The sequence below is a fragment of the Onychostruthus taczanowskii genome, unplaced genomic scaffold (genome assembly GCF_017590055.1).
Source record: "Onychostruthus taczanowskii isolate IOZ18803 unplaced genomic scaffold, ASM1759005v1 scaffold32, whole genome shotgun sequence".
NCBI lineage: Eukaryota > Metazoa > Chordata > Aves > Passeriformes > Passeridae > Onychostruthus > Onychostruthus taczanowskii.
The window spans coordinates 181,784-447,061 of record NW_024500572.1 but is presented as its reverse complement, the minus strand read 5'-3'; the positions used below and the strand labels follow the sequence as shown (position 1 = coordinate 447,061).

Genomic DNA, 265,278 nt, shown 5'->3' with positions numbered 1-265,278 from the left:
CAGCAGGAACAGCCGTTCGGTGGGAAAAGGATGAGGTATTTACTTGCAGTCGGTCTGGCTTAGCTTTAGACGCCAGACAAATCGCACGTATTCGCACGGCAGCGCTGTGTGCAGGAGCAGCCGGCGATGACTTTGCCATGACACCACAATCCACATTCGCAAAGCAAACACATCCTGAGGAGCGGCACCTGCCCGGGGCTGGGGCAGCCACCGACCCCGGCTCGGAACAGAAACACGGCCACCAAACCTGCCGAAACGGCTTCTGTTCCACTGGAAACCCTAACAGCGACTGGGAAATGACATCAGATTAAACATCAGTCGGAGGGAGGATGGAATAATCTAGCAAGAGTTTAATCCCTTTACCTAGCGCTCGTGCACGATGCACATTTTATTATTCACAGCAGCACCTAGGAGGGAAGATGCACTGAAGGGCATCGCCAGATCGCTGCAGAATAATAAAGTTTGCCTGCCTGCGATAAGAGTTACCGATGCCGGAAGGGGACTGTCCCCCCGCACACGCATCCGCATCCCCATCCCATCCCCATCCCATCCCCATCCCATCCCCATCCCGTCCCCATCCCGTCCCCATCCCGTCCCCGCGGGCCCCAGAGCGGCCCCGGCTGTTTCCCGGAGCGATCCCCGCGTACCTGCGCTCAGGCGGGGCCGAGGGCGAGCGGCTCCTGCGGGAGCGGAGCGGGGCCGGCGGCAGCAGCAGCTCCGGGGCCGGCAGCCGCTCCCGGTGTCAGCAGCCGCAGCTCCGGTGTCGGCAGCAGCCGCTCCCGGTGTCAGCAGCCGCTCCGGGTGTCGGATCGCTCGAGGCCGGCGGCAGCCGCAGCTCCGGTCTCAGCAGCAGCTCCCGGTGTCGGAGCGGGGCCGGCAGCAGCAGCAGTTCCCGGTGTCAGCAGCAGCTCCGGTCTCAGCAGCCGCTCCCGGTGTCAGAGCAGCCGCTCCCGGTGCCCGCAGCCGCTCCCGGTGCTGGCAGCCGCTCCCGATGCCCGCAGCCGCTCCCGGTGTCAGCAGCAGCTCCCGGTCTCGGCAGCCGCTCCCGGTGTCAGCAGCCGCTCCCGGTGTCAGCAGCAGCTCCCGGTGTCGGCAGCCGCTCCCGGTGCCCGCAGCCGCTCCCGGTGCTGCCGCCGCAGCTCCGGTCTCGGCAGCAGCTCCCGGTGCCCGCAGCAGTTCCCGGTGCCCGCAGCAGCTCCCGGTCTCAGCAGCAGCCGCGCCGTGCCCGCCGCACGGGACATGCCAGCAGCACGGGACGTGCCCGCCGCACGGGCCCGGCCCGCCCTGCCAAGGCGCAGCGGCGCCGGTGCCGACGGGAATGGAGGCGGATTACCCGGAGCATCCCCGCGCCCCGCCGCTCCGCATTCCCGCAGGGCTGCTGAGGTGCGGCGGCATCTCCCCGGCAGGCAGAGGGACACGCTCCAGGGGGATACAGGGACGGGTTTGCAATAAATCAAATTTTAGAAACCCAGCTTCAGCCGCTTTCTCGTTGTTTTTTTGCTCCTGGTTTCTCCCGAGCAGAGGTGATCCGAGTGACACAATGTGATCGCTTTGGGAGTGCATTCACTGCAACACAACTGGATTCCCCGGGTTGACGAAGGTTAAATCATCAAGAAAACATCTGAATTATACTGAATGGTATTTCTGTGTTTTCCTTTTAGTATTTTACAGAGGAAGGAAATGTTGCACTCTCAAGGCACTATTTTATTGAATTCTGCTAAAGTATCTAGAGAAATACACCCCTCAATTCAATGCTGTCTTTCCTACCGTTCCTTTTCAGATACCAGCCTTCCTGCCCTGGTTTTACCCACAGACATAATGAGGAAGAGCAGGAGAATTTTGGAAAAGTTTGGCATTAACAAAAGCGGGCAGATTGCCCCTCAAGGCTGGTGGTTCTCTCTGGAGCCAGAGTGCAGGGGGAGTACCCTGCTCTCCAGGAACTGCACACCTGATGCTCCTCTGGAAGGAGCCATGGAGGAGGGAATTCTCAGATGATCTCTCTCGCAGGTTTTGTGCCATCTGGATTTCCAGCTGCAGTGTGAGCCCCTGACCCCCGATGGTCCCTGACCAGCTGAGCAGTCTCTCCCAGCTGGCCTGCTCTGGATTCCTGCAGCAGCAGCGCCCAGCCGCTGTCTGTCTGAGCCCCCAGAGCCCCCAGAGCCCCCAGAGCCCCCAGAGCCCCAGTCCCACTTGCACGTTTCTCCTCAGAGCTTTGGGGTGCCTCGTGGCCGCAGTGTGAGCTGCAGGCAGGGCTGCTGCTGCTGCTGCTGCTGCTGCTGCTGCTGCTGGCAATCCTGGCCCTGCCTGAGCCTGAGCTGAGCCTGGCAGGGCTGCTGCAGGAGGAGCAGATGAGGAGAGGGTTGCACACAATCTGTGCTTTCTGCCCTGGGCATCTGCACTGGCACCATGCACAAACACTAGAGTTTTCTCACTGAGAAGTCCAAAATCTAGAAATAAAGTCCCCAAGACCCCTCTGTTACAAATCTCAGCCCCAAATGATTCCCTGTGATCACTCATGGCTGCAGCAGGAACAGCAAAACTGGCATTTTCTGGGGGAAAAGCTGCTCCTAGCCAGGTTCCTGTGCTCATTCCCAGATTAGATTATGGCTCTGATCTTCAGGCAAGGCTCTCTTACTTTTATTACCACTTTGTGCCATAAATGGCTTTTCTTTTTCTTTCTTTTTTTTTTTTTTTTGAGTCTAATTTTGGCTAGTCAGATTTTTCCCCTCAGTTGAGCTACATGGGAGCTTCAAACTGAAATGTTCCTCTGTAGATATCAGCACTGAGCACAGTGTGCTCAGCCCAGCTCAGCCCTGCAGCTCGGGACGTCAGCTGTGCCAGAATATTCCAGCACATTCTGGAGATCTGCCTTGCCCCGGCTGGGGGCTGGAGGAACGTGGCTGTTCCTCTGTGTGCATTTGTGCAAACAAAACAAAACCTTACCGGGCCACCTGATCCTTGAAATTCTGTCAGATCACTTAAATTGTGCTACTGACGTGGCACAAAGTCTGTCAGATCACTTTAATTGTGTTACTGATATGCTGCAATAAATTGTGTTACTGACCTGTTCCACTGAGCCAAACCAGCTCTGCTCCTTCCTTCTCATGGGGGGTTTCAAACATGAATACCTGTGCAGGGGGTGTGGGTACACAAAGGGATAAAATATCTAAATTATCATAAACTTTCTGAAAGCCTTCTTTTAAAAATATGCAAAATTATAAGAGTGAATTTGATTAAGTCACTCTGAAAGTAAAATAGCAAGTAGTTTTTTAAACTACCAGTACAGACTCACTGCTAGGGGGGTTTAAAACATATTCTTCATCTCAAGAACATGTTTAGCAATTTGAGTCATAAAAATTTGACATATGCAACTTGTTATGCCACAGCAGACGAGAACTGACATTTTACTGGAACTGTAAGATGTTAGGATTTATTATCATAAACATTTTATTATTATTTTGGTAGTTTGTGTGGCCAAATACCAGCATTAACTGTATAGCTTGATAATAATTTTTCCTGGCTGCAGTTGTGCTGTTGATGGGCTGCTGGCATGTCAGAATATACATAAATATATCAGAGTTCTGCTGAGGGAACAAAGGGAGTTAGAGCTCTGTGTGCCATGGAATCCCCCAGGATAACAACCCCCAGAAATGACCCTCCCTTCTGAGAGGCACTGCTTGGAGAAGGAGGGAGAACAAAACACATCTCTGTAGGTGATAAGGGCTCTGTGAAATACCACTGCAACTATGACACTTTTCACAGGCTATGATGAATTTCATGTGCTTTCCAGTCCTCCTGAATTACATGAAACAATTATTTAAAATCTGTCCTAAGAGCTGGTCAGCCAATGTAGGAGCAGCCAGCCCTGCAGGGTGTTGTTTCAGCAAACCAAAGGTGATGAGCCCTCCCCAGCTCCATTTGGGACTGAAAAGCCACCGAAGGGGCCAGACCGAGCCGGGTCGGGCCGGGCCGAGCCGGGCCAGACCGATCCGGGCCAGACTGAGCCGTGCCAGACCAATCCGGGCCAGACTGAGCCGTGCCAGACCGAGCCGAACCAGACTGAGCCGGGCCAGACCGAGCCGAGCCGAGCCGTACCAAGCTCACAGCCCGTTCGGGACCAATCCGTGCCGGACCGAACCAATCCATGCCGAGCCCGCAGCCCGTTGGGAACCGATCCGTGCCGAGCCGATCCGTGCCTGCGCTGGGCCACCGGGCCCATCCGGGCCACCTGTGCTGGGATGTTCTGTGTGCCCCAGCCCGGCCCGGCCCGGCCCAGCCCAGCCCAGCCCGGCCTGGCTGGTGGCCCTGTGCTGCTGGGGATGCTCAGCAGGGCTGGTCCCTCTCCTGGGTTCAGGGACACTCTGAGCAGGGCTGTCCCTCCCCTGGGTTCAGGGACACTCTGAGCAGGGCTGGTCCCTCTCTGCTGGGTTCAGGGACACTGAGCAGGGCTGGTCCCTCTCCTGGATCCAGGGACACTGAGCAGGGCTGGTCCCTCTCTGCTGCCCGGGGATGCTCAGCAGGGCTGGTCCCTCTCTCCTGGGTTCAGGGACACTCTGAGCAGGGCTGGTCCCTCTCTGCTGGGTTCAGGGACACTGAGCAGGGCTGGTCCCTCTCCTGGATCCAGGGACACTGAGCAGGGCTGGTCCCTCTCCTGGGTTTAGGGACACTCTGAGCAGGGCTGTCCCTCTCTCCTGCCCCGGGACACTGAGCAGGGCTGGTCCCTCTCTGCTGCCTGGGGACACTGAGCAGGGCTGTCCCTCTCCTGGGTTTAGGGACACTCTGAGCAGGGCTGATCCCTCTCTCCTGCCCCGGGACACTGAGCAGGGCTGGTCCCTCTCCTGGGTTTAGGGACACTGAGCAGGGCTGTCCCTCTCTCCTGGGTTCAGGGACACTCTGAGCAGGGCTGTCCCTCTCTCCTGGGTTCAGGGACACTCTGAGCAGGGCTGTCCCTCTCTCCTGGGTTCAGGGACACTGAGCAGGGCTGTCCCTCTCCTGGGTTTAGGGACACTCTGAGCAGGGCTGATCCCTCTCTCCTGCCCCGGGACACTGAGCAGGGCTGGTCCCTCTCCTGGGTTCAGGGACACTCTGAGCAGGGCTGGTCCCTCTCTGCTGGGTTCAGGGACACTGAGCAGGGCTGGTCCCTCTCCTGGGTTCAGGGACACTCTGAGCAGGGCTGTCCCTCTCCTGGGGCCAGACCGAGCCGGGCCAGACCGAGCCGGGCCAGACCGCTCCGGGCCAGACCGATCCGGGCCGGGCCGAGCTGGGCCAGACCGAGCCGGGACAGACCGAGCCGTGCCAGACCGAGCCGGGCCAGACTGAGCCGGGCCAGACCGAGCCGAGCCGAGCCGTGCCGAGCCGAGCCGTACCAAGCTCACAGACCGTTCGGGACCAATCCGTGCCGGACCGAACCAATCCATGCCGAGCCCGCAGCCCGTTGGGAACCGTTCCGTGCCGAGCCGATCCGTGCCTGCGCTGGGCCACCGGGCCCATCTGGGCCACCTGTGCTGGGATGTTCTGTGTGCCCCAGCCCGGCCCGGCCCGGCCCGGCCCAGCCCAGCCCAGCCCGGCCTGGCTGGTGGCCCTGTGCTGCTGGGGATGCTCAGCAGGGCTGTCCCTCTCCTGGCTTCAGGGACACTGAGCAGGGCTGTCCCTCTCTCCTGCCCTGGGGATGCTCAGCCGGGCTGGTCCCTCTCTCCTGCCCTGGGGATGCTCAGCCGGGCTGGTCCCTCTCTCCTGCCCTGGGGATGCTCAGCCGGGCTGGTCCCTCTCTCCTGCCCTGGGGATGCTCAGCCGGGCTGGTCCCTCTCTCCTGCCCTGGGGATGCTCAGCCGGGCTGGTCCCTCTCTCCTGCCCTGGGGATGCTCAGCCGGGCTGGTCCCTCTCTCCTGCCCTGGGGATGCTCAGCCGGGCTGGTCCCTCTCTCCTGCCCTGGGGATGCTCAGCCGGGCTGGTCCCTCTCTCCTGCCCTGGGGATGCTCAGCCGGGCTGGTCCCTCTCTCCTGCCCTGGGGATGCTCAGCCGGGCTGGTCCCTCTCTCCTGGGTTCAGGGACCCTCTGAGCAGGGCTGTCCCTCTCTCCTGCCCTGGGGATGCCCCTGCCCCTCACTCTGTGCTGGCTGCAGGCACTGGCAGAGCAGCTGCTCTTTCACTTTACATAACATTTAATCTTGTGTAACCAGGACCGCTCCCACAGGGCAAACAGAGAGTGAGATCTCTTTTTCCAAGCACCACCACCCTTATTTTCATTTCTCTCTCTCTGGTGAGTCAGGCTGGCTCTGTTTGGCCAGCAGGATGGGTTCAGTCCCATCTGAGTGTGGATCTCACATCTGAGGGAAGGTGATCCTTGCAGTGCCAAGCAAGAAGGTCTCTTGGAAAAGGAGTTTGGAGTTTGTTCTTCTCTCTAGTCAGATCTCAGAATTAGCCAATTACTGATCATTTACAGCAGTTCAGTTCAGCTTTTCTTTTTCTCCTGTGCATTGCTGCCCTGTGCTGTGGCACTGTGGGTGCCAGGGTGTGAAGCAGAACTTCTCAGGTTACAGCAGATGTTTATGAAACAGCTCCTCTTTAAGCACAGAAAATATTTTTAATGCAATTAAAATAATGCCACATTCACTTTTCCAGTATAAATGGTAGGGAAGTCATCAAGGGCACTTATTTATATCTGTGTAGGATGAAAAGAATGCTCAGTGGAAACCCAAGAAAAGCATCCTGGCCCACAGGTCTGAGTCACTCTGCTCAGCACGTGCTTGCCTTAGCAATGAACCAGCCTTGAGGAGGCAAAACACAGAAAGCAGATATGGAATCTAAACCCAGCTCTCGTGTGGGTTTGTGAGCCCAGCTGGATTGCAGGGCAATAGAAATTTTGCCTTTATTTTCTTCAATCTCACCTGAAGTTTATAGCAATTTCTGTTATTTTAGGGATTAAAAACGTAAATATATTGGCTGTATTAAAAACACATGTCAACACTTGCTGCATTTTATTGTCTTGTGAGTTCATGTTTTATTTTTAAGACTGCTTTGTTCCATGGTTTTATTTGCCTCATATTGGAAGGAAAACCGTGCCCAAAAACCCATTAGGGAGAACTGCACCAGCGGGAACTCTGACAAAACCTATCTGCAAACAGTTTCTCACTCAAGGAGCCCCAGCTCAGCTGCCAGCCCTGGGCAGAGCTGTCCTGCAGACAGGGCTGGCTGGAGCAGGGCAGGATTGCTGACCCCCAGAATCCCCCCAGCTCTCCATGGCACACTGCAGTGCCCTTCTCTCCACCTTCTGCTGGGCACTCTGAGAGCCCTGGGCAAACTTGCTGTTTGCCAGGTTCCTGGTCCTGAACCTGATTTTAGGTGAACTTTTTTTAAATCCTGCCACCAGTGGCTATTGAGGAACTGCATGAATAGGTGGTGAGAAATAGCTCTGCGTTGTAGGAGTAGTCCAAATGCACCTTCCACACATGCAAATGAATTTATTTAAAGGCAGTGCAGCACTTGGTGGGCAGCTCAGCAGGCAGGGACTGGTGTTTTGTGTGGGGACAGGGAAGGAGCTGTAATCATTTGTAGCAATGGAGGTTCAGAATGCTTGCACTGGGACAGTAACATCAGTTCCCCACAAATGGTGATGCCAGATGTGGGAAATATAAAAACAGGCCAGGCAAGCCCCATGGGAAAGCCAGGGGAGAGAGACAGACACTGAACTAAATCCTTACTGTGGAGTGTTTGTTGTGGGGATAAACATCTTCCTGCTCTCCAAAGGCTGCAGCTGCAGCCCAGCCAGACCCCCAGAGTGACTCCAGAAGGGCGCTGGTTGCACATTTTAGATGTTCTCCAGTCAAACACAGATGTTCTCTCCCTGTGCTGCGTGCCTCAGAGGAGCAGGGGTGGGCAGGGGTGGGCAGGGGTGGGCAGGGGGCAGCCGCCCCTGCAGCATCTCCTGGAGCCAGTGGAGATCCCTGGGGAGCTGCCTTGGCCGTAAATCAACAGCACAAGCTGGCACCCTCTGAGGTGTCCCTCGCTGCTTTCTGGCCATCCTCAGTCCCTGCCCTGCTGCAGGAAGGAGCTCACACTGATTTCTGACCATCCTCAGTCCCTGCCCTGCTGCAGGAAGGAGCTCACACTGATTTCTGACCATCCTCATGGAAGGAGCTCACACTGATTTGTGCCCTGCTGCAGGGAGGAGCTCACACTGATTTCTGACCATCCTCATTCCCTTCTGACCATCCTCAGTCCCTTCCCTACTGCAGGAAGGAGCTCACACTGATTTCTGACCATCCTCACTCCCAGCTGCAGCAGTCCTCATGGAAGGAGCTCACACTGATTTCTGATCATCCTCAGTCCCTGCCCTGCTGCAGGGAGGAGCTCACACTGATTTCTGATCATCCTCATGGAAGGAGCTCACACTGATTTCTGACCATCCTCAGTCCCTGCCCTGCTGCAGGGAGTAGCTCACACTGATTTATGACCATCCTCAGTCCCAGCTGCAGGAAGGAGCTCACACTGATTTCTGACCATCCTCACAAAAGGAGCTCACACTGATTTCTGACCATCCTCATGAAAGGAGCTCACACCGATTTCTGACCATCCTCACTCCTAGCTGCAGGAAGGAGCTCACAGAAGCCTCTCCCCTGGGAGCCTCCACTCCTTGGGCACTGCTCACCGTGTGCTTAAGGAGAATTGTTTATTTCAGCAGCCCCTTCACAGCTGCAGTGGAATTTTTATTAGCTCCCGAAATGTTAATGATGCTCTGAATTCCCCCTGCACGAATGAGCTCTTTTTAAAAACCTCACATTTGAAACATCCCCATCGTGGCTCCCAAAATGAAAGCAAACTGCAAGTCAAGCTTCAGCTGCAGTGAGAGGAATGCTGACAGGGACATCAGTAATGAATGTATGGAAAGATTCCAGGGGTGCCTTTACAGGAATAAAGCCAGAGCAGCCTTTAACAGGTGCAGCTGCATCTCACCCTCCATTTCTCCTGTCCCCATCACACTGCAGAACCCGGAGCCCAAAAGGCCCTGCTCCAGCCCAGGGGATCTTCATGTGACAAACAATGCCCAGAGGAGGGCCCAGATCTGAGCTTGACACACAGCACAAAAATGTGACGTTTTCCTAAACAAAAAATGGGCAAAGTAAACGTGGAGAAAATTGTATGGCAACACCCTGAATTATTGAACGGCCAGCTATGCAGAACAAACATAATTAAAGGGTCTCATTATCTTCTAAATAATCATTGTAAATAATGCTTTAGATAATTACTTCATTATTTCTCAAAACACTGGCTTTTATTCTCCTCTGAGAGTCCACCCACCAACTCTACTCTGAATAAATTGCCAAAAGGGAAAATCAAAAGCAGAGCAAGCATGTGAGCTGGAAATGCAATGTGTGCTTCTGTGAACTGATTCAATCCCAGGATGTTTTGAAATGGGTTTTTTGCAGCTTTTCAGACGGTTAAAAGCAGTTTGTTGGGATTTTTTAACGTGTATTTCTCCCTTCAGCCTGCTGGGCCAGGCTCTCCTGCTTGCAGCTCTCAGGTGATGCTGCAGAGGGGCCTGCAGCTCAATTGCTCTCACTGAATACACTTCAGGTCTGAGCTTTTCCCTGGACTCAGGTCCAGACTGGCAGCTGTGCTTAACTCAGGAATCCCAGGGAAGGCCTGGAAGAACACAATTAGAATTAATTGTGTTTTCTGAGAGCCTCCCAGCCCACTGAAGAAGCATGAAGTGCACACACTGAGAGGGAGCTCTGGCTCACAGGGCTTTGTCTGCCCCACTGCCAGCACTCAAAGGCTTGGCTTTCCACTTTCTCAATATAAAACCCCAAAATAAAACCCCAAAATAAATTAAAAGCAGAGTCCAGCCATGCTTTTAAGGGCCAGCAGCCTGGTTTGGACCAGGGACTGAGAGTCAGCCTGGCAAGTCAGGGTCTGGCCACTGCTCATCAGCTGCACGGTGGCCAAACTGCTGGAGGGTGGGAAAAGCTGCTGGAAAACCTCTGCAGGGGAAATGCTGACTGAGATCATGAAAACACTTGCACAAAGCTTCAGCAGACTCCCCTGGTGGCAGAAACGCTGCTGAGGGCGATGCAAGAGTCAAAAACCCAAACCCCCTCGAGCACAGCAGCAGGACAGCTTTGTGCACTACTGACCAAAGAAAAGGTGCCACCTTACCCTGAGTTTGAGGCAAGCCAGTGCAAAAACCTCGTTGAAACACTTCTGGAACATTCTGGGGCCGCAGGAACAGCAGGGACACAAAGCAGACACAGCAGACTCGCTGGATGAGTTTATTAGTGCATAGGTTAGAGACTGACTCCCCTCCGACCTCCACACAAAGAGGTTCATCTGAAAAGTCTGGTTTGCTGTAAAACAAACTCACTGAGGCAGCTGTTCAACAAGAAGTAAAAACTGTGCAGCAGCCTATTCAAATTTCTGGTCTTGATGGGCAGATTACTGCATGACAGAGCAAAAAACTCAACAGGACAGGATTTTGAGGGTCAGTTTACATAACCAGCTGGAAAACAGCAGGAGTGATTTTCCCCCCATCTAATCTGCATATCTGTATAAATAATACTTGCTGATAAAAATCTAGAAAACTACAGAATAAAATATATTTACCTAGGATGAGCATTAAGGCAACCAATCCTTCCTGACTTTGCATGTAAACTTCCTCACAAACATCAGTGAGCATTCTGGACTCGGAGGTAAAAGGAATTTGTTCATTGTTGAAGCCGAATTTTTCAAGCGACTTCTTTATGGCTGACTTGTAGAGACCAATAATAATAATGATAATAATAATAATAATAACAACAGTATTTGCTTTTTTCTTCAAACAAGTTTGACATCTGAATAGCTCCAGCATATTCACAGTATACCTGGGCAGCAAAGCAGGAATATTCATAGATACAAGAGAAACTGTAAACTTTGCTGAATTTTATGAAGTCTGAATTCTTGCTTTCTGAGTAACTTTGATCTCAGACACTTCCAACAAAACAAAAGTTTGAGGATTCTAAACTTGTAGGACTGAGTTACTGCAGTCAACATGAGAGCTGAATATCTGAAAACATTGATGAGCACAGTTTTAGACTAAGTTTTAAAAGGCACAAATTATCCTCTCCTCTACTTCTCTTAGAGTGTAAATGTATCTACATATCTACATGGATATGCTTGAACAACGAGGAGTCACAAACCCAAGTTACAAATATTTTACACACAAAAATACAAAAATAACCTGTAACACTAAATGCAGTTATTTGGGTACATTTGAGTTCTCTGAAGCTTTCGAGTGGTGCAAGCTGGCATTACAACAGGCATTGTACACCAAAACACTTCATCCATGTTATAGCCACAAGATTTCATAACAAATCAGTGTCTTAGTTTGTATTAAGCTCAGACTCTTCTGGGGGAGTTCATCCCCCTGTGCTATATTCATACATCAACATTAGCAAACTCCAGAACAAAAAAACGTGATTTGGCTTTATAAAGTCATTTTTGTCATATTCATGTGAGCAATAAGGCTAAACTGATCCACCAGTTTCCTCTGCACAAGAACTACCTGTAAAATTACCTGCCCAAGTGCAAATTCAGCATTTCAGAGCTGTGTGCTTTTACCAGAAATGTTGCAACTAACTTTTTATTAACCATGAAGGAAGTATTTAAAGCAGTTAACCTCAACAGAAAAAATAAAAAAACCTGGCAAGTGTAAAAAAGCTTTTTTCTGTTTTTCTTCTCAAGTAATGCACTAGGCAGTTAAAGGAGTAGTCTTTTCAGGATAAGATATTTTAGCACTTGTTGGAGAAAAAGCATAAGGTTTAAATAGGTTAAGGTGACTAAATAATTAATACACTTAAACACGAGGCTACATCTCATAAAAATATTCACAAGACTGCTAACAAAGGCAGCACTGGCAAGGTACTTAAGTCATGATTAGAGTTAGGTTAGCAATAGGAAAAAAAAAAAGCCAAACACTCAAAACTCAATAGTCTCTCCCTCCCTACTTCAACTGTAACACTGAGATGTGAACAAACCCGCAGTTACTTTAGCTCAAAACCAAGTTTCAGTCTTACAGGTGTCTAGTTTGTGCTGTAAAATCCACACACCCCCAATACATCCTGATCTTCATTCACGAGTAAACATTAAGAGTGATTTTGCTTTCATTTTTAGCCATTAGTGACAGGTCATGGTGCTGGGACAGCGTAAGGCATCATCTGTGGAAAAGGTTTGGTTTCACTGAAGATGTTTTGGAGTTCCTGAAGGTTGGTAACTCTTGGAATGTGCTTGCTAGGACAGAGTTGTTGCTAGGATAATTCCAAGTATCAGAAGCAATACAGTTACACATATTATTATGAACATCAATTTCTGCAGGGAAAAGAGAGAAAAGTTAAGTTGTCAGAGACAGAATTAAACATATTCAGAGCCACACTAAGACTGACACCCGGGCTGAGTGCTGGGATTTTCTTTCTAAGGAGTAACCACTGCCATGATTTCCTGTTTCTAACACACGTGTAACCATAGTCACAAGACAGAGCCATCTGTGCAACATTTCTCTATTTTCCTTTACAGAGTATTGGTTATTACTCATGCCCAACTTCTGTAAACATCATTACAAACAGATGTAGGTCAACTCCAAGTGGCTGCTCACTGCCACCCTCCTTGGATAAATATTTGCAGCCTGCTCAAACCCTTACAGCTGCACCCTGAGGGGAATTCACCAGAAGGCCAGTAAAAACACTCTGCAGGCAATAGCTCAGAGGAGCTGCAAGGGTTAAAAAAGGAGAGATGCTTCTGTGCAGATGCATCAGGGTGTGACTCCGGGCCAGGTGTCTGACTGCAGGTGATGGCACAGTGAATTCTGCCCCCTGCCCACAAACCAGAGGTGAGAAGAATCTCCAACCCCAAACCACACCTGGATGTTAAAGGGTGTTAGTACAGAAATGGGAATGTCTGATGAGCTCCTGGGGCTCTGTGTGCAGCCTGCAGTCTGTGCATGCTGGAAGCTGCACTGCTGCTGCCCCAGAGCAGGGAGCTGCTGCTGCCTGCTCAGCCTGGCTAAGCACTGTCTGCACCAGAAATGGTTCTTTACTACAGCAAAAACATGAACACTGAGAGAAATCCCAGGTCCTGAACACATTGCTGTCTCCCACTGTTTCATTTAGGCTAGCATTAATAAACAGTTTCACAGTAAGAAGTTTGAAGATGTTCTCCAAGCCACAATAGCCAATTTCATGGCTGCAGACATCTCCTTTTCAAAAACTCTATTTAAAACACAGAACCCCCACTGGATAAAGTCCCAAGGGTACTGAGCATTCCAGATTGTTTGCTGGTGTGAACTTCAGCACAAAGCCAGTCACTGCAAGAGCTGGGAGCCAGCCTGGGCTGCTGGCTGCCACCTCCTGCCCCAGGCAGGTCCTGGCAGGTCACTGTGCTCACCATCACACACAGGCAAGGTGACAGCAGGGCCACCAGGGCACTGGGCAAACACGAAGGGTGAGCAGAACAGGACAGGGAGAACAAGAGCCAAATTAGTTGATTAGTTACTTACTGCCACAGTGGCAGGAAGCCATGCATGCTGAGGTTATCCAAGCATCACCGAATACCCACAGACAAACCAATTATTAGAGCTACTATGGCAATCAACACCACTGACACAATGACAATTATCACCACTTTCTGTCAAAAAAACAAGGGATTGTAAATATTAAGCACATTAACACTCGCATTTATGTTCAATTTTTCAAGTAGTTTTTAGATCCACAAGCACTTTTATTAAAGCCCCCCCCCGTGTTCTTAAATTGAGATAAATTTATCTGCATAATCTTGCAAATGTAAGAATTAACGTTTTTAAACAGGTAAACTCGTGTGATTATTGCCTGTAGTTATCAGAGATGACACCAGCCCCATTTACATGCACATTAAGTGGGCTCTTTCAACACTTCTGAAAAGATCTTTTGTGAAGGATCAGGCGTGGTATCTCGGTGTAGATCTCCATCTAGAGAAAATTAATTATTCCCTCAAATTCAGCTCACCAGAACGAGCCTCACCCAATTGCACAGCACATCAAAAGGGGAAATTGGAATGCAAAAATAAACTACTTAGTAGTCTGATATCAGAATATATTATCTGGTGTCTGATGGGAAGAAAGATACCAAAACAAAGCAAGTGCCCTGGAAAGTGCCAGAACCTTCCTTTGAGCTCAAGTCCTCCACAAATTCAGTGTCATGGCACAATGCCACACCCTTTCCAGAGGGAAGATCCCCCTAATTTATCTGTAAAATTAAAAATAAAACCAGAATTTAAAAAAAATAAGCCTATTCAGCAAAAGCACTTTTATTTTTTCTGCTAGCAAATAGATTTTATAGTTTTAAATCAGGAAAGTTCACTTGTGATAAGCAACCAGAAACTTTTAAGGTTATTTGGAATCTGAATAACTTAAGGTATTGTGAAAGCTGGTAAGAAAAAGATGGGAATTTATCCACTGGAATAACACATTAATTCTTCTTTTGGGGTTTTTACACTCTGTAATGGCAGCTCTGAGTGGAAAACCGTGAGCACACCCTCAGCTGTGCAGGAACTGCTGATCTGCTCTCACAGTCCGAGAAGTCTCCATTGGTATCATGAATTTTCAGTATTAACTACAGCAAAGTAATTCACACTGGAAATGGTGCTGTGCTAAATTAAAATACTGCCTAGCACAATTACAGAAAGACAACATACCCTGCGTGCTTTGCTTTGATATTTAACTGCCTTTTTTGTCTCTTCCTTTGCATGTTCCACGTAATCTGTCGCATTCATCACGTTCTTTTCTATGTTGTTGATCATTTCTCCCTGCAAACGAGATTTTGAAGGAAAACCACGTTACTGGAATGCACAGATCAATGAATCTAAAGGAAAGGCTCTAGAACATTGGGAAGTACTTTCACGAGTCAATGGTGCACATGGTGGGGATGACATTTTTTCTGCTTTGGCACGTGAAGGAAAAAGGGAATGGGAAGCAAGGGTTCAGATCTGGCTGAACAAGGGATGCTCACGAGCAGGGCAGGCCAGTTTCTCCCTGAGCAGGAGCACCAAGGGAGCACCTCACACATGCCTTGTGTGGAGGGAGGTTTGAGCAGCCACGCTGGTGACACACTGAGCTCAGAAACCCCCGGAGAGGCTGAGGGGACAGGATGCTCCCTGCCTCCTCCAGGTGCTGCAGCTCCAGGGAGGGCACACAGCTGAGCCCCTCAGAGCTCAGGCTGCCCGTGCATGACAAATTCAAGTTAAGGATGAGGAATGGTGTTTGGCAATGAAATGGAGGACTGGTGGAAGATGACAGTCAGTCTGTTACCTGTGTCTCTGTCCATCAGGAGAAAGAATCAGCAGCAGTAAACAGCAAAGCATTACAGAATGATGCACAAGTAACTTCTGTTCGTGTGTAATTCAAAAGAAACCTGCTACCCGTTTCTCTTGGCTGAATATTTAACATAAAAGCAACAAAGGACTTCTAGAACAAAACCCAATTACAAAAAACAGGCAAGTTCCTCTAACTTGCTTTTCAGGCAAGTTTCTCTTCTAACACTATTCTTTTCCCTTTCCTGCAGAAGTCAAACCATTTTAAGATCATGGTTAAGAATACTTTTGCTGGATAACTGGAATTTAAAGACTAAAAATAGAAGAGATTTATGTACATGTCAAGACAAAGCTTGTGAATACAAGAGAAGACTTGAAGGACTTGTCAAGGCCTTTACATTCGTGTTGGTGAACACAGAATTGCACTTCTGCATGAAGTGCAAGGTGCACACAGCCTTGCTGCACACCTGTACTGCACTGTGCCTGAGAATCCAAAATCCACAAGGAATTAACAACCCGACACGAGATAGTTTTTCCTACTTAAACATGCCCAAAGATGTTCCAGCATATTGCAATTAATCATACTGAAGAACATATTAAATATACTGACCTGAAGGCAAGACTGTGGTCAGTTATTGAAAGCAGGAGGACACTGACACGGTCAATTTGTCCACAACAAAACAAACCCCAGTGATTAATTTCCATTTATTCTAACCACAGGCAGAATCACTCTAAACCTGCACTACCTGAACATAATCAGCTGCTTCTGCCCATGGCAAAGGGGAGGAGTGGGCAAAGGCCAGCCCTGGGTGTGCTGAGCAGGCCCAGGTACCTGAGTCTCCACAAACATGGCCATGTCCATGAACATCTCGTGCAGCTCCCGGATGCTGGACTCCAGCTTCATGATGTCCTTGTGCCGGGACTCGATCTCGTTCAGGGCCTGCCTGGTGATCTGGGAGTCTGAGATGATCTGGGGACATGGATGGGACAGGGACACGTCAGTGCCAGCTCCCTCGGAGAGCAGGGCAGCAGAGCAGAGCAGAGGTAACTGGCCCAGAAATACATACATCAGAAGTGAAAATGGAAGGATTACCACTCTCTAACATCTCCTCCAGCTCCTCATCAGTGGTGGTCTTTCCAGCTAGGACAAAAACAACAATTAGCATGATGACAAATTTCAAAAGCACATGAAAAGCAAAATTTTCTTTTAATTTGCCAGTTCTCCTGTTTGCATTCCCTGTTTCAGCAATGTATATATTCTATACAGCACATTAAAAAAAAAAAAAAAGACTATTTTTAAGCCCATTTAAGACACCTTCCAAGGTAGATACTGTACTTCAAAGTAAAGCCAGGAACCTTTCTAAACACTCCTAATAATGAAGTAGAAGTAAGTCATATGTGAGTCAGTCAACAAATGATTAAAGCACATTTAACAGCAGCACTGATTTTATGCCAGATGAAGTGTCCTTGTAGACAAAAATGGGACCACATGAAAAGAGCTGTTATCCTGTTAGGCATGTTAATTTTGGAATGGCTTTTAATAACACTTGCTGTTTCAGAATGCAGCTTTTCTTGACACTTCATTTAAAGATGCACCATTGGAAGTAGATGAAGCGAAGGAAAAATACAATGTCATTAATAATTTTCAGTCTAAAGAAATTATTGTGTTTTCTCTCTTTTCTTTACAGCTGTTCTCAAAAGAGTAATATCAAGGAGTTTGTGCCATGCAGTAAAATTGTTCCTTTTCTCTCAGGCCCTGTGAGATGCTGTCCGAGATCTCTGATGCTTTGTACCCTAAGGATAAGGAACGAGGGGGCACTGAGGAGTAAGTGGTTTGTGCCAGGAGCACAGGGGTCACTCACTGATCTCCAGCTGCCTCTGGATGCGGCCCTTGCTGCGCTCCCGGAACAGCGTCTGCGTCTCGTTGTACTCCGTCATCACCTCCACAAACTTGTGTGCCAGCACCGAGTGCTGCAGGGGACAGCGGGGACAGCAGGGAGACAGCACGGGGACAGCCACGGGGAGAGACATGGGGACAGCAGGGACAGCATGGAGACAGCCATGGGGACAGACACGGGGACAGACACGGGGACAGACACGGGGACAGACACGGGGACAGACACGGGGACAGACACGGGGACAGACACGGGGACAGACACGGGGACAGACACGGGGACAGACACGGGGACAGACACGGGGACAGACACGGGGACAGACACGGGGACAGAGGCATCAGGGAGGGGCAGCAGGGACAGACAGAGGCACAGACACAGGGACAGAGAGGGACATCAGAAAGGGACAGAGAGCGACAGAGAAAGGTGTCAGAAAGAGCCATTTCTGTCACACAGCAACAGCTCAGCACAACTCACAGTGGCACTCACAGCCCAACAAAGCACCACAGGAGCTCTGAAAGGAGCTCAGACAGCTCTCCCCAGAACCCCCTGATTTTCTTGAAGCTGAAGGGAGCCTACCTGTGTTTTCCTGAGGAGCCTACCTGTGTTTTCCCGAGGAGCCTACCTGTGTTTTCCTGGGTGAACCTACCTGTGTTTTCCTGATCCTGAGGTCCACTGATGTCCGATTGGCATTTTCACCCTGATCAAAGCTCTGCTCAATAGCTGAGAACAACACAAGAGCACAGAGTCAGTGTCAGTTATTCAACAGCTCAATTACTTTGTAAATATTATTATTACTCTTTAAAGGTACAGAGAAATGTGTAATGTTTCAGGGGAGAGGGGTGGCATATATAAGTAAATTTTAAAATAATTTTGATAATTGCTAAAGATCTTTTAACACAGTAACTGCTTCAATCATACCCTTAACAGAGACACACTACTGCCTATTACACTGGAAAAATTTTAAAAGGTGTCATTTTGCAGTTAAAGTTAATCTTCTTCCAAAAATATATATCATCCCCCCAAAAAGCACTTTAGTTGCAGAAGACATTTCTATATGGAGGAATTATTTTGCATTGTCATGTCATTTTGCAGTTAAAGTTAATCTTCTTCCAAAATATCATCCCCCCAAAAAGCACTTCAGTTGCAGAAGACATTTCTATATAGAGGAGGAATTATTTTGCATTGTCGTTTTCTTGGTTATTTCTGAAAGCAAGGAGTTTCACTTGTCCTCACAACTTACCCTTTAACCTGGCCCGGATTTTATTGGCAATCTTCTTGATTTCCTCATTTAGTTCTTCAAGTTCTTCCTTTGTTCCTTTAAAAAATATTTTTTTTTGAACAGTTAATGATTGATTATAGTAAGTCAGCAAAAGTCTACGAATCTACCTTGTAATCTCAGAATTTCATTCAGTACAACCATGCAGAGTTGAAGTTTATTATGCTCCTAAGTACTTTAAATACTGTTTTTGTAACAGCAACCATCAGGTGCTTGCTTCTCATGACAGGCTTACACCTGGGAAACGTTATTATTACCAGATCTTCAACTAAACCAGGTGACAAACAGTTCTGTGAACACTTTCAGGGCAATGTTAATTTGCTAGTCCGAAGTTAAATGCTCCTGATTTGTAAGTGCAGGTGAAACCACAGATCTCTCTCCTTTTCTGTGAGTGCTTTAGCACTCAGTGACACGTCTGTGCCATTCTGAGGGCTCCAGCAGAGCATCACAGAGCTGTGCACATCCCCAGGAACACACACTGCTCACAGGTGCTGCCAGGGAACAGCCAGGTGAGTCCTGGCTAAAGCTGAGACCCTGAAAAAGCAGCCTGCAAAACCAGCTGTGGGAATACAAAAATACAAACACACCCCAAGGAAAACGGGGGACAGGATAAAACAACACCCCAAGCTCACTTTCCACCACCCAGATGGAGTCACAAGATAAATGGTGAGCCAGCATTGCAACATTCAAACAAAAATACCTCAGCATCTTCTGTTCCCCTTTCTCTGAGCCCTGCCCAGGAGCACAGGCAGGGCTGGGGACAGGGACAGGGACGGGCCCTGAACTTCCCAGTGCAGTGCTGGGAAAGCAGAGCTGCACTTGAGCTTTGGGCAAAGCCTCTGAAAACAGGAGGCTCTGAGCTGAGCACTGCAGCAGCAGCAGCAGCCCTGGGGCACACGCAGCAATAAGGAGCAGACCCCACAGCTTCAGCATTTCCACACGCTAGAACAAACTAAGTCACCTCAGCTTCTGAAGGAAAACACCCATATTAAACTGAGGTTTGGTCTAGGGAAGGTTTGGATGACGCAAGAAATATTCTGAACACACACTGTTTTCAAATGAGACTTTAAAAAGGTCAAAACAACCCCAAATGAAAGTATTAATTCAGTATTAAAAATGACAATGCTTACGTAGTGCTACATTCTGCATTCTGTACAGCTGAAGTTCTACTCCTATGGATAGCTAAAATAAACAATATTTCAGAATATCTAGCCACACTTATGTGACATTGTAGAAATTATTACTCACTTCCTTCAGGATTTGGTGCTGACAGGATAATGCTGTGCTGCTTCTTCACTTCTTCCACATTTTGTGCTATTTTTGCTATGTTATTTCTGATTTCCTCAACCTAGAGGAAGAGAAATACGGCAAAGAAGACATTAGAATAATTTAGGGCAAATATTTTTCAAAAAACAAAAAACCCCCCTGCTAACAAAACCCAAACTATTTAATCTGTAGGTTGCACAGAAAGAAATCCCAGCAGACATGTCAACGTTTAAACAGTCTGTAATTGTTTTTTTAAACTAAAACCCAGTATTGGTAACTAAAACCCAGTATTTTTTAAACTAAAACCCAATAGCAAATATATTCTGAATGGCCAAAAACTTAAGTGCTAATATTCCTAATAAACAACTATTTTAAAATTTCATTAGCAAGTTTCTTGTTGACATGGAATTAAAAACATTTCTTTGCAACAAACACAGAAAATACCATGAAATAAACTAACAAAGCATTACCAACATTTGTTTTGGCATACAATTTCTGACCATACTGTAGATGAATTGTTAAACCTCATTACTGAAATTAAAACACAGAGAGGGAACAGTCAGTCTTCAGTGCATGGTGAAAACTGTAACTTTACCTGCTGGAAGAAGTCATCCATAAAATGGTCTTTTTCGATGATAACTGTCTCCCCATCTTCATTTCCTTTGTACTGTAAAAGACAACAAACACAGATCTGTGCCACGGACCCAGCACAGTGCTCTGAGGATGCACGAGTGCTGCAGCACTGCATTTCGCCTTGGCTGAGGGCTGTCACCTGGGAGCAAAGGAGCAGAGAGGCCCCAGTGACTCCTGGGGAGCAGAGAGAAACCCCCAGGGCTGGGCTGGGCCAAGGCCAGCCCACCTGGGGACAGCCAGCACCGAACCCGTGCCCAGCTGCTGCTCCTGCCCGGCGCTGCCAGCCTGCACCGGGGTGGCACTGGCCCGAGAGGGTCTGCACTACACAGAAATGCATCCTTACATGCACTAAAGCAGAAATGCATCCTTACAGGGTGACAAACCCACAGTGCTGCCAGCCTGCACCTGGGGTGGCACTCGCCCGAGAGGGTCTGCACTGAACAGAAATGCATCCTTACATGCACTAAAGCAGAAATGCATCCTTACATGCACTACAGAGAAATGCATCCTTACACAAACCAAAGCAGAAATGCATCCTTACAGGGTGACAAACCCACAGCGCTACCCCCTGCACCTGGGGTGGCACTCGCCCGAGAGGGTCTGCACTGAACAGAAATGCATCCTTACATTCACTAAAGCAGAAATGCATCCTTACACAAACTAAAGCAGAAATGCATCCTTACATGCACTAAAGCAGAAATGCATCCTTACATGCACTACACAGAAATGCATCCTTACACAAACTAAAGCAGAAATGCATCCTTACATGCACTAAAGCAGAAATGCATCCTTACATGCACTACACAGAAATGCATCCTTACACACACTAAACAGAAATGCATCCTTACACACACTACACAGAAATGCATCCTTACACACACTAAACAGAAATGCATCCCTACAGGGTGATAAACCCACGGCTCTGCCACACACACACCTCCCCAGCCCAACCCACCGATCTCAGCTTTTATCAGGGAAAAGACAATTCACGTGCATCATGGAAGGGAAAGAGTTCAACCTTCTCTTCTCTCATTCCCTCCATGGAGCACAGACTGTTTGAAGTGCAGTGGATCAAAATTACAACAAAATATTACCCTTAACATACAGTCAACAGGTTATCTGTTAGAAAAAAGCAAACTACAAGATAATTGTCATTAAGGGACTGTCATTACAAGACACCTTTCTTTTCTTACAAGGCCATCTGATCTTCTAACACCCACTTTCTGCTCCTAACCTCTGATCCTATTACCGAAGAAATTTAGTTCTGGTTTTCTTAAATTACTGGAGATACGCATTGTTTGCATGACAATTCTGCAATTTAATCCAGTGTCAAACACTGCTATCATCTTATAAAGAAGCTACTGTCAATTAAGAAAATCTAGGAGTGCCCTAAACCCTCAGGGAGAAGTTACAGACTTGGTGCCAGTTCCTCTCCTGCAAACTCGGGAAATGCACAAAGCCCTGGGGCAGAACCCATCTGGGTTTGTGCTCAGGGGAAACAAAGATGCCCCAGGAGAAATACAGGAATGTCACTGCCCTCCTGGACCAACTGAGGACTCGATAAATTACTCATTTTGGGGAGATAATGCTGGAACTCAAATTATCTGTCCTTACAGATTGCCATCAATTAACAGCCTTGCTTAACACAAATAAGGGAGGAAGTCTGTGCCCCAAGGAAGTCACCCACAACTTCACCATTCCCAAGACTGCACTGCTACTAAGCCACAAGCTCTAAGTTAATGTTTAACAAGAAGCTACATTTTAAAGACATTTAATTTCATTATCTATGCAAAAGAACACTTTCTGTTTGTATTTACTGAGTAAAGAATAATTTTTCTGCTTGTCCATAACTGCATCCTATATTTAGCTATTTGAACAAAAACTAATGAAAATACCATCTACTAAGGGATTCAGGATGGCAGCTTTTAGTTTGATCAGATCTTAGCAAACCATGTAACACCTGAGTGAATCCTAAAGGGACGAAAGGCAGCAGTGTGACTCAGAAATGTGTCTGGAGATGCTCAGCTGGGAGGCAGCTGACCATGACTCCCCAGCCCACAGCCTGTGCCGTGTGTATGTCACTGTCCTACTTGGTTCCACTGAAACCACTGACAGATCAATTTGCTCAGGGATTTATGGACAGCCTACCTCAGTCATCAGCACTCGAGACACCTGAGAAGTTTGTCAACCTCTGTTCTCTGTAGTCTTAAATCATCTCTTAGCTAAAATACCACTCATTTGCTGACTCTCTTCAACTGATGTGCTTCTGTGCCACTTTTGACAAGCATACCACTGACCAAGAATTCACTTTTATCAGAGTTTAGCAGAAACACACTGCTCTCCATGGACTTCACCTCCCCAGTACAAGCAGTATCACAAAAAGCTGATAAAAAGTTTCACGTCAATGCCAAGAGCAATCTAATAAAGTCTGTTTGCAGCTCATACCTTGACCTTGGGACTCCAAGTCTGGGACACAGCTCCATAAACATTCAGAGACTATAAAATACCTCCAGCCCTGTTGGGGGTTGTGCTGCTTGGCTGGGACAGGGTTAACTCTCTCCCAGCAGCTGGCACGGGCCGTGTTTGGGATTTGAGCAGGGCTGGTGACACAGGGACCGGTCAGGTACAGACCTACAGAGGCAGGGCCTGTTCTGCTCCCCTCCAGGGGGCTGGGGGCACAGCTGGGAGCAGCTGTCCCAGGTGACCCAGGGGACATGCAGAGCACATGGCATTACGCTCAGTGCATGGAGCTGAATCAGGAGGGAAGGGACACCTTTAGTGTTTCGTGTCCTCCCAGCCACTGCTCTGTGTGACAGCTCTGCTTTTCTGCAGACACCTGCCTGCCCATTGGAAGTAGGAAGGAGTTCCTTTTCCTGCTTTGCTTGCGTGCAGCTTTTACTTTACCAGTTGAACTGCCTTTACTGTCAGTCCTTGAGTTCTCTCACTTCTGGAATTCTGCCCCATCCCACCGGGGTGAGTGAGGGAGCAGCCGTGTGCTGCTCTCGCTGCCAGCAGGGTTGAACTACAGAAATTCTCACCGTGTCATTTCTCAGCTCCAAGCAGAAGCTATCCTGACAGTTTATGAAGCTTCTGTCACTTCCACTACCTTACAGAATTACAGAAATAACTCAGGCTGGAGATCCTTCATAATTACTGACCTTTGGAGCTGGAAACAGCTTTTGACTGAAAAACGTGACTATTGCTTGCCCTTGAAATTCTGTTCAAGGTTAGCTGTTTCCCAGAGCAGATCACGTGCATTCCTGCGGCAGCTCCAAGGATCACAACCGACCATTCTCCCGGGGGATCGGCCCCCAGGAGCACCTCACACAGAGTTACAGCCTTTCCCCGGGTGTCCAGAATCCCTCCTGCATGCAGCAGCCAGGAGGGCTTGCAGAGGGCAGCAGGGCTGAGGCAGCTGGGGCAGGTCAATCATTAACACACGCCGAGCAGCAGCGCTGCACCAGCCCGCGCTGCCAGGGCACGGAGGGCACGGGGCTCATCCTCAGCCGTGCCCCGCTCACAGCCTGACTCGGGCAAAAACAACAGCGTGCTCTCCTCCTGCTGCAAAGCCTGCTCCGTGCTTGTTCCCACACCACCCACCTGGGACAATCCTGACCCTGGGACTGCGGCGTCCACCTGCTCCTGAACAGCTCTGCGGCCACGGAGTGCCTGGCCAAGGAAGTGTGCGGGAAAAAATCAATGCACTGCTGTTCCAGCCACAGGTCCTTAGCAGTCAAATGTGAACTTGTAGAACTCACTGTGTTCATTTTTCAAATATGAACTTGCTATGTACCACTCATTTTTCAAATATGAACTTGCTATGTACCACTCATTTTTCAAATATGAACTTGCTATTTACCACTCATTTTTCAGACATTACGTGTAACAGATCTCGTTAAAGATCAAATAAAGAAATATAAAAATCAAGTATTTTAAATGATTCATCTATCAAGCATGAAAAATGGATTCCAGCAGGCAGGTCTGCATCCACTTCAGCATGTCACAAGGGGGAAATTCTGGATCCATGTGGACAATGCAGCCCAAGCCTGAGATCTAAACCAGCATCTGCTTGAGCAGAGGTTTATGACAAAGGACAGAAAAACAAAAAGAAAGCATGAATAAGTCTTATTACCAGACTTTAAAAGGCCGTCAGTTTGCAATACCTGAAGTTAGCTACACGTGCTCAGCTGAAGGTCTGAGCATGCATTGCACAGCTCTGTCAGAGCCCTGCCAGATGCACCTGTACCTGAGAACAGCAAACCACTGAAGCCTGGGAGCACACCTTGCAGTCACAGCTATGTACTACTCACCTTCTTCTTCCCTAACACCTGCCATAAACCACTGCTGAAAGCGGTGTATTGGATCAGAGAACCTTTTTATCTTACATTTACTTGGGCTCAAAATAATAAAACCAGTCTGGGATTTGCTCAATCGTCCCATTAATTGTATTAAAAGACAATTCAAACAGCTTAAAGAAGTTCATTTGGGCCTGCTTAAAGTAATTTAGAAATGACATTAAAATAATCCCCTAAAGTTGAAACAAATACAATTATGGTTGCTGTCTTCTGAAAAAGCACATACTATACAAAACCTCTCTGACCCAGGAAAACAAGAGGAAGCAGCATTATCTGAAGGCTACATAATCTGCATGTCATCAACCACTTCTTTCTCCAGCAACTGTTTAACAGCCTAAACACAGCGCATTAACAAAAATATCTGGCAGTTATGTTGATGTTGTGTCAATGAACCACAAACATCGATAGGCAGCACTTCTCCCTCCTCCTTATAATGATCTAGGACAAACCAACGACAAAATGTTTTTCTTGCTGCCCAGTCAAAGGCAGGAACTCATAAATGAGGAGATGGGAAATGAGCATTGCTGCTGGAGGCTCAGTTAAAGCGGGCAGAGCAGGCTGGGACCCCCTGGACCCTGTGCCACCGAGGTTCTGCGGGGCTGCAGGGAGCTGACCCACCTCACACAGTGAGCTGTGACCAAAGAAACACTGAAACCCCCATGCAGGGAGAGAGGCAAGGTGCAGCTACTCCCGAGGGCTCTGCAGGCCTAGGCCTGCTGGAAACCACAACGCCTGTGTCCCACTCTTAATGATTTAGCCAAATGCAACGCAATGAAACTACATTAACACGCCTAAACACTGGAAACCAGGCAAGAGTTAACTCCACTTCTTCAGCTTGGCTATCCCTTTTCAGAGCATCTCATCCACGTGTCAAGCACCTCTGTTCAAAGGTTCATCCTATGAAAGGAAAACCACTTCACAAAATCATTATGTTTTTGGTATTTCAGATAAAGATGTAAGATGGAAGCTGCTACTTCACTGAGCTGCCTGTGGAAACGGGAATATCCATCTCCTTGGACATGCAACTTTACAAAACTGCAGGTCACTTACACACTTCTGATTGTGATGAAACATACCCTAGATCTTCAGTAACTTCTACCTTCATTTCATGTTTAATTATCTTCTTCATTAGAAGAAAATATTTAAGTCTCTAAGCTATTTATTAATTCTACAGGCAGTGAAAATGACATTGATGAACACATGAAGCACTTCAGCAATACTGGCTGATACATATTTCAAAAGCAGCCCACTGCAGCAATGTTTTCAGATTCAAATACTAAAGCTGGCTTAAAAATTCCTCTGTTCAGCTGCATTAAACACTTTTAACCCTGTCAATGGGGGGTGTGGCAGGGTGTGGAACTGGTTTCTTCCATTTACAGAAACACAGAACGGGATTAAGTCTGCGGGTATAGAATTATAAATATAAAGCAAATTTGGATCACTACTGGTTGCTTCCTCTATCTGGCACCAGCAGTGAAACCTGGCACATGTTCCCACAACCTGGAGAGGAAATAACTATACCTGAAAGAAGTGACACTGCTTTTTTGGCACGACTCCAAAACATCATTCCTGGTAGAGAAGCTGTAATTTAATAATCCTAAAACTTTTCCAATGCCTATTCACCCTTTCAGAGAGAAAGACGAAGGGACTGGCAATTCCATCACTAGAGATGGAGCTTTCAAAATGTACTTTATGATCCAGAGATGAAAGAGCCCCAGACCCGAATGCAGCTCAACAGAGCCCAACTTCCACACATCCGCGGAGTACTGGAACTATCACAGGAACTCCTGTCTGCTCTCCATTTCCATTCCTTTTCAGGAAAAAAACAAAACAAGCCCAAAACAAAAACCCTCAAATATCCTTTTCTTTTACCCAAGCCATATCCTGTTGCAGACAGACGGATGGTGCCTGTCCCCACTCTCCCTTCTTTTTTAGGACACAGTTTCCAAAACACGAGCAAGGGAAAGGAAAAGAGCGTATAAACAGAGGCAGCTACCATTTTGTAAACACGCGGAAAGTACGGCTGGCAGAGCGCTTTCCTGCCGCATCACGGCCCGAGAGCTCCCGGGAGGACAAACGCAGCCCGCTACAGCCCGGGCGGCTCCGGCGCGGGATCACCGGGGAATTCAATGGAATCCGGTGGAATTCAGCGGAGCTCAGCGCCGCCCAAGGCGCTCCGCAGCGGCCGGGGGGAAGCGGAGCCCGGCACTGCGCTGCCGAGCCCCGGGGGATCCCGGCGGCAGCGCGGCCCTCCCGGCCCCCGGCGGGCCGCGATCCCGCCCGCCCGCTCCCGGCGCCCCGCACCTGTGAGGGGAGCGGCGGGCGGGGAGCGGGCACGGAGAGCGGGCACGGCGGAACGGGCACGGCGGGCAGTCCGGCCCCGCGGAACGGGCACGGCCGGCGTGGCACGGTTCTGGAACGGGCCCGGCACATGCACACCCGGCTGGAGCTGGCCCTGCCGGGGCCGGGCGCCTGCGGCGGACGGGCTCCTTCCTTCTCCAGCTGTTCCGTACGAGGGGCGCTCACGGAGAAACCCTCGGTGCGGGAGAGCTCCGGGCGCACCGGGAACTCCCGTCCCACCAGGGATCATAGCTCGGCTGTGGGACATTGTCATGAGAGAAGGAGCACCGGGAACTCCCGTCCCACCAGGGATCATAGCTCGGCTGTGGGACATTGTCATGAGAGAAGGAGCACCGGGAACTCCCGTCCCACCAGGGATCATAGCTCGGCTGTGGGACATTGTCATGAGAGAAGGAGCACCGGGAACTCCCGTCCCACCAGGGATCATAGCTCGGCTGTGGGACATTGTCATGAGAGAAGGAGTTGTAGAAAGCGTGGGCTGGCTGTTGTTTAGTGGTACAGGCTTGTGTGAAAGGCCTGAGGGTCTGTAGGGCAGAGCATGCACGGGCCCTGGGGGCAGTGCTCCTTCACAGCGCTCCTCTCCAAACGCTTTGTGTGTTTGCCTCTGTCAGACTCGCTGAGTTTGCTCACAGTCGACCTGAGTTAAGATACAGAAACGTAAAGGCCTTTTAAAAGTAATTATTCCGCTGATTACCTACGGATCTCACCGACTCTAATCTTTCAGGCAGTGATCTAACGCCGCTGAAGTGTTTTGCTGCCTTTGCTGAATGGGGTTATCTGGAGCAGATGCGTGCATCCTCTGAACTGAACACTTAATTACACATGCTGATGAAACAGATGCTAAAAACTAGATTCCACATGGTAATTTATCTTTTTAACAATGAAATAAGTGTTTGCCAGGAGCTCAAATGCTATGATAATGGAATTTTTAATTATTCTAAATTAAAGTGCTAGATAGCTTACAGGAGAAAAGTAGTTAACTAATAAATTTGTTACAATATTAAGAAATAACTAAAGCACAGTGAATGTTATATACACAGTTACAGACTGCTTTTCCCCCTGTGTTTATATTCCTTAAAACTGCCAAACTCCACTCATGTGGCTTTATGGCCTCCTATTTATAAACACATTCCTGTTTGTCAAAAGGAGAGGTGGAATTCACAAGGGTTTTACCAGGATAGCATTCTGCTGAGAAAAATAAAAGATGAGTTGCATATTCCGAAAAAATAATCCTGACACCTAGAGGCGCTCAGCAAAAGTGCTAAAAGCCACACAAACCCAACGCATCTCAAAAAGGGAAGGCCAATTCAACGTGCCAGTGATTTTTTCCAAGGAAATCTCACACAACATTTGGATTGGCATTATACTGCCAAATAAGCAAAAATTACAGCACACGCCAGCCACTCTTGTAAAGCTTTGTGTGTATTTTATGTCTATGTCAGAGGAAATTAACAAGAAATAAACTGCATTTGTATATATCAGCTGCCATGAAATACTTTCCTTGTCAATTCCATTCATTCACATATATGTAAAAACATGTATTTATTCTAGATTATGGGAACGGCAACAAAGATAATAAAAGGAATTTTGAGGATACTGGATTAAAAAAAAAATACTAGAGGCCGTAAAAATCAGAGTGAACCCATTTATCGACACATGCAAAACTCATACATTCTTTGAAAGTCAGTTTTCAAGAGTTTTTTTATGTTTGGACAGAGTTTTGAGATCTTAGAGAACCATTCTAAACGCAAGGCTTACAAAGCAACTTTTGCTTTCATTACTGCATTGTAGTGAATGCAGGTCAGCTGGGATGAAGGATGGAAAATCAGGGTCTTTGAAGGCAAGCCCCTTTGACCACAGCCCGTCGTACCTGAGAGCTTCTCACTTTAAACCCTCCTGCTGTAAAAGCCTCTTTATTGAACCACACTGGAGGCAGCTGAACGGTTTATCTAAGTAACTACGTGTCTTTTTTCACTTTGTCTCTCTGCAGAGAGAGCATCACCGGCTGACAGCGTCTCGGGGGGTTTTATCGCGGCAGTGTCTCAGGGGGTTTTATCACTGCAGCGTCTCAGGGGGTTTTATCGCTGCAGTGTCTCAGGGGGTTTTATCGCTGCAGCATCTCAGGGGGTTCTATCGCTGCAGTGTCTCGGGGGGTTTTATCGCTGCAGCATCTCAGGGGGTTTTATCGCTGCAGTGTCTCAGGGGGTTTTATCGCTGCAGTGTCTCAGGGGGTTCTATCGCTGCAGCAGGGTCCCTGAGCCGGGCACCGCGGCTGTGCCACCCACAGCAGCACAGCTCAGCGGTGCCCACAGATCCCAGGAGCTGCTCCTGCCGCCAGGGCCGTGCCAGGGCCGGCTGCCCGGCCTGCCCATGACCCCTGGCCAGCCGGGAGAGGTGCCCCGAGCTGCGGGCAGAGCTGGCCCCTCGCTCTGCAAGGGCTGTGGGTGCTGGATGTGCCCAGCAAACAAGGCCGTGAGAGGTGTGGAAGCGCGTCCTTGGAGGAGCGTGAGGGAGCTCAGGGCTTGGAGGAGCATGAGGGCCTGGAGGAGCGCTGAGGGAGCTGAGGGCTTGCAGGAGCACTGAGGGAGCTGAGGGCCTGGAGGAGCGTGAGGGCCTCGAGGAACGGTGAGGGAGCTGAGGGCCTGGAGGAACGGTGAGGGAGCTGAGGGCTTGCAGGAGCGCTGAGGGAGCTGAGGGCCTGGAGGAGCGTGAGGGAGCTAATGGCTTGCAGGAGCGCTGAGGGAGCTGAGGGCCTGGAGGAGCGTGAGGGAGCTGAGGGCCTGGAGGAGCGCTGAGGGCCTGGAGGAATGGTGAGGGAGCTGAGGGCGGCTCAGGGGGCACCTCCTGCTCCCCTCAGCTCCCTGACACAGGCCACCATGTGCTGCGGCCAGTGCCTCCTGCCGAGCCTGCAGCGAGGCCACCAGAGGGGAAGGCCTCAAGGCCACATGCAGTTGGGCTATTTGGGAACGCTGTTTTGCTGTTCGGGTGGTCAGGCGTTGGAAGAGGATGCCCAGCAGGGCGATGGAGTCACCATCCCTAAGGTGCCCACGAGGATATAGGGCTGCCATGCGGTTTGGGAAGCCGGGAGGCCGTGCTGGGCGGACGTTCTGGCCGGCTGGCCTCACAGGGTCCTGCTCTGTGCCCAGTGCCTAGCCCGCCGCCATGCCCACCGCTCGCCCCTCATGGCCGCGACCCTGCCCCGCCTCCCGCCGCCTCCCGCGCGCCGCGCACCACGTGACGCGCGGCCCCGCCCCCGCCCGCGGCCGCGCGGCGTCGCCGTCCGGGTATTTGAACGGCGCTTCCGCCATTTTCCCTGCGCCCGGCACGGAGCGAGGAGCGGGAGAGGCTCGGCAGAGGTACGGGCCCGGTACCGGCCCGGGCTCGGCTCCCCGCGCCCCGCCGCCATCGGGGCACGCGTGGCCGCTCTGGAAGGCGCCACGGGCGGCGGCGGCGGTCACCGTTAGCTCGCGGCTGGGATGGGCTGGGCTGGGTGGCGGGAGCCTGCGCCTGAGGGAGCGTTGCGGCTGCGGGAGCCCGGGCGCGTGGCGGTTTTTCGGCCCCGGGAGCGGCGCGCTGGAAGGGCCGGGGCCTGCGCGGCTCCGTCCGCGATGCAAGGGCGGGCGCGGTGTGAGGGGCGGCGAGCGGGGCTGGCGCGGGCCGGGCCGGGCCGGGGGAGGCGGCGCTGCTCAGTCATGGTGGCTCATGGCGGGGAGCGCGCCCGGCCCGCCGCGCGGGGAGGCCCGGCGGCTCCGCAGGACGGGCCGCGGCCTCTCCCGAGCGGGCGGCAGCTCCCGTGGAGCGGCTGATGCTGGTTCTGGGCGGGCCGGGAGGACTCCCCGCGGGTCCGCAGGGGAGCCGGGGCCGGCCTGGCTCAGCCGCGCTGCGGGGGCCGGGGCGGGCGGGCGGCGCCGCCATTGCCGCGCGCGGTGCCGCCACACGCGGGCGGGAGGCGCCGCCCGCCCCGGCCGGGCCCGAGCGCGCCCGGAGCTGGAAGCGGCCCCTTCCGGCGGGGCCGCTCCCCGCGCTCGCTCACACGCTGCCATTTCCCCGCAGACGCAGCATGGCCGCCCAAGGAGAGCCCCAAGTGCAGTTTAAGGTAAGGCACTGGCTCGCAGGCTGCGTTCCGGGCTTTTGTCCCTTTTCACTGGAAAAGTAGCGCAAGGGACTCTCGAGTGTCGACGTGGATGGTGGGTTTGGATTCGAAGTGCTGATCTTTCCTTAATGAGGCGATTTATTGTAGTGTTGGATACAACACGCACAAAGACTCTGTTAACTGTGTCAATATATTCTGTTTGTAGTTTAGTCTAATACATTTTAGTAAATCTTTTTCTACAGAATGAGTTTTCAATTTAAGAATTGAAGTGCACTGTAAAAAGAATGAATTAGAATTAGACTTGCTCGGAATGAATTAGGATATCATTCGTTCTGTTATGTGCTAATTATTCAAGTGTTAGAGAAGAGACTTTTCTGCTGTTTTGAGTGGCTGGTGGGTTGGTGGTGTTTTTTGTTATCTTAACAGCCAGAAGTCCTGAAGACTGCTTCTTGGAGGTTGTTACTTGTGTTTCCTGCAATTCTTGGCTGGTGTATTCCAGTTCATGGTGCAAATGTTGGTGGGTTCTTGGTTTTGTTGGGTTTTTTAATTGTAACATGACAATGGGTTTCTTCAGTGGATATTTGGATAATTTCCTCTCCCAGTCTGGTCACATTCAGGTTAAGGCCCTAAACATTCTTCATTCAGTCTGTTGTAGTTTAGTAGAACCATATTCACAGTGCAGTTCTTACCCACAAGGACTGGACAAGACTGACCAGAGTTAAGGCATGATGGATGGGCTTAACAAATTGGTTCCCAGCACAGGGAGCTGCTTCATGGGCAGTTGTGTCTTTTGTTTACAGCACCTCGTAGGAACTAAGCTCTTTGTAGTAGTGACAGTGTCTGTGCTAGAATGACTGATAAACGTCTCAAAACGCCTTGCTCTGACTCTTTCTTTATCTATCCACAGCTTGTTCTGGTTGGAGATGGTGGCACTGGGAAAACAACATTTGTAAAGCGTCACTTGACTGGGGAATTTGAAAAGAAGTATGTAGGTATGTGTGAAGAAACATTTGAGCTCCAGTATCCCACAAATGAAAGTACAATCCATGACTTGCTAATTGCCCTGCTTTTTGTTACTTCCCTAGCAACGCTGGGTGTCGAAGTTCATCCTCTGGTGTTCCATACTAACAGAGGCCCTATTAAATTTAATGTATGGGACACAGCTGGCCAGGAGAAGTTTGGTGGCCTGCGTGATGGCTACTATATCCAAGGTAAGAGCTGTGGGGGACAGCTGTGTGCCTCTCAGGGCTCAGTGCTCCTGCTGGCCACGCTGGGAGCTCTCGGTGTGGCTGCAGTGCTGAGCTGGCACGGCAGACTCTGAGTAGAGAGGATAACATCCCTGGCCACAGCGTGTGCCACTGGGGAACGTGGTGTGGTTGTGTTTCAGGGTGTCACTGTGGGCTTTGGGATTGGGAATGAGCAGAGAGCACTGGCAGCATTTGGTGGTTAAGGGTGAAGCGTGTGCTTCACTGAGTGCAGGGTTCTGTGTGCACTGCTGTGCTCAGGCAAGGCCTTGGAACACAAACTCAACATTTTCAGTACCGTGAGGAAGCTGGACACCTTCGTGCCAGAGTCTGTGTTTCTGAAAAAGTGCAGTCTTCCTTACTTCTGCTTGGCAAAGATCTGTCCTGTGCTACTTCGCTCACCTGCATATCTTTACAAAAATAAGATCCAATATTCTTGAGTTCCTTGAGAAACTGCTCTGGACAAGGACCACTGAGACATGGAGCACTGGCTCTCTCAGCCTGCCTTTAAGCCTTACTAGCTTGTCAGAGATGAGTTCAGTGGGGGTTAAGAGATTGTGCCAGGTATTTGGGTAGATCAGGTTGGCTTCCATAGTCTTGCATATTCCCATGTGGTGCAGTGCTGAGCTGCTGAAGGCAGCAGCTGAGCTGGTGAAGCCTTGCACAGCTGAGAGGTGACACAGGGCCAGGTTCTGTGTGCCTCTGCACTGCCCTTGTTAACAGGACAGGAGCTGTCACAACTGTGACGCTGAGAGGGAGAAGGTAATGCAGTGCTTAACCCTGATGTGGGAACACTTTGGTTTCCTCTTCTCCATCCTGTGTTGAGAGCAAGTGATTACACCTGGTGTAACTCGACTTTCCTTCTCTTGCAGCTCAGTGTGCCATCATCATGTTTGATGTAACATCAAGAGTTACTTACAAGAATGTACCTAATTGGCATAGAGATCTGGTACGAGTATGTGAAAATATCCCTATAGTGTTGTGTGGCAACAAAGTGGATATTAAGGACAGAAAAGTCAAGGCAAAATCCATTGTGTTTCATAGGAAGAAGAATCTCCAGGTAAGTCAGGAGCGATCCAGTTGGTTTTGTCTTCGGAGTGCAGCTGGGCTGTGGCTGGTGAATGGGTGCTCTGCCATTATAGGCAGCCTCACCTGTGCTGGCTCTTCAAACCCCAGTTCAGGGCACAGGGGGTGGTGCTGTTGAGGGTCATCACTGGCCTGGAGAGAGCTTGTGTGCATGTGGCTGTGGCTGCTCAGCCTCATCCCGTGACAGGATTGAGACTACACGAGGTCATGTCACAGGAGAAACATTTGTGCACTGTTGCCTCCTGAAAGTTTTGTCCTTGGTGAGATTTGATAACCTTTCCGTTCATAGTTTCTGCCTGAAACTGTTTCCAGATACTTAAATCGTAACAGCTTATGAATATGGAAACAAAAGCCAAGCAGTCAAAAAAAAAGGAAGGTAAAAGAGTTGATTGTGTTAATCCTGATACACTCTAAATATTACAGGGTTTTTAAAATAACATCTAATGTGTGCTTTTTTCAGTATTATGACATTTCAGCTAAGAGTAACTACAACTTTGAGAAGCCTTTCCTGTGGCTTGCTAGGAAGCTAATTGGAGATCCCAACCTGGAGTTTGTTGCCATGCCTGCGCTCGCGCCTCCTGAAGTGGTTATGGACCCAGCCCTGGCAGCACAGTATGAGCAAGACTTACAGGTCAGGGGGGGCACGGGGGGAGCAGCTGCCTGGCAGCTGGTGCCACACTGGGGGCACAGACCGCTGAGGAGCAGTTCTGAGGGGCCCTTGCTTTGTTGCAGATCGCTCAGACCACTGCACTGCCAGATGAGGATGATGACCTGTGAGGATGAAGCTGGAGCCCAGCGTCAGAAGTCTAGTTTTATAGGCAACTGTCCTGTGATGTTGGTGATGCAGCGTGTTTGCCACTTTATTATCTAGCTGAACAGAACATGTGCTTAATCTTTGGGATGCTGAAAGAGATGAATGGGCTTCGGAGAGTGAATGTGGCAGTTTAAAAAAAACAAAACAAAATGAAAAAAAAAAAACCAAAACAAAAAACCTTCATATTTTGGACCTGCATATTTAGCTGTTTTTTGGACTGCAATTACTTCCCCTTTTGAGTTTCAAATATAAGGCTGCTGCAGTCACATCAGAGTGTTAAGTGGAAAATCCTGTTTCTGTCATTCCCATTCTTTTGTTTAGGTAATAAAGTTGTATTTCAAGTATCTCCAAGCAAGTGAACTTTGATGCATTGTTAGGAAAACCGTTCCAAGTGTCTTCTGTTCTTCATTTGAGGGTAACACTTGTTTGCCTACTACTGCATTTCTCATTCTGTTTTCCTTCCTGCTTCTCCTATTAAGCTCCTCTTGCTAATTGCGAGCTAACAGTTTCCCTGTCCTTTTTGTTGGCTGCCAGAGCTGCGGCACGTGAGGCAGGCTGGGCTGGCAGGCAGAGCAGCGCTGGTGCTGCAGGGGTGCAGAGCACAGCCTGCAGCTCTGCTGGCACGAGCTGCAGCTAGGTGCAGTCAGCTCCTCACTGCTACCCAGGTACCTTCAGCTCTGTTTTCAGCAGCCAGAGGCATCCAGGCCTGTGAACTGACGTGAGCTGTGTCTTTGCATGGAACAGCAGCAGAGCTGCAGCTGGTTAAGCCAATTCTAAGCATCTTCAGAGTCACTAGCCAGAGAACAGCCGTGGTTTGAGCCAAGATGCTCTTGCCTACCCAGTGCTATGTTAGCTGGAGCCACAGTGATTTAAACATCTAGACTTTACTGTAACTGCACCAAGTTCTTAATTTGAAACTGGCTTCTTACAGCACAAATGGTGGAAAATGTCAACTTTTAACACTACCTTGTAGAGATGAATCTTGGTCAATATTAGTACTGCTAGTAAGCAAAACTTAAGTTTAGGAATTTTTTTTTTCAGTAGTGTTTGAGTACATGAAGTCTTGAACTCTTCAGTTTTGTATTTTTGGTTTCTTAATAAAGTGGAGCATTTCATTTATTCCTTTTAACTTGCATGTTTGTGTACATGAATTAATTCAATATTCAACTTTTGCTGCCTGGTGGCAGAAATTGGACTATGGTTGTTGTGCAATATTGCTCTAAAGGAGTCCTTTTTTAGTTCATTTTGGGAATTCTTGGGGGTTGGTGTTATTGGTTTGCTTTTTTGGCTACTGAGAAGCCTTTAAGTGCTTAAGGCTTGAAGCTCGTGGATGGAAATGAGGGGTGTTGTACACTGGGTGTTTGTGAAGGGACACACTCCCACCTTGGCTGCATAACCCTGCTCTAACGTCTGTCGTGGGCTTTTGCCTGTCGTGTTGCTAATTCCTGTGCAGTCCTGGCTGCTCCTGCTGGCTTGGCTGCTGCTGCTTTGCTCGGTGTGGTGTGGGAGCTTTTGTGCCTCCAGGCTTCACTTCTGGGAGCAGCTGCTCAAAACCAGCCTGGAGCACTTCTGCAGTGCTGGCACGCTCGGAGAACAGGCAGCAGTGTTTGGGTTTGTGTGGTTTGTGTGGTTTCACTGTGCCAGTGTCATCTTCACAGCTCTCCTGCCCCTGCTACGGTCCCTGCCAGCAGAGAGTGCCGGGAGCTTTGCTCTGACCTTCAGTGCATCTCCCAGGCTCTGAAAGAGACTGGAACGCTCATCCTGCTCTAAAGGAATCTTCAGTTTGCAATGTTTTGGGAGTGGAGGAAAGCCCACTTGCAGCATTTGTTTAGTCCTTGTTAATGTTTGATTTTAAATAATGCAGGTACCCTTAAATGCACGGGCAGAGTGCTCGGTTCAAGCTCCTTATCTGTAACCATTCTAAGGAGGTTTTCACAAGTTGGGTTTAGAGAAAACAGAGCCTTGTGCTGCTCTTACTGAGACTGCTGGGATAAACACCTGCCCTCACCTTCCTGAAACATCTTGGACTGAAGCCAGTTCTTTGCCTGCACTGGTCCTGCTGGGCCCTTCCTCACCTGGGCCGGGAGGCAGCAGTGTCTCACAGGTGCCTGAGGTGCTTTGGTCCCTCTTTTCCCCTGGAGCTGATTTACAGCCTGGCTCTGTGTGTGTGCCGGGGTTCTGCTCTGAGCTGAGCCCTCGGGCTGCTCCTGGCCCGTGTGAGTGCTGAGCCTGGCTCTGCTGGGCCGGGCTGGGCACGGCTGGGCTTTGCTGCTGCTGCTGAGCCTGGCTCTGCAGGGCCGGGCTGGGCACGGCTGGGCTTTGCTGCTGCTGCTGAGCCCGGCCACAGCATCCTTGTTTGCCCCTTGCTGACACAGGGCTCGGCGTTTGTACCAGCACAGCCTGAACTTCCCCTCCTTGGGCTACAGATCCGAGAGTGCAGGGCAAGCACTTCTCAGGGGCTTACAGGGCTCGGCGTTTGTACCAGCACAGCCTGAACTTCCCCTCCTTGGGCTACAGATCCGAGAGTGCAGGGGCTGATTACCCAGCACTTCTCAGGGGCTCGTGTGGGTAATCAGCTCCTAGTTCACCAAGGTGGAGTGCAGAGAGGGAATGACATTTCCCCCAAACTGCGGTGCCTGAAATGGGATGGTGTTTATAGGTTGCTTGATTTTTATTTGGTTTTGGAGAGTTATAGTTGATGTCTGTCTTGCTGTGATCCTGGAATTCTGTCATGAAAAGTGTCAGGTTCCCATATTTGTTCTACTTAAAATGGGATGGTGTTTATAGGTTGCTTGATTTTTATTTGGTTTTGGAGAGTTATAGTTGATGTCTGTCTTGCTGTGATCCTGGAATCCATGAAAAGTGTCACGTTCCCATATTTGTTCTACTTGCATGAGAGGAAAAAAGTTGAGACTATGATGGCAAATTTCCCCAAAGAAATCTATAAACAAAAACTCCTATTTATATTAACAATACCAGAATTTTTAGTGGATCAAAATTTTCTCTAAACTCATGGTTTTAATATATTTAATACAAACATTCAAAATGGAATGCTGTTAATACAGTTCAGGTTTCTAGGAGGCACCTATGGCTTGCTCAGAGTTGCCTGTTTCTGTGTTGGCACTTCATTAGCAAGGACTGAAAACCACCTGTACAACAGTCATCAGCAGAAGCTCTTCGAGGCCGGGGTGATCTCTAACAGCCAAGAACAAAACTTTGCCCAGTGTCCCTCCTGTGAGTGCTGAAAAGTCACTTCAGGGTCTAGGGCTGGATTCTCTGGGAAGGAGCTCAAGGCACAGAGCTCTGTTGCATTTATAAATTAAAGGTGGGTCATCATTAACAAGGAATCTGCGAATTTTGGCATTACTATCTTTTGATTCTGGATCTGGTATTTTTATTTCTTACTTGTACTGCATGTTTTGTTTTATTCAAATACCTAAGTTAAGGTCTAGGTATAAAACTTATTTCGGACTACAGCAAATGAGAATTCTGCCAAGTCTGTGTGTGGAAGAGCTGTGAGGGACAGGTCACTGTGGGTTCTGCCGGGCTCAAGCCAGCTGTGAGCAGTTCCACTGAGCAGCTCCGGCGGAGCTTTGGCACAGCTTGTCCTGGAGGCCCGCTGGGTGCCGCACAATTAATGTTGGATTAATTAATTAATTCCCTTTGCCCGCTACAGCCGGCGGGCTGCGCTGAGCAGCGGGGCCGCTCCGGGCGGGGTCCGGGCCGGAACGGGCTCCCGCTGCAGCACAGGGCATGGTCTCAGCGGATGGGACGGATCCGGGCTGATTTCGGGCCGTTCCGGGCTGATTTCGGGCCGTTCCGGGTTGATTTCGGGCCGTTCCGGGCCTTTCCGAGCTGATTTCGGGCCGTCCTGGGCTGATTTTGGGCTGATTTCGGGCTGTTCCGAGCCGTTCCGGGCCGTTCCGAGCCGCTGCCCCGGGGCCCGCTGCAGTTCCTATTTCGGCCACGCGGTGGCGGCCGCCGCCCGCCCAGCGGCTCTCGGTCCCTTTGGAAACGCATTTCTACCTTGATTTTTACATTTCTGCCTTGATTTTTACATTGCTACCTTGATTTTTACATTTCTGCCTTGATTTTTACATTGCTGCCTTGATTTTTACATTGCTGCCTTGATTTTTACATTTCTACCTTGATTTTTACATTGCTGCCTTGATTTTTACATTGCTGCCTTGATTTTTACATTTCTACCTTGATTTTTACATTTCTACCTTGATTTTTGCATTGCTACCTTGATTTTTACATTGCTACCTTGATTTTTACATTTCTGCCTTGATTTTTACATTTCTGCCTTGATTTTTACATTTCTGCCTTGATTTTTACATTTCTACCTTGATTGTTACATTGCTGCCTTGATCTTTTTCATTTCTACCTTGATTTTTTTCATTTCTACCTTGATTTTTTCATTTCTACCTTGATTTTTGCATTTTTACAGGTGAAATCCGCCAGACCGAGCACTGCAGGTGGATCCTTCGTCCTGATGCTGATAGCACAGCAAAGCCCAGGCACCACCGTCCTCTTTCCCACAATTCCTCACATTTGTGTTGGAGAACTGTTAAAATTACAGCTCCTTACAGGAAGACAGCCAACACATTGATAGCTGACATTGAACTAAAGTATAGCTTCTCGTGGGGAAAAAGTCATCAGTTAAGTGCTGACCAGCTAATGTCACCAAAAAAAAATAAAGTGTTGAGGAAGGAGCAATAGCCAAACCTGGCACAGCTCTGTCATGGCATTCCTGGGTTTAGTCAAGTCTGCTGTGAGGAGGAAAATGAACAGAGAGCTTGGAGGGTTGGTGTCCTGAGGTGCTCTGGAGCTGGGCTGCCCGGAGGAGCAGCTCTCTGATGGTTTTCTCTGCCAGCCCTAAAAGCAGCGGGGACCTGAGTAAAGGTGAGGGATCAATGGCATTAGGCTCGGAGGATGTTCTGTGTTGCACTTTGAAAGGCTCTCAGCCCGGGGCTCGTTTGTGGCCAGGCTGGGGATTCTTTCAGCTGAGCTGAGTTTGGCCAGTGCCCTCTGAGGCTCTGAGAGCTGCACTGGCCTGGCAGCCTCAGCAGGCACAGCAGGTGGAGAAAACACTGGAGGAGAAAACAACGCTCTCTGCTTTGGCTCATCACCCTCCCCAGCCTTATTCCTATTTTAATTGCCATCTGTGGAGTGGATGGGGGCTCCTAGTGGTTCACTACCAGCAGAGGATTAATGGTTTTATTCTCTCTGAGAAAAAAAATCCTGCTCCTAAATACGTGGCATGTGTCCCTGGCTGTTGCAAATCTGACATGCTGAGCCTTGTAATGCCATTTCCACAGGAGCTGGCCTGGCTGCAGAACTGTTTCATATTTAACTCTACAGATTGATGTGCTGGGTATTCCTGGGTGTTTCCATCTCCTGCTCTTCATCCCAGCTGACTTTGCACATGCTAAAAAGTCTTAGAGCCCAGAAGGGAAACACGTATCTCTTGAAAAATCAGAATTTCTAACTAAGTAAAAGGGATATGAATCAGCTTGCACCAATCATCTCTAGCTGCAATGACATCTGAAAATGACATTTCTCTAAGGAGCCTATGAAAATCACTGGGAGATTGACAAATCCTCCAGAAAAAGAAAGGGGGATTTCTTTGATCTCCATATCATATCCATTTCCATAGTCAAAAGCACGTTTTGAATGGTTGATTTTATTCCAGTTTACTTTCCTGCAGTGTGCATGAAGAACGATGGCAGATACAAATGGGATTTTTTTTTTTCCCTTTAATGTTTTGTTTTGAAAACATGTTTTTAGGCAGTTCCCTGATTCCAGGGTGTGTCTTGTGACTTCAGGATCTTCGGGATGCCTGCTCCAGCCGACAGATGTGGGTGATTATTGGGATTACGGAGCACTGCAGCAGAGTGAGGATCAGCCCAGGGGAGATCTGTGCTGCCCCGGAGCCAGGACTCAGCACCTGAAACCGTGGGATTTGTTCTGCAGTTCACTTCCCTGCCTTTCAATTAGCTAAGGAGCTGCATTTCAGACCCGGGCACTGCCCAGCTCGCAGCAGCCTCCAGGTTTGGGCAGCCTGGCTCCTGTCCCCTCCCTGCAGGAGGAGGCAGAGCTGCAGGTGTCCCTGGGCAGTCGCTCCTTCTCCTGCTGAGCCCTGCAGCACCCAGGGAGCTGCTCTGCCCCAGAGCAAGAGGCAGAGCTGGAAAAGTGCAGGGGAAAAGCTGGCACGAATCCCAGAGGCAGCGTTTATCATGGTTTGGGGATTATTCATCATTATCACATAATGTTGTAACTATTATTTTAGTGTTTGTGTAATTGAGATCTGACTACCTGAATGATCCCAGAACGTTCCCAGGCAGAGGCTTCTGGCAAAAGGATTTGGCTTAATCACATAAAAAAGGATTTGTAAAACATTTTATTTGTGCAATTATCCAATTTTACATAAGCTTGACATTAAGGCTCAGATAATCAAAGATATGATTAAATTAAATCTTTGAGATTGGCACAAAATCCTAAACCACTTAGCAAAAACCTGATGTTTCCTTCAGTACATGGAGTCAGATATTGCAGGCACCATCAGGATGCAAAACCAGTCCAATGAACAGAAAATAGACAATAAAAGGGCTAATCCAATAACTCTGTTAGGAACTGGGACCTCATTTAGGGAAACTTCCAATGTATAATTTAGTGTATGGTTTTATCTACCTGCCTAATTGCTCTTTGAATCATCAGTGTCTTCATGTTTTCACAAAGAATATCTATATCCATGCAAAATCAGCTCCACATTACATGTGCTGCACAATGAAAGTATTTTCATTTGATTAGGCCTCAATTTCATTGCCAAAACGCTGTATTTTGTTCTCTGGCATCAACCAGCAACTTCTCATATTCTTAATTAGAAAAATATTTTTCCGTGACAGCGTTGGCCCTGTTGAGTTAACTGCAGGGTTTGTGTTTGTTTTCCTTTTCTCCATCTGAGCTGCTCCGTTTGTCCTTCCCACAAAGGGTATTTAGGGTGTTCAGGAGGGTGTTTTGGGTGTTCAGAGGGTATTTAGGGTGTTCAGGAGGGTGTTTTGGGTGTTCAGAGGGTATTTAGGGTGTTTAGGAGGGTGTTTTGGGCATTCAGAGGGTATTTAGGGTGGTCAGGAGGGTGTTTTGGGCATTCAGAGGGTATTTAGGGTGTTCAGGAGGGTGCTTTGGGTATTTAGGGTGTTCAGGAGGGTGCTGTGGATGTTCAGAGGGTATTTAGGGTGTTCAGGAGGGTGTTTTGGGTATTAAAAGGTTTTTAGCTGCTGTTTCAGAGCGTGTTGTGCAGGTGAGAACCATAAAGCCTCAACTCCTGCTGTCTCTGAGGGTTTTTGCAGGTTTGGAAGCACTTCCCACAGGAAAACAGAAGCTGCGTGCTGGAAGCCTTAAGGAAAAGCACAACTCAGCCTTTTGTGACTCATCCCCTTCCCCTCCATCAATGCTGATTGGTATGGTGATAATTTTGAGCTGTTTTTTAAAGCAGAAATCTTCTGGCTTTAGCGAGGTTTGTGTTTTCCTGCTCTCCGGAGCCAGGGGGCTCCAGTTGTTATCCCAAGGGAATCTCCCGTGGCTGGCCAATTAGTATCGCCCATTACCAGGGATTGATTGCAGTGCAGCAAGGAAAAGGAGAAAGAAACATTCTTCAGTCTCTGGGAAGGTGGTGCAGCTGGCAAATGATTTTTTAAAGTGCAAATCTAACCAAATTGCACCTGTGCACATCTGAGCAGCTCCCTGGAGCAAAGGACAGATGAATGAGTTTACACAGCTGCGGGGTGATTTGTGTAAGTGAATTAAATAAATCCCTTCTACAAGTGCTTAGCTGGGATGTCCATTACCAGAGAAGTTTGCAGTAAAATGCGAGTGGCTGTGTGCTGATAAATCAGCTGTAATCACTGCCTACCAGTGCCTGTTCCTGGCAGAGGCACGGCCTGACCAGAGTCACTGTAATGCACAATATTTATCGATCTGTTAGTGGAGGCTGTGAAACTTTTACAAAGTCTATTGATTCTTAAAACGCTCCTTTCTGAGGTGCCTGCTGAAACATTTCAGTCCCGGTTGGGCACCAGCTCTGCCGTGGTGAATCGGTGACTCCAGAGCCAACAGGGGAAGGAAAGAAAGGTGTTACAGGTGTTTGTCTTGTGCAGGGTCACTCACCCTCAGTGGTGCTTCCTCTGCTTCTCTCAGGGAGCTGGCTGCAGAGGCTGCTCACCCGGGCTCTTTGTCCTTCCCTGCTGAACGTTTGTCCTTCCCTGCTGAATGCCAGTGAAAGGTTTGCTGGTGTCTGTCCCAGGCTGTTTCCAGCCTGACTGAGCTGGGGATGCTGCACTCACTGTCACCTGGTGGCTCACACTCACTGTCACCTCCTGGGTCACACCCACACTCACCTGCTGGCTCCTCTGTCACCTCCTGGCTCACACTCACTGTCACCTCCTGGGTCACACTCGCACTCACCTGCTGGCTCAGTGTCACCTCCTGGCTCACACTCACTGTCACCTCCTGCTCACACCCACACTCACCTGCTGGCTCAGTGTCACCTCCTGGCTCACACTGTCACCTGCTGGCTCACACTCACCTGCTGGCTCACTGCCCTGCTCCCTGCCCTGCTCCTGCCCAGGTGGACACAAACTCTCCTGGCTCACACTCACTGTCACCTCCTGCTCACACCCACACTCACCTGCTGGCTCAGTGTCACCTCCTGGCTCACACTGTCACCTGCTGGCTCACACTCACCTGCTGGCTCCCTGTCCTGCTCCTGCCCAGCTGGACACAAACTGTGGGGCTGTTCCAGGGCCCCCAGGGCTGTGCCCAGCCCTGCACCCCTCACAGGGTGGGCACGGACAGAGGGAGGGGGTGGACAGATGGACAGGGTTGAGGATGGACAGATGGACAGAAGTGAGGATGGACATAGGGTGAGGATGGACAGAGGTGAGCATGGACAGATGGACAGGGGTGGGGATGGACAGGGGTGGGGATGGACATAGGGGGAGGATGGACAGAGGTTAGCATGGACAGATGGACAGGGGTGGAGATGGACAGATGGACAGGAGTGAGGATGGACAGATGGACAGAAGTGAGGATGGACATAGGGGTGAGCATGGACAGATGGACGGGGTGGGGATGGACAGATGGACAGGGGTGGGGATGGACAGATGGACAGGAGTGAGGATGGACAGAGGTTAGCATGGACAGATGGACGGGGTGGTGATGGACAAGGCTGAGGATGGGCAGGGGTGCTGGGGCTGAGCTCCTGCAGGCTCAGCTCGGGCTGCAGCACCCAGCACTGCCCTGGGTGCCTCCAGGAACCCACAAGAACTTTAAATGATCTCTGCTCCCTGCTGGGGCTCCCCAGGAGCCTCCCTGGCTGCCCAGTGCTGCCCAGTGCTCCCCAGTTTGCCCTCACGGGGCTGCCCCAGATCCTTCAGATCGTGTTCAGAGCATCACAGGAATAAATTCACATTTGTTTCTGTGGATGGTCTCCAAAGTCTGCTTGCAGTTTGCTGTTTCCGCAGAAATTTCTGGCAGGGAATTTGTTTGCTTGGATTCTCACTGTTGTTTTGGTAAGCATATTCCTTCCCTTGACAGGCCCCTCTTGGCAAATATTTCAAATTCCTGTCTTCCTCTTTTTACGTTTTAGTTTCTTTCTCAGGATTTTTAGCTGCAGCTCTGTGTTGTTTCTAAGAATGGCTCTCCTTGTCACTATACGATGCAGAACTTGTAGGGTTTACACAGAATTCCTGCTCTTCCTGCAGGATATCGAGGAGATTGTGGCCCACACTAATGACGGAGGAAGTCTCAAAAAAGCTGGAGGGAAATAGGCAAAAGCCAGGCTGGTTACCACTACACTTTTGTAGGAACTGAAATTCAAAACTTCGAAATTTTCAAAATTCTTCTTTTGTGGGCCCTAAATCAGGATTGCAAACAAAACTCACATTTTATTTCAATACTGAAATTCTGTAACACTGAACCTGGGTGACCTTGGAGCGTTCATGCAGCGTGAGGGGCTTAGGGCTGTGGAATGTCCCAGAAAGGGGAACAGAACAGGTACAGAGCATCTCCATACAGAGAACAGAACAGGTACAGGTACAGAACAGGTACTGGTACACAGTGGTGATAGGGAAACGCAGGGAAGAAGTTAATAGGAATGGAAAGCTTATCAAATTTTGTTTAAAATTTTAGTCTTTCAGTTTATTTGGATGAAAATAAAGAACTTTGAGAGAACTGAAAACAAGACTTCATCAAGAAGAGCAGATAAAATAAAGAATATCAGCTAGTTCTAGCTGTTATTTTTCCTTTTCATGTAAAATGCTGGTTAATATTTGTGACGTAGAGTGTAATTGGGAGACTCTTATAAAATACTTACAAGTAATTAGTTTTATTAAAATAAGAAGCAAAGTAGCAACTGCAGAGGATTTTTCCTAGCTTTGTGCAGCTCTGAGGAATGCCTCAGTTTCCCCTGCTTGGTACAGACCCCAGTCCCTGGGAGTGCCATGTGATTGCAGCCAGTGCTTTTAGAGCTTTCTTTGGGCAGAAATACAACCTGAACTTTTTAAATAAACAGGTGCCAGCTTTTCCTGGGGATGTCCCGTGTTCCTCCCAGTGTCTGAATGCGGGTGCTGGCTGTGGCCGTGATCCCCCCAGGTGAGGGTTTGGGGAGCTCCCCTCCCTGCCGGAGCTGGGGCTGGGACAGGGCAGAAACGAGGGGTGGGAATGGGGAGGAATGGGTAAAAATGGATAAAAATGGGGAGGAATGGGGAGGAATGGGTAAAAATGGATAGGAATGGGGAGGAATGGGTAAAAATGGATAGGAATGGACAGAAATTGATAGAAATAATTAGGAATGGGGGAGGAGTGGGTAAAAATGGATAGGAATGGGGAGGAATGGGGAGGAATGGATAAAAATGGATAGGAATGGACAGAAATTGATAGGAATAATTAGGAATGGATAAAAATGGATAGGAATGGGGAGGAATGGATAAAAATGGGTAGGAATGGACAGAAATTGATAGAAATAATTAGGAATTGATAAAATTTGATAGGAATGGGTAGGAATGGATAAAAATAGGTAGGAATGGATAGGAATGGGAAGAAATTGATAGAAATAATTAGGAATGGGTAAAAATGGATAGGAATGGGCAGAAATGGATAGAAATAATTAGAAATGGACAGGAATAAAGGGGTAGAAATGGGTAGGAATGGACAGGAATTGACAGAAATGGATAGAAAGAATTAGAAACGGAGAGGAATGGAGAGGAATGAAGAGGTAGGAATGCAGAGGAGCGATCAGGAATGGGCAGGAACAGAAGGAGCAGAGCGGGACAGGGCTGGGGAGCGCTGACATCACCCGCAGGCTGCGGGCTGGAGGTGCGGCTCAGCGGGACGGGCGGGACTCCGCCGCTCCTTTCGGCCCCTTTCGGCCCCTTTCGGCCCGTTTCAGCCCGCTTGGGCCCGCCTGAGCCCCCCGGGAGCCAGCAGGGGTCCCGCCCGGCCAGAGGCAGCGCCTCCCCGGGCGCTGCGGGGAGCGCACCGCGGCCGCAAAGTCCCGAACTGGAGATTTTCCTCTTGGAGCACACTGGGGGAGAAGGGCTGGACTCCTCTCGGGACAGCACAGCTCCGGGGCTTGGGGCACGTTTCCGTGAGCCTTCCTCCGGTCACGGGAATTTATTCGGGGTTCAATGAAGATACCGAAGGGTGAAGCAAGGAAACAGCACCTGGAGGGTCTGGAAGGATATTCTGCCATCGCTGAAGGAATGGACCTTTTGAACCTGCGTGGGAAATGTCCTTTTTGATACCAAAAGTCGCCAAGGAAAACTTATGATTGGAATCTTACAGGAGTTTGATCTCAGCTGTACTTTTTAACCTTAAATAGACCATGGAGAGTTTGTTATCGCTGCTCTGTTGCCATTATTCTTTGCTGATTTTATTTCAGCACAAATACCAGGTAATGCTCTGAATCGGGTCAGTGTTGAGAGGTGCTTGGATTCCTCGTAGCAAGTTTTGCCTCTCCGTGTCTCATTGTGTGATGTTTTATGTGCAGGTGTACGGAAACCACTCCCAGCTCCCCAGGCACCCAGGTAAGGAATGCTCTGCTTCCATTTGGTGACAATGTGCCTGAGTATTTACTTGCTTTTTCTGCAGTTTGCGGGTTGTTTATTTCCTTAGTAGCCCCAGAGAGGCTGAGCCCGTGTTTGAGTGCCAGCCTGCATTAAAGATGTAACAGCCCAAAGTATCAGACTGTCCCAGTCATTGTGAATTCAGTACCCAAACACCGAATATTCTGGAGAGAAACACATTTGGGGAAAAATGCCTTGTATTTGATGTGTGGGAAGGTCCTATTGTTTATCCTCACTTTCCTGGAGTGTAAGTTTGAGAATCAAATCTCTACGCAGACTGTTTTCCCTTTCCCCTCGACGTTCAGCAGTTTTTGTTCAATGATGAGCAGTTGGATGTGCCAGTTTGTGCACTTCACAGTTCTCTCGTGGCATCAAGTCTCTCCCCTCCTCCCAGCCTTCACACTTGGGTTTAAATCACTTACAGAGCACATTAAGGATTTCTCATCTGTTTCCAATGTAAAAAAATCTCACCCAGAGCTCAGAAGGGTTTGTGTGTGTAACTGCAGAATTCTTCTGTTTATATAAATAGTTTAACCTCAAGCCTCATGGTGGTGTACAAGTACAGTTTTACTGCTTTGCCAGCCCCTGGATTGCTTTTTTCAGTTTTAACCACATATAATTATTCTCAAGTAAAAGGCAGAGCAGTGGGGAAAGGCCACGTCTGTTGAGGGAGCAGCTTCAGCCTGATTAATGGCTTCTGTCCCACCTTTGCTCAAAACCAAAAAAAGAGGGAATTTTTATTTCCTAAAAACGAGGGTCTGAGGCTTCTGGCTGGTGGCACAAGAGGGGAAAGCCTCCTGGCCCAGGTGGGGAGTCCAGGGGCTGCTTTGGGGTGCAGGGTGTGTGGAGGCTGTGCTGCAGGGATGCTGCTGGTTTGGAGCGAGCCCTGGGCTCTCTCCTGAGCGATTTTGGAAAGGATTTTGCGTTCAGGGCAGCAGCTCCTTGATGCAGAGGTCTCAGCTGGGTTGGAACTTTCGGATTATGTGGTGTGTGCTTGCTGTGGGTCCCTGTCCTCGAGGCTGGCAGTGCCCTTGTCCCCTCAGTGCCAGCTGTGCCTTTCTCTGCCTCCCGGGCAGCCAGAGGAGATGGAGAACCCCAGGACCCCATTTCCTTCCCATTTCCATCCCGTGAGACACCCCCATCTCCTCTGTTTGTGCTGTCCCCTCCTGGAGGGAAAGCCTCTATGACAACGGCAAACATTTAGTTAGGTGGGCTAAGAATAGATCCTGAATTAATGGATTCAATCGTGAATCATTTGTTAGATATCTCTGCTGTAGTTGACTTTGGAAGCAAGTCTGAGTAGCTCTTGTACCCTCACAAGATGCAGAACTTGGAGTTCTGTTTCCTCAGATCTGCAATTGCTTCTTGTGAGGTTCAGCCATTTTATCAACTTTGCACTCAAAAAAATAAATCTTAGGATTTGTCACACCTCAGAAACGGCACCATGAGGATGGAGGCCATCAAAGTGCTCTCCAGGGGGGCATTAGGCACTTTCAATAAAGTCTTTGCACCTTTGTATCCATGATACAAAACTCGGGTGTGTATCCAGGACAGGAAAATGACAAAGCAAGCATCAGACAGCCAAAAGGGTTGATCTCAAAGAATCAAGCAAAGGTGTGGGATGAGCCACAGAGGCCGAAGGACACAGCTCCTGCCTCGGGTTAATGAGTTTGCACTTTGGGTGTGGGGGTTCTGCAGTGTTTGACAGCTGAAGTGGGGTTTGACAAACTTTCCTGTCAGCTTCACACCTCAGTCTCCTGAAAGATTGCTTGGGATGGAAAATGACTGCCGGGCAGAGAACAAGAAATGTAGAAATGTGGTGTGACAGAAACCCAGCTCCCCTTGTCCCTGCTCCTCTTTGTGTTGTCCCAGTGGCCCAGGCCAGTGGGATGATATGCCATGATGGTGCATCCATGGAGAAACTTCTGTGTCTCTGTATCAACTTCCCCAAACTTTCTCAGCTGTAGGACGTGCTAAATTTATTTAATCACATCTGATTAAATGGGTTGTTTTGAAAATAAAGGGTTTCTTGCAGCAAGCAAGACAGTAAGAAATTACAAGTCATGTTTTTCTACACTAGTAATGCTCCACCCTTAAAATAGAATTGTTACCTTAAGAGAAAATGTGGTTGTTTTGGGCAGCCTGCTCCTGATTAAGTTCAAGTGACTCCACATCCCAAAATTTCTTCAAACTCTGTTTAGCCAGACTGCACAGACAGAAATGCCAGTGGAAACCTGCAGGTGTTGGCTTCTGTCAGCTTGTCCACCTGCTGGAAAGGAGAACTTGCAGGAGAACGAGATGTTCCCCCAAGCCCCAGTCGGTCCCAGTCTGTCCCACCAGCCCCAAGGGCTCTTCTGGTTTTGGGGAGCTGGGGGGCTCTGCAGGAAGGGCTGGTGCTGGGGGAGCTGTTCCGTGGCTGCTCTGGAAGCCCCTCTCAGGAGAGTCCCCCTCCTCTGGTGCCCCCAGGGGTAGGGGTGTTTGCTCTGGAGGCTGAACCTCCCCTGTGTGCTCCCCCCCAGGGCTCTGGGCTGTCCCCACCTGCTAAAACCTGAGTAAAATCCAGAAAAAAACACTCTGCAGTGACTCCTCAGCTGGGACTTCAGTGGGTGCTGCCAGATGCACCAGCAGGGATTCAGTCAGAGGCTGGGACACGTTTTAGGTGAATTAGAAGGAAAATCAGCTGGGATTTGGAAGCAGGTTTTCTGCAGTGGTTAATCAGTGATACAGCTTTAATCTACTCTGCTGCTTTGATTTATGACCTCGCTTGTGTGCCACACTTGATTTACATTAAATATTTTGGTTTACTTAACCTTTTGACATCCTTTATGGTTATTTTCTGTGGAGACTTGTTACACACCTGGTTGGTCTTTTATTTAATAATCTTTTAACCTGTGTTCCTTGAAAGGGTTCAAAGTCCTGGCGTCAGCTTCCCATTACTGGCCACTGGAAGATGTGGATGGAATTCACGAGTTCCGGGATACGAACGGAGGTGGGCAAAGCCTTCCCTGGCCATAGCAGGAGCACAGCCCTGGGCCTGGCTGCCAGCACGAGGGCCAGCAGGAGATGAGGAAGGGCTTGACTTCTGTAGCCCAGGGGCTGAGGTTTTTCCCAGTTGATGGTTTTGCAGGGTTCCGATGCCCAAATGGCGTTGTATTTGTCAGCTGATTTTTATGGAGTGTGCTCCGAGGTTTTATGGGCTGTGTGTGCATTGCTGAGGTTATAAAGAGAAAAGGTTTATGATGCGAGCAGTCATTGAAATCACATTGTTATTAGTTGCTTTGGTGCATGCACAGCATGCTCCAGGTGCTCAGGGTCTGGGATCTCTGCTCTGCCAGCAGGGAATGTCTTTCCTTTGATTTTGGGAGCAGCTAAATGCCCAGGCTGCTCAGGCACCTCTGAATGTTCATGTAGTGTCTACAGAAAGACAAGTGTAAGCTCTCATCTGGACACCTCACTCATTTTCATCTGCCTTTGGGAGTTTCCTTCAGAGCAGAATCACAGCATGAGTCGATATCAAAGTTAAATTCCTTTTCCAGCTGGGTGAAATCAGGAGAGATTTGAGGCCAAGCTGTCCCTGGTTATCCAGGGTGAGCTGTGAGGAGTGTGGGACCCACGTTTGACATTCCTGACGGCATTTGTGCTGCGGGGCTGGGTGGGGAGCCCCTGGTGACCCCAGCTCTGCCCTGCAGGTGTTCCTCCTCAGGAAGGGCTCCCCAGGAGCTGGCTCTGCCCTGCTGACACCCTGGCAGCTCCAGGCTGTCCTGATGTGCATTCCCAGAGCTCCCCAGCGCTCCCAAACCAGCGCCAGAATGGCAATATCAGCCTCTGACCCGCGAATGTCTAAATCCCTTTATTGTAGAGGTGTTCAAGTATTTTCAGCCTAAACTTCGACCTCTTTCCACAAAATTTGTGGAAGGAATGGAATTGCCTGAGCAGCAATCTATCTGGGCAATATTCTGCTTCCATTAGGAGCTGATGGCAGCATTCCTACTGACTGAACAGAAGAATAATTTGGCTTACAAAAGTTGCCACATAAGTTCTCTAGAAGTGTGTTAAAGTCATTTTCTGATCCTGGACTCCATGTGGTTTCAAAAAGAGTGAAGTGCTCCCTATCTAGTATAGTTTTGGCAAGCATGTTACAATCAAGCTGTTTGGAAAGTGCTTGAAAATTTGATATATATATTTATATATATAATACAGCTCTTGGAAAAAGGCAATTGATGTTAGATTGTTTTACAAATTTTGTTTAATTTCACTTCAGCAAAATTCAGAAATATTTTCAGTGCCTTAGAAGAGAGAAAGCAGAGCAGATGAAGTTCTGATCCTCCCAACCTTCACTTGCAGGAAAGGGGCTGGCTCACAGGAGCAATCTCTCTTGATTCCTATGATGACATGGTGATAAAGAAATTTATCAATGAGCCAGCTGCAGCACTTTGCTGAAAAATTTGGTGGATTTTGTCTTACAATTACCTGCAGGGGACATCAGCAGAGGTCTTTGTCCCTGCAGTGCTGAATTCTCTGCAGTGCTGCACTGGATGGCTCAGATTCCTCCCAGTTGTTGATATTGTGCCTTATCAGACACAGATATCATTTCAGCTGCCTCCAGCAGAGCTTTTATCTGCCTGATATTTCACTTTGATATACAAGAAAAGTGTTCTTTATTGTTGTAATCTACTCCAGGTGACAATTTGCTTGGTTTTGGCTCCATTCTGATTACACAACTCTTCTGTTTATTGCAGAGTCTCTCTTGTTTTTCCACTCATCATATCATGCAATTATTTTCATTCCATGTTTCTCCTCTCAAACCTTTGAAGCACCATAATCTGTCCGTCACGTTAATCCATTTTATTTGTTGAAGTCATTGTGTGTGAGGCCAGATTTGTATCTCTCAGAGCATTCGTGTGCTCAGAGTGTGTCAGCAAATTAATGCTTTGGAAATCTCAGCACTAGAAGCAATTGAAAGGAAACAATCAGCTAAAAATATAGCAAATAAAAAGAAAGTGGCCATGCTCAGGTTTTTCATCTGGCCCCTTGATTTCCATGCATTTTTATCTGCAGGTTTTTGTGTGTGTTTTTCTTTTCCTAAGAGCATTTGTCTTTTTGCTCTGTGAGCTCAGTTGGTCTAAATGCCAAATCAATGCCTCTCCATCTACTTTCATGGGCTTTTCATCAGGCTTTATTTGCCTGCCCAGGGTAAACAATTACAGTGTGCAAGACACTGTTACATTTTCAAAATCAGAGAAAAAAATTAGAGAATAAAACCTTATGGTCAGACATAAAAAAGTTGGAGGTTTTCTTATATTTGGATGGAGTTTCTTGCACTTTGATTTGTGCCCTGCTCTGTGGGCACAGACAGGAGAGCCTGGCCCATCTCCCCATCATCCCTGCAGGCTGAGCAGCCCCAGCTCCCTCAGCCTCTCCTGCCCTGCCCCAGCTGTGCAGGTCCCTCCCTGGGCAGCCAGCTGCTGAGCCCTGCAGTGACTTTTGTTGTGTCATTATTATTTTATGTATTGTATTTCATTTATTCCTTGCCAGCAGGAGGGAGCTCACAGCCCTCCACCTGCAGCTGGGTTTGTACAGATTTTTCTGCTCAGTGGCTGAGGGGAACCTGCCTTTAGAGGCTCTGCCTTTCCCTGAGCAGGTGGAGCCCGGGGAGAAGTGTGCTGAATTTCAATGGACAAACCTGTGACCTGTGCTGAGAGATAGGAACTGGCCACTTCATTACTGATGGTGTTTATTCATTGTTTTGCTTATTTGCTTGTTTTCTTTTGTTGTTCCACCCAGCTCTAAGAATCCACAACTTCACTGTGCTTCCTTCCCATAACTCTACCTTTGTAAATACCAATGACTCTGCCTACTCTAACTTCTCTGCAACTGTAGGTGAGATTTTCTCGTTTTTTTGTTCTGCATTTGTCAGGCGTGGATGGTTCTTGTAACCTTGGATTCAGAGTGAACTCTGGGTTTGGGTTCAAGTGCTCCTGTGGTAAAAGTGATTATTATTATTATTATTATTGTTATTATTATTATTGCTACACTGTCACACATTGCTGGAAAAGCAGCCTGCAGGGTTACCTGGCCTGCTGGAGTTCTGGGAGAGGCATCCCCATGTGAATCCCACGGCAGGATGGGCCCCAGGGATCCTCCAAAACCTAAAAAAATTCTATTATGCTTAAAAGAAACAGAGATGACATTTCAGAGGAACATGTGAGAATAAACAGGTTATTTTTTTCCTTGTATTTCAAGGCTAAAATGGAGAAGAAGCCCTCTGTTTTTCACTGGTTTATATTAGTTTTTCAGGACATGTTAAGAAAGACAAATGCAAATGGATTTGCAAAGCCTGGAAGTGAGATGTTGTCAGTCATGACAGCTTTGGTTAACAAGATGAGTTATTTTGGTTTTTTGTTTGGTATTTTTTTTTTTAATGAGAAGCAAATCTTTCTATATCTGTCCTTACATTATTTTTTTAACATCCACATGCTAGGAGATCAAAGGAAGAACAGAAAATGGCAACTCCCAGGCAGAAACCTGGCAGACTGGAAACCAGCTACAGCAGCTTAAAGTCTCGTAATTTCAGTAATTGCATTTGTGCTGTGTGGCTGCAATTGAAATGGGACCTCGTGCCCACTCTGCCTGAGGTGTTAACTCACATCAAACTGTCAGGAAAGCCGACCTAGGAGAAGGATGGAAATGGCAAAACTGTCACTTGGGCTGCTCAGATAGCAGGAGTTTCGTATTGGAATACTAAACCCGCTATTTTTTTTACTCTCTAACAGTAAAAGTGTGCTGCCAAATGGGAACTCTATTAATGATGAACTTCAAATGACCCTAATTCCTTTCAGTCCTCTCTTATCTGCTTTATAGACCATTTGCACAGTTCTCACATAATAAAGTATGTTCAGCATGAGCATTACAGAGAGTGACACCTGTGGCCAAGGAAGTGCTGTGGGAACAGAAATGTGTTACCTTGTGGGAACAGGAATGTGTTACCTTGTGGGAGCTTCCCTGCAGAGGGGAATTTATCATTCAGGTGCCTTGAGAAGAACTTGGAAATGCTGGATTTTCTCCATAGTACACACTCACGTTTTTAAAATTTTAAAATTAGTCATTATTCATGCTGGATAAAGCAATTGCCTTGCCAAGGACACCCCAGCAAGGGATGTCTGAAAGGAGATCTGTTTCTGTCTGTGAGTGGACCTTCTCAAGGATCTCTCACTGAGTAATTTTTCAGTGAAAACTGGCACTGGATCACCAGCTCGCCCTTTCAAAGAATGAAAAAAAGAAACACTATTTTTTTACACTTTAATTAGTTAAAGAATTTCTTTACTAGCTCACCTAACAGTCAGACACTCTAGGAAGTGTTTGGCATTCCAAACTCTGCAAAGCATAAAGTTTATTCAGATTACTTTAAAATAATCATTTTTGGGTGTGTGGGTTCTCTCAGTCTCAGTTAACCACAGAGCTGAGTGGACATGAGTGTAATATTTACAAACTTGAAATAAAGGTGGTGTCTGTGTGGTCTTTAAAAATGGAACAAACCACTGGCAAATGGAAACAAACAAAGAAACTGAACGCACCGAAACTGGCAAACTGGAACAAAAACACCAAAAAGAAAAACAAACACAGAAAGTGACAAAGCCATTTAGTTGGACCAAGATAAACATCTGAGCTATAGGAGTCTGGTAAAAACATGTTTCCAGGAAGTTTTCCTTTATGTGAATGTTAAATTGGATTTTGCTTTTGCTTTAGATATTGTAGAAGGGATGGTGAACAAAGGAATTTACGTCACTGAAAAGAAAGGAGTCACCTTTCTCTTCTTTGGAAGCTATAGAAATTCTTGCATCAGTAATCCAGAAGCTTGTGGGCCTGAAGGTGAGAAATTCATTCATTGTGTTATTCAGTAATCATTGTTTCTTTCCTCCTTGGAAGGAAATCTAAAAATGAGGCTGGACACTTTATTGACTTCTTATTCAATTGAGTGTTGATTGCTGAAGATTTAGTCTTTTCTAACTGCAAGTGAAATTAGAACTGATCACCAGCTGCTCAGATTCAGTGTGGCCTCTTTGCAAGAGTGGGCTTGGGCTTCTTAGATTTCTCTCTAGAGATAAGAACATTTGTAAGTCTCTGGGGTTATGGAATCCATTTGTCCAATTCATAGGTGCTGAAATCCCTTCATTCTGTTTTTCATTCATGTGGAATTCATGTCATATTCTTTCAACACCTGTAGTGTAACATAACAATCAGAATAAATTGTTTTGTAGTACCAGAGCACTCCCAGTATCTCACAAACAAGAACGTTAAAGGCATAAAACACTGAAATGTTCAGCAGGTAAAATGTGAGGAGAAGAAATCATATAAATAATAAACACTAAGTCACTAACAGGCATATTAATAGAAGGAAAAAAAGGAAAAAAGGCAACACCCTTTTGTCTAAAGATAGTGTCTGTGGTTTTTCAAATCAAATGTGCCTGTGGTGAGGGCAAGGTGGGATTTTATTCCAGCTGCTGCTGCTAAACCACCCCTTGATGTGTTTGTGTGAAAGTGGAGTCAAGCACCCTCAGCCAGGGAATGCCTTTGGGGCAGTGTTGGGATCTTCCCAGGTGAAATACTATACCCCATGGAACAAAAACCCCAGTGTTTCTTCTAAGGCTGAGTTTCACAACATTTCAGGACTATTATTTTTACTCGAGAAAACAAATTCTCCTTTTGGTGTGTTGGAACATTCTTAAGCATCTTTAAACAGGTTTTCTGTGAGCAGCTTTGGGCTCATTGCAGCGGCCTGTTCAGTCAAAAGGAACATTTGTGGCAGATGCAAGAGGCTGTTCTCTTATTCCTTGGCTTGAGCTGGTTTGGAGAAGCTGCCTGTGGCCAGCAAATGTCAAGTGGGAGTGAGGTTTGATTTGCCCCTTGTGTGTCAGTGGAGCCTTCTGGGGTAGCCTTTACCAAAGAAAGCCACATTATGGAAATTGCATTTATTCACCAATGTGTGACCTGGAGAGCTGCTCCATTCCACAGGGTAACAGTGAAATCTGCTGTGAACAGGATTATTGTGGGTGAAGTCAATCACACGTGCACTTGCAGGACTGTGTTGTATTTCTGGGACAGTTCTTTTCTTTTTGTCTAGGTGGGGGACCTCAGAGTCTTTCCTGTGGCTCTGCATGTACAGTTACCCCTTTATGTGGCACCTGGCTTGTAGGAGCTGTTGGTGGATGAAGGGTGAAAATACACACAACAGCTTAGGAAATCCAGCAGTTAGCAGGGTGGGCTGGAGGCAGGCAGTGCTGAGGAGCTCGGGAGAGGGCACTGGGTTAAATCTGCCTGTGATGGGGCCTGGGGAGCACCAAAACACCTGTAGGTGCCCTTTGGAGACCAGAGAACTTTGGTTTTCACGGAGAGAAGCTGCTCAGGACACTGCTGCGTCCTGGGTGTGCTCACGGGGTGCAAAGCTGAGGGAGGGATTGTTTATCTGGTTTAAACTGTTGGAGCATTGTTGATTTTAGAAATGCTGTCCTGGTCTATGCCAGCAGATGATCTGTCCTCAAAAGCATTCCCACTGCCTGTATCCTACCCTCTGGAAATTTTCAGTTGCACTCGGTTTTTTCATTCAAGTCTCCTCTCCCTTGCTTTCCTCAGGAGTAACATTTTCCTTCTTCTGGAAGACTCAAGACCAACAGGCCAAGCTTCTCCCTGCCTCTGGTGGACGAGTAATTTCCAGTGGTTTCAAAATCTGCTCCAACGAGGGTGAAGGCTCTGTGGAGTTTTACACCCGTGGGAATGCAATGATGAAGTGGAAAGCAAGCTTTAGTCCACCAGGTAAAGTTTCTGTATTTTAAAAAAACCTGATTTCTTTGTTGCATTTTGCTTTATTGCTGCAGACAGAGGTAGTGAGAAGAGCACAGCTTCAGGAAAGAGAAGGGGGTATATAAAAATAGCTGCAGACCTCTGTGCTTGAGAATCCTCTTGGTGTGGGGAGGAGGGATGAAATAAAAAGGAAAGCAGTGATGTATTGCAGAGCACTTGCCATTGGCTCCAGCTTGCAGAGGTGTCTGAGTGCAGTCCTTACTGACTCCCGTGGTTCATGCATGTCTGGGTGGGAGCATGAGCAAAGAATGCACAGTAATCCCTGACAGCTCCCAGGGCATCCCAGCGTGGTGGGCTGCTCCCTGCTGGACTCAGGCTTTATTTGGTAACTCTCTCACTGCTCTTTGGTGCTTTCGTGGTTCTGTTTCTGTTGAGTGTCAGGTTTCCTATGCCAAGCCATAGCATTAATGAACATTTTGGTATATCACATGTCTCACTGCTTCTGTCTAAACTGGGGAGCACTAATATCTACTGACTGGAACAAATTCTGGTCTTCCAGTAATGCTAATGGCATTCAATAAATATTTTCTTGCCCTAATTTGGCTGCCTGTATGCTGTTAAAATAGGACTCACGGTAGCAGTTTCATAAACCTTAATGAATCAGTTTGAAAATTTTATTTTAAGAGAAAAGATGCAAATGGCAAGAATAATTCACACATTGTAGATTATCCAATCCAAGTGAAAATTAATATTGCGTTCTCTGCCTCTCAAGCATAAGAAGGAAAGGGTGAGAACTCGTGAGTGGTTCATGTGCTTGTTCTCCAGCTCTTGCAGTCTTTGTGCCGCTCGCGCTGGGCTGAGTTTGAGGCAGGAGTGAGGAGACCTCAGATCTCGGCCGGCAGCGCTCAGCAGGGGGAATTTATGGAGCTGCGGTGAGCCCAGGTTCAGACAAAGCTGAGGGCATGCTGCCAGGCGTGGGCTTCCCCAGGGGTGGAGAGTAACGGGGGGCATCAGCGGTCCGCGGTTCCCGAGGGGCTCCCGGGCAGCGAGAAGGAAAAAGGAGCTCTGCGCGGAGCTCTGCGCGGAGCCCCCCAGCGCTGCCTCTGTGCCTCGCAGGCCCCTTCTGGACCCACGTGCTGTTCACCTGGCGGCCCCGCGAAGGCCTCAAGGTGTACGTGAACGGCACCCTGCGCACCACGGACCCCCAGGGCAAGGTGTTCTACGACTACGGGGACGCTGGGGCCGAGCTGCTGGCGGGCAGCGAGGGCACGGCCCGGCGCTCCGTCAGCGGCGCCTTCGACGAGTTCGTCATCTGGGAGCGGGCCCTGAGCCCCCGTGAGGTGCAGCAGTACTTCACGGCCGCCGTGGGTGAGTGGGGGCTGGCACGGGGGGCTGCTGGCAGGGCTGGGTGCCCCGACACCCTCTGCTGCTGAGCACAGCTCTGGAGGCACCCAGCGTGAGGGGCACTGGCACGGCCTCAGGGTGAGGGGCAGTGGAACAGCCTCAGGGTGACGGGCAGTGGTACAGCCTCAGGGTGAGGGGCACTGTGGTGCTTTCTGGGGTCCCCAGGACAGAGGAGGAACTGATGAATCTGACTCCATGTTCTTAGAAGGCCATTCCATTCCATTCCATTCCATATTCTATTCCATATACTATATTATACTATATTATACCATATTTTACTATATCATACAATACTACCAATATGTGTACCCTGTTCCACTGCCAGGGAAGAATGGCTTAAATAAAACCAGGGAGAGCTCTTTTTAACCCCCTGTTCCCCGGGGGGCCCCCAGCATTGCCCCACGTCCCCTGCACCTCCCACGTCCCCTGTGACAGGCCAGGCAAATCAAATCCTGTAATCCCGTTTTTCCAGGGAATCCAATCCTGTGCAGGACTCCCTTCCCTCTCCTTCCCTCTGGCCCTGGGGGTCTCTGGGCCCCAAATCTGAGTGCTGGGCATCACTGTTGGGAGCTCTCTTCTGAAACCCTGCTCAGGGTGCTGGGCCCTCCAGTTCTGCTAAGTCCAGATGTTTCCAGAGCTGTGCAGAATTTTGCCTGCATCCTACCTTTAATCCCTGCTGGTTTTCAGGAGGCTGCACAGCAAACTCCTTGATTTGTACCTTGAGATGTTCCTGCACCTGTGCCTTTACTGCGATTTCCATGGCATTAATTGCTCTGTTGATGGGTTTTTCTCCTAAACTCCTAGTTCACAGGTTTTTCAGTGTCATGTGGAACTATCAGAATGCTGTGGAAAATCAATGTACAGCCTCTTAATTGAAAGTGAAGCTGAATGTGTATTTTCCAGGGGCTTAGGAATTCAAATGTAAAGGGATGCCAGGTATATACTTTTTTTTTAATTAGACAGAAGGATTTCAAGCCAACATTGTTTTAATGTGATCAGGTGTTTTGGAGCACTTCGGAAATGTGGCAATTTAATTTTTGGCTTTTCTCTTTAAAATAATAGACTGATTGGGTTTTGTAAAATTTCCCACTTAATGTATGAAATTAGAATATTCTCAGAGGAAGCAATGGGTATTACAATAGTAATCACCACAGGTAGAAAGGTTATGTTATCTATTTATTGATTTTGGGGGATTTCTAGCGGGGTTGAAGCAGGGTAGTGTGCTTTGACATAAGGAAACAGGACAGCCTGGTTTTTAATGGAATGAATGCTCATGTTCCTTTTGGGTCTGTGAGAGGAATGGGTCCTGTGTATGCAGCTAAGTTCCACACCCCTGGCAAATAATAACTCTTGGTCAGATGTAGATTAGAAGAAAATTTTATTTCTCTATCACAAATGACCAATAAATCTCTTTGCACAGAAAGGAATCAATACTTTTTAAATGGAGCAGCTGAAAGCCATCCAGAATGAAGTTTATTCTCTCTGCCTTGACAGATCATTTCTGACATGCTCACATGGTCATGTTCAGTGCACCATTTCTACCCCTGCTTTCATTTGAGGGCTCCTCAGTTTGGCTGCAAGCACTGGGAGAATTTCCACTGGCTTTCAATGTTTTTCAGATATTCAGATAGCACAGAATTTCTGATGGGGAAAAGCCTTTCTGGGCTTGCCTCTGTGGGTGTGATTTTATTTGGCACTGGGACAATTCAGACTCCAGATCTGAGTCAGCAGCTGGAGATGGGAGCTGAGACCTGGCCCTCGTCTCTCCAGGGTCCCAACAGTCCCAGTCCAGTTGGTCTCACACACAGAAATAAAACAAGATCTTCCATGAAATTGTCAGAACTGTCCACAGATCATTATTTATTTTTGAAAAGACAGAGGATGAAAAAACCCTTAAACCCTAAAGAATTTCTGTAAATGCTGGGGGAAGAGCTGGAGGAGAAAGATGGATGTCAGTGTTGTAACTGTACCATTGACCTTTTTAAACTGAGATAAAACACTTGAAATTTCCTGTTTGCAAACCAAAATTTAAGTATGTAAGACTAAAACTACTGCAGTGCTCATCTGTAATAAGATGATGGAAAAAAACTGATGAGAGAATCAGAAAATTAATTTTTTTAAACAAGGCTGTGTGGTTACAGTACTGGAAATAAATAAAATCCACAGACCAGCAAATCCGTTGTTTCAGTTGGAACTGATTCAGCCTGAGGTGGGAATATGTATATAAAACTATGTATCCGATATAAAAGTGCAGATTTGTTAACACCCTCATTTGTGTTTGTGTTTCCCCAGGTGTGCAAGTTCTGCTCTCTTCAACACTTCCCTGGTCTCTGATGACAACCACGACAAGCCCCGTGGTAGGACAGTGCTCAGGACTCCTTTCCACAATGGCACAATGTGCCTAAATCCCAGTTACAGCCCCTCCTCCCTGCCTGATTCTCATAATGGCACTTACCTTCATGCCTCCATTATAAGTGCCTTTGGACATGCATAGGCAGACGTTTTAGCCACTGTGGGAAGATGGGAACACAAAGGAAATTCCCTGTTAAATAAAATACTTACTACATTAAAAAATGAAAGAAAGTAGCAACTTCTGAAGTATTACTATTAACTTTGAAAATATAGGAGACTAAAAACCATTTTGATAATGTTCCTTTTCCTTTGGCCCATATGGATAATTTGGGATATTCTGTGCTGAGTTACGTCTCTGCTGAGGGCCATACAGATAATTTGGGATATTCTGTGCTGGGTTATGTCCCTGCTGAGGGCAGTATGGATAATCTGGGATATTCTGTGCTGGGTTGTGTTTCTGTTGAGGGCCATACATATAATCTGGGATAGTCTGTGCTGGGTTGTGTCCCTGCTGAGGGCAGTATGGATAATTTGGGATATTCTGTGCTGGGTTGTGTCCCTGCTGGGGGCAGTATGGATAATTTGGGATATTCTGTCCTGGGTTGTGTCCCTGCTAAGGGCAGTATGGATAATCTAGGATATTCTGTGCTGGGTTGTGTTTCTGCTGAGGGCCATACAGATAATCTGGGATATTCTGTGCTGGGTTGTGTCACTGCTATGGACAGTATGGATAATCTGGGATACCCTGTGCTGAATCCTGTCCCTGCTAAGGGCAGCATGGATAATTTGGGATATTCTCTGCTGAGTTATGTCTCTGCTAAAGGCAGTATGGATAATCTGGGATACCCTGTGCTGAATCCTGTCCCTGCTAAGGGCAGCATGGATAATGTGGGATACCCTGTGCTGAATTCTGTCCCTGCAAAGGGCAGCATGGGTAATCTGGGATTCCCTGTGCTGAATCCTGTCCCTTTGCAGCTCCCCACGGACGCCTACCAGCCCGTCCTCGCGGCGCTGAGCCGGGACAGAGGCAGCTCCCCCTCGCCCAGCTCGCTGCTGGGGCACCTGCAGAACGTGTCCTCCAGCCTGCCCCACAAAGCCCTGCCCGAGCACTCTGCCCTCAGCCTGGCCCAGGTGAGTGGGGCTCCCCGGTGACCCTGGTGCTTCTGCAGAGCCTGGGGTGCCCGGTGCAGCTGGGAAGCCTTTGCTCACCGCAGACACCCCTGTGAATAAAGCAGTGGCGCTTTAGGGAGCAGCAGAAGCTGAGCAGAGCAGAGCTGAAATGTCTCACCAGTCCCCGGAGATATTACCTTGTGCCTTTGGACCCATTCTGAGCAAGGAAGGCACTGAGGGGCTGGGTCCCTTCTCCCAAACAAGGACAAGAAGAAATAGCCTCAGGTGGTGCCAGGGTAGGCTTCAGTTGGATCTCAGGGAAAAATCCTTCCCTGAAAGGGCTGTCAGGCACTTGGACAGCCTGCCCACGGAAATGGTGGAGTCACTGTCTCCTCTGAAATGGGTTCAAGGAATTTGTTTTATTCAAGCCAATCCACAGAGGGGGAAAGGCAAGCAGATGTTTCTGCAGTCTGAGCTGAGAACAAGGGGCCGTGTCCCACTAACATAAAGTTATAACATGGAGTGCTGGGAAGTGATGGCCGTCTAATTCCCTGATTTCAGCAGGCTGAAGCCATTATTGCAGTAATCAGCTCTGGCCTCGCTGCTGATTGTTCCCCTAAGCCTGAGGGTAATTCCAGAGTGACAAGAGCGCTTTACTCGGACAAAAAAATACAAATAAACCTTCTGAAAACCACAGGGACAGCAACTGAGAGACTGTGTTAAAAGCTTAGCATTTGCAAACTCTAAAGCTTGGATTTCACGGATCACAGTTTAATATGTAGCAAAAGCTCTTCTAAAAAGCTTTAATACGTTCTTTCCTTTGTTTTCCTGAAATATTTCTATGGGCTCTGCGTGTCAGATGGAGCAGCCTCCTGCCAGACCCCATACCTGTTTCCCACATCATGCAGTTGCTGTCTGGGTGCTCATTCCTGCCGTCTGACGCTGCTTTGTGTGCCGTGACAGCGATTTGCAGACAGAAATGTGGGACATGATTATCTTTAGCAGAGCTATTTTGGGACGTAAATACAAGAGAGTCCCGATCATACACACCGACCCTGTCATTTGCCTGATTGATGGGGAGGCTTTGTATTGTCTGCAGCTAATTCTCTGAGAGACAGGCACTGAGCAGCCATGTGATTTTCTGCGGAGTTATCTCTGCCTGATTGTCCTACGCCTCACAGCACCAGGAAATTTGATTTAAGTGATGTGCAATAAACTTTCTGATTACTGACACACGTTATAATGAATCGCTTCTGACAAATCTGACTTGGGTTTGTTATGTGGTGTCTCCCACGTTTCACTGTGGAACTGCACTGTATTCATTCTCTGAAGGCTTTTTAATGGATAAGTTTAAGCTGGAAACTTGGGGTTTTTCTTTTGATTTTCAGTGCAGTTTTCTGTGCTCCCTTTTCCCTTCCATGCCAGCAGGACTGCCCAGCCCTGGCTGTGTTTGGGCAGAGCCTGCAGTGCCCAGCCAGGCTGGACAGGGCGTGGGGCAGCCTGGGGCTCTGGCAGTGTCCCTGCCACGGACTAGGGCTGGATTGAGATGGTTTCTAAGGTCCCTTCCAAGCCTCTATGGTTCTACAGATGTCATATGGGTTTAGGTGAAACAGGAGAATGAGTTCATTCAGCCTCAGCCCCGGCGTTAGCTCAGCTGTGGTGACTGCACCTGGACTGCCAATACAATAATTGTCACTTTGGGAAGTCACCACACTGAGCGTGCTGAGTGTGCTGGCAGGTACAGATGGATCTGTGACTGCAGTGGAAGTGGGCTTGTCATCTTAACGTGAACCTGAGAAAACTCCTGGCAGAGGTCTGCCCTAGGTCCTTGCCAGGAGATGTAGCTGATTAATAAATAATTGAGTTTTATTTGTCTTTCAGGCATTTTTAAAAGCTATTGAAGACTTCCTGTTACTGTCTGACTGGATTGATGGACCAGAGGTAAGACAATGGGCTTAGGTTTGTGCTTTCCTCCAGTTGCACAAATTCACATGATAATGACAGAACTGGTTGTCGCTGTAACTTGACTTGCTGGGACTTTTTGGCACTGTGACTTATTTTATCATCTGGCACTGATGAAATACCTGCCGGGTGAATCCAGAAGTTTCCTGAGTTTTTTGCTTAAATCTTAAGAAAACACAGATTTCAGAAGAAAGAGCTTTTATACTGAGAGAAGGAGAACCTAAAGCACAGGGAGGTCTCATTGAAGCCTAAAATGCTTTTGAGACAAAAAGATGTCTAATTGATTTAAGTTCTTAGTGTGAAATCCTTGATCATCTCTGGTGTAAATGGATTTCAGATAAAATAGGTTTCCTTTTCACTGAAACATGCATTAACTCTGACATTTCATGAATCAAGTTTCAACCTGGAGGGTTAAAGTTGCTTTATACCAAGGAGCATTTGAATAAAGATGAAAGAAAGGCCAAACTGTCTCAGCTGGTGTTCCAACAAAGACCTGATACCAGTCTTTAGATATTGTCAAAGACATTCTGCCCAGTTCCTGGCCTCATTCTCTGAACTCTGAGTGCAGCTGGCTGTGGGGCTGTGGGGCAGCACTCCCTTGGCTGTTCTAAAGTGGCACTTGGGGAATTGGCCCTGGTGGCCTCGGTCTGTGGGACACCTTCTCCAGGGAGGCTAGGGAGGGAGGCTGGGGCCCCCTGGGCTGTGCTCAGTCCCTGCTCAGCCCTGTGTGTGTCTGTCCCTCCACAGTCCCCGCTCACCTCATGTCTGTCTGTCCCTGGGCTGTGGTCAGTCCCTGTGTCTGTCTGTCCCCATTCACCCCGTGTCTGTATGACCCTCCGCAGTCCCTGCTCACCCCGTGTCTGTCTGTCCCTGCTCACCCCGTGTCTGTCTGTCCCTGGGCTGTGGTCAGTCCCTGTGTCTCTCTGTCCCACTCACCCCGTGTCTGTCTGTCCCTGCTCACCCCGTGTCTGTCTGTCCCTGCTCACCCTGTGTCTGTCTGTCCCCGCTCACCCCGTGTCTGTCTGTCCCTGGGCTGTGGTCAGTCCCTGTGTCTCTCTGTCCCGCTCACCCCGTGTCTGTGTGTCCGTCCGCAGGGCCTGGCCGTGCTCAGCAGCCTGATCCACACCATCGACACGGTGCTGTCTCACCTGTCCCTCCACCTGGAGGGGAGCTCGCTGCCGCTGACCCTCGAGGGCTCCTCGGCCGTGGCAGGTGGGGCCGGGCACAGCTGCTCCCCTTTCCCACCCTCCTGAGCTTCCCAGAGTTCCTCAGCCCCCTCTGCCAGTGCCAAACGGAGTTTTATTGGTGCAGGCTGCAGGTGATGGCTCTGGCTGTGCTTGGGCTTCCCTGGGGTTGTCTGGGAGGAATTCAGAATTAGTGTTGTGTGTCAGGAGCTCAGTAATGCCAGGCTAATTGAGTTAAAGGGCCTAGAGCTCATATGCAGCCCCTGAGGTTTGGGTGCTACAAAACTTCAATCTTTGCAAGGGTTTGGCAAGAGACTGAAAATGATGGGAATAGTTTTGACCTTTTTGGAGAATTTTATTTTACTGCAGGTGAGCATCTTAGCACCTTAATTTCATCTGCATCTGTGGGTGCTGCAGGCATCAGAGGTGTTTCATCTGTCCTGGCTGCCTGCTTTGCCTTGCTGAGACCCCTCTGAGGGGTAATAACCTGAGCAGTCAAAGTGCACAAACCTGCTGTGCCATAGAGCAGAGCAACAAGCAGTCTGGGGCTGGGGATTCACACATTGCCTGCAAACGTCAGGGTTCAAACACAGGAGTTTCAGTAGCTGCAGTAGCTCTCAGGGCAGGCTGGCTAGGCAGTCAGCTGTTGACTTGCTGATGTTCTTGTCTGGGTTATCACACAGATTACGCTGTGGTCAAAATGCATCCTCAGAGCCTCAATGTGTCCCACTACCGATTCCCATCCCGAGGGCAGAGCTATATTTCCATCCCCAGTGAAGCTTTCCATGGAAGAGGTAAGGAAGGCATTAAAGAGAGAACTCGTGTGCACAGGGTATCTGAAAATTCCCCAGTGAAGCTTTCCATGGAAGAGGTAAGGAAGGCATTAAAGAGAGAAGTGGACTCGTGTGCACAGGGTATTTGAAAACGATTTTGCTTTAGAGCAGGTTTTGGTTCACTTTATTTTTCCAGGTAACTGATTTGATCCCTGTGGATTGCACTGAGTCTGAGGAAGCAGCAGTGATCCTGTCAGGCTAACGAGCAATTAATGTGGTGGAGTTTTCATACTAATTGGATTAATATTGAATAATGGGGCTGAGCAACAGAGACTGAAGCCATTAAATTCTGACACATTTTTACATCAGAGAAGCCATAATTCCATAATTATTCTTTTTAATTATCTGAACTGGTTATTTTAAAGAAATTCTAGGATGTCAGGTCAGGTATTACCTATCCCTTCATGCAAAACTGGTCTTTTGTCTAAAATTAAACTATAAAATGACAGGTTTAAGCAATAGCAGCTACAGGAACTGAATGAAGATATGGACTACACTCATGGCAAAAAGGCAGACTCAGAAATCCATACCTGTGCAAAAATTTAAAAAACCCCCCAAAAAAGCATGGCTAAAATCTGTACTCTTTAGTCAAGTCTCTAAAATAGCAATGTTAAGTTAATTATCTCTGCTTTACTCAGGGGTTGAAGGAACCCATTTACAAAAGCACCTGCTTCCATTCTGAAACCTTTGAAAATCTGACTTAGGTGCCCTAAATTCCAACCCACAGAATTGACTCACCCAGAGGCTTTTCTGCAGTCACCTCTGGAGAGGGATTGTCAATCCCTCTTTCATAAAGTGCAAAGTTAGCTGAAAATAACCTGCAGTGAGAAATTCTCTGATAATTACTGAACTGTCTGCCTGATTTGTGGTGACAGCTTTGTTTCTCTGCACTGGCAGGGGCTCTGGCTGGAGACTACAAGTCCTCCCAGGTTTGAATAACTATAATTGCAAACCAACTTGTAATGCCAAAAATAGCATATGAGAGGAGTTTTTTCCTTTCCCACTTCTACAGTTCCTCACCATACAGATTCTCTTTGATTTTCCAGAACATTGTCGTGCTTTGTATCCTGAAATGATCCAGGGCATTAAATGTTTTACTCTTTTCCAGCTGAAGCTCACTTCTGAGCAATTTCATCCTTCAGGCCACACTTCTACACTGTCCAGATGAGCTAACCTAAAAAATCTGTTATTTCACCTTAAGCAGCTGACTCTGTAAATACTTGGAACCTGACAAAAGGGATAGTAAAAGCCATCTGTGTGGCTCACTCTGAGGAAACACACGTCTGCCTCTGCACTCAGATGCTGGGGAAGCCACCTGCAGTGTGGGCAGCACACAGCACTGCTGGCCAGGCTGGAGTTTCCCCAGCTGGCAGCCAGTGCTGGGGGTGCCCTGAGACCCTGGTGGCTCCCAGGGAGGCACTGCTGTGTCCTGCCCCCTCCTGCTGCTGGGGGTGTTGTCACTGACCGTGGGTGAATTAGCAGCTGGTTTTGGAGTGCAGCTGTGCAGCACAGGCATCTCTGTTCCAGCTGTGGTGCCTGTGCTGTGCAGTGTTCACACCTTTTCACTGGGCAGAGCAGTCAGAGCCCTGCCAAAGCCAAGGTGTGCAGGGCTGTGCAAGCCAGGGCTGCCAGTGACCAAGAGCTGCAGCCCTGGGAGGGTTCTGTGCTTGGCACTGCTGCCCTGAGCAATGCCCCTGTTCCTCTCCACAGCCTGCATCACCATCGTGGGCCTGCTTTACCACAGCATGCATCGCTTCTTCAGCAACATCAACCCCCTGCACACCAGGTGAGTGCCTGGGCCTGCAGCAGGTAACAGCCTGTTTATTCTGTGTGCTACACCTGGGCACGGGTGTATCCTTCCTTATCAGCTTATCAGACAAATGACAAGCCATAACCCTGCAGTGCTGAGGGCGTGTGGTCATTAACCAGGCAGGGATTAAAGTTTACACTGCATGTTTTATTTTAGGTGGCAGTAAAATAGATTCCATAGCGACATGTTTGTCTTTTTTTCTTCTTCTTCCACTCATCAGATCTGGTACCAGAATTTCATAATTTAATCTGTCTCATAAAAGGAAATTGCATTTTTTTCTCCTAGCACATATGAAGATAAAGCTTGCACTTAAATGAAACAAGTAAGGAAACATAACATCCCTCTTTAGACAAAATCTGAATCCTAATCCTAGAAAGCCATAAGGTAATTTTATAACAGGAGACCAGGCAATTGTTCAAAGACCTTCTGCTTTATGTACCACACCAGTAAAACCATTAGCAGATAAGAAACAGTAAATGCAGAGCTGTAGAACCCTCTGCAGTGCAGGTCCCAGGGGGTTTGCAAGGCCACTCATGCAAACCATTACCTGGTCCTCTGAGCAAGTGCAGGACAGCTTTCATTTGACTTTGGGCTGTGTGGATCAGCTCCCACTGTCTGTCTGTCCTACTGGACTTGTTGCTGCTAGCAGGAAAGGAGCAGCATCCCGGCCCCAGGAAGTGCCAGGGGCTGCCAGGGAGTGCCAGGGATTACCAGGGGCTGCCAGGCATTGCCAGGGATCCCCTCCCTCCCTGGTGCCCCTCGGGGTGCAGAGCCCTGCCTGCCCCAGGTCACAGTGCAGGCTGGTCACAGCCAGTGATCCCTCAGCCACTGCTCAGTGGCACTGCCCAGCCAGTTCAGGCTGTGCTGCCCTGCCCTGCCCTTCTCTGCTCTCTCAGGAGGACACTCAGCTCACACAGGTGGCTCCAAGGCAGCTCTGCCTCCACTCTGCAATATTTTGTACTCACATGAAGAAATTGAGGCAATAACTTACGAGAGCCTATGTTTTCCAAAGAGGAGGATCAATGCAATTTATTAAGGTAATAAGATGTAATCTCAATTTTTCAAAGGGAGAAAGAGAATTAAAATGATCTTGACTCAGGTAAAAGTTTATTGAATGTGCTGCATATCAAAGCTCTGTATGCTAAAGCACTGTCCCAGGTCCTGGGGCTCTGGCATAGCAAACGGAACAGATCTGTAATCTTTGAGTGCATTCCCTGAAATCTGTGGCACAGGACAACCTGGGGATCCATTCCTGTTCCCCTGAGCTGGCTTTGATTTCAGCACTCATCTGGAGAATGAAGGGTCTGCCCTGTCACAATGTTAAAAAAACCACAAAGTCATGGGAGAAGAAATGTTTCCTAGATTTCTACAATTAATTCAAACTGCTTGAAATGTTTACAGTATGTAATGCACTACAAGATCATGTCCTTGAAACTGTGGATGCAGGTCTGCCCAAACCAGCATCCAGAAAGGTAATAATTCAGGGAATGCTGCCTTAGCAATTCTTCCTCTGGAGCCAAACCCCAGGTACTCAAGGATCTTTTAAAAATAAGTATGCACTTCTCTTCTGCTTGCTTTTTCTTTTCTGTGCTCTACTATTATAACTTTTTTGCTTACTTTTCAGTAGAATAATTTTTTTTCTCAGAGTAGTTTGTTTTAGAGAGTTTCTTTTGTGTTCCTTCTACCACTGGGCTACTTAAACACCTGTAATTTGAAACCCGACCTTCTTCTTTTTTTGTGGTGCAAAACCAAAACCAAACCTCTTGGAGCTTTGTGCTGTACAGACACAGAGCTATTTTCAGACCCCACAAATACCAGCTTCTAAGGGGAGCAGCTTTTGATGCCTTCCCCACAGAAGATGAAGCACAGCAATGCCCCGAGCCCATTCTGCTGCTGCTCACAGGCAGTTTGTGTAAACGTGGACCTGACACCCAGGGCCAAGGTGAGGAGAGGCTGTGCAGGCACAGAAGCACCATGCCCTGCTTCTGGTGAAGATTGTCACTCCAAAACTCACCAAGGTCTCTAAAGGTAAAACAAGCAGGTGTGGAAAAAGCATCCACACTCTTAATCTGTGTAGGGGAAACCTCAAAGTGTTGGATAATGAGTTTAACTTGACAAGTCCTTATCCAAACTTAAATTTGTTGAATCAGAGTAGCAAATTCTGCCTTTGGATGAACAAGCTCCGTTCCCATGCTGATTTCTGGGAGCAGAAGTAATCTCTGATCCTGATGGGTTTTTAAGGTCAGAGCTGAGGGGTTGTGCTAAATGAGTTCTGTTCTGTGGCCCTGCCAAGGAGCTGAGAGCAGTTATTTCAACGTCCCACATGAGGTTTTTGGGTTTTTTTTCTGAAATAAAAATAAGAAACCACTGCAGACAGGTGGTGGGTGTAAACAAGGTGGTTTTTCATTTGTTTCAAACTGGCCCTTTCCAGGTGGGCTATATTTGGAGCCCAGGCTGGTGGTTAATTCACCCAGGCTCAAATCTCTCATGGTAAAACCCATTCATCCACCTGCTGAAGGCATTTAATCCTGCAGTTTGTTACTCAGAGTGTAGAAAATTCTACCCTGAAACCAAATGGATCTCAGTTACTGCTAAATGTGTGAAAATGCCAAACTCATAAGCTTTACCTTAAAATAAGGGTTCTTATGTACTGCAAAATAGCTTCCCACTGGAATAAATTAATTTCCAGGACTAATCAGCTATTTAGTCCAGTTCAGCTGTGTGTATTGTGACCTGTCTTTCCCTCTAACAAATCTAACTGGACATCATCTATTTGTCAGGGTACAGCTATAAATCACTTCTAAATACATTCCTGTGTTTATTTTGTGCATTTTGTCTGTGTGTCCCACACACTGATTTATCTGTCAGCCAGCCTGAAAGCCCCTGCAAGTTTCCTCCTCTCTTTGCTCAGGGAATTGTTTAGATCCCTCCATAGGATTCTCCCCAGTTCCCTCAAACATTTTCAGCAAGGCTTGTAAACCTTTGCAAGGAGGAGCAGAGTGAAAGAGGAGCTTTGATGTCAGGGCTTTCCCTGTCCTTTACAGGTACGTGGCCTCTAGTCCTGGAGGAGCCTTTGGGGCCAGGCCTGGCTGCCCTAGAGGAGCTCCTTGGCTTGAAGGGAACAAGGAGGTCCTGTATTCCTTTGCTGCTATGTATGAACCAAAAACCAGTTGTTATTCTCTTCCTTAACATATTTACTTCTTTCCAAGGATTGCTGAAGCTGCTGCCTACAAAGGCTCCATGATCTCAGCCAGCAGTTATCTCATCTCCATCAAGGTGGAGCCTCTGCCCCAGCTGTCCCCCAACCTGTCGGGCTCTCCCCTCATCACCATCCAGCTCACCCACACCCTGGTAAGTGAACGGGAGCTGCTGCTCTGGGCTGGGCAGAGCTTCCCTCCTGGGACCCTTTCTTTGTACTTCTCCCATGATTTTTGTGGGCATTTTTAGTAGCAATCCAGTTGCCATTTGTGGCTACAGCGTTCTGTTTTCCCCACCATTATGGCTTCTTTTTCCATCCCTGCAAAAGGCTGATGAGTGCTGTGCCCTCGTGTGTGTGCTCTGGGGTGAAGTGCTGCTTTCCCACTGCAGTGCTCAATAACAAGGATTCCCTTGTGGTTTTTGCTTTTTGATCTTGGTCTGTGCTGAGATAACGGAGGGGCTTTGATGGTTTGATGTCAGTGGAATGGAGAGGAGGCAATGCAGCATCTCTGCCCCACTTACAGCTGTGAATAGGAGCGGCAAGGCAAGATTTAAATTCTTAAACAGTTCCTAGAATACATCTCTTAGATGTTCTTCTGAATATTTTATCATATTTTTCTTTCAAAGCTATTTTCAAGTCGGTTTATCCTCTTTCTGTTGGGCTCTTGGTAAAGCTGGCGTGAGCTGCAGCAGCAGGGAGGATCCCCGAGGCCCAGGAGTGAAGTGTGCTGTTCTGCTGACAGTTTTCCAAACTGAGAACTCCCAAATGTCCCCAGAGGCCTCTTAGAGGTGGGCACTTGTGAAGATCTGCACGGATCATTTCCAAAAAGCACTTTGCTGTATTTACCCAGGTTCCTCCCCGAGCTGCAGTGGTGATGATTTACTGGCAGGCTCTCAGACAAACCGGTGGGTTTTCCTTTGCTGGGACGCAGACAGGAGTGCTGCATTTGTCAGGCACCCTTCTTTGCTTAGGCAGCAGAGCCCCAGAAGGGGGATGGCCATGGCTGGTTTCCCTGTGGCAGAGAAGGGGGGCTGGCTCTCAGGCTCCTCCTGGACCCCTCTGTGCTTTAATTCTGTCAGCAGAGCTGGGTCCCTCACACAGCTCTTCTGCCTGATGGGCAATGCAATCACAGAATTTGCCAGGAGGACTGCTTGCCACCTCTGGCTTTCGCACTGTAATTGCTCATGTGGCTGTTAATTGATGGTCGAGTTTAACATCCAGGAATGGGTGAACAGATGATTCCTGGTGGGGCTGCACTGGGCCAGGCCAGCTCTCCTGTACACTGCTGTGAATCCCATGGAACCATTTTGGACAATATAAATTTAGACAACTGTAAATTTACTTAGGGAAATGACTTCAGCAAGTTTACAGAAGTAAATTCAAGTGAATTTACTTCAGCAGGCTGGGAGGTGGCTCTGTGTCCCTGGAAGCTTTCAGCTGCCAGCAGCACAGATCCCTCCTGATGTCACTTCACTCTGGAGGGTTTCCTTTGGCTGAGTAGGGCTCCTCGTGGAATAAAGGTAGAATTTAAAATGTAAAAGAAATTCTGGCTGCAAGATCATTGCGTTAAAGTAGGTGCTTTAAAGAGTAACAGTCAAGTTATGTATATAAGGTTGTGATTGAATGATATGTTTAAACTGAGAGCATAAAAACTGGCTTGGAAACCTGTTTTATCCATTAAAATACTGCAGTAATGGGAGAAACATTTGAAGTGGATACCATTTCATTCTTATAGCTGTTTGTTTGTTCCACATAATGTTCTCAGTTTAGCAGAGGAAAGTGTAATAAGAAAAAGTAAAAAATACCAAGTCCAAGCAAATAGTTTTTTTTTATTAAAAGTTTCAGTCTGACTTCTTAATTCCTCTTCTTCTAATGTGTGTAGGAAAAATGCCAATCACTGAGCAACAGAAAACAAAAGGAAGTTGGAATAAACCAAGTCTATTTTAGGAAATAGTTACAAAGAAAATGCCTGTGAACTGAATATCACCTCGTGAAACAAAACTCCACAGAGCATTTACCATCCCACAGTTTAACTCCCGGTGAGTTAAATCCCCCTCAGGCAGGGCTTTCCCTGAAATGTCTGCAGTGCTCACATAGCTCTGAGGAGCTGATGAGGTCAGGAAATTTCCCTCTCATTTTAAAACACGAGGTGTTCCAAACTGGGACTAATGTCTGATTGATTAGGGAAGGATACAGGGAATATCTGTCAGTGATGTGTCAGTGCTTCCCTTGGCAGAGAGCAGCGTGGGGCAGAGCTGGGGCTGTGGGGCTGAGAAGGCACCTCAGAGCTGATAACAAACCTGTTAATTCAGGTTAATTTAGGTAATTCAGGTTCATTCATGGACCAGGGAGAGCAGGCAGGGCTCTGCCAGGGTATTGGCTGTAATTGCAGCACAGTCTCTGTGAACACTGAATATATTTAATTTCTCTTTCTCATCAGCAAAATTTTGCCTGAATTAAGTCCTCTAAGAGACAATTTAATACGATATTAATTCTTGATTAATTAATTATCTGTTAATTAATTATTAGTGCAATTTAATACAGTACATTGCAATGGTCAGTTGGTATTCAGGAACACTTCAGGGACAGACAGACCTTTTGTGACAGATTTAAAAAGTGGAGCTGCTCTGCTCTTCACCAGCTCGGATGAACTGCTGTGTCCAGCAGAGCAGAGCGCAGAAATTCAGAAATTCACAGAAATCCCCAACACCTCCAGGGCCTGGGGGAGGATGTGGAGACTGAGGGTGGTTGGAGGCTGGAGACAGCTTAGTCTTGACCTGTCCAGATGTTTTGTAGTGAGGCAACAGTACATTTTGTAAAATGATTGTCTGAAAAAAATTCTGTTTCCAGCAAGATGTTTTTCATAGCAGGAACAACTAGAGAAGAACTAACATTTCACTTCTGTGATCCAAGAAATTACAGCACAGGGTAGAAATTTAGAAGAGATGAATGTCAGGGCTGAAATGCAGCACAATGTGCTCTGGAAAAACTCAGAAGAGGCAGCAGAGGAGGAAATTGTGTCAAGCAGCACCAGGATTTTGTAAAACCCATATGGCTGCACAGCACAGGCTACACAGCATCTACCTTGACTTGTGCCCATGCTGAAGTTGCAGTTTGACACTCATGGGGACAAAGCTAGCTGTAAATTCTCGTGTTTCAGGCACCTTTCAGCTGGTAGGAGCAGCAGCAGGGGGGAAATCCAGGCACATTTGGTACAAAGAGGGCACAGAACCGCCAGGGACAGTCAGCTGGTGGGACAGGAGGGCAGCAGTCACAGCCTGGGGGCTGCTCAGAGCTCTGTGGATCCTCACTCCTGACTGGCACTCCAGAGAAAATTGCCTCACACCTGGAAGAAAACTCCTTGTGCACTCATTTTAACCACTTTGAGTTTTCTCCAGGGCTTTATTTTCTCGTTGCTCTTTGCAGAAGAGGAATATGTGCAGCTGCATTTTTGGAGAGCTGTGAGCTCCTGGCTGCTGCACCCTCTGTGAGAATCCTCTCATGAAGATTAGATGCAAATTGGGAATTCTTAATGCAGCTGTTTTCCCTCAAATATAGTTTGGGGCAGTGCCACTTTAAAGAACTGTTTGGTTCTGGAAAAAAGGCATGCTTTACTAAGATACTGCAAGTCAGGACTAATTTAGCATTGTTCCACTCAGTCCTTTGCTCAGCATGGTCCATTTTAACAAACACAGTGCTTGGGGAACTGAGAGGTGCTCATCCTTCCTGCCATGGTCCTGCACTGAATCATTAAACAGCTGCTCCTCTCCTGGTTTGTGAGGAGCTGCCTCTGCTCTCCCTCTTTGTGCAGTGAGTGCTTCCCATCAGGACCCTGCTGTGACCCTGCCCTCACTGAGGCTTCAACATCTCCTTTTGATTATCAGCTCCTTCCTTCAGCATCTTCTCCTCTCCGTGATCATCAGCTCCTTCCTCTGTGCTTCTCCTCTCCATTATCATCAGCCTCTTCCTCTGTCAGCCTCTCCTCTCCATTATCATCAGCCCTTTCCTTCAGCATCTTCTCTCCATTACCATCAGCTCCTTCCTTCAGCAGCTTCTCTCCATTATCATCAGCCCCTTCCTTCAGCATCTTCTCCTCCCCATTACCATCAGCCCTTTCCTTTAGCATCTTCTCCTCTCCATGATCACCAGCTCCTTCCTTCCTTCAGCAGCTGCTGTTCCCAGTCCCTCTCCTGTTCCCAGCCCCTCTCCTGCTCTGTTCCTGGCTGTCCCAGTCCCTCTCCTGTTCCCAGCCCCTCTCCTGCTCTGTTCCTGGCTGTCCCAGTCCCTCTCCTGCTCCCAGTCCCTCTTCTGCTCTGTTCCTGGCTCTCCCAGTCCCTCTCCTGCTCCCAGTCCCTCTTCTGCTCTGTTCCTGGCTCTCCCAGTCCCTCTCCTGCTCCCAGTCCCTCTTCTGCTCTGTTCCTGGCTCTCCCAGTCCCTCTCCTGTTCCTGGCTGTCTTGCAGGAGCTGCAGGAGCACCTCAGCATTCCGGGGTCTGCCGTGCAGGCACCACAGACCTTCTGCACAAACTCAGCCTGGTTCACAAAACTGCTTCTCACTTGTCCCTTCTCACTGAGCTTTAAATGAGGCAATGGGAGTTTTGCCTGAAAACTCACCCAAAGCTCATCCTTTCCTCTCTCTTTTTCCTGGCCAGGCCACACCCCGAGGTTTGTTTAACATCATTACTGATAAGAAAATAAAATAAGGGAAGAAGCAATTCCCGTTCGTACACAAATATTAGTGCTGCCCTGAGAGAGGCAAATCAATGTGGAGCCAATTAATTTTTATGGCCAGTTAAGTGTTGGCTAATTTATATATTGATTGATGAAAAACAATGAATCTTGCCCACATCTGCAGAACAAAGGTATAATTTTTCAGTGGATGGACTTTGACAGAGAAAACATGACTAAAATACAATTGAAACTGTGACTCTTGCAGAATGTACCACAATTAAGCAAAGAGAAAAAACACTAATCAAGCTCATGATTTTTAGGCACTTTGTTAGACAAGTGAAATCCTTGCTATGAGGAATAGAGGAGCTGCACTGGCTCAGAGAGGGCAGAGCACTCGCAGTTCAGAGAGGCAGCAGAGGAGGAGAGGCTCCTCTGGGGTTTGTTCCCTCAGCACTGCCCGTCCCAGGAGCTGGGACTGCACTCCTGCTGCTGGGTATGACAGTGGCAGCCAGCAAGGCCTTGGGCTCTTGTTCCAGCAGATGTGCAGCTGCTGAGGAGGGGTGTTCCCTTTCTGAAAGAAAAACGGGAATGCAGTCCTTCCCAGCTGCAGAGGCAGCACGGGCTGGCTCAGAGCACCTTCCTGCAGGACAGGGAGGAGCTGCCTGCAGAGCCAGCTCTGCACTGCTGCCAGCTCTGCACTGCTGCCAGCTCTGCACTGCTGCTTCCTCTGCACTGCTGCCAGCTCTGCATTGCTGCCAGTGCTGCACTGCTGCTTCCTCTGCACTGCTGCTTCCTCTGCACTGCTGCTTCCTCTGCATTGCTGCCAGCTCTGCACTGCTGCCAGTGCTGCACTGCTGCTTCCTCTGCATTGCTGCCAGCTCTGCACTGCTGCCAGTGCTGCACTGCTGCTTCCTCTGCACTGCTGCCAGCCGAGGTTTGGAGTTTTGCTGGGGCTGCTCAGGACCCTCACTGTGGCAGGAGGGAGGCAGAGGCTGCACAGAGCAGCAGAGCTGTCCCTGGGTGGGTGCCATGGGGGGAGTCAGGGGCTGCACACACAGCCCAGAGCTGAGCTCTGCCATGCCCACGGGGCTGGCACACACAGCCCAGAGCTGCCCCATGCCCACAGGGCTGGCACACACAGCCCCAGCTCTGCCATGCCCACAGGGCTGGCACACACAGCCCCAGCTCTGCCATGCCCACAGGGCTGGCACACACAGCCCCAGCTCTGCCATGCCCATGGGGCTGGCACACACAGCCCAGAGCTGCCCCATGCCCACAGGGCTGGCACACACAGCCCCAGCTCTGCCATGCCCACAGGGCTGGCACACACAGCCCCAGCTCTGCCATGCCCACAGGGCTGGCACACACAGCCCAGAGCTGAGCTCTGCCATGCCCACGGGGCTGGCACACACAGCCCCAGCTCTCCCATGCCCACAGGGCACTGCAGCCACCTCTCCCTTGCCCAGCTGGCTCTCAGGTAAGGAATGCATGAATGGATTGCTCAAGGAGATAGCTAATTAATAAACCTGCAAGGAAAAAAATATCCTGTGGCACTTCAGATGGGTTCACAGCAAGCTGTGGGTGAGTTATGCTGCTCCTTGTCAGCATTTTCTACAGTAGAGTTGTTATTTGCCTGAGGATGTTTTAAATAATTTCAATAGCAAGAACTCCAGGAGCCAGTGCTGTCTGTATTCCTCATTGCTTGTTTCTGTCTGCTATGAAAATTGACATCAAATACAGCTTGAATACAGCAAAAGAAAAAGTTTGGAGAAAGCACCAGACACACCAGGGAATTCAGTTTTCCTGAGTGATTTTGTAATTATTCAGCTACACTGGTGAAATCTCACTGATTCCCATTTGTCATTAGGGGTGCCAATTCTACCCTCAAAAAGCTTCGGAATTTCAGATTTGGGAGAAAGCTTTTTTGTTTGTTTCTTTGTGGTTTTTTTCCACCTTGACCTAAAAATAAGTTTTCTTGATTTTTGCATATGGCAGACATATGGTAATTTTTAGGAGTATTACTTCAAGGCCCTCAGAACTGGATTGATTTTTCTTTATCAAGAAATTCAGCTTTGCAATGTAATGCTATTAATTTGCACTCCAAGTAATTAAAAAGCTAGAACAGTATTGAATTTTTCTTGTAACCTCTGATTTCTCAGTTTCACCTTCTATGTAAAGGCTGTTTCGTGAGTCATACAAAACTTTTCCCCTAGGTTTATTCAATGTTGAAGTCCTGATTTCCATTGATTTTGATACGTGAAACCCTTTGTATTGACATGATCTATTTTCCAGTCAAAAGCTTTTGTTTGCTCTTGCTCAGACTGAAAGCATCATTATAGAACTGGGCTCAAGCTTTATGGGCCAGGTTCTCGTGTGCAGTCAGCCAGCAGAGCTCACAGGGGTGAATGAAATGGTGCCACGTTGGACTAACAGCACCTTCCCAGGTTATTGCACAGCCACTGCACTTCCAAAATGCCCAAAACTCCCCAAAATGTGACTGCTGCACGCCTGGAGAGCAGGGCAGGGAACGTGCACCGTGGTGAGGGCATTATTGCAGAGAGGCACACCAAAGCTTTGGAGCTTTAACTGTGGGGGTGAAGCTGTTGGATGAGTGGTAGAGCACAGGGAGGAGGTTGAAATGTTCCCTTTCTTGGTCCTGCTGCAGTGCTGAGTCCTCCTGAGCTGTCACCAAGGAGCTGTGACAGCTCCACGTGTTTCTCCTTGGCAGGGCGCTGGGCTCCATGTAAATTCCTCTGAGGAGCAGGAATGTTTACCTTGAAAATCCGCCAGCAGTTAGACAAAGCGTTACTGGGGCAGAGGAGGCGTGGGAGGAGGAGGAAACCATCCAGGGAATAATCCAGTGTAGCTCCAGAAAACCCAGCACCAACCCTGCCTCTGCTTCAGCCTGGCAGGGCTTTGCTCTGGGAGCAGCTGCCAGGCTGACAAAAAAATCAGAGTTCAGATCCTCTGGGGACTGAGCCCCTGCAAAGTGACCAGGTGCTGGCAGCTTGTCCTCCCAGAGCCTGGCTTGGTAAGGCTGGGCTCACTCTGCACCCTGGGCAGGTTTTGCTGAGTGTCCTCCCAGAGCCTGGCTTGGTCAGGCTGGGCTCACTCTGCACCCTGGGCAGGCTTTGCTAAATATCCACCCAGAGCCTGGTTTAGGTAAGGCTGGGCTCACTCTGCACCCTGGGCAGGCTTTGCTGAGTGTCCTCCCAGAGCCTGGCTTGGTAAGGCTGGGCTCACTCTGCACCCTGGGCAGGCTTTGCTGAGTGTCCTCCCAGAGCCTGGCTTCGTAAGGCTGGGCTCACTCTGCACCCTGGGCAGGCTTTGCTGAGTGTCCTCCCAGAGCCTGGCTTGGTCAGGCTGGGCTCACTCTGCACCCTGGGCAGGCTTTGCTGAGCCAGGCTCAGGGATGTGCCCCTGGGCAGGAGCCAGCACAGCCCCAGGGCTCTGTGTGACAGGGACAGTCCTGCCCTTCACCAGCTGGCATTTCCCAGCAGCAAACAGGGGATCCCTGCCTTAGTTCCTGTTGTGGTTCCTCTTTAGGGCTGAGATGCACAGGATGCTAAAGCAACCTGGGAGTCTCCTGCCTTATTTCCTTTTGTAATTCCTCTTTAGGGCTGAAATGCACAGGATGCTAAAGCAGCCTGGGAGAGGCAGCTGGGGATGGAATGGGATGTTGTGTGCAAATAGTTCAGGATCAAATCCCACAAAATCCTCTGAAGGCAGCGTGGAGGGAACAAGCTCCTCCAAACTGCTATTAAAACTGATCACTTGTTTTAGGGAACGAGTAACCTTACACTTACCTAACCACCTTGAAGTGCGTGATGCCACTTTAAATCATGTATTTCACAGTGAAACACACAAACATCAGACCCAAATATGTCCTGTGAGCATAAAACCTGAGGAATGATAGAAGAATTTCCCATAAAAAATTTATACAGAATTTGCAGAGACTTAGTGCTTTATTCTGGTAAATTCTGTACCCAAGGGAACAAAAGCATAACTTCAGTATGTAGTATATTTCTATATTTTGATTCTTCATAGTCTGCAGGCTGTTGATTAGCTTCTTACTTCTCTGTATTTGAGTATTTTGTATATCCCAGAAGTAGATTTACATATTTGAGCTCGTTCTCTGGCTTTCTCTTGAGGAAAGTTAGAACTCACTATATATTGTCTAAAAAAAACCCAAACGAAGCCCATAAATATTCTTCCACTTCAGAAAAAAAAAAAAAAAATATAAAAAGATTTTGAGTTTGCTTCCTGCACCTATCAACTAGCCAGCAGAAAACAAATGTACTGGTGTACTGGCAAGAATATTTAGCAGAGCAGCAAATTTTAAGTGGTTACAGAAGACTGTTCCTGGAAGGCACACTCCAAAAAGGAAGCTGTGACCTTTTTTCCTAGGTATCTACTATTTTTTGGATGTTTTATACATAATTCCCTGACTCTGTCTTCACTAAAGATATGTTGAAACACTTGGAGATTTACTGGATCACAAACAGTGATCAAATGTTTAAAGGCAATTAATCAACACAAGGACTCTGTTCCAGCACTTCTCAAAGAGATGCTTTTCACTTTCCCTTTCCTGCTGCACACATTTCATCCTGATATTTGCTGGGCTGCAAGTCTTGTAGAACATAATCTTATTACTGGATATCTGAGCTTCTGTGTCCTCTTGTACTTTCTTCTGCTTCATTGAGGAATTTCACTTTCAGGCCACAGCTTTTCGCTCTAGCTCTGCATCAGTGCTGGCCAGGAGCTGGCTGGCTTCTGACCTGAGGAATATTGACCATTATTAACCATATATTGATATATTTATATTGTGACCTGGAGAATATGAACCATTATTAACCATATATTGATATATTTATATTGTGACCTGGAGAATATGAACCATTATTAACCATATATTTGTATATTTATATTGTGACCTGGAGAATATGAACCATTATTAACCATATATTGATACATTTATATTCTGACCTGGAGAATATGAACCATTATTAACCATATATTTGTATATTTATATTCTGACCTGGAGAATATGAACCATTATTAACCATATATTTATATTCTGACCTGGAGAATATGAACCATTAATAACCATATATTTAGCATTAAAAGGCTGGAGGTGGATTTGCTGCCCCTTGCTCTCGGTGAGGAGCAGGCAGAATTCTTCCTGGGCCCTGGGAGGCTCTGGGCAGAGGAGGAGCAGCCCAGTGAGAGGGACCTGGGGATTCACTCACTGCAGCTCCTGGGGCAGCTCAGGAGCTGTGCAGGGCCAGCTCAGGGTGTTCAGGTAGCCAGCTGCCCCTTTGGCTAGCCAGTTACCCTCTGTGTAGCCAGTGTGAACCATTATTAACCATATATTTATATACTGACCTGTAGAATATTAACCATTAATAACCATATATTTAGCATTAAAAGGCTGGAGGTGGATTTGCTGCCCCTTGCTCTCGGTGAGGAGCAGGCAGAATTCTTCCTGGGCCCTGGGAGGCTCCGGGCAGAGGAGGAGCAGCAGCCCAGTGAGAGGGACCTGGGGCTTCACTCACTGCAGCTCCTGGGGCAGCTCAGGAGCTGTGCAGGGCCAGCTCAGGGTGTTCAGGTAGCCAGCTGCCCCTCTGGCTAGCCAGTTACCCTCTGGGTAGCCAGTGACCCCCTGGGGTAGCCAGTTGCCCCTCTGGGTAGCCAGTTGCCCCTTTGGGGTAGCCAGTTACCCCTCTGGCTAGCCAGCTGCCCCTCTGGGTAGCCAGTTACCCCTCTGGGTAGCCAGCTGCCCCTCTGGGTAGCCATTTACCCCTCTGGGTAGCCAGCTGCCCCTCTGGCTAGCCAGTTGCCCCTCTGGGTAGCCAGCTGCCCCTCTGGCTAGCCAGCCACCCCTGTCTGATGAGCTGCACTGGCTGCAGCTGAAGCCCTGGCTGTGTCTGGGTGCAGTTTCACATTGGAGCTCCCCTGAGCAGCCATGGGGGGACAGCAGCTCCTCCAGGAGCACCTCGCACGCCCAGGCATTTGTTAAAAGGCTTTGGCTGAATGTTTCCTGTTTGTCGTGGTTGATAAGGGAACCTGGAGCGAGGCAGCTCTGGGTTTGCCCAGCTGAGCCCCTCCGTGCGTGCCCTGCTGGGCTCAGACCCGCTCTGCCACGGAGCTCCCTGCTGGGAACATGGCTGGGGAGCACTTGGGGTGCACTGGGGAACCAGAGGCTATTCGTGCCTGCTGGAAAGACTGCACAGATGAGATATGGAGATTTATATTTGTAATGACAGAAGCTTGGATTAGTTGCTGAGGAAAACTTGCCCCATTTTGGATTTTCTATAGTGTGCAGTTTTCTAAGCCTGAGGAATGCATTTAGAAAGATAGAGAAAATGTTAAAAGGGAATGATACTATAAAAGTCCTTTATTTTCCCCATATTCCTTCTTGCATGACTGAACTAGGTTTTATATGTTTTGATGATACCACAAATGTGACATTTCAGCCGAGAGCTATAGAGCCCTGAAAATAAAAATGTGTCCTGGAAGCACTGATGGATCTCTGACAAGGCTGGAGCTTCCAAACTAATGGGAAATGATGACAAGCCCTGCACATAAAATGAATGGGCTTAGCCTCAGCTGCAGCCTCTCTCATTTGCCTGGCACTGCTCTGTGCAGGACAGAGTCCCAGAGCCCTGGGATGGTGAATGTCAGAGCAGGACTCAGAGCCCTGGGATGGTGAATGTCAGAGCAGGACTCAGAGCCCTGGGATGGTGAATGTCAGAGCAGGACTCAGAGCCCTGGGATGGTGAATGTCAGAGCAGGACTCAGAGCCCTGGGATGGTGAATGTCAGAGCAGGACTCAGAGCCCTGGGATGGTGAATGTCAGAGCAGGACTCAGAGCCCTGGGATGGTGAATGTCAGAGCAGGACTCAGAGCCCTGGGATGGTGAATGTCAGAGCAGGACTCAGAGCCCTGGGATGGTGACTTACTGGGCAGGACAGAGTCCCAGAGCCCTGGGATGGTGATTGCCAATGCAGGACAGAGTCCCAGAGCCCTGGGTGGGGCAGGGAAGGATCATCTCTGTGCCCCCTCTCTATGTCAGTGCCCCTCCCCGTGCCAGTGTCCCCTCCCTGTGCCAGTGTCCCCTCTCTCTGTCAGTGCCACCCCTGTAGAGCCCTGGGATGGTGATTGTCAGTGCAGGACAGAGTCCCACAGCCCTGGGATGGTGATTGTCAGTGCAGGACAGAGTCCCAGAGCCCTGGGATGGTGATTGTCAGTGCAGGACAGAGTCCCACAGCCCTGGGATGGTGATTGTCAGTGCAGGACAGAGTCCCACAGCCCTGGGATGGTGATTGTCAGTGCAGGACTCAGAGCCCTGGGATGGTGACTGACTGTGCAGGACAGAGTCCCAGAGCCCTGGGTGGGGCAGGGAAGGATCATCTCTGTGCCCCCTCTCTATGTCAGTGCCCCTCCCCGTGCCAGTGTCCCCTCCCTGTGCCAGTGTCCCCTCTCTGTGTCAGTGCCACTTCTCTGTGCCAGTGCCAGTGTCCCCACTCTGTGCCGGTGTCCCCTCTCTGTGCCAGTGTCCCCTCTCTCTGTCAGTGTCCCCTCCCTGTGCCAGTGTCACCCCTCTGTGCCAGTGTCCCCTCTCTGTGTCAGTGCCACCCCTCTGTGCCAGTGTCCCCTCCCTGTGCTGCTGGGCTGGCTCACCTGCTGGGAGGTGGCTCAGCCACGTTCAGCTGGGGGCTCTGAAGGACAGTACAGAGAGCAATATTTCACATTTTGTACACAGTATCTCCTGTGACAGAACATCTGCCAAGTCCAAGAAAACATAAGCTAAAAATAAGGGTAAATTTCAGAGCACTTGGAAAAAAAATTGCACAGCTTAAACATATGGTCTGATGAGAGTGTAAGTAGCTTATATTTTGGGCACTAAATATAGAGAAGTGTATTCTAGTATACTGTATTTAATTTGAGAGTATGGCAGAAGTGCAGCTCTGTTCTCTATTGATGGAAATTGGTGTTACACTGCAAATCTTATTGGCAGAGGGACAAATGTGGTCGAAGCCCTGTCTGCTGCTGCAGCTGTGCTGTGATCAGGATGTGAGGCTGCAGCCCCTGCTCTGCCCCTCTGTGCCTGGGGGTCTGTCCCTGCTGGGGAGGCTGAAGGCTGCCAGGGGAGCCCACAGGGCTGTGCCAGAGCAGGGAGGTGGTTCTGGCTGCTGTCCTGGCTGGCCCCTAGCTGACAGCACGTCAGTAAATTATACCACAGTGATAATACGTTGTAGTGCCAGTAACTTTTTATAACGCTCATAAAATTCCTTATTCCTGTGGGGAAGCATTCCTGCAGTGCAGGCAGTGCAGTGATCGCTTTCAGATGTCACGGAGGACTGGGACACTGGTTCCTTGCCTGCCCTGTGTGGAGGTGACCAGATTTGCTAGGCTCCACGTCAGGAGAAGCAGTTTGGAGAGCTGGAAGGAGGAGGAATGCAGTCCCCACCTGGGTATGGTTACAGGCTTCAGGCAAGCCAGCAATCTCCTGCCCCTCTCTCACATCTGCCTCCTGTTCCTCTGCCATACCTTGAAAGTCAGATCCTGAATGACCACATCAAACTGCCATCACAACCTGCTGTGCTATTCCATTTAAAGTCACTGGTTTATAATTTAATCCCTGCCCTACATTCCTCTGGTATAATGTGTGTCAGTGTTTTCCAGGGTTCACTCTGGCCTGCTCGTGCCAAAACTGCAGGAGATGTGAGCAGTGAGGCAGTGCCTTCCAGCAGGGCTGTGCCTGCAGCTGCCAGGCCAGCAATGCACTGCTGGGGAGCACAGGCCATGGGGATGATTTCTGTTATCCCTGGAAATGTGTGTTAAACGACCCAAACCCAGCTAGCTGTCACCCCTGCTGAGCTGTGCCACCCTGGATGGGTCAGGGAGTGAAGGTCACCCCAGGAAAACGCACGGGCACAGCTGAGCTTCAGTACCTGCTGGGCTTTCTGCTTGCTTTGTGAACAGAGAGTTTCTGTTGGAATCCTTCTTGTTTCCTGGTATAACAGAGTAAAAGATATTGGGGAAAACTCCAGGTTTCTTGCAGGAAGGTCACAGAGGCACAGAAGCCTTAAGATGCCTGAAGATTCCACATTTATCATGGCCTGAGGAAGGCTGGTGGAAGTTTTTTCTGTCACTTGTTGGCATGAGCTTATATGGACTTCATCAGGGGAGGGGCTGCATGAGAATTAGATGTTTCCAACTTGTTCTGCAAGGAGGTTGCTCGGGGTGAGCCTGTAGAACAAAGCACTTTTCACTGTGACATAATCCTGCCTTTTTTACAAGTTTGTCAGACCACCCGTGGTGGCCAGAGTCAGATTCTTCCGTGGTGTGTAGGAAATGCAGTCAGACTGGACTGAAACATCTGGGGGAAAAAGGCCCCTTGGCAATTAAGGAATTTTAAATAATTACCCATTCCATATTGTTCTTTGTTTTCCAGTGGTTTGAATTGTAACGAGAGATCATCTCAAGGTACAAAGAATTTCAGATTTCCAGTTGTTCAGACGTTGCAGGATGTTTCCAGGATGTTCAGGCCCCAGGGGCTCTTGGTTGAATGTGGGATGGCAACAAAATCTGTAAGGTTTTTTTATTGGTTTGAGAAGGACAGGGGAGGTGAGCACTTAAATACAAAGCTGGGCAAATGAGAGGGAGCATGAAGCCTGGACTGTGGTGTGGAGGATGAATCACAACCACTGCAGTTCCTACTGAGTCTCTCAGGGTGTATGAATGTCCTGACCTTCCAAGTGGCACTGAAGCATCTGTTGCTTCTTTGTCATCTGCACTGTTCATCCCTCGGGCCAGGTCAGGACACTGGGTAAGGCAAGGTGGCATAACTGAATAACAGCTGAAATTCACATTGCACAATATTGGTAAATAAGGATTGTGAGGGACAATAAATCCCCCACGCCCTGGTCTTAATTTATTTTAAACAGCAAAACAAATGAAACCAAATTAAACTCATAAGTCATTGTGTGAGCAGCGTCCAAAAAAATGTCAGTTCCAATAAAATATGACAAATAAAAGTATTGGCATAAACTCCAAGGATTTATATCACTGGCACCACAATAAGGCCTTCTTTAGTTGATCTTGAGACATGACTCAAATGTGAAGAATGAGAATATAAATATAAATAAAGGGATTTTTTTCCCCTAAATGCTGAAAGGGTTATTTTTAACACACTAAACATTTTCTTTTTAAGTTAACACTAGTCAGTGTAATTGGAAGAATTTTTCAGTGGGCTTAGCACAGGCAGCTGAAGTATTCAGAATAATCTGTACAGAACTGTCATGGAGCTGGATTAAATAGATTATTATACTAATCTGTTTCTAATGACCCAGGGCATCATTCACAGTCTTCATAATGACTCTTGCTAGTGAGTTCTGTATTACTTTTCCTAAGATGTAACATTTCTGGGAGGAGAGAATTTATTTTTCAAAATATAAACTCTGCACTCGTATGTTTTATTCATGGCTATGAGTTTTTGTTCTGAATCACCCGAAATATTTTTCATCCTTTAATTAAATAACATCAGTGTTCAAATAACAGAGACTGCCTGTCAAAGAATACAGTGCAGTCATTCAAGTGATCTCCACCAGAATAATTACCCTACAATCAAGCTGTAATTTGCCTTTTCAAGTAGACTGAATGATCCAGATTGATTGAAAAAAACGAGCTGGTTTTTTTAATAGGAAATAAGAGATGTTCATTTCACATTCTACATTTTTTAAAAGTAATTAATCATGAGATGCCATTTGGCAAATCTGAAATGGCTCGTGACAAACCCCCAGGCTGGGGCTGGTGGCTTCAGGCTGACACTGGTGGGAGACAGACCTGGGTATGTGTAAATTCATCACAGCACCTGTGGCCTTCTCACAGCACCTGAGATTTGCTTTGTCCTCAGACTGTGTGGAATTATTGCATCCAGGACTGGCTGCCCTCACAGGGTCCCTCCAGGCCCCTTCTCCATCTCCTGCCTGGCAGCACCGGAGGCTGGCTGGTCAGGAAAATGCCCAGGAAAATGCCCAGAAAAATGCCCAGACAAGGGTCACTTTGCCTTTACAGCAATTGGTTATTTTCAGTCCTGTAAATAGAATTCTTTTTCTGTCTTTCCTTTTTCTTAATCTGGCCTTTAAATTTGTGATTAATCCTGATTTTAATGAAATCTCAGTGCTGTACCTCTCTTCAATAGGTATCAGTTTCAATCAAAGTATTTAATCTGAGATAATCATGTTGAATGGTCAGAACACTGAGAGCAGGAAAAAGCTGGCAGACAGATGGCTGGTTTATGGAAAGCTGGGAGAGGTACACAAAAATGGATGTAGAGAAAACTCTAAAGCAAACAAAAGATTTGGCCAGCAAGTTGAATTATAAGGGTAAAGTTTAAAGCAATTTCTTCCAGAAACCCCTGAAGGTTTTGTGGAATAAGGCACTTTCTTCGTCCTGACACTGCAAGAGCACAGGAAATTGGAATGAAATTAATAAAAATGAAAACAATGTAAACCTTTGCTCAAACTCTGAACCAAACAGTTCCTGTATTTTCATGAAATTCAGAAGAAGATATTGCTAGCTAACAACGCAGTGCAAGAGCTGGCTTTGTGTTTGAACTGCAGTTCAAGGCTGTGGAAGGAGCTTTTCATGTGGCATTTCTGGCTGGGGCTGAGCAGGCTCTGGGGTGAATCCCATGCCCTCCCAGGAGCTGGGAAAGGGGAAAAGGGAAAAGTGCAGCTGTGTGCCAAGAGCCAGCTGTGCTCTAAGCAAACCATGCAGTTTGGGAGGCGTGCCCCTATTTTCTGAGCTTTCTAAAGCTAAAATAAGTAGAAAGACTGGAAATTATCTGGTTTTGGTAGAGTTCATCTTTCTGCCACTCTTCCTTTTTTTCCCTTTCCTGTGATAGCTGCTCCAGTTCCAAACAGGAGCAGGCTGAGCCATCAGAGATCTTTGTCCCAGCAGCTCTCAGGAACTGCCTGTGACACAAAACCACAAACTCTGCTGCTCTGGGGGCACTTCAGGTGCTTCATCTCTTTCCAGCTGAGCATGTAACTCCTCACAGGCTCTTTGCTTTTGCTCTAACCCCGATGTTATCTGATTGATACAGATGTTCCTCTGTCAGAATTCTCTTGTTTTCATTCGTTTAACTGCAGTTTTTTAAGGGTGTTGCTGAATTAAAGTGTAAATTGCTTTTGTTCATAACAGCAGTCCTGAATGTGTAAATCTGCTTTCTGTAAGGGTGACTATTAAGATGAATCTATTTGCACAAGAAGCTTATTTTCATCTATTTACCCCATGCTTTTACTGCCTCATGGTCCCTCAGTTAGGGCTTTTGTGGTTCCCTTGATCACTGTGTTTGTGAACTGCAGCTGTATAAAGTGAGTGCTTGTGATCACAAAGGCAAAGTGAAAAGATCATTTTACACTGACCAAGCCTTTGGTATCTAAACCCCATTTCTGGACCTGGCATAATCCACTTCTGTAACTTGGGGAACACTATTTCAGTGTAGCTGGGTCACTACCATGAGCTGTACCCCGCTCCCAAATGCACAGTCTGCTTTTCTGGGAGGAGGAATTTGCAGTTTGCTGGAGAGCATTGCAGGCCTCTGCACCGAGCTGAGCCCCTGCACGCCCAGCAGAGAGCCTGGCCCTGCTCCTGCTCCAGTGGAGACACGGGTTCATGGCCAGGCAGCCCAGGAGGGGGGCTCAGCACCAGAGCCTGCACAGCCTCTGCCCCTCTCAGCTCTCCCTTCCAGCTGCTCCTTGGAACGCAGGGCTTCACATCTGTGAGCATCAGGCTCGTCTGTGCCTGGGCCAGCCCACAGCCAGACACTGGGAAATGGTGTGACCTGGGGAAAACCCAAAATGTGGCTTTGTGGAGGACCCCGCCTCTGTGCTGAAAAGGATTCTGGTGTGAAAAGCCCTTCAGCTGGCAGCCCCTTCCAGTAATGAAATCTAGGGGAGTCTGAAGTCTCTTGAGGGCGTTAATAAGGAATTTTGCTGGCTCTGTAATTGAGACAGTGGTCCAAAACTCCTTTAAACCCAGGGAAAGCCTAGCTGCCTTGAGTGGGTTTGGGATCAAGCCATGAGTTCTGTAATGAAGCTCTTAGGCAGGTTCAGCTGGACATGCAGACACAGGGTTTATTTACAGCTCACTCTCAGGCCCTGCAGAACCCACCCTGGAGCTCCTTGTGGCTCCAGTGAGACATAAAGAGATTAAAGATGATGACAGAAGTCATAATGAGCTGCCTTAGTGAGCAAATTGTCAATAGCAGCTTTTCTAGGTAAGAGACATTGGAGGTAACACATCCCTGGAACAGCCTGACACCTCTTCAGGTGTGGCCTTTGGGTTTTGTTGCTCTTCCTGCTCTCTGGAGGTTGAATATGGCAAGAACAAGGGGATTTTGGCAAGGCAAACCATGGCAAGAGAAGTAGGAACAAATCTCCAGAAGAAGCTGGGTTGGATCAATATTTTGCTGGTGGGAAATAAGCAAAAACGAAGCATTAGTGTATAAAAAAGAAATGAGAGACCTGACTGTGCTGCTGAAGTCCTGGTGGAAGGGCTCAGAGGATTCCCTGAGCTGCTGGTTGCCTGCACTGTGTGCACTGGGTGCATCCCACTCAAAATAAAATAAAAATAAACCCAGCATCTACTGGGTAGCACCAGAGGGGAGGACAGCAGGGTGTGAAGAGGCATAATAATGCTGTGATAATGCTGTGGGTAAAAATAAAATAAAAATAAACCCAGCATCTACTGGGTAGCACCAGAGGGGAGGACAGCACGGTGTGAAGAGGCATCAGGGATAATGCTGTGGGTAAGCAATATTTCAGACAGGATTTTGCTCCTTTTGAAGGTTTAATTTTCTTTCATTCCCTGAAATTCTCTCTGCACTCTGAGTCAGGTGGGAGGCTCCTCGTGGGCACGGCTGAGCCCCAGAGCAGGGAAGGGCTGTGCTCTCCTCTCTGTCCCTCTCCCCAGGCTCTGCTGCTTTGCTTCTGTGCAGCATGAGGAGACCATAATGAGAGGCTGCCCATAAACCAGAAGATTGCCTTTAAGTTCTATTTCTTTTCTTTGTGTTGATGCTCAGGGCAGTTTCACTCTAGAGCTTGGAACCCGTGATTAATTTGTGGGCACATTCTGGGCTGTGCCCCACGGGGATGTGATCCCCAGCAGGTGAGTTTGAGTTTGTGGGGGTGCCTGGGTGCTTGGCTGCAGCAGAGCCTCCTGTGTGCAGGGCAGGCCAGGGTGCCAGGAGAAAGGGAGAAACTCCCAGGGGTTGCCTTGGTGCCCCTGTGATTTGTGTGCTGCAGAGAATCCAAACACTTCTCTGGGGAAGGCTGCTTTGCCCCTTTCTTCAAATTTAGAAATCCTTGGTTTTGAATTACTTACCGCAAGGGTTTGTGCAAGAGCCTGTGATGTCTGTAAGAAATGACCTGGCATTTTTTAATGAACCACCTTTTGTGTTGCTCTGGGTGAGCAGGGGATGATATGAGCACAGGGTAGAGAGATGCACAGCACGTGCCACTTTTGGTTATGAGGCTGCTAAAAAGGTTCTTAAGTTGTAACTCATGGTTGGAAGGAATCTCTTAACTTATTTGGATTTGTATCACTCTGTGACAGGTTAGCCATCATCTCTTTAGTAAAAAAATACATTTATTTTCTGGGCTGTCAGCCACTTATTATTTATAAAGAGGTCTTAATTGGAAGTGTTATCCCATTGGAAATATTCCCATGAACACTAGCAAGAATGTTTCCAAAAATAACATGATTAGCAAAAGAAAAACCTCTTCAATCTATGTAGCATAAAACACGCCGGGCTCGCACTCAGATGGCACTGGAGGAGGTGCTGCCAGGCTGGGAGGCACCGTGCTCCTAAAAAGGGACAGTGGTGCTTTGGGTAACCCTGCTCCCAGCAGAGCACTGTGCCTTGTGCCCGAGGGGGGGATGGGAATGGGGCTGGGGATGGGATAGGGATGGGAATGGGGCTGGGGATGGGGCTGGGTGCTGCAGGGGGAGCAGCCTGGCTGTTTTCCTGCTGCTGCTGTGTCAACAGCCACATCTCTGTCCCTGCTCTGTCTGGGGATGTGCACAGAGCTTCACTGACTCCCATTTTCTCATCTGAAAAATCAGCTCCACGGCTTAGTCTCATATTGCTCAACTTCGTAGCTGGAGTTAATGCTCCAGGCCTAATTCCAGGCTGGTTCTCAATTTGTTGGATGTGGTTGATGCACACATCAGATAGTTCTGGCACCCTGATGCTTCCTGTGAATGAAAAATGACACGAAATAGTTGTGTGAGTTTCATCCCCATTCATGCAACAGACTAAAAGAAAACTCATGTTTGGCAAATGTGCAGGAATGGGAGAAAAGATTCAAATTGGAGGAAAAAAATTTAAATATTCTCAAGAGAGGTTTTTTTTTCCCACAACGAAAAGAAAAAAAGAAATTTTAAAAACCCCAGTAATGGAAACCATTGAAAGATCTGGTCAGGAGAGTGTAATATCTTAATGAGGTGCTAAGGTCGAAGCAATAGTCTTACAAGAGGGTGTGTTACATCTCCTCGCAGCTCTTGGGGCATTATGAGGAGTTTTTATCTCTAGATGGGGATGAGGTCCAGCCCCAGCTGGGCTGTGTCTGCACAAGTCAGCCCCGTTCTTGTCCCCCTTCTCTTTATTTATTGACTGTGCTTAGGGCAGCAGCTGGAACTTATTAAAGTGAGGGAAACGTGCTGGTTTGTGGGGTGACTGTCTGGCTTCGGCTCGTTTTCACTCTGTTTGCTAGAGCAGGTGAAGCAGTGGAGGGTGTGTGTGTCCCCAGAGCCGGGCAGGGGGCTGAGGACAGCCCCTGGAGCCGGGCAGGGGACAGGGGACAACCCCTGGGTCCGGGCAGGGGGCTGGGTAAAGCCCCTGGATCTGGGCAATGGGCTTAGGAAAGCCCCCTTGGTTCTAAGGTCAGGGGGCTGCGTAAAGCCCCTGGATCTGGGCAATGGGCTTAGGAAAGCCCCCTTGGTTCTAAGGTCAGGGGGCTGCGTAAAGCCCCTGGATCTGGGCAATGGGCTTAGGAAAGCCCCCTTGCTTCTCAGGGCAGGGGGCTGGGTAAAGCCCCTTGGTTCTCCGGGCAAGGGGCTCGGGTAAAGCCCCCTGGGTTCTCAGGGCAGGGGGCTGGGTAAAGCCCCCTTGGTTCTCAGGGCAGGGGGCTGGGTAAAGCCCCTTGGTTCTCAGGGCAGGGGGCTGGGTAAAGCCCCCTTGGTTCTCAGGGCAGGGGGCTCAGGAAAGCCCCCTTGGTTCTCCGGGCCCCTTGGCTGCTCCTGGGAGGCTCCTGGAGCTGCTGGGGCTGGGCTCCCTCTGTCCCAGCCGGCCCAGAGCATCCTTTACCCCATCACCCCCTCAGTCAGGGACAGTGGATGGGAGATGAGACGGGAAAGAACCTGTGCAAGTCACATGGGAAAAGCGAATTGGGGAGTAAACCCAAATGTCCTGAATCCAAGTGACTTCTTGGTCACACCAAATAAACATTCCCTTATCTCACCTAGGGGCCTGAATATCTTGTCCTTAAGCAAGCGTTCAATTTTGTGATGTTTTCCAGTCTGGTTGCAGCAGTCTCATGGTGGAAGGACTGAGTGCTGGCTGTCCTGCAAGGCTTTATCGGGGGCTGTGGCACCGCTCCGGAATGTTTATTGTGCTCTGTCATTACTTACACTCCGTCTTCCTCTGACCCCGGTCCCACCCGCTCCCGGGAGATTATCCGGGCAGGGGAAGGATAAATGGATCAGCAGCTAGCCAAGGGATGCAGGGGCTGAAAGGGTCAATATAGAACAAAGGCTGCCACACAGAATCCACAAAGAATGTGAGGCACTGCCTTCCAGAGGCAACACTCGCACCGCCGGGGTTTAATGAGAATGGAAAATGCTAACATATAAATCCAGTCCTAAAAAAACATATCCACAACAAACTACTGAGTGGTAAATATTTTTGCTGTTAAGCCTGGTACTCTGTGTCTGACGTGAACTATTAAACTCCTCCTAAAGCTTTCATTAAATCATGTCCCAAAACTCCCTTTCAAACATGGTGCTCTGTATGGAAGGGAATGAGTCTGCAGATGGATGAGGACAAACTCCTATTATCATGCAGAGTAAGTGAAATTTTAATGTTTCACTGCTCCAGGCTGTCAAAGTCCTTGTGCTCTTCAAAGCAAAGGGCTCAGATTCTCTTCAGTCTTTGTGGAGGAAAATTAGGGCATCTTTGTGCTTTTTAAAGGTATGTTTAGAAAAGGTCACACGTACTGTTTCTTCACTTGGAAGCATATCTCAGGATAACTACGATGAGCCTGTTGCGTGAAAAATTGCCTAAAAGGTCTCTGAAGCCTTCTCCATAATAAATATGAGTGAATATGGATTGATTCTTCTTAATTATGACTTTCACTCTTGCAGGAAACAGATGTTTGCTAACTCAGATTTCATTTCTGGCTTGGCAAAGAACTGTGTACAACTGAAAGCAATGAGGGCCGGTGAGACTTGCCATTGCTGCTGGGTTCTTAAGCTTTGCTTTGGAATTCAGCACAACTTCTGGCTTGTTATTTAAGCTGGAGCATGTTACTTGCAGGCAGCAAAGCTCTGTTCTGTGGGGTTTCAGTTCCACCTGGTTACCAGAAATCCAGGTGAGTGTGGCTGGACCTGGGTGCCTGCCCAGCCTGGCTGCTGTGGCTCGGGGCAGTGCCAGCAGTGTCCAGCTGGGCTGAGCTGCCCCAGCTTCTTCCTTCTCCCTGGGATTCTCTGCCTCAGTGTCAGCGGGACTGGGAACCACAGCTGAAGCGCTGACTGTCCTGGATGGTTCCTGTCTGATGCAAATGTTCCTCTTCTTAAAAGAATGATAAAAAGCCATCAGGAGGAAAAGTCCAGGCGCTGTTTTGGAAGCTAAGAATTGTGGAAATACTGCCTAATAGGAAAAGTATTTTTAAAACTGATTCTCCTGTGTGCATCCCTTTGAGGGGTTCTGGTTTCTGCCTGCCTTCTGGGCCCTGTCACAGCTGCTGCCATTGCCTCGGTGATGTTTCCTGTCCCAGAGCTCTCTGCTGGGCCTGCAGAGCTGCATGGCAAGGGGAAACATTTCTGCCTTTGTCAAAACACTACAGGTGAATGGGGGGAGAGAAGATCCATTTGCTTCTTTCATTGTGCTTCTGTTGGATTAGAGAACGTGTCCTTTTATAAATAGCTTTTTCTGCATCAGTCAGACCAGTTGTTTTCCTTTGGGAATACTTTCACATGAGTTAAAAAAATAGAGTAGATTAAGAAAGGGTGCATAGGAGGCACGTCTGCTTCTGTTTTAGAAAAGCAACACATTTTTATATAATAATGCAGAGTAGCAGAAAAAGGCACAGAAAAGAAAACAAAGAACCTTAAAAGACACCATCATCTATTTCATTACACAGCTTTGGAAAGTTATCATGGATTTGTATCAGCATTATCACAAAATCTATTGCATTATTCTGCTTGTAAGGCAGGTGGGGAAAAGCTGAAATGATGTTTGATTTATTTATCCAAAAATCCCTGCAAGCTTCTAGCAGTGTGTGTGAGCAGAGCTTGGCCAGGCTGGAGGATGGGTGGCACAGACAGCTTTGGAAGTGGTGGGCTTTGCTTTACCTGCCCTGAAAATAGTGTTTTAGGGAGCCTGGGAGTGCAGGAGCAGCACAAAGCAGCCAGCCCTGGCCAGGCCAGTGAGCAGCACAGCCAGGCTGTGCCAGAAATGCCAGAAATGCCTCACAAAGTCACCTCCTGATGAGCCAGGCTGGACCAAGGGGCTTTGGGACCTTCAGCTTTGCTTCATCCATGCTCCAGGACTACTTCCAGCCTGGCCCATTTAACTCAGATGTCCTAGAAGAGATCAGAGCATAAAAGACAGAAATGAGCTCTTGGGTATGGGAGAAGGGCCCACGGGAGTGTGTTTAGGGCTGACACTGAAATCCAGGTGGATCTGCCATTGAAAAAAAAGAGATTTTCTTCTTTTATTTATTTGCCAGTCTGAAAAACTCTTTTTGAGCCCTGCCAATCACACCGGGTTTCTTCTGTGCAGTGAGATGTTCTGGAGCTCTGAGCTGAGTGGACACAGGCAAAAGCAGAAGAGCTGCTCTGCAGGGCTGTGCATTGCCTTAGTCAGAATAAAGCCTTTCAGGCAGTGAGTAACTGCCTCAACATGGGCACCTTGGGTGGAATAGCTTGCATTTGTAATTACCTGGATTAAATGAGATCTCTTTGGAGCCAGACTGAGTCCATTACCCCGGAGAGCAGTGTCTGGCTGGAGCTGTGCCCTGGGCCAGCCAAGGCCCTGGGGAGGGTCCCAGCTTTGATGGCTCTGGCTCTGCTCAGACAATTCTGGTGATAACACCCAGGAAGGAGCCTGGTGCTCCCCTGCTCTCCCATTTGGACTGACTTGCTAAAACACGGAGGCAAGGCTGCCTCAGTGTCACTGGCTCAGCTCTGGCCTCTCTCCATCCCTCCATACAGGTTTAGATGGCTCTGTAAATGTAATTTTTTCTCTTACATATGGATATAACTGTTTAGCTGTAAGGACATAGCAAAACTCTCTGACTGCTATGTTGCTAATTATGTAAATGAGACTATTTCTTGAGAGACAATATTAATATTTTCACCTCTTCATTCTTTGGAATAGAGCTGTGCTTTAAGGAAGATGAAAAATGTTTTCACTTAAGCATTAAGGCAGCTTTTCATACAGATCATCAGTTCAGTTCTGTGTCCATTGGTGCTTACACAAGGAAAGGCTGCCATGCTGAGTTCTGCTTCTCCCTGACTGGCATTTAAATTTTTTAAACATCAAATATTTACTGATGTAACCCAGTTGCTCACCAAATTTAATTTCAAAGGTCCTTATCCTGCAGTTTCTGTTTGTGCACATCTCCCATGCAAGGCAGCTCCATGCATCTCTAATGACAATGAACCTGCTTCTTTCTGGAGCTATTTCTTAACCTTTCTGTGCTCTCCTTTATTACCATGATTTACAACAATATTGTGAGTGTTATTAATCCAGACTGCAGTCAGTGGGTGTTTGGCATGGGTTTACACTGCAGTGCTGCATCTTAAACAGCTCTGGCTCCCAGACTGGAAGGGTTTTGGCTTGCAGCCCCTCTCCACTGCCCAGCGCTCACCCACAGACACAGCACCCAGCCAGAGAGCAGGGAAAAGGGGAAATGCACTGTCAGATATGTGAGATCTTGGAGCAAGGTGTGGGAGCAGAGCCCCCGAGGATAAATGGTCAGCTTTGTGCTCGGGAGCCCTGGAGCTCAGCCTCAGCTCTGAGCCTGATGCTGTGCTCAGGGTTTCATGAGTGGAACTTCTCTGCTGGGGTGGGAATTCTGTAGCTGCAAAATTAAAGAAAAGCCACCTGGAGCTGCATGTGTGTTTGGGGAGTTTGTGATTTTAACTCAAGGGTTGCAGACAGTTTCTGGTGCCAAAATTGCAGCTCTCCTTGAGCAGTTTGGAGAGAGCTGGCTCCCAAACCCAAGAGCAGAGCTGTTGCTCTTTAGCAGTGCCATGGAGCCTGCCTGTGCTGCAGGCAGGGGACCTGAGATGGACCAAAGGGCACCTGAGATGGACCAAAGGGCACCTGAGATGGACCAAAGGGGACCCGAGATGGACCAAAGGGGACCCGAGATGGACCAAAGGGGACCCGAGATGGACCAAAGGGGACCCGAGATGGACCAAAGGGGACCCGAGATGGACCAAAGGGACCAGCTGAAGCACCAAGGGACAGATCATAAGTGAGGGTGTGCCAGAGGCCAGGCCCTGACAGCCCTCACTGACATCTGCAAGCTCAGATGTTGGCTTGGCAGCCAATGCATGAAGCCCCTTGTTCAGTGCTGTAAAAAGGATGGGATCCTGTTAAGAGAATCTAATTTTTATTCAAAAGGATGTGGACTTGGTAGCAGAAAAATAGCAAGATCCTCAGATGTTCTACGTATTTAAAAGCAGCAAATTTTTTTGCTGTCTGCCATAATTAAAAAAGAAAGCACCAGGAAAATTCCCTCATCCATTCCCTCCTCCTTTCTCCTCTCTCTTATAGAAATGATATCTGGTACAGCAGCCAAGATATTTTTCAGTCTGGTGCTCATGGGTCTCTTCATTGCTTTTTTGTTCTCACACTGCTTGCCCAGAACAGCAGCTGTTAAATAGACAACTCTGAGAACTGGGGAAGGATATTGGTGAAATATTTGATTAACACTATTTTTGCAGGAAATTGATACGTCAACTATTTTTATCCTCAGGCAAAGGAATAATCAAACCCAATCCCTGTGGCAACCTTCTCCGATTTCAGATGACTTTATAACCTCTGGTATTTCACTGGTTTTTAATTTTATATTGCAGTCTGTCACAGCTTCCCACCCTTCGTGATTTCATGCAGTTTTTTTAACTGTATGATTGTCCCGTTAGGAAATACACTCAGCAAACTTTCCTGTTGCAGAGTGCTGTGTTCATTGCTTCAGAAAGTGTGTGTTGGCACAGCTCTGTTCACAACAATGAAACAACTGAAACTCTGGCTTTTATCCATAACACACTCTAATTCCCTATTCATAACCTAAATTCCTTTTTGTGCAATTTGCAATTTTTTTTTCATTACATATGCTAGTTACATCTTAGGGTGAATCAGTCAAATGGACTCTAAATTAAAATAGTTGGCTGATCTAAGCCCCAAATCTGTTGCAATGCAGTTTTCTCACAGCTTGGAAGAAAACAGCCAATATAGCCACCACAGGCAGGGGTGATTATTCTTTCTGTCTGTCTTTTTCCAGGTAACTGAGTAGATGAATGTACCCTAAAGTTTTAATCTTCTAGGTAATTAGGAGAAATAGATGGAAAGGAAAGTCAATAAACCATGTGAACCTGAATAGGTCATACTAACAGTCAGGATGTCACAGGGGGGACAGGAAATCCTTAAATTAGATGCATCATTTCAGTCTTTAATCCATAAACCAGAATCAAAATTTGTTTTGAACCGTACGCACATAATTGAGGAAACGGGCAAGTAGGCTCCAAATGTAAGTGAACGGGGTAAATTGTCACCTGCTTTGGGTGAGAGGAAGCCCAGCACCTTAGGCTTGGAGCTGCTGAGTGGAGGTCAGTGACAGCCCTGCCCCAAAGGTTCCTCCTTTTCACACTGCAGAACGGGGGTGCACACCCTCCACTCCTGGGGCCTCTGCTGTGTGCCTGAACATTGATTTTTAAATCCAGGGGAGGGGAGGAGGGACAAGCTAACCTCATACAGGTTCACCCCACCCTCTGCGTGCCTCCCTTCCTTGGCAAGCCTTCCCAGCAGCAGCTGGCTGCCTGCTTTTCTTCTGCAGTCGTGTTCCTGACATTTCCTGCAGCGGGTTTTCCTGAAGGTTTGCAGCAGCCCTTTCAGCCCACAGCCCTTTTCTGGCCCCCTCTCGCTCCCCATGGCTTGTGCTGGCTGCCGTCGCCCATCGCTGGTCCCTGGCAGCCTCTGTGCCCGGGGCTGTGCTGGCTCTGGCAGCAGTGCTGGCTCTGGCAGGGCTGGTTCTGGCTCTGTGCTGGCTCTGGCGGCAGTGCTGGCTCTGTGCTGGCTCTGTGCTGGCTCTGGCGGCAGTGCTGGCTCTGGTGGCAGTGCTGGCTCTGGTGGCAGTGCTGGCTCTGGCGGCAGTGCTGGCTCTGGTGGCAGTGCACAGCGCAGGCACCCTAGCACAGGCTCGCTCAGGCTGGAAAGACCCTCAGATCTGGGTCCAGCCAGGCACTCACTCTGCCCTGCTTTGGTGCCAAGAGGTTGCTCCCCTCTTTCCATGCAGTTGGTTTTTGGAGAGGCTGCATGTGGCCCTCTCCATGCAGAAGGAGTGATTTGAAGGATTTGGATTAGGGAGAGCGCATGTACAGATCCTGGATTACTCAGTGTGCTGCTACTTTCCCTCCCCTGAAAGCTTCATAAACTGTCCTTTCACAGGCTTTTAATAAACACTCAAGTGACTTAATCTTTTAGTGTAAAGGCCTACTTGTATTTTAAGCTTTCTGTTATCAATGTCATTAAATCAATATCCTCAGTTCTACAGGATCCAAGTCACATATAAGCTGTCACACATAGTTTAACTTTAAAAGTGCAATATTGAGGTACAGTCAGTTCCTTTTTCATAGATTAGAGAGTACTTTGAAGTAGAGCTGTTGAAGATCAGAGGGAGTTTATTCCTCTGCAGCCACTTTCTTACGTGTTGGGGGCTCTCTGTCCTAATGACAGCTCTGCTGCAGAACTTGAGTGAAGTCTCAGAAGATGAGTGTTTTATGCAGTTATCATAAATGGCACTGGAAAGCCTTGTGGAGATTATATAATGGGTGATAAAACATGGGACAGATTCTTTAAGAGAAATAAGAAGGCAAATTAGGATAGACCCTTCTTTGCCATTCTTTAATCTATTTATCTATTTTTCATTATTATTATTTACTTATTCTTTCTCCATCTGAGTACATACACAGCTCTGGACAGGTCAGAGCCTGTATGGCCTCACTTGGTGTGGTTCTTTGTCTAATGGGTGACATCTGTGTTTAGAGTGAAGATGGACAAAACCAAGGACTCGTTCCTTGCCAGAGAAATTTAACTGAGGGTGAAACATACATCTGGGGTTTATTTGTGTAAAAGATGCACGACTGCAGTACCATGTCTTCTTCCAGCCTGACCCTGGGTGCCCTTTCCATTTAGAGTATTAGAATCCAGATTTATCCAGAGAAATCTCAAAAATCACAAATGGCATTGTTCCATCTTTGCTGTTGCTGCAGCAGATCTTTCCCTCTCTCCCTTTCTATGGTTTTTGGCCACTGTCTGTCACAGAAGTGACATCATTTGCAAGACAAGGCAGCTGTAGATTCTCTCCCGTGCTCCCTTCAGGAAAGCTGTGGAGATGAGGGATGTCACCTCACTCAGCACAGCTGGCACAGCTGGAATGTGGCAGCAGTGTGAGCTCTGCCAGCACAGCTGCAGGCAGGGCAGTGGCAGAGGCTGGGCTGCACAGGGAGGTGAGGGACAGGAACCTGCCCCACTCTCCCTTCCCAGCCGGGACAAGGAGCGGTCAGTGCTGCCTCTGCTCCCTGGGGAAAAGGGCTCCAGGGGTCCCAGGCCAGAGGGAAGGGCAGTGACAGGGCTGGGGTGACACTGACAGTCCTGGAGGGACAGTGCTGGAGGGACAGTGATAGTGCTGGGGTGACAGTCCTGGGGTGACAGTCTTGCAGGGACAGTGACAGTCCTGGGGTGACAGTCCTGCAGGGACACTGACAGTCCTGGAGGGACAGTGCTGGAGGGACAGTGATAGTGCTGGGGTGACAGTCCTGGGGTGACAGTCTTGCAGGGACAGTGACAGTCCTGGGGTGACAGTCCAGGAGGGACAGTGACAGTCCTGGGGGTGACAGTGACAGTCCTGGGGTGACAGTGACAGTCCCCTCTCACACAGCACCTGACCTGCAGCCCCGTCCTGTGGCAAAGGCTGGGGAAAGGGTCAGGCAGGGAACTGCAAACCCTGGCCAGGGATGTCCTCGGGCAGATAAGGAAATTCTGTTTACCTTGTGCAGAGTGTGGGCTGAGCATGGATGTCCTTATCTGCAGCATAGCTGCCTGAGGTGTGTGGCACTCGGGAGCAGCCCTGGAAGCCCTGGCTGGCAGAAATTCCTGGTTATCTCCAGCCAGGGGGAACTGTGCTACCTTGTGCCTGACACTGCTGGCTGGGCAGTGGGAGGGGAGAAGGAAAATTGCATCAGGAACTTCTTGTACTTGGTTGAGTTTCAGCAGGATGAGGTGGTGGGGATTTGTTTCTTCATTCCCTAAAACAAGGAAAGCAGAACTTGATTATCTTTGGTCTTGACAGCAGAATTGTGTTGCAACAATCTGAGATCTGTTAATCCATCAGTGTATTTTTTATGTTGAAGACTCTTGTAATTAAAAAATTGCCATAAGGCAGGGCTCACATGATGTGGACCTTAGGGATTTATGTATTAGAAAGGGTTGAACAAACACTGGAAATCCTCTAGGTTGCATATTTTGTCTGTAACAAACTATTACTTCACTCCAATATAATTTGAATAATTTTGTCATCAAGCTCATGTAACGGAGTGGAGAATGGGATCTCAAAGCTTCTGGAATATAGGAGATTGAGTTACTTGCTAAACCTGTTTATGGAAGATAGAAATGATGTCATTATAATGCTGAGGTGTGCTAAAATAAAATCTTGAATTACAGCATGGCTCTTTCAGTTGGAATGGATGTTTTAAAATAATTGCTGTTGTGGAAAGAAAATGTCTGGGAGTTGGTCATTGTAATGCACATCTTTCAGAGTTATTAATCGTAAAATGTGACACTTTTACTACCCAGTGAGAACAAATGATGAACAAAACCCAAAGAAGCCAAGTATGCACTGAAGAATGATGTCCCAGTCCTGCAAAAATTAACACATGTATTTGTGCTTATGTACAATAGTGATCCTGGTTTGCTGTTTGCCTAAAGGAGGCACAGATTTCTCACTCAGAGCAGCAGAAGTTTAATCCCAGTGTGTAAAATTAAGACTGAATACCATCCTTGCATGTTTGGAGCTTGTGTTGAAGATGTGAGGGCTGAACAATTTTGCTGCCAGTTCTGGTGTGTTGATCTACAATCAGTCTCTTGAAATTATTGTAGCAATGAGAACGTGAAGCAGCTGAATAGTGGGATTTAGTCCTTTTTAAACATTCCTTCAGGGTTTCTATTTTTTCTTGCAGACTCCCAGCCAGTACAGCCAAGCACTAAATAAAAGTAACAGAGTTCATCTTTACTGTGCATTTCTGGACTATAGGTACGTTGCATAATTCCAAATTCTTTAATTTGGTTTTATTAGATTACACTTTGTGATGCCGTGTACTTTCTATGTTCTTTTTGCTTTCATTCATGGAAATGGTTGAAGAAATGGAACCACTGGTTTATAAAACCACAATGTGATTGTTTCTTCTTACCATAGGTAGGAGACCTGGCATTCCCAGACCCTGGGCTGGGTGGTAATTGGGAGCTGAAAACATTTTGAAATCAGAGTTGCAGACTTACAAATTGTGCCTGTCTTGTTTCGTGAGTGTGCCCACTTGGGCAGGTGCTCGGATGTTCCAAGGTGGCAAAGCTCCAGCACAGCCTTTGTTTTCACTGGCTCTGTGCCATAGCAGCGTGTGAAATCTGTATTTCAGAGCTGTGAATTTTGGCCAGTGCATGGAATGGATAAACATAATGCAATGATCCATCTTGAATGCAAAGTAGAATTAAAGGGAAATAAATATCACCTCAAATTTCACTCAGAAAATAAGATCTATGGAAAAGCAGTAGCTTTTTATATTTTTTTTTAGCACTGAATACATTAAATTTTTTTCTTTTGAAATACGCTGCTCTTAGTGAATTCATTGAGAAAGAATACAAATAGTGAATTTTTAATTTCACGGGGATTAACAGGTTTTGAGCTGTAACAGTGTAAGCCTAATTGATGTAGCAATGGTGTGGGATGCTGTGATCCCTGCTGAACACCATGCACTTGGGAAGGTCACAGTAATTGTTTCACTGAAGTTTTCTTTCACCTGTGTTGAGCTGCCCCAGCTGTTGGCAGTTCCTCGTTGTTATGGTTACTCACAAATTAGGGTCAATTAGAAGCAGGTTTTATGAAGCAAATGAATATGGCTGGGGCATTGTTCCTGTATGCTCTCCGCTGGGGCCCTGGAGGCTTTGTGAGGCTGCAGACTCCAGTATGAAATCTGTCCTTCAGAGGAGCTCCACCGTGCCAGGATGGGTTTATTCCCCAGGGCACCGCAGCTAATTTGGGCTCTGACCTACGGCAGAGTCTCTCTGAGAGCTCAAGGAGGTCCTGAAGGGCAGAGGTATGAGGCAATTCCTGTCTCTGAAACAAGCACTGAGTACAGATCACTCAGCCAGGCCGCAGGACTCAGAAAATAGAAGAAAGAAATAGTTCCTGTCAGAGCAGGGGTGGGTGACCTGTGTGCCACAGGGAATTCTGGCTTGTCCTGGCTCCCAGGAAAAGCAAACTCATCAGGATCACTGCTCAAAAAAAGAGCAAAGTGCATGAGGATGCTGAGAGCAGCCCCCACGTCCTGCCCAGCCATCCCAGAGTGGAGCAGGAGCTGCCCCTTGGGGTGAGGTGACAGAAGGGACAGGGATGGGCCTCTGGAGGTTGTGCTCACTCTGCCTGACTTGCTGTGGCAGGGTGGCTGTGACACTGGGTGAGGGTCAGGCAGCACAGAACACATGCTGATTTGGGGGATTTTGCAAGATTATTGACTTGTCTGGTACTGCAGTTCTCAGAATACAAAAATCTGGGTGAAATGCCATAAATGAGATGCAAGATGTAATGTAAATGTAGCTGTCATTCATTGATTATAAAACTGGGAATAACTCTCTAGAGATGTTCATGGAGGGGTCTGTCTGTGCCTTGTCCTGGTGAATATTAACTGTTCCACGATGGACCTGAGGGCACTCACAGTGTTTGTGGGGTCTCCAGCCTGGGATGGCTTCCAGGCTTTTCGTCCCTGGTAGCACAGTGCCTGTGGCTCTGCCCCCAGCAGTGCATTCTGGCCGCGATGACGTTTGCTTTTTGTGCCTCGCAGCAATGGAACGGGCGTTTGGTCCAGCGAGGGCTGTGTGAGGGACAGTGGGGACCTCAACCACTCCGTGTGCCTCTGCAACCACCTCACCAACTTCGCCATCCTGATGCAAGTGGTGCCCCTGAAGGTGAGACGAGCACAGCAGTAAATCTGTCTGTTACAAATGAAGCATAAATGCATCGGTTACCTCCTCACGTCATGTAAGTGACTGAAACTGGGCTCACCTCTGCCCAGCTTGGATTTATTTCTTGCTTCTGTTGTGTTATCCAGAGAGCTTAATTAATACCCCAGCCCTTTGTGTCAGTCTGAGCACTTGAAGGGGAGTTGGCTACCTCAGGTCATCCGGTTCTTATCTAGCCATTATTATCTTTATTACTTGTGAAGCACCTAATGATCCCATCTGGTTTCCAAGTACAATTTTTCTAGGAACTCTTCAGGCTGATAATAAAATGCAGCTTTGCCTCAAGACCCCCCATCTTGTCAGACAGAAGTATCTTGGGAGAAATGTGCTATTATTAACCCTGTTTTAAAGAGCAGCATTCAGGGAATTAGCCAGGATTAAACAGGACAGCCACCAATTAAATGTCACTGGAAGATTGGTTGGTTCCCCACTGGGGAATAGTTCTGAAAGGCCCAGCTTTCAACTAAACAGATTTAGGATTGTGATGATTAATGGGATGCTGCAATAAAGTTTTAGTATTATGCCATATTAGTAATTAGAGATCAAAGATATTTCATATAGAATTCTTTGGAATAGAGTTTTCCTTAAGAGATCTGAAACACATAACTAGGAAAGGCTGGCTGTGAATGGACCTTCCAGTTCCTCACAGGCCTTTAACAGCTCCATTTTCAATAGCTTCTCTCTCCTTAAATTTTTGGTCTGGTGCATTTACATCCACCAGACCTTGTGCAGAATGTTTTTCCACAGCTTTGTTTTCCCCTCTATGATAAAAGGAAAATCTCATCCCAAACCTTTGTCCAAGACATTTCCTTCAAATGGACCATTTAGGATTTTCTTGTGGTGCTAATTTTTTTAACTGTTGGAAAGAATTGTTATCATGATTGTGTAATTGCATGAAGAGTCAGGCAAAGACAGAACCCCTGGCTTTGAGCTGTGCCAGCTCAAATTCCCAAAGCATTTGCTAAGTAAAGCCTGCTGAACCAACGTGACAATTGGAAACTTCTCTCAGGTGTCCTTGGAACCCTCTTAAGCAAATGTTAAAATGCCGTGGATTTTGAGCACATACTTGTGTTTGTTCACCGTGTTCAGAAATTCATGAGCCAAGGTTCAAAGGGCCCGTTTAAATCACCCCTTGGAACACCAGGCTGCCAGTGCTCTAAGACACTGCTGCAGAGATGTTTTATCTGATCTTGAACTTTTGTGTGTTTTGATCCTCTTGTCATAAATGAAGTGCACAGATAATATGAAGCAAGTAAAAGAGGGTGGGAGTATGCAACTGCCCATGTTTGAACAGTTCTGTTTACACAGCTATAATACATCTGTGGCCAAACAGATTGAAATGGATCAAATTTTTTTTTTTTTTTAATGTCTGTTTTTGACAGAATGTTTATTTTTCTCTAGATTCTGGAAAAAAAAATTAGATTCTTACCCAAAAGGCTCTGCTTTTCATTAAAAAAAATGGAAATAAGTTATTGGAAATGAACTGACTGAAAACTGTAGAATTTTTCATCAAAAGCTGTATTTTGGTTCAAAAAAAAAAAAAAGGGAATTAATTTTCCATGGGAATTCTCTGGGTGTTTACACTTCCCTTCTGTGGAAAGTGGCATTTCCTTTCTCCCCAGGTACAGATGGGTGCAGCTCTCAGGGGAGCAGCAAGAGGCAGGGGCCCCTTCACAGCCCCTCCTGCAGTAAAACCAGGGCTGCACAGTTCTGCCAGCCTTGCAGAAAGGCAGGCAGGTGCACAGAAAACAATTTAAAAATCTCAAAAAGGGATCCTGACAGTGATAAAGAGTGGCAATATACCTCAGTACATGTGCAGCAGCTTCAGGGAGAGCCCTTGTGGGGAAACCCAGGAGCTCTAGGGGCAGCTCAGTGTGGTGAGAGCTCCGAGTCCCTCAGCTCCTCTTCACATTGATTTTCCTTCTGCTCAAAAACAAACCAAAATAAAGGGCATAAGCTTCCCATTAACGTGAGTTTGCAGTCCTTTAGAGTTTGCTGTCCCCAGCTGGAGTGCACGGGATGCTCAGGGGGTCCAGGCACAGCCAAGGTGTCTCTGACCCAGCTCTGGCCACCAGTGACCCTGCCCTGCCACCCGGGCAGCTGGGTGGGCACTGCTCCTGCCAGAGGGCTCAGCTTGGCTGCTAACTCTCTCAGGGATGGTGGCTTTCTCCTGAGTTATGCTGAATTCGCACAGCAATCTTGCTGAAGTCCCTCTCTTTGTTCCTTCCCGTGGTTAAATGTGTTTTTTTCCAGCTGCAGAATGCAGCAGGATCCAGTCCTGGCAGCCCTGCCCCTGCCCCAGCCTCTCTCCACCTTCACAACACCAGCAGATCTCCCCACAAACACATTCTGTGTTTCTTGTGTCCATCAGTGCCCTGCTGTATTCTCAATATTCCTCAGCACTGCAGAACTGTGTTATTATTCATTTATGCCTGGGGAGGAATTGCAGTGCCCCACCTGGATCCCATTTTGCTCCAGTGAGACACTCACAGGAACAAAACTGGAGGGTGTCTTGCATGTCCTGGTGCTGCCTCTAGAACGCTTGAAATGCTGAGATGAGGGATGCTGATGAACTGTCAGACATTTGGCACAGACTGCCAGGTGCTGTAATTTCTAGGGAGCACAGAAATGCCAGAAAGTTCTGGAGAACAAGCTGGGAGTTCTCCATTCTTCTTCTTGATCTTCACTCAAAACAGGTTAGATTAATTCAGCCGCTGTTCTGCTGTATGCCAGCTGGAGGTAATCTCCAAAGGCTGAAATTTGCTGAGATGAAAAATCATTTTTATTCTGATATTCAGAGAAAGAAATTGAAAGAGACTAGTCACAAAGGAAAATTTGAAATTCTGGGATATTAACTTAAACGTGACCAAATGAACCTTCACTCTGATGTCTGTGGGCTCTGCACCAGGATGGGGAGAACTTGGAACGCTGTGAATTAGTTAGCACTGAGCTGGGGTTGCAAATGTGGCTGCACAGCGCTCCAGATTTTACATGGGTTTCAGCAGGAGCTTTAAGGCACTGCAGCCAAGGTGATTGTGAAAGCAGGACACAAACAATGCTGCTGATGAGCTCAGTTCAGTGCCTTCAGAGGTGTGGGGGATTAGTTGTAACAAGTTTATTCCAGGATTGAAATAACCGTCTTGGAGAAGCTCACAGCCATGTGGTGCTCAGATGTCGGCCTGGCACTGGCCTGATGCCCTGCTGAGGAGCTGGACCACAGGCCTTGCTGAAATTGTTTGTGTTTTATCACTGCTGCTGTCTCTGTCAGCCTGGCCCCAGTTCCTGCTTGCTGAGATTCGTTTATCTTGTTGGTCCTCACTTGAGAATGACAACATTTATTTTGAATTTTGGAGATTAGTGACCATCAACTGGTTTAACCAAATAAATAAGCTGATTGGAGGTAAAATGGGAGTGCAGATGAGCAGAATGTTCCTGAAGGAACATGTTCAGCCCTTGATTGCCTTTGTGTCAGGGGTGTAATCAAGGTCAGCAGGCAGTCAGAAGCTGGAGACTGCAGGGAGCTCTTGGACAGCCCTGACCAGGTCAGTGGGACTGAGGATTGTTCAGTCCCATCTTCCAGCACAGCCTGGCCTGGGGCACTCAGAGGAGCTGGGCAGGCATCAAGGGCTTGCTCTGATCAGGCTTCTCCTGATGGGGAGCCCGAGGCGGGGGGAAGCAGTCCCTCTAGCAAAGAGATCCTTGCTGCAGCTGCACCGTGGGAGCTCCTGCCCTCCCTCCCAGACCCACAGAGCAGTGTTCCAGGCTGTCCTGCACCCACTGCAGCCAGCACGGACTGGAAGGGAGCCTCTGCTGCACCAGGGTGGGAGAAAGCAAACAAGAACCCATTGCTGTGATGTGTTTGTTCCTTCTGGAGGAGAGCAGGGCGAGGAGGCTTTCCTGTGGTCCTGCTGGGTGGGACACGAGCCCTCCCCTGGGCCTGGGGGTCCCAGCTCTGTGCTGGGGCTGCTGGCAGCAGGGACAGGGACAGGACAGTGGCAGGAGAGGCAGAGCAGCCCCTTGGCACACACAGACAGGATCAGGAGTGCTCCTTCCTCGACAGCAGAACCCAGCCCAGCATGGAGCTGCAGCTCCGAAGGGCTTCAGAGAACATTCAGATGCTGTTGCTGCATTTTGGGCAGCTTTGCCCCCATCAGTCAGTGGGGCCCTCTGCTCCTGCCAAGGAGCATGCCAGCCATCTGGCAGATTTGTTTTTGTAGTGATCCAGCAACTACAAAGCATGCCAGGCTATTTGTACCATCTGCCACGTAAATGTCACTTCAGCTGAAGGATGGCGGACACCTGGGGACCCAGGGTTCAAAAATCCTTTTAAAGAGGAGTCATTTTCTCCCACAGAAAAATAGGGTTTGAAGCTTGGGTCCCCCTCCCCCAAAACACCAGTGCAGGACACAGCTGAAATATTTGTGTCTCCTAAACCATTCTCTTAAATTGCTCTTTTTTCCTGTTTTTCCTCTTGCTGTCTTTTCCAACTGCGAGAGTATAAAAATGGCTCCTATAAAGTTCACATGTGGAGGGACATTTCCAGCTAAGCAGTAGTGTTATACAATCTGTGGTAGAAATTGTTTGGGGTTTTGAACACATTTTCTGCATTTCTAAAGCTAGAAATGACTTTGTTTTTTATGCCACTCTAGCCTGTTCACAATTCAGAAGAGACCATCAATCAATACAGTTCAAGCAGCTCACCAATGGGCTTGTAAGCAGACAAGTGTTTATGCAGGGAAAATACTTAAAGCCATCTGATCTTGATGATGGAACTGCAGAAACAACCCTTAGCATTTTTAGGGAGCCCAGGAATTTGAAAAGGTTTGGGTATTCATCCGTGAGCTTCTATTTACAAAGAGAAAATCATCCCAAATTTATTTTCTTGAGGCAATATATGTGGTTTTATTTTATCTTTCACTGTTGAAGCTGAGTTTTGATAATGCATGGCTGACTGATAAAAAGGTGCATCAATTCGTGTTCATAAGGGCTGTTTTGAAAAAGTCTAGTATTGCAAAATGCTTTAAAAAGATGGGGGTAAATATGTAATTTATCAGTTTGGAGCATTGTTTCCTAAATCTAATATTGCAGTTATTAATCAAACACTGCACTTTGTGTGCAATAAAATAGCAGTCTGAAATCATAAGCTTTTTTCTTAAAATTTTCAGCCAGCTCCATACTCAAATAGGACAATGAAATGGAAATAATGTGGCACTCTCTGATTTCTGCTGTTTTGTAATTTTTACATAATTACTTTTCTCAGCATGCTTTTCATTGCTGGGAACATAAAAAGAATAATGCCTTAGTCCAGTAATTTTTCTTTGTGTTGCATATTTAAAAATCGGAGAGGCATTGTGATTTTTTTGGTCCTTGTTTATTACCACTGACGGTTTGTGTAACTGAAAAGATCTCCACAGACAGTTCAGACAGCCCTCAGCCATCAGATGAACAGAGATAAATCAGCCTGGGTGTTTATTCCAGCATTGCTTTGTAAACTTTCTTTGCTCTTTCTCACTCTCTCCACTTCCCCCTGGGTTTCACTGCAGTGATTATTGTCCCTGTGGAGGAGAAATCTCCCTGATTTTTGGGCTCACGCTGGGATTGGGCATCAGATTTCTTTTGTCCTTAGGATGCCCGTGCTCATCTTCCCTGAAAATCTTGCCCTGCTCTTGGTTTTGAACCAGAGCCATTGTTCATTCCTTTGCTATTCCACTCCTGTGCCAGCACAGCTCTGTAGATTTGATGGGAGGAAATAGGAGAATTTCTGGTTGTCCCTAATCCCACAGAATTACACGGGAAAAACTGGGGCTAGTGCTGCAGGATACCAAACCCCTCGAATTCCTTAGAGAATTGTTTGGCAGTTACTGAATTTCACTCAGCAGGGGAGAGCAAAAACGACTTTTCATTTTGGAAAAGCACAAATATTTAAGAGTGCTATAACTGTCAAAATAACTGCTTTGTTTGAGAAGCATGATAGAGTAGTCTATTTTAATCAGAACACTCACCAAAAGAACTTAGACCTCCTTTCTGTGGTGGCAATGAAAGCACTGAACCACTTGGCAGCCAGTTCTTCTTGCTGACTGAAGGATTTCCCCATGCAGTTTAAAAATGTTACGAGCAGGGCGCCTTTATCCATCACTTTTCCCTTTGGATGCAGTCACTGTGTGCTCAGTGTGTCCCCTGCCGTGGCCTTCCTGTGCCCTCTGTCCCCAGGCTGGGGTGGGGGCTCCGGGGCACCCGGGGCACAAGCCTCCCTCCGTGCCAGCCCTGGGCCCAGGTGGAGCCAAAGCCCTGGGAAAACGGAGCTGGGCACTCGTTTCCATGGAATGTCCTGGGAGCTGGGTGTGTCGCTCTCCTCAGCTGCTCTGCCAGGTCTCGGGCTCAGACCTGCCCTGCTGTGTCCTGCTGGACCCGCGGCTCGGGGTGCTGCTCTCGGGGACTCTGCTCTGCTGGGCACAGAGGGCACAGAGCAGGAGGAGCTGGGCACAGGGGGCACAGAGCAGGAGGGGCTGATCCTGCTGGGCACAGCGGGCACAGGGCAGGAGGAGCTGGGCACAGAGGGCACAGAGCAGGAGGAGCTGTTCCTGCTGGGCACAGAGGGCACAGGGCAGGAGGAGCTGCTCCTGCTGGGCACAGAGGGCACAGGGCAGGAGGAGCTGCTCCTGCTGGGCACAGAGGGCACAGAGCAGGAGGGGCTGATCCTGCTGGGCACAGAGGGCACAGGGCAGCTGCACCAGCCCTGCTGGTGGGCAGAAGAGCTCCTTGAGTCTCACGGGACAGTCTACTGTGAAAACAGCATTTAACATTTCCTACGAGCCTTAGACTTGAAAGGGAGGCAGAAAAAACCCACCCTGCTCTGTGTTGCACTAACAGATTTTAGTATTTGGAAATATCAGCTTTCCTGGTCCCCAAACTTTATTAGAATCTGATACCACTTCTCAACTTGAGTCCTTCCTCCCTGCCGTGCTTCCTTCAAGCTTCATTTGAACTAAGAACTTGCTGTTTGAGCTTTGTAATGAGCAGAACCCCTACTGTTTGATGATACAGTGCCCAGAACTACTTTGAAACATGATGTGGGTGTTTAAAAATACTAATTAATATCTTGGCAGAGATATTTGGAAAATTCTGTATTTTTTGTGTCACAGTGAAAAGTTTTAAATAAGCAACACCAGGCTGGGCTGGCTGGAGGAAAATGTGCCTTTAATCCTGAAAAGCCCCCTCTGCAGCATTTTATTGCAGATTGCTAAGAACTGTGGAGTTAATGGAGAAAGGGAATTCAAAAACAATTCTGCTGGCAATGGCTGATAAAGATGATTGCATTGTGAAGCGTGACTCTCAGAGGCCTTTTTTTCTTTGAATTAACAGTATCTGATGCATCGTGGCTTGAGAAAAGAAGTTTGTGCATCAAATTAGGCTTTTCTGTGGGCAGTGATTGCGCAGTGCCATTCAGCATGGCCCCACCAAAATCAGTCCTGTGCTCTCAGGGAGCAGACTGAGCCTCCTGAGCTCATCACAGATATTAATTTTAAAAAATGGAATGTTATGTACCTAACAAAGTACTTGGCAAGCTGAAGGGAAACAGAGATTTGTATTGTTGTTATTATTATTTAACATATAAATAAAGGCCTCTCTGGACTGCAATTGAATTTCAGCAGCCTTTCTGGAGGCAATTAAAACCATTAGCTTCATCAGCCAGGGCCAGCGTTTTAATGTCTCTGAGACACTCAGGCTGCCAAAGTTAATTATTCATCCTTTTCTTTATTGGATCCAGATTACATTTTAAAGGTACAACTTCAGGAGATTTGGCTGAGCCTTACCTGTTCCCCCTCAGCCCCTGCCCTGCTCCCCCAGGAAAGGCTCAGGGAGGAGGGTCAGACTTTGCAGAGGGGTTTGAGGGTGGCTGTCAGTGCTGGGCAGCCCCTGGCACATCTGTCAGGTCAGCAAACAGCAAAATCCATCTGCACTGCAAGGAGCTTCACCGTGGGGATTTCCTGTGAGATGAAGGCTGACCAAAAGGGAGGTGAAAACCTGACTCACTCTTCTGTTTGGATGTAGGGCAGAATGTCATGGCATTTCCAGCAGTGAACAGGTAACTGGTTTAATGACACGAATCCTCTGCACGGGCACCTGCAAACATCCTGGGCTGCACCAGTGAGTGAGGCTAAGCTACACACCAGAGTAGGATCTCTTCCTCAGCTTGCAGGACTCATTTTTGAGGCTGTAAAACCTTTTTTGGTTCAAGAACTTGCCTTATTTTGGGAAGATGAATTGTTTTTCAGAAAGGAGGCTTCTAAAGTACTTTGGACAGTGAAATTACTGCTTTTGGTGTCTAAATAGTGAAGCTGTAACTCGGTACAGGGACAAACCCTGTCAGGGTCAGCTGTGACAAGCCTTGGTTGAAATATTTGAGCTCAGCCCTTTGTCTGATGTGTGACCCCTGAAGGCAGAAATAGAGGGAGATTTGCAGAAAATTTTAGGTTAGAACTTTCCCAAACAGTCCCTTCCTTTGGAGAAAGCCAAAAGTTCACTCTTTGCCAAGCAGAAGAGGTGCAGCCTGAGAGGGCAGTAATTTGCCAAAGGACAGGGACAGGGGGGCACAGTCCCCTGGAAAAAGGGAGCATTGAGCAGAGAGCCCAGGAGGTGCTCTGAGCTGCCCAGGGGCTGTTGTGCTCCCGTGTGTGGCCACTCAGTAACCTCACACACATGAGGAGCTTTTCTCCTCTAGACACAAACTATTTTTCTTGTAGAGCCTGCTGAATAAGTCTTTCAGCCTGAATGACCTTTCCCAGCTCTTCCAGATACGAAAAGTACCATCTCATTATACTAATATATTTTCATCTTCCGTGCAGTTATTTATAAACAGAGGGGTTAGATATCACTTTCTTTTTTTTTTTAATTTTTTTTGCTATGAGCAGCATTATAAATGAAGGGTATGTTCTTGGAGTCTGAACTGGTATCTTTCCAGGATCATTTCTCAGGCTTGCTTGTGGGTGAGTTTTTGCTTGGCTGTGAGTTTCCAAAATAGAAGTGTTAAGCAATGTAGTAAGTTCTTTTAGGAGGGAGAGCAGGGGTGGGACAGTGGGCTGTGCTGCCACGGGAGGGTGGATCTGCTCTGTCCCCTTCTTTGGCCAGGCTTTCAGCAGCACTCAGGGTAAGGGGTGTTACAGCCTAAGCTGGAAGGGTGGGAGTTTCATATGAGGCAGGAATTTTTGATTTCACCTTGTGAAAGCTGAAACTAAAACATCTGTCTCTTAGTGTTGGTGATTGCTGACACTCACGACTGGATGAGCTCGTTTCCTGGCTTTTCAGAGTAAAAGAATGACCATCTAAACACGGGGAAGCAAAACATTGTAGAAGAAAAGAATAATTTAATGTAGATTGGGACAAGTGTGAGAATCAGGCTCATGGGATGACTTCACAGATTGCTCAATGTTTTATTTGGTACTTTTTAATGCTGTTTTCCTTAATAATAGCATTGCAGCTTGATTAGAGTTTTTGTGCTGACTACAAAAACATCCCAAATTACTGTTTTATATTCCACATCATGCAGGAAGTCTGTAAACTTTCAAAAAGACAAGCTGAGGTAAGGTAAAATCAGCCCTTATCAGAGCATTGGAATTAATTGAAATAGTTTCTTAATTAATGAGGCCCAATGCTTTGGCAAGCCAGGTACTTCTAACAAATTGCTCCTTGTTATCCCCTCAGCTGAGAACACACCACATCCAGATGTGCTGTGACAGCTGGGTTGAGAGGTTTGTGGAGATCTGATGTCTTTAAAGACAGGTTCTTTCCTCCTTCACCACAGCCCTGCAGCGAGGCTGCACACCCTGGAACCATTCCAAGCCTCTTTTTGTGCTGTTTTCCGTGCTTTTTCATGTTCTTCCCCCGCAGTTCACATCTGCGCAGGCAGGAGCTGCTCTCTGCCCTCCCAGCTCCCCCCGAGCAGCCCCTGCAGGCTCCCCTGGTCCTTCCTGGCCATTAAACCCGGCCCAAAGCCCAGCTCTGTGCCTCACACGGGGCCGGAGGGGGAGCTTTTCACAAGGCTGTTACCCGGCTGATGTGAGTATTGATCTGGGAGCAGCCTCGTCAGATTTTGGTTGTGTTCACCAGAGCAATTTCCAGCTCACAGATGCAGGGACCCGTGTAGGTTATTTCAGGTTTCAGTGAATCTTCTACATTTTGTTGTAGAAGTGATTTTTTTCCCCTTTTTCATTTCTAAGTCATAGAGGCTCACTTGGAGTCACATTTTGTCTTGCCCTGCAGAGGTTTCTGGAGAAAGGCAGAACTAAAACCCAGAGACAGACTTTCTTAGAAACGTGACATCAAAGAAATTAGAGAGAAAAAAACAGCTGCGTGATTATCATCTTCTTTTGGATTACTGTGGGAAAAAACCAAACAGTTTGACTGGGGGGATGGAACACCTTTCCCACATGGAAAGAACTGGGTTTGTTCATCCTGGAGAGGAGAAGGCTTCAGGCTGACCCAATTGTGGCCTTCCAGCACTGAAGGGAGCCTACACGATGGAGAGAAACTGCTTACAGGAGCAGGCAGGGACAGGGGGAATGGCTTCAAAGGGAAGGAGGGAAGGTGTAGAGCAGACATTGGGAAGAAGTTCTTCCCTGGGAGGGTGGGCAGGCCCTGGCACAGGGTGCCCAGAGCAGCTGTGGCTGCCCCTGGATCCCTGGCAGTGCCCAAGGCCAGGCTGGACACTGGGGCTGGAGCACCTCGGACAGTGGGAGGTGTCCCTGCCATGGCAGGGGGGGCACTGGGTGGGATTTAGGGTCCCTTCCAACCCAGGCCATTCTGTGATTTTTGCCCATTTCCACTGGTTTGCTCCTCGGGATCTTCTGCATTTGTCTGTGATGGTAAGGGCACCACCAGCCCTTTGAGAGCTCTGCAATGCAAGCACCAGGACCCAGCACTGTAAATCTGAACTCTCCCTGAGCAGGGAAACTCTCTAGGGAACATTTTCTGGCTCAAGGACTGCTGAGAAATACTGATTTGAGAGTGATTTTACATCTGAAAAGCTTCCTCAGCTCCGCTCCTCCTTCTGTAGAGTTGTGAGCCACCTGCAGCCAGGGAAAAGGGTGTCTGCTGGAGGCACCAGGAAACAAGGTCCCTGCATTTTGGACATGAATATACCTGATGGGGAAATCACTTCTACACTGCTCCATTTCAGGAATACTCTGTGAAGAATGCCTGTACATGCCTTCTTTGGGGGATGACAGCATCTCTTTTGTAGGAATTATCTGGAGCTTTTAAGCTGTTCCAGTACACAGAACTCTTTTGTTTCTGTAATTGATGCTGTCCAGTCAGGGAAAAGAAATGTGTCTTTGGCTGAAAAAGAAAAAATACTCAAGAGCTGCATCATGTTTCCTAGGAACAGTAACACCATAGCAACAGTTGTCTTTCAGTGCTGCTGCATCCCTTAATGGCTCTCAGACTGCTGAGCTCTTCTGCTGGAAACTCAGCACATGTGAGCTGCTGCAGTTGGCAGATAATGGCAGCAAAAACCTACACACACAACACATCTTTTTGTCTGTATTTATGTTTTCCCATGACCACATGGCACATTATTTCTCTCCTTTAAAAGGAATTTTAATGGGGAGTTTATTGGTAGAGCTGCTTTGGTTTGATAATCTCTAATGGAATACTTCATTTGGGTGTGAAATTTTATTGTGTGTGTGGAAAATAACAGAAAATCCCAAACATATGTGAAAGGAGTAGTTTTTATTAGATAAATGTGCTGTAAAAAAGTTTTGGAAAGGCATAATTCCTTTTAGTATTTTTTTATATTCAATGAATATTTTTCAGCTTGGAATTTAATTAATAGTAAATCAAGGGTGAAACAATAACACAGTATTTCAAGCATCAAAAGTAAAACTTTTTGATTGACTAATTTTTTTCTTTCAGTTTATGAAAATGTCAAGTCTATCCAAAATCAAGTCAGGAAAAATGTTTGAAAATTCTTCTCGGATGAGAAAGCTTTTTCCTGCCTAGCTCTGTTCTACTTATTACACGCTAATGCTGCCTGGCTCCCTTTGTTGGGTGTGGCTCTTTTGTCATTCTTTTATGAGAACTTGCATGGAAAATTAAAACACATGCTGATTAATTTAAGATGAGTGGCCAAACCATGCTGTCCTTCTTGCACTGACTCTGTCCAGGTTTAACACAGATCCTGGTGGAGAGCACCGTGGAGTTACAGTTTAAATGTTCCTAAAAATGGCATTACCTCCACAAGAGATGGCAGCAGGTCGAAGCAGAGGCCGAGAGCAGAGGTTTGCCCTGCTCTGCTCACACTGGCTCCTTGCTGGGGTTTTCCATCCTGTGCTGTCAGCCCAGCTCCCTCAGCAGGCCCTGCTGGCTCCATCCCTTACACAGAACCAGTAATGGATCTGTCATTTTAATGGCTGGCAACGGCTCTGGAGGATGGGCTCTCTGGTTTGCTGGGTCTGCCTGCACGGTGCTGCTTGCACAGGGACAGGAATGACTGCGGCATCACTGGGAGCATCATGGGAACACTGCTGGGAGCATCACTGGGAGTGTTGCTGGAGCATCACTGCAGCATCACTGGGAGCATTATGGGAACATTGCTGGGAGCATCATGGGAACATCACTGGGAGCATCGCTGCAGCTTCACTGGGAGCACTGCTGCAGCATGACTGGGAGCATCATGGGAATATTGCTGGGAGCATCACTGGGAGTGTTGCTGGAGCATTGCTGCAGCATCACTGGGAGGGAGCATCACTGGGAGCATCATGGGAACATTGCTGGGAGCATTGCTGCAGCATCACTGGGAGGGAGCATTGCTGGGAGCATCGCAGGGCCCTGCAAGCACCCGGGCTGAGCTGCCCTGGCTGCCTGAGCCCTGCAGCCAGGCAGGAACCGCTGCTGCCGGGGACCCGGGCAGTGACACAGGACAGGGACCGAGTGCCAGCCCCGCCGGGGACCCGGGCTGTGACACAGGACAGGGACCGAGTGCCAGCCCCGCCGGGGACCCGGGCAGTGACACAGGACAGGGACACGGCGGGCAGGGCTGGGCAGGGCAGGGCTGGCCGTGCCGGGTGTGACACGACTGACAGCCGTGTTCTGGTCTCTCCTTTGCGTGCAGCTAACCAGAGAACACCAGGTGGCCCTCTCCTCCATCACTTACATCGGCTGCGCTCTGTCCATCTTCTGCCTGACGATCACCCTGGTCACGTTCGCTGTGCTGTCGTGAGTAATTTTAACTTATACCTGCTGAGCAGCTGGCACGCAGAAAGGCAGGCAGGATCCCTTCAGCTGCTCCGGATAAAACAAAGGCTATTAATTCTACAACCTTCCTTAATTAGATTCTGCACATGTATTTGTAACACTCGGTTGGTTATTTCTAAATTACTTTCATTTCCTGAAATGGGATGGTCTTTATATAGCAAGCTATTTCAATCTCGTGAGAGATTTTAAATTTTTTAAACTGTCCATGCTTTGCTATAGTTCAGGAATCTTGCAAAGAGCCTTGTAGGAGGTCTTGGTCTGGACTCCAGCACAACGTGAGCCAGGACTGCAGGACCACCCCTCTGCCACCCCCCATCTTTGGGTTGCTTGGAGTATACAGGCAGCACTTTCTGCTTTTCCACTGACCTGTCTGTAAGGCAGGGTGTTTAGAAAGGAATGCCCAGTAAGGAAGTCTCAGTCAGCACTGGCTGCCTGACTTCAGTTTCACACAACTTGTACACAATTACCTCATGCAGCCCACATTTATGTTCAAGTGTCTCGCTGCTCTCCATCAGGCTGGTTTGCTGTGTGCTTTAGTGGGGTGAAGGACACTGTAAGCAGTGTGAAATTCACTCCATGGCTCGTGGTTAAAACCTCTGCATCTCCTGCCCAACGCAGGGCAGCCCTGTGAGGGCTCTCTGTGCTGGGAAGGTTTCTGCCCCAGGGCACTCAGGACCTTTATTCCTGTTTATGTTCCAGTAGTGACAAATGAGTTTGAGGCCCAGCTGGGCTTGATACAAACATTTCTGGAAAAAAGCTTTCATAAAGGTTTGTGTCTAAATAAGAAACAGAAAACCTGACTGAGGGTGAAGTAACTTGTCCAAGGCTGTGCAGCACTTTGGGAGTCCAGCAAGGAGAGGGATTCTTGCCTCCTTTCACACACTAAACCATATTGTTCCTGCTTAAGAGTTTGATTCTTGTTTTCTGTGCCTAAGCAAGTATTTTGGACATCCTGTTAAGAGGGAAAAGGACTAGCTGAATCTCAGTAAACTGATTGCAGTGCTTGTTTATTTCCAGACCCCGTATTATTTCCAAGTTTTGAGATCTGTTGGTCATACTTGGATTAAGAGTGTAATGTGTGGCAAAATCCACTCCAAATAGGTCCAACATCTGCCCATCTGCCATTGTGCTGTTGGCACGTTTAGGCTAAGGGGAATGATCTGCTCCATTTTAGTCTGAGGCAAAATTGGATGTTAGAGTGTTTAGAAAGGAAAAAGGAGCAAAAGGAGGAGGTGTTGCTGCAGCAGGGATGAAAACTGCTCAAGGAACTGGAGGCAAACAGAAGACTTGAAGAGAGCTTGGAGCCAGCTGAGTGTCACAGGGTTAAGCACCCCACCTACATACAGCATCCTTCAAACTGCCAATTTACAATAATTTGATTATCTTTTCACTGGAGAGCAGGGTCTCATTAAGCAGCTGAAGTGGAATTTTGCAACGTGGTGTTAGATGACTGTGACATAAGTGGAGAAGAATCTGGCAAGTTCTTTGCTACTCCATGTCCTGGCAATGGCAGCCCCTTCCCAGGAGGGCAATGAGCCCTCTGCCCTCCCGGGTGACACTGCCCAGCTTGTGACACATGGAGCTCCTCATTACAGAGCCACTGGCACCAGGCAGAGCATCCTTGGAGCTGCTTTTGGGATCTCTGTACTTCTTGTCATCTCCCTCTTCATTCCCGTTCCATGGAGCAGTGCAGCAGGCAGGGTGCATTGGAATGGGAACCTGTTATCACCAGGAATGTTTGTTTTTTAAACAGAATTTAAGGCAAGGCCTGAGATGTTCAGATCAATGTTTTTGTTTTCTGTTTCCTATTTTGGGATGAGAACAGAAACACGAGGTCAGCAGACTTCCAGGAAAGCCTGTTCTTGTCAGATTTCCAGCTGGTTTTTGAAAAGCCAAGAGAGATATGCTCAAATGGTGTTGAAACCACAGTCAGGTCCCTGTCAAGACAGGCACTGCCCATCTGTGTATGGAGCTATGGTTCCTGTGCTCAGAAGTTTATTTGTATAAATCAGAATTGGATCCCATGTCTTTTCCCATTCCCTTATTTCCCAGAAAGGCAAATACCAACAAAATAAACCCAGGAGCAGTGTGGGCACAGGTGCCACGTGCTTTCTGTGAGGAGTGGGTGTGACCTCCCTGGCACCCAGCACCCTCCAGGATCAATCCCTTTGCTGATGTTCTGTCACTGGCCATCACCTCATGAGCACATCAACCTCTGCTGCCTCCAGGGGAGCAGCAGCAGCCAAAGGCTCCACTCAGGAGCTGCCCCACGCTGCTGGGAGGAGAGCTCCAAAGGCTCCAGGGTCACCCCAGCAAAACGAGAGCCACTTTTAGTGCTGACTGGTGAGAGGGAGGTGCCCTGGTGCCCCCAGAGCCGTGCTGAGTGTCTCTGTGCCCTGAAGCTGTGCTGAGTGTCTCTGTGCCCGCAGGTCTGTCAGCACCATCCGCAACCAGCGCTACCACATCCACGCCAACCTGTCGTGCGCCGTGCTGCTGGCCCAGGCCCTGCTGCTGGCCAGCTTCCAGCTCAGCCCCGCAACCGTGAGTCACTGGGGTCCCTGGGGACAGCTTCTGCCCTGGGAGCTCTGTCTGGAACTTGCCTTAGCCCAGAAACGCCGTCCTGCTGCAGGGGGGTCTCCTTAGGCATGGTACCGGGGTCTAAACCATTAAAACTGGCATCCAAAGCAGCCAGGTTAGAGTAAGACAAATGAGCCAAGTTAACAGCATCACATAACCAATTTCTTTCCACTGTTAATTTTAAAAACGCAATTTAAAGTAACATAAGGTCTTTGATGGAAAGTTCCACCTGAAGAGCTGAAACCAAACCTGATTTTACAATAAATTTCCAGGGTGCCCTGTGTTTGTGCTGGTAAAAACTCGGTACTTCTGTGACCAGCTGCTGCTCCACATTATTTTTCAGAAGCAGACAATGGTTTGTATTACTGGGGTGGTGGTGGTGGTATTTTTTCTCAGTAGAAGTAAATATGAGGTTTGCACATTGTTCATTTTGCCAATACAACAGCTACCTAAATTTATAGTCAGCTCAAATGGGATCCTTTGAATTTCTGTTAAGTTTATAAATAACTGTAATGCCTGGTTTGCACAGGCAGTCATTACCTGAGGACTTAAAAGCACTTTGGAAAACTAAGTTCATATTCTTTTGCTGTTTAACATTCGGGTGGGTCCCGAATGAGTCATGCAATGCAAGGGAGAAAATGAGAGGGGATGGTTTAGAAGGAAAATGAAATGGAGACATTGGAGAGCAGCAGAAGATGAGGCTGAAGACAGTAGAAACCAGGCATGAAAATAATCCTCTGTAAGTAGAAAGCTAAAACCCTGTTGAAAGGACACAGGCTTGAGGGCGATAGAAGGCTCACTCGGCGTGACAGCGTGTGCTATTCTCACAGGTTTTTCTTTTTCATCCATCCCAAATTTGCAGACAATTCAGCTGAGTCACCTGAGATGGTGTGTGAAAGCCTCTCTGCAGCCCAGCAGGCTCCTGGTGTGGAAGCCCAGCAGTGTTGCTGCTGTGGGAGCAGGCAGAGCCGCGTTCTGCAGGGACAGCCCAGTGCCACCCACACTTGTGGCAGGCTGTGCTCACACCCAGGGCTGCTGCCTGAGTCAGGCTTGTGAAACGCCCAGCAGGCTCAGGATGCAGTTTAGTAGGTGCAGACTCTCTCTGGGACCTTAGCCCAAACCTGCCTTGGTGAAACAGGACAGTAGCACGAGGAAGTGAGACCTGTTTTACACCCCAGGCTTTGAGAAATGGAATGCTTCACAGAATCCGTGGATTTTTTATCCCTACCTCCTCTGCAAGAGCTGTAATTGGATGGGATAACTCTGTAAAGATCTGAAAGTTGACAGATGTGATGTAAATATTGTCTGCTGGGTTTTTATTTTTATGCTTTGTCCTCTTGGAATCGGGGGTTGTGATTCATCCTTTTATTGGTCTCCTGTCATTACCCACTCTGACTAGCTTTGACAGCAGCCTAAATACCTTTAATTGCAGCTTTAATTGAGCTGCTGGGCGGTGGTTTACAGAAAGAGGGAGGCAGTGTTTACACTAGCAGGGGTCAGTTTGCAATCTTTGCTCTGCCAGGGCTGCTGTGTCCTGCTGAGCCCTTTTGGGTGCCCCTGCTCGAGGCTGGCATCACCTCCCTGCCCTGAGCCTCCCCATCCTTTCCCCATCTCTGGCTCTGGGGATATTTCAGTTTGGATATTTCAGCTTTGATTGCAGATGTGGCATACAGCATTCCCTGATATTTTCAGATGTGTTTTTTAATGATTTACAATTCATTCTACAGCAATTTTTCTTTTGTAGAATAGCAGTGGATTTTTATTTTCTTTTGTAGAATAATAGTGGTTTTTAACCACAAAGCTCTATCTTCACAAACAGAACTTTAATCTTTCCAGTACACCTAATTTATTCATTTATTTATGAAAAGCTGCTCATTGACACCTATCATCAATAGTGCTAAAATGGTAGTCTTAACTGATCATGGCAGGTTCCAGGAAGGCGATTCTTCCCAAAATCAGGATGTCTTTTTATGTCTTTGTATTATTGAGACTCAGGAATATGAAAATTGAAGTCGAAGGTGTTAGCCAGCACTGGATTTTTCCAGCACAACTGGGAAAATCCAATGTCTCTGCTGTCTGCAGTTCTGGATCAGGGTGTTTATCTCTTTCTCACTCAATACTCCTGCCTGGAATTGCTGGAAACATCCAAACGGAGAGGTGAAACAAGCTGCTTTTGTTTGTGATATAGCTGTAAAATTACCTATCTGTTTTAAGACTGTCCTCAGGAAAAGAAAATGACAAATATTTTCTGGGAGGCCTTTCTGAAAGCCTGCTTTACTTTCTCATCAGCAATGGTAGGACAGACCTTGCTGCTGGCTGGGCTGCTTTTTCTGCTCCCACAGACCCTCCGGGTGTCAACTCTAAGAGCAGCAAGAACAAGAGCTGCCTTTTTGCAAGTGTTCTGCTAAAAGTAGGGTGTTTCACAAGGTGCAGCAAGAGAGGCAGGCTTGGGCTTAGTGTGGAAGGGCTCAGCTTCTCAGTGCCTTTACAGAAGGCAATTTTGCCATATAAGAGTAACTGCTAAGCAATAATTAAGGCAAAAAAACCCAACCAGAATGAGCAGCAACTTTGCTATGGATTTTATGTACAAATCTGCAACTAGGTATTATACAAAATTCTATACAGACCAGCCTCCTGCTACTTCACTGTGTGCTGTTTTTCTGCTGCTTTGTCATTCATATTGTTTGGCTACTCAAAAGTTGGAAAATATCCATTTGACAGAACTAGCCTGTACGTCAGCTTTATGTTGCATTTAGATTTTTGTGGACTAATCTTCTGGTAGAAATCAAAAGGCATTAAAATGGATTTTATAGCCTTATGATAAAATTAACTGCAAAGGCTCTTACAGCTTTTGTCAATAAGCTAATCTGGTTTAATAATATGTCACTGAACTTTGTGAAATACTAAACCACATACAGACCTCACTTACACAAATTAACCCCAAATTTATTGCTTTTGAACACAGGTAGTGCCATTGGATTTGCATTAGAATGTCCTTGCACCAGTCCAAGTGAGTCTGTACAGGAAAGGCTCCATTTTCATTATACTGCCAAATCCCAACGTTTTAATTTCCATTGGAGTACAAACTCCCAAATCATCAGCATAAAGAATAAAATGCCAGCCCAGCCCAGCTCAGCTCACGCAGCAAAGGGACCTCACCATCAACATCTGAGGCAGCAAACTGGTTCCTACTGGTGGAGCCCCCCACACAGCCCCTGCCTGCCTGGAGCCCTCCAGCTGAGGGAGACAAAAGCCTTCATCCCCAGGGGCTGGGGGCAAGCTGCTGGGACCCCCAGGAGAGAGGGACTGAGGAGGGGAGAGCAGAGAGTGAGGGAAGGGAGAGCAGAGAGTGAGGAAAGGGAAAGCAGAGAGGGAGGAAAGGGAAAGCAGAGAGGGAGGAAAGGGAAAGCAGAGAGGGAGGAAAGGGAAAGCAGAGAGGGAGGAAAGGGAAAGCAGAGAGGGAGGAAAGGGAAAGCAGAGAGGGAGGAAAGGGAAAGCAGAGAGGGAGGAAAGGGAAAGCAGAGAGGGAGGAAAGGGAAAGCAGAGAGGGAGGAAAGGGAAAGCAGAGAGGGAGGAAAGGGAAAGCAGAGAGGGAGGAAAGGGAAAGCAGAGAGGGAGGAAAGGGAAAGCAGAGAGGGAGGAAAGGGAAAGCAGAGAGGGAGGAAAGGGAAAGCAGAGAGGGAGGAAAGGGAAAGCAGAGAGGGAGGAAAGGGAAAGCAGAGAGGGAGGAAAGGGAAAGCAGAGAGGGAGGAAAGGGAAAGCAGAGAGGGAGGAAAGGGAAAGCAGAGAGGGAGGAAAGGGAAAGCAGAGAGGGAGGAAAGGGAAAGCAGAGAGGGAGGAAAGGGAAAGCAGAGAGGGAGGAAAGGGAAAGCAGAGAGGGAGGAAAGGGAAAGCAGAGAGGGAGGAAAGGGAAAGCAGAGAGGGAGGAAAGGGAAAGCAGAGAGGGAGGAAAGGGAAAGCAGAGAGGGAGGAAAGGGAAAGCAGAGAGGGAGGAAAGGGAAAGCAGAGAGGGAGGAAAGGGAAAGCAGAGAGGGAGGAAAGGGAAAGCAGAGAGGGAGGAAAGGGAAAGCAGAGAGGGAGGAAAGGGAAAGCAGAGAGGGAGGAAAGGGAAAGCAGAGAGGGAGGAAAGGGAAAGCAGAGAGGGAGGAAAGGGAAAGCAGAGAGGGAGGAAAGGGAAAGCAGAGAGGGAGGAAAGGGAAAGCAGAGAGGGAGGAAAGGGAAAGCAGAGAGGGAGGAAAGGGAAAGCAGAGAGGGAGGAAAGGGAAAGCAGAGAGGGAGGAAAGGGAAAGCAGAGAGGGAGGAAAGGGAAAGCAGAGAGGGAGGAAAGGGAAAGCAGAGAGGGAGGAAAGGGAAAGCAGAGAGGGAGGAAAGGGAAAGCAGAGAGGGAGGAAAGGGAAAGCAGAGAGGGAGGAAAGGGAAAGCAGAGAGGGAGGAAAGGGAAAGCAGAGAATGAGGAAAGGCCAGTGGGGAGCACCTGAGGCTGGGGAAGAAGAAAGGATTCCATTCTCCTGTTTTTCAGGCTGGTCAGACAGAGGTTTAGAGGAAAATGAAAGATGGCTGAGAGGAGCACCTCAAGGAAAAGCAGGGTGCAGGACAACGTTGTACCCCACTTCTCTGACTCCTATGTTTGCTACAGGCTCAGCAACCAGATGCAGACACTCAGTTTTGATTCCCTAAATATTTTGTAGACTTTCATGGGAGTATTGCTCCTACTGTTATAAATAAATAACACATTTGGATTTCCACACCACATTTGGCAATGTTGTTAGGGGTTTTTATTTTTTCTTTTAAAGGTAAGAGGATTTATTACTCTGAAGCTGAAAATGCAGTAGAAAAATGAAATATTCTATTGCTTTCTAAGACAGTTTTACCCCAGTGATTTAGCATTTAGCCTGTAAATGTCTATAGAGCTTAAAAAAAGGAAAACTGACGTGACTGTATCACAAAGAACTCATGTATTCATTTTTACTCTTAATTTAGCTGCCTTGCAAGATATTGGCCATTCTCCTTCATTTTTTCTTCCTGAGTGCGTTTGCATGGATGCTGGTGGAAGGATTTCATCTTTACAGCATGGTGATCAAAGTATTTGGGTCAGAAGAAAGCAAGCACTTATATTATTATGGAATTGGATGGGGTAAGCATTTAGTAGCTGCTTACTTTAAGTCTCCTCACTACAGGACAAGATTATATTGAGAAGCATATTTGAAATTGTCATCCTGTGATCACAGTTTGCCTTGCTGAGAGTAGGTCTGTTGCATGGGGAAATGCAGTTTTTCTGACTGCAGGCAGGCTTCAGAAGGTGCAGTCCCTGAGCCTGCCTGCCGTGCAGGGAAAGGCACAGCCTGTCAGGCCAGGTCAGCCCCTGCCTGCCAAAGCCAGGGAATCCTCAGCACGCTGCTGTGTTCCCTTCGTGGTTCTGACTCACACCAGTGGGGTATCCCACCTGCATTCTGCAAAGCCACGCGTGAAAAGCAGGCACAGCAGTGTCACAGGGCTGCAGCCAAGCTTTTCTGTCCCACCACTTGCAGGGTGCTGGTGACAGTTTGTGGTGCTGGATGTTTTCCCACTTCAGCCACTTTCCTTTCCTTCTGAAACTGCCACAGAGTGAAGCCTTTGTTCTGAGCTGTCAAATGACATAAATTCCGTTATTTGCTGTTATTTGTTGCCCAGATCTGATATAACACAGCAGAAGAAAATAATAGAAAATGAACTTCCCAATATAAATGGGAGAATATACTCATCCCCATCAAGCAAAGTAGATCTTTTCATCATTGGAGGGAAATACACTTTCATTTGTGTCTAATGCTTCATCTTTCTCAATAAATGACATACTTAGCCTTTTAGAATTGATATCCTAAAATTGTTTTGAATTGTCTGCCACAGAGTTTCTACAACCTGTTTTTTTTTTGTATTCTTTGGGGTTTTTCCTTGTATAGAAGACACAGAAGCTTTCAAAATTCAATGCTTCTTAACTGCTGAGGATACACCATCTTTATAAATATCTATTAATATATTATACAATATATATTCATATATATTATATAAAAATATATAAATATTTATAAATGTGCTTCTAGCTGCAGTTATTAAAGAATGAAAGTGCTTCTTCCAAGAATGATATTTCTGGCAGTACTGGAAAACTTTACACAATTTGTGAGGATGATAGTGGTCAAATTAAGCAGAAATTGCCTGTCAGAGAATTTTGTAAAACTCTCATGCAGAAAAGCTAAAGAATTAAAAAGAAAATTGAAACTTTAAGCTATCATGTCTAATACTCTGTCTGGGACCTGTTTATTAAATTCTGTAAGATGATCAAAGCTCAAACCTTCACATTTTATTAAATCATACAGGAATTAGCAGGCAATCATTTAATGTTTGAAGGGATGGGTTTCTCTGCATTCAGAACTGCTGGCAATAAACCCCTTGCCTCCTCTCCAGCTCCTGGTCTGGAATAAAGTGGCACAACAGGACCTGGCAGTGCTGGGGCCAGAGCAGCTCTGACACCAGGAGCAGATCTGCCCCTGTGTGATTCCTGTGTCACCAGGAGCAGATCTGCCCCTATGTGATTGGTGTGATTTAATTCCTGTGTCACCAGGAGCAGATCTGCCCCTGTGTGATTGGTGTGATTTAATTCCTGTGGATCAGAACCAGATCTGCCCCTGTGTGATTGGTGTGATTTAATTCCTGTGTCACCAGGAGCAGATCTGCCCCTGTGTGATTCCTGTGTCACCAGGAGCAGATCTGCCCCTGTGTGATTTGTGTGATTCCTGTGGATCAGAACCAGATCTGTCTCTGTGTAATTCCCATGTTATCCCATGAACATTTCTCCACCTCCTAGGGCACAGCCCACTGCACCGGTCAAAACCATGTGGAAACAGAGTTTCCTCTAAACACAGAAATCTTGCAGACCCATGACACATTTTTGTTACAATCAGCCTTGACTGGGCACCTGAGGCAGTCTGAGTTTGCTGGCTGTGATACTCTGGTTACCCAAATGTCACCACTCTTGTCCTCTCACCTGCTGTTCATGCAGCCCTGTGAGAAACTCTGCTCTCCTGTCCAAGTCATTCTGAATTCTTGAGAAAAATGCACTTACCTGGGGGAAGGTGGTTAAAATAAGGCTGATAGTGCTTCACGTGTATCACTGCTGGGGTAGCAAGAGGCAGGAAGTCCATAAACCAAAACCAGGCTGACACAGGACTGTGATTCCCAAGGAATTAACACTGATACAGTTTAACAGTTAAACTAGTCCTTTATTAAAAAGTCATTTTGTCTGACATCAGTTAATTAATGTTGGATTAAACAGCTGCAGGAAGATGTCAAGTTAGACTTAATTTGAAAATGGCTCTGAGCTGTTCTGTTCATACAAAATTTAGCAGAACTTGCAGGGCTTGCTGGAAGAGGTACTTTTATTCCTAATAATGCCTCTGCATCTGCCTTTCTCTGCTTGCTGCAGGCTGCCCACTGGTGATCTGTGTCATTTCTGCAACCTCGTCCCTGGACAGCTACGGAGAAAGTGGCAAGTGAGTACAAAAACCCCTCCTGCAGGTGCCACGGGGATGAAGGTCTGATGGGGAGGAATCTGCAAATGTGTTAACTGGGCTGTGGTGCTCAAGAGCCTCCTGAGGAGCAGGGCAGAGAGGCTGCAGAAGGATGACTTGTGTAGAGATGATGTTAAACATAGAAGCCTCCAGTGTGATTTTCACAGAGATGATGCACAAAAAGCTCCTGAGGTGTTTTTCCTACTTTTCACTGAAGAGCTCCTCAGTGAGCTCCCTGCTCAGGGGGGGGGGGGAAACTTGCACCAAGATGAGAGTAGTCTTTAATAAAAGATATTCAACCTTCCAAAGAAAACTGCAGTTACACACCTGAAATCTGGAATGGGTAATGTCCAAAACTTTGAAAATTAATTTCCTTTCTAGTTTAGGAAAAGAAGAGCAAAATTATCTGAAAGAACACCATAGGATTTAATCCTAAAATAATTTCACAGGTGGTAAACTGGTTGATCTCTTCAGGGCTGTAAGAAGGGCCTGATTGTGTTTGCCAGCCCCTTCCCCAGCACCAGCCAGGGGAGGCAGGGAGGGCTTCAATTTGTCTCTGGCTGCAATGAGACAAATTCACTGCAATGAGACATTTCAGAGTGCTCCAGCACTGAAACAGCCTGTGGCCGAGGACACCAGAACAGCAAATTGCAAATAAAACATTTCCTCTCTTCCCATCTTTGCACTCCTGTGAGGGTGGGCTGGGGCAGCGAGGTGACACTGAGCGTGTGACAAATCCAGGTGAGATCCCACCCTGGTCCCAGTGTGAGGGGAAAAGGAGCCTTTTCCTACCCCGCTACCCTGTCTCTGCTTCCAAAATTCATCACTCTTCTTGCACTCTTAGTTGTTTTATAAGTTGGGTTTTTTTAACTAATAACATGACTAATCAAATGACTCTGTGCTTCCTCTGAAACACCTTGGTGTCCCCTGCAGCTGCTGGCTCTCCCTGGAGGACGGAGCAATCTGGGCTTTCGTGGCACCAGCGATGTTTGTGATCCTGGTAGGTACCAGCAGAGCAGCTGCTGCTCCTGTGTGCCAGCAGGGCTGGCTCACACCTTGTGCCAGCCCCCTGCAACTGCACCGAGTCCTCCAGAAACCCTTGGTTCCTGCTCCCGGATTTTCTGTTGTGCATGGCTGTGTGTTAGTGTATGCAGATTGATTCTCACACTGTTCATTTCTTTATTCAAAGGCAAGGATAGGATCTAAAATGGTGGGACAGCCCAGCTGGGGTCATTAATAACTGTGTGAGACCAAGTGCTCTTGGGAGCTTTAGCAGCTCTCAGAAACAGCCCCAGGACAGCACTCCAGGTGAGTTTGCTGGGCTCAGGTAAGGCAGGTTGGCCTGGCAGGGCTGTCCAGGTGAGTTTGCTGGGCTCAGGTGAGGCTGTCAGGTGAGTTTGCTGGGCTCAGGTGAGGCTGTCAGGTGAGTTTGCTGGTCCAGCTCTATGAGCTGCCCTTCCCAGGGGTGCAGGGCCATGGCACAGCAGCACTCCACAGCATGAGGAGTGATGCTCACACGTTAGATTGTGTTCAGCACACAATTGTGATCACTCCAGGAGTCAGGATTGTTTGAGAGACCTGTGCCAGATCAGCTCCTCTTCTGCCCTGTTTCTGCTGCCTCCACTGACCAGGTTATCTGCAATGCTTTCTGCAGGCTGTAATGCCAGATTGAGAGCCTGGAGAGGCAATGGACTCCCTGATCAGTGAAACCATCAGGTTAATGTCTAAAGATCTATGTAGAGTTTTAGAGGCATGGACATTAAAAAAAAAAGCAGAGAGAAACTTGCCCAGATTTCATCACACAGAAAACCCCCACAGACCCTGCTCAGAAGCCAAAGGAAGGAATAAATCCATGTATGCATAACCAGTGTTACCATTGCATACCTCTGTACCCATCTGGCAAACAGAAGGTATACCCTGAACTTCTGTGTGTCAGTTTGCATTCAAAGGCATGTAGATACAGATGACTGGAGAGCAATTAAAATAGTCTAATTTTCATATGTCCCCTCCTCACATTAGCACTTGCTTTCTGGCCATTTTCAGCACCAAAGGAAGAAGTGAGATGCAGCCAGTGGCCCCAAACCATCCCAGGCTGTGGTACCCAAAACACACCAGGTAGGGAAATGCTCACTCACCTGAGCCAGCACAGCCTCCAAGAGTTTGCATGTGCAGCTGCTTGGCAGAGAAAGTAAGAGTTGAACTGTCTGGCTCTGACTTATGATATATAACATTTGTGCAGCTCAAATGATGTTCTTGTAGGGATACAAATACTTTCAGAAAGAGAAAGAGTGAGCTCACAAGGTTGATCCATGTAGAGCAATTTGTTAAATAGTCTAAACCCAGCTCTGCCCAAAATAGCAGCAAGAGAGCTGACAAATTACCTCTCTGGGCATTGGAAATTCCAGCTGAAAAATGTGTTAGTGCCTATAGGGAAATAACAGGGCTAAACACTATCTGGTGTGTGTGCATGTGTGCCTGTGTTCTTTAAATAACAGATTAGCCACCAGCTGCATAAACTAGCATTTAAGTCTGAAAATACTTCTCAAAAAGCAGTTTTTGACTAGTTGGATCCACAGTGTCTCTGCCAAGGAAAAGGATTGTGCTGCGAGGAAAAGGGGGGGATTGCTCCTTTCAGCTCCCACTCCCCAGAGAGCAGGCAGGCTCAGTCCCCTTTTATCCTGCCCAGCCTCACAGGCACTGCAGACACCACGGAGCCTGGAGCAGGATGATGTGGAGGGACTGTGACGGGGGACAACCACTCACACACTTTTCTAGGCAGTAATTCAGAACCTCCCAGCCCTACACAGATTCCCATACCACATATGCTCTTTCCTTGGGCTTTGAGTCAAGGGGTATGGAGGAAATAGTTCCTTCTATATGTAGGTCTTTTGGCTTCTACCTACATCTTAAGGCTTGAGATCACTCTCCCCACACCCCAAACCACAACGCACAAGCCTCTCTATCATGCTCCTAAAGCAGCTTCACAAAAAGCCCTTGCAATTACTTTACAAACCAAACTAAGCTCAGCCCAAGCGGCCCTGGGACGTGTCTTCAGCCGAGGGGAGAAAAACCCAGCTTGACAAAGCACCTGAATTTCTGACAGAAGACATGAAAACTTCTGGCAGAAGGCTTTGTTTGTTGTCAGCCATCTGCTGCCTTGTGTGCTTCCATAGCTGTGCAGAATTCAGGGAATTCTGTGGAGGCATCTGTGTGCCTGAGCAGAGCTGGGCTGCAGGCAGGGAGTGAGCACACGCTGGGCTGCAGTGGCAAGGCCCCTGTTGCTGCCCCGTAAATTGATATTTTCCTGTGGTGCAGTTCCAGTGAGGGTTTGCAAGGCTCTGAGCACAGCACAGAAATGGTTTTCTCAAATATGCTCATTACCACCTCAAAGGATTTACAGAGGGTATTTGCAAAATACGATTTGGTAGCAATAGGGAAAATGATCCCAAGGCCATTGAATTTCATCTCTTATCTCTGTAAAGGTGATTGAACAACAGGTACACTTGAGGAGCTGGCAGTTCCACGGGACAGCCTTTGGATAAACTCAAGAAAATGAACTATTACAGATGCTCTGATGCTACAGCAGGTGATGATCTGCCCTTAGAAACCTAAAATTAAAAAAGGGGTCAGAAGATTTGGGAAGACCCAAGGAAATCGTTATAATAAAATTTAAACATCTTTAATTCACCCTCTCATCGTCAGAATTAGAATAGAGGATGATTATTGAGTTTTAACTGAGGAACAGCACTGGTTTTGAAGTCTCCTCTTTCTTTCTGTTCTGTAGTTCAGGGTAGTTTTGTTCCACCCTTGTTCTTGATGCTTTGTAGCTGATGTGCAGCTTTGGACAGGAAGGGGAATACATCTTTCACCTTCACATTGTCTACCTTTTTTCTTTTTTTTAAACCCAAGGTCTGCACAGCAAGACAGTCTTTGCCACATTTCCTTAAGAGACAAAGATTTCCTTCTTCCTCACCTGTGACTCCAGCACCAGCTTTCCTTTGTTGGACATTTTCAGTGTTAGTCTTTTCAAGGTTTCCTCCTTTTCTGTTGGGAATTCTTTTCATTTAATCGCTGTTTGTGCTGGAGCTGACAGCAAAGCGAGAGGAGCCTTTGAAGAGCGGGGCTCAGACCTCGCGTGTTCCCCGCTCCTGTGGGACGCCCGGGAGAGGGGAGCGATTGGCAATCAGGGTATTGATCAGGGGAGCGATTGACAGCCAGGTATTGATCGGGGAGTGATTGGCAATCAGGGTATTGATCAGGGGAGCGATTGGCAGCCAGGTATTGATCAGGGGAGCATTGACAGCCAGCCGGGTATTGATCAGGGCAGCGATTGGCAGCTGGGTATTGATCGGGGCAGCGATTGGCAATCAGGGTATTGATCGGGGCAGCGATTGGCAGCCGGGTATTGATCAGGGGAGCATTGGCAGCCAGCCGGGTATTGATCGGGGCAGTGATTGGCAGCTGGGTATTGATCAGGGGAGCATTGACAGCTGGGTATTGATCAGGGCAGCGATTGACAGCCAGCCGGGTATTGATCAGGGCAGGGACTGGCAGCCAGCCGGGTATTGATCAGGGCAGGGACTGGCAGCCAGCCGGGTATTGATCAGGGGAGCGATTGACAGCCAGCCAGGTATTGATCAGGGCAGGGACTGGCAGCTGGGTATTGATCAGGGCAGGGATTGACAGCTGGGTATTGATCAGGGCAGGGATTTACAATCAGGGTATGGATCAGGGGATGGATTTACAATCAGGGTATGGATTTACAGCCAGGGTATTGATTTACAGCCAGGGTATCAATCAAGGTAGTGATTTACAGCCAAGGTATCGATCAGGGTATTGATTTACAATCAGGGTATGGATCAAGGTATGGATTTACAGCCAGGGTAGTGATGAAGATATTGATATAGAGTCAGGGTATTGATTTACAGTCAGGATATCAATCAGGGTATGGATTTACAGCCAGGGTATTGATCAGGGTATTGATTTGCAATCAGGGTATTGATTTCCAGTCAGGGTATTGATTTCCAGTCAGGGTACCAATCAGGGTATTGATTTCCAGTCAGGGTATTGATTTGTGTGTGGGGATCCTGAGCTCCTTGGCTGTGGGGCACTGCACCCATCCAGCCTTTTCCTGAACAGGCAAGGGAGCTGCTGAAGGAAGGGGAAAAGCTGTGGGGGTGGGAATCATCGACACAGGACAAACCACACCAGCCTTGGCAGCCTCTCTTGGCAAATGGAGAGAGCCCAGCCAGTTTCTGTTTCCTGCTGTGCCTGCACAGTGCCCCCAGGGCTGCCTGCTCCTCAGAGCCAGTCTCAGCTTGTCTCCTGACCAAGGCTTGTTCCTCCTCCAGGTCAACATCGGCATCCTCATTGCTGTCACAAGAGTCATCTCCAGAATCAGTGCAGACAGCTACAAGGTCCATGGAGATGCTAATGCCTTCAAGTAAGTTTTTCTCATTGAAATGATAACAGGAATCTCCCACGAGCAATGTTATACCGGGGACTGCTCCCAGAACACTGACAGCATTCCCCAGTAAAAGCAAATACTGTTAAAGGTGTTCTCCACTTGAATGCAGCCAGTTAATCTGTATTTTATCAAAGCTGCATGCTGCACCGGGTGGAACCTGTGCTTCAGCGGGAGCTGAAGTGTCTCCCTGCCTGTTGCAGTCTCCAGCATTTGCTGATTCATTATTTTCCCTTTGTTAATGGAGACTTTCCTCTTCCTGCTACAGTCAAAAGCTGAATTTCACAGAGCATCATTAACCTGTATTGGGTTATTGCAACTCTTCTGCTCCTTCTGAGGACAGACCTTGTTTCTAGCCCCAGTTCAGTATAATATTTAGGCATATGCTTATCTTTAAGACTCTCTTGACATTACAAAGCACACAGACTTACACTGGATTTAAATGTGTGCCTAAATTCAAGCAGATCTTTATATCATAGTGCCTTGAGCCTCTTGGGGTGGTGGCCTCTGAGAGTGAGTCATCTTTGAAATAGCACTAGCAAGTCTGGAGGGGAAATGTAAGGCACACACAGAGCTACCTCTGAATGTACAAGGACAAATTCTGATCTCTGAAATATATATAGAGATTACAGGTGTGTAGCTAAGAAGATAATTTAATATATCTAAATTAAGGGCTAAATTAAGATGTTGAATATTCCATTTTGTATCTCCTAAATAAGCTTTAGTCCAAATAGAGAGGTGACACTGTACATAAATAAAAGAATATGGAACTTAGATAGAAGAAAAATGTGATGATGGTTTGTGTTTAATGTTTCTGAGGCACAGGTTATTGTATGATAAGGATTTGGTGCCACTGTTCTGAAATGGTATCATAAAAAATAATTTTTATGCTTGGATTACTTATGTAATTTTGAAATTGTCATTAAGTTTTAAATACTGGTACTAATACCAATATTGAAGTTAGTTTACTTATTATACACGTATCCAACAGGAGAAGCAAAACAGTAAATAAGTCTACAGAAAAATCAATAAGATAATTACACTGTAGTGAAATGAGAAGCCTGGGAATTAAAGTGACTGTTTCAGGTTTGGCTGAGTTCCTGTGACCTTCAGAAACACAAAGGAAATACAGAAACTTAGGAAGCAAATAACTGTATATTGTCAATGGCAATTTTTATGCACTGTTAGAAATATGAAGACAAAGACACATCTCCATAGGTACGAGAGGAGCTCCAGAGATTGCTCCATGTGCTGGGATATTTTACTGTATTGCAAGGACTGGATTCAACACACACTGCACCCTGCACACTAACACACTTTTTTTTTAAACTCTGTGTGTGCACATAAGTAAATTGATTTATGAATGATTGGTCAAGGAACAGGATGTAATGCCTTTAATGAGGAGCATATGTTCTTAGCCCAAACATTATCAGCTGTAGATTTGGAATGGGGTAACTCTGTACTGAAAATGAGACTTCTGCAGGTGCCCTGGCTGAGAGATGCTCTTTGTGCCAAGTCATTTTCACATGACAGTTTCAGGATTTGACCTAACAAAAGGTGCAGGGAGAAGAGTGGAGAAAAGTATTATCAGAGGGCTGATACATCTGAAAACTTGAGCCATTAAGTGGAAATGTGCTGTGATGGAACAGCTTTCCTCACAGAGATAAATTAAGTCAACAAAATAAGAAAGGCAAACAGAACACAGAGAATAGTTCTTCTGTACACATCATTACAGAAGTGGGTCCTCAAAGGAAGTTTGAAATGAGAAGTGCATAAATACATGTTGAAATCACATCTTGGGAAGTGTTTATACCCTGATTTAACATAGCAGTGAGGCATGATGAATTAGAGTTTTATGTACAGAGGATGTCATGGAGAAAGCAACTGGTGTATAGGAAAAAAAGATAATTCTAAAGCCTTTGTAGCACCGAGTTTATGCCAGTATGAAATCTTTGTGTGTGTTTTCCAAGAAATAAGAGAAGGAAGCAGAGCAGGGCTGTGATCTGGCAGGTGCAGGAAGTGTTTCTCACGGTGTGAAATCCCCGTGGCTCCCAGCATTACAGCTCCTGGGAGCTGATTACAGGCTGTTAACCCGGGAGGGTGCATGTGCACAGCAAAACAAATCAGTGACAAACACAGAGGCCACAAAAGCAGAAAGCTTTATAGCTTCTGTGGGGAAGGACTGCAGGGGTTTTTGGATCAACAAGTTGAGCTGGCTGAGGGAGGAAGCCCCGAAGGCTGCAGAATGCTCTGTGCACTGTGCTCCCCAAATAAAGGGGCTGCCGGGCATCCCTGGGTGCTGCAGCTCGTGGACATCGCTGGGCTGTGCAGGAGCAGTTCTTGAAGCCTTCTCACAAAGCCAGAGCTGCGTGAAGCTGGCACGGTGTGATTTGGTGAGGCAGGACAGCTTGGGCACCCGCTCGCAGCAGCCACGGGGGACGTGAGGAGGAGTGCTCCTTCGGAGCTGGGCTTGTGCTTTCAGACAGCCCAAGGCAGAAAATGGGAGCTGCAGGGCAAGGAGCTGTGGAGGGGAACCTGCCCAGTCCAGTGAACCTGAGGCAGAAAAGAGGAGGGACTGCAGTGCTTTTCCAGCTGCAGTGAGATGTACACAGGCAGCACGGTCAGACAGTGAGTGCTGGGACAGCAGGGACAGCAGGGACAGCAGCTGGGACAGCAAGGCCAGCAGGGGACGGCAGGTTGGACATCAGGGACAGCAAGGACAGCAGGTTGGACAGCAGGTTGGACAGCAGGGACAGCAGGTCGGACAGCAGGGACAGCAGGTGGGACAGTTTCCCAGCAGGGTGACACCTACAGTGACAATGAGCTGAGGGGCCTGGAGGCACTGACCAAAGTGGCTGTGGCAGGAGCTCGAGGAGGTGCCAGTGCCACCTCTCTCCTGGTGGCTCAGGCCAGCACTCACTTCCATCTGCAAGCCCCTGGCTGAGTGGCCTCACACTTGTGGGTGTTTCCAAGTTCAAACCAAGCAGCTGCTGCAGCCCAGAAATCCCAGAAATCCCAGAAATCCCTGCAGGTTTCACAGACACAGGCAGCACGGTCAGACAGTGAGTGCTGGGACAGCAGCTGGGACAGCAGGGACAGCAGGGACAGCAGCTGGGACAGCAAGGCCAGCAGGGGACGGCAGGTTGGACATCAGGGACAGCAAGGACAGCAGGTTGGACATCAGGGACAGCAAGGACAGCAGGTTGGACAGCAGGGACAGCAGGTCGGACAGCAGGGACAGCAGGTGGGACAGTTTCCCAGCAGGGTGACACCTACAGTGACAATGAGCTGAGGGGCCTGGAGGCACTGACCAAAGTGGCTGTGGCAGGAGCTCGAGGAGGTGCCAGTGCCACCTCTCTCCTGGTGGCTCAGGCCAGCACTCACTTCCATCTGCAAGCCCCTGGCTGAGTGGCCTCACACTTGTGGGTGTTTCCAAGTTCAAACCAAGCAGCTGCTGCAGCCCAGAAATCCCTGCAGGTTTCACAGAACAGGCTCCTGCCCAGGCTCGCCTCTGGCCAGGCTCTGGTGCCACAGGAAAACTTTAATCACTCTGACAAGGACTGAACTCCACTGCTGCTGGCAGCAGGATGGGAGAGGACCTGCCCTGGCTCTGTCTCCCCTGAACTCCTGAGCTCAGCCAAGCTGACACCACATCACAGGACTCCTGGTCCTTGCCCTTGGCTCCTGCTGCAGCCGATATCCTCTGTTAAATGCTCATCTCCCTTCCTAAAAGCTCTGATTTCTCCCCTGAGGCAGAGGGAAGCCCAGGCTGTGCTCAGACACCATCTCTGCGTGTCTCAAGCCGGGTGTGGGGACTCAGGCCACACCTGAGCAGAGATCACCTCAGAAATCCTGAGAGCAAAGACACATTTTGAGTCGTGACAGTGTCAGTTAGAAAGGGTGTTTATTGCTAGAGAAGTGCTGGTGCTGGAGCATGTTTACTTTCAGAAAAATTAAGTTACTTGGCAATGCAAGTGGATATTACCAACAGGGCTTGTTTCTCTTGGCAACAAACAGCAATAAACTGATGTAATTATTTCGAGTAACTGTTCCTGATTTTCCATATGGCAGCAGGTCCTCTCGAATGCTGACTCAAACGTGACTGCAGAACATGCACCAGGGTGAGCCATGCCCTGCTTGGAAGGCAGCAGCTGGCAAACTTCAGGTTTAAAAGCCAAAGCACAAAAGAAAGTTGCCAACAAAATTCCTTTTAGTGTCCCAAAATTAATTTCTTGTTCATCTTCCCCACTGGCATCTCCCCCAGCACAAAGCTCCTGGCTTATCAATCTCTTCAGGTTCTGATGCTGCTTGTCACAGAGGAGACACCAGAGAGCCTCCTGCTGAACATCTTGTTCTGCTTTCAGTGCCACTGGTGCGCCCATTGTGTTTAAAGTAAATAAAAATAGTGCCCCTAAAATTAACTTAAGAAGCAACATAAAAGACTAAGCTTTAATGATACATAAACTGCAAAATACCCAGTAATTTGAGGCAAAATGAATACAATTAAACAGTTTATGGTCAGAGACACTAATTAAAGCATGATAGACTCCTGTGACAGTCTGAATAGTATTTGGTCATTGTAGTAATTTTCCTATGTGTGTGAAAATAGCTACTTTTTTAGTGTCTGAAACTTTAATTCTGCAAGACCAATTTACTGGAAAGGGCTGAGCAAAGAATTATTATCATCTCCTTTTATTATTTGAATTTACTTAAGATCATAATTTTGTATTGTTTTTGAAGCATATCAAACACATATAGAATATGAACTTTTCCTTTAGCTGTCATTGATTATTCTTGGACCTTTTATCAGAGGATTAGCTATTGATTCTCAGCAAAATAATTTTGAACAATAATTCAGTTGTGGCTTAATGAGAATGTTTTGCATCCAGGGAACAGCTTTTCTGCCAAAAAGCTAATTTGTTATAGTTTATAGAATGCTGAATCTAATACCTTGAAATATTCAAATGCATACATACAGCATTTGTTTGAATTATCCATTCTTTTTTTAGGGACATAACTAATCATATGTTTGAGTTCAAGCACACAAGTAGCCTCTCTAAGCTTAATGCAATTAAAGCAGATTAGTTTAATGGAATTGCTCATGTGCTTGAAAAGGCACATGATTACATTTCTGAGTTATGTACCATTTGAACTCTTTTTCTGACTTATTTCTGCTGCATCTAAAGACTTTATTCAGCACATTCATTGACGTACAAGGGCCTTAACAAGGTTTTTTTTGCTGACTGCCCCACCCTTTCAAAGGCTCTTTGCTCTTTGCATGGCAAGTGTTTTCTCTGTTACAGTGAGAGGGGATCCCCAATGTGACAGTGTTAGAAAAGTTCACATTTCTCTCCCCCTGGGGACATCTAGCACAGGTAATAATTTCACTGCCTGAGTTCCCTCGAGTGCAGGGTTAAAGCAGGTCTGGCTGGCACTGACAGATGTTAGCTGCAGCAGGGGCAGGAATGGCCAGCCTGTCTCCATTGCAGGAGGAGTGGTTTTAGTTTAGAAGCACACAGCACATTTATCCAGCCCCCTGTGATTTCCCAGCCAGCTCACTTCTGCGTGCTGTTGGCCAGAAGAGACAGTTCCATTAACTTCTCCTGAATAAACTGCCAAGTCCAACTCTTATTAAATACATTCTCACTGCTTACTCTGAAATGGTCCAATGAGTTGGAAAAATCTCTGTCTTTTTTATAAACTGTACGCTTTACTCAGTGAACCAAAAGAGATTGCTATCATAATCATTCATGGAGAAAGCAATTACAGCAAAATCAGAAATATTTCTTAGCTTTTTACCCTATTCTTTCTTTCATTTTATTATTTTCTTCATCCCTCAAACTCAGTGAAACAGTCCTTCATTGGAAAAATATGTTTTCTGTTTAGTTAAATTAATGATTGAAAATTGGAAATAATGGCATAGCTGTGGTGAATGGGAGCAGAACAGGGCTTCAGGAAAGCTCAGCACAGTAAGTCATGTCAGCTGCTGGGCTAGTTCCATCTGCATTTTTAACACATCACAAACCCCTGCGCAGGAAACTGAAATGGAGTCTGTAGCTTTAATGCAGATCTGATCCTCACTTTGTTGTTTGAGAAATGTCCAGACAGCCTTTCCCAGTGGCAGGGGCCAGTCCAGGAGGGCTGTGCTGCTGCACTCAGGTGCTGCAGACATCTGCCCACGGTAATTGGCCATTCCAAAGCACTTTGCAAAGCCATCTATTACACCCCTGCAGCACCAGGCTGCTCTGCAAATTGCTCATGCGTTTAATCACTGATCCATTCCGTGCCAGGCTCTGCCTGGGTGTTTTACTTTGTTTATAAACACTCCCCAGCCCTTCAGCCCAGCCTCCTCCTGCCTGGGATACAAATCCTGGCAGTCAGTGCTGATAACTCCGGTGCTTTATCATCAGCTGTTGTTCTGGGAGCTCCTGTGTGTTTGCTGCACGTTGTTCTTGTGATTCCATTCCTGGTGCCATTTGGTGTCCACAGACTCCTCGTGCTAGGGGTTACTCCCAGCTGTTCATTTCCACAGGATGTGCTTGTCAGTCATGGAACTGCTTGAGCTCTCACGAGAGCTCTCCTGCCAAAGCCATCCCATCATCTCCTCCATAACTGAATCCCACCTCTTTGGGATGCCATTTGAGATTTTTTTCTCTTTTTCTTTTTTTTTTAAATTTTTTTTTTAAATCTCCTTCCACAAGGAAGGTGTGGAGCAATTTGCAACCTGTTAACTCTTCTGAAAGTCTACAGGGGTTCAAAATCCATAGCACTAGAAAAACCTTTCTGTGCCTTTCTGGGTGGCAGATGTTTGCAGCCCTCAGAGACAGGGAGCACCTGCTTTGGTGTGTTCTAATGAAAAAGAAAAGAGCTTTTTCCATGTGCTGAAGGAGAGCCATCCGTTAGACAGAGCAGTGTGACAGGCCAAATCTGCTTTCAGCAGCTCCTTTTCTTCACAATTTCTCACTGTGTGTAAGGAATCGTGTTCATTGAACGTGGCTTCGAGCAGCATGAGTGAGGCACCTCCTAGAAACTGTTGGAAGGAGGAGAGTTGACTGGCAACAAAGGAAATAATTAAAATGAAAGTGTTAAGCAGTAACAACTAGTGAGCTGAAGTGCTACTGCCAATGACAATGTCTTCAACCTAATTAAATTTTTGGCTCATTGAATATGACAAATACAAATGCAGTTTGGGTGCCTCCTTATTAGACTCAGGGTTTTAGACTAAAAATAACATGGGTTTGAATGTTGCCAATGAGGGTATTAATGAGGAAGTGCTAATCTTTCAGAGACCATAATGGCAGTAATGGGAGTGCTTTCTTCACTGCAGATGCTGAGAGTCACAGCTCTGCAGAAAGGCTCCAGGCCACGCTGTGATTGCTCAGGCACACTTTGGGAGGAGTATTAAAAGATTAAAGGGATGTAAAGCATAGCTGCAGAGAGGAGGCTGCTCTGCAAAAAGGAGACAAGCAGGGACAAATAGAAACAGGCTTAAACTGATGAAAAAAATCAAATATCTTTGAGCTTCCTGTAGTGGGAGGGGAGTTGCAAAGCAGTGGGTCTGATTGCCTGGGAGCAGCTGCCTTTGAGCAGCTCTCACGAGTGGTGGTACCCCTGCCTGGCAGGGCTACTTCTGCTCCAGGGGTGACAACCAGCCCTGCCTGAGCTGGGCCAGGTGGCATTGTGAGCCCTTCCACAGCTTGAGTTTTGCTTGCTTGTGTCTTTCAGAGCCAGAGCTGTCCTTGTGGGAAGTTTTCTGTCTGTCACTGCTCCTTTAGCAGGATTTGCTGCTCCAGGGCTGTTGATACTGGCTCCAAAGGAGCAAGCAGCTCTGATACTTGTGCCTGTTCCTTTCTGTGTTAGGAAGGGCAGCAAGACTAAACAGATGGGTGCAAAATATACAGGGGAAACTTCATTGTTAAGAGGTGCTGGTTTTTCTGAGTATAAGGATAAACCAATTTTTATTAGAGATGCTTAGTCGTGTTTACTTTCACAGGTGAATGTCAGGATAGAATAAGGTTTATTGAAACCTGGTTATTAAATCCCTGTGATGAAACCTTGCTGTGAACACAGCAGAATCAGTGCTGAGGTGAAGGGTGTGAGAGAAGGGGCCATACCAAGCCACTCTCCAGCTGTTTATCGCCTTGTCTAGATGGGAATGTCCAGGAGCTTGTGTTGTACTGATTGACCTGTGGCTGGATCAGTTTCTTGCCTCCAGCCCAGCAGTCCCTGCCAGACTCCAGGGGCAGTGGCTGCAGGTGTAATCTGTCCTCTGCAGAGCCTGTGGGTTCAGGTCTCCTCTCCTTAAGGCAAACCAGGATTTACACAGCATTTGATGAGAACAAAACTCTCTGCTGGCCCCGTGCCCAAGGCTGGGTCACTCCTGAGGGGTCCTTCGTGGCACACAAGGTCAAGGGTGGTTAACAAGATGGTATTGAGACATCTGAGAGCAGCACGTGGGGCTGTCACCCCACTGTCCCCTCCCTGCTGACAGAGTTCTCTGAAGGACAGCTTGTCTCCTTTACTTCCAGAGTTAGAGCAACAGAAACTTTCAGCTTTTAAAAATCTATAGCTTTGAAGTTCACATTAATTTGTTTTTAAAATGTCCTGGCTGGATTTAGTTTTCCATCTTTTAATATCAGATTTTAAGCCATGAAAGTGCTGGTGGGAGGACGGGGCTGTGAGTCACAGCTTGGTGCCAGGATCCAGAGCAACAATTAAACGCTGCTCGTTCATCACAAAATGGGACAATTCCCTGTGAACAGCAATAACCTCAAGAGTTTGCTTGAACTGCTTAATTTACACCCTTGGCTCCAATTTATAATCCTGGAACTCTGTGTCAGCTTTATGCAGAATAATAAGAGCAAATATTACAGTTGTGGCATTGCAGAAGAGAAATGTTATTTAAGCACGTGCCTCGTGCAGAGCTCTGGGTAACCTGTGCATCACTGCCCAGCCTGACACAGCTCCTAGCTAGGTGTGGCTTATGTATTTTCCCAATAAAGCACTCTGAAAATAAAATAAATGGAAAATACAGGTAATTACACTAAAGAGAAGATGCTCCCTTAGTATCAAAAACACTTTTAGGCTCTGAGGTGCTCTCTTGAGGTACCCAGTAGGAGCAAGGCCCTGCAGGCCTGCCCCTCTCTTCTGGGTGTGCGCTTGAGACAGGAGACCAGGCAAGGCTGCAGGATTTATCTGCCACTGCTGCAGTGCAAGCTTATACGAGCCACTGCACAGAGAATCTCTTCTCCTCTCACTTTGTGTGCCTGACCTTGAGCCTTTGCTGGTGGCTGCCGCCGTTGCCATGGAAACGGGAGAAGATTGTTCTGTTGATATCGTTGCATAATGAAGGGTCACTGAGACTGCTGGGGTCAGGAGATCATTTTCAGAATTCAGCTCCTCAGGGGTGAATGCTATTCCACACAGATTTTCCTCTTGATTTGACGTGATTGTTACTTTGTCATCCTCAATTAAAATACGGGTCCCACTGACTTCCAGTTAAACGGCAGAAATATTTGGCACACCACGGATTCCTGGAGAAGGCTGCTTTCTCTGGGTGTTCCAGGGCTACAGAACCACCCAGCTGTGCAGCTTGTTGCCACTGTAGCTGAGGAGTGGTAAATGGCTGTGTAATTGTCTCTGACAATTTTGAAATGCGTGTAGAACACGATCACATTTACTGGTAAAAGCCTCTGGTGATGGAGTTTTGAGTCTCTTCAGGGAGGAACTAGTTCAGAAGCTTTTTTTCCTTTTAAAAAGTTGGTGTTTCTTCAAGGACAGTTTGAGAAAGGAGGAATTGGAGCCTGGGCCATTTTTGACAAGCCTTGTTTTCTAGATTACCAATAATTTTTGAAGCTTGCCTCCAGTCTTTCCAAAAAACCACACTTTTCTTTAAAGCTCATACATGGAGCACAGGGTAGGGGCTACTTCATATTTTTAGCATATGGTGTGCCTGGTTTGACATCCCAGAGCAGGGAAAACAAAATTAATCATGGTGGGTTTTCACCACTGACTTCAGCTTTATAAGTCTTAAAAACAGGTGTGTGAACTGTGTTTCATTATAGTTATAATTAATTAAATGAAGCTAGCTCTATGTAATCCTGTGCTTTGGACAAGTCTTGACATTTTTAGTGAAGAAAGGTCCCATCCACGTGATCCTGCTGGTCTGGCAAGGCCAGAGAGATGTGCACTGCCGGGCTCTGCCGCTTCCTTTGCTTCCCCCTGCCCAGCTCTTCTTGCAAGGTCTGCCCTTTGCTTTCCCTCTCTCTGAGCTGCACCCTCTCCTCCTCCCTGCCTGCCCTTCCTGAGCAAGCTGTGCCCTTTCCCACCAGGATTCATGGCAGTGCTTCCAGCCCAGCATTCCTTTTCCTGGGGAAGGGGAATGCTGTGGGGCCCTCTCCATGGCTGCATCATCTGGAAATCCCTCTGTGCCATCTCACTCTCCTGCCACGGAGAGCTTCACCACATGATACAACAACCGTAAAGAAGATTGAGATGGCTGTAAATGGAGCAGTAAGACTAATTTGCAGGCTGTTGTTTCAAGATGAGTTGCAGGGACGTACCCAGTTAGCAGCAGCAGGGGCTGGGCTGGTGCAGTGGTGCCTCACACGGAGTTTGCCTCAGGACAGGCTGCAGGACGTGCCACGGCATGGAGAGGGGCTGCACTGGGAGCTTGGAGAAGGGAGGAGCACTGGGGAGGTCCGGGAGCTGACTTCTTTATCATCTAACCAGGGGCAGATGTTAAAGAAGAGCAGATCACACCAGCCTGCTTCACCCACAGGCAGCCTCTGACCCCTGGGGATTTGCGCTTCTCTGTCCTTGAGCAGACAGGGCAGGAGGTTTGGGAGTGAGCTGTGCCAGGGCAGGAGGTTTTTGGGAATGAGCTGCCACAAGCAGTGCCCTGTGCTGTCCTGGGCCTGCAGCCCAGCTCTGTGCCAGGGCAGGAGGTTTTGGGAGTGAACTGTGCCAGGGCAGGAGGTTTTTGGGAGTGAGTTGCCACAAGCAGTGCCCTGTCCTGTCCTGGGCTCATAGCCCAGCTCTGTGCCAGGACAGGAGGTTTTGGGAGTGAACTGTGCCAGGGCAGGAGGTTTTTGGGAATGAGCTGCCACAAGCAGTGCCCTGTCCTGTCCTGGGCTCATAGCCCAGCTCTGTGCCAGGACAGGAGGTTTTGGGAGTGAGCTGTGCCAGGACAGGAGGTTTTTGGGAGTGAGTTGCCACAAGCAGTGCCCTGTCCTGTCCTGTCCTGGACCCATGGCCCAGCTCTGTGCCAGGACAGGAATCTGGGGGACCAGGCCAGTTCCACACATGCAGAGTGCCCAGAGCAGCCAAGGCTGGACTGTCCTGTTGCTCCTGTTGACTTTACAACCATTTTTGTCAATTATTTGATACCTTTGACCTAGAGGCAGAACGATACCATGACCTGTTCAACCCAGGGCTGGCTCATGGCAAACTGGATATCTATGAAACCCAATCCTCCTCCTTAGCTTTTGTTGTCTGCTTGTGAGAACAGTGTTGCTCTTTTGTCTCAGTTTTGGAGAAAAACTGGCCCCTAATAATAGCATGGTATGTTAAGAAAACCCAAAAACCAAAAAAAGCCCTTACCCATTAGAAAATTGCAATTTATTTTCTTTTAAAAACCCAAATGAATCCCTCCAGACTTTCTTGTCAATTTGCTTTTGTGAGACTATTAAGGAAAACCTGTCATGGAAGTGGGTAATATTTTCTTGTCTCTTCCCCCCCCGCCTTAGCTCTGTAAAGTAACTCCAGAATCTTTTGGGGAAGAACAAAACACTGTGGGAAATAGGCAAGTGAACATTTGTGCTCAAGAAAGGAATAAATCTTCACTATTGTAAGCATCAGGGCCAGTTCTTTTCCTTTTAAACTGCTTTCATTTTCCACATGATTTTCTAAGAATTTAATTATTTTGGCTTCTGGCCATAGTCATCAGCAAGCACTCCTGGGAAATTTGTTCTGTCATCCATTTCTGGAGTCTCATGCATTTTCAGCAGCCACATTTTCTGGATTTCCAAAAAGTGTAATCCGTGACTGAGATAAAGAGCCTGCCCATCCTGCCTGCCTGGCTTGGAGAAGTGAAATGGATTCACCCTCCAGGAGTGTGTCTGCTGTCTGTGGCTGCTCTCAGCACACCCCGAGTGCCTCCCTGGCGGGGAGGTTTGTCCTGCACGCTCCTCGGGCAGAGCTGTGGCACAGAGAACGCCTGTCCTGCCCCACTGCAGTGCAGGTGGTGCTCCAGGAGAAGACAGCGTGCAAGGGAGCCCAGAGGCAGCCAGAGCTGTGCAGATAAAAGCAGACATGCACAAGGCCATCCGGGGCAGGCCCCTCCAGGATGGGATTTCACTGAGGGCAGAGGAGCCCCTGGTGTCCTGGGGAGGAGGGCAGAGGCTCCCAGGGCAGGTCCCAGCCCTCCTCATCCTCACCCATTTATCAGCACCCCTCCACTGCCTGTGGAGCACTCTTCTGCCGTGAGAATAACTCTCATTTCCTTTGATGACTTAATGGCAAAGTTCAGTGGAAAATTAGCTCTTACCTTGGGCTTGGGGATTGAGAAGCAGAGAGTGCTGTCTCAACAGCACTGCAGTGAGAGAATTAGTACCAAAAAATGCTGGAGGAAGGAAATGTAGGAAAGGAATGGTAAAATCTCCCTGCAAGTTCTGTTTCCCTGGGGAAGTCACAAACTCCTAAAATTCAGCTTGCAATGGCATTATGTTTTAGTTCTTCACACTTGTTTCTAATAACTTGCATTAAAGACAAGGAGAAGGACATGTTTTGGTTCAGTACTTAATTTTTGGGAAGTATTTTTTTTTCTTTTGTGTTTTTAGAATCTGGAAGCCATGGAGGTGACAAGGGCTTTGATCTGTGGAAAGCCTTAGCAAGACAGGGATTCCTAAATCCCTGGTTGGGTGCTGAAGTCAGTGCTGCAGCCCCTGGAATTGCCTTCTCAGTATTAAAATTCCTAAGGTGGCTCCATTTCTGGTCATGGCCTTAATTTTGTCTGGCTTGATGGGGATTTGAAGTGAGACTTGAGTTTCAGTCCCTGCTCTACTGAATATTTAATATCAATTCAGCAATATTAATAAAGCAAGGATTAGGTAGGACTCCCCTCTCTCAGGGAGTGCCTTGTGACTAATCTGTGGAGCTCACCTTCTCTCTCTGAGCCAGACAATATTTAATTATTCAATATATAATTGTGGGACAGGTTCAACAGGCAAGAATGAGCATCAAGCAGGGAGTCAAACACTTTTCTGCAAAAATGGAAAGTGCAGTCCCTTGGGCAAAAGCCTGATTTGAGCTCAGGCCTGTGTCCTGAGCAAATGCTGTGTCTTCTAAAGGCAGTTTGAGATTTTTGGGAAGGCGTGTGAGAGGTGAGGCTGCTTTGGCAGCATCTGCCTTCTTGTGAGGGTCTGTGGTGAGAGGGCAGACTGTTAAACACTCAGAGAAAGAACAATTCCACCTCCCTTCCCACTCAGGGGATAAAAATCAATCTGAATTTATTTGCTGTTGCAGCCTAGAATTTTTTTTCTGTAGCTACAATGCTTTCATTTAGCAGCCTCTTCCTGGGTTATAAATGACACCCACAAGAAAGCAATGATCTGAAGTGACTGTAAATGGTTCTTAGTCAGATTCACACCATTATTTTGAAAGCGCAAATAACATTTGGGAAATGGGAAATGGCCTCTGCAGTTATTAGTTTTGTCTTTTTTTTCCCCTTTAATTTGCTATAGTTCTGCCTAGAAATCACCCAAGATTAGGTAAGCAACTGTGTATGTGCTGATTAAAGGACTTGCCTTGTGCCAGCAGCCTGACTGCAGCCAGGACAGAGTGCAGGAGGAGGAGGTACAGGTACAGGTGTATGTGCAGGAATTCATGAGCTGCTGCTTGGAGTCAGGAGCAGAGGCAAAATCCACGTGTGTCCTTTTTGGATGGAAGTTCTCCCATTAGACCAAGGTGTCTGGCAGAGCCCAGAGCTGGGTTTTGTTCAGCAGGGCACCCACAGCCCTGCTCTGGTACCACTGCCATGCTGTGGGCGTGGGTGGCTTGCTGGGCTGGAAGGGGCTGGGGGGTTTGGCTCTGAGCCTGAGCTGAGGCTGCCCTGCTGGGCAGAGCTTTGGCTGCTGTGGCTGCTCTGCTGGGCAGAGCTCTGCTCTGCTGTGACTGCTCTGCTGGGCAGAGCTTTGCTCTGCTGTGGCTGCCCTGCTGGGCAAAGCTCTGCTCTGCTGTGACTGCTCTGCTGGGCAGAGCTTTGCTCTGCTGTGGCTGCCCTGCTGGGCAAAGCTCTGCTCTGCTGTGACTGCTCTGCTGGGCAGAGCTTTGCTCTGCTGTGGCTGCCCTGCTGGGCAAAGCTCTGCTCTGCTGTGACTGCTCTGCTGGGCAGAGCTTTGCTCTGCTGTGGCTGCCCTGCTGGGCAAAGCTCTGCTCTGCTCTGCTGTGGCTGCCCTGCTGGGCAGAGCTCTGCTCTGCTGTGACTGCTCTGCTGGGCAGAGCTCTGCTCTGCTGTGGCTGCTCTGCTGGGCAGAGCTCTGCTCTGCTCTGCTGTGGCTGCTGTGCTGGGCAGAGCTCTGCTCTGCTCTGCTGTGGCTGCTCTGCTGGGCAGAGCTTTGACTGCTGTGGCTGCTGTGCTGGGCAGAGCTCTGCTCTGCTGGGGCTGCTCTGCTCTGCTGGGGCTGCTCTGCTCTGCTGTGGCTGCCCTGCTGGGCAGAGCTCTGCTCTGCTGTGGCTGCTGTGCTGGGCAGAGCTCTGCTCTGCTCTGCTGGGGCTGCTCTGCTGGGCAGAGCTCTGCTCTGCTCTGCTGTAGCTGCTCTGCTCAGCAGCTCCAACACCCCCGGGCATTGCTCCAGCTAGAGAGGAGTTCTTTTCTTGAGGACTGCAAGGGAGCTCATTGCTCTAGATCCCAAGTGGACTCAGTGGCTCTTCATCAGCCCTGAAGATTGTTCTGTGTTTTTTCTGACATTTGCTGCCTCGTTCCATCAAAGATGAACTGTCACCATTACTGTTCCATTTGTCCTTCTGGTGCTGGTGGCACCTGCAGCTCTTGGTGTGGCTCCTCGGGGTGGGGAAGGAGCTGTGGGCAGCCCAGTGAGCAGCACAGAGCTCCTGGGGCTGTGCTCAGGGCTCTGCTCCTCAGGGCTCAGCAGGGACAGCAGCCAGCTCATGAGACAGGGCTGCGTGTGAAAATCACTTTCATTCACAGCCAGAATTGCTACCTGTGGTTTCCCAGCATCTCTCTGACTTCCAGCTGAGGAGTGAGTAAATATTACTTGTAACAAACAGGAAACTGCAATTAAATTAATTTTTTTTCAGCCGTAAGTCTGAAATGTTAGTCATGGTTTTGGGGATTTATTTATTTTTATATAAAACACAAAGGGTACTGCTGGAAGTGACTAGAGAGGAGCTCAAGAAACAAGAGAGAAACTTCAGTTAAAAGACTTGTCTTGTTCTGTGAATTGTGGTGAAGGAATTTTGCTTTTTTTAGACAGTGTTTCCTCCAATGATTACATAATCTTGGCTTATGAGTCTGAATTTAGTTCTTACTTCAGCAGGCATCATGACAGAAAAGTGGATGTCAGAAGTCTTAAAAGGATTAGTGCTCCACATAGAACCAATAAAACTGATTTGTGAATTAGGGGTCCCCTCCACAGAAGTAATAAAGTTTTGTTTCTGCAAGCAGAGAAATGTCTCCCTTGTAAAGGTGTCAGTGTGGTCGCTGTGCACTGCTGTAATACTGACAGAGCTCAGGGCAGGAGCAGAGCAGGGCAGAGATGAACTGAGGCAAGGCAGCAATCACAGCTGAGGGGAGCTGTTCCACACCAACTGCAAATACAGCACCCTGCAAGGCCCAGCTGTGCTCTTGGAAAAGTGTCCCTGGTAACTTCAGCAACTGCAATGATTTTAGATGATGCTACTAATGAAAATACACCTCAGAGGTGCTGAAGCCTGTGCTTCTGCACACCAGGGCTGCAACACAGCTGAGGTCATTATCCAGCTCAGAAAACCTCCCTTCCCCTGCTGATTGATTTCAGCTGGGTTAAAATGCTGCCTAACAGCCTGTGCCCCAGCAAGACACACAGAAGGCTTCAAAATCCTGGCCTGACGTGAGTGCTGAAACCTAAGCAACTGAATAAAGCCACTTGAAGACATTTGGATGGGAAAAGAGCTCCATCAAGCAGGTTTAACTTCTCAGGAAATAGAATTCAACCCTAAGAACAGGAAGAGGAAAGGAAAACATTTTTTTTCATCTGGAGATTGAAAGGGTGAGTGGATGTTAAATGGACAGCTTAGAAATTAATGGAGAAGTGAATGCTGCTCTCAGCAGAGGTGTCTGTGAAAAACTGATTGAGGATTTTCAAAGGAACTGGACTCTGGCCTTCTGCCAGAGGGGCTCAGCCACGGGTGCTCAGGTGAGTGGGACAGCCCCTGGGCTGCCAGGACCTGGCACAGACAGCCCTGGGCTGCCAGGACCTGGCACAGGCAGCCCTGAGCTGGCAGGACCTGGCACAGACAGCCCTGAGCTGGCAGGACCTGGCACACCTGCAGGGCAGCTCCTGAGCTGCCAGGACCTGGCACAGACAGCCCTGAGCTGCCAGGACCTGGCACAGACAGCCCTGGGCTGCCAGGACCTGGCACGGGCAGCCCTGAGCTGCCAGGACCTGGCACAGACAGCCCTGGGCTGCCAGGACCTGGCACAGACAGCCCCTGGGCTGCCAGGACCTGGCACAGACAGCCCTGGGCTGCCAGGTCCTGGCACAGACAGCCCTGGGCTGGCAGGACCTGGCACAGACAGCCCTGGGCTGCCAGGACCTGGCACGGGCAGCCCTGCAGGCACTGCCCCAGGGCTCTGAGCCCCCAGACCTGAAGCCCTGCGGGGGGCTCCGGGTGGGTGCAGCTCCAGCAGCCTCTCAAGGCAGCTGAGGGGGTTTGGTGCTGGGCAGAGCCTGAGCAGCCCTGAAGCACAGACAGCTCCAGGCAGGCTGTGTACAGCTGATCGTAGTCCAAAGGCCTCTCCAGATGCTCTAGATGTAAAAATTTAATCAGACTCGAAGTATTTTTGTGTTTTCCAGAAGTTGTTTAAGTAATGACAGGTATATACCTACAAAAAAAACCCCAAAACCAGCAACTTGGCAACATGTACCAATAGAAAGGAGATTCTGTGCTGGATTTGCTTTGTTCCTAATGAATTAGTTCCAGGACTGATCCTTCAGTGTGTTTAGATGCAGAGAGACAAAAGCTCACAAACTTGGTGCTGTTGGAGTGCAGACAATGGCAATACCTGAGCTTTGAAAAGTGCATGTGAGAATCAGGCTGTTCATTGCCAGGGCATGGCAAGGGGCACTCAGGAGAATTGTAGCTGGCTGTTCTGTTTTCTGGCACATTTGGGCTCAAGAAAAAAGCTTCTAGCAAGGTTTATGACGTCCTGGTGGGGCTGAAGCACAGTACCTGCAGAGTAAGCACAGCCCCTGCCCCAAATTATTGCTTTATGTCACCAATTTTATGGACAATATAAAGCTCCATTGATGCTAGTGACTATTTTTTTTAGGTTGCACAGCATAAGTCGTGCATGGGGAGGTATTCCTTCTCCAAAAACATCTATTTGATTGTGCTCTATATCTTAGTGTACCAGAACTAATCTACTAAAATATTCATGTAGCAAAGAAAAACTGGAACAAAAAGAAAAGATAAAGTATGTGCAGTGTGTCAGAATTAATGCACCTAGTGGAACATTAACTTTTGTATTTCTAGGATTGTTTTTAACCTTGCTACCTTAATGGCATTCTGAAGCAGCATTTTACAGTTAGTACTTTTCTTTTTTAAAGTTAAAATATTAAAATAGAATAAGGGTAGGAAGGGGAGGGATAAGTGGAAGAAGACAAAGGAGCTCCAGGAACTGTAGAGCTGGGTCCTTTGATTGGTAGGTAAAGCTCATAAACACCTTGAATTAATAATTTCCTACACAGAATGAAATTCCAAACATGTAAGCAGAGAAGGCTGTGCAATAACTAGGGAGAAGTTCAAAAAAGTCTTACTGAGACTTAAGAGAATCATAGGCAGAGCTGATCCTCAATCTTAAATGAATTTCACCTTCACATGGCTGCTTTTTTAAATGAGTGTGCATGAAACATTAATACTTTTGCATGGAAAATTCCACATCTGGATTGTATTTTCATTTTAGCTATGGAATTCTGCTGCACATGTGCTGAACTTTGGGGTTAATGAAGAGCCATTTTTATTAAAACGTGATTTTTAGAATTATATGAGTAATTTGCAATATTAAAGGCTTCTGGAAATCCAAACTCTAAGGATGGTTTTGAAAATACTGAAAATTGACTGCCTGACTATTCTGCCCCCAGCTACAAATCAGATGAAGCCATTTATGCTCTGACTCAAAGGGAAACAATGATAACATTTTTTGGCAATGAAACAGTTGGGGAAAATAATATTCCAAACTGAAAATTTTATGAAACCAGAGAGTGAGAACAAAAGAGAAAAAGGAAACGAGGTGGTTTGTGGTGAAGGCAATTTTAAAAGTGGAGCTGTGCTGGGGGTACCAACCCCTGCTGGTTCAGCTGCAGAGGGTTAAACCCTGAACCCTCCTGGTCTGGGTGTCCCTGCTCCATCCCTGGGTGTTCAAACCCTGAACCCTCTCAGGCTCTGGGTGTCCCTGGTCCCTCCCCAGGTGTTCAAACCCTGAACCCTCTCAGGCTCTGGGTGTCCCTGGTCCATCCCCGGGTGTTCAAACCCTGAACCCTCTCAGGCTCTGGGTGTCCCTGGTCCCTCCCTGGGTGTTCAAACCCTGAACCCTCCTGGTCTGGGTGTCCCTGGTCCATCCCCAGGTGTTCAAACCCTGAACCCTCTGAGGCTCTGGGTGTCCCTGCTCCATCCTCATGTGTTGAAACCCCGAACCCTCTCAGGCTCTGGGTGTCCCTGCTCCATCCCCATGTGTTGAAACCCTGAACCCTCTCAGGCTCTGGGTGTCCCTGGTCCCTCCCCAGGTGTTCCCTGGCCTGCCCAGCTCCTGATCCTGCACACTGCATTTTCCTGAGTGCTCAGTGCCATTTCACAGCTCTTCCTGCACAAAGTCCATGGCAAGAGCTGTTCTGCTGGCAGCTCCCCAGTGCAGCATATTTTATCTTAGAGTTTGGGGAGGATCTTTAATCCTATCAGACAAAAAAAAAAACCCAAAGCATCTTTGATTTGCAAAAATAAACTTTTATAAGTTGTTTAAAAATTGTATCTTTTAAAATTAATTTAAAAATTTAAATAGGACCTCGAGCTTTAAGATATTCCTTCATTTTCTGTCTGAAAAAATTCCTTGAAGAATTAAATTGAATTGTGCCGAAATATTAATGGCTGAGCATACAGAGATGTGAATCAATACACAAAAAAACCCAAACCAGAACAGGAAAAAAAAATCTAGATGCTTCTCTGTCCCAGATTTTCCTATAAACTTCATGGCACACTTTTAGTTGAGGATATAATGAAGCGTGTGCTCAGGTCACTGAAATGAACAAGATATCTTGTCTCTAGGTTTAATTAAAAGATTTCTTATTGAATTGTGTTGGACAAAATTATAATTTGTTTTGTGTTTGCTGTAATTACAGCAGCCTCCTGTCAGGCAGCTCTGTGCATTCCTCTCAACGTGGGCTTTAATCTGTTCGAGGGGGCACGAGGCACAAGTAGGACATTAATCTCCCTGAAACAGCTTTTTGCCTTGCATAGGTTCCCACCTAAATAGAAACCTGATAATTTCTAAAAAACATGGTTTTAGCAAGCAGGGACTGAATTTTAGTTTCTCACTACCCCTGTTTCTTTTCTGCCCCATGGCTTCTCTATCTGTAATTGTACCATAGACTGAATTAACTGATGTTTTAAACACTTAATTGATAAATCTGCATGAATCCCAGGGGCTGCAACAGGAGCTCTGTAAGTGTTTGTAGTGCAGGAAATTGGGATTATTCTGCCTTCCTGGCACATGCTCCAGAGGGGGACTGGTCCCTTTTCGTGCTTTTCCTGCTAAAATGGCTCTGGGCTGGCCAGGAGGAGGAGTTTGTCCTTGGAGGGCTGGCACTGAAAACTGCCTGGGTGTGCCAAGGTTCACCCGCTCCTGCTTGGAATTGCTCTGGCTCGGGGCAGCCGTGCCTCGATGGCAGAAGGGTTTGCCCCTGGCCTGAGGAGCTCTCTGGGTGGTCACAGGGTGGGTCACAGCTGTGACCTGGGCAGGGCTCGCTGCTCTTTGCCTCCTGCACTTGGCTGCCACTCACAAACTGCTGGGGACACTGAAGAATGACTGCAGTGTTTTTGTGACCATCTCTCAGATCTCTTTCCCTGCTCCCTCAGTTCCTGACTCACCATCTGTATTTACCCTGTGTGATACCAATGTTCTGTTATCCCCATTTCCACAGATGAAAAAATAATTAATATCTTTCACATTAAAAGAATTTTATAGTAAGGAAAAGTTCCACCTGCTGCCTTGCTGCCAGAACATAATTGATAAACTCCTTGGTGTGGAGGCTGACATTTCTTTAATGATCTCACCACAATTCCCTATTTCCATTTTCTCCTACAGACTAACAGCTAAAGCTGTGGCTGTTCTCTTACCAATCCTGGGGAGCTCGTGGATCTTTGGTGTTTTGGCTGTCAATGCCCATGCTTTGGTGTTTCAGTATATATTTGCTGTTTTTAACTCACTACAGGTAAGTACCTGGCGGGGAAATTTATGGTAACAGGAGTGCTTCTGAGATCCAATTAAATGGATCATTAGTAATGCATTCACATGTTTGTTTGCTGCATTTTATTCTATGTTCCTTCCTCTGTCTTTTAATTCTGTGCTAAGCCCAGAGTGCTGGCAATTGCTTGTCTTTGTTTGAACAGAACTTCTATCCCACTCCTTAGAGTTTCCAGTAGCAATAATTAAATAAATGAGACAGCACTGAGCTTCAGAAATGAAATGAAATTCATTCTTGCAGCACTGTGTACCACAGGCAGGATCCTTCAGTAGAGATACCAGGCCAATTTTTCAATGCCAATTTGAGGCTTCATTACTGAGACTAAATGAAAGCAAACAGAAGTTTATGGGAAAGATCAAAAGTGGAGCTATTCCCTGTGCTGTACAGAACTCCTGCATGCAGGAAACTCAGCCCTCATCTCCTTGGCACAGCAATCCAGAAAAGCAGCTCTGTCCAAGGAGGAATGTAAACATCTGCTTAGCTTTAAGCAGACATTTCAGTACAGCCATAGCCCTATAGGCATGTTACAGTTCTTTCCCAGTGTTACAAAGAGGAAGGAAAAACAATCTCCTGTAAATCCTTTCTTGTCTTGGAAACAAACAGCACTATGGATACAAAAATAGTGAAACAGGGTTCTTGGTGCTGAATACTACTGCCAGGAAAATAAAATTATTTTGTGAGGGAAAGGGATTTTCACTTTGCATTGGACTTCTCACTTTGCATTGGACTAAAAGCCCAAAGATAGCAAAATTCTGCCATGAAAATTCTCCTGGTGCCAATACCTTGCTTTTGTAACCTGAAAAATCCTGATCTGGCATTTCCCTAAGAGCATTCCCCTCTTTGCAGCCACAAACAAAAAGTTCTCTTGTTGTCATGAAACAAGAATTTCTGCATATTTTCAGCCAGATTTTTCCTTTAGTACAGCAAAGTTTAGGAGTTGTTTTTTTTTACAGGAATAGTTCCAGACAAGCCCCACAGTCACCTAATGCTGCAGGTTTCTCCAGGTTCACTTGGGACTCCCTGGTTTAGTGCACTCTGGTATTTATAGGGCTCCAGCTGCCTGATGCCTGTTCTGTACAAACTGAGAGAAACACAGTAGGAAACATTTGATTTTTCACAGCCAGACCTCACCCTTCTCCCTTTTTTTCTGTTTTCAGGGGTTTTTCATGTTCCTGTTTCACTGTCTTCTGAACTCAGAGGTATGTAACCAAATGGTGTTAATAAATCTGGTGTTACCAGATTCAAAGAACATAAGTGTGGAGCAAGAACAGACTTTCTGTGTTATCACTGCCTGCTGTGTCACTGATTTCCTTCTTTTAATTAATCCATGGCTCTTCTGGCTCTGTGACTTGCAGCATTTTTACCCATGCTTGACTTTTTGTTTTAATTAGCATGAGAAAAGTCTGAAACACAGAACCAAGATAAGAGGAGCAGTTCAAGTCAGGAGAGAAGCTGAGAGAAGCTGTCCTGAGAGCTGGAGGGGCTGAGCCAGCACAGGCTGCACTGTGAGGAGGAGATGCTCCAAAAGTGGGAGCAGGACTCACTCTGGCAGTCCCTGCTGGGGGCTCTGTGACAGCTGCAGCCCCAGGGAGGAAAATAAATATTATTCTCAGCCAAACATACTTTTGGATGTTGCTCATGCAGTCCTTAATGGGAAACCACACTGAGTAGAAGATTTTCCAGGTATTTTTCTTGGCAGGAAGTTCAGGTGTTCGTAGGGGACTGAGGCACCTTTTTGTATTAAGGCTGCATTAGAGCAGCTGGGATAAAGCCAAGACAAGGCTGATGTAAATTTGGCTTGCAGCATCCTCTCCTCCCATGGCAGATAGCAGAAAATGCCCAGGAACAAGTATTACTGAAAAAATGGTTTTTACAAAACCGCTGCCAGGGCGAGGCTCAGTGGAGACCCTCGTAGCTCTGGCTCTGCACAGATCTTTTTCCTGGATGTTAATGAGTAGCTCTGCCCCATAACCTGCTGCTGCTTCCTGTGCAGAGCAGCACTCCAGCTCTTCTGTAGAGAAATTATTATTTATTACTGTTTGCCAACCCGGAGCATTCACTGATGTGGTCTCTGCCAAAATCAGTTTGGAGAGTCAGGTCTGACTCTGGAACTCTTGATCTTTATTGAAATCAACTAAAATTAAGCAGGCAGGTTAAAGGCAGGGAGGGAAAATACTTCTTTATTCTATTCTCCCCCAGGCTTAGAAATCTTCAAGTTTCAAATATTTTATATCAAAAACAAATATTTGAATTGCTGTTATTTTTTCCGGAGCCTCATGAGAAATTAAATTCAGAAACTTTTCAGAATTTATGTCCTCAAAAACCACAGAGCTGATGTGAGCTGTCATTTTTGGAGAGCAGGTCCTACTGGCCCCTTGCCAGGCTGTGCATATCTAAAATACTCCTTTAGCTAAACAGCAGGAATTGTTCCTGAGAATTTCTTTCAGAGAAGTAAAACTCAGATATTGTAAAGAAACATCCATAGACTGGGTATAGCAGTGGCTGGGTGAAAAAGGGCTTTATTCCCAGTGCACCCAGACAGAAATGCATTGGTATTGTAAAAGTCACAGGAGAATGGGCCAAGATGTCCTTGATCTCCACAGCAGTCACTTCCAGCCATCAGTCCTTGACAAGTCTCACCTACTTGTCTCACCATCTGGTTTTCACCTGGTGAAGAACATGGCTCCATCTGCAGGGAGCTTACCCAGCACCTTCAAGTGACTCAGTTTACCAGGCTGGCAGCTGCTCTGTGTCCTGGTGGCCCCTGCATCCCTCAGGGCTGTGTGAAGCCCAGGAGAGCCTGCCTGCATGGGCAGCTCCTGCTCCAGCCTGGGGCTCTGTGTTCAGCTGGGAAATGTGCAAGTGTCCCAGTGAAAGTCCATGAAGGCAAAGAAAAGTGTAGGGGTGGATTGTTTGTCGTTTGATAGCACAGTGACATTTGTGTGGAGGAAGGAAAAAGGGGAAATGATTGCAGGCTGCGCCTGTGAAAATAAACACAACTTTTTCAGCTGGTTTCACTGTTTTTTGCCAAAGGTTAGAGCTGCCTTTAAGCACAAAACCAAGGTCTGGTCCCTCACCAGCAGTTCAACACGCAACATCAATGTGAAGCCCTTCAATTCAGACATTGTAAGTATTGCTCCTCTTTTCCCCCTCCTGTATTTGAGTTCCACATTAAATTCTGTTGGAAAGAACAAAGCAGGCCCATGGGTATTTTTAGCACCAGCCTAATGCAAAGTGCAGGCAGGTGGAACCAGCAAGCATGAAGTTGCAGCTTCAATATTTGTTTTGAAAGCAAAGGACAAAACTGCTTTCTGGGAAACCATCAAATAAAAGCAAACAGCTTTATGAGCTCTGGATATGGTTCAGTAAGGTTGCTCCCCCAGTTGCAATGGACTTCTGCATTCCAGCAGCTTTCTGGCAGTGTGTGGCTCTGATGGTGGCTTTCTGATAGGGCATTCTTGCTCTTAAGCCAACATGTGAATATCCTTTTCTAGCTCTCCTTAGAGTGTCTTGAGACAGAAGACATTTGTTTTTATAAAGAACCAGACATCTGAAGTGATAGGTGTTATTAAGTGATCGTTGCCAATCACCTCAGATCCTGGCAATAACTGTTTAAGAATCCTTTATGGCATATGCTCTCAGGACCCTGTGACAACACTGTAATGCAAATAGATGCTTTCAAGCTTTTATTTCATCGGCAAGAGTGGCTTGGCAAAATAAATAAATTGATCTTCTGTACTATTTTATTTTCCAGATGACTGGGAACAGGCCAGGCACAACTCCCACGAAGCTGAACACCTGGGATAAAAGCACCAATTCAGCAAACCGCATTGATTTATCAGCAGTGTGACACGAGCAGCAGCTCCTCTGAGGAAATCAAGCCATACATTCAGGACCTCTGACACCGTGTCCAGCTGTTTCTCACTGCCAGTAACAGTAGAAAACTGGGTTTTTAAATCACTGCCTAATGAATTGGGAATTGCCATACCGTTTTGTTGAGTAAATAGCCCTCGTTGCTTGCCTTCAAAACTGTAACACATTCTAGCACTTGGCTATTAGCAATATCTGTAAAAATGACCAGCACAAATATACACTGGATGATACATTTTGTCAGCAATGATGAAAACACTAGGTATGCAAGGAGGGCTTATTGCTCCCTGAATCATTCCAGCTCCCAGAACTGAGGGAAAGCAACATACCTCTGAAAAGATGGATTTTTATGCTCTAAAATGAAATGCTTCCCATTGTGACGTTGTAATGAGACTATTCCAGACTTGCTGTGCTCTCTCTGTTTACATTTTTTTACCTTACAGAGTTATCAAAGTGAAGTTGGTTCCAAGCACACGGTATGGTGTTTATCTAAGCGCTGCAAGGAAGGCAGGCCCTGAGGGAGAAGCAGGTTCCAGCTACCCCACTCCCCAAGGGGGTGTGGGTGAGCAAAGCTGAACCCACATAAACAGCACCTGTGAGGTGTAAATCTCCTGGATGTGGCCTGTCAGTGTTTTAGCCCCTCCTGTTGCCACGTTATCATCAGAGGTAACCGGGCTGTGGCTGTCCTGGAGCAGCCACAGCTCCTCTGTTGCTGATCTGTGGCTGCTGACACATTGCCATACAAATTACCCAATTATTCCCCTGCTTTGCCTGCAGCTGGGGGATGCAGTCAACAACTCTCTGTCGAGTGCATTTTGCAACCTCACTGTGCTTCTAGAAACCAGGACCCGGCGCTGTGACTTATCTTGCTCCTTTTACTGGTCATTTTGAGACACTGAACTCCTGCCACAAAGATGTAACACACTGATCTACTGTGAAGACAGCCAGCCTGCAAACAACTCCGAGTATTGTTTCCTGCAGACAGCTTTTAAGCAGGGCTCTGCAGTCTCTTTTGTGGTTTTAGACTCTGCTCAGCATTTAGTAGCTTCTGCTTTAGTACTGCCATGAACTATCTTTAAGGAGGGAAAAAACACTGTGATTTTTCTTCTGAGCAGTGTTTTGAAGGCTCTCAGAGTGGTGTTTGGAGCACGAGGCAGGGCCAGCCCAGCTGTGCACTGGAGCCAAGCCAGTTCAACCCCTGGCCAGAGCCCCTGGGGCTTGCTCAGCATCCCGGACTGCCCAGGTGAGGCTCTGCCCGGGGTGGCTTTGCAGCCACAGCTGCTGTCCCCAGCTGTGCCTGTGCAGGGAGCAGCAGGGACCAGCAGGGAATTCTGTCCTGATCCCCTGGCTGCCAGAGCACTGCAGAGCACACCCAGCTCCTCAGCCTCACTTCTTGCTAAGATGTTTTGTGGTTTTTTTGTTTCTTTTTTACCTTAATTAAATGTGTGTGCATTCAGCAGCTCAGACCATTCCTGGTCCCAGTGAATGTGCTATTTGTTTCCAAGAGAAAAGCTATTTACACTCTAATGTGCAGAGTGGAAATTTTCTATTGCATAGTAAATTTATCAAAAAGTAAAATGAAAGTAAATTGATTTTTAGGAACAGGAAATACTCACCAATTATGATGGAATTTAGTTAAGTGTTTAATCCAAAAGACATGGAATTTAAAGTTTAGAAAAACTCAATGCATTTAACTTCTGCTTGATCCAAATCAAGTTTTGTCCCTATTTCCTTCCTGCACTAAAAGAAGGATCTCTTTCAGTTTGGCCCAATCTTTCCTGCCTTTCCCCCTTCCAAGACCTGTTGGTGTGATCCCCAAACTGGAAGCCCAGAGTCCACCCAAGCGTGCTCAGCTTTCAGCTCAGAACATTCTACAGAAATTATTTCAGTTGCACCAGATGTGTGCTGGATTCTGCAGCTGGAGCAGAACTGCACATCACACATTCACAGGCATGAAGTCCACAGGCTTTGGTCTCATGTTCCCTAATGCTAAATATGACAGCTAACTCCAAACAGAGGGTCAGTAAAAGCTGAATATGTAGATGGCTGTGTCTTTATTCTGGCTTTTCTGTATGGTTTTCTCCTCACCTTTTCTGCATTGCTCTGTCCTACAGCTGTGCAAATATATGGGCTTTTCTTGGCCTGAAAATGATTTTTTTTCCCCCAAAAGCCCCTGTAGACAGAGCCCTTGGAATGTACAGAGGAGATGGAATAGAGGAGTTCTGTGATAACAGTGTTCAGAGTTTGTGTTGTGTGCAGCAAATGTATTTAAGCATATTTTTTATACTGGACCATGTGAGTTCTTTTGGTTTTGGTTTGTTTCTTTGGTTTGTTTTTGGTTTTACACTGTGACCACAAATATAGATTGAAACCCTCCTTGATCATTTTCTAATCATTGTATTATAGCACAAAGTTCTGTGAATGAAGCAGACAACATATACAACCTTTTTATTTTTCTTTAAATCTTAATTTTTGAAAGTATTCCCCTCTGCACAATTGTCATTACCTGCATTTCCTGCTGTGCTGTATTGGTCATTTTGTGACCAGCCAAGGTCCATGTGTCCCCAAGCAAGAGACTCCCCAGTGACACTGCAAAATGGCAGTGCTACAAAGGGCTACATCAATTTTTCACCCAGGTGTGCTCTGCTTTAAAATTGTTCACCAAAACTGAGCCAAGCATGAAAACGTGTTTGGTTTTTCACTTTTGCTGTGAGGGAGCACTGCCCACCCACCTGTGGCTGCTGGGATCCCTGGGGATGCAGGCTCCTCCTGCACCCTGCCACTTTTATCTTGTTTTTGGCTGTGAGGTTTGGAGCACTGAATTTTTCACACTGCCTTGGGGATGGGGCTGCTTCTCCTTTTGATAAAATCCCCACAAAGTACAAACGTGCTCCGTTGCCGTCGATAAACATTCTTTTTGTTTGATTCCAAGTGTTTTTCTTGGTACTGAATGCAGCAAATGTACTGAATAAGAAATGCTCAAATGAATCTTTAAACAATCTCTTTCTGTCCTCAGCCTCTTGAAGCTTGGAAAATCTTGCAGTTTATTTATGGGCCTGTATATAGCAGCTATTACAATTTCTTTTTTGGACAGCATCATTTTGTCAGCAGTATGAAATCTTAATTGAATGAAATGTGAGTTTTAAAAATAGGTAATGTAGCAAGAATGACTTTGCCAGTAGTTAGTAAAATAATTTAGTTTTGTTGTTTTTTTCCCCTTCAAATAAATAAGAAATCTTAATTTCCTAAAAGGACTTTGTTAAAATGATTCTTTTGACATGGACTGCAAACAACAGCAACACGGTGAAGGTTCCCTATCAGTGCTAATCCTGCAATTATCCATCAGAGCAATTCCACGTGCTGTGAGAGAGCTGCTGTCTGACTGATGTGCAGGCAAAATTTCTGTTCAACTTCATGCCCAGAGAAAACTGCACTGAGCCTGAGAGAGCTGCTGGCAGCCCGTGCAGAGCTTCGGGCTCTGGGAGGGGTTTCAGCCCACAGCAGCTCACAGGGGATGGGTTTAAAACAATTCTTGTTGTATGAAAGCTTTATTACCCTTACACTTACCTGAGCATGACAATGCAAGTCCAGAAGTGCCACATCTCAGTCCCCTCAGCTCCCTCCCAGGGATGCAGCTCCTTTCCAAGGCCAGAGCTGCTTCTGTGAAGATTAACTGCTGCCAGCTGCCTCCTCTGTGCTGCGCAGGTGTGGTGAGGTGGGGGAAAATAACTAGAGCAATTATATGCTGAAAAATTAAAGATTAGAATTCAGATGAGAAAGGTTTTTCATCTTCTTCCAATAAAGCTTCTTCCCTTTGTCTCCTTTAAAATCAAGTCATATATAAAAGAAAACTTTCTTGCTATTTTGTGAAACACAGAGATTATTAATATTTATCATTCATGACAGAATAATAAATTAGATCATTTTGGCACCGGCTTACATCATGTTTGCCTTTAAAAATATTTTCATTATATCTGTGTTATGCTTGGCTGACTCCATGTAGTGTGTCATGGATAGTTATTGCTATAATTGCCCTTGTTCACACCATTTTCCTTCTCAATAATCCCATATGTTCTTGGAATTCAGGGGCCATATTTCATCTTGTCAAGGATGATTACAGCACTGAATGTAGCACTGACATCAGCATTCTGCCCAGGTGCTGACACGGAGTCCCAGGGGACGTGTGAGCTCTGCCCTGGGTCTCCAGCAGCCCCTTCCCCGAGGATGCTCCCTTGGCTCAGGGAGCTCCCCCAGAGCTGCTCTGGGCTGTCTGGTTCGTGTGAGCTCTGCCCTGGGTCTCCAGCAGCCCCTTCCCCGAGGATGCTCCCTTGCCTCAGGGCAGCTCCCACCTGTGCCAAAGGCAAAACTGAAACTCCCTCTTGTCCCTGTTGTTGTCTGTTGTTACTGAATAGAATCAGGCTTGATTGGGCACTGAATGTGTTCCTTTAAGCATCCTCCGAGCTAAGCTTTTGCTGATACCTGCTCACAAACAGAGAATAAAGTATAAAACAGTTCAAGACAAAAAAAAACCTCCAAACCAAAACACACACACACAAAAATCACATCAAAACTGCAGCACAATTAGCAACTCTGCCATTGCAAAACCCTAGCTTTAGTTCATGCTCATAATATTCTGGAGGGAAATGCAGAATAAAACAAAAATCAGGGGAGCCACTTAAGAGCATTTCAGTGGACAGAAAGGGTAATAGTTGTGCCATGACTTCAAAAAAGCCACTTCTGTGAATAATTTCTGTTTGAATCCGCAGCAGTTCAGACCAAAGAAGCTCCTGAAATCCCAGCTAATTCCAGCCCACCATCGGCACTCGCTGCAGTCCCAGCTCTGCTCCGGGGCTGGTGGCAGAGCCCCGAGGCGTCACCGTGTCCCCACAGGGGCTGGCACAGCAGGAGAGCCTTGCCTAAGGCAGCTCCAGCAAAGCCTGAGGCAAGGACAAGGCCTTTAGTCCTGCTCCCAGGACTGAGAGCAGCAGCTTTGCATCCGGGTGCAGCGATTCCCACCTGGAATCCATCTGCAGAGCTCAGGTGTGCCTGCAAACTCCCTGAAACAGCTCCCTGCAGCTCCCACCTTACCACAGCTCATAATGACCAGCAACAAAACCTTGTGCACAGCAACCTTTAATAATGCCTGCTCATAATGACCAGCAACAAAACCTTGTGCACAGCAACCTTTAATAATGCCTGCTCATTAGGAAAATGTTTGGTCCTGTGAACATCTAACTGCAAGGAAAACACAGTCCCTTCAGTGCAGTAATTTAACAAGGAAAGAGAGATAATCGTCTTCCTCCATATCAGAGCTGTTCATTTAATAGAGCTATTTTTTCAGATAACAGCCTCGGTAATGACACCACAAAAAATGCACACTGGGAAGCACAAAACAGCTCAACTCTGCTTTCTTTCTTTGTACTGTAATTTGTGAGACATTGCACCTTCCCAGGGAGAAAGGAAGAACTTAGAGCTGACCTTTCGTGACCTTTAAAAATAAGCACATTTCAAACTCCCAAATTCCAGTTATCTACTTGGCAATTAACATTCTTTAAGTGCATCAGTACCACTAGGTGCCTCCCACAATCCTTCAAGAACATTTTTCTTTTTCTGCACTCGTGTAGTCCTTCCCCTAACTTCTCTGTTTCACCTGTCTGGCGTTATCTATTCAAGTGAAACTGGAACAGATGTCACAAAATACAGGCAATTGCCTCCTGCATGGTCTACAGGTCGCTGCTTTTGCAGGATTAAATTTTGGGACTGGCATAGGGAAGAGGTTATGTTACCTCCACTTCGACCTTCTGCTTTCTCTCCCTACAGATGGTGGCTTTCATAAAATGAAAGCAATTGCAGGGCAAACTGTGTTTGTCTGGGATGTGAAAGGCAGCTGGGCTCTGTTCCTGGCAATCAAATCTGTTCACAGGTCTTGCTCCCCTCTTCATTCTGTTAAGCTGATTCCCATAAATACCTTTTCAGTTCATTTACCTCCTCAGGCCTTTCTAACTTGGTCTTGCCAGAACTTACCTCAGATACTGTAAATGTCCCTTTCTGCAATCTGCATTTTCCTTTTCCCCTGTAACATGGGCTCAGGGCACTGAGGTTCTCTGAAAAACAAAATTTGTGGCTGTCTCTAAAGCCCAGGGGGTAAGCAGCTTATTTGTAAACACTCACGTACAGAAATCCATCCTTGGCCAAGAGTTCTCCTCAAACATCCTCTGCAGACACTGTGGAGGAGATCCTGAAGTGAATTAGCATCAATTAAATTACAGGGCTGGGGCCCCCTGGGGCTGTCTCTGGCTGACTTTGCAGCAGCTCAGACCACCCCAGCCCACCTGAGGGCTCTTAGCTGGCCCTTCCTGCCCTCTGCTTTGTGGCTCTCAGAGCTCCTGCTTCCTTCTGGGCTGCTGGGAGTTTGCAATGGCAGCTGCTGGCTGGACACCTCCTCTTGCTGCCTTATTTACTTCTGTGCTCTGAACTTGGCATGCGAGGGATTTTGGGACTCTTAGGATGCCGGTTCCTGCAGAAGGAATTTCTACCTACACACAGAACAAGGGCACAAATGTAGAAGTAGCTGCTTTGAATTTCTAACCATAAGTAATAATTATTATTATTATTTGCCCCCCAAGTGAACCCATTTCTCTGCCCTCAGCACCATGCAGTGGGCACAGGCAGGTGAATCAATTCCCATAAATAAGGTTATTTCACCCTTAGCACTCCAGGCCAGCAGAGTGCTGTGGGGCTTGGCCAGGCCCTGTTGTCCACCCTTGACTCGAGGCAGGCTTTGCTGGAACACTTCTTGCCACTGCTCTCCAGCTTCTCTTCTCTGCTGCCTCACAACCTGCAAGGGTGCAGCAAATCAAGGATTTACCTGCAGAAGGAAACAATTGATCCCGAAATTCTTCACATCTGGATAAAGCCTGCCTCAGACAGGCACAGCTGTGATCTGCTGTGTTTCCACCCCAGCACAGCCCATCCCCAGACGGGGGCTGCTTCCCGAGCCTGCCTTCTTCCTACAAGGTCAGCAGTCTCCATGGAAACCCAAACTGGAAGCAGCACTTAAAATGGATTTTCTTATGAATAATTCCATTGGCATTCTCGAGAAGCAAAGAGGCCTTTGCTGAGGGCTCCTCTGGCACAGCCCCCACAGGAGCAGCTGCAATTCCCTGGCCAGCTCCTCCTTCCCCGCTGGGCTCAGACCCCAGACCCATGGCCTGCTGTCTGGGTGTCCTGCTGTCCGGGTGTCCTGCTGTCCTGCTGTCCAGGTGCCCTGCTGTCCTGGTGTCCGGGTGTCTGGGTGTCCTGCTGTCCTGCTGTCCAGGTGCCCTGCTGTCCTGGTGTCCTGCTGTCCTGCTGTCCGGGTGTCCAGGTGTCCTGCTGTCCTGCTGTTCGGGTGTCCTGCTGTCCTGCTGTCCTGGTGTCCTGCTGTCCAGGTGTCCTGCTGTCCTGCTGTCCTCAGTGCCCCTCAGCCAGCCAGGAATTGTGTCCCAGGGCTCCAGAGCCGAGCACCACGGCACCCACAGGTCAGGAGTGTCCCGATGGATCTGCTGGAGGACAAACCCAGCAAACCCTGATGCATCTCAGCAGAAAAAGTCATTCACTCCTCTTCAGCAATTGAAGATTCCAGGAGATTTAAGGACGGAACAGTAAACCCTGCCCTAATCTGTGAAAAGTATTCTCTTGTGTGCAGTGTTTACACGCTATTCATTATTATTATAAATACAAATAACACTCTTCATGACAGCAAAATTTTGGTACTAACCGCAGTAAACTTTGGATCAGACCTTGACCCACACCAGTATTACCAGAAGAACCCAATTGTCAATAAAGATGGGAAAGACAACCCTTTAAAATGAGTCAACAGAGCAGCCAGAAATGAAGAAGATAAAGGGCTTTTGTTTCTTTTCTATAGGATACGAATAGTTACCAAATCTATTTTGAACATCATAAAATTCCAAACAAAATAAAAAAAGAAATCCTCACAATTTACCAGACATTATATTTTTTAGTGATCCTGGAGAAAGACAGTCCTGGTTTATGATCCAAATTCCAGATAAGAACTGGCAGCAAAGCAAATAGAATAAGAAAAGTTATTTTATATAAGGAAAAGTGGCAGAAAGAGCATGTGTTTGTTATCTTGCCCAGAGCAGCCCAGTTCTCTGTCAGAAAAGACAGCATTTACCATCAGCCTCACGAGGGAAAGTAGATAAAAGAGAAAAATAAGAAAGGCAAGGTGGCTGGGGAGAAAGGAATAATTTCCCTGCCTCCTGTCTGGAAGGCTGAACTGAGGGGAGGCCAGCAGGATCCATTTTCTGTAAGCACTCAAGGACTGGGGAGCTGGTTCCCTTCCCTGTCTCCCAAGGGTGCTGCCTGGAGCAGGATGGATCCTCCTGTGCTGTGGAGCTGAGGCAGACACACACCAGGCAAACCCTGTCCAGACTGAACCTGCAGAGATGGGCCAGGGCAGGGCCAGGTGCAGGCAGGAGCAGCACGCCAGCTCTGGGGCTGCAACACAGCAGAATCCTCTGCATAAAATGAAAATGTGCCTGTGACTTGGACTGGAGGTTGGGTTGATCACAAAAGCTTGTGTACCCATTGCTCAGAGTCACCCTGCTCAGGCCAAAAGGTGCCCATCGCTCATTTTCAGGTGAGACCAAGCTGTTCCTAGACTCCAATTAGAGAAAAACACCAAAGAGGCAAAATTTGCCTTTTGTTCTCCTCTAGATAAATAAATTCTGTGAGACAAATGGGCTGTAACAACTTAAATGTTTAGCATTATTACACTGGCTCCCTTTTTTTCACTTTTACATGTATTCCTGATAAACTCGCAACAATTTTTCCAATCTTCTAATTACTGCCAGCTATAACAGAGTAGAAGTTTCAGAATTTGCACCCTTAGGATGGAACTCTTTTCCTTACAGTTAAGAAGAATTAAAGAGTTAGACCCAGCAGCACAGAAATGAGTCATATTCATTGCTGTCAGTCTGTCTAAGGAGTGATTGGTCACTACCATTTCTCTGCTTCTCATTCAGGCAGAAATCATTAGAAAAGATTTAATCAAGAGAGAGTAATGAACTTGATAGAAGCTGGCCAGAGAAATGAGAAAATCACTTGACTTCTGTTAAAAGATGCTGGATTTTTGAGTTAGGCCCTACATTTTTTATTAAGTTACTGTAACCTCCGTTGTGTGTTTCAGTTGAACTCCTGTTTCCCAGCTATCAGTCAAATTCTGAGTCAGATGCAAGCCTGCCACTCTTTAGAGATGTCTGCATGCACATAGGTGTATATTAGTATGTCTATACACCTTAAAATTTATGATCTGAAAATCCGAGCTGTTTTGGCTGCCTCACATCTTCATTACTTTTAATTTTCTTGTCTCACTTGTCTCCCAGCTAAACAGAGGATGGTGAAGCAGAAGAACACAAGTTGCCATCAGGCTGTCACAATTTGGTACTAACTGATTACAGGACAGGAAGTTTCAGGATTGAAACCTTTCTCTCACCAGAAGGATACAGACATTTTGGAGAAATATGATCATTGATAGTATTCAAAGAGAAAAATATTACAGCTAATAGTATGCTACAAACAACAGAAACCACTGAATACCATCCCATTTTAGCAGATAAACCCTCCAATTTGAAGCCTAATGGAGTCAGTTTGTTGGAAGACTTGCAATCATTTCAGTGGGGTTTATGTCAGGTCTTGTTCTGGAACTGGCTGAGACAGTGACATTTATTAACTCCTTCAGAGTAACTGCTGCTGTTCAGACTGTCTGCTGAAATCTTGTCACCAATGTTCACTTTGCCATCCCATGTGATTTTTACTTGCATGAGTCAGGTAACTGTAATTAACTGCAAGAATACTGAAGACTTACAAAAATGGAATACTGCAGTAGGTTATACATAGTGCCAGCTAGAAAACATTTACTCACTTGGGTCTGTTTCCTCACCTGACAGAACCCATGATGAGCTAGAAATACGTGCATCAAACTTGGCTTCTGGCAGAAGAAAGCCATTCTGCAATACATCACCCCCACATCCCTGCCTGCTTTGTGTCTAGGTCAAACACTGAAATGTTCTTGGGGAGCAAACACAGACACAGACCCTCTCCAATCAAAGTCTGCTGCTGGGTTCCAGGAAATGATGTGCTACTTTTTGTTCAAATTGTTCATCTCAGGATATATCTGTGGTTCATGAGCTCCCAGCAAGGAGTCCTGAGCAGGTCATTACTGTTTAAGACAGCAGTTTGCTGTACATGCCATTTCACTTGAAAAAGAAAAAAATATAAGGTTTTTCTACCGAAATGTAATTTCAGAATGGAAATGTAAGAGGAAGAAAACTATTTGTGCAAAATCAAAAACAGATACTGTGTCTTCAGAGTATTTCTCTCCCATATGTGAAAAGAATCCATTCTCTATCTCAATATTTTCTTTTCACATCTCCTGGTGTGAATCTTATTCCAAATCAGTGCCACACTGATCCATCCTCCCTCTAATGAATACATAAGGGACAATTCCAGGAAAAATGGAAACAGTGAGGTGAAAAAAATGAATGTTTTGTAACCAGGTATATGTCTCTAAAGTGCAACCTCTACCTCATACTGCATTCCATGATGAAGAAAATTATGTTTCAGGGAAAATGCCCTAACTTGAAACAAAACAAAACAAGGCACACAGCAGTCCAGTGTCAGAGTAGCAGTGGAGATTTTTCAACCCATTAAACAAGTCACCGATTTTCATCTCTGTTTTAAACTAAAGAAACGGGAAAAGAAGTAAATACTCCATGTTACCCTGCCAAGACAAGTGTATGAATGCAGCCTAGACAAGAGAAGTGCCCTGCCAATCCCACGGAGAGGGAAAGCAGAACTCTGCAGACCCCAAACGTCCAGGGGCACGCAGAACTCCGTTTGTCACGGAGGCAAAGGCGGCAGCTCGCTCGGCGTGGCGCCCTGGGCCGGGCAGGGAGCCTGGTGCCAGCTGCCAGGGCACTGGGGCCAGCCCGGCACATCCCTGGGCTGTGGCTCTGCTGACCCCAGCTGTGCCAGCTGCCGGGCACCGGGGCCAGCCCAGCACATCCCCGGGCTGCCCGGCAGCTCTGGAGCCCTGGCCATGAAGGGCCCGTGCCCAAAAAGCAGCAGGGAGGGTGGCACTGGCAGCTGGTGGCACTGGCAGCTGGTGGCACTGGGGCTGTCACACTCCAGAGCGTTCCCTTTCTGGCCTGGTCCTTGCTCCTGCAGGCACTTCCCATTCCAGAGCAATGCAGGAGCAAAGAACGACTCTTCATTTGCCCAAGGACAAAGGCACTTGGTTCCTTTCTCTCTCCACCAGCTGGGCCCTGCTCAATAAACACCGTGGGCATTTTGTGGTTTTTGCTTAGCCTGAGTTCAAGCCCAGCCCGTGGAGCGTTTTGTAATGTGCTGCTCAGTACTTAGCTCTGTGTTCAAGTAGCCTGCTCTAATTTTTCTCATGCCACTGCAGTAATCACCACAAGGTCTAAAGGATTTGAACAGCTAAATCCTGCTTTCGTAAGTGGCTGGGCAGCTGGGAGGCCAAGTAATAAAAAGGCATTGAACAGGTCTTAAAGTCTAAATCATGGTGGCACAGACATTAAAACATCCTTAACTCCTCAAATACAAATGAGACCCAGAAAAATGTTCAAATAGTAGCTACAGTCCAGTTACTTTCAACAAATGTTTTTGAAGGTACAACCATGTGGCTTCAGTCCCATGCCACCAATGATGTGACTTAGATTCCCAAATCAGCTAGAAACTTTCAAAAATGCTTCAATTTTTCTTTCTTTAAAACACAATTTATAATAATATTGAGGGGAATGGGGAACTTCTAACATAAGTTGTTACTTTTTTGGACTTTTAATGTGTTATGTCCTTACACAGTTGCACACAGCTATTGCTTGACAGCAACACACTTCCCTTTACCAGAGATTTCAGTGAAATATTTCATTAGTATTTGAATTTTAGTCTCTGAAACAATAATGGCCCAAAATATTTCAGTATTCTCTTTGCATCCCTGCAAAAGGAAAGAAATCTCACTCAAGTCAAAATGTTTTTTATTGTCCATTGATCTATACAACCAAAACCTACAGCAACTAATTTCCCAGATTAAACTAATAAATTAAGATTGCCTCACTAGAAACCTGACTATGGTGAAAAAAGGCAGTAAAGGAAAGAGATTTATTGAGAGGAAAGAAATCTCCATTTTAGCTGCACTTGCTTAGCTCCTTTGGCCAGGATTAGCTGACAGTTATCAGAGTCCAAGATAAAGATATATAATGTTTAGAAATGGCACCTAAGCTATTATTCCAGAGAACAAGCAGAGTGTGTTATTAATCTTGGGTTCTTAGACCAACTAAATTGCTGTCAGTAAATCAGTAATTATTTATGGAACTTCTTTACAGTGACTAACTAAGGGATTGAAATTATTTATCACACAGCTGCTGTGCAGAGTCAGTTCAATGGCTCACACGTGGTGTCTGAGGCTGCCCTGCTGGGGAGCTTCTGTGGCCTGTGGGTCTGGGTGTTCTCGTGCTCAGCACAGGACTCTGAGTGTCAGCCAGGCCCTGTTAGTGTGAATCCAGCTCCTCTGTGCAGCTCAGCAGAGCTGGCACCTACAGAAACCTGGGGGCTGCACAAAGTCTGGTTCACAGCTTCCACTGCAAAGCCATCACCACCTTCGTCTGTGGCTGCAGCCAGCTCCTGGTGAGGTGGGTGGATTTTCCATCTTTGTTTACTCATCCCTAGCAGCAGCCAGAACAAAACTGAAGAATCTGTTAATTTGACAAACTTGCCACATCCAGGATTAACTCCACAGCTCTTGAGCAGTGTGAAGAATGAATTGTCCATACTACTCACAGGTTCCCCTGCAAGTCAGACAATTAAAAATAATGTCACTTTTACTATATCTATTTTTAATCTTATGGCATTAAAAGCAATTTCTACACTTATTACTTTGAGCAGATATATGTAATAAGGAAAACTCCAGTCTGGCAAAGCCTGAAGGTGAAACAAAAATGGAATTTTGGGGGGCAGATGAATTCAAAAGCCTGTAGTAAGATACTGTAACCAGAACCTGCAACAATTCAGTTAAGAAGACCTTGTTTTGCAATAGCAGTATTGTTGCTGTTTCCCAGGAAATGAAATCATGTCAGAGCTGCCCTGCTGAAGGAGGTGTGAACAGGGGTGCTGTTACTGCTCACACACCTGGACACCCTCAGCCCAGGGCAGGGGGAAAAGCATTGCTGTACTACAGGTGTGTGCAACAGAAGTATTGGCCTGACCCCATTTTTGTGCCTTTTTAAGAAAAATAATGTTTTCTAATTACAAAAGAAGAGCCTGGAAACTATACGACATGAAATAGATCAAAATCCTTAGTGAAACCAATGCAATGCCTGCAATAATATCTAAGTTACCAATAGGAAAGGCTGTTCAAGCCTAGTGAACTCCCAAGGATTTCTCTGCAGAAAGCAGAGCGTCCTGAAGGCTTTGAAGATGTGGACAAGGCTTCTCATTGTGAGCTCCAAGCCTCAGAACACTCTCTCTAAAATGCCTGCAAGCGTGCAGTTAGAGACTCCCTGTTGTCCTTCCTTTCAAACCCACAGTTCACTGCCCTCAGAAGAGGCCAGGAACTCCCGAGGGGAGCCTGCCAGGACCCAGAATTACTGCAGGAGCTGACGCTGCCTTTTGCCTGGGGTTTGCCACTCATTGCAAAGAAAGTATCAGAAGGCATTAGCTCTGCTCTGCAATCATGCAAGTCCTTTGCAGCAGGACTTAGGAAACCAGCAGCATCTGGCAGAAGCCAAGCTGGCATAGCCCTTGGGAAGTCTTCCTAAAGACCCTCTACATGGATGGGAGAGGGAGGGGGGAGAAAATCATCTGGAGCTGATTAAAGATTTTAGATGTGGCATAAGTGAATAACAACCAGGACAGAACGCGGCACGTGAACAGTTCTCCTCTGTGCAAAATCCTCCTGTGCCTGTTAGACATTTTAAACTATGTACTTTTCATTTACATGTAAATTAAACTGGAGCCATTCAGTTTGAGGCAGACCCCCGTGGAAGTTGTTGAGAGTTTGCAGCACTTTGGAAGGCAAGGTGACCACAGCATCATCCTGCAGCAGAGCCGCGCGCTGCGGAACGCCGCGGATCCCTGAGAGCTCCAACTGCTCTGCCCTGCCTGTGACTGCTTCTGGCTCACAGCGAGCTCAGCCAGCTGCTGGGTTTGCAGGGCAGAAAACAGGGATGCTTTGGATGAAAGTGAAGGGCTGGCAACACGATAAAACCGGTTCCCCAGGAGCTGCTGAGAGGTCAGACGGGAGGGACGACAAAGGCTGAACAGCACACGTGAAACCATTGTTGGGAGGCAGCGTCCACACTGCAGAACACCTCAGCCAGAACTGAATTCACTACAAACTGACAACCCAAAAGGGGTTAAAGATGGGATAAAAATATTTCAGTTGTGTTCAAGGCAGCAAGGTCCCTTTCCACATAAAATGAAGCTTCCGAATGGCTCCACATTGAGAGTAACGTGAGGAGCCAGTGTGGAGTCACACAGGAAGGTTTGCCAACACCACCAAAATTGAGGCCACTCACAGAAATATGTTTGGGGCTAACAGGAAGTGGAGCAGGAACTGAAGCCCCTTGAAGTGACCCACCATTGCCTGCAGCCTGCTGCGAGCCGTGCTGCCAAGAGAGGTCACCTCAGGTGGCCCCTGCACTCTCAGGATGCCAGCAGCCAGGGCCGTGGACATTTCCCACTCAAACTTCCTCTGGGCATTTCCCACTCAAACTTTTATTCCAGTGCTGCCACGTGCATTCACTGCATGGTTTCAGCAAGCAAGGAATCTTCCAAAGCAGGGGCATGACATGGATGTCTGGATCCAGAGCAGGGGCTGCAGCCCCAGGGCTGTGTGGCTGCAGGGACATGTTGCTCTCTGACCCTGAACAAATCTCTTGTCTTTCAGCTACCAGGAAGCAAGAGAAATCTGTGGACACCTTTAGCAGCCAGTCCACATTCTGCATTTATTCACCTTCAGGACTGCAGCTAAATCCAGGCTCACAGCTAAATCCAGATAGCAGAGCAAGAGGAAAAGAAGAAAATGTGTATAATTACTGTATTTTAATGAGCATTTCTGGCTGTAAATCTAATAAAAAGAATTATAAATACAGAGAAATACTCATGGCAGAGAACAGAGTGATTAAATGTAGATGGTGCCATGTCCTGCCTGCTGCTGAGAGCAAAGAGCTGCAGACAAGCTGGCTGCTGTGATCCCTGAGCCTGCTTTCACCTCATAACTCAAGGTCTTAGACGCACTGGAGCATCTCAATTGGCTCAGGCTATGCAGTTAACTAATTTAACTGACATTTGATTTTCATTTCTTTGGTACAAGATCTGCCCCCTTTTTTCCTCTGTGCCATCTGCGAGTACAAAACATTATCTTGCCTTAATTTAAGTTATTATAACAAGCCCATTCAAGGTATAAATTCTGGCAGGATTTCAGATCTCTGCAGAAGGCCAGTACAACACTTGTGGCCAAATTAATCCCCACTTAAACTTCATGAAGTTTTGAGCTGGATTTTCTGAGGCACAGAGTCTGCTAAGCTTCTGTTCAAAGTAGATTGCACGAGATTCTGTGCTGCTGCTGCTGCAATGAACTCTCTTCTCCTGCCTGTGGACCTGCTCACGGATGAGCATCCATTCTTGGACAGAAATCTAGAGGTTTTATGAAAATTTTTATTCAAGTCACATAAGGCAGAAAGATCCAAGCAAGAAATAAAATCTGCTGGTGGATGAAGACTTGCAGTGTGCTTGATTAGATAAATTGCTTGAACTACTATGATTACCAAATAAATCCATGCCCAAATCCAAGTTTACTTTAGACAAATAGCCAAGGGCTACCTATAATCACCATCCTCAGTTATTCAGTAATTCCAGTCTGATCTGTTCAGAGCTTTCCACAAAGAACATTATCACGCTATCTAAGCCATATTCTTTAGTTTTCAGTCCTAAAGCTATTTTTCTTCCAATATATTTGTCTCTGTTATAAGGTTCCCCTCTGTCTCTCCATCTGTAATTACAGTGTGATGAAATGTATTTATTTGATCAATACCAAGAAACACACTTTTCTATGTACTTGCAAACAGGGAAGGAATATTATTCCCAGCTGCATTACACCCAAATGCAAAGCATCAAACCATTTCACTTTGTGTCTGAGTTTTTAAAAATCTATGCACTTCTTAGTTTAAAACAGAACTATTTGCATGTGTAGGTAGCAATCCAACCAAATGCACATTTTAACCTAAATAATCAGGAAGTGATCACAAGTCAGCAGAGTTTTTAACCAGAGAAGGAAAGGACTTTGATGGAGGAGAGGGAAGGCTCTGGGGAAGGGCACAGGGCAGAGAAGATGCAGAGCTGGATGTGGGTGAAGGAAGGAAGGGCATTACCAGAATCTTGGATTTGGCAACAAACCCAGCACTCTGCAATCTGGTACAGTGAGGAAAAGCATGGTACTAACCACTCGGCCTTGCATTGTGGTTAAAGAAACAAAATTGTGTTTCTACAAGCTGCTTGCCAAGGTAAAAATAAGTTTGTTATCTCAAAAATATGAACTTCCCCCAAGACAAATCAGCCAAGGAAAAAGAGCAACAAAAATCCATTTTCTGATGGACACAAAGACAATGTGTTTATGTTTCAGATCTAGCAGTTTTGTTCTCCCACCTTCAAATATCCATAATCCTCCACCCACCTTTCAAGATCAACAGAAGCTTTTTATTTTACAGAGATTGGTTTTTATGCTCGGTCTCCTGTCAAGAAAGGCACCTGTATCTCTGACAAACATCTCCAGGCCTCACTAATCAGTGCTTTTGTTTTCTTTACAGTAAATTTAATACAAAGGTTGTAGGGAGCGTCACGGAGACTGATGACCCCCATTTAATGACAAACAGGAACAACTCTGGGATCTCAGCAGAGGCTGCTCCTTGCTGATTAAACAACTGCTCCAAGCCCAGCCGAGATGGCTCATTTGTAAGGGCAAGATGGGAATTCAGCTTTCAAGTCCAGTTAGCCTTTGGTGTCTCTGCCTAGCCTCAAAGCAAGGCTCCAATAAGTGACATCAATCATCTGTCCCAGAACTATTATCTCACAATGACACCCTCACTCTTGATCAACCACAGAACAGTCCTAGCTGGGAGCAAATAGATTGTTCTTTTCACATGTGGAGTATGACTTCAAACAATATTTGTTGTAGGCAAGAAGTATTTTTGACAGATATATTTGATAAATGGTCTGAGGGGGAAAAAGAAAGGTTGAAATGTTAAGAATAAAAGTGCTGGATCTATTCATTAAAATGGGCTTTGATTAATATAATCATTGTCTATGAAACAAAGGTGTATAATGAGGAAAGATAAAAATATACTGAAGTGTATATGATGAAGCTGAAAGACTGCTGGAATGATGGGCTAAAACCTCTATAGGTAGCTGAACCCAAAGAACTGGATATCTTTTGTATATCAACATGCTTTTTAGCAATTATAGAGAGAACGGCACTGAAGATTAAACAAAAAAAAGCCTGCATATTCCTCAGAACATTTTAAAACCTCTCCTTCAGAGTGTATATGATGAAGCTGAAAGACTGCTGGAATGATGGGCTAAAACCTCTATAGGTAGCTGAACCCAAAGAACTGGATATCTTTTGTATATCAACATGCTTTTTAGCAATTATAGAGAGAACGGCACTGAAGATTAAACAAAAAAAGCCTGCATATTTCTCAGATGTTTTTTAAAACCTTGGAACAGAGGCATGAGTTTGCTCCTGCAAACTGATGCCATCAGTTCTTTGGAGAAGCCCTTCAGGAAATGGACTGACCCTGGGTGTGCGCTGCTGAAATCGGCGGCGTGCAGGTGATCTGAAGAAACAGGGACAGCGTGTTTCTGCAAACAATGCTGTTCTCTGCTGAGAGCACCTGGCTGCTGCTCGGCTGGGAGCAGGGTAAGGAGGAGAGGGGAGCTGGGAGCACAGGACTGCTCTGCACCTCCCCACTCTCTCTGGGTTTGCCTCGTGCGCTGCCTACACAAACTCTCACCTCTGAGCCCATTCCCTGCAGGGGCCTGGCAGGAGGAGCAATCCCTGCCTCACAGGTGTCTGTGTCAGTGCAGAAAGCTTCTAGACTCACTTTAGATGAACAAATAAACCACGTACCCAATACACAAGAGCTACGCTAATTTGGAGACCAAAATGCGAAACTAATTATTTGCTATAAATATTTAATGTCCTTAATGCTTCCAACACGTCCGACATTTACTTGCTCTGTTTTTCCCCTTCAACTCTTGGCTTCTGCAAATGCTAAAAACCAGCTGTGGCTCACGATTACATCAAATTATTTTACTGAGTAAACACCAGGTCAATCCATTTTCCAAACATGCCAACAGAAATTTTTCACATTTCTTTTATAGAGTACAAGGCTGATTCCAAAGCAATTATAGCCATGACAATGATGGACCAAATGTATCTCGTATTTTTCTTTACATTTTCAGCATTAGTTTGACTGAAAAATCCCCAAGGCAACTTCAAGTACTCCTCCTCCGACCTTATTTTGCCAAACTTAATTAAAACCAGGAAGCAAACTGTTATTTATTTCCGTACTGCTTTTTGTTCCTGTCATGTACCAACGGAAAGACAAAAGGAATTTGGTTCTTTAGGTGTCATAAATCCCAACTCCCTTCATCAAGAAGTGCTTCAAAGTCTAGCAGCTCTTTTGAGAGCAGATTTAGAAGGAGCCATAAAGGTTTTGTGTCATTTGCCTTTTAGCATCAGGTTTGTCTACTGTTTTTTAAGGTAAGTTGTTAAATTGCACTGTCTGCAGCTGCCTTTCCCCACCCGTTTCCATTCAAACCCATTGCAGTTCTGGCTCTCAGAGAAAGAAAGGCTTTTCATCTGCAGGATGGCAAGTCTGGAAGTCCCCGACTCTGAACACAGCAGCTGGAAAATAATTTCTGAGTTCCTTGGTGAGAAACGTTGCTATGAAAACTCAGGTGGAAGTCCTGAGGAAACCAGAAGGGGATTTTGAGCAGGAGATTTCGCTGTGGATGTCTCCAGTGCCAGCGTCCCAGCCTGGCACTCTGACCATTCAGGTGGCAGAGCCTGCAGGTGCCAGGAATTCTTCCTTTGCTAATGCATGTCCAGCCACATAATTGTGCCTTTATCTGTAATCTCAGTAATGTCTCCTGAAACGGGCTGAGGAAACCAGATCTACTTACTGTAGGAGTAATTGGTATGCATTATAAAGGAAAAAAAAAAAAAACCAAAACCCATTCAAGTATAATTTCAACTACCCTCTAGCTCTGGCCTCAGGGAAAGAAAATTCTAAGACTTACTTGCAATCTTCCCTTATTTTGAAGAACGTTTCACTTTGGTGTCAAGATTATTTGCAGCCCCCATTAGTCTGGTGGGCTCCCAGGTGGATTCCTAAAATGTAGTTACATTAGAAACAGCCAGGAAACTGCATTTTGTATCTTCCAGCAGAGAGAAATGGATGGAAAGTTTCCTCAGGCTTAATTTCTCATATTTGCTCATATATTTGATTCAACTTTATAAGCATTTATTTTGGTTTTGATGGTTGTTTAATCAGTTTAATTACTACATTAAATTATTTTCAGCTTTTTGTCCATATCTTAAACTCCTGAAGTCCAGTTTAATTCATTATAAGCCTGGCTACCTTGGCATTTTGAGCTCTATGACAAAAGCAGCAAATGCCTGGGATAAGGATCATCGTTCTGTACTGGGTAGGAACTGGCTCTCCTGCATTAATCTTGGGAGAACAGGATTCCAACAATTCCCTTCTAAATTAGGTCTTCTGGCATACAAAACTTTATTTATGAACATACAGCCAAATTTCTCACCTTTATCCATTGGGGACTGAACTCTCTATTGCTTCTTTAGAGACCTTTAGAATAAAGCTGTCTTTTATACAAAATCCCTTTCTCACTATGCTGGCAGTTTAAGAGGATCAGGAAAAAGCAACAAATAATTTACTTCCACTTTAATGCTCCTTTAAATGGTCAGAAAAGAGTTTCACTGCAAACTATAGTCAGATCTATTGCTAGTACCCAGTAGCATATCATGAAAGGAGACATACCTAAGATTAAAAATAATAATCATAAAAATCTGCCATGGAAAAAAATCCATCTAAAGTTGTTATTCAGTGGCTGGTACAGAAAATACATTCTGTACCTGAGACTAGAAATGAGTCATCCAAGCAACTTGAAATGAAAAGCATATCGAAGGGATATTAAAAATAAAAGAATTTAGAATCCAAAAATATATAAATATGATCATTCCAGGCAGGTAAATACTTCAGGAGATTACTGAGAAAGATGGGATTAATATCAATCTTATCTCCAAAGCAGAGGACTTAAAAGTACATATGGCAATCTGCTGGTGTTATTGGTATAAAAATTCATGCTAGATGGCAGACAGGGAATTCAAACAGACCTCTTTATTTTTTACCCCCCTCAGATAAAAAAGGTCTGAGAATAAACAAGAATAACTCAGTGTGTGAAAACATGGACTGGCAGAAAGGTAAAAACACAAAACAGAATTCAAATCTCCATGACAAATCTATCTATGTGCAGGCTTCATTTCAGACACATTCAGAAATTAAGGCTGAGGCATGGGATGCAGGGTCACAGCATCCTGGGTGCTCTGAAGCAATATATTGAATTACATTGTAGGTCAGATTCCTCCAGAGACAGGAGATAAAGTCATGTTCATAAACTAGAAAGGACGTATGAGAAATGCAGGCAAAGATATCATAAGTTAACTAGGGAAAAAATGTAAAGGTGAGAAGAAGAGACTGTTGGAGAATGTGAATGTGTCCATTCTCCTGTCCCCAGGACAGTGCCAGGGCAGAAAAAGCAATGCCAGGGGCTGCTTGCAAGGGGTGACACAAGTTCTGCTCACGGGAATTAGGGCATCTCAGTCAGCCCAGAATCAAACCAGACCCTGCTCCTGACAGGGCAGGTCACGGTGGGGACAGCAAAAGTGCAGGTGACAGTGGGGACAGCAATAGTGAAGGTCACAGTGGGGACAGCAAAAGTGCAGGTCACAGGTGGGGACAGGGACCAGAGCAGGTCACAGGTGACCCAGAGCAGGTCACAGTGGGGACAGAGACCAGAGCAGGTCACAGTGGGGACAGCAAAAGTGAAGGTCACAGGTGGGGACAGGGACCAGAGCAGGTCACAGGTGTCCCAGAGCAGGTCACAGTGGGGACAGCACCAGAGCAGGTCACGGTGGGGAAAGAGACCAGAGCAGGTCACAGATGATCCAGAGCAGGTCACAGATGGGGACAGTAAAAGTGAAGGTCACAGTGGGACAGAGACCAGAGCAGGTCACAGGTGACCCAGAGCAGGTCACAGATGGGGACAGTAAAAGTGAAGGTCACAGTGGGGACAGAGAACCAGAGCAGGTCACAGTGGGGACAGGCAGCAGCCAGGGCTAGATTGCAGAGCAGCCAGGTGCCAATGCACCTTTAATAGAAACACAAGCTGTGCACATTGCCACCAGTCTCACAGCCCTGTTTGCCTGCTTTTGTCGGTAAAAATGGCCCAGTGAAGGTTTCTGGGCCCAGGTCACTGTCAGCAGCTAACAAGGAGCAGCAGGGTTCTGGCCCTTGCTATCAAATGCACCAACAGAGAATTACTGTATCTGCCGAGGTGACAGAACTAGGAATGCTGGCTTGCACAGGGGGGATTTTCTTAGAGGAGCTCACTGAAGCAGAGCGTGTCTCTGTTTCAGGTTTGGCGCACAAGGACAAGGAGCAGGGACAGGACACAGATGATGAGCCTGGTCTCGCAGCATGGCACATGAACAGGGAGCTGTGCCAGCCCAGGAGGGTGATGGATGGCACTGAGCACCAGCTGCTCAGCTCCAGCAAAAACCTTCTGCTCCTCAGTGGCAAAGGCGTGTGTGAGCCTGAGTGGCTGGAGCAATGAGCAGCACAGAAATTGTTACTGTGCCCAGGCTTTCCAGCTCCGCTTCCATGGCACGTGGTTTTAATATTTCTTTCTAAATTCCTCTTGTACCTTATTTTTTTTTCTTTATAACAGCATAATAATCCATCTCATACCTATCCATCCTTCTGATTATTCTCCTTGTCAGCTATTTGTACATTTTTACCTTTTGTAGGAATGCCACATGAAAGAATAAACTTAATAATAGAGAACACTAATAAACACCCTTGTGCGTCTGGCTCTTTCAGCTTCTCTAATCCACACTTTGTTCCCTCTTTTAAGTAAGGTCCCACACAAGACTCACTCAGCTAATCAGAGGATAAACTTAAAAGGAAGAGATTAATAAATCACATTAAACTGGGAAGCAGCCAACATGTTTTCAAAAAACCCAAGGTGAAATCTCAGCCCCAGCTGAAGCTCCTAGCAAAACTCTCCTTGATTTCAGGAGGATTAAACTCCTCATGGATGTAAGGCCTTTGTGGCCTGTCACTTTTTGCCATTTGGAATAAGACCTGAAGCTGTGTGAGAGCAGAAAGCTCCACCACACCCCAGAGACCTGTTTTTCCAGCAAATGCAGTTAGGGCTGTTTCTCTAGGGATCCTTGGCTTTACTGGTGATTAGTTTTAAAATGTGCTGGCAGAATTTGAAAATAGAAGGTCCTCATCTCCACTTCTCATCACACTTAATTTCTCTACAAAGTGTTTTTAACTGTTTGCAAAACTGTTCCTTCCTAAGACGATGCAGGAGAGGAAATAAAGGTTTTGCTTCCTGGATAGCCAGGGATCTGGTGGGCAGGGAGGAAAAAACAGCCCAAGGAAAAAACAGCTGCCTCCGTTAAAAAAAATAATCACTGGATGTTTTCATGCCTTGCAGTTATACATTGGATTCAATGGGTCACTAATTAAAGCAGTGATAAGCAAAATCAACTTTTTGTGCAAAGAGAGGAGGAAAGAAAGGAGAAATCTCTCTGAGACACGGGGCTTGTTGATCACCTTAAAAAAGCCGATGTCCAAAGCGCCTCTTGCAGCTGCGGGGAGCAGCAGCTCCTCTTATGGCCCTGGGACACCAAGCCCTGCTCACAGAGGGACCTGGCTGACTACCAGCAGGGCTCCAGCCTGTGCCACCAGTGACCCCCAAGCTGCCACAGTGGCCCCAGGCCATTTCACAGCTTGTGCAGATGTTTTGTGCATTTCTGGAGGAATCCTTGTCTTCATAAGCTCAGGGTAAGGAAAGGGATGGGGCTTTTCTAATCGATCTTTGGAAAATGAATTTTTAATGAGAACAAAACTCTTTCCCCATCCTCTGGCAGCCCAAAGATCCTTGCCTCTCAAGAAGAAAAAAATGCTGAATTGATTCAGAAAGGTAGACATTTTTATAGAGAAGGAGACACTTTAACCTATCTTTTAGCACCAATTATTCCTATCCAGCTGATTGCCATAGCTTTGGCTCCAAGAGGATGGATTATTACTAAAGGATTTATACTGAAGCACTGCTAAAAATGAACACTTATTATAAATAAAGTTGAACAAGAAGGGTGGGGCTGTATCTTAGCCCCACAGGGGGTCTGAGATCTCTTCCCACTCTCCCACATATTTATCTGTGCAAAGAATTAAACTCTACTGTAGCCCACCTCAGTTTGGCACAGCCAGGGTAACAAACCCTCCTTTTCCCCACATCTTTTTTGCTTTTTACTGTGAGTGCTTCGGGGTGGTGAGAGGCAGACACAATTCCTAGCAGAGTTGCTTTTGGAAATGTCTTTGCCATCCCAATACAGCAATGAATAAGATTGTACAGAAAACCTGCTCTCACTTGGAGACACCAAGAGCACCTCATGAGAAATAAGTTTTGATACAATGGAAACAGTTTTAGCAGATCTTATAGAGGTCTCAAAATGCGACAAATTTAGGGGAAAAAATTTACTTTATACCTGTAACACATTATACACATTGAAATTTATATATATTTTTTGAATCAGTGTTGATTACTGTTAATTACTTTTCTTTACAATGAAAAATAGAAGTTCTAATCAATTCAAGCCTTTACTATCTGAAAGATCATATCAGCTGATGTGACACTGATCTCTGGCTCTTCAGAGAAAGAGGCTCTCAGCAGGACCTTGAGACATCCTGTTACAGCTCAGGGTAATTAATGCTTTCCTGCTACTGCTGTACTGTGGACCAGAACTGCCTTAATTAAAACCTTCTGCTACGGACTGCAAAGCTGGATTTTATATAAATATGTGGGTGAACCACAAGTATTTTTTCATGTCAGTTTTCATTGCTAATTTCTGGCATGTAAATTGGATAAAAGGCTATCTTCCTTTCAAGTAGAGTTTGAGATCTGTATTTAAAATACCATTATGAGGTACATGCAAAAATAGCCAGAATTACAGAGAGGACCTTGAATCAGGGCTGACAAGAACTATATGACTTGGTAATCACCCCTGTAAAACAAATACAAAAAATGTTAAAAATACAGCCAGTTCACAGTTTTGACATCTCAGGTAAACCACTAAAAACTTAATCTTTTCATCTTCCCAAAAATCTCCTTCTCAACTCCTGAATTCCCTCAGTGACTTTCTTAAAAATTGATTATTCAACCCGTTTCTGGTCTTTGTAAGTAAGTGCAAAATTTGAATTTGCTTTGATTTGCGGTTCAATCCTTCCTGGAGTGAAACTAAAAAGACAGGATATACATAAATGCCATTATAATGTAAAATACGAAAGCAGAAAAGAGCCAAAATTGCCTTAGCACTTCTGTGCAGCTTTCTGTGCAGCTTCAGCAGTTAATTGAGCTGAAGTGGTTCTCTTTCATTTACAAAACTTCCAGGTATGGGGTGCGCCTTGTTTCTACCTTCTCACAAGTCTGTGGGTAAATTGCAAGAGCTTTCGAGCTCTGACCCACATTTCCGGGCAGTGTGAGCTCCAAGCAGGCAGCGTTGGGCTGGTTTTGAGGGAGCACAGACCAGACCCTGCCCTGGGGATCAGCCATGCTCCCACATGGAGCACGGTGGGACCCTGCAGGGGATGGGGCTGGGCACAGCCCAGGCTCACAAACCCCATCAGCCTCACGGGAGAGCAGGGGGACAAAACCCAAACCCCAAAAGCGGCAGGGGACAAACTGCAGACCCCGTGTGCAGCTGCCAGTCCCACACAGGCTGGACCCCAGACAAGCCCCTGAACTGGTGGGAATGGGAAAACCTGTGTTGTTCAGATGAATGAGACAAGATTGATGTTTATCTGAAAACTGAGAAGAAAATAGCATTATTTGTCTTCTAGCTTAGTCTTTTCTATTATAGTATTTGCATTTTCTCATGTTTTGATGCTCATGATTTTCTCCAAGAACATAAAAGTCTGCTGCGGAAAATGGGGCAAGCGGCTGAGAAAAGAAAACATTGGAAAAGCAGAGCATCTCACCATCTGTCCACTGTGGGGTTTTTCCTACACATCACTCAGAAGCAGGGGCCAGTTTTGGATTCTTTGATCCTGAAAGGTTCAGAGTTCTAATTCAAAGTTATCTTTGTCTATGGAAAAAATAGCAGATGCTCTGCTAAGTGATGGCAGGATCCCAGAGATCACATTCAGAGCAGGAGCCACAAAGATAATTTAACCAGGATGTCACTCCTATTGTGCAGAAGAGAGAACGGGAGCCAAACCAAACTAGTTCCCAAGATCACAATTTAAATGGGGAGGAGCAGCCAGAACGGGTTCTAGTGTCCTTTTCTCCCTCATGCAGCATATGCACCATTTTTATTTCTTTTGCACAAATGAAACCCCCAGGTTATTCTTCTTATGCTACTGCATGGCACTGTTATGGAGGAACCCATTCCAAGTAGGATTAATCTGGATAATCAGCTACAAACCATTTTTGTAATAGAACTTCTCCACCGTAAAAGTTTGCACTACATTATCCTCTTCTCCCCACCGTGTCAGTAGTTCAGATTTTCCAAGAGAAGAACAGGAAGTGTCAGGGCTGTGCTGTGTGAGGCTCTGCTGCTGCTCTAGGTGTGTGCCCACGGTCAGGGACCCCTCTCATCGGCAGCACCCCAGGGGAATTGCTGAGCCCCAGCCACAGCCCGGGCTGCACCACGGAGGGTGGGCAATGCTCAGCAGCCCCTCGCCAGCCCTTCTCCTTCAGCCAGGTCCTGAATGTGACATCACACCAGGAGGAAAGTTCACAGCTGCTGAAAGAGCCTGGACTTAATTCCAGCCTTTCTCATGCCAATTGCTAAAGCAGCTCAAGAGACAATGTTTGCGTCAACTTAAGAGGTGCTTGAAATACTCTGGAGAGTGAGAGGGAGCTCCAATCCTTCTGTAGTGTGAGAAAATACAGCACTGGTACCAGCCCAGCAAACCTTTAAGCTTTAAAATACATCTATTTTTAAGTTCTGCGTAGACTTAAATAAGTTTATTGTATGAGGCTGTAAAGCGAGATGGAAAAAAAAGATGATGTAGATGGGCAATTCATCTGCTGAGTAGAAGTGAGCTCATGTAAGTGGATGTAAATGACAGAGAAGAGGACAATATAGAGACAGAGAATTGCTGTCATTACCATAGCAACCGCAGCACAGCAATTATGTGAAACACCACAGATAGGAAAAAAAGATGACTTATTTTCACCTGGAATTTCATGTCTTATGGCATATTTGCTTCAACTCTAGGTATTACACACAGTGAGTGAATCTTTCCCTTTCCCATACCAATTCAGTCTTAGAAAAGCTTGGGTTGGAAGGAGCCCAAGGATCATCTCCTTCCAGCCCCTGCTGTGGGCAGGGACATCTCCCAGCAGCACGTGAGCATCCCTCAAGGCAAAAAATAGGATGCTTAAATATTATCTTTCTGGACTGACATTAGGGGCAAGTTATGGCCACATAAGGCATCAATGACTTAAAATCATCGAGGAGCACAATTTTCTTTAGAAAAGTCAAGTGGGTTTATGCTGGAATGAAATAGCTATGAAACAGTTTTATAAAACAATTTTTGCAATAGCAAAGGCCTCAGCTTATCTTCAAAACTTATTTAACTGGAAAGAGTCTTTTATAGCCACATAGATTCCAACACATCACCACAACTGCTGATAACTGCTGCCTTGAGCATGAAAAACGATCCTGTTAATATGCCATAAATCAGGATATCTTCTTGAACTAGAACAGAGTGCACTGCCAGTGGCACTGGAGGAGTGGTGCTCCCTGGGTGGAATTACAGTGGGAGGGGAAATGTTACCTGCCGACATCAAAGAGCACCTGCACAGCACTGCAGAGAGAGAAAGAGGAGGAAAACAATACATCTGCCTGGCCCTCTGTATTCATCTTCTATTCAACCAACTCTCCAGCATGTTGACCTACATCTACTGCTGCCTTTCCTGGTTGAGGAAAAAAGACTTCCAAGCCTTTGAATAACAACACATGAGGTCTGCATTCACTTTAAGTGGAAAATATTACAAACTCCAACCTGTTTAAAACATTCAAACCATTACTATCCACTTTCATCACTCTTTCCATATTTTGTCCTATATTTCTTGCCAAAACAGAACCTGTTATATAAGTTTTTGTGCCTCATTTGCATCTTCCTTCAAATACATTTCTATTAATTGATTTTTCGCTGTCTTCCAAATTTAGCTTCTGCCATTTTTTTTTCTTTTTTTCTTTTTTTTTTTCCCCGCCCAAAACTTTTTGCAGTCTTCTGGTTTTGAATTAGCTCTTATTTAACATTTCCAGCTCAACCACTTGGCTGGCAGTAACATGCATTTTTGAAGAACAGCAGGGAAAACAGGCTGTCCCCTGGGACAGAGCAGGAAATGCTGCAGCATGTGCATGCCCAGGCAGCAGGCTCTGCACAGCTGCACTCAGGCTCAGCCTCTGCAGCCAGCACCAGTCCCACACAATTTCCAGCTCTGTCCATCTGCAGTCCCTGTTTTCAGCCCTCTGGGACAAACACCAAGTGCTCTGAGGAAAAAGGACATTAATTAGCAATAAGCCTGGGCGGGCACAGCTGAGGAGGAAGGAAAGCATCTCCAATAAGATTGTAAGTGTTTAGAGCTCAGGTTATGGGATTAAAAGATGGAAAACTTCATTGTGAAATCACACAAGCTTATACATTGTAAGTTTATAAAAAAGGGGAGAGCACGTGGTTCAAGATGAGACTGCTTCTGGCAGAGCTCTGGTCCAGAGAAATATCTGAGAGAATTTGCCTTGGGCTGCCACTGTCAGCACATCCTTTCTCAAAGACTCACCCCACTTCTGCCAGGCAGGAGATCAGGTAGATTATTTCAAAGAAAATAAAATATTTTATGTCTGCCTCTTTGCACAGGAGTCTGAGACTGTACAATGAACAGATAAATATCCTTATGACAAACCCTTCAGCTTTGTGAGTGTCCTGAGTAACACTTATCTCAGCTAGAATGGGAAGGAGAGACCTCTTGTAATCTATTGAGTTAGAGGGGCAGAGGGGTCCACCACGGATATTCTGCATCATTTGGAGCTAGGACTATGCAGATGATGCCACACAAGCCAAGGTTTCCTCTCTGCTCTCATTCCTTTCTGGGGATGCTGCTGTGCACCATGAAAAGGAGCAATGTCCCTCAGGCAAGGTTTGTCTCCCAGTCTCTGGTAGGAAAAGCTTTTTCTTTTCATAAAGGGAGAGTCACACCTGTCTGGACCTGAGTGATTAATTCTGCCTCCTCCTGAGAGCCTGGACAGGCTGCTGTGGAATTCTGCTGGAATTCAGACCATTGTGCCCATTGAGCCAAGTTTAAAGTACCACTGGAGACAGGTGAGATTTTGTTTAACAATGGAAAAGGCTCAGGCATTAAGATTTGATGCAAACCTACAGTAACACCAAGTTAAGTTATTCTGAAATTGTTTTGCTGAACTAAGGCATCAATAAAATTTTTCTTTTTTTCTTTGCTAATCATACTTAAACCTTCTCAAGATGATTTGTGATCATTCCCACAATATCATCAAAATGCACTGCCTTTCTTTACAAATAAGTATATATTTCCACTGGGTTTCACCATTCATTGTCCTCATTTGCTTGGACACCTTACATTACCAGAAAAAAAACACTACATAAATGACAGGATCTGCATTTTAGCAGACCCATGCTCACAACATTTGATTGCGTCCTGATGGAGAAAAAGTGTTTTGTACTTGAGCTCCCTACCTGCCCAGGATCTACAGCACTTCATGAGCCAAAAAGTGACATCTCCCTGGAGCTGTGGGCACAAATGCCATGCACAGTGGAGATTTAAGGACAGAAATTGCACTGAAGACAGCCAACAGACTCCTCACGGCCACAAGAAAAAACAGATAATTTCCTGCAGTACCAAAGCAACCTTGAACAGAACCATAAACCAGCTGCATTTTCAAACCACCTGCAGGCAGCAGGGAGAGGACAAGAGTCAAGAAGAAAAAAATCCTCAAAATTATAATAGAAATACATTTTAATATAATTCAGAACTATAATGAGATTATAAATTAAGATTTGCATAAACATATGGACATTTTCCCAGAGTAAAGAATCATTTTTCCATTTCATTCACAGAAAGGAATATATATTCGGGGAGGAAATCATTAGGAACAATTAATTTGTATGAACATACACAGTAATTTTTCTAATTTGGCTTTATAGCATTATCCACTGCAAAATAGCACTCCAAACAAATTAAAATGTTCAATTGCAGGTGCAACAATAATTTTTGGAAAGTACAATGCTAAAGTACTCACAAGGTCAAGGGAATCAGAGACACCTGAATGAGGCAGTGAAGTTTAAAGTACTCCTGAAGCTGGGAAATTACACACACAGACACATCTCCACCTCAGGATGCTCAGGGACTGTTTTTCTAAGCAGCTGCTTGAGCTGCCATTACAAGCACTACTGAAGTCACAGCAAATTCAAAAGCAATTTTGATTTTCTTCTCTCAAGTGACACCATGTAGCTCCGGGTTAAATTACTTTCAGATGCTTTAAATGTAACTTAAAGCATACCACTTACAATCAGGAAAACATTATTGTTTATGAATGTTTTATAATGATAGTATGGAAAATCCATCTTTGCTCAGATGATGGCAAAAAAAGAAAGATAGAAAAAAAGCCTTGGGATGCTCCTACTTGCCAGGTTACCCCCATTGAGTCAGGGGACTGCAATCAGCATTTTTATTTGTACCCAGCAGTACAGATAGGAAAATTACACTAACTTAAAATAGCTAACAACTCCAAAATTTATTCTTATTGGTTTTTTTAAAAAAAATATTAATAATTAAAACTTACTCCCAAAAGTGGATCACACATAATTTGCACATCTACAAAGCCTTGCAGGAGCTGCGAATATAGAAAGAATCAACACGCAGAGAAATTAGACTTGAAAATTTTGTAGCATTGTATTCACCTCAGTGGAGATATCATTACACAGATAGTAACTGATGAGGATTTAAATGTGTTTCCAGACACTATGATGAAATGCTAGAGGAGGGCAGCCACCACACAAAGAGAGGGAGCGTTTGAGAGCGGAGTGGTGATGGGATGCAGCCGCGTGATGGAGCAGATGAAGTTCCAGCAGCTGCTGATGAAGACCGAGTGTGAACACCCCTGCCCAGCCTGGAGGAGGAGCAGCACTGATGCTCCTGTTGATGAAACCAACAGGCCCAGGAGGGGCAGCCAGCTGAGACATCGGCTGTTAGCAGGAGCCCTGCTGGCACCCGCTGGGGAAGAACACCAAAGCTGCGGCAGCAAATCAGGTTGAGGGCTTGGGGAGTTCTGCTTTGGTTTTTTGTTGTTTTTTTTTTTGAAGAAGTTTACAGAGAAGTCAGCTCCATTTCAATGACTGCTTCCTCCAGATCTGAAAATAACTCACAGCCCTCTACGTCTGTGGCAGCCAACAGCTCAGGCCAAACCCAGCACATGCAGGGGACACGTGGGGACAATGGAGAGCTGACTGGAAGCACCTTGGAGGCAATGGGCAGGCAGTTGGCTACAGGGATAAGAAATCACTTAATATTTTTAAAATGGTGACATCCCTATACACTTTATGGGTCTTGCCGAGGTTTTATCTTAATTAATGGATTTTTACAGTAATTACCAGAAATTGGGGTAACTACTTCATGGCAAAGTATCAAAAAATAAAACTAATACCCAGAACTGGTCAGCAGGTGTCACTGTCTTGTCATTGCAGCATGGCCAAAAGGACACAAATCATCAGCAGAAAATAAAATCTTATATACAAGTAAGAGGTAGGAGAAAGTCTGGACCCTGAAGAAATAGTCTCCTTGTTAGTCAGCAGGACTGGAAGAACAGGATGTCACCATTTACTTTGTTGTCCCCTCAGTTATAATCCCTGATTTATTCCGTTGGTTCCCTGAGGGCGTTCCCAGCACTAGCAGGTGTCACTGACCACCCTGCAGCTGTAGATGAGCTCTGGGAAAAATGTTCCTGGTGACACCAGACAGGTCTGTATGGTCAGGATTACAGTTGGACTCTCTGGGCATCTTCTTCCATTCCACATCTAGGAAAATTCCACTTCTGTGAATATGTGTATCTGCTACAGATACACTTGCTCACCTGTAGATGAAAGACAATAGCACTGTCTTCCACAATAAGCTCAGCATTTTATGGACATGGAATATTCTCATGCATAAAAATAGTCTGTTCTTCCCTAAAGTGGCCACATTACATCAAACTGCTGAAAATCTCCACGCAAAACCTGCATCTTCCAGCTTGGTGTGCCTGAGAGATGTCTAACTACAAACACTCAAACCACGAGAGGTGTCATACCCAGAGAATGAATAATGCAATGTCTGCATATGTGCTGCCAGAAGGCTGAAACAAACGCCTCCAAAATGCGTCAGGATGCACAGCAGCACGAGCAGCACCATGGGAGAGGCAGCCCAGCTCTGAATGAGCCCCCGAGCCAGGAGCATTCCCCACCATGGACAGCAGGATCAGCCAGGAGCATTCCCCACCAGGGACAGCAGGATCAGGCAGGAGCATTCCCCACCATGGACAGCAGGATCAGGCAGGAGCATTCCCCACAGACAGGGACAGCAGGATCAGGCAGGAGCATTCCTGACTAGACAGGGACAGCAGGATCAGGCAGGAGCATTCCCCACCATGGACAGCAGGATCAGGCAGGAGCATTCCCCACCATGGACAGCAGGATCAGCCAGGAGCATTCCCAGACAGGGACAGCAGGATCAGGCAGGAGCATTCCCCACCATGGACAGCAGGATCAGGCAGGAGCATTCCCCACCATGGACAGCAGGATCAGGCAGGAGCATTCCCCACCATGGACAGCAGGATCAGGCAGGAGCATTCCCCACAGACAGGGACAGCAGGATCAGCCAGGAGCATTCCCCAGACAGGGACAGCAGGATCAACCAGGAGCATTCCTGACCAGACAGGGACAGCAGGATCAGCCAGGAGCATTCTCCACCAGGGACAGCAGGGAAAGGCAGGAGCATTCTCCACCAGGGACAGCAGGATCAGGGAGGAGCATTCCCCACCATGGACAGCAGGATCAGGCAGCCCCTGGGAGGGCCCTGCTCTCACTCCTTGCTTGGTTTGGGAAGCTCTCACTCTGAGGAAACCTGAAGTGAACCTGAGACCTGAGCTGGGGAACTCCAGCTTGGGGTGGCACAAGGTCAGAGATGCCCGAGGTGGGCTGGGGGCTGCTGCCTTTGTCCACGTGCAGCTGCTTTGTCACCTGCTTTGTCACCTGCTTTGTCACCTGCTTTGTCACCTTGCTGAAGGGACAGATGCGTAATTATGTAAGGAACTCAGAGAGAGATAGATTGCCATGGACATTCAGTATGAGCTTGTCTACCTTGGCCTTGCTCTTTTTCCTTCCTCTCCATCTAGATTAATCTGTGCCTTCTCATTCCAAAGAAAAGATTGGTGCTGGATCAAAATTAATCTGATACTTTTTCATACAGCGCTGGTATTACTTATACTGATACTCATACTTGTATGATAGCGCCACTAGAAATTTTGGATTTAATAATAGAATACCAGGGTAAAATAAAGGAAATTCCCCTGGTAATCATTTAAATAAATTCTGAGTAAGGATTACAGCATCAAGAATACTTTGCAGTTAGGTATTACAATTTAAAATAGCTAAGGGCTGTTAATATTGGTCCTGTAAGCTCTCCTGTGTGCAGTGTTTGTTGACACTAATAAACAGCTGCAAGCTCAGTCTCTTATGAGGACAGCACCAGTCAGGTACTTTTGTAAAGGTACTGCTGGTAATTACAATTCAGAGGAGCTGTGATTGACTCAGAGTAGAAGATTTTAAAAAGACTAAGTAGCTTTGAATATATTAATTTGAGTTCTTATTCTGGAACAAAGTATTCTGGCTTGTAACTCTTACAGAAACACATGCAATTATTGGGGTTTTTTTCATGACAATTTTACTTCCATTAAAGCTCTGGAAAACCCATCAATATTTGTCAAATGAAAAAGGCTAAAATAATAGAGAAAAATGTATTGAGCAGTTGTATAAATTGAGGGAAGAAAATCTACCAAGCTTTCCTGATCACAATTTTACAGTCAGATCTCAATTTCAATTAAGTTACAAGCCCAGCATTATAAGCATTGTTCAGTAATATAGCAAGTGACAGCTCCTGTCCCAAAGAGATCAGCTTATTAATAGAATTTGATTTATAAGATGCAGTAATTATATTATGCAGGAAACTTGCCCCTAATGATGCCAAGAGCTGTACATTGATCTCTAAAATGGAATTCTTTGCTAGAATTTAGTTACACATTCTCTGATTAATGCATTTGCAATCTATGGATGTTCACAGTGTAGGACCAAAAGCAATTTCAGACAACCTAACTCATTTTTCAACAAAAAGCAAATGGATTTGTTTGTCTGTTTATTTAAACAAAATTATCAGGGGTAAAAACCTTATTTCCTGTAGGACCAGGACCAGAAACAGTGAGTGTCTGTGGGGTCCTTAAAGGGGTCTTGCACAATCTGAAATGACGAAATCCAACTGAAAACAACTGGACTGCATTGGATGAACCAGGATTCAAAGGGCTGGAGAAGGGAGTGACTGGGCAGTGTGTGGTGGTAGAAATGCCCCCTTGCTCTGTCACGTGGGGTCATATGGAGAACTGCAATATGTTTGCATTTAAAAAAACTCCCACTTCCTTGAAAAATAAAACATACCAGGGAGGGTAGGTGGAGCATGTGAATTCTGGTGTCATTTATAAGTACTTCTGAAGAACATGGGCTAAAATGTCATAACATTATCTTTAACACCATTAAACATTCTAAGAATTCAATAATCAATGTACTCCTTGCAATTACATAATTAAAACTCAGAATAAAATAGTATTGCTGCTTTATGACCATCATTACATAATGAATGGTTTTATGGCAATCTCAGCTAATTCTGGATTTGGGTTATTTTAAAAAGCTGATTTCCACAGTAACATTCATGATTTTGATTCAGAATTCTTCAAAATAAGAGGAATTCTCTCAAAGATGTTGTTTGTGGTTTCCTCTTTTAAAAATATTTGAGAGGGATTTTCCTTTTGAAACTGTTCAATGAAAGCCTGAAAACTTGGAAACTGTAGAGTGAAAATCTTTTTAGAGGCATGAACAGCCAGCTTCAAGCTGACTAATAGAAATGCTCAGCACAAAGTGATTCTTAATGAAGATGATAAGCCCCAGAAAACAACCATTTATGGGCAATATATAACTTAAGAGAAAACAGCAGCTCAGTCACAGAGCCCTGCCTCCCACACGCCGCATTCCGTGCTGTGCATCTCAGGATCTGGAGCATGAAAGACACAGCCCGAGGAAGAGAAGGGAAAAAAGGCGGAAAGAAAGAGATCTGTGTGTGTCTCTATTGTGCCTCTCAGACACCGGTTCCGTGTGAGCAGCTCTGTCCTGGAGTGCCTCCGCATTTCCCTGGAGATGCTGCAGCCCTGCAGCCTCTCCTCCTCCATCCTCCATCCCCGTCCCCTCCCAGCCTCACCCCTGCTGCAGGGAGCTGCTGTCAGTCCCTGCAGGTTCAGCTCTGTTTCGTTTAAAATAACATCAGCACACACAAATCCTGCCCAGAGCACCCCTGGGCACCCCCAGGCACGGCTGCACTGCTGTTACACCCCACAGTCACAACCACAGAAACACCCACGCCTCACCCAGCAAGGGGTCTGCTTCTGGACATGAACAGCTAAGGAAACAAATTACTGGAAAGCACTGTTTGGTTTTCTGATTGATTACATGTTGATTGATTAACCTGCCAGGCCGAGTTCAGCAGCAGAAAACAGCAAAGAGATGAGGCAAAGCAAAAGGATCATATTTCACATCTGAACTCCTGATCAAGTTGAGAGGCTCCTCTCAGTTCTGAGAGTCATGAAAAGGGATTTGAAATAAAACCCCCACACATACTGCACTTCAACCCAAACAGGCTGCAGTTCAAGCTGTCCTCCATACACTGGGAGCAGCTGTGTATGGATCTGTGAATATAAGGCTCTCATTATTCCTTTTCTGGACTCTGAACAATGTCTTAACTTATGCTAAAACAATATGCTGGAACCATTCGTTCATCTCACTTTTCAGGTTCCTAAACATTTGCTCCTCCCCTGGTTTTGATATTCTGGTTTCTGTTTTCTTTCCTGCCTGCACATGAGGTAAAACCAAAGACTTTTGCATAGTAAGCAGCAAGAGATTCCTTCAGGAAAGTTATCATTCAATGTCTTTATGCGATTCTCTTCAAATGTGAACACATTGGTGTGTGTTTCCACAAATCTTCCTACCTTTTATGGCATTTAATAACTTACTCTTAAAGCAAAGGCACTCCACATAGTGCCACAGCCAAAAAGTACATTAGTGAATTCATCTAAGAGAAGTGTGCTGTTAAATAACATGCAGCCTAATTAATGTAAATGTCATGGTGAGAACATGCTGACATTGTTGAAGTTCATGATCCAGCTGCATTATCATTTCCAACACTGCAATGTTGAGAAAACCCAAGAAACTTGGTTTTCTGCATCTGGCACAGGATCTGCACTGGGCATCTTTCAGAGACAGCTGAACTGCCTTTCTACACTCCAGTAAGGAGCACTGTGTGAATTTATCATGGAATTTGGGACAATAGATTAACTTTACCTGCAGCCTTGAGCAGATTTTAGCATTCTGATAGAGGTCTCAGGGAGGTGGGGAGGCCTGGCCTGTCTCCATGCCTCCGTCCTCTCACAGGCATATTATATCATTACATTTGTGCACATAACCAATATTCAATGCACAACATTACAAGGAAAGAGAGCCCTTTGGCCAGACTGAGCTGGACCATGCAAAAAGCAGCTGTCTCCTCTCACCCATGGATGTTCTGTGGCTGGAGCACCACTGACAGTTCTGGTGGAGATAAACAGGGGAAGGCACATGCACTGTCTTGGTTCTTCTCAGTAACAGCAGAGGAAAAAATCACCCATGCTGCCTGCTAGGCAAAAGAAGGAAATGCTCTTCAAAGTTTACCAGGGAGCTGTTCTGTGCAATAATTGCTTGTCATTTCTGTATAATTATGTTTTTAGTGAAACTGCTCTTCAGACAAGGTATGAGATCTGAAGCATGGGCACTTCTCACCCTCTTGTCTGGGTGCATGGCAATGAAGGAGGCTGTTTGAGAAGTCAGAAATCCACGTCAGCAACACACAGTGCTCTCACAGAAAATGAATAAAAGAACATGGTGCTCTAAATGGCCAAAGAACAGCCAGTGATGAGTCTTGGTTCGTTTCATCAGGAGTGCTTTTGCTGCTAATTTTCATGGTCCAGAATGAAGGGCAGTGCTTTAAAAGCAGCAGAAAATCACAATGAAAACAATGCAACATCATGGCCTCAGTTCTTGCTGCACAAGGCAGGAATCATTGCCATCTTATTTCAGCAGGGCTGAACAGCCCTGACTCACAAATGCATTCAGCCACCAAAGGACTTTTCCACTGGGAAAATGAAGCTCATACATTCCAGCCCGTCTCCAGCAGTGCTGCCATATATTCCTTTTCTACCTAAGTGTGATTCATTTTACACTTTTAGAATTTCCTTTCAGCTACAAGTCCTGCACAGGGACTGCTGCTTAGAAAGGATAAAGATGGCAAGCACAGTTGGCCCTCTTGCCTAAAGCCACTCAGACCCAGCCTTTTGAAACCACAGCAACACAGATTACACAGGCCAAGGGAGATCTGATACGGCCCCAGGCAGACAGACAGACAGACCTTTTCCTCTCATGGCTTTTTCTATGACCAGACAATTACTTTGAAGATTATACACTGGGGAGAGATTTTCTAGAGATCTTAGATATGCTCTAAATTCCGAAACAAAGGCACAGATCCTAAAAAAGTGCTCAGTGTTGGAAAAATACCAAATATAAGACACTACAATAAAATCACCTTTTATGAGAAAATGGAATTGTTCAACCATGGGTTTTTTTCCCCTTTCCTGTAATTTGTGTTTTCACTGACAGTGCATCTCTGTCAAAGAGAAACAGATTTATTTGTGAGTGACCTCCTTGGACAGCCTTTCTTTTGTTGTTGAAAAACACAGAAATGGGAGCATCAAGAGTGTGCCTTGTGCCACCCAATCCGGCCTTTCCACGCAGAGTAGTTGGTTTCAGAAAGATAGCAGCTTCAAAGAAATATGTTGGCCTAAATTTCAATTATTCTGCTATAAAGGAATTAAATTACATGTCCAAAGGAATTTTAAGCTGCTCCAAGCCAATGTCTACGTAATTTCAACTCTGTAGGTTTGATGTGAGATGTTTGAGTCATGTCCAAACTCTCAGCTCTGAGTTACCTACAGAAACCCAAACAATTGTGGGTCTTGCTGAGATGACACCACAATTCTTAGCTGCTAAACCATCCTCCTTTTCTCAAGGTCACTGAAAATTCTTTCCAGTGAAATAAACAGAGGATTTGGAAGACCAGAAAGTTCTGATATCAATTTGAAGTCCACAATGAAAGTTACAAAATGATAGGTCTATTTTAAAGCTAATGACAGCTTTGTTGCTCCTCATTGAGTATGTACAAAGAACCTTTGGTTGACTACACAGCAGCTAATTTGAGGATACCAATATATTATACTACTTCTCCAAGGATTTTTTAAACTGACCCTTTATTGCCTCTTTTTATCTCTTAAAGCTAATGTCACTACAGCCCTGGCAGAGTGTCACTGGGTAAAGCTTCCAGCACTCAGTAGCCTTTGGAAGAGCATTCCCATGGTAACACTTCAAATCCTGATGGCTCCATCCTTTCAGCACAATAAGCTTAATATCAGATGCTTGAGCCATCTGTCCAGCTCCTCAATTAACATAGTTAGCTACTGAAACTTCAGCAATTACTGAAATCACACTGCAATCAAGGAACAAATCCACAACACAAAAGCAGGACAAAGGAAACCTTAAAGCCATATTCAAGCAGAGCTGGTATGAGTGAAAAGAGAAGGAGAAGGACTTCATCCAGAATTAAATGCAATTAGAACTTAATCTGGCCCATAATATCGGCCTCAAGTCCTCATTTGGACTGTGAAGCAGCTGGAATCCTGTTCTCATTCCTGGAAATGACTGTGGTGCAAGGAAACAGAAAACCAAGCTCAGCACTTGTGTCCTCTATAAATAAACTTGAGAAACACCTTGGGACTGAGACGAAAGCAGAGCAGCCTAAGGCTCAGCCATGAGAAGGAAGATGCCCTTTTCTGCTAGCTTTGGACCTGAGGTAAATACCGTGCAGCCATCTGGATATATGAAAAACCTGGTAGATAAAAGCACACCGAGCACAATCAAACCCGGGATCTTGGATCGGGAGGGCACATCACTGGGTTAGAGCATAAACAGGGCCGGGGGCCAGCAGACAGCACAGCTCTGGGGAGCCCAGCAGGCAGCACAGATCTGGGGAGCCCAGCTCTGGGGAGCCCAGCAGGCAGCACAGCTCTGGGGAGCCCAGCACACAGCCCAGCTCTGGGGAGCCCAGCAGGCAGCACAGGAGCCAGGCTGGCTGGGCTCGCTGCAGTGCCAGCCCTGCAGGTCCTGGCTGCTCTCCTGCAGGGCAGGGCCCCCTCCCCTGCCTGTGAATTCAGAGGTCTTCAGCCAGCTACCTGCAGCACCCCAGTAGTCCTCAGAGAGACACAGGCATTTCTAAAGCATGACTTATAGGGCACTTCAGGCATTTACTGTAGAATAAGACAAATCATTCCCTATTTCTCTCCATGGGCTATAAAAGCACTCTGAACGCTCAGCTCAGATATCTGTACAGTGGATATCTAAATTAAGGCAGCAGAGTCCTACCTTGGAGTACTCTGGTGATTGAGTGAACTGTTCCTCCTGAGCCAGGGGCCAATTCCCTCCTGACCCAGGGGCCAGTTCTTCCCTGAGTCAGGGCTCAGTTCCCCCCAGACCCTGGGCTCAGTTGCCCCCACACCCAGGGCTCAGTTGCCCCCAGACCCAGGGCTCTGTCCCCCCCAGACCCAGGGCTCAGCTCCTGCTCTCCCCTCTTGCTGTCCCCAGCAGGCTCTGTTCCCACCCCAGAGGCAGAGATGGTGACAAAAGGCAGACTCCCACCCAGATTCTCTAGGCTGGCTGGCACCTAGATATTTACCTATTTATAGCTGTTACTCTATCTCCTTAAGAAGAGCATATTGTGGAGGAAATCCTGTTTCTCCTTAGAAAGACACAGGGGATTTTGACAGCACAAAACTCCCCAGTCTTCCTTGAAGGGCCACGTTGCTCTCTACTTCTGTGTTTGTGCTAGAGACTATTAAGTCTGCTCATTATTACAAAAGACATTTTTCTAGCTGGAGCTATTCACAGCACAACATTAATTTTCTCCTCATTTCGTATGAATGTATTGATTTGACCACAGCTACAACCCATGATGTGTTTTGCTGCTATCACACTCAAGTACTTGAAATAATATTACCATGTAAAACAAAGCTATTAACTGCAGCCTAATATCTACCAGCCAGTGGTGTGTGATGGAAAAGCAGGGAACTATCCCAAAGGGAAAACTCAAAACATGTAAATATAGTTTAGTCATTCAAATAATTGTAATTGTTTTCAATAACATTCAAATGCAACATTCAGATTATGAAGTTAATTCTCTGTACCCACTCATCCATGGGGTTTTTAGTTATCATAAACCCCAGCTATTACAAGGTTCTTTGTACAGCTGAACAGTAAATGAGCCATATGTGCCAGACTGACCTTTTGTCACATTCTATTTATGAACTCAAGCCTTAAAACACATATCTAAAATCCATTTAATGTTGATATAACACTGTCTAGCTTCTTGCATCAGAGAGATACCCCATCTTTTACTCCTGTGTACCATTAATACTGGGACTCTGCTATTAAAGAATAAAACTATTTACCAGCTATTGCAGATCTTGCAGAAGTATCTTGGCTGGAGCCACTCTTCATTTTTGTGGTCTGAAATTGCAATATTGTAGTGCCTTTAACTGCTGCCAGCAATGCCAGCCACATGTTTCTGACTGAGAGAAACCATTTGTAATGAAAACCTGGGTATGCTTTGGGTCCACCCTGCTGCCCACAGGATTAGCTTTGCCTCTGAGTGCTGTCTGGGACTGCATCTTCCCCAGGCAGAAACCCCTGCTGCTCCCCAGGGAGCCAGGAGGCCTCACTTGCTCTGTCCTGCAAATCAGTTCTGATCCTCCTGGCTCTGCTGGGGCAGAGATGGATGAATAATTAATGCCCTGTCTTCATATCCAACTATATTTACCAGAGAGTGGTTTTTGCAGCTGGCATAGTGCTGGTGTTTGTTTGGAGGTTTTTTAATAACCAATACATGATTTAAATTTTATTTTCCTTTGCATTTTCACTGTGGCAATCACACAACCTGCAACTGCAACTGAACTGAAAACAACAAACTGTTAATCCTGTGCAGGTCCATAACAATTCAGGGCCTCAGTTTTGAATTTATTTATCAGCAGATTGTTATTAAATCAGACAAACATATGTATACATTAAACACTTCAGTGACCCAGCATAGCCCTAGGAAGTAAACCATAAACCAGCACACGCACAAGCTTTCTAACTCATTACCAAATTGTCCACAGGATACCAGAGGGCAGAGTTCTGTTTGAATCTTTAGTAATTTTGCGTTTCAAACTAGCTTGTTTGGAAGCATTAAATTGTAGAAATTCTTACTTTGATCAGTTTTACTTCATAGTATAAATTCTACTGCTAAAAATTTTTAAGACTGTTTTTAATACTTTAGTATTTTTGCACAGTTTTTAAAATAAGATGAAGCTTATTGTTATTAAGTTTCCAGAACATTTTGTGAAAATATTAACTTTAAAGAAGTGAAAGAAAAGGTAAAAATTTCCACAATCTTTAAAATTATTCATTTTCAATTTTCTGATGTTAATCCAGTGTCATGATTTGCAGACCATATTAATAAACTTAAATCTCTTGGGGTTGCCATTTCTACCCCAATATTCAACTTTTATGGAAACTGGAGAGGCACAGAGACTCCTTCAGTCCCAAACCATGATCTGAAAAATGATGTTATGCTACTCAGCTGGTACAACAGGGTGCAGCAAAAATGTTAATTGGCCTGGTGCTGACAGGCCAACATGGAAAGCAGCAGCCCACTGGAGAGGAGGAAATTCCCGACCTGTTAGCCCTTGCAGCTGCTCTCGTGGTGTGCATTTCTGCCCTGCACTCTCATCTCTCACCTACCCTCTGACCCTCGTTATCCCTTTCAAAACCTCCGTATTTGAGCCAAAAGAGGCAGGGAAAAGACTGAAAGGGTCAGAGCCATGAAGAGCACGCTGACAGCACTGGCCCCACGTGTCAGGAGGCTCCACGCAGTCTCTGCCTCTGGAATTGCTGGAGTGGCCAAAACTCAAATTCGGCTGCAGCAGGAGGGGCTGGCAGCGCCCGTGTGCGAGCAGAGACACAGGGGCCACGACCAGGGCACAAACCATTCCAAGTGTAATGCTGACTGTGCTGCACCAAATTTGCCAATAAAACCCCCATGCCTGGAAGGCAGAGAGCTGAGGAAACGCTGCAGGAGTCACAGTGAGCCTGCAGTCACGAGGGGAACATGGCAAGGCCAAAGTTAACTGAGACCAGGTGAAGCTGCTGGAGCACACCGAGCTCTCTGCAGAATGACAAAATAAGGGTGTCTAAATCGCACTGCAAACCTGATAGACTGCATGCTGGAAGCAAAGAAATTAGATGAGCAAGGGCTCATCTACATTGGAAAGCTTTACTGCCTTAATTAATCCAAAAACATAATTAAAGCTGTGAAATCTTTCTAGTGTGAACGCAATTTTACCGGTTAAATGAACAAGCACTTGGAGCTCACTATGGTTCAGATATATCATTTACACATCTGACTGTACCCTACTCTGGCATATTTTAATATATCCAGTTTTCTTCTACAGATGATCCTGGCTACCAAACTAAATATCACAGAGAATTTTCATACCACAGAGTAGTGCTAAAATCACACAAGTCTTTTAGATGATCAAAGACAAACTAATTCACATGATTATTTATAATCTTTGCAGTTGTGTTGAAGTTATGTCACTTGTAAGGGTCATTTCCTCTCACTCAATATAAAAATATTCAGATTTTTTTTTCCGCCAAGCACTGAGGTACTAAACAAAACCATGAAAGTAATTTTGAGACTAAAAAGACAACTGGCATTCACACAAAAGTCACAGAGCATTTTATGTTGCTGGCAAATTTAGCAGAGAATCTTTGTGTTGCTTTGCATTCACTTTCCAACTGATCTGTATCAAATCTCCATCCAGAACAAATATACAATTAGCCCTGCCTTTTCTATCCTTGTGCTCATCCATTTGCATGTTAGCTGGGATCACGATAACAACATCTGCAGGACCTGAATTACCTCAGAATATGGAGATCCCAATCCCCAAAAGGACTCTTGGGCCTTCAGCTGACTGTGGCTGCTGTTCCTTGATGCTGCTCAGCAGCTTCCCCAAGGGAAAACACTCAAAGGACCCTCAGTGGAGCAGCACAGGCAGGATTCCAGCTGACCTCAGGAAATGAAATGGGAGATGATGAAATGGGAGATGAAATGGAGCGTCCCTCCCGTGTGGGCTCAGGGTGGCCAGTGGCTGGGTGTCAGCTCAGTCCCAGCTGAAATGGGAAATGAAATGGGAAATGAAATGGGAAATGAAATGGGAAAGGAAATGGGAAATGAAAGGAAATGGGGTGTCCCTCCTGTGTGGGCTCAGGGTGGCCAGTGGCTGGGTGTCAGCTCAGTCCCAGCTGAAATGGGAAATGAAATGGGAAATGGAATGGGAAATGAAATGAAATGAAATGGGGTGTCCCTCCCGTGTGGGCTCAGGGTGGCCAGTGGCTGGCTGCCAGCTCGGACTTGGCTCAGTGCTGCTGCCTCATCCCTGGTGCCAAGGCAGAGTGCACCTCTGCCCACTGTGATCCTGCAGGCTCGTGCTTAATGGGAAGGAACTGTCAAACAGCAGGCAAACTGAGTTTTCCATCTCTGATTAGGGCCGGGTGACCTTCTCCCTTGCAGAGCTGAGCACACAATCAGCAGAGCGTTTGGTGTCCGCTCCCTCCCGAGCCCGCTGGCACACGGGGCTCTGTCAGACAAGAGCACTCAGCTGTCATGTTCTGCTGCAAAAAGCAGCCTCCTGCTATTCAGGTACTGAGCAATATTGATGGATGTCAGTCAGTCTCCAGACTGCGGCATGGCTAAGGGAGATTGTGCTTTTGCATTCCTGTTCACGAGGGAAGATGAAAGCTGCCAGTGCTCCGGAAAAATTCATCTGCACTTTACACAACCTGGGTTTCATACACTACGCTTAGTATCACATCAAAATTCCATTCTGGTTTGCTTTTTACTGATGTTAAATTAAATAGCTTTTTAGAAGTTGTCTCTCTAAATATATCAATATATAGACAAACAGATGAACAGACACAGGAGTGTGGATATGCTCTTGAAAATGGAAGGACAAAGCAATTCCTCTGTGAAGTGTCACCCACAGTTTGTAATCAATGACACAGTATGTCACATTAACTGCTTCATTCCAAGTATTTCTAAGGAAATATAACAATTTTTTATCTAAAAAAGTGTTATCAAGGCAGAGGATACTGCAGAAGTGGACAGTGAAGCAGTAAATTAAATTAACACAGGACGGTGTGGACTCACTTAAGTGATATGTGGCACTGCCATAAATCAGCACAAGCTGATTTAAGGAACATAATCATTAGCATGAATCCTGGACTGAGGGTAGCATCTGTGTTTTATACACATCTGGTGCCTCAAATCACAGAAAACCAAACAATAACATCACTGTCTTCTATGGGGAATAAACAACAAAATAACACAAATTTCAAAAACTCAGAAACTTTGTCCAAGACCATTGAGAGTGTTTAACTAACTATAGTCATGAAATGATACTTGCTTGTGTTAAAAAAAACCCAAAAATCTGCAATATTAGTACACATACATTGTCAAGCTCAGGGAAAAAAAACTGTGAAGAAAAGTGTCAGTTTTCAAAAATTGCTCCTTGGTTTCCCTGTAAATTGTTATTTTAAAAGCCCTACTACTCTTTATTCTTCAGTATTCTTCAGTGGCTGTTAAGACAAGTAATAACTCCCTCTTTAAAAACTTCATTAAGTGATTGAATCAGATACCAAAATTTCTTCCATAAGCCCCAAAATTGGGTCCATTTCCATCCTAAGCATTACTGCCAAAACTGAGAAAGGTTATTGGTGTACTTGAAGGATGTAGGGCCATTGGAAGAAGATTTTTTTCATTTAACTAATGTTCCTCTGTAGTCAAAAAACAGAGATAGAGACTGCCATCCCACATTTTCATCTATTCTCAGAAATCAGTTCACTCTGGTGTCAGCTTTTCCCCGGATTCTGACTGCAAAAGTGAATGAATTTACATCAATGTATGAGATTCTGAAATTGAAATATTATAAAATATATTAATAAAACATGGTAGACAATAAGTCTGGAAATGCCATCAAATCACACAGTCTATCCTTTTTCCAAGAGAAGTCTGAACCCTGTATTTCTTGACAGAAGCTTTCCAAACAATTAGTTAAAAAATTCTGTGATTGAAATTCTACTTTCTTCCTAAAGCATGTGGTCTCATAGTTCTCTTTAGCTGACAACTGAGACAGCTAAAGCACCTAATACAATTTAATTGACTTAGGCTGGCAAGTCTCCAAAATAATGAAGAAAAGCTTGGAAAAAAACATTCCTTCTCCCTCTTCCTTGAATACAAATCCAAGACAAAATTCAATGAGGATTTATTATATGTACACAAGGAAGTTGGGTGTCCTGTTATCTTAAAAGCACTGTTGAAATTTAATATATTAACTCCTCAAAACAGCTTTGAAAATCCCAATCCAAAGGAATGAGAGTTGCCTGTTGATTAAAGGAACCATTCATTTTAACAATATTGATTGTGTATTAACTTAATCCACACACTTCCCTTCAGCTGGAAGGTGTGCCAGGTGTGGAGGACAAACACCACGAGGTTTTCAAGCAGTGTCACAGGCAAGGCTGCTGGGATAGAGCAGCTGCACAGCCAGAAAGGGAAACGCATGAAATCCTTGATCACAAGAGCTCAGTGAAGCCACCAGTGCTAACAGTGACACTTCAGAAGTTGCTCGAGGAGAGTTTTAACAGCAAAGCCAGGTGGAAATGCACAGTGGAGGATTAATCACTTACGCATTACAAAAATTGCTATTTAATATTAAACTGGCCCCAGCCTTTAAACATTCCATCTACAACATTTCCTACAGAAAGGTGAGTTTCAGCTCCTGATCCTTCATGGTTTGTTTGGGTCTAATCTTACATGTTGGCTTACTGAGATCAGGGCATTGCATTTTTCAAACAATTTTTTTTATTTAGCACATATGGCCACTTCTGTAATGTCATGAAATCGTGCAGTGCATTGGTTTTAGGAGTAATATGCATTAAGCATAAAGTAACTGCAATGTCAATCATTATTTAGCTGCTTTTCCCCTTTGCCCAAGTCTTAAACCCAATGCACAAATTTGCATTGGTAATGCAATAGCAAAAAAAAAGTGAAATAGTTTTAATAAATTATTCTGAAAGATATTAGATAGAGGTCAATTCCCAATTCTTTTGAACTCCATCACAGAACTCTCATTTAATTTTCTGGGAATAGAATTTGGCCCCAGTCGCTTATAAAATGGGATTAAACTTTTGGCTTTCTTCCCAGAACCTGAAATGAAAGTACACCAATGAAAATCTGCAGAATCATAAAACAGAGCTTCCTAAAGAAGGGAAAGCCTTATGAAACAGATTTTTTAGTTCCTTAGATTGCCACCTTCAACATGAGCCAGCTTATCCTGTTATTCATAAATTGATTACAATGCCCGGAGTCAGAAGCAATTTCTTGAACTCGCCTTGAATCAGCGGGCTTTCCAAATTTAAACATTTTTCAGCATGCATTTAAAATTGAAGAGTATGAGCAGCTATCATTTCTGTAAGACCATAATAAAGGTCAAGCATTTATTAGACTGAAAGTGGCATTAATATCTTCTGAATTCTTATTAGAGGAGGTCCATCATGGTATCATTTTTTGGAGACTAATAGGTCAGCTGTCAAATCTATCACCATGTCTGTGTCTGTTTTCCTACTGTCAAGCCAGGACCAAAGAGAACTGAAGGAATTCAAGGAAATACACTTCTCAAAAGCACCAATTTGACAGTTTTAATTAAAGACACAAATTCAAGCGCATGGAAACCCATTACCTGGAAATGCTAGAGTTGATTCTTCATTCTACACTGACTTAAAGGAATTGAACTTCAATACGGGGCTGCACCAGCCATTTGCACTCTTACATAACTTGAGAAATTGCTTAGCCCAAAACATATGGAAGGCTGGATTTCAGCTGGGGCTGGCTTCTTACCCAAGGGAATTAAAGACCACCCTGATGGCATCCTGGCCTTACTGGAGCAGGTTCCTGAGAGGAGTTGTGGTTTCCACTCCAGGGCAGGGACAGCTGAGGGTCAGTGGCAGGCAGAGACCTGGCTCCACTTCTCCTTCCACCCCCAGAGAGAGCCCAGGAACCTCACCCAGCCCTGCCACAGGCCAGGCTGCTGGCATTCCCCATGCATGGCAATTCCCATTTGTGTAAATCAGTCAGTGAGTGCTGAGACGAGTGTGCTGACTCCTTCCAGGAGACATGCATGCACTAATCCTCCTCTGACAGCTGGGCACCTCAGAGCATCATCTTTGCTTAATGGATTAGCATATACTCTTAAAAACATATTTACAATGTGAGAAATGCAATAAAATGAAAAATGTAGCGAAAAGAAAGACATATTTTATCTAATGTAGTCATGCTTCTGGTTTTAAATGTCAGTGCGTGCTACCCAAGTTACTTGTGTTTTATGTATTTGTGCATGTTGGTTTAAGAAGATCATAAAATTGCACAAGTGGAAAATATATCATTTTAACTGCAGAGGACAAGTCAAGCAAGGGAAGAAAAAGAATATGGAGGAAGCTACTCCTGTGTTACTTGTCATTAGGAGGTAACTGAGTATTTCTTTTAAACCAGGCTAAGAGGCAGAAAAGCTTACAAGATAACAATCCATTATTAAAAGAAAAAGGTGAAGGAGGGAGAAGAGAGAGAAAGGAGGCATGAAAATCTCTAAGTATCAACACAGAACAAAATACAGGGTAGCTAGGGAAATTCAGGAATAATTTCCATAAACTTCTCCAATTTTACACCCAGGATAATTCAGTGATAGTCTGTGCCACAGGCAGGATAATTAAAAAACATGAAAGCAATGAGAAAAGTCAACACTCACAGAAAAATAAGCTCAGGTTGTTTAAACAGGCCTCTCTCTCCTATTGACTGTTTGATAACAGTATTCCTGTAAGCCCTGCCCAAAATGAGCTGTGTTCCAAGGTCTGCAGTGCAACAACGCTGACTTTTACCAAGAGGGGCAGAGGGAGCCTTCTGTCTGTAACAGAACTGAACGAAGCTCCTTCCTCCCAGTTCACACATGCAAACCCAAACCTAGGCACCAGCTTTTGCAGCTCAGATTCCACCATGAATACACACATTTTTAGAAGCAAGTAGTCCAAATTTCTTTATATATTTTCACAAATTATGCAATGATGATTCACTGTGAATGTACAATGTATCACACCGCTTTGCAGCACCCAGACTCCAAAGTGTTGATGGTAATAAATCTTACAAAGAACTTCCAAAAGTTGTGCTAAAATGAGAGATTAAGTGAAATTTGGATGAGAAGGGAGGAGGAGATATAATTTTGCCACTTGGTAGAAACAGTCTCCCCAAAACAGGACAATGCTGAGCTGAGTTTAGGTGAACCATTTTAAGTGGTCATAGCCACGAATGCAAGCTGAACACATGATGATTTAAATGGTAGGAATGAAGAAGAGTTTTAATGAGATTACTGAAAGTTCTAAAGATTAAAATATATTTATTTTCTGGGTTTTTTTTTGAAGTATGAACATGTAGGAAAGTTTTTGACCCGAATAATTTCTCATACGAGTCTAAAATACATTTGTCAGGGATTAAGCTTCCACAGGTAGAGCAAAACTGGTAAAAGACTAATAATATGACACAATTAAAGTGGAAGAACAAAAAATCCCAGCAGTACACGTGTAATTGCAGCAGTATCTTCTTCCCTGAAGCACTCTGCTAGGACCCACACATAAGCTGAGAATACAAGGAACTCTTTCTGTAGCTGTTAGATGTAGGGTGTGTGGCATCCTCCAGGTTTTATCCAGTCCTGTAAGGCCACTGAAACCTTCTGCTTGTAGTGCATTTTAATATTATGTATTTAGGAAGAGCATTTCCTGCTTTTAGCTGCTTCCTAAAGGATTGGAGGAGACTGTATCATGTTTCAAAAATCCATTATTAACTTCATATTAGCATTTTGAGTCTCTAAGGAAGTAGATGTTGTTGCAGGTTTCCCACAAAGAATCTACTTTCAGTAATGAGGAGCGGAACTCTGACATCTGTCAACTGAGTAAATTCCACTGTTTTGTAAATATTGATCAAACAATCATGGCTAATGATACAACTCTAAGTGAATTAGACAAATGTTCCCACATGGCCATCAATTTAATTCCCAGACTAAATTAGCTTCTTTTGTAAAGCAAAATCCTTTTAAGGAAGATAAATTGTTCAGTGACATCAGTCCATTTCAATTATGGCTTTATTCTGGTGGAGGCTGTTCTGCATAATACACCTGCTGTTCACCTGCTTGTGCTGTAAGGAAATACACTGGGAACCACATGACACTAACCTTGAACCTTTATTTCCCACTCCTCTAAAATATGGGGTAGCTGCTGTAAGTGACACACAGAAGTTATTACTTTTGTCTGTACCAGCCCACACAGTCAGCTGAGCTGAAACCACCATTATTAGAAAATACACTGATTTAATTCACCTTGGCACAACTGTGTGTCAGAACTGCACTGGAGATAAGAGCTGCCACCTGAACGTGAACTAGGGGAAGCTGGGGAGCCAGAATGCACCAAAAGGATACTTGCAAACGGGCAGAAAACACTTCTTAAAGCCTGACTAATTATCTCTCAGAAGTAATTAGTGCATCACTCTCCAGCCTGCCTCAGTGGGACAAAGCAGCCTGAGGGTCAGCTCTGCTGGCCTCAGTAAGGCAAGAAGGGAAGGGAGGGGGTGTTAAATTGGTCCCACTTAGGGAAAAACCAGAGACCCCTTCAGACCTGCTGTCTCTTCAGGTCTGAAATACTGCTCAGTGGAGGAGGGAGCAGCTCCCCACTGGCTTCTGCGGACTTTCGAAAGCATATGGAATATGTAATGCCTTTTTATTGCTGTATTTGAGTCTTTATTGGCAGCAGTTCATTAGTTTTGAGAGACTAGAAAGGCTCCTTAAAATTAATCTCAACAACAGTGTCCTTTATTTGCAAGCAGTTTATTTCAAAATGTTTCAGTTAAAATAAACTGGGTTGTTTTTTTTTTTGTAAACATCATTACATTAAAAACCAGAGACCCCTTCAGACCTGCTGTCTCTTCAGGTCTGAAATACTGCTCAGTGGAGGAGGGAGCAGCTCCCCACTGGCTTCTGCGGACTTTCGAAAGCATATGGAATATGTAATGCCTTTTTATTGCTGTATTTGAGTCTTTATTGGCAGCAGTTCATTAGTTTTGAGAGACTAGAAAGGCTCCTTAAAATTAATCTCAACAACAGTGTCCTTTATTTGCAAGCAGTTTATTTCAAAATGTTTCAGTTAAAATAAACTGGGTTTTTTTTTGTAAATATCATTACATCTCAAACTCAATTTTGGGACAAAATGGCTATTAACTTTCCCTAGCCTCTTTTCCTTGATACATTCTAGTAGCTTTCAGCGGATGGAAAGAAAGACCTGAGTAGGTAGTTATTCAAAATTATAAGTACTTTTCCCCCCACTAGAAAGACAGCTGCTGTTTAAATGATCTTGTCTCACATGGGGAAAGAAAGAGCTTTACCACAGCTCTGGACAAATATGGGCTGGCTACAGGGCAGAAACAGAGCACAGCATGAGCCACAGAGCCCTGCTGTTACATTATGCAAAAGCAAACAGTAAAAGAGGAAGAGGTTATAGAGGCAATTTGGTGTTGCATTCAGAGGTTAATAAAGATCTTTTCTGAAGAGAGGGTCAACTTTTTAGGATATTCAGGTGTCTAACTCAATAGAGTGCCTAAATGCCTTTAAATCTCCCACATGGTGCTCATTCTGACAATTCAGTTTCAAGAACTGTGATGTTACCAGAACAATGAAACAAGTCATATTTAGTCTGTGAGAAAATGTGTGTTTCTTTTTCTCAAATTGCTCGGTGCCTTTCTCTGTATTTGACCCCATTTTGAAAAGATACAATTCAAGGGTATGTTTGAATAAGTGAGAGAGAATCCTAGCATATTCTGAGTGGGGAGGGATCATGGCATTCTCCTCCTGGAGCAGCGCAGGCGTGGGACGGTGCCTGAGAGCCCTGGCTGCTCCCAGCACCCCTCCAGAACAGGGGACTGCAGCTGTGGGCATTCTGGCACTGCAGCCTCCCGGGTTTCTGTGGCTGAGATGACCCCGAGGTCTTAAAGAGTTTCTTTTTTCCCAGCCCCACGACAGAAGAAGTCAAGATTCGTCGGTTCTGCTTTTCAAGGTTGTTTATTTTTTCTTATCTATTGCATTCTCCCTCTGACCTGCTGAGATCTGTCCTGCACAGCACCTGCCCTTGGGGTGGTGTTAACTTTTTGCACTAAGAACTGTGTGTACTTTATTTACCATGATTTTCCAGTACCTATCACCTATGACAGACAGTCTGTCTCTACTGAACCAATCCAGAAGTGTCACCATCCCAGCATAAGATGGAAGACAAGAAGGAGAAGAAGGACAGGACATGCCCAGATTCCTCCATCTTGCCTCTTGAACCCCCATTCTAAAACCCCAAAATTCTACTTTTTCACCCTCTGACAAATTAACTATCATTCTACTCAAACTCTTGTGGCTTGTAAATCTTCACACAAAGTTGGTAACTTTTTCCATGGACTACAATCAAAGGCACAGGTGTTTTTGACTCCGTGCCAAGGTCTCTGAGCCCCTTGCCAGGGCCTCAAATCACCCAGGGCAGCCAGAGGAATGTCCTGGGTCCCAACAGCAGCCCAGCCACCCCCTCAGAGTGACCAGGACTTATCCTGCCAGCAATACACCTCTGCTACCTGTCACATTAACGTGTCAATACACCTCTGCTACCTGTCACATTCATGTGCCCACACCCCTCTGCTACCTGTCACATTCATGTGCCAACACCCCTCTGGTACCTGTCACATTAATGTGCCAACACCCCTCTGCTACCTGTCACATCCCAGCTGAGGGCAGGACGGGTGTCCCTCACTCTGCTGCTCTGCTGGCAGCTCCTTCTTGTGGCTTTCCTGAGCAAACCTAACTGCACCATGTCTGCTCCTTCCTTGTTGCTGCAGATACCTGAATCAGCCTGCAGTGCTGTTGTGAGAAGAATTTACCAGAAGTTCCAAAGCATGATTGTGAATTATTGATGGCCACGCCAAGGCTGGCCAGAAAATGGAACAACTCCTCCATGACTCATTCCAAAATTTATTTTCATTCTGAGTTCAAATGAAAGTCAATGAATCAAAATGAATTGTACAAATTCACGCAAACATTTCCTTATAATAAACATGTTCCAATGAATCATTTAAATGAAAGTATTTCCAGGAAGAGATGGATCATTTTGTAAACAGCTGTTATCTGGGAAACAGGTGCTGATGTATGATCACACACATTCAGATCATGGAGAACAGGATGAAACAGTTGCTTCTCCAGAGTGCCAATCTCAGGAGCAATTATTCAAATGAAAATTATGCCCTATGTGGCTTTTAAAAGGTTTACTTTTCATTTCTCCCAGGCATCAGTGCAGAAACCCCTCTCCCTCACTGCCTGCCCATACTCATCACCCCAAACAATTAATCAATATTGCTTCCTGACCAACAGAAGATTAAAGACATTACTGCTGATGTTGTTCTTTAATATCATGTAGGAATTAATTTTCAGGCAATAATTTGTTTTCCTTTTAATTTTTCATACCTCCAATGTACTAAGCACTTTGGCTGTATGGACTTTTTTATATCTCTTAAATTGAGCTGACAGTGCTAATCACCAATTCAATATTTAATCTGAGTGAAGGTCTGTGTAATAGTTGGTGTAAGGAATGGTGTGCAGGCAAACACTCTCTTTTGGATGGCTTCTTTGGGCTCATTACTGTTTGTCTTTTCTCTGAACTGGGTCACTCTCTGACTCATTAATTGTCTTCTGAGATTTGACCCATTTTTCTGAGTAGTCCTCTAAGACCTCTCAAAACAGGGATGAAAGCAGTCCAGAGTGCTGGTATGGGGTTTTTTAGGTTGCCTGAATAATCTGAACAGTTATCTGAATAATCAGGAAGAACTGAATCAAGTCTGGCAGGATGAAGGCCACAGGGGACACAGAGCTCAGCTCCTGGGGGGAGTTCCAAAGCCACTGCAGGGGGAAGGAGGAGGTCGGCGCTCTGCAGCCTGTCCAGCCCAGCATGGAAAAGGGGCAAAGCCCCACATTCGTGCATTTTACTGTGGGAAGATGGAGGTAACTCCAGAGTCTTTTTTGGTGAAAAGTTGCCATAGCACTTTCCTTCCTCAGAGTACAAAGAATCCAGGAGAAATAGCAGCCTGGCCCAACTTCGAGCAAAACCAAACACAGTAATGCTCTTCATTCTGAAAACTGACTGCTGCAGTTAATACACTTAGTTTATGTTTAATCTCATCAGTGAATAGTACGCTAAAAAAACATCAAAAAGGGGCAATTTTCCTTGATTAAGTGAATTGTCAAAAGTAAATCAGAATAATTGAAGAAATTGAACAGGCAAAATAACGTTGCTAGTTTGTTAGCATGGGAAATCCTTTAGAGTGTCCTCTCCTGGGACCTGTTGCACTTACTATGGATTACCTGCTTATTGCATAAATTATATGTCTGAGTTTAGCCAAATTTTCTCTCATCCATAAATTCATCATTAAAGCAAATTATATATCTTAGAGGAAGTATTCTGTGGGATTTTTTTACCAGTAACTTCACTGAACAGCAATACAGGTATTTCTGATTGCTTTCACCTAACTGACATGGGCAAACATCACTTCTTAAATTCCACTGTGATATTTGCAAGAAAACATATCTGCTCTTTCAGAAATGAAACCTCATGTCCCAAGACAACTAGATAGATATAGATGTAAACAAGGAATCTGAGTCACTGAGAAATAGAAAAAAACAATTCAATACAGGAAAAGGTCTCTATTTGTGGAAAAGGCAATGCTGGTTTGAGGTATGCAAAATGATACAATCATAAATTTTCAGGGCTTTATGTTTCAAATATTGAGTCTAGAAGATTCAAGATCCAATTCAGTGTCTCTTCTTTTTTATTTTTTTTTTTTCCTAAGAAAGCTACATTTCCTGCAACAATTTCTGATTACTGGTATTTGTCTCACTGTCATAAAACAAAAGTTTCCACATACTCTCTCTCCTTTTTTATGAGCAAACATTTCATTGTTTCAGTAGTGGAAATTCAAATAACATCAGCTGGATGACTCAACAGCAGCCAGATGCAGCAGGAATCTCTACCAGACACTCCTTTCCCCAGAGACAATGTAATAAACAATGGCCTTTTCTGGCTGCAGACATTTTAGTATCTGATTAAATCTGGAAAAATAGATGGTTGTACGCATTAAATGCCTCACAAGTATGTAAGCTAAAATAAAACTGGAATCCTTGTTCATTGTAATTATTTCTTCCCACATAAATCAGATCTTGTCTCTCAGTCTTTAAAGGCCCCTTCTAGCAATTGGAACAATTTTATTTACCATTTTTTTCCTACTGCTAAGGTATCAAGGGTTTAAACGGCACAACTGCCAGGAGCTGGCCTAGCATCAGACATAATTCCAGCAATGCTTTTGTGTTAATTAGTATTTACAATTAAACACATGAATACTGAACACCACGCTGTGATTGGTCACTGGAATGATGCTTACAGCTGCATTTATTTTCTAGCAGGAAAGCATCAATGCTTTGTAGTCATGACTGGCAGTGGAGAAAGCAGCAATCCCAAATACACAAAACTTTAATACCTTTCAGGAACTGTAGTTCTGATGGAAATGCAACCTTATCTGAATTTAGATATGGATCCAGGTCACAGTTTCATAGCTGGCCTAAATGACTATAATGGGTCCAATTAACACTCCATGTCCAAACATCTGCAGCTCCTCAAAACATGACCTAATGAGCCACGAGCAGTGCAGCAGGTCATGGCAGAATCAGAAGTGCTGAACATCTATGAGTGCTCTGCAGAGATGGAATTGTTATTTTGATCTTTAAAACAGATGACTAAAAATATTTTCAAAACCAATTGTCTAAAAGCACGGGGTGATTGATATGAACAATGTAAATTTTTCAAAAGCATAAGGAAAGTTACTGGGAAGCTATGATGTTATAGCAAAAATAAACTCCATCAACTGGTGCTTTGAATAATGAAAGAAATTCAGTTTTGGCTTGGAGTTCAGCATTTAAATAAATGTCAAGGGGGGAAAGAAAGGGTGGAACCAGAGTCAAAGAAATTCTGGATTGTGTTACATCTTACTTGATCTTTGTCTATAGCAGAAAGCCTGTGCAAGACACTTCAATATCTTTTCACTTCTACAGCAGAAAACCAAAGAAAATAAAGCCCAAATACAATATAAAGTAACTGGAAACGTATCTGAATCCTTTTCCTATGAATCTGTTAAAAAAGAAAAAAACCTCGTGGGATAAAGCAGAATGGCAGATCTCACCCTCACTGAGCTAGACCAGAAAGAAAGCCCAAATATGCCTCATGCAAAATTCATCTGGGTTAAGCATCAGGGGTCTGCATAAGGGCCAGTCAAGGAGGAGAATTTAAAACAGGACAAAAAAGAAAGCAAAAATGTCTCCTGACAAGTTAGTGTAGCAGAGTTGTCCAGATTTGTGAGACATTTGTTCAGCATGAATAACAAAAAGCAGATAGCAATGGCTTTTGTAGGACCCTGGGATTAGGAATGGGGAATTTCCAGAGATATTCTAGAACTGTGACTGTGTCTAGAACTGACTAGACCAATTCTTCAGCTCTGCAGTGGAACAAGGGGAGCAACAATCATGAAATCACAGCTGTACTGTTTTTGTGGTAAAATGTATTTCATTGCCTTAGTGAAACAATTGCATTTGGCAGCTGCTGCACTTGCCTCTAAGAAATATTAGAAATGTCACCACAATCATTAAGAAAAGTTCAGGATCGAGTGACATATCAGTTTATGGCAACATCTGTTTTGGGAGGAGTTGGGGGAGCGGTGGAAGGGGAAAATAAGAGAGCTACATGACACAATAATGCAATAAACTTGTGCTTGCAGAAGCAATTTGTGGAGTCCCTGGGAAAGCTGGAGCAGCAATGAGTGTCCCTGCATGAAGCATCACTCCAGGGTGGCACTGCACGGCCACCAGGATGCCCTTTGCACATCCCACCAAGTGGGACCCACACTGCTCAGCCTCAGAGGCACCTGGGTCACCTGCACACAGCCTGGGGAGGCTGAGGTGGCTGCACTGCCTCTGGGGCTGTGGTCTGCACCAAAGTGGTGGCATCACCATCCCTGGATGTGTTTAAAAAGGATGGACATGGCACTTGGTGCTACAGTCTAGATTCTGAGTTGAGCTGTTAGGACATAGGTTGGACTCGATGATCTGAGAGGTCTCTTCCAACCTCATTATTCTGTGATTCTGAGATTCTGGGTCTGCACAGCTCCTGGTGTGGGTGCACGTCCCTTCCCCCTCTCCTGGGAGGAGAAGGCTTTGCCCAGCTCCCCTCTCTGGGAGAGCCCCCAGGAGCAGCCTGGGAGGGAACATTCCAGCCAGGAGCATCCTGGGACAGCCTGGGAGGGAACATCCCAGCCAGGAGCAGCCTGGGAGGGAACATCCCAGCCAGGAGCAGCCTGGGAGGGAACATCCCAGCCAGGAGCAGCCTGGGAGGGAACATTCCAGCCAGGAGCATCCTGGGACAGCCTGGGAGGGAACATCCCAGCCAGGAACATCCTGGAGCAGCCCGGGAGGGAACATCCCAGCCAGGAGCAGCCTGGGAGGGAACATCCCAGCCAGGAGCAGCCTGGGAGGGAACATCCCAGCCAGGAGCATCCTGGGAGGGAACATCCCAGCCAGGAGCATCCCTGCAGATACAGGACACGGGCACAGGCCAGGGCAGGGCTGCTGTGTCTGGAAAGGAGCCAGGCAAATCCAGCACCCTGAGATCCAGACCCAGGCACAGCTGAGGGGAACCTCTGCAAATCTGGGGACAGCCCAAGCTCATTTTGCACGTGAACACCAACTCTAAGCTACCTGGAAATGTAACATAATGCACAGCACAATGGGGCAGACATAGCTAATAAAAGTAGCAGGAATAAAAAGGATTTGGAGGAATGTGAGTATTTCACTGGTTCATAAAGTACATTAATCATCACTGGGGTAAAGTGAGAGAAAGGAGAGGTTCATGTGAGCTGGCAAAGAGGTGTCAAACAAAGCATTTTCCACCTGAGAGAAAGTGCAGTGCATATGTTGGAGCACTATCTCAGACAGTACAAGAAAAGTACATCTCAGGCTCTCATTTATGCACCTTGGGTTATGGTGAAAAAAAGATCAATGCTAATTGCATATGTTTTAAAAAATACTCTAAATTACTCTATTAAAATAAAGATATGCCTCAAGAAATAGGTCCTTTCATGCATATTAATAGAGTTAGAGAACTTCTTTGAGTTCACGCTTCCTATTTCTGTGTGTTTCCTAGAGAAATCTCTGCAATGGCTGTTTGTGCAAGCTGATCATGGACACTTGTCCTGCCAGACTCACAAAAAATGCAAAGAAAAGAAAAAGAAGAGGACAAAACCACACATTCAGATTAGCCATTAATGAGAATCAGACCTGTGACACCGACCCTTGCCAGCATTCCTGAAAGCAAAAGGAATGAGGCAGCTCCTAGAGCATGACCTGGTGACAGAACAAAGAAAACCCAGATGAGAAGAGGTTCTAGCCAAGAGCTCCATTCCAAGATTTTACAGGAGAGGATGTTAGAGAGCCCCACCAGCACTGCAGAGGAGCTGCTCTGAGGAAAGACAAAATCAGCACTATTAATGATAACTGCAGGTTCTGTGCTTTAGTAGAGGAAACTGTTCTTCAGTATCATCTGGGGTTTGAGTTAGAAGCCCCAATTAAGAAGGCAGAGACCCCACAAATGAACAAACCCAAACTTTAGAATACCTGTGTGTCCTGGGCAGTTATTGCCATATGTGAGATATATTATATTAGCTGTATTAGGTACTTGATGCTCCTGAGAAGCATGAAATGTTCTCACCTTCTCTGAAATGAATCAAAATGCATGATTCTTTCTCCCTTGGCTGTGACCAGTGATCACAGACATGGCACAGGAATCCCCAGAGGTGTGGAAAATCAGCAGGAACTGTTAATCAAACACTTGCAATGTCTACTGAAGCATTTACAATTGTACACTGTGTAAACAACCAGTACCCTTAACCTCATCTGCCTTTAGCAAGCACTCACAGCTCTCTACTTCCTCATCCACACAGCTAAAATGAATTTCTTTTGACCCCAGCAACCAGCCACTGAAACTCACTCTCCCACTGAGCACTGCCTTGTTAAGAAGACAAGAGGAAAATCAACAGCTGTGTATAAGGGTTAAAATCTAGATTCTAGATATAAATCTAAATTCTTTATCTATCTTTGCAACTCTAGGACTCACTTCAAATGAAATTTGGAACACAAGGACTCTTATCTAAACCTCTCCTTCCTCTCATTTGTAATGGAAGCAGGTATTGTCTTCAATTGTGTGAGCATGTCAGCAAAAATTATGCAACTGTAAACTGCTAGGGATAATAAAAGTCATTCTTTCAAACTGATTTTTGCTGACATCCAACAAAGAAATAACAAATATGTATCAGAGATGCTTCAGCCACAATGCAAGTTTGTGCATAGAATGGGCTGCTGTTCACAGCTATAAAATGGTGCTCTTTTAAACATACTGAGGAGATTAATTAAATTCAGTGGAGAGAAAAAGTCAGTGTAAAAGCGATGTTTATAAATGGCATAAATCTGAATTTTTCAGGATAAAGACTTGACATGTCTTTGTCTTCCTGGCCTCTCTTTCTCCAACACAAAGAAGATTTTCTTCTGTAAATTTCTGTAATCCACCGAGAGTGGCAATTAACATCTCCAGACCACCATTAACAGAAGCATTCTGAAACACTAAAAAAAGTCCATTTGTTTCAGTCTTTGCTTTAAAGTCCCCGAAAATAGGAGTTGTTCTCAGAGGTGCAATCACAAGTATTTCATCAGAGCACAGCTGGCAGCCACAGAGACTCACAGCTAACAGAGCAGATGCCAGCCTCAAGAATGCCCACCCCAGTGAACTTGCATTAGTGCCTGCTTGGGTAAAGGCAAAAAGCACTCCAATTCCTCCAAGAATATTTGCCAAAAAGTTCTGTGTCGTGTTTCACATAAATGTAATTCTGAACAAGTCCAGCCATGGCAAGGAGGCAGGTGGCTGCAAGGCAGGAGAGTCTGACACGAGCTCTGCTTCCTGAAGCCTTGTCTGCAAGTGAACTGTGCAAGGCACTTGTTTGGTTTTACAAAAGCTGGTCAGCGTCACTGAGAAGCAGACAGGGACTGAGGTGGTGTTTGTGCTTTGCTTTTCCCAGCAGGATTTGCCAGGACCCAAGTGCCCGTGAGCTGTGCTGGCCAGGGACAAACATTCCCAGAAACGGGAATGAGAGAAGGAGGGAGGCTGGAAGAGCTGGGCTGGAGGCTGGTGCTGGAGCCAGGGGACACCATCCCCTCCAGCTCACCTTGGAGAAGAGCAAGAGATGGAAACCAATCATCTGCCCTTCACTGAAGAGCTCTGCCAATTAAAATAAACTTCATAACGAGAGAAACTCAGATAAAATGTGTCATCCCATTTCCCTTGAAATATAAAGATTAAAAAGGAGAAATAATGAGACAAATTATAAAAATAAGCTAGTCTGCAAGTGAAGGGAACAAATGGAAATTAAATATCTGCCTATAAAAAGGCATACTAAAGCATACTGGAAAGTAAATAGATGCTTGGGGAATATGAAAGCTGTGTGCTTAGAAAGGAGAAAAGTGCTTTAACTTGTATCAAAAAAATGCTAATAATCAAAATGACATTGAGAAATTAGAGCAGTGGAAAGAGAGCACATCACAGGCAATTTTAAATGTAAATTCCCTGCAAATGCAAGAAAACCCTGCAGATACTCCAAAGGCAATCAGAGAGCAAAATCTAAATTACAAAAGCTATAGATGAGAACCTCAGATGTTCAGCACACATATAAAAATCCTCATGTATAAAAATACTGCTGCATGCAATTCCAATATTTCTTAATCCCTCATCTGAAAACAGACATGCAGTGTGTGGCAAAATGGGAGCAAGGTTGACGTCCCACAGCCAAAAGGTCTGGAGAGCAGCTGTACAGAACTTTATCGCAGTGCCTGAGTGCAAGTCACTCCTGGAGAAATGCAGGAGCACTCCTGGAGAAATGCAGGAGCACTCCTGGAGAAATGCAGGAGCACTCCTGGAGAAATGCAGGAGCTGCAGCCACCTGCAGGCTGAGCAGGATTCAGCTGTGAGGGGCAGAGGTCTGTGAGCATTTCTCTCCTTCCATCCTTCCTGGCCCTGAGAGCTGTGGCCCTGCAGCCTGCCCTGTTCTCTCTTTTTGCACTTGGTAACGGTGAGAAGCATGGCTTAGAATACATTATTCATACCTAAGACTGCACAGTAACTGCATAAATGGCATTTGTCACTATTATCTAAACTGGCTGGGAAACCAGGAGTTATGTATGTAAAACTGGGCACATCCATTCATACATACATGCATACATATGTATCTGTAAAATGTCTGTGGGCAGGGACATTGGCTATATAAACATTTGAAGAAAAATACCGTTTCTGATTCCCTTAAATCTCATTCCCACTTTTTTACCTTTCTATCCATAATCCATCTTTCAGAATGAGCCCTTAAAGAAGGCCATTTATTCTTCAATAAGGCTTAAAACCCCCTAAATGTGAGGCAATTAACAAAATTATATTAAAAGTGGGTGACAGAGAACTTGAGTAACTGTTAAGAAGTGATCTAGAACTAGGTTAGTACAAGAAAAAAGTACTCAATACTTAGATACTGGACTAGAATGAAAAAGATTTAATGCAGTTCTCAAGCCCTGCACAGATATAAAGAATGACCTTTGGACAATCACTGAAGTCCCCTTCATGAAACAGGGATGGCAATAATACTGACTCTTTTACTTCGAGGCTGTCTTGTCTGCTTAATTGTAAGAACTCTGAGTGAAAGGTGACTCGTTCTTTGTAAATTGAGCCTCAAGCATTTCCTATTTCTCCAAAAAGTTAAAGAATATCATTGAAAAGGCCTTGTGTACTGCAAGTTACCAGCACATGCAGAGGGAAATCATGTCAAATTATAGTTAAGAAATAAATCTAAAGAACAAAATCGTACAGACAGATTTTATTCCCAAACCATGTCTTGAAAAATGTTTGGAAAATGCAGGCTTCCCAGAAGGCATTTGCTGTGCTTCATGGATAGTCATTTGTCCAGATGGCAGAGGAAGTTACTGGGGGCATGGATTTGATTCTAACATAAGGTGAAGCTAAGTAAGAATTTGAAAGTAGAAAGAAATTTGGGAGGGGAATCAAGAAATGTCTAAGTTCTATATTGCATGAGAACAGCAAAATCCAACAGATTCACAGAGGCAGTAGGTTGGATCTTTTGGGAAGACATTCTAAGGGAAAAAGAAATGCAGAAGAACTGGCAGATATTAAAACAGACTCTATTAAAAACACAAAGGCAAAGGAGTGTGCCACAGAGGGAAAACACTTGGCATGACTCTTTAAAGAACTTACACATCTAAAAAGAACACAGCATAAAGGAGAAATGGAAAGGCATTATAGAACTAGAACACAATCAGAAAAATAAAGGTTAAAAGGGAGTTATTGCTGGCAAGGAAGATCAGAGATAACAGGGAGAAAGTTCTTTCAGTACCGTGAGATAGAAAAGGTAGAGCTTATCTAAAGCTACTGTGAGCAAATGTGAGACAACAGAGAAGAGTGAAGGATTCAAGTTATTTACTATCCCAGCTTCCCACAAAGACACAGGTGGTTTTTGTCTTCATTTCAACAGAAAAAGAGCCTGAAGATCAGGACCAGGACCAGCTCACATGTTCAGGTACATGGACAGGAATCCATCCTAGCTTTGTTAAGAAACTGGCCAGAGCAATATTAGCACCAGCAGTAATTATGTGTGATGACTCAGTGTCTTAAGACAGCAGAAAAAAACACTTTAAGTGCTAAGTGCTCTCTATATGAAACTGCCACTTCATATTTATAACAATCAGATTCTTGTTCTCTTCTTGGCTTATCCTCTGCAGTACTCAGGAGAGTGCTTGGTAATGGCCATTGTTCAGTCTCAATGTGCTGAAAATTCAGTGGCTCTTGGTTCAAAATATTGTCCAAGGGAATAATTCCTGCTACAAGCAACAAAGTGTGTCTTTGTCAGCTGTACAGCCATTTGGGGAAAGCAACACACGCCAGCAGGTTGTGTAATTACATGAAGTGATATCAACAGAGCCATTTCTCTCCTTCATTATCTATATTCTAATAATTGGACAGTTATCAGCTAATAAATTCTAACTGCAGCTCGAGTCTGGCACTTTATAAACAATTGCAAAAACCTGTCAGTACAGCGAGGTAAACCCACCTTGCATTTTAAATCACCCCCGAGGTCTCATCCTGTGGTCCTTGACAGGATGGCCCCTCCAGATTTCCCTTCAGCAGCTGCAGAAACCACAGCAGTGTGGGCAGGGTCTGTGCCTTAATTCCCAGCCATGGACCCAGCAGCTTCACTCATCCCTGATGGAGCAGCACAGGGAGCACTGAACAGGCCCTGGGAGCTGAAAACTGCAAGCAAGTAAATTTCACCAAGAATGTTTTATTATTTTCTTTCCCCTGCTTGTCTGTTGTGTTTTACTTCTGTCTGTAAACCTTCAGGCACCTTGGTAGAGTTTCTAAATATCAGTGCAATATAATGTGTACTTGGTGTATATTACTGTAAATGTAACATCAATTAGATGCATCACAAGGGAGGATAATTACCTAGATTTATTGGAAAAAATCTGCTCGGTATGAATATAAGAACATTATAATGCCCCCATGTTTTCCCACTTTGTGGAAGAGATGAGGGGCTTCCCTTAGGTTTTTTAAAGACCCTTAGTGTCTTATTCCAACTCAGCACTCTTCCTCTGGGAAAAAAATGGAAAAAATGGTTTAACAACACAGTTCCCTTTGCAAGCTGACATCAAGATACTCTTAATAAAGATAGTGGTTTATTCCCTTAACTTCTGCCTGTGGCATTTGCTCGATAAAACACTATATAATTAAGTCAAAAAATCAATATGTGACCCCATGAATTTACAGCCACCAAGACATCCCCAATATTTGCACATATGTCCCTAGACATAATTTAATCTATGTACTTACAGTGCTACTTGGAAGAGAATGTATAAATAAGTTAGAATTCTATGCAAATGTCGCATTGCAGAGACACACCAAGCAGCAGTTGCTGGGCACCCATCCTGTCCCTGGATTTTGAGCATGTGGGAGGAGGTGAGCCAACAACAGGAGGTGCCCTGTGTTACCTGCACACACCTGGAGCCACACCTGTACTGAAACCAGAAAGAAACTATTTCCCTGGATGATCCCATACCTGCAGAGGGATTTTAGACAACTACAGCTTTCATTTTCAATGCATTTCTAAGCACTGAAAACCGGGTTTGAATTTACCTTAAGCACTCAGAAACTGGATAGTCACCAGAGTGAGCTCCACATTTATTTGTAAAATTCCTTGTGACTTCTAAGTGTATCACATGCTGGTTTGGGTCTTGAGGCCGATGCTGCATAAACCAGTAACTTTCTGCTCATCTTCTGTATTTGCATATTGGAGCTAGGGAAAATACAGAGGAAATTGCACCCAGAAGTGTAAATGATTTATAGTGCCTTGGGCCAAGAGACACGATTTATGCACTATGTCCTACACAGCCCAGCCCAGAGGCTCTGCATAACACTTTGATGAGGATTTAATTTACTTCCTGTAGTGGTAGTGTAGTCTGTCATATCAGAATTTAAGTACATTAAACAGCAACACCATCAACTTCTCATTTTCATTCATAAGTCAGAAGTAATTCCAGCAGGGGAAAAAAAAAAAAAAAAGACGAAAAGACAATATTTCACATCAGAAACAGGTTCTCATCTTTTGAGACAATTTTTTTTCTGTTGAAGGTCTTAAGAGTGACATCTAAAGAGTGATGCTTTAGCTGGAGACACTGGGAGGTGGCCAGGAAGCAATAAATGGCCACATGTGTGTCTCCTGCCCCAAGACCCGGGGTAACAGAACAAATTAACCCTGTGGGCAGTGAGGTGCCACCACATCTGCAATGACCAGAGAACGCATTTTCTGCTGAGACAGGTAAGCGGCTGTCTGGCACTCCTGGTCCCTGTCAGCCCAGCAGATCAGTTGGGGTTATCAGCAAGCAGGCCTCGCGCAGTGCTGGGGCCGGGCAGCTCCGGGCCGGGCTGGGGTGACCGGGAGCCGAGCAGCCTCTCGGTGCTCACGGCTGGGCTGGAGGCCTGTCCTGCTCCCTGCAGGAGCTGGGAACCCCGAGCTGTGTGCTGGGCTTCCCTCTGCACCGGGGCTCATTGCAGTGGGGCTCTCAGAGTCCTGCTGGGAGCGCAGCACTGAGCCCTAATGCAGGCCCCACCGCGTCATTAGGCAGCTTTAATCAAACACCACACTGTGACCCAGCCCTGCACGGGACACTCTCCGAAAGCCAGTCATAATTTCCCTGCATTGAAAGGATAACGGGTCCTTATTTTCTACAGACACTTTCAGAGGAATATGCAAAGTATCTTAAATAAGAGATGAACATGACATAGGTTAAATGGAATTATTCCATGGACCTCACTCCTCTGCCCAGAGCCACTGACACTAATACATATATTTCAGGCTCATGCCATAGAGACAAACTTCCCAAAAGACGAATTTTTGCTCACTTGCATGTATACATTCATTTCACTTAAAATTAAATTTGCATATATGCTGTTTTTCTTATTAATGACAAAGAGAAAATCCTTGGCCTGCAGACTGGGTAGATTGCTTTTTATCTCATTTTTCTGAGAAGAATCTAGTTTTTTTAAACAGGAGTTAATTATTCCTGATACCAATGCTCATAGGGGCTGAAAAATCGCATGGCTCAAGAGTTTCCTAAAGCAGCTAAAGCACCACCTGAAGCAGTAAGAGTGAATAGTGTCTGACTTCTATTTCTCTTAAGCTTTTTTGCACACATTTATCTTTTCCTTATTCTTAGATAGCAACCAACTGAAAGAGTTTTTGTTTGTCAAATATTATCTTCTCCAGTGTCTACAAATGTAGGAATCCTCTGTGAAGTTCAAACACTAATTAATAAATTCAGCAGAGGATGAAAGTCCAGTTTTCACATTCCATTAATACAAGTTTTTGAAATGCAGCTGCTAGTCAAATACCAGCAAATTTGTTGTAAAATTACTTGCAGGTCATTTGATTCTGTAACTGAGGCAATTTAAATAATACTCAAACATTTCTTGTTACACTAGAAAAGTATTTTTTCCATTGATTTTTTTTTTTTTCAAGAAAAAAAATACCTGTACAACTCTCTTAGAGGGAAGAGCTAAAAAGATGATTTTGAGCATTAAGCCACAGGTAGTTGGCTTTCTAAGTAAATGATGGGTCTTGGAAAGGAGAAAGCTAAAAACATCAAATGAACACTTGAGGATTTTTTTGACTCAGAACAACATTTACACTGATCTCAGAACCCTTCTAATTCCACTGAACTGTCTTTCAATTAATATTGAATGCTGTGAATGTAATAAGCATGAGGGAAATCCTATTCTTAATAGCCCAAAAAAAGGTTCAAATATCAGAGCAGTAGAGCACTTTCTGGACTTGCACAGGGGAAACAGCTGAGACACGGAAATTCTACAGGTATTTTATATTTTTTCTGGAGTTCCAGTTACATTAATTTTAACATTTTGTAATTTATGTTTCTATTCTTTATGTAAGTGATTGGTGTCTCTTTTCCTGAATGAAGCATTTCTCTCTAATCATAATGCAGTTCCTAAAACCCATTAAAATCAGAGACACAGTGTTAAAATGTCAAGTGTGTAATTGATGTGTGAAATAAATGGACTCTCAGGGCTGTGTAAAGGGTGAGCAGGCACTCTGAAGGATCCTCCACACCAAGGCAGCATTACTGTCTGTTGAAATACAACAGACAGGAGCATTTTAAGGCAGCTTTTATCACTGCCCTTCTTTCTCTTTCCTGACAATGGCTGTAAAACACAAACAAAAATTCAACAAGTAAAGTATTTCATTTGGGGGAAAATTCTACTGGCAATCTCCCATTTCTCTGAGATAAAGCGAGAAAGGCTCAGAAGCAGAGCAAACAGCCCGAGGTTTGTTTCCTGACAACAGCAGCCTGCCGTGGAACTGCAGCTGGATTCTGATTACTTTTGTACAAGAGCACAACAGCCAGCAGGCACTGAAGCCCTGAGCAGAGGTGGGAAAGGAGCAAAGCTCCAATGACCCGGGAGGTAACTCCAGAGAAGCCCAGCTCCTGGCACTTTCAGAAACTGGGAAATAATTATGGATCTTATTCGAATGAAACTTCTACCCACAAAACAAGCATGAGCCTAATCTCTCCTTACTCCTTTTAGTTTGTTCAAAAGGGATACTTTTCTTCACACTGAAAAACTGTTAGATCTTGTGATTGCACAAAAAATGACATTTTTACATTTGAGAGATTAATACATCTATGTGGCTATTTATGTAAATAAGATTTATTAACACATATTCATTTTTAAAGATGTGCTATTTTGCACTATGAGAAAGTATTTTAAATTAGTCTACAATTCAAGGGCACAGAGAAACACCTTTGAAACACCTAAAGAGTACAGAGAGCTACAGGGATGGATGTATAGAGGGTGAAAATTAATAGAGCCTAACCTTCTAATCAGTCTGAAGATTTTAATTTCCACTCCTACCAGCAGAATTTGTCTATTTAATTGCATGCAAAAATGTTGCCAAGTATCATATTTTATATTTCTACAGTCATTATGAATATTCATCTGAAAATGATGATTGCAAATAGGTTGTCAATAGAGCAGATAGACAGTCTGAAATGCTTAATAACCAGCACGATGATAATTATCGACCCTTGTATAGTATTTCCCATCCAAGGTATATAATGGCCTCTTCTCTTCAAATTAACAAAACTTAATTAGGATACTTTCCAATTACCTTGGGAGACTGCAGCCTGAGAGAGCGAAATGAAAGATTGGTCTAGAAGAAAGAAGTCTGGCCTTGTAGGCGAGCATTGAAGAACAACAGAGGGAGCCTGGAACAAAAAGAGAAAACTGGCACAGGAGCCAAGCACGGAGCTGAGTGTGAGTGCTTTGGAAAATACTGAGGAATCTGGCTGCCTTCCCCCTTCATTAAAGTCTTCAAGGAGATTGGAATCAAAATGAATTCAGTATTTAGGCCATTTAATATGAGAGAAATTGTCATCTCTCCAACTGCTATTCAGGATTCCCTATTGTTTCACTATGAAAAGGCCACTGTTACAGGGATATTTAATTCCTCATAATAATTCATGAGAAACAACAATTTAGGTTTTTTATTCTCTTGTATTTTTGCTCAGTGGTTACAATAAATGAGAGATGGAGGCCTGATCAAAGTCTGGCATCTGCTGAGGGTGTTTGAGGACCAGGTATCACACAAACAAAACTGCACTGAGAGCAGGCTTGCCTGTCCATCTCTCAAACCTTATATCCACACCCTTGGTTTAAGAATCATGTCTGTTCTGATAATAATTTACCCTAAAAATCATGCTAAATGTGCTGGTCCTAGAGGGTCAAATACCAGATTACAGGCCACTGAAGTTGTCATTCCTGAAATGAAGCAAAGGGATCGACCCTGCCAGCCTGGGCACTCCAAGGCAGAGCAGAGCAGGGTGTGCTGCCTTGGGAGGGGACGTGTAATGCTGTGGCCATCACCTCTGTCCTCCCCAGACAATCTGCCACCTGCCCAAACCCAGCCTGCAGGCTGAATTATTGGGGGAGCTGGGAGTGCTCCCACATCCCCTGTGCCTCCCAGGGGCAGCAGGACTGCCCTCCTCCATCACCTTCCTCTGCAGGGAAGGTGCAATTCTCTCCCACGGGAGAGCAACTCCAAGCCATGTGGTTCACCCCCTCCCTCCACACAGTCTTCAGACTCTGAACCCCTCACTGATCCCAGCCAGACACTGATTTTTGTCATCCCATTATAATGAAACGGGAAATTAACATGTTTTTTCTTTACCAGACGAAAGAAGTTTTTTAATTAACCTGGGCTCCCTGTGCAGCAGCTGAATGGAAAGCACTGCAGGTGCACCTGGCCAGCAGAGCCTCTGTGCACAGTATGATCTTTCCCCCAGAGCGTACACGTATATATTTGCATTTTCATATTTCTTTAATTTATGATTCTATTTCACATTTGGTCAAAAGTAGCTCTACTTTTTTAGCAATTAACCCCTTCCACGTAATGCATTCCTTCCATGGGCAGACCACAGTTCAAGGTAAAGTTCCTGTCTGGTATAAATCACCAGAAGTCTGCTGACTGGAATGGAGCAGAGTTGATTTACACCTGCTCAGGACCTGCCAGCAAACCTCTGAAACACAAAACATGTCCTTTTTCTTTTCCTCTTTTCTTTAAGCTGCTCCATTTTTATTACCCTTTGAAAGGAACTCTGAGGTGTTTACTTATCAAGAGGATAAAATATTTGCTGTTGAAGTTCATTCCCTTAAGTTTACAGAGACTGCCAGTGTTGCAGGGGTCGTTGCTCGGTCCAGGACAGAGACACCAGGGAATGCTCAGAGGAGCAGTGAGCTCTGAGCTCAGGGACAGAGCCAGCAAGGAGCTGCTGGGAAGTTCTCCAGGAGAACATTTCTGTAGAGATCTACCAGTATTTGATGGGCTAAGAGTTTATGGCTATAATAAGAAATTAGGGAATGAATGGGACTTTTAAAATTCTGGTTCCCTTGTGAAACAGAAAAGTGGAAATAATTTCAAATAGTGCTATTCAGACTCAAACTACTCTGACAGACTTCTTCAAAAACACGTTCTCCACATGTGTGATAAGCTAAAAGTATTCTGGGTGTGTTGGGATGACTGGAGCCTCCTGCAGTGTAGGTGCTCACAACCCAGTGTTCAACCAGCCTCCAGAACTCCAGAAAGCCCTGACAAACTCTTTTGCTCTTTATACAGAGAAAGAGATCTGAACGGAAGTACACACCCTGTTAGCATTTATTCTACTCCCCAGAGAGACAATTTCATTTATCATTAACTCCCTGGATGCTGAGCTGACTTGTGTGACAGCCTGAAAAGGAAAGGTTGAGTGTCTGCAAAGCTGCACTCTTAACATGCTGCTTGTTTGATATTTTTAGAGATCCTCTCAACACTTCACAGTTGTCGAGCTTCTTGATCTTTTTATAGTTTGATTTACATAAATGTGTTTCTTTCCTCTAAATAAACATCCATACAATTCAAGGCTTAGTTAATTTCCAGCCTGTTGCAAGTACAGCAAGAAAAGGCTAAAAAGATGAGAAATTATAGGGATAAGTATATTTCATAGACAGAAAGAAAGACTCTGTTTATCTGAGAAAATATTTTTTGGCAATTTCTGTACCATCTCAGTCAGGAAACAGTCTATAATCATAATGCTTAGAGACCACCAAACAAGTTTAAAGTCCAAATATTGCATTACTCCTAAAAACACAAAACCAATAACTATTCCAGTGCTGTTAATTCAGTTTAAGTTCAGGCTGCTAACAGTTTAAATCCTCTCCAAACCCACCACTTTCTGTATAACTCCACGTTGTGGTCTCTGTTTTCCATTGTAATCTGTAAGGTTTCCAATGTTAGATACAAATCACCATCTAGCTTTAGAAATTAAATTAAAGAGAAAATGCAGCCAATAGCTGCTGTCTCAGGCCCTGGGAACAGAATGTCTGCCAGACTGGTCACTCAGGCTGCTCTCTGAGGCTGCTCTTGTGTCGCAGCTTGAGCAGCTGGCTCTTGGTGCCAGACTGGTCACTCAGGCTGCTCTCTGAGGCTGCTCTTGTGTCGCCGCTTGAGCGGCCCTGGGCTCAGCTCTGGTTTTGGGATGCCCATTCCCACATTAGGCAAGACCTTGGTGCACCTGACCCCCTTGGAATTCTCTGCCAGTCCAGTGCTCAAGCTGCAGCTGCAGTGCCTGCCTGCTGACTCCTCTGCTCTGTCAGAATTCAGTTTTGTGAGAGGACAGACAGCAGGACAGAATTTCCATCCTGCAGAAATCCCTCATTTTCAAAACTGCAGCCAGGAGGGGGAAGGGGTGAAATTGCTTTTTGTTCCCTATCAGAACCAAATTTCAGCAGTAAGAAATCTTCCAAAGGTGGGAATTAAAAGAAAAACAACTAGAAGAATGGAAACAGAGTTTCTTAATATTTCTGGCATGGCAAAGAGAGTCCAGAGTCAGCCTGAGGAGGCTGGAGGTGAAGCCTCTCAGGCCAAGCAATCCAGAACAGCCACGGCACGTGGGGTCCAAGGGAAAGAATGGCCCAGAAATGGATTTCTTCCAGCAGACTTGACCTGTCAGAGCTAAACGAATGCCTCAATTCCATTGAATAAGCACTTCCCAGTGGAAAACTGGGCTCTTTAACAGGCTTCAACAAGCTCTGAACAGTTCAGCATCACACATCTCCTCTGCTGCTTTGGCTTTCATCCAACCACATTTGCACATGTCCTATTCTGTTTATATTGTACATTTCACTAGATTGTCTATTCCACTCCCTGAAACTGTACTTCAGCCTGATTTTCTTCTCCCCTAGGTTGGTGAGAACTGCAGAATTGCTCCCTAGAAGGCAGTGAGTATAAAGCAAGTGTGAAGACAGCCAAAACTCTCCTGCTCTCTGACTGCCCGTGTGATGTGTGCACCCCTAGCATGTTCTAGCTGTCTGCTGTCAGCTGCCCCGTGAAGACAATCACATTTTTCCATTATGAGATGGAAAAATACTTCATGATGGATTGAATTTACTTTGGGTGCACATTCAGAGCTCAATGGTGTAGCAGGACTATCTTATATGAATCTTAATGCAGTGAAGGCAGGCTGCTTAGACTGCATTTGAATTTCAGTATCAATTATTTTTGGCTTTGTGAACAATCATTCAGAAGATTGAACAGTGGAATATCACTTCGAACAGAAGACAAAACCAGATTTAATACAAATATTCCAAAGAATAAAGGCCACATACATACCAAAGATAAAGCTATATTATTTTAAATATAGTGAGAGATGAGCTTCACAGAAAGTAATTTGTGACTAAGTCTTTTAAGCTGAAGAAATGCTAGAGCTTTATGTGCAGAAAATGAGGCAGCACGTGTCCCACATACACAGAGGTTTTTGCCATGGTTACAGTGATTCCTGTATTTGTGTTTATTGTCAGCTAGAACTCTGTGGAGTGGTTTTTGACTCAAATATCCTGAGTACGAAGAAATGCTCTAGCAGAGGGTGCTGCTCTGAACGCACAGGTGAAGTGCGAGTACAATGGCTTTTTCCCAGTGATTACCTAAGGAGTGCTCTTACATTTTTCTGCTGATTGGTCCTTGTTCAGAACTAGTGACAGCCAGCAGCACCAAACGGGGATTCCATGGAGACATCCTGCAGCCCAGCAGCAGTGTGTCCTCCCAAACTGACTGGTTTTACACTTCCTGCATCACTGGAGATCTAACTGTCGCTGAGGCTATTGATTATTCTTGGTGTTTCAAACTGCTTCAGAGCTGAGTATTTTAATGTATTTTAAAGTTAGTTCAATGTATTTTAAAGTTGCAAAGAGAGGGGGTAGAAAATTATCAACGTACAAAGAGGCAGCAGTACAAGACAAATCTATTGCCCAGCCGCACAGTCCAATCAATACAATTATTAAATGATGTACTAAGTGTATTTGTCTTGAGCCATGTAATTTTAATGTTAAATTCAACCAGAAAGAAAATGCATTATTTTTAAGGACACTGAATTTTCTTTGCCACAGCAAATAAATAAGGCCACAAATACATTTTTTACCTCTGGTTCTTTCTTCTGTAGCAAGATCAGACATTCCTATTAAAGAATGGCTCTTCTTTTCAACAATGATAGAATCAATCAGTTTCTGTAATACTTAGACTATTAATTTGTCTTTTTCTGGAGAAATAATCCAAATTCCATTAATTTTTACATCTTGAAAATTCAGACTTGATTGTGCAAATTGCTTATTTATATCTATAAGATTTCTCTATTTATAGGTACATATTTCCTTCTGTATTTTTATATATATTGAATTTAATAAATTCAGGGACTGAAGAAATAATTGCTTCCTGATGAAAAAAAAAAAATCTATAACAAAAGGAAAGACACATCCACATTGAAAGGAAAATATATTGATTGCAAAATAGGCCTCTTCCAGAGAATGCAGAAGAGGAAGAAAAAGAATGTATAAATTGTGTTCAAGTAGAAAATCAGGATTTTCAGGGTACAGTGTCATTAAATATGAAAGGGGGTTCAAGAATATCATGCAATTGGCCTGTTTTCCTCCTAACCAGTCCTTCACCTGGCCTGAGCAGGCATCATCTTTCAACAAGTCTTATATTTTGCAAGGCTCTTCCAAATTACACATCCTCAGTGTGAGTGTCACCAATTTCATCCCCTTCTGTGCTTAGAAAACATGGAAAACTCACCCTGCCTTTTCCCAGGGTTTGAATCTGGAAAGGCTCCTCGCCTGCCATTAAATACTCCGTGTTTAGTCCCTGCCACACCACTAATGCTGCAAGGAACCCGGTACCACTTCTTTCTGTGCTGGTTCTGCTCTGATCTGTCTTTTTGTGTTGTGTACAAAGGACCTTTAACAGGCTGCTGCTTCTAGCAGATCAATTTACATTTCTTCTTGGACTGACAACTCATTTATACAGCCTTGTTGCCATACCTGGCCGTGTCCTGGGAACTGCTCTTGGCATTTAAATCAGATTTAAGACTGATTTAAGTTCTCTTACAGGTATTTGCATCCTAATCAGCAAGTCTTTACTTCCCTGTGGGAATTCATTGCCATCCTTCACTCGTACCTAGGCTTATCACTTTCCATATATCAGGAATGTCCTTTCTCCTTCAGATCCCTATTTACCCAACTTGCTTGTGCTAATTTCCCCACAAATCATCACTGCCTCCTGAGAGGGAGATGCTGTAATGACTCTCCTGTATTTAACTTCGGACAAAGCCACTGGAGGGAAAAGGACATGGCTTTAAAAGATTCTAACCATCGGAACACACAGACTTAAAGGCCTGATTTCCAGAAAGCTCCTGGCAATTACTCTCTCACAACTCGCTCTGATTAGGTGTTGAGCTGATTGCCTGTAATGCAATTCGTCAAAAAGCAGTAGTTTGGGAAAAAAAGAATAAAATTTATAATTATTTGTGATACCGATAAATCCTTCTAAAATAACTCTGTGATGGGCAGTGAGCATTTGTTTGAATTCTAAATCTATATTCAAATAAACAACTGCATAAATAAACAGAGGCAAATAAATCATCCCAGCAAGAAATAAATTCCCTTTCTTCCAACATGAAAAGCATACTGGTTCTGAAAATGAAGTGGAAGAATTGTTGTTATAGAAGCTTCCTTTTCAGGTGATGTGCACCTCCTCTGTCAAATGCTTCTGAAGGACAAATTACTTCTTATTATTATGTATGATGCTTAATTCCCCAGTGAAAAACTGCACGTGATATCTCATTTCCTAAATGTACGGGTGAGAATGAGTTAATTAACGCTGAGCAGTCTGGAAATGTGTTGTTCATTGTCTTTCTGAACATACTGTAATCAGTGCTAGCTGGAAACATACACGTAATTCATGTTAGGAAACAATTCCTGCAAGTTTAGACAAAGTTCCTGGTGAAGATAGATAGATAGAATGTCATTAGACAAAAGAATTAAATCATTTTTTCTGAACTTTTGACACATCCAAATGGAATTTTGAATATTAATTTTAGACTAGCTTGTCATAGATTTTTTTTTACCTTCCTAAGTATTGAGACTAAGCTAAAATAAAATATGATATGCAATATCTTGTCTATGGAACCTTGTGCTCAACACCTCTCTTAAATTGACTATGACTTGCAAATCAGAATTTATTGGAAAGGAAAATTATTCCAGTGCATATCATGGAAAAAAGCACAGAAAGCTACTTCCCACAGGTAAACAAAAGAATTTAAAATGCTACTAAATTTTAAGAAAAAAGAGATAATTTTTTACAATCACATAAGACAAACGTTCACTCTTAGAGCAATGATGGACACAGATCCTGTGTGCTTACCTGAGGTTCCCAAGCCAAGTTCTAGCACATACTAATTAGCGATTAATCACTTGGATTGTGCAAGAGCAATTTGCAGACAGTCGGCAGTATTGATTCTTATCCATTGTTTTTTAAAATGCCTTCTGACGTTCTATCAGTCAAGGCTCTGCAGCCATGAACATTTGTCATTCCACCGCCCCTCTCCCCGTACTCATCACACTAATTACCAAAAGGGTAATCAATCTGAAAGCAAAACAACCTCTTCCATTTCTGTTGGAAAATCCATCCCGTGAGCTGAAGTTTCAGAAATGACCACTTATCTCATTCTACACCGAGTTCTGACCAATGCTGATATGGAAAACAGCGTTGAGTCATAATGCTGAAAACTCAGTGTAAGTTTTGTCCAAGGCAATGTCAGAAAATCGCTGTAGAGACTGAGAAATTAAATTCAGAGTTGGGGTTTGGGTAACAGTGGTGTGGAGCAGGAAAGCATCTTTCTGACGGCAGAGGAACACCAGCTCCAAAACACTTTCAAAACCCTTCCCATCCAGCTCCTGGAATAATCAATTAACCCACTGCAGGGATCACCAAACCTTTTCCTGCCGTGCTTGGCAGTGAATCCTGGCTCTGCCTGGGAGGAGGAGAAGCTCAGCCACCACAGCTGAAGGGACTGGCAGGCACCTGAGGAACCTCAACCCAAATATCGAATATTTGCTCCCTTTCCAGGAGAACTTTAGTTTTTTACAGCCCCCAGGAAGTGCCAGGTGCCCAATTCCAGGGCACCAGCAATGTCCCACTGCCAAACACCTTTCAGAAGTTCTTTGAAGGGTGCTAGGAAGCATTAAAAAAAACCTGGTACCTGAGTTTTCCACACATTGTTAGAAATAACTGAGGTTTCTTTAACAGCGTGAGAGTGATATTTCACTCAAGATCTTCAGAAAAATAGCTATCAGCAGAAACTGCAGTCACAAGGTCACAACAATTTAGAAATAACTTCAATTATATTTCCTAAGGCTATAGGGTTTCTTTTGTGATGTTATCCTAATAACCTTTAAAGAAATGACACATCTGAAAAAAAAATGGCTTGAGGAGAGGAACAGTGGCCACAGATTTATGTAATATTTATGGATCTAGTTCTCAAAATAGAGGAACTGGAAAAATTAATACATTCTCTGCCTGAGGTTTTTCATCAGTAATAATACATCAGGTTTAATAATACTAGCCCAACACTACAATAAAATTCAATTCCTGTTTGCAACAGGGTTTTTTGCAGCTTTGGATGAATACCTCCTTTATAGGCAAAAGTATTCTACAGCTCTTAAAATCCTGGCAAAGCTTGGCAGGGACAGGAGCAGTATCTTTGGAAATATTTCCTGTGCCCCTCAGTTCAAGCAGAGGAAGGTCTGAATACCACCACAAAAAAAGGAGGTAAAGCCATGTTCCACAATTCCATTTTGGCCCCAAATTCTCCTTCAGTGACTGACTGCAGCCCACCACCTGAGCACGTTTGTGGTCTGGCTCTGTGCTCACTCTGCTGGCAGCAGGATGCCCACACCCAAGCAGCAGAGCACTGTTTGCCAGGGGAAGCTGAGGGTGCTGCAATTACATTTACCCCAAAAGGCTCTGAGGAAGGAAAATCACCAGCCAAGGATACAGACCTCAGCAACGAGAAATGCTGGAAAAATTGACAATATGACTTTGGGCAACAAAAACAGGTTCATCATCTTTCAGCCTGCCTGAGGCTTCCAGCACGAAGCACAGGGGAGAAAGGCAGAAATATTTCATTACTGGTTTACATGTGCGTTCCTTTCAGCTGGAAATGGCGAGAGGAAATGAAACAGCCAGCCCTTCCAGTAATGGATATTTTGGTATCTAATATACATCAGTGTAAATGATAGCTATGGTCAAATAAACTGCTGAAACATAAAAGAATTCAGGTATGGAAATGGAAAGTTTTGCCTCTATCAAAGACATTGAGGAGTCTCACCTGAAAATAAATGTGTGTCTACATATTGGGGAATGTCATGCCAAAATATAGTGTATATTTCTTGAGCATCATTTTCAGTCTAACATTAAACAATAACAGAAACTCAAAAGTCTTCAGTTCCAGGATCTTCTCATTTCCTTAATACTTGACTTAATACTGTGACTATCAGACTATATTCTTATATTCGTTTGTTTAGAGAAGAATGCATTGTTTGTTTCAATATTGTCAGTGTGGCACTTTAACAGTTTGGACATCTGTCTTCCCTGGGTGTCTTATGCATTCTGTGATTTTTTTAAAAAAAAGTTGGATTATTTCACTGTTCTTAATGATCCCCTAAAGGAGTTAAAGTACAGTATTATTATTGTCCTTGTATGCCTTACAACCACAAATCTGTAGCATTGGGGGTTTTTGACAGCTTTGTTTTTACTACCTAATAGCAAAAAGAAGCTTTGTCCTTTCTTGTAGAGGGAGAAGAGTCATGTTACTTTTGTAATTCAGGAAATTTAGTGAATTCTTCTTTCTTCATCATTTGTAGAGGCTACAGAAGTGTCAAAAATGAGCTTCAAGGTCACAGCCTGCAGCGACACTGTTAGCTCACTGACATCAGGAGATGTTCCCATTCAGAGGAACAGCAATTTCACCTCTGGATTAACTCTCTCACATCAGCATCAGATGTCCTAACCCCTCTGTGCCTCAATTTTCTCACCTACAAAAGTGTGGCAAATGGCACTGATGGCTGCCAATTCTTAACTGTTCAGAACACCTTGTCAATTGTGCAGAGCAAAAGAGTATTTTTAGATCACAGGCATCACAGAAGTCCCAGCACATCCAAAGACACCAGGGGTAAAACCCTTTTGATTTCAATGGGAATTGTTCATGCTTGATGAAATAAGGATGATGCACAAAAGCCTCTTGTCTGTTGGAACCGACAGTGACTCTGCATCTGCTCAAATTTCACCTAGAGATGAAATAACTTCTATTTTGGTGAAGCATTTTAACCTTGATAAGAATGTGCCGGGTCTAGTATTAAGTGGAAACCGTTTCACAACTAGAACTATTAACAGAGTTCACACTTAAAAACCCATCTCATTCCAACAGCCCTGCCATGGACAGGGACACCTCCCACCAGACCAGATTGCTCAAAGCCCAAAAAATTATAAAGTCTGTTTTTTCTGACTTTAAACAGCTCAAATCCAAGGCCTTTCATGGCTACTGTTAATTTTACATGTAATTTACTACAGTGTGTGCTTAGATTTCAGCACATAAAGTAGCTTTTCTGAATGCAACCTCAAAGTTTTGTAGGTAAAATCCAAGAAAATATGACCTTTAAGACAAACAAAAAACCCTAAGTTCCTCAACAGCTATACCAAACTCTTAAGCAGAAATCTTCATGGAGGCTAAAAGTGAATATAAAGCTTCTTTTACATTAAAGGTCAACACCAAGAATTCGCTCAGAAATAAAATTAAAATTCAGCAAGTGCAACAATTTTCCATAGGTTCCAAACTTGGCAAGCAGTTTAACATTAAAAAGGAAAAAGAATGAAGGGAACATATCTTTGTGCCTGAATTTCCACTGAGTAAATAAGCAAATGATTTATTGAGCTCTGCCTTCTTCTTAGATCCTGGAATTTCTATGAGCAATGTTTGATCTCAGTGAAGAAATCCACTTGAAATAGCCAGAAATATTCTTACTGTGCAGATTGATTATCGAGAGGTGTCAGTGAGGTTTGCCTTCTCTGTGCCCCTCAAGCCATTACTCAAGTGGACCTTGTAGCATTTTTCAGCCTCAGCTGGACTTCATGTGCAATCACAGAAATTATTCCTGTGAGCTCTGGGCAGTCAAGATCAAGTCCACTGGGCAAACAGACTTTTCTGGTGTAAAAACAACATTTAAAACACCTAAATGTGCATCCTGGTTCACATTCTGAATAGTCCACTTTATTTGGTAAATGGGCTCATGTGAATGAATATCAACAGGTAAATTCTTTGTGGAAACTGAGGCACAGAATTCTTTTTTTTTTTTTTCCTTGCTAGCCTGGAAACAAAACCTAAACACCACAATAATGTGTGACAGTTCTAGAAGAGCATGGAAAAAGCATGAATGAAAAGGATATCAAGCAAAGGATTCACTCAGACATGAGAATCAATTTGCAAAATACTCTGTCACATACTCTGGATGCTTGATGAAAAATTCATCAATTTTTCATATTGTTGTGCATAATCTCAGAACAGAAAAGGTATTTAGAGCCACCTTCTACAGGGGATTGTCTCTGAGACTGTAGAATCAAAACTGGAAGAACAAGATAAGAAAAAATCAAGAAGAAATAAAATATTGACTATTTGGACCTATTTCTCTGTGTTATTTCATGTATACATTTCACAGAGGGTACCAATCAAGCAGTGCTTATTTGTAATGCACATTTTACCCTCAGGTGTTCGGCCCTACAGACGGCACTCGTACCCAAGGACGGCGTTGCTGCGTGCAGGGATGCAGCTGGCTGCACAGCTGCTGCATTGCTGGGCAAGGTGAGCCCCTCGCCCGCCCGCAGCAGGGCACCAGGAAAGGAGCAGCCCCTCCTGGGGGACAGGAGCGCCGTGCCATCCTCGGAGCAGCCCTGGGACAGGGGTGGCAGCAGCACCCAGTCACTGCCTGCCTGCTGGGCAGCCACAGAGCCGGGGACAGCCTGGCTGAGATTGTCTCACTTTTGATTTCGCAAAACCGCTCTCGCAGGTGCATTGCTGTAGCCATGATATTATGAAAAACCCTTTGCTGGGATTTTTCCTCTCCTGAGAAGCTGAGGAGCCTCAGGAGAGAAATGTAAACAATTACTATCTGCTGCTGTGGAATGCAACAGGTGCATCCATGATTGGTCCATGTGGATTGTTTTCCATTGATGACCAATCACAGCCACCTGTGCCAAGGCTGTGAGCAGTCACAGGATTTTGTTATTCTATTCTATTCTGTTCTATTCTTGTTGTAGCCTTCTGATCTCTCTGTTCTTTTAGTATAGTCTTAATGTAGTATTTTAATGTAATATTTAACATAATAAATCAGCCTTCTGAAATGGAGTCAAGCCTCGTGTCTCCACACACGGAGAGTTCGCCACAACATATTGCTTCCTGCTGTATCCTGAATCTGCCTGGGAAAGGAGAGGGGGAAAACCCAGGCTATTTCAGCATTCCCTAACAGATACACACACACACACACACCCCCCTATTTTCTCTCTCGGTCAGAATCCTGCCAGGACCCCCCTGTGGAATTGCTGTGTGCCAGAACTCCTGCAGCAGTGGGCAGGCTGCGAGGCCAGAGGTTCAGCCAGACGCTGCTTTGGTCTTGCACACATCCACGCCCTTGCAAATGCCATTTCTGCCCAGATGCCCCCTCTAATCTTTTTGAGTAGCTGCTCAAACAAACGCCAGAGTACTTGAGTTTCGTCTCTGGGAAGGCATGCAAATATTTGCAAGCCAAAAGGGAGAAATGATGATTGTAGGACAGCCAGAATGCTGGAAGAAATATGGTCATAATGTTGTCACTGAGTGTGTCATTTATGTGACAAGTACGAGTAACTGGGAAAGAGATTTTGGAATTAAAGAGTTAGGTAAGATCAGAGGAACAAGGCTCAATACCCAGTCCTTTCCAGCTCTTCAGCTTCTCTGTTGCCATCATGTTTTTCTAAGCCTTTCACAAAATGCATCAATACAACCTTGTGAAATAAAATTATGGTTTGTGACATCTGAGTGCAGCACTACAAGCCAGTAAAGAATGACAGCTTGATTTATGGTAGCTAACTTCAGAAATATTGTTTTTCATATTGGGCAATACATATCAAATCTCTGTGTAGCACTGCAGACTTTTACAGAAGTCAATTTAGACACCACCAAAGCTGTGCTGCATCTCTGGCTGAATCAGGAGATCAGAAAATACTAATACTCTACTAAACTGCCTTCCACTCCTTAAAAGGTCGAGGTTAATAGTGCTTCCCACAGCTGGTGGTGCTGTGCCACCCTCCCTTCAGCTCCTCTGCAGCACAGGGATCACTCAGTCTGTCAGCAGTTTGTGCAAAATTGAAATGCCTCACCTTCCTGATACCTCAATTTGCACATTCAGCTGAGTGACAAATTGTGTTGTACTGAAAATACATTTTATATGCAACTTTAATTTCAAAAGATGCTGTGGAGATAATGCTGAGAGCAATGTCCTGTTACTTTATTAAGCAAAGCAGGAGATGGAAACATGGTTCCTTTTGGCATGATCAGCATTTAGATAATTCTGTAATTATCCCAAGACTCATTCTTTTCCTTTGCCCTGCGAAGACAAAACATGCAGTTCCCACACAGGGAAGATGAAGCAGAGCTTTGTTTGCAAATTGCAGTGCACAGTTCTGGAAGGCTTACTGTCCTTACGTTGGTTATACAAAAAATAAAAGAATCAAAAAGTAAAAGCATGAGTGGCATGAATGAGGAAATCTTGTCAGTACTGCCCAAAGTATTCCAGTCACACAGAAAATTTGTGTGGTCTTATGTCCACATTTCCTCAGATGTGCTGTGCTGGGAAAGTGGATGGTTCCCTCCTAAGGAAACAATTATCTCTTAACATGTTTAAATAAAGTTAGTTTTCTAAAGTTATTCTCTGAAATAGCTGATATTAACCTGTCAGCCTCAAGATAAATGGGTCTAATCTTATCCAATACACTGATTCTTTTGTTCCTATTAATTTCCATCTAGCCAAGCTACAAGGTTGCAGAAAATCTATTTTTGGATACATTTCAGTATTGATTAGGAATTATTCTGAAATGCATAACAGAATGGGAAATCAGTAGGCAAATCTTTATCTTGGGACATCACTGTTAAGGCAGGTGATTTTCAAGTTCTTTTCTGCTGTATTTTCCAAGAGCTGATGCATATGGTAATTGAATTAATTACTCTGGATTCCTGGTGGTACCAGCAGATATATGGTAATACCTGCTCAGCCAGTGATCAGATTATAAACGCAGAACTGTCATTACATTTAGACAAGAAACATCCAACTTTTTCTGACTTTATCAGAAATTCTATTATCACAAATAGAAGAATAACTTGGCTCAGAGGGAGAACAGCATGGAGCTGTGCCAGGGGAGGTTTAGGCTGGCTCTTGGAAGAGGTTCTTTCCCCAGAGGGGGATTACCTGCTCAGTTGTCTGGTCAGTTACCTCTGGACACTCCCTAATGTCTTAACTCCTTTTTTTTTGTGTGTGATAGCCCAAACTGCACGCAGGATTGAGGTGAGGCTGTGTGCCCTGGGACACACCGCAGATTTTGCTGACTGTGCTCTGGTCACCATCGCATCTCCAGAAGAGATGCTGTTCATATGGAGGGTTTACTAAGGACGAGAGGAAACACCTGACCTTCATTCAGCTGCTGCAGAGGCAGCATTCCATAGGAAAAGCACAATCACGCTGCTTTATTTATTCCAGGTCACGAAGAGAAACGAAGAGTGCAGCAATGCAGGGGAGGCAGAGCATCCCGCTGCCGGGGGACGCGCGCTCTGCCCGGGCTCGGTGCAGCAGAGCCACCGGAGCCTGAGTTATCTCCAGGGCCAGCAGCACCAGGGCTGCCTCGGCTGCTGCTTGCAATAATTACCCTTCCAGGGAAGCAGCGCTAATTGCTTTGGCTGCAGCCCAGGTGGATTTCTGTTCCAGGGCTCGGGGTACCCGCTCCTCGTGGCTCTGCAGGGCGCTGGGCAGGCTTTGTCCTTGCTTGGTTACCTGCACCATGGCATTCCTAGATAAGCACATCCCACCTGAGAACTGCTGGAAGGCCACAGAGCTGAGGGTGCTGAGAATGTCTGCATATTATTTGTGGAGTAAGAAAGAATGTATTTACTACAGGTGTAGGTTTAACTCTGTCAACAGGTATAGTCAGCAGTCCATCTTCTCTATCACTGACTATAAATCACATGGAATATAAACTATAACTTTCATTATAGAACTTATCAGAACTAAAATAAATCACTTCAAAACATTTTTGCCTTCCAGCATGGTTTTGATGAACACACTTTCTCCTGGAAGGCAGATAAAATGACACAAAAATCTATACACCAGAGAATTTCTATATACGGTTAATTTTTTTTCCACACTGAGACATTAAGTCTAGGTTTTCAATTGATTTCATCTTGTTATTTAACACAAAAGTATTTTAGCTTTGGGCACTAATCTAAAAATGATGAGTATTTAGAGCCATGCTTTACATTTTGATTGGTAGAAAACCCTACATTTAGCAAATACTGACAAGCAGCACTTCGGTTCAGGAAGTCAACCAGTAACTGAACATCAGTTTTAAACAGCAACCTCTCAAACACATTTATCCCAGCTTTGTATGACTGGAATAATCTCTGAAATTTCAGTGCTGTCAAGAAATCTGCTTTTACAAATACAGAAATGGGAGGACTGCATTCTCTGACACTGTGCTGGTATTTGTGTGGAAAATGCAGTTACTGACCTGAGGAATGAAGCAGTTCTTTTGAATTTTCTTAGAGGTTAAAGCCCTTCAGCAAGTCCACTGATGGTTTTGCTTTGGGGAGGGTCAGGTTGAGAATGCAATAACACAAAGTCAACAATGGCAAAACTATCCATAACAGAAAAAATAAACTTCTCATGGGAAAGCAGGCTTTCACAAAGCTTTAGACTTTCAGAGACTGAACACTAATCAATCTGATTTAAGAAAAGCTTTTTAAAGGAGAAAAGAGAACTCCATTTGTTTCTCTGCCTCTTTTGTTGCACCTCTCATATTTCTCTGCTCTCCTGTCTTCTCTTTTTGCAGACTTAACTTTTGGTCAGCAGTTACATCTACACAGTGCTATTGTAAAATACTAAAAACCATCATAGTTTCTGTCCCCCACAGTAAATAGTTCCTGACACTCTTTAATGAAGGATAACAATAAGGAACAAGAATCTTAAATATTAAGCGTTTACTTTAAACATGAAACAATTAAGTTCTCCTCTCCATTTTTAACACGCCAACTTTATAAAAACTGAAAATGAACAAGGGAAAACTTCCAGTATGAAAAGAACATATCCCTTAAGCAGGAGAAAGAAACTGGGAGCAGGACATTAGGGACACCCCACATGACAAATATTTCAGATCACATCTACAGAAGAAAAAATCACATCTACAGAAGAAAAAAAACCACATTTCAGATGTGATCTGAAATATTTGTAATGTGATTTTTCCTGTCATCGGGTAAACATGACCTCTGATGCGGATCTTGGTAAAGACTCAGAAGTTTCAGCTGGCTTGACAAAAACGCCTCAGTGGCACTGAGAACTGCAGCTCCAGGTGTTTCTGCCCATGCTGGGATCCCATCCCCGCTCCACAGCAGGACGAGCCAGCAGCAGCCCGAGTTTCTGGCCCAGCAGCTGAAGAAGTGACAGCCACCATGACTCAGTCACATGAGGAGACTTCTGCACTGCTGGTTTCACTTGTCTGACCCATAAAAAGCTCATTATCCTGAAAGCTGCGCTTTTGTGATATCCTGTAGGCAGAGTCAATACCAGAACTCTCTCGCACACTATACTGATTAATATTTGATCTATCATAATTGTAATCAGCAAAAATTATTTTCTTCTGTGAAATGTGAGCCCTTATTTACATTGCTTTTCACCACCTTCTCAGTAAGACAGAAATGACATTTTAATAGAATTTTATACTCGCTAAATTAAAATGTCGAAGGTAATATTTAATGAGACAAAATCCTGCTAGTCACACTCCCTTGATCTTAATTATAATCTCAGATTTTTTTCTTAAATGGCTGTCAGTTTACTAGAAACTTTTCTGAAGGTGGGTGTGTATCAGGACCAGAAAGTAAACAAACAAGCACAGAAACCCACAGATGTCCTGCTCCTAGGCTTGAGGACTGCGAGTCTGAAAATGAGTAAGCAGCTTCCACCTGATTTAATGTACTGGCAGAGGTGCTGCTGCCATTCTGCTCGGGAATAAATCAGGAAGTTTTGACACCAGCAGTCATGACACCAAACCTCCCTTCTTTCTTAATATTTATTAACTTTTTTGGCCACTGGGAGAGTCTCCAGAGACAGACACCTCATTTTTATGAGAGTAGCTCTGCATGCAGCTGGAAGACAAAAGCCCTGAATCTACTTTGCAGTTCACTTCACCCCAGCTGCTGAATTTTTCATTTCAAGCAATTAAGAAAAAGGATTATAAGTGGAATGTTGTTTAAGATTAAAAAATACAGAAAACAACTCGCAAATTGCTTTACACATGTAACACAAGTCTTGGAATCAGAAGTGAAGTATAATGTTCAAATAAATTTCTCAAACATTTGCAATTTATTCAGCTAAGAAATCAAGCCACATTATCAAGGAGCATTCAAGGCAGCCAGAAGAAAATGTATAGTTCTAACAAATTATAGGAATTTTTAAAAAATTAAATATCCTGGTTTTCTACTATATAGACACACTCCAAGAGTCTTTCAAAGCAATACATGCAATACTGAAATGGTTTTACACTGCGTGTCACTTCAGCTTAAAAGGATAAAAATTTATTTCCTTAATCTCTTAATGCAGGCTTGTGTATTTCTTTTTTTTAAACCTAAATTAATTTCAGCAAATTATGTGATTATAGCTATTTCCAAATCCTTTTCTGAACCAACAGATGTTCTTAAAACACAGAAAACAAGAGACAGCAGGTGAAAGAAAAAGAATGTTATTCTGAAGAAGGTAGGGATTCTGAAAGAACCATTTTCAGAAACCCAAGCCTGCAGACCAGACAACAAAAGAGGCAATTCAGAGCATCTGTGAAATTACAAACAGAAATTAGATAGTTGACAGTTAAAAAAAAAAAAAAAAAAAAAAAAGACAGACATAAACCAAAAAATCACCAGTGTTTTAAATTTAAGAATAGCTGAGGAAGACTGTTTAAAAATGCCCAAAATCTTATTTGCAATATAATTTTGAGAAGACAATGGCTCTGTCAAGGAACAACAGGAAAAAACACAGATAATTTCTGTCTGGCCACCGACTGAAAGCCTGAGAAACCGTGTTCTCTTTCTGGAAAACACTAACAGGGGGCTGGAGGAGAGCCAGAGGAACACGACGCTCCTGCCTGAGGTTTGCCTGGGTGTGATGTTCATCACTGCCATTGCAGGGCTGTGGGCTGGGTTGAGCCCAAAATCCCACAGCCTTTCCCACTTTGTGCTCCTTTCCCACGAGTCCCAGAGCTTTTGTGCTGCCTGGAGCATCCCCACCAGACCCCAGCTGAGCAGCAGCAGCAGCTCTGTCTCACCAGTCAGAAAGAGTGCCCTGCCCCAGTATTCTGGGCTTTGAAAAGCTTTCAATAGATCATTTTCCTCTTTCTTCACCTCAGAAAAAGTAAGGAAATGACGGAGAAGTTGATATGCAATAATCATTTGGCTATTGAACCCACGCTTCTCCCCTTTAAGAATGAGAACTGACTGTATTATGTTTAAATCAGTACACTGAGATTACTGTTAGATATATGTGCATGATTCACAAACCATGAAAAATACCAACCTGCCCTAGTTATTATGAAAATACTCTATAATTATGCACACATTCAGTTGCATTGGTTCAGATGGAGAACTGAAACTTGTTCTAACTCAGATCTCTCTGAAGTTCATTTTCTGCAGCTTGTACATGATGAACATTTATCCATTTTCAACCAACCATCAACCAGTGCAATTATTTTTGCATGCTTATTAATCATATAGCATAATGAAATAATTTATTCCTCAGCAGATCATGAAAAATGAGGTGTTTGTTCTGATGTTCTCTGTTAAAGAGCAGCAGCTGTCACAGTATTTGAACTTGCCATTAGTGCTGACCCCTATGCAATATATACATATTGCCTGTCACAGGCTCAATTATGGTATTTGGGGGATGCATATGTTCAGAATCGATGGGACAGTAAATAACTTTTTTTTTTTTCCCCAGGTCTATATATTTAGCAGCTAGAGCATCACTGTACCAATGATTGCTACCTCAGGACTAAGCACTATGGAATATTGAGATTTTCACCTATTTAAAAAGAGGAGGAAGCATTAAATATGTAATGGGCAATCAATTGAGGTAGTTAAGAACAAAAGGTGACTTCTAAACAGTAGCTCTGTCTATTATCTGCACTGGATTGGTGTCACTGCCTTTGCTTTTCAATGCTCTTGTCATCCAGAATAAATGGAGATCGATGGCAACTATTAGTCTATTTGTCCACACTTGCTGTGGTTTGGCACCTTTGTGCTTGAAAATGTAGTTGTGTGAAAAGGTGACTTTTAATAATAATTTTAATAAATTCATCAGCTGCACTGTTAGATTGGCTCAGCTCATACGCTGATGAAGGTATCAGTGTGGTGCTGCTGACCTAAAGCACAACAGAGTAAGAGATTCTCTGCAGCCACAGTCCTCAGAGCAAAGGGGCTGCAGCCAGGCAGTGCCTGGCCACACGAAAGACCAAAAGCCTCAAAGCATGGTGTGTGCTTCAGAAATGGGCAAAGGAAGAGAGACTGCCAGTGTCCTGTATTTCTTAAAGCTGAGTATCTCCAAAGGAGTTGTACTTTCACACTGTAGTTCTCTATCGTGAAAAATGTGTATTTTATGATTGGCTTTTCGCAAGTATTGACGTCCGTATCTCTTTGTTTTTATTGTCTCATATTGTCCTAACCTCAATTGTTCAAACTTTATTATTCTGATTATATTACTACTATTAAACTTTTAAAATTTAAAAAAAAACAAGTGATTGGCGTTTTTCACATCTATCCACTCTCACTAAGCAGAAAGCAAAATTAGTACCAAGTTATGAACTACCTAAATAGAAATGACAATTATTAAGTGAAATGTATGGCCTCTCCAAAGACGACTTACAAACATTACAGAGTTTCTATCCCATGTATTGATCTAATGGATGCCCAAATGCTGAGAAGGCAATGATATCATTTAGTAGAATATGTAAAATTTGAGTCTTTAAGAGCCACAGGGATGAGCAGGACTCAGGGAATCTTACATTAAATCACTGTGAACAGATCATTATAAATGGTCACATTCCTGTAGAGCCAGTAACAGGATGGCAGTAATCAAAGGAAAACTGGCAAAAGCCTTTCTGTCAGCAGATAGGCAGTGTTACCCATGTGCTCTATTTTTAATTAGTTAAAAATACTTACAGCCTGGTTTACATGCACATGACGATTTAAAATACTGTCAGCAGAGGTTTCCTACTGTCTTTGGTATGTTCCCATATAATTCAATCTAATTTATTTCATAAGGTGAATTTTTTAAGCTCTGCTTACTGAGTTATAAACTGATCATGGCACTTCTCCTGCTTGTGATGAGTTTGAGATATTGTTCTTCTCTTCCCACACAGCTTTTTAATAAAATGCTGCCAGTTTGATGACCTTCCCCTCTTCAAGGTTAATGGTTTGCTTCCTACAAATTACTTTTCATGATACAACTTGGGTTATGAACTCCAAAACAGGTCTTCTGTTGGCTCTCACTTCAATTTGTTTTAGGCTCAGAGAAAAGCAGATTTCACAATAGCAAAAAGGGCCACAGAAATTAAAAGAGATAATGCTGGCTTTAGAAACTTGCCTTTTTGTTCTATAAGAAGACAGAAAATTACTGCAGCAGGGTGATACTGGGGAACAAGTGCTGTCATGTTATGTAGAAAAGCTGAAAGCCTCCGAGATTGTAATTTACCACTGCCCTGACTCTTTTTTCTTGCATACAGAGCCTCTTGGCTAAAGATATTTCAGAGACAATAATTAGTGACATTGCATAATTGCAAAGGTTTATAAAGATGTTAATAGCCAGACAATTTAGAATATGCAGGCTTTGTTATCTTTATGGAACATCTGTTATTTAAGAGCCAACTGCATTATAAACCATGTCCTAGCATTTCTTAATCCTGTCACAGTTTAAGAAGTTAAAAAGAGATTAAATTAAATTTGATCTTGGGAGGTAGCAGAAATCTTTGCATCCCACGGAGGGCAGTAAAGCAGAAGGTGTTCAGTAGCACTGGCAGTTTTCAGATCCTTCACTAATATATCACATAATCCTCTAGCAGCTGGCCCTTCCCAACCCTCAAACTTGGAGAGAGGATTCTCTAAGACACCAATGACAAGATTCCAGCAGCACATTATAACTCAATATCCAGGAAATACACACTGGCTTTCAAGGGCTGGGAACCATTTGAGTATCTGCACTGTTGAAAAATAGAACTCCGCCACTTCAGCTGCAATTTCAGTCATAAAAAAAGGTGTAAGAGTCTTTCCTTCTGACTGACTGTTGCTTTCTAGATATCATTTACTTTACATGAAGCCATTTACACAGGAACAGAAAATCATGCAGTAATGAAGCAGAGCTTTCTTGGCGTATTTGTGGTACCCTTGCACACAGAGTATTGCAAACTGCTTAATTTCTTTAATTTTGAGTAAAGCATCTATTCCACTTCTTTTATTTTGAAGGCTTTTTGAATGAAAACTGGCAGCATCCTGCGGAATTACACCCTGAAGTGACTCTTACCACTTTATAAACAAGGTAACAGAGGCCACATTTTTGCTTAAAGTTAAGTAATAGCAGTTCTATAATTTCCCTTCAGAGGCTGCTGAAATTATGTCAACTTATTCTGACAGGCAGTAAGCTCAACCTTTTTTTGTCCTGTTTTCGGAAAAAGGGTGAAAATTTTTTCTCTTTCACAAATACACTCTGTATACATCTCTCTCACATTTAATTACTTCAGCAGTTCATTAGACTGTGTATCAGAGCACTTTGCTAAATTTACTTTTAGTTTCATTCTGAAAACAGAGTTAGTCAATAGCTATGATGTATGGCTCCTTTGTTTACAGAGACCATTATTAAAATCTTTACTTACAGCCACTTGTGCAGTGCCTTCAAGCTATTTCAGTCCAATTTTATTCAACACTTAGAAATATTTTTTAAATTTATACCCTTTTAAAGGAAAAAACCACCTATTTTATGAGTTTCCAGGGGATTGCTATACCTCTCTCTTAACATTCTTTTTCTTATTTACATTTAATTTCCTTTTTTTACTAGTGCACTGTGATTGTACATTTAAAACAACAAAATCACCCCCCACCCCCACATGTTATTTGGAAGAAAATACTAACTGTAGCATCTTAACCCTATCAAATATAAACTCAGCTCCTGTCATGTTTTGCTGAAGAATTTGATTTACTTTATGTAAGTTTTGTTTTCACGATTACTTGAGCTACTTACAGCAACAAAACCCAGGGTTCCTCTAGCACTGGCCCGGAATGTTGGTCTGGTTTTTGGCTTGGAAAAGTCCAAGAGCACTGGGAGCACATCAAGCTCAGAGCAAAGCATTGACAAAATCAGCAAAGGTCTGAGTAACTGTGCCAAAGCAAACAAACCTCCCCAAGTGGCACTCAGCTTCCCCTTGGGTGAAAAGACTTGCAAAGAAACAAAGTCAGAAGCATCTTTAAGTGACTCTACATCCTGAAAATTGGCTTTGTTGGGAGGTCTCAGGCTGGGGACTCAGTTCCTAATGCAAAACTGTAAAGCATTCAGGTTTTCTAGCATGGTTTAGGACATGACAGTTTCAAGCTGTCCTCCTTAAGTAAAACGTGCACTGAGTTAAGAAAAATTTCCAGAGGTGATAAATCTGATAGTGGTACCCTAAAATATCAGCCTAGAAGCATCTGTGACCTATTATGAAATAGATGGTGTTAAAAGATTCAAAGCTTTTAGGACTGGGTGCTGCAGCACTGCCATCAGAGGAAATCAGTCAAACTATCAATCCTTTTACCCCTATGCAAAATTTATTGGAGTTAAAACCCTAAGCCTTTCATTATCTAAATTAGAAGTATACTGTGTTTGTTGAATTTGGAGATTAGCTTGCTGTTACACACTGTAGTCTTACTTTGATGTCTCAGGATTAATATTCATGAGGTTTCAGACTATTAACTACACATGTACAACATCTAACAAGAAATGTATCTCACAGAGTTCAATTATTGTACAATGCTGTTAGTTCTGATTTTATCTTTCATTTTTCTGTGGATTCCCATGGAGTTTTCATAAAACCCATGCTTTAAGGTTGGGCTTATTATATTGATGGATCTGGCTAAAACTTGGACTTTCAGAACCAAAAGATATCTTTCAATTTCTTTCTCATTTTTACTGGTTATTTATGAGTGAAACCTTTCAACTTCAGCTGCCTGGGACATCTGAACTTTGAGCAGAAACTGTCCACCCCTCAGTCAGTTCAGCCCCAGGGTGGTGCGGCGCTTTGCCCACCACTGCTCAGCTCTGACTCTTGTCCCTTTCCAAAGAGCCTCACAGACACGAAACCTCTGTCAGCCCTGGCCCCACCGGTGCTCAGAAACACGAGGAACCCTAAGCTGCTCCTTTTTTGGAATTCCAGGTGAGACTGGCACCCAAAAGCCATGGAACCCTCGTTAAGCTGCTCCTTTTTTGGAATTCCAGGTGAGACTGGCACCCTTGGAAGCCTCGTGTGGCCCTTGCCCCGCGGGGGCGGCTGTGCAGGCACGTCCCACCCAAGCTGTCGCTGCCAGGGCTTTGGGGCATCCAGAGGGATGTCCTGGGTTCCAACACTAAGTCTCTGTCAGGGTGCTGCCAAAAAGTTTCCACTTTCCCCTCAGTGCAGGGGAGAAAGCCATAAACTACACAGCGAGAGCAACAAAAAAAGCAATAACAAAAGGAAATGTCAGAATTTGAATTGCAAACTACACACCAGCCTTGACTGCTAAAACCAAACCCAAGTTTGAGCATTAAAGGTTTGAAGTTGCTCTGCTGGGGATAGAGGTTGCTTCTGCTCATCCCTTGAACAATCTGCTGGGCATTCCAGGTGCACCATGGCAGCAGCTCTCAAAGTTCACAAGATTCATGTGAAATATTTATTATTTCAGTAGAGAATATATATCAAATTACTCCCTATGTAATAGAGATTTTTCTGATAGGATTGTTGTACAGTAATACAACTTTCTAAAACATAATTTCTAATTACATTAGACTAATTTCTCCTGAAAAGAAAAGACATTTCAGATCCTACTGTATAAACCCTAATTGCCACTTAAATCTCTGGATTTAGAAAAGTTCAGAATTAATATTTTTACATTATTTACAGCAAGCAAACCTGCAACAATACAGAACAGCTGAAATCTCTGCTGAGAACACTGAAGCCCAGTAGCATCATCTTCAATTAAATAAAATTTAAATCATTAGCTTCTTAATTTGCAGCTTGCCCCATTAACCGTGGGGAGAGTTGTAGGTTTTTTCTTATCAGCTGACTCAGGGAAAATAAATTCTCTGCTGCAGTAGATTTATTTGCATTATAAGGAACTGAAGTTTAAATTCTTGGTTTTCACTTATCAACACAGGCTTTATAATGGCTTAGACTATTGTATATACCACACTTAAAATGATATTTTACCTCAATGGTGATTAATGGCTGATTTTTCTCTCTGACAATAGAAATAGTAACTGGCATAGTATTTTGGAATTACACACTTGGGATCCTTAAAACTGTTCCAGTTCTATCTTTCAGTAAGTTTCAGGGTGTAGATGGGCACTAGAGAGAAGAACATTGCCAAGGGACTGGTCACTGCCATCAGGAAATGAGTGTTTTAGAAGGACCGAGTGAGTTTCCTCACAGATTATCCCAGCTGGCTCCTCCAGGGAATGCAGTCTGATTTTCAGGTATTTGCATTGACATAATCAGCAGATTGCTGTGTATTGGTGTGAGGTGACAAACAGGTTTGTGGTTCAGACATCCCACTCACTCCTTTTGATGGATGAGAACTTGCAGGCCTCTCAAAATTTCTTTGTCAGGAAAATAAGGGTTTTACATTTCTCTCCCTTTTACTCAGTAAATTTCTTAGTACCCTACAGTTACTCAGAAGAAATCCAACATGGATATTAACATAGAGAAAAGAAGGAACAAAGACAAAATCTGATCAGGTTTGAATTAGTTTATGCAAAGTCCTTTCCTGCATCCCCCCACATTTGCATTTTAGATGAAATGTGTTTTCATTTCATCTATAAAGACTGCAAAACAAATCTAAATCCCCTGTCCATATTAGAGATTTTGAACAGCATGTTGTAAGAAGCTTAGCCCTATGCACTGAGTAACATTTATTTTAAAAACCTGGAGGCAAGTTACCACAAACAAAAGTTTCTACCTGAACCAAAACTTGGTCTGTGTGAATCATTTAGCCATCCTTTGTTAAACTCCTAACTAGGGCTCATATTCCTCTTTAACTGTGCACATTTCTAAGGATCACTCAAACCCAGGAGAGGTGCAGGCTCTTCCTGCACCTTTGTTCTTCCTCCCAGCTGCTCCCTGAGCTCCTTCTACAGCATAAAGGACAGACAAGCAGCGAAAGCAGCACTGAATTTCACAAAGTAACAGACCATAGGTCTAGTAACAGATCTAGACTTCAGGCACATAGTCATGAGATCTAGTAAAATAAAAAAAAAAAAGAAAACAATATAGAAGGAAAAAATTTGTTCTGGAGACCAAAGGTGACACTTTCTGAAAATGGATTTTGTGTGTCACACAGCTTGGCTGTAGAAAGGTGGCAGATCATCTAACCCTGCTCTAGCCTCTTCTTCCTCACTCTTAAAGAGCACTAGAAAGTATATTTCTTAAATGCCCTGGATAGTTTTAATTTATTAAATTTTCTGCATCAGTAGCGTCTGTGTAGAAGATACAAAATCATTTGGTTGTAAGTGGCAGGTTCAAATGCCATCTAATAAAAATAAAGTATGCAGAAAACAATCCATGTTGAAATGCAGTCTGTGCAGCACAGGTCACTCTGCCTTTGGCTGAGTGCTCACATCTTGCCATCATTAGCCTGTTGTGGCAGAGTTCATACACTTGTCTGCTACATCATCTATCTATGGACAGCTTAATTTCTCTGTATGACAGTTTTTCTTTTTCTGGATTAATTATCTTGAGAGAGTTACACACGCACACACAATAATAATAATTAATAAAATCCTTGAGTCTTACTTTGCAACTCTTAGTGAGAAAACATTAATTTTTCAATCTGAAGGGAATTTAAATAAAACTCCAGCCCTGCTTTTATGTCTGAATTTCACTGGATTCTGAATACATTGCAATGGATAGAAATGGCTGCAACGTTTCCTTTGTGGTGATGGATCCCTTAACTAGAAGAGCATTCTACTAATCCAGTCAACTAGCACAGAGATCAACTGAAAATTTTCTTTTAGCATCAATGCAGGGTAACATTTCATATAAGGAAAAATAGTTCAGAAGCACACCACTCCTGCAGAGGGAATAATCATAGAAGCAGCAGCAGCAGGAAGGACCTGAGGAGCCCTCCAGCCCCAGCTCCCCCTTGGTCTGTGGGAGCCTGGGCCCCTCTGCCTGTTCTGCCTCATTGGCAGTGCTCCCTTTCATTAACAACCAGCCAGACCAAAATGCAGACACACTTGTTATGGTCCAGAGATATTTCACATTAAGAAGAATTTGAGGTCTGTAAGGTGCAGCTAAGATTACCTTCTGGTCTTTTTCCTTATTAACACATGAAGATACATCAGAATACAGCACTGCCTTAAACCAATCGTCCTGCCTTAAACCTGCACAAATGCAGGGGCTCAGCAGGGAGCCAAATTACATTCATTCAACATTATGGGCATAAAGCAAGTTTCTCCGTGGTCAACCTGACATTTAAATAAAGCAATTCAGAATGATTTCATTTTCTGGTTTATAGAAATAGTAATAAAATCTGTATTGGTCACAGTCGTCATCTACATTAAAAAGCATTCTCCAATTGACTCCAAATGCAGAAGGGTGTTGTAATTAATGGCTTCCTGCTGGCTGCATTTTTAGTCACTGCGATTTGCATGGAGTTGGAGCTCTTTCCAGATGTTGGCAAATGACAAATTTTCCCCCAGTTTTCTCATAGTATTACTATTTCTACATGACTTTGAGCATTTCAAAAGACAATTACACATTTCTTTCATGTGTATGATAAATAAGCATAATGATATTGGGTTTAAGCAGGCACAGAGGATTACAGCAAAGGCCTCTGACTGATAGTGTTAAACTTCAAGTGGAGGTGGGAGCAAAGTGAAGTCAGGCTGGGTCAGATTTCCCAGCCTGGGTCACCCCTGGTGCAGCTGCACTGGCTGCATTGGTGTAACCAGGCTGATTTATTTACTGCCAGAGTTCTTTGGCTGTGCACCGCAAGGAAATCCATGCACACAGCCACTGGGCAGCAGAGACACACCTTGGATAAACAGCACCTCAGTTACTCTAGCAAACATCTCCACTGAAAAAAGATTTCATGGAAAAGAATGTGTATATTACTTTTTATCTGTTAGAAAACAAAGGAAGAAAAATGCATCTAGTTAGCATAGAGCACAGCAGTAGGTAGCTCTCACCCTTAGTTATCTGTTAAGAGCAGAAGTTGTCTCTGAAGTTGGTGTGCATCCTCCTCTCTTCAATGAGCAGCCCCATTGCACATCTCAGTAGCCTTAAAACAAACTTAAATCTGTAGTGCCTGGTATATGTTCAGGAAAAAAGAAATGACAGTAGATAGTGGTGGTGGCTGCTATGGAGAAGGTGAGGAAGTAGGAGTTGTTAATTCCAGATTATAATTCAGACACCCTGAGCTGCAGACAAAGAGAAGGAAATAGTTTTGCTCCTGCAGGGAAGCAGTGAAACCTCCTTGGTGAGCACGAGGTCTGCAGGACTTTGAGCCCTTTGCAAGGTGGAGCAGAGCTCTGCTTCACTCAAGGGTGAGCAAGGGGACAAGGCACAAGGCAGTGACACCCAGACACGAGGCAGGGCCAGGGGCAGCGCTGCAGGCATCATGCACGGGTGTGTAACCTGAACTTTGGGACAGCTGAGTGCCCAAAAGCGTTCACACGGGGCCATGGAGACGTAACAACCCATGCAGAAATAGCCCAAACCAGCAGGACTCGGAGCTCGTGGCTAAAACAGCAAAGTGCTCAGGTCAGGACACAGCTGACCTCCTGATCAAGCCATCTGACAGCTCCTGATCCAGAACTAGAAGTACTGGCTTCCCACACGAGCACAGGCCATGCAGAGTCGACCCAAATATATTCCTTCATGTATTATTAACGTTTGACAGCAAATTACAAGCTTCATTTGGTTTCTTATGGACCTGAATGCTCCTCAGTCTTCACCCTCATCTGACCTCTCCTAAACTCACTTTTGAAATCTGAATTTGAAATTACAGTCCCTATCTTAGAGTCCAAGCGAACAAAAAAGTTACTTTCTAACTTTTGTAGAAGAAGGAAGTAGTTTATTTCAGTAATAAAACCAAACAAACTTGTCTCCAGTAGGATTCCTATGAGTAATTATATTCCATACATTTGTAATTTTTCCAGGTCTCTGGTAACCTCACAGTCATTACACCAATTTATAGGCATGTTTAGGCTAAATCATCTCAAAACTTTGTCATTTCCTACATATGATTTAGGGCATATGATGTGACCTGGGTATTTAATTTATGCCTCTCAGTTGCTGAGCCATCTCTCCACTTCAGCTCTGGCTTTTACTTTTAGCCAATAAATCTGGCTAAATTCAGGTGAAGTGTGGGAAGCCAAGCCACGTTACCCTCCGAGACAGCACAAGCCTTTCTGCCTAGGCTTCCTTGATGCATTAAAAATACAAAGCTGTGCCTTTGAAGTGCATAGGAACTGCAGAAACTCAGTGAATAAACAATAATTTGTTGTTCATTCTCAAAAGAATATAAAATACTGTTCTTTTATGCCCACTTCTAACATAACTTTTAATGACACCGAATACTAAAATATTTCAAAGGATGCTTGCTGCTGCAGATACTCCTGCTGCCCACATCTCTATATAATTTTGCAGTAATTTACTGCAGAAATCTCCCTTTGTTCAGGCAGTGAGCTATTGCTGAAACACCAAAAGGATACAAACAGAAAATAATGTGCATTCCATTGAAGGCATAAATAGGAAGCTTCCCCCACTTCCAGACTCAGAATTGACAGTGAGAAGCACAAAGTTAAAAGAGACATAAAGTGTTTTTACAAAGCAACTCTCTTACAAGAGCTGACAGTTTTGGTGTTTCTCCCAAGCACTAACGTTCTGTATTTACTGTTGCATTTCACTTTATGGATTTTTCTCCGCATTGAGTTCAAACAGAATAAACAGCAGTTTGAGTTATAGCATGTAACATGGTCAGAAAGGACCATTCTAGAATTAGATCAATTCTTGTTTCTTATCCACCTGGATTCATAAAACACTCGTATTGACTCTGCTGCTGTAATCGTTGTGTTTGGTTGCTCAGGTTTCACAATCTGTTAGAAGCTAAAAGAAAAGCGTTTTATGAGAAAAATAGAAGTAACAGGACTTTCACAGTGCTGCTCTCTCTTCTTCGTGGTTTTTCTCTAAAGAATTCTTAGGAAGTTTTCAATCTCCTATTTTCCCTATATACACACATTAAATAAAACCCTTCACTGTAATTCACAAAGCCCTATGACCTCAGAGTCAACAAAGTCAATGGAAATACACATCTCCATGCAGTTCCATACCAAAAAAATCATATTTCCAATCAAAGTGTGGAAAAAATGGACAAATTAGGTGTGGGACAAGTGAAATGGAAAGGAAGTGAAAGGGTGGAAGGAATCCTACTCTAGATGGCTCCAAAGGGTTTCTTGTAAGACTTTCCCTGAGTGACATAACAAAGGAACAGTTGAGAGAAACTGATGCAGTATTGTCTTCTAGGGAGAACAGACACGGCAACTGACAATCCTGGAGCAGGAAAGGGATATTTTCAAGATGTTTCTAAAGAACTAATTATTCCTTAAATATGAGTATTAGATATGAGGAAATGCCATTGAATATATAGCTGTATCCCTTACATTCTTAGAATAATTAGTAACTGTCTGCAGTCTCTATTTTTCATAGAGTGGCTTGAAACACAGGTGAGAAGATGCAATTTCTGCCTTCTCTTGTTACTTGCAGGCCAAAATTAAGCTGGTTGGATTACTTCCAATGGCTCTCAATATGTATGAAGGAAGAAACAATGGTGCCTGTGATTTAATAAAAGTGATTATTTGTAATGGAAAGCTGTGACCCATCTGTAATTCATCTAAATTAGATCTGCACAGTAAAAAGGAATTTTTTTTTTCCTTCTTAGCCCTTCCACCCTGGCTGAGAACATCCAGGTTCCAAATGAGACACTGAGATAAGCCCAACATCTATAGTCTGAGCACCACTGAACACAGAGATGTAACTGGAATTCTGACTTCATTCTCTGTGTCACACCCAGCAAACGTTCCTAGTTAGGAGTAGGGCGAGCTCCTAACCAGGAAGAAAACTTGTATATAATGCGTCTACAAGCAAAATAAATAAACCAGTCAACAACGTCTCAGGAACTGGGCACGTAAATCATGTGGACTTCTAAGATTCCAGAAACTTTGTTGTGATTTTTTTCATGCCCCCCTGCCAAAAATTTAGAATTACGATAGTAATTGCAATGCACATTGGATCAAAGAACAAAAATTCCAGTTTCTGAGAAGCAAAAAAAGGAAATTTCTTTTATGGGTCAAGAGCAGTGCAGCTAACATTTTGATACTACTACAGTACTCTTATATGTGTCAAGTAAACAAAAAATTATATGACCCTATTGCTGCATTTTACAATAAAAAGGCTGTTTATCAGTATTTCGCTAAGGAAATTTGAACTTCCCAAAAAAGCCCCACCAAAAACAAACAATCAAACAAAAAGCACAAAAAAACCCAAAAAGCAGCAGAAGATAATTTCACACAATTAAAAATAAAGTTACAAATACCTTCTGCTCCGGAAATTTTAAATGGTCTTGAGACCAAAAGAGGACTCTCACATTAATAGGATGCACCAGAAAGATGGTTTGTGTTACCTGAGTGTAGCTCTAGTGATGCAAATTTCTGCCTAATAATGCTACCAATAAATTTAATCACTAACCTATGCCTTCACTGGCAGCCTGGGAGCTGTATTGCCTTTGAATTTCCTGCTCTACCTTAATTTCTTGTCTCCTAAAATAGCAGGATTTTATATGGCACAGAACATGTGAATCTGCCCCTCCTTGCTCAAGCTGGCATTTCGTGGAAAGGTTGCACTGTGAATTGTGGCCCACGTTTAAAACATGCAAACAACCTTGGCTGAGTTATAGGCTAACAAACCCATTTTCTTCAAGCAAATTATTCTTCTTTCATTCTCTTGTTGTGTTGATGTTGACTCAGAATGATTTTTCAAAAGATATCCAGGTCAATCCAATTATTTATTTAATTCAGTTCATATGTTATGGCTCTGAAAAGGTGACTTTCATCATAATTTAAACATTTCCACCTTCATATAAAAGTACTGAAAACCTGACTAGAAAACAGCACAGTTATATTTAATTTTAAACCATTCTATTGAAAATATTGGTAAATTTCTTCCCCAGAATGCTGCATACAATAAAAAGTATAAACATGGTATTTGAAGTTTTCCTTGCAATTTCTACAGAAGCACAGCACACATCCCAAAACCAGCCTGGATTGCCCCTCTCAGATTAAATCCTGGGGATTTAAACACTCCGACCCTTGTCACAGGCTGGTCTCAATAACTGCTGGTGAGCAAGTGTCTCTCTCTCTTGATTCATCAGCTCCTGAGGTATTCCTAGACAAACAGAATCCCACAATTTTCTAACACATTTAAGAACCTTCTTATTCCTTTGCCATCGTCTTGTGCTTTGCTCAGTGTCCCAGTAGAGCAGTAAGTATTAAATATTACATTTTCTGTTCAGACCAACATTAAGATTCATAGCTTTTTTTACTCTAATACGGATTGCCTTCACCTCCAACAAATTAGTAACTTAATATTAAACTCACACAACCATAGCAGGGAAAATTAAAGGAAACACTGTATTATTCTGTGTCCTGGCACAGTTACTTAGGCTGTCACTACATTAAACGGAGGGAACTTTCATCAACTGGCTCAAGAAATGTGTCAATATTTAAATTGAAAAGAACAGAAAATATAAAAAGAAGGGTTATGAGTTCTTGCTGAGCACAGGATCCAGAATATTTTGATTTATAACCCATTTCCTTTGGTAGACATTAGATACTTGTGAGGGAAGGGAGATATCTAAACCCAAATGGAAATAAGCCGCATGCACACTCAAGCCTGGAGCTGTATCTATTATTTTCACAGCTAGTTTCAATAAATGGCAACGTGCCCCTCACACATCACAACAGCCAGCACCAGGCCCCTGAAACTGGGGCTCTTGGCCAAGAACCAGAACACTGCTGGATGACAGGAATGTTTTTAATAAAACAGCGCCCACAGGCAAATTATCTTCCTCAATATTTGTGCGCCAGTGAAGCTACACAGACTGAAAAGAAAATGGTGCTTACCGTGATTCCAGACGGCAGCTGAGCACGGAGCCGAGGGAGAGGCCGAGGCTGGGGCACCCGCTCCTGAGAGACGGCGCATCCTGCCCAGGTGAGTCTCGGCCCCTCGGGGAAGGGGCTGCGCTCCGCGGCCGGGGCTGTCTGCTGCCTCCCGCGGGCCTCCCCCCGTGAGGGGGTGAGGGGGTTCGCCCACCCTGGTGAGGCTGCTCATTTCCCCACCCAGGTGAGGGGGTTTGCCTGCCCCGGTGAGGGGGTTCCTTTGCCCAGGTGAGGGGGTTTGCCCGCCCCGGTGAGGGGGTTCCTTTGCCCAGGTGAGGGGGTTTGCCCGCCCAGTTGAGGCTGTCCCACCCAGGTGAGAGGTGAGGGGGTTTGCCTGCCCCGGTGAGGGGGTTCCTTTGCCCAGGTGAGGGTGTTTGCCCGCCCAGGTGAGGGTGTTTTCCCGCCCAGGTGAGGGGGTTCATTTCACCACCCAGGTGAGGGTGTTTGCCCGCCCAGGCGAGGGGGTTTTCCTGCCCAGGTGAGGGTGTTTGCCTGCCCAGGTGAGGGTGTTCATTTCACCACCCAGGTGAGGGTGTTTGCCCGCCCAGGTGAGGGTGTTCATTTGCCTGCCCAGGTGAGGGGGTTTGCCCACCCAGGTGAGGGTGTGTGTTTTCCTGCCCAGGTGAGGGTGTTTTCCCACCCAGGTGAGGTGTCTCTGCTGCTGCTGCTGGGTGCCTGAGAAGGGTGGGGAGAGAAGGCAGCCACGCCTTGCACAGGGCACGTGGAAAGGGCCAGTGCTGCACCTGTGCAGTGCCCCCTGCTCACCTGAGGGCACACCTGTGCCCCAGAGAGCCCCCGGACTGCCACAGCACAGCCTGCAAACACAGATTTTCCCCACAGAAGCTCCGTGGGTGTTGGCGAGCCCTGCAGGATGTTGTGGATCGCAGTAAGTGACAAGAGTGATTTCCTGGCACGTGTTCAGGGAAAGGCTGAGCTGTGCATTCTACAAATCAATACAGTTTGAGGCTCCATAAGACATAAAATGCTGTAATGTGTGCAATCCACATGCTATTGCACTTGGTTAAAAGTGTGCCTCCTCTTTTCTGGGAAGTCTCCTTGCTTACATCATTTGTATTATCACACCAGACATTCAGACACTTCTGATGTTTTGGCTTTTGTTGAGACTTTTTTTTTAAAAAAACTGTTTTGGGGTTGTTCTTTTTCTGACAGACTTTCTCTCCCCCAAATAGAAATCCTGAAAAGAGTATCAAGCACAAAATGCAGCTTAATCTGCTGAGTCATGACAAAGTCAATTTACTAAATAGATAAAAGCACCCTTCACACAATAATCTACTGGAGAAGGTGGTAAATAAACAAGCAGTGCAATTTTCTGGTTTCCTCTGTGTGCAATATATGAGGCCATAACTGCTTTGCTAAACTAACTGTGTCCTCCTAGAAAGATTTCCAATATCAATTACAGCACTGAATGCATTGCTGCTAAATAGAGTTCCCTGTTGTGTTTCCTTGATTATATGTAAATATTTCCTAAATTAGACTTGTCTCAAGCTCCATTTAAAATTTAGTACAATAGGATATTGTGTCAAAATCGTGCAAGTTAGAACATGACTACAAGGACCAACAGTCTAAGATTTATACTTTTAGTTTGAAATGAAGGGAAAAATATTTATTCTAGATAATGTCATTTAACAAAAACTAATAAGATACTTTGGGTTTATGCTATAGAAATTATGCCAGTTTTCTAAACTATTAAAAAAAATCTGAAGCTTAGCTCACGTGAGTCCCTAAATTCTCAGAAATTATTCCGACAATAAATTAAGAACTTTAAAGTGTGATGTACAACAAGATGTTTTCTCACTACTCAATAAATTAAGCTGTTCAGTTGACAGGAATTTCACATGTAAAATAATGATACATAGAGAAATACATTAATAATACCCTGAAATTATAAACTGCTCCTCTCAAAATTTCTCTATTATTTTAAATATGCAAAACTCTCATCTTGATGTATTTTATTATGATAGAACTCTGTCATAATCATCTTTTCTGAGCGCTGAGAGTCTCCAGAGAAATGCTAGGAGAGTACTAGAGAATACTGGAACGATAGTTACCAGCTCACAACTGAGATGGTTCTGCTTAACTTACTAAGAAAGAAATAGGAAGCTTCAATTCATGCAAGATTTCTTTTATTTCTATGAAAATATGCTTTTTATCTATCTACCTAGCTACCTATTTCCTCTGAACTTAATGGTAAATTGCATGGTATTTTATTTTCTGTTAGCTTTATTCAGATTTCTCTGCTAATATGAAAACATCTCACAATGTTATTACTTCCTTAAAATGAGAAAGCTACAGGGAAAGAAAAAACATTTATTTTCCCCACACCCTCAAGGGTTTGGACAACAAGGATGCACTAAAAAGTTTACTTAAACTTTAATACTGCCTCTAAAATTTTGCACCTTGTGCCACAGGAAATAGAAATCAGAGTTTTAATACAGCATACTGTCATTGTCAGCCATCTGAAGATGGTAAGTAAGCAGAAAACATCCCAGACTTTGGGCACATTCTTGATGCTAATATGAGAAAATCCAACATGAAATTCACCTTTCACTGAGGTGAATACCACAAAAATGCTAAAAATAGTTTATGGACACTGGTGGTCTTCTCATTGAACACTGACATTTTCATAAATCCTTTTAGATGTGTAAAGACCGTACTCAAACAAAGGAAATAAAATTGTAACTCTACAATATTTGCCAATCACCCCACCCATGTTTTCCAGTGTAACATCTAGGTAGCATTTTATACAACTAGCCAATTTATTTTCTAATCCAGTGGGAGAAAACATTTAGATAAATGCTGAATGGGGCTAACTAAATTCTGAATTAAACTTCATCTTCCTGATGAAATGCTGTCATTTTGAAATGCTCAAGTTTTACTGAGACAGAAATATGATGGGCGATACAGTCCAGGTTTGGGTTTTTTAAGGAATGATTTTTTGTTCTTCAGCGGGCCAGAAAACAAATTATAAGTACACACATGATTCTGTCTGTGAACATGTGCTTAGCTTCTCCTTACTGCACCTTGCTTTTCCCCTAACAGACCCAGCACAATGAGACTTCATTTCTGGAGGTGGCGTGCGACACGCCAAGGGTACCCTTCAAAAATGACATCCCTTCAGACTCGGAGAATTAGCATTTCTGGGGATAAAGCGCCTTTTATTGGAGTGCCGCTGAAGACTAGAGAGCTTTTTTTACAAACATTTTTGTCATAAAAACCGGTGCAGCCCACCTAAGGGTGCCAGGTGCACTGACACATTGAGCCATTTGGGCGTAATTAAGCCCCCTGCTGCTCCTTGCCATCAGCAGCTGCTTGTTTTCTTTCTGGAACAGAACCACACATGCTGATGGCTCCAGGAGCAGAGAGCTCTTTGACAACATGACTACAGATCTCATCACTGACTTTCCATCTGAAAAATGGGAAAATGCCAAATCCCACTTCAAAGAAAGCTGAAGCAGAACAGCACTTCTTGAAAGCGATGATCAGAAAACTCTGGCACTGACAATCCAAGGCATCAATCGATATTCAGCAAATCATATTATTGAAAGTTTTCAGTTCTGCAAAGAGCAAAGAAAATAACAAAACTTTTAAAATCCAGACCGTGAATTGCAAGTATTTTAGCTATTCCTCTTGTAAAAACCTTTTTTTTTTCTGTTAAAAGATCAGTTCAAAAGCCTTTATGGAATGTCAAGATACTACAAAGCTATATTAAAATCTCATTCACACTGCTCATGTGAAGTTTCTGATTCACCACTCTGCTTATCCATAAGAGTTCACATTTTTAGAGATTTCACATCCCCAATTTTTAAAATTACTCTTCCCCTTACAAGGAAGTTTTAGATCACAATGAGATCTCCTGTCTGTCTTCTCTTCCCCACACTGAACAGACCAAGTGAGCTCAGCCATTCCTCACATGAATTTGCCTCCAGAGCCTTCAATCTGACAGAAACTGTGCAGAAATCTGTCTGAAATCCCCTAAAAAAGAAAGCACGGTACAACTGTCCTCTGCAGATCAGAGTGCTCATTCCTTGTGGCATCCTGCACGATCCATACTGCCTCAACAGCCTTCAGCGCTGACCTGGGCTCTCACTCAGGTCACCTCTGGCTCCTCTGCCCCTCAGGCACAAAACCCTCTTAGCTGAACACAGAGTGCACAATCTGAGTGGTCTGGGGGTGGAAATGAAAACCTGACTGCTGCTTTCATTCCAGGGCTTAGTTTAGAGAGGTTTTCTCAGTGCAAGTCCTTATCATGTGCCTTCCCCATAATTCGTCTCGTGTTCAGGGGCCAAACAAATTATCCTGTAATCCAGTGGGAAAGGATCAAAGCTGATGCTTTCTGCCTCATTGCATTTGCCTGCAGAAGTCAAGGAGGATATATCTGTGATAAGAGTACAGAGCAAATGATCATGCAATAACTCCTGCAGCTTTGAAGCAGGGATAATCACAGCAGAGTTGTTAACCTGGATGCTGATTTTTTTCCCAAGGAAGATTTTTTGAGCAGTGAGTAGCAGGAAGCTCTGCTTCCCACGTGGACCATTGGAGCAGCAGGAAAATGCTCTGGGGCAGTGCTGAAAACTCTTTTCTCTATTCAGAGTTCTGCTGATCAAATTTTAAACTGTGCAGGCTGGGTAAGAAAAGCTTCCTAATTCACTTTTGTGTGGGGAAAATATGGAAGATTTTGATAAAATTAAACTTTGAGATGTCGCTAATCAGTACAGCAAAACTTGTGCAAGGTCTGCCAATATACATTTTTGTTACCAAGAGGATAGCAGAAGAGTTGCTGACACTCAAATTCCCTGGTGTAACTCAATTGAATTGTTAAACTACAGACATATCAAATGATATTTTATACATTTTAGAATGTCACTTGCAGACTGTACCATGTCATACACAGAAAGTAGAGCCGCATTTCTGAATTCATGTTATTTTCCAGCTCCTTTGTTACCTGTGTAGGGGTTTAGTCAGAGAAGCAGAAAACAAGAATAGTGGAAGCACTGTAATGGTCCTCCCTTACAGGTGGGATGCCATGATGATAAATCCTAAACAAACAAGATGAAATTACTGTCAGCAGCTCCAATCTCTGGATGTTAAATTTCTCCCTCTTCATAGATCAGAACTTGGGAAAATTCTGGACCATGAAAGATTTAACAATCAAGGTAAGAGGATCAAGGTAATTCTACAGCCATTTTTAATGCTTCACTCAGTGATAAAACCAGCTTTCTCTATGTTTCTTTTTAGTTCTAGAATACGCATTTTCTTTTTGATCCATCCAGTCTTCAGCTGTGGTAGAACACAAGAAAACAAGCCCCAGGACATTACAAGGACACACTGCACTACTGTAATGGTGTGCTACAATTTTAATTGCAGGCAGTTCTTATTTGGAACATTTTCCCCCATTTGGAAAAAGTACTGCAGTAAGGAACAGGCCTGTGGATCTCATCAATTATAGAGAATTCTTGTTCCCAGGTAGCACGGGCTGCACAGTCAGGGTTTGCTCCAGGTACTAGGGCAAAGTAGAAATGTAATATTTTTATATTAGGGATGTGTATCAAGGTAAACAAAGGCACAATATAAGCACGCACTACTGAAAATCATTGATGCAAGCATTCAGCCCTCTCACCTTTTAATTTGTTAAAAAGGTAATTAGCAAAGACAATTATGAGATAAAGGCAATTTATTTTATGGATAATTGCATGCATTTCCAGAATGAGTAGATTTAGAATGGCTCACAAAAGTATTAAAGCCATTCATCTCATTAGCTTGTTTCCTGACTATTCAAGGTTTCTTTTCCCACTCAGTAGTCTCAGCTTTGCCAAATTATATCCAATGGAAATTTGTACCCATACTTTGGGCGCCGTGGCACAGCAGTTACAAAAGCCTGATGTAAATTCTCTAAAGCTGCATATCACATTATCCTGCATGAGGTGTTTTTGTGAAGCAGTGACACGGTGCATTAACTCAGCCATGCAGTGCAATGGCAGCGGCCTCTATCACTTAACAGGAAAATGTAACATAAAACAATATGCCTCCTTTAAAGCTGATGCCATTTTGAGAAGTCTGAACTTATTGCAATACCAAAGCAGTGCTGGTAACACCCTAAATTTCAGCTTTTGCTTGCTCAGCAAGAAGGGCTCCTCTGCCTCTCACTCTGCCCCCACCAAACAGTGGAGAGGTAGAATAAACCAGGAGGATAACCCAAATTAACTAAAGAAATATTCCATAGCCTGGGACACCCATGGTGCTCAGCAACAGGATGGAAAGCAAGGAGTTTTAGAGGGGTTGGCCTGTCTTTTCCTCAGGAACGGGCTGGGCACTGTTCTACCCCTGGGAGGGAAGGAATGACTGCCTTTTCTTCATTCATTTCAATGCCTTCTTACCTCTTTTTCCACTTATCCTTCACTTATGAAAGAGTATTTTGGTGGTTTTTTCACCCCCAATATTCCTTACTTCTACTTTTCCTTTCCTCCTCTCCTGGACCACAGGCAGGGTAGGGAAGTAAGTGAGGGAGCAGCTCTGTGGTGCTTGAGTTAACCCACTACACTAAGCACTGAACTTAAATAATTATAGATGACTGATGCAAAGGGCTGAAACAGGTAAATTTGGTATAAACTCCAAGTGTCTAATCACAGAAAAAAGACCACAGAAATGTTCCAAGAAACCATAAGTGAAGAAAATACATAGCAAGAGTACAACAAAAATTGAAATGACAAATGTGCTCTCTGATGTATTTGGGAGGCAGCTTGTCAGCCTGGTGCTATGATAATAAATAAATAATACTACATTACATTTCTGCAGTGTCCTTCAGTGACAGACCAAGGTGCTTTGTCAGGTGAAACACAGCAGAAGTAAAACAGTGCTGGTACATGAATGCTTTTTCAATGGGGATGCAAAAATGCCCCAGTGGAACTGACCTAAGTAAAAACTATTTGAAATAAAGGCAAGTCATTATCATGGGAAATAAACAGAACCTGCTACTCACAACTTCAAGTTAGAATTAAAAAACAATCAAAAGGAAAAAAGGCTTGTAGAAGTCAGTAGCATTAACAGCCAAGATCAAAGGTGATCAAAGTATGAAGCAAATGAATGTTTATGCAGTTATGCATGTAAAACTGTAATGAACTAATTTAAAACAGCAGCTTTCATGCTCCAAGTATTTCCTAAGGAACAGATTTAATCCATATTAAATACAAACACAAGGGCTCAGAGTGAGGCACTAGTGTAGCAGAGAGTAAAAAAGAGGTCGGAACCATAAAATATAATGTGTCCAGTCTGATTAGCATTTAACTGTTACAGAATGTGCCCTGGAGTTGGAGTTTAGAGTCCAAGATCAGCTCAAGTGGTTTGCTGATGCTGCCCATGGTTTTAGACTCTGGAATTTAGACTCTTGACTCCATTTGAAAAAAAAAAAATTGTATTATTTTTATATATTATATATATTATATTATAATTCACGTAAGGCCTGTACTTGTAACTATTTGTCAACAAAGGCTGAAGGCATAAATGGCATAAACAAAGCCCTGAATTGCCAAACTGCCTCGAATGACACCCATCACACCTGTTCAGCTTTCAGACACATAGATGGTTTCATCAATACAGCCCATCCATTAATGCAGCTATTCCTGTAGAATTTTGTAATATAAAGTAGATACAACTCTTCAGGTAATATCAAAATCCTCAGAAATACAAACCAACTGCTAGATGAAAGCAGTCAAGTTGATTTTTAAAGGGATAACAGCTGGTCTGCAGCTGGTCATTTGTTGAAGACCTGGAGCTGTGTGTCATGAGCACATCGTGGGCTGACTGCAGAGGGAAGGAAGAGGGCTCTGAGTGTGCAGGGCTCTGGCACTCCAGGCAGGAAGGACAATCCATTCCGTCCATTTACCCATCTCACACTCATCTATTTTATCTGATCACTTTTGATTAGCGCCGCAGTTTCCCCTTTGTACTTTGACTAGAGAACTCTGTGAATGCAAACGGGGTGAAAGAGTGAATTATGAAGGTCACAAGAACAAAAAATGAATTTCAATAAATCAAGCCATTTGAGAAGTCATAGCAGTCCTGTGACATTCCCACTAACTGGAAAAGGGGAAATGTACAACGGGAATACCCAGAGAACTGCAGCTGCCCTGCTGGAGAGCTGACACCGTCAGGACCAGGGGAGCTGCTGACCCTTAACCACTGCTGAGATGGCAGAGATTCTCCTCTGTTGCTGCTGAAACAAACACACTGACAGTCTTTTATCAGCACTGTTTCCTTGGGATTTGAAAAGAGCAGAATTTGTCATTCTGCCAGTCCGATGACATTATCACATGAATGTTATCACCCAACAATTACACACAGGCTGAGCAGCTTTGTTTCCTCGGTATTTGATATGTGAGGTGCTTCTTCCGCTGTTTGACATGTAGAGTTTGAAAATCAAAGCAGCCTGATGTATTAGTAGCACAAGTACACAAATTCGAATATGCCACGCTGGTTGGATTCATTCCACCCATCTGAGAAATTAAAGCAGTCACTTCCATCTTCCTCCACTGTCAAAGTCCAGAGGGCAACTCAGTGCATCAGAGAGAAGATCTGATCTGTGTTTCCAAGTGCAAATGTCACACTACAAACAATACTACAATTTAATTTTACGTCACAATTATGCTCCCTTCAGATAAAATATTGATTGAAAAAAAAACCAAAAAAACATGGTCCATCAGGTTTATGAAAGAAGACTGATAGAACATTGATAAAATATCAAGATTGCAATTTGAATTCCAGGAAAATTTGCAGATCTGAGCTTTCAGCTCTTGCTCAAGATGAAACAGGTGTGAAAGTTGTGTGGTGCCTCCATCAGAGTGCAGGAGTGCAAAGCCAAGGTGTAAATGCTGCTCCTGCCTGAGTTGTCAGGCTGCTGGCTCATCTTAGGAAAGCCACTACTCCCTTCTCTCTCTCCCAGCTACCCAAATTTCAGCTGGAATTATATTTCCTGAAGTGTACCTACAGGGTGTAATGTAAAAAACATTGTAATAACAGTAAAGACTCCTTAGGTACTCTCCTGACTATGTTAATGTGCCTAAATCAACTTTGCATACTGATTACCATTCCAGAAAACATCTGCTGCCTCATCTCACTCCTAACTTTCCTCTTTCAGCATTTCCTGCAGGTTTATGGCTTATCTTTTATGCACATTGATCATGGTTTCAGCAGTTTCAAGTTATTTATTTCTGACATCAACAAGGTTCTGAAATCAATGCACACTGAAATCTGAGCATGAAAGCCAAAGGAAATTAAGCCAATGAAGCATAGGACAAAACGATATAGTTTACTCATTTTAAGTTAGTCATGAATGTCCATTACAGGAGTAAAATATCAGAAAAATTTAAGAACCAAAATTGCTTCCTTAGAGCAACAGGCTTACTGCTTCCATTGTTCTGAGAGATGAAGAAAACCAGCCTAACATGGTGTAATGGCAAAAAGCAGCTTCATTTTACAGAAATGGAGACCATGACCAGATGGCAAATCTGTTCTTCTGAACTGCAGCTTTTGAAATTTAATTTTTGAAGGAGCTGGAGTTTAAAAGAGTGAGCCACTCAATTCAAGGAAAATATTTGCATTCTATCTTTTTATTTTTTAAATTAAGGAGAAATTTGAAAATATATTATTACTAAATAATCCTTATAATTTTGCAATACCCAGCCTATACATTGGCACA

The 265,278-nt window shown here is 45.3% G+C and overlaps 4 protein-coding genes across 10 annotated transcripts in view; 2 read left to right on the top strand and 2 right to left on the bottom strand.

The window, feature by feature from the left end:
- The window catches only part of RIMBP2 (RIMS binding protein 2), a 91,219-nt gene extending 90,114 nt beyond the window's left edge, over window positions 1-1,105 (bottom strand). For all 4 annotated transcript variants that reach the window (XM_041410303.1, XM_041410304.1, XM_041410306.1 and 1 more), the window contains exon 1: window positions 648-1,105. The gene's annotated coding sequence lies outside the window, so the exon portion shown is untranslated. The remainder of the gene's footprint in view (window positions 1-647) is intronic.
- Window positions 1,106-9,965: 8,860 nt separating this feature from the next.
- STX2 (syntaxin 2) lies at window positions 9,966-20,508 on the bottom strand. Of its 3 annotated transcripts, none has more exons than XM_041410254.1 (9): window positions 20,341-20,508; window positions 19,728-19,827; window positions 18,444-18,518; window positions 17,850-17,923; window positions 17,171-17,279; window positions 16,376-16,449; window positions 16,141-16,278; window positions 14,694-14,804; window positions 9,966-12,338 (listed from the first exon to the last, which is right to left on the bottom strand). In XM_041410254.1, the coding sequence occupies exons 1-9, from the start codon at window positions 20,491-20,493 to the stop codon at window positions 12,261-12,263; spliced, it is 912 nt and encodes a 303-aa protein (XP_041266188.1). In that variant the 5' UTR covers window positions 20,494-20,508; the 3' UTR covers window positions 9,966-12,260. The 3 variants fall into 3 exon arrangements, with proteins under 3 accessions (XP_041266188.1, XP_041266187.1, XP_041266189.1); XM_041410253.1 differs by lacking the exon at window positions 9,966-12,338 and adding an exon at window positions 13,451-13,649; XM_041410255.1 differs by lacking the exon at window positions 9,966-12,338 and adding an exon at window positions 13,708-13,968.
- A 9,830-nt stretch (window positions 20,509-30,338) lies between these two features.
- RAN (RAN, member RAS oncogene family) lies at window positions 30,339-34,675 on the top strand. The gene is made up of 7 exons (XM_041410280.1): window positions 30,339-30,450; window positions 31,148-31,190; window positions 32,095-32,179; window positions 32,273-32,398; window positions 33,304-33,491; window positions 33,978-34,148; window positions 34,250-34,675. Exons 2-7 carry the CDS (start codon window positions 31,155-31,157, stop codon window positions 34,292-34,294), a joined length of 651 nt encoding a protein of 216 aa, XP_041266214.1. The 5' UTR covers window positions 30,339-30,450; window positions 31,148-31,154; the 3' UTR covers window positions 34,295-34,675.
- A 10,897-nt stretch (window positions 34,676-45,572) lies between these two features.
- On the top strand, window positions 45,573-156,499 carry ADGRD1 (adhesion G protein-coupled receptor D1). 2 transcript variants are annotated; one of them, XM_041410227.1, is made up of 26 exons: window positions 45,573-46,284; window positions 46,381-46,417; window positions 49,362-49,445; window positions 52,241-52,336; window positions 54,203-54,325; window positions 56,087-56,266; window positions 57,371-57,622; window positions 59,951-60,015; window positions 60,986-61,141; window positions 63,002-63,061; window positions 64,177-64,294; window positions 64,950-65,060; window positions 66,810-66,885; window positions 70,119-70,260; window positions 100,537-100,610; window positions 102,412-102,535; window positions 115,698-115,801; window positions 118,270-118,381; window positions 123,398-123,551; window positions 125,874-125,940; window positions 126,892-126,958; window positions 131,310-131,401; window positions 152,001-152,127; window positions 153,318-153,359; window positions 155,194-155,286; window positions 155,915-156,499. In XM_041410227.1, exons 1-26 carry the CDS (start codon window positions 46,216-46,218, stop codon window positions 156,008-156,010), a joined length of 2,721 nt encoding a protein of 906 aa, XP_041266161.1. In that variant the 5' UTR covers window positions 45,573-46,215; the 3' UTR covers window positions 156,011-156,499. The 2 variants fall into 2 exon arrangements, with proteins under 2 accessions (XP_041266161.1, XP_041266159.1); XM_041410225.1 differs by lacking the exon at window positions 52,241-52,336.
- Window positions 156,500-265,278: the final 108,779 nt, after the last annotated feature.

Excerpts from the sequence above, each read along its gene's own strand:
- ADGRD1 (XM_041410227.1), top strand. The coding sequence starts at position 46,216 with ATGGAGAGTTTGTTATCGCTGCTCTGTTGCCATTATTCTTTGCTGATT. Across the intron at positions 49,446-52,240 it reads GTTCCGGGATACGAACGGAG|CTCTAAGAATCCACAACTTC; the intron begins GTGGGCAAAGCC and ends TGTTCCACCCAG. Across the intron at positions 123,552-125,873 it reads TTATTATGGAATTGGATGGG|GCTGCCCACTGGTGATCTGT; the intron begins GTAAGCATTTAG and ends TGCTTGCTGCAG.
- STX2 (XM_041410253.1), bottom strand. The coding sequence starts at position 20,493 with ATGCAGTGCTGCAGCACTCGTGCATCCTCAGAGCACTGTGCTGGGTCC. Across the intron at positions 16,450-17,170 it reads CCAGAGGCAGCTGGAGATCA|CTGGAAAGACCACCACTGAT; the intron begins GTGAGTGACCCC and ends TTTTTGTCCTAG. Across the intron at positions 13,650-14,693 it reads ATCAAAGCAAAGCACGCAGG|AAAGTGGTGATAATTGTCAT; the intron begins GTATGTTGTCTT and ends TTTTTTTGACAG.
- RAN (XM_041410280.1), top strand. The coding sequence starts at position 31,155 with ATGGCCGCCCAAGGAGAGCCCCAAGTGCAGTTTAAG. Across the intron at positions 32,399-33,303 it reads TGATGGCTACTATATCCAAG|CTCAGTGTGCCATCATCATG; the intron begins GTAAGAGCTGTG and ends CTTCTCTTGCAG. Across the intron at positions 34,149-34,249 it reads AGTATGAGCAAGACTTACAG|ATCGCTCAGACCACTGCACT; the intron begins GTCAGGGGGGGC and ends GCTTTGTTGCAG.